Source organism: Elephas maximus, chromosome 16 (assembly GCF_024166365.1).
Source record: "Elephas maximus indicus isolate mEleMax1 chromosome 16, mEleMax1 primary haplotype, whole genome shotgun sequence".
Classification (NCBI taxonomy): domain Eukaryota; kingdom Metazoa; phylum Chordata; class Mammalia; order Proboscidea; family Elephantidae; genus Elephas; species Elephas maximus.
In genome coordinates, this window is record NC_064834.1 from 31,446,887 (window position 1) to 31,735,244 (window position 288,358).

General features: G+C 37.2%; 1 pseudogene; it reads left to right on the forward strand.

Annotated features, from left to right (window-relative positions):
* Nucleotides 1-73,060: 73,060 nt before the first annotated feature.
* LOC126059985 (40S ribosomal protein S2-like) lies at nucleotides 73,061-73,917 on the forward strand (annotated as a pseudogene).
* The last annotated feature ends 214,441 nt before the right edge of the window (nucleotides 73,918-288,358 follow it).

Below are 288,358 nucleotides of genomic sequence, written 5' to 3' on the forward strand. Positions count from 1 at the left end.
AATTCTTATTTTGTCTTAGACTGACATAACATTTCTAAGCTATTAACTGTAATATGTATAATTTTTAATGAATATACTAAAATCTCATTGAGTAAAATAGAGCATACTCTACATATATTTATATTGTCTGAGTTTTTGCTATTATAAACTATATCGTACCTAACAATTTCTGAGTATCAATCCTTTTGTGTATGTGTGTGTAAGTGAGTGTGTGTGTGTATTTTGAATTGCATTCTTTCAAGGCATGAAATTACTGGAAACAAAGCTTCCATTCTTTGAAGCCAAATTGCTTTTCAAAATAGCTAATCAAAGTTACACTGTCCGGGCATATTTCAGAGTAATTGAATTGTAATCATTGAAGGATTGTAAATAGATGAACCTACTCTCATTTATTATTTAGATGACAGGAAGAGAGAAATGATACTGGGGACAGTAAATATAGTTAGGAATTGATTACATTGAACAGTGCAGGGAATGATGTGAATATATGTAAAAATTTAGCAGTCCTTGGCATTCATTAGTTTATTTATATAATTACTTAAAAAGTATTTATTGGTCACCCACTCTGTTCCAGGCATTGTGCTTGGTGTAGAAAGGGTTTGAAGCCCAATCTTTATGCTCCAGTGGGAAAAAGAGGATGAATATGCATTTGAGGCTTAGGTTTTTCCTGGGGGTTGTGGAGACCAAGAGTACATTTCCTGGCTTGGTGACTAAATGAATGGGAAGGTCCTTCATTCACATTGTCTTGCTCTTTTTCTGCAAACTTACAGCCATTGATTCACCTGATTAGTTCCTACTCTTCCTTCAAGTAGCAGGATAGATGCCATTTCCTTCAGAAAAATATTATGACTTTACCAATGGATAAGATGCATTTTTCAACTACCCTCCTGCCCCCTAAGCATAGACGGGCTAACAGTGCCTCCAAACTAACACTTTTGAAAGACGCCAACTACAAATCCTAACACAAGAGTTGCAAACCTCAGAAGACCTGAAGAGCTGTTTTTAAGAATAAGACTTTCAGTCCTTTCTGGAGAAATATTTTTTCCTTTGGGTCATCTCTTCTATTTCAGTCGCCAATTCAAGACCAGTACCTTGCCATACAGAGCTATACTTACTTCATTTTTTCTTATAAATCTCTAAGGTAATAACATCTAGTTATTCTGTACTCTTGACAGGCTTGGGTAATGTAATTATGTATTTCAATTTATTGTGAATCTTGCAAAGAGATAAATGATGAACAAGTTTCATTATATATTGATTCATGCATCATTTGCCGAAAAGTTGATTCAGAGAAACACAATTACTGATGGTTATACTTCCTTTAAAAGTGTTTTCAACAGCATAAAGTGCTAAGTTTCAGAATTATTGATGGTCTTTTGGGGAAATAGACCTTAATATATATTTTTGAAATTGTCTTGCTGTAACCAAGCAAAATCTAAAAACTGAACTATAATTAGCATACTTGTCTCTAGAAATATATCTGATTTTTTTATTGTCCATGAGGAAAAATATCTCCACCATTCCTCTTAGATAAAAGTTTTATTGTTAGAAAACTAAAAATCTCTTTCTTTACCTAGCTTGGTTTTATTGACTGCACATAAGGAGCGCCTGTCAGATTCGAACTTCGACCCTTTGGTTAGCAGCCGTAGCACTTAACCACTACAGCACCAGGGTTTCAAAATCTTAATAGAAAATATAATATGATGTATGCAGACTGCATACATAAATGGTATCGTCCTTCTCTTTTATGAAATGTTCTCACTTGATCATGTAGCATTCAGAAATAATTAGCAAAATAAATACCATCAAATAACTGAGTTGTGACTATAATGTGTATGTCTACTTGGAAATTTTATCCACATCTGCTAATTATTTATAACTTTATAATAGGATCTTATTTTCAATCATCAGATGTTCAGGTGTCGAAATTAATAATTTTTATTTCCCAGAGGGAAAAGTAATTGGAAAATACTACACTGAAAATGCACGTAACATCGTGATTGAAGGCAAAATTTCCTAGCTTCTGTTCTTTTTTTTTTTTTTTACCAATTTACCTTTGTCCACAGAAGTTATCAATGTAATAAAAGCAGTATTACCAGTACTTTTTTCCCTTTATTATTAGTGAGTGATTTTTTTTTTTTCAAGAGCTTATACAACAAAGATGCCTTGGAAACATTTACAATATTTAATATATCAGACTGGCCTAAAACTGCCTTCAAGACAGCTAAACATATATGTTCTTTATAATTACTTAGTCAATTTTGATTTTTTGCTAATTTTTTCATGTTTATAAATATTTCTGGTGCAATTTGGTACAAAAAAAAATTTTTTTTTTTTTAATGTATTGTAATTTTTTCTTGTCATGAGGTCTGTGAGGACAAGAGATTCTGTCTTTTTCCTGTGTATTGCCCTAGAAAGGGCTGTTATGCCAATACTTACAGTGGCTGAGTCCTGGTGACGCAATGATTAAGCGCTCAGGCTGCTAACCAAAAGGTCAGCAGTTCAAATCCATCAGCCACTCCTTGGAAACCCTATGGGGCAGTTCTACTCTGTTCTATGGTGTTGCCATGAGTTGGAACCAACTTGACGGCACATCACAACTATATACAGATAGCATTAGTGTAACCAGCCAGGGCATTTCTGACATAGCTACACAAGTTTCCCGCAAGGGAGGTAGGATTCACACAAAGAAATGTGTGCTCTTCCAATTAAAGAAAACAACTCTATTTCATTTAGAGAAATGGCAAAAGGAAATACTGGATTTCAGTTTTTTATTATAAAGATACAACGAAGTCAGTATATTACAGTATAACCAAATTTTATAAATATTGCATATATCAATAAAATCAATACTTGGCCTCATAGTAGGGGAAAAAATAGAGTAGTGAAGACCACGGTAATATGGAGACTACCCTATGGGAACAAGGCCTAGTGCTGTCAGATATTTTAATTATTAATACAGAAGAACAAGCGTGTGTCAGTTTATACAGGGCTCCTCCCAAAACTTGAATGTTGACACACCATTAAAAATAAAATTATCCAAGATAACAATATACGGCCAATATAAAACATGCCTAAATGAAAAATTAACCTGTGGCTCAGCAATTTGCAATCTCTAGTCCGTAACACACAGTACACAAAGAAGTCTCCCTAAGAAATCCCAATTTTTTTCAGTTTGTTTCTCACATGGAGTTAATTTTTGGTTGATCACTTAGAGGACAAAAAGATAAAACATGTTGAGTTGCTTGACCGAAGTTATCAGTCTTTTTCTCTTAGTGATACAGAAGTAGATGCTCATTTGCTCTTCAAATTGCAGGAGTCATGTATAATCTTGAGTAAATCCAGACCTGCCGAAGCTGCTACGCATGGATATCATCTAATGGAGGCAGGGAGAGGCACACCTAAATATTAATGTGTGGAAATTAAAAGCACTTAAACACGAGGCTGACAAAGGAGTTGGGACAAGGATTTGAGAATGGTTGACCCAACATCTCCTGCAGAGTGCATTCAAAAAATATTTGCAGAGTGAAATGAGCCATGTTTGATCCAAAGTGGCTTGTAGCTGCATACAAGGCCCAGAGGGTTGGAAAACATTCCTCAGGGAGTGGGCAGAACCTCTGACACTGCTATGTATTTCCCAGAAAATTTTGTAAGCAAGAAGTCGGTATTAATAGAGCCAAGCAGTAAACAGCTGTTGGCTGTGCAAGGCTGATGACAGTGACACCTTGACTAGCTGAGACAGGCAAGGTAGACAAGACAAAGAGTTTTTTCCCCTTTGGGTTTAATGCAATTATAGAAGTTAAAGTCTTTTCCTATCTTTTCCTACATGATAAAGAGTAACTGCCAATCAACTTGATTCAAGGTGGATTTGGCATTGCGTTTGGCTAGGCTCTTTATCTCATTTTCCTGTTGGTAACATTATTGCAAGAGACTTTAACTGCATTGCAAGTGGAATGTGTGACAGTTCCAGACCAAGATCAGATACTGCCATTCATGGTTTAAACGTATTTTGATGACTGTTGTAGGTCTGAATGCAGTTTTTCTATAAAGCACTAGGCTGTTCTAAAAATCTGTGTGCACATTTTGTTTTTATCCAAAGAAGCTAGTTATTACTTTTGTAGTTGATTAGAGTATGTGTGTGTGCATATGTATACATAATACATATAATGAGGAGGACAAGGCTTCGTCTCATGTACTTTGGATTTGTTATCGGGGGGGCCAGTCCCTGGAGAAGGACATCATGCTTAATAAAGTAGAGGGTCAGTGAAAAAGAGGAAGATCCTCAATGAGATGGATTGGCACAGTGGCTGCAACAGTGGGCTCAAATATAGCAAAGTTTGTGAGGACGGTGCAGGACCAGGCAGTGTTTCATTCGTATACATACAGTAGAACCTGTGAAAGCTGAAACCTGTGTAAAGCAGAAACCTGCCAAAGAAGGAAAACTAAAATATTTTTCACCAATGTGAGCAATAAAGAGTGGTAAGACCGCACCCTGTCAAAAGTGGAAAACTTGAGAGACCTGGAAAAACAAGGCAGTCTTGTCAAGTTCCAACTCTCACAGGTTTCACTACGTGTGTGTGTATGGGTGTATATACACATATATGTATATAAGTATATGTATATATATAGTCATGCACCGCATAACATTCTTTTGGGCACCATCCAACTACATATTTGTCTGTGGTCCCATAAGGTTATAATAAGAGTTCAGAAATCCTGACAGGAGAATGAGGTGTAGTAGATGTAATAGGACATAGAGAACGCAACAGCTTCCCACACACAGTAGGTGTGTCTGATATCGCTTGTATACAAAGCGACTGTGCTTCCAGGCATGTGATGATACAGTACATATGTAAACTATAATACATATGTCTTGATAGTCATAATAAACATTTATGTTCCTGGCTTATGTATGTACTGTACTGTACTTCCTATCATTATCTCAATGCGAGCTTTCCCTACTTACAAATAAAAAGGTTTGCCATATAATGGGGTATGATCCAACTTATAGGCAGCAGCAACCTATCTTGTATATTGTGCACCTCTTGAGTGCTGTAGCATTATCACTCTGTTTAGTTTTTTCAGAAAATATTATCATGAAGTAAATCATGACTCTCAAACACAGCAAAACTAATGTTAATTTTAACAACAGTATCCCACATAGCTTTGTTAAGTATATGATATGGTGTTTGCACAATGACCAAATCACGTAGCATCCTATTTCACAGAACCGTTGAGCAACGTGTGACTGTTTATATGTTACCATTTATTGACATGGTTAGGTTCCAAAGACAAGGTCATTTTGTGAAATCAATGGGATGCAAAAATGGAGGATGACCTAGTTGAAATGGCAAAAAAAAAAAAAAAAAGGAGGATAACTCCATCAGATCACGAAAAGGAGAAATCACTGCAAAACTGCAAAATTACATTGTTGCATAACTGCCAAACTACTGAGAACAACGGCCCAGCCAAGACAACTCATAACCTTAATCATCAAAGCCAGCATTACTTACTCTCACCTCATACCTTGGTGTTTGTTACTGCCAGATATATGTCGTTAATGTGCAAAATAGTCAGATAGTAGATTTTAACTGTTGTCATAAATGTGAAATGTCACATAATGAGATAGTAGACAAGTGAGAAGGTGTGTGTATATATATATGTATATATGCGTGTATGTGTGTGTGTATATATATATATACATACACACAGGAGTCCCTGATAACACATCCAAAGTATGTGAGATGAAGTCTCACAATCCTTGCTTCTACGCAGCATTCTGTCTATGCTTCTTCTTTGTTTTTGTGTTTTTAATTGTGCTTTAAGTGAGAGTTTATAATTAAGTCAGTTTTTCAGAAAAAAACTTTTTTTTATTTACACATTGTTACGTGACCCTAGTTGTTCTCCCTACAATGTGACAGCACACTCCTCTCCACCCTGTATTCCTGGTGTCCATTCAACCAGCTCCTGTCCTCATCTGCCTTCTCATCCCACCTCCAGACAGGAGCTGCCCACATAGTCTCATACGTCTACTTGAGCTAAGAAGCACACTCCTCACCAGTGTAATTTTATGTCTCATAATGCAGTCTAATCTTTGAAGAGTTGGCTTCAGGCATGGTTTTAGTTCTGGGCTGATAGAGAGTCTGGGGACCATGACCTGTGGGGTCCTTCCAGTCAGACCATTGAGTCTGGTCTTTTTACTAGAATTTGAGGTCTGCATCCCACTTTTCTCCTGCTGCATCAGGGATTCTCTGTTCTCTGGCTGTACTTCTTCCAAGACAGATTTGTTTGTTCTTCTGGCGGTTCATCGTCTATTTAGAATTCTTCATCAACACAATAATTCAAACGTATCAATTCTTCCTCAGTCTTCCTTATTCATTGTCTAGCTTTCACATTTTATCAGTCCCTAGAGAAAGAGATCATGCTTGGTAAAGCAGAGGGTCAGTGAAAAGGAAGAGGATCTCAAAAAGATAGACTGACACGGTGACTGCAACAATGGGCTCAAACATAGCAACAATTGTGAGGACGGTGCAGGACCAGAAGGCATTCTGTTCTGTTGTACATGGAGTCACTATGAGTCGGAACTGAGTTGACACCACCTACCAACAGCAACAACAACAGGAGTCCCTGGCTAGTGCAAATGGTTAAGTACTCAACTACTAGCCAAAAGTTAGCTCTTTGAACCCACCCAGAGGTACCTCAAAAGACAGACCTGGCAATCTGCTTCTAAATGGTCACAGCCTTGAAAACCCTATGGAGCAGTTCTACTCTGCACACATGAGGTTGCCATGAATCGGAATCGGCTAGATGGCAATGAACAACTATACATATATGTACATGTGTGACCAACACATACATATATGTGTGTGTTTGTGTACATATATATATGTATAAGTGTGTGTGTATATGTATATGTATATGTATTATAAATATATACACATATATAATCTTGCTTATTTGTTACTATTTTCTTTTTTTCCTTAGCACTATAGCTATGGTTCAGAGATGGCAGGTTCGTTTCTTTGAACATGTTCACTCAGAAATAGTGTTAATCACAAAAGACAGTGATGAGAAAAAAAAGGAAGAACAAAAAAATGGTTGCCTTTAAATGCTATCATAAACACGTTTTATAAAATTTGATTTAAATATCTATTTGACAAAGCTCTATTTTAAAACATTCTCACAGTTCAAAATAGAAAAGCCTAAAATGATGCAAAAGATTGTTAGACACCCCTCACAGATGCTAAAAGACTATTTGATATCAAATAAAACTGCCAAGTATGAATATTAAATTTAACTAAATCATGATATTTCAGTTTAGTCTGGTATCAATTCCCTAAGTGAATGTTCAGATATGTAGACAAGCCTTCATAGAGATTTTCGTGTTTGCATAGAAGGTTAACCTGAACAAGACGGATATTGTACATAGTTTTAAAATTACAAGAATAAATTGTCTAAAGCAATCCATGTGTGAACCAAGTCTATTTCCAGGTGTTGTGAAATTGTTTTTTGGATTATCTTAAGTACATTTCAAACAGCATACTTCAATTTCTCCCTCTCTACCTACATGATATAATTAAGCTAAAAACAATTACTTAGTGCCAGACACCTAAGAAAAGAAGTTGATTTGGGGGATATTTTAGGGAAATTGACATAAGTAGTATAGCATCTATTGCTCATATCATAGTTTTTTTTGTCTTGGATACCCAAATAGTCAATTTCTCAGGAAGAGACTTTTTTTCTCAGGATGTTAGTGGCTTACAGTGGATGTGTGTATAGGACTTTTCTTGATTGCTTCTGGGGTCCCGCTGTTTGCTTTGTTTTCACCAGGGAAGTTGTCAAGTTTGAGCTGGGCCTCAAAGCATGCTCTGAAAGCAAGGCGTGCACCAAAGATCCTCTTGATTGTGATATTCAACTCCTGTAGAGATATATGCCTTTTCCTCATTGTTTTTTCTTTCCTAGGTTGCTAATTAAAAATAAGCATATTTTCCAATGGCTTATTTTCTTCTCAGGTTCTGTCAAAATAGTTCAACAGCTTTATTTGACTTAGAAAAATAAGCTTAAAAAAATAAAATAAAATTCCCTTATCTATGTCACACATTTTTTAGAAAAGGTGTCTTTGACTCATTGAGCATTTTAAACTTGTAGTTGCTCTGTGCTGTTGAGTCAATTCCAACTCCTAGCAACCCTATAGGACAAAGTGGAAATGCCCCAACAGGTTTCCTAGGCTGGGAACTTGATAGGAACTGATTGCCATGGAACCACTGATGGGTTCAAACCACCAACCTTTCCGTTAGAAGCCAAGCAGTTAACCATTGCACCACCAGGGCCTTTATTTTAAACTTAAGGGTACTTAATCTATAAATCCTAAACTTAAGGGCATGACTTTTTTCTTTTCTATTTTCCAAAGGGAGCAGAACATATATTCTCTAATGGAAAATTTCCATACAAAGGGGGATATTTACTTTACTTTTTCAACCCAAACTAGCAAGTTTAGAGTTTTAAGAAATATGCACTGCATAAGGAGATGGCAGAGATTAAGCAAACTTGATTTAGTCAGTGGCTGGATCTCTAGGAAGCTTTAAAAATCTTACTTTCGGGTTGGAATCACAAAATAACACCCCTGGAAGGGGGCTTAGAAGTCTAAAACACACAGAGGGGAGGTACTTAGTCCATGGGCAGTCAGTTAGAGGTAGTGTTAGTGACTGAGGATTAAATTCCTGGTATCCTGGGTGTCATTCCAGCTCTCTTCTGTGTGTTATAATTTAGTGAGGTGCCTAAAAGCATGACCTTGCAACTTCAGATAAACCTGGCTTAAATTATTTTCTGTTACACATGGACTGCAAGGATGTGTTATTTAACTGTTCTGCACCTTAATCTCTCCATCTATAAAATAGGGGTAATGTCATAATACCAGGGTCTGTTTCATTGAATCGTTAGGTGCTATCAAGTTGATTTCGACTCATAGTGGCCCCATGTGACAAGGTAGAACTTTCCTATAGGATTTTCTTGGCTGTAATCCTTTTTTTTAATCTTTAGGGAAGCAGATCACCAGGTCTTTCTCCCACAGAGCAGCTGAGTGGGTGAGTTTGAACTGCCAGTCTTTGGGTTAGCAGCCAAGTGCTTTATCATTTGCACCAACAGGTCTCCTTCTTCATAGGATTAAGTGTTACCATGTATAGAATTTGCTTGACACATTGCCTATCACATATTATACTCTCAAATATTATAGGTTGTTATTTTTCAATACAGCATGTTACATCATATTAAAAGAAGAATCAGGGAATGACAGTAATATCGTTGACCTAACATTAGCTGAGTCTACGCTTGCTACTGCTTTCTCCTTAATGGAGGTGGAACTTGAATACTGCACTCACAACCTCTTCCTTATTATAACTTAGTTTCAGTGACACCCTTTTACTTGAAAAGCCAGAAAAGGCAAATTAATCTTCACCATAAAATCTCTGTTTCAGACAATAAATTTTATTTTTCACCTATGCCATAATTCTATGTCAGCAGTGGGCTCTTCTTTATGAGATCATTCAAGAACTTCAGATTCTTCAGTCTAGTATCTCTGCCATCCTGTAGGGCCTTGGATTCCTTCATTTGATCTCTGTGTCTTGCTGCTTGATGAAGGAAGATGAGAAATCATGATGTATTTTAGGTGTCTGGATGAGAAGTGGAATGCATTATGTTGGCCCATTTTCTATTTCCAGAACAGAGGTGCACAGCCCCATAAAATTGCAGGTGTCCACACAGATGGTAAGAAAATGGGCTTATGTGAGTTCATTGGTATTATCTGAGTCATAACAAACATATAAAGTGCAAAAAATGGACTGACTCATGCAAAAGAAAATATCAATGATGAATGAGCATATTTAAGTCTCAAAATACATCATCGTGATAGATATATAACACCAGATTAAGAAAGTGAGACATAAGCAACTTACCTACTGAGATGTTTCAAGAAGCAATACTCTATTCCGGGAATTGTGACCTTGAAACAAGCTGTTGCCCTACCCAGATACACTCCAATGGGCCCATGCATTCAACCAGCATGTGCTGCAGGTATCGGCACTCTTCTGCAGGTATGAATAATAGAATCCTCTGTAAAAGGCTCTACAAAATATTGTCTTTGACTGAATTCTCTCTTGGAGTTTTTAGAAGGTTTTCCCCTGCCCCTGGTGTAACGGAGGGGGGTTATAGTCATAGCATAGCAGATGTGGTGATATAACAATTTAGTTCCTTGCTTCTGGGTGAGAAAATTCACTCTGCAAAGCTCCCCATGAGATGCGGCCGAAGCTTGACTTCTTTTGAAGCCCTATCCTGCTCCCCTCACTTCCTTAATAACTTGTTTATGGGCTCCCATCTTAGCAGCTGCTTCCACGTAAGCTGGTTGTATTAGTTTTCTATTGCTACCATACCAAATTATCACATACTTAGAGACTTGCTGTTGTTAGGTGCCGTCGAGTTGGTTCTGACTCATAGCGACCCTATGTACCAGAGAAAGAAACAGTGCCCAGTCCTGTGACATCCTCATGATCGTTGTTATGCTTGAGTCTATTTTTGCAGGCACTGTGTCAGTCTATCTCATTGAGGATCTATCTCTTTTTCACTGACCTTCTACTTTACCGAGTATGATGCCCTTCTCCAGGGATTGGTCCTTCCCGATAACACGTCCAAAAATATTGAGACGAAGTGTCACCATCCTTGCTTCTAAGGAACATTCTGTGTGTAATTCTTCCAAGACAGATTTGCTCATTCTTTTGGCAGTCCATGGTATATTCAATATTCCTCACCAAGACCATAATTCAAAGGCATCACTTCTTCGGTCTTCCTTATTTATTGCCCAACTTTCGCATGCACATGAAGTGAATGAAAATGCCATGGCTTGGGTCAGGCACACCTTAGTCCTTAAAATGACATTTTTGCTTTTTAAAACTTTAAAGAGGTCTTAGAGGCTTAAATAATAAAAATTATCTTCTTACATTTGAGCAGGCTAGAAGTTACACATGGCCTCTTGGGACTAAATTCAAGTTTTCAGTAGGATTCTATTTCTTTGCAGAGGCTTTAGGAGAGAATCTGTTTCCTCTTTGATCTTAGCCTCTATAGATCAGCCTTTGCTCATGACCTCCATCTTCAAGACCATCTATAGCATATGCAGTACTTGTAACGTTGCATCACTCCGATGTCCTCTTTGGCCTCCCTCTGTGACTTTTTTGGACCCACCTGAGTAATCCAGGGTAATTTTTTTATTTTATGGTCATCTGGTTAGCAACTTTACTTCCATTTGCAACCTTAATTTTTCTTTGTCATATAATATCACCTGTTTATAAGTTCTTGGGATTAGGATATGGACATCTTTGGGGAGCATTGTTCTTTCTACCACATGAGAGTTAGACAGTTGGAACCGGATGAGGTTCTTGAAATAGACTCTTTAATTAAAAGATTCTGGAGATAGATCACTCAGCAGCATGAAGGCAATGAGGATCTCATCACTGTTAGGTAGAGTACTGATAGGTCCTGACAAGCTGTAGCAGTGCTCTTATGGTGACCTGGAAACAGGTGGAAGATGATGAATTACCTTGTGCCCACTCTCTGGCATTTGAGAGATACGAGAGAAATGTTAATTATAAAGGCTGTGAAGTTAAGCGACTATTACTGACTACCAGTGATATGCTACAGAGAGAAAAAAGACTGGTCACAAACAATTAACCGCCAATTTAAAGTCAAGTGTGAGAATCATAGGGCAGCTTTGCAGTAAGTATCCTGAAGCCAAATGGTTGATTTTCAGAAGACTACACCCAGGACTTAATTGTAAAAGCAGCATAACTTTAGAGAAGTCTGACCAGCCTAGGAAAGTCTTCTACACTAGAATCAGGGTCCTGACAGGGAAGAGGTGGAACCCTAGGACTTATTAAGGAATATCTAGGAATATGTAATTAAGAGTCTTAAGTTCTCAGATTCCTTTGAATCCTCTGGAAGTGAAAAAGTGACCAATTTGACCTTGTGAGAGGATATCATTCACTGCCCTCCATGCTTGAAAACTAGGGCACAAATGAAACAGTGGCATTACAGTACAATGTTTGTCTGTCTTGTTGTATATTTCTTCTTTACTAAAAGACTAATAACTAAGGTCATAAATTCTATGGCAGATACCAAAACTGCCTGTGGAAGAATCAAAAGACTCAAACAAGTGGGCATGTTAGAATGAGTCTAATTTACTGGAAGACTCACCAAAACAAAGTTGTGATAAGGTTACTTGCATTAGTGAAAAGCTTAATAGTGAAGTCCTTGTAGGCCAGTATTGATGATGATGTTATAAACTGGTGACCTCTTGTAGCAATGGGATGGCAAGATCTAAAAATAGCAGAGAGCAGGTAAGAACACTAACCAAATGAGAGTAATTAGTATAATGGTTTGCCTAGCGGAGTTGACCTTCAGAGATCTATAGCAATGGCTTATAGAACATGATATTCCTAGAGACAAGATTGATAGGCATCTAAAATAGCATTGCATAATATAAAAAATACAAAAATATAAAGAATGAATGAACAGAGGTCTAAAGTCAGTTTCCTCAATGGAAAGCCTGAATACCTTGTTCTCTTTCTATATATGAGTTCTTTTTCAGATCTCAAAACCCAAAATTGGAAGAGAGGCTGGGTTCTCTTGATGAAAGATGTTGTAACACAACAAAAGTACAGGCAGTAGTTATTCTTTTAGTCTTTACCCAAAGGAACCTCTAGTCATTTGCTTGAGTGACTGTACAGTGAGGAAAGAGGAATGCCAATATTTTTGGAGGCTTGTTGGATATTGGATACAGGGTCAGAACTGATACTAATACCTTGAAACTCCTAGTCAGAGAAAGGGAATAGCAGGGTCAGATAGTAAATGGAGAGCTGATTCAGGTTCTTCTCACAGTAGATCCATAGACTCAATTAGTGTTAATTTTCACAGGCTCCAAATGCATTATCCAAATGGACATATTTGGAAGACGGCAGAATACTCTCATTAATTCACTGGCCTGTGGTAAGAATGGTCAAGGAGAAGGCTCTTAAACTGCTCTCTCTGCACAAGATTATAAATTTAAAAACAGATTTCATTCAAGTGTGATGGCAAAGATTAGTGTTAATATTCATGAAGGATATTTTTGCTGGGATATACAATTCTCAGTTAGCACTTTTATTTCAGTGCTTGAAAAATGTTTAGTCACTTCCTTCTGGCCTCCATGTTTTTTGATGACAAATTTGTTGCCTTTCAAATTGCTTTTCCTCTATAGGTAAGGTGTCATATTTCTCTTGATGCTTTCAAGATTTTTTTCTTATTCTTTAGTTTTGAGAAGTTTGATAATGATGTGTCTTGACATGTATTTCTTTGGGTTTATCCTATTCAGGGTTTGCTCAGCTTCTTAAATCTGTGGGTTTGTATCTTTCTTCTGATATTTTTTTCAGCCTCACCCTCTTTCTCCTCTCATTCTGAGGCTCTAAATGACACAAATATTGGATATTTCGTCCTACATGTTACTGAGGTTCATTTTCTTAAGTCGATTTTTTCTCTGTTTCTCAGATTACGTGATTTTTATTGTTTTAGATTCAAATTCCCTGATTACATCCTCTGTTCTGTCCATTAGGCTGTTGTGCCCATGCATTGAGTGTCTATTTTGTTTACTGTATTTTCCAACTCTAAAATTTCTAGTTCCAGTATGTCTTGTATTTGTTTTCTGAGATTTTCATTTTTTAATTAGTGTCAAATGTGTTCATAATTGCTTGTTGAAACATTTTAATGATGGTTGAGTTAAATATTTGTCAGATAACTCTAACATTTCTGTCATCTCTATGTTGGCATCTGTTGTGTTTTCTCATTGAACTTTTTTTTTTTTTTGAAACATGGATATTTTTGATATTATGTTATGTGACCTCGGGTTTTATTTAAACATTTAGTGATAGCCATGCTGTTCTGAGCTTCTATGGTGGATAAAGGGAAGTACAGCCTCATGACTATTAGGTTGGATGCAAGTCTAGGTTTCCCACTTGGCTTTGTTCTGCTGTTGTTGATGAGAGTTCAGGCTCCCCACTTGTTCTTTGCTGATAACATACTGGCTGGGAGAGGCTGACATGCCTTGTTACTGCTCCCTACTTGGTCACCACCGATTCTGCGGGAAGGATTGTCTCATTACTGCTGAGTGTAGTGAAGTCCTGGCTCTCCACCAGGCCTCCTCCCATATCAGCTCAGCAGAAAGGGCAAAGGATGCCTTGCTACCCCTGGTCAGGGTTGGAAACCCTGGCTCCTTACTAGGCCACTTCTGACACCACCCTGAAGAGGAAAGGAGGTAGGGAGGAAGGAAAAGATACCTTGCTACAACTGGGTGTGATGAAAATCTTAGTTTTCGCAAGTCTAGGCATGGTTGGGGATGAGTCTACAGTTTTTCACCCTGTGGAGTTTGGCTGGAGTAGAATGGTTATTGTCTTGAAGTTTTATGTTTTGCTAAGCTAGTCTTTTGGCTATAAAGAGAGTAGGCTTTGGGATGGGCCACTTTGATCTTTACCCATTGGTGTTTCTGGGTTGAAGGTTTTTCCAGCACCCCGTTTGGAATCAGTTTGGGATATATTAGGTAAAAATAAAGCCTAGGGTGTTGTTCCTTATGTCCCATGCTCCCTAGGTGGATTGGTTTCTTCTTTTCATCTTTAAAAGTCTTCTTATGTTTGCTTTATATATAATGTCCAGAGGTTTTAGCTGTACTTAACAGGAAGAATAAACAGAAGAATGTGTAGTGCCTCAAGAAAATACTATTTATGTTAAAAATAATTTTAATAAATGATGGATACTTTTTAATAATCAAGTGGTAGTTAACTGTCTTACGTGTTTCAAAGAGGTGCATCATGTAAGGTGAGAATCAAACGTATCTTTTGAGTGAGGATATTCACACCTGATGATTCTCTCTAGTTTTACATGTCACAAATTCAAGTAGACGTAAAAAAATGTTTCTGTCTTTCTGAGTTTCATTTCCCTAATTCTGGAGGAGGGACTGATTGGTCTAATTCAGGTTTAAAACTGAAATTAATTCAAGAATGTTTGTCAGGGTATAGAATCACATTATTGGAGCAGAGATAGCTGAATTACAAGACGAGTGAGGAAAGGGGAAGGGGCAGAGCAGGTGTACAGACAGGAGCACACAGAAGAGACAGGGATAGCACAATTGTGTTTTGAGTACTGGATTCCTGCTGAGACACAGCCCCATTTTTCTTCTGGGATTACCTGAGACGACACAGAATCCTTGTCATTAAAACAATTGTGCTTAAGCCAGTTCAAAAGGCATGCAAGATACCTGAAAAGAGAAGTATCTATAGAGTTTCTGTTGTATATTTCCCAAGAAATGGAATTAATTGTGAATATTGTAGGACAACACCATCCATTGTTTCATTATTGAATAATATGCTTTTACCAAATCACCTCACCTCTCCCCTCAAAGTTTTTATATAATGACATATTTGATGGGGGGGGGGGGGAATGTTCTTTGTTATTCCGGCCAAAAGAATTACTACAGTAGGAATAATTTAGGTGTTTTATTTAGCCATTTTTCTTTGAAAGAGAATGATGGCTTCCCCCTAAGCCAGTGGAAGGGTATGTCTTATTTCGCTGACTGCAGTCAGCACCATTGGAAAGAAATATAACCAGATGGAAAGAATACGTCCTATGTCTGTTTGGAAAATAATATATTTTATAATATACTGCTATGATTATATTGTAGTTGTAAATCAAGAGGAAGCTTGTCATCGACTTTATGATACAAAGACAAATCTATATGGTATGAAGTTTTTATAAACCTTGCCCTTTTTATAGCTCAGCAAATCTAAATTCTTGTTTCTCCCTGCAGAGTAAATTGTTTCACCAGAATATTAGGGCTACTGAGTGTATTTTTATAGGCTTCGGTATGAAATTAGACTTGTGAATGTGATTAAAAAAAAAAGTGATAAAATGGTCTGTTTATCCCACTTTACATTAAAGGCTGAATTATGTAAAATCACGTGTCTCAAAATTGCATTTTTAACATGCTTTTGGTGTGGCTAATCAATGATGTGGGAATTCTTTCCATGAGTAAAGAGTAAACTGAAGTAAAATCTCTTTATCCTATATTATTACCCCCACACATATCTCAGGGAAGAGAAAACAAATAAGAAGTATTGAAGTAATATAAAAAATGCAGTATTATTATCTTTATTAAGAAGTAGGCCTTCTAAATGAAAACTTACGAACTTCAATATTAAAAGACTTTAGTAACTGGCTATTTCTAACAATAAACACACATAAATATTAAAAGGTCTTAAAGCCTATTTTTATTGTAACTGGGTGAGAGACATGGGCATATTTTCTTGTAAATTTCTGCTAATAGTGATGGTGCCTGTGACTGTATCTCCTTCAGTGCAACTCTGAGAGCTCTAGCGTAATAGGAGAAAATAATGATAAACTATTAATATTTTCTTAAAGTTGAGTTAAAAGAGACTTTTCCAAACAGCCCAAACTTCAGTCTGAATACCTTTCAGTGAAAAGATAGCAGTCTAATTCTGCATGCTTGAAAAGATCTCTTAACTACCTGGAAATAGGATCCTAAGAGTCTAAATACAAATTTAAAAAAAAAAAAATTGATGCAGAAGGGCAGTGATTTGTTTTTCCGTTTATTGATCTCTTTACCATACATGTAATTTTATCCTGCTGAGACACGTGCTGCAATAACTACTGGGCAGCAAATCATGGTGTTCCATTAGATAACTTTTATTTTTCTTTTAGATTCTGTCGTTTATATTTCTTGGTAAACCGTATATGCTAAAAAAGGCAACTGACAAACTTGTTTTGAGATTTCGATTTTCTCCACTTCTTTGTAAATTAATTGAGATATTTATTTGGGTTCTACCTAGAGCCCATATCAAATTTGCAATTCATACCACAAAAGTTTCCAACTGAAGCCAAGTTGAATGAAATGCAAATAATTATTAAGACTTGGTTCTGGCATATTCTCTATAAAGCTGATATTGACATGAAACATGAAGGTTCAAATGAAATGGATTCTGGCATTTCTCATCTGTTTCTTCTCTGAAAAATGGTTGACAATTTGAGACATTAGATGTTCACTGCATCCAATGACGATGATGAATATTGTGAGTAATAACACTTTATGCTTTCGTGTCAATCCCTAAAGATTAGATGTTGATATCTTGCTTTTGCTACCCTTAATATTTTTAATCTATTGCTGTGAGCAAAAAAATAAAGAATAAAATAAAGTATGTTTAGAGACACTCAGTCTCTATTGTGAATTGTGCTGGAGTAATATGGTATTTTGTGTGTTGTTACTTTTTTTAAATTGGTGGTGATACTTAATCTTTTTTGGCTTTGAGAGAGAAAAGTAATCAAATAAAAATAAGAGAAACTAAAATCAAACAAGATTGTCCATAATCTAGTGTAATAGGAGAAAACAATGGTAAATTAACTATTATTATTTTCTTAGTACAGGAACTCACCTATATATTACTATGCTGTTGTCACTTCAACAGATACTTCTCCCTTTTTATAAATCACTTCCTTTCTCTAGCTCCTAAGCCAAATTCAGTGCAGAAGCATTGAGAATAAAATAGTTTGAGGTTTTTTATTTGGGGATTTTTGTATTTGTATTTTGTATTTGGAGATCATATAGTGAATAAGGGAAGAAGTTAGAATGATCTTTACAGTAATGGATTAGAGTTGAAGACGTTAGTATGAACTCATGTTTAACTTAATGCAGAGTCAGAGAGTTATTATAGATATAGATATATGTTAATAAGTATAGATATGTGTTAATATACACACATATATCTTTCCTCTGGCAGCCAACATCAAGTAGGGGAAAAGTTCTAAGTATTCGAAGGCAAAATTTACTAAGGGTAGTTATTGGACAGTTGTTCCTAGATTAAAAAAAAAAAAAACTAAAAAGCAGGAGGTCAATACTATTAACTGTCTAAGCCTGCGTAGCACTGAGGATAGAAAGGCAATATTAACCAGAGAAGTTTTGAATATGTAACCTCATGTATTAAACAGGAAGTCCCAACATTTTCCCAGAATCTCGAGCCACCCTTAGCATAGACCTTAAATCTCTTTCCAGGAAAGAGCTCATACTCACTTTCTAGTCCTTGGCCGTATCTTAACTTCAGAGGCTAAAATAGTTTCATTGCCAAGACTGTTTTATAAACTTCCATTGGCTTTTAAAGTTCCAAAGATTGTACCTCAGTTTTCTTTCTGCATTTAGTATTATGTCATCTTTTCCTTGTCAAAGAAATTACTTGCTGTGCTGGGCTCCTGATAGCAGTATCTATTAATATTTTACTTGGATATTTGGTGACCTCCATTTCACTCGGTTATACAGTATATTGAATTATTTGAATAGAGAATAACAGGAAACTGATGTAGTGACGAGATCACTCTTGAGAACTATAGTTATTTAAAAGACTTGAAATATGGGGAAGAAAATCAAAGTTGGCACCCGTACAAATATAACATTAATGAAAGAGTACAGACCTAAGCAAATAATTATCCAAAACTGCAAGGGATTCTGAATTTTTTGAATATTGTTCAGTGTGCCTTCAGCGTCTTTCATCCGTCTAACTTCTAAAGCCACACTTTTGTAAACTTGCTCATACACGGCAATTGTTTATCAGTTAAAAAAAAAAGTTTGGAAAATTTCTAATTGCAACAAAGCTCCTTCTGATCAAACTAGCTCTTCAGTCTCCTGAAGCAAAGATAAATTTGGCTCAGGTTCTGAGAGAATTGAATTAGATTCATACACTGAAATAAAAAAAAAAAAAGGCATTGATTAAATCGATGTTACTATGAGCAGCAGGACAGTGCGATTCCAGAGAGCCTCACAAGCTTTGCTGGCATCCCATTAATGAAATAGGACTCCAGCTGGTATCTACTTTATTCAGCTGTGACTAATTATCTTTTGCCATAATATTAGAATATTGAATGCAGGTTCATTAACAGTGACACTAAAGGTCTCACTTTGGCATTAAAATCCAAATAATGACACCCACAACTGCCTGAAAGTCGTAGTAATCATTGTCACAATGAAGGAGCAAAAGAGCTAATTGAACACATGAGGGAATGAGGCATATGTTCCCTTATTCCTCCAAGACAGTTTCAGGCAAAATGTTTTTTTTGTTTTTATTTGGTATGATTCTGGTTAAAAAAAAAAAAGGGAAAAAAAATTTTCCCCTAAAACACACACTCACTAGAAAGATCTGGAGTTTTAATGCTCTGATACATTTAAAAATTAGTGCTTTTTGCATCAATTGAGTTTTGTTAGGTCTGGAATAAATGATGTGTGTGTGTGTGTGTGTGTATTCCTGTGCACACATGCATACGTGCATAGATAGGTTTTTGTGCTCTGGTGGGTTTTGGGGTTGGAGATTTTATGGAGGAAACTAAGATGTGCATCTTACTAGGTATTCAGATGTTACTTTGTCATTTATAAACTTTTTGATAATGTCAAGTCAGTATCAAATATCATGGAGGTATGGTTAGCAAAAGCATACATTTCAACTAACCTAGAATTGAGCATTGCCTGAAGACTGCCTAATTTATGGGATTCCACTTAGCACAGAAATATGTTCGTCTTTGAAGTTAGCTGAGTATGTTTTCAGAAAACTGTTTCTTTGAGTGTTGTTTCAGAAAATGACAATGTCAATAGTTGAATATGGTAGTATTTCAAAATCTTCTTTATTGCCTTGTTTATATTAATTGGATAAATAATTTTAAGTAGTATCATCTTGCAGATATTGGCATTAGCTTTCCTAACTGCTGGAAATAAAGAGATATATTGACTTTTGGAACTAAAAATAATTTTAAAATATAAGTATATATTTTAGCCGGTGGTTGTATTTACTTACTTTCCTTTTTTTCATATGGCCAAGACTGTATGCAAACCAACTAGAGCAAGCACAATGTGTGGCAATGTTCAGCCTCAGTGCTAGTGAGAGCAGCTGGTAAATAAGACGTGAGAAGGCACTGAAACGTCAGGGTGAAGGTTATTCTTCTGCACCCTAACAACAAACCTGAGTACAGGGATATGTCCAACTGCCTTTATTCCTTCTTCACATTAAAAATTTCATGGCCTTTGGGATGGCAGAAGGTGGGAGATGAAGATAGAAAAAGAATTCTTCCACAATGAAAATACACTTCATTTCTAATGCCATAAAAACACATGACATAGTAATTTTAAAAAATTAATCAAAGTATATATGGGCTTTTAAAAAAGAAAGTAACAATCACATGAATATACCTGACAATAACTGTCTTTGTTACTTTGATGGTCATTCTCCCACATATTTCATTATGAGCATAGTAGACAGACGTACATAATTTTATATAAATGGGATCCTAGCACACTTTTAAAAATTGTTTTCACTTTTCAAAATATAACTGATTTATTATTTTTTGTCTTTTCTTCTACTCTCTTTCCTTCCCCGTTCTATCATAACCCTGGTGCCTTTAACAGTCTAGTGTGTATTCTTCAATTACTTCTGGCCGTGATCATCTCAGCTTACACACAGTTTTCTTACAGTATTCGGTGCTTTTTGTTTCACAAAAATGAAGTTAGATCACATTAAATAAATTGCTTCTTGGTTTTCTCACTTAATACATTGTGAAAAACCTTCCAAGGCAAGTATTACAGATTTAACTCATAAATTAACTCATATATATTCAGTCCACTTGTTGCTCTGTGCTACATTTTGCATAATTTTCTGAGCTATATCTTCAGGTGTCATTCATTTTGTCTTTAGTTGTAATCTTATCCTTTCACTCTGTTAAAAAGAATCCTTTATTTTTTTCACTTATAAAATTGCTCTCTGGTTCATTTCCAAACCTCATTATTCTTGTCTTCCTAATGTTTTTATTTCAACAACTTTAACAAAGTTTTCTTCTTTATTATTTAAATATCTTTATTTTATAGTTTTCTTCCTTTTTTAGTCATTGTTCGCTATGCTTCAGAGGTGTCATTGCTTCTGTTTATTGCATTTTCTGACTCTCGGAATTGTTTGTTCCTCTATGTATTTAATAATTTTTAGTTATAAGCTCATTTTAAGCATAAATTATTTTTCTACTTCATGGGATTCTTACATGGCTTATTATCAAAATTTCTCCCCACAGAAATTGTGAATTTTCTTTTTATAGATGTTCTCTGTGCATCACTTTCCTGCAAGAATTTTTTAAATATGTGGGTATTTTAAAAACATTAACTTGGTTTGCAGTTTCTCAGTACCACCTGAATAGAGTAAATTTGGACTCCATATCAATGATGGACAAAGCTTCAATTTTCTCTTGGGAGAATTTTTTTTCTGCTCAGGCTCGGGATAAAAGTAGGCTTCTATCTTCCTCTAGAACCCTGACGTAAGAACATAGGCACAAGTATGTAGTCAATTTGGAAAATGACACAGGGAAAATCGGTAGTTGAGTAGCCAAGTAGGACAGGGAAGAGAAGAAAGCCGATAAACAATGCATTACTGCTGTGGGCAGCAGGAGCTCAGCCCTGCTGGGGAATTTGAAGAGAGAGTGTAGAACACTCACTTATATAAATGAATGAGGAGACTGAGGTATTAATCTACCAAATCACTATCCTATCATTGGCTGAGAGCTCTTTGGTGGTCCTTCCAGCACTGTTGCTTGCACTGCACATGACCCAGGGCTGAGGGGAAAAAAAAAAAAAAGGCCTTAGATAAAAGTCACAGGTGTTAGTAGTCAGCAGCCTGGTGTGTACAGGCCAGTGTCAATGAGATACTGGAGGTTTATCAATAGTACCTGAGAAATCTTCCTTGTCATCTCTCTGGATCAGTGGCTACGGTGATTGTGTCTTCCTTTTACTGGTATTTGTTGTATTTTTTGGAGGGTCTTGTCTCTTCTCCTTGTAGAATGTTTAAACCTAACCTTTTTTTAAAAAAAAATGTTTAGCCATTACAAGGATGGAATACCCTCCAGGACTGCCCACCTGCTTATTGCTTTGGCTTTTTGTTTGTATCTGGCACCTGGAGATTTCTCTTTTTTTTTTTTGGACATAAAGCGAGATTTTTTTTTTTTTTTTTTTAAGGGGGAAGCAACTATCCTTGATCCAGCATCTCTAAAGTGTTCAGAGTGAGAGGATTTCAGCACTAGCCTAGTCATTTTGCTGGAACTGGAAGTTCCTCTCTTTTCAGAATAGTTGGCTAATATTTTATGGTAGAAGTGTACTATATATTTAATCATTGACACAGTAATGGACATTCAGCTTTTTTTTCATTTTTCCTCCACTACAAATATAGTCCCAATTAACATCACTTTGTGTGTAATTTTTATTATTTTTTTTTTTTTCTTTTTGTGATAATACCCCTAGAATGGTATTGCTGTTTAGGGGTTATTTACATTTTAAAATTTTTGATAGAAAATTACCTTACTGAATATTAAAACGGGCTATAATAATTGATATTTACCCTAACAATTCGTGCTGATTGAATTATCTATCACGTGAATACAAGCATACAAACATCACATGGTTTTCTTAAGAGTGTTGATATGGACATTTTAATTTTTCATATCCTCAATGAAGGACGTAATGTATTTGATGCTTCTTTTTTTACAGTAGCAAATTGTAAAATTAATAAAATGAAAAGAAAAGCACATGGCTAGAACAATAAATCTGCAAACTTTGAACCTTGCAAACCAGAGACGTTGGGATTAAAAGCACTATCATTTAGACTCAGACAGAGAAGAGGAAATAAATCCTCCCAAAGAATTTTTTTTTTTTTTAAAGAAAACTAACTATATGCATGATGTCATTCAGGCTCTTGGTATGGAGCCTTAGGGAACCATAACCTGAGGTCGTGGCTACCTGGAGACATCCATGTGTTAATTAGGATGTGCTTGTGAAATCAGATAGAATAACTACTACCTTGGAATTTGATGAATTCTGCCTTTTAAAAATGTATAGCGTGAAAGTCATCTCTGGGACGGTTGAGTTCACAAGTTTCTGGCACAGGCTTCTCTCAATTCAGCCTGGCTTATCTCCCTTAAAATGAGCTACTATTTCTGACATATTCCAAGTGACAAAGATCATCCAAGCTCTGTGTCTCCATGGCTGCTGCATTTGCAATATTTCTGTGTGAACTGAGAACAAGTTCTTTTAGTGGAAAATATCAACTCTCATGACTGTCAGATTTCATTCCACTGGAATACTGTTCCCCCCCCCCTTTTTTTTTTTTTTACTAACAAAAGATGAGGCTATTGTGATTGAATAAACTATAATTTATGTAAAATGCAATGAATCAAACATCAATTCAGGATTTATTCTATTTCAAGCAGAGGCTGCATTAAACTTTTTGTCCTCATATGATTTGTGAAGAAAAATTGGTGGAATACATGACTAATGTCAAGGTTGTAGAAGGAATACTTATGGTGAGCAAAACAAATAATTTTTAAGTGCTCCAAAACCATATTTTGCACAAATATTTGATATATTAATGACAACCCCTATTCTTATGTATTTTAAACAGATACCAAAAACATTGACAAAATACTAGGATTTTTTCTAGTTTACATTGCTGCTTGAAAGTAAAAAAAAAAAAAATCTTTTTAAAAATGAAAGTGCATATATTTTGCTATTTAAAAATAATTTCTCATCCAGGAATTCTAATTAATAATATTGTTTTAGTAGCTGATTGTGAGAAGTGAGTTTTGGCTTACATAAGAATGATAAACTTATATCCATACAGTTTTTTTTTAAAATCAGAATTTCTTATGATTGGGACTTCTTGTCATACTTTTCAGTAATAGTATCTCCAGTTTGTTTGGGGTGGGGGGAAAGGGAAGCATTTTATTTTTATAAATTGATAGGAGTTACCTTCTGCAGGATTTTCTTGACCAACTCTAGAGATCCATGTTAAAATTCAACCCTCCATGTAGAAATTTCCTGATTAACACAGCAGCATACAAGCTCTTAATCCACAGTTTTTTTTAGAGCAGTTATTTTGTTATATTTGTTAAAGCATGTCTCATATATTGTTTTAGACTGCAATTCTTCTTATGTTTTTTTGGAAGAAGGGACTCTGTCTTGAATGTTTTTGTATCCTCACTCCATCCAGTGTAACAGAAAGGGTCTTTGAACATAAAAACCAAAGCAAGCCCATTGATGTTGAGTCGCCTCATAGCAACCTTACAGGACAGACTAGACCTGCCCCTTAGTGTTCGTAAGGATGTAATCTTAACCGATGCAAATTGCCACATCTTTTTCCTGCAGAGAAGCTGCTGGGTTCAAACCGCTGACCTTCTGGTTGGCAGGTTAGCAGACTCGTGCTTAATCACTGTGCAATTATATTGGTAGCAATTATATAAGTGGTAATTATTAGGGGGTGGAAAACATGGAAGAGCACATCAAAGAAAGAACATGAATCTCTCAAGATCTTCAGATGCAACTGTGTCATTACCAATATTTTCTTATATTTTTAGAAATGGTCTCTTGCACTGGCATCATTATTTTGATACCTGCAGTATTAGCTAATTTTATTGAGTACTTGCTATATACCAAACATAGTGGTAAGCACTTTGCATAGCTCATCTCTTGCAATCTATATAGGAACCTTAATGAGTAGAAACTATTATTATGATCCTCCCCCAATTTTATGATTGAAGAAATTGGGCCTTAAAAAGATTCAACAACTTATTTAAGGTGACATAGCTTTTACGCATTAAAGTCAGAATTTCAATCTAGGTATTCCGAATCCAGAGTCCATTTTCAATAAACACTATTTAATGACACAACTTCACCAGTTCTTCATCCTCTTGAAGCCAAAGGTACAATTCCAATGTCAAGGAGATATAAAATCAAATTTCAAGTCAGACTTTAACGAACATTAAGGAGGAGTCGCGTTTCTCAATTTTGACCCCTAGTAAGACAAAGCCCTATCATGTTTTAATTAATCATTTGTTATCTGTCCTACAATGTAACTGGTATTGGTATACACCATATGTCAGATGATAACAAATGCTATATTTTAAAGCAAAGAAAGAAGATAAGGAAGTTTAGGAATTGGTGTGATGCAATTTTAAATAAGGTGATCAAGGAAGCACCTAATGTTTAAGCAAATACCTAAAAAAAAAAAAAAAAAATAGAGAGAGAGATGTTTATATCTGTATCTTATGTATAGAGTCACTGAGCCACTATTTATTAAATATCTAATATGTGCCTGCTGCTATATTAAGTCCTGGGGATACTGTGATCAACAAACACCAATTTGATTTCTACTTTTATAGAACTTTCAAAAAATAATCAAACAGTCCTAAATGAACATAAAATCAAAACTCTGAGAAATGTTTTGAAAGGAAGGTATAGTGGCCATGAGGATTTGTAAAAGAGACCTTTATGAAGTTCTTTGTCAAAGTAGGAGGAAGGGAGAAGAGGCAGCAGGGTTGTGGTATAGTTTGGGGAAAGCTTATCTGAGGAATAGGTGCCTGAGATGAAATTTGAAGATGAATAGAACAAGACTAAGAAGGGTAGGAGAGGTATATGTGGCATACAGAGGTCAAAGTAGAACAGTATATGCACTGAGTCTGTGGCTACAGCAGTATGACTCAGTTGAAAGGACCACAGGTGAAGGATGAAGGCCATTGTGGACTGGAACACGGAGGCTGAGGCAGAGTGGGTGCTATCAGGTCCAGGAGGGTGGGTAGGCACCTGAGCAGGCAGGACTCCTAAGTTATTACCTCTGAACTGCATAGTACATTTCCATTTTCAAAGCTATTTTCTCATCATTTCAATGTGAGACAGGCAGAAAGGAGTAGCATAACAGACCTGTTTACTAATCAAAAATTCAAGTGATTGCCTAAATTCCACAACCAATTAAAAAAAAAAAAGACAGCGTTAAATTTCAGGCCTGGACATTTTCTCTTAGCTGAAATTAAAGATTGAGTTTGATAGTGTGTCTTGATGTTTTCACCCTTGATTATGGACAAGAATAGGTAGGTGCCTGTGTATCTAAAACACATAACAAACATGTAAAGTAGTTGAGATTTTAGTTTTGAATGGACAGATAAAATTTCTTACAATGCTCTTTTGGGCTGTCATGGATTGAAGTATGTCCTCCTAAAAATGTGTGTATCAATTTGGCTGGACCATGATTCCCAGTATTGTGTGATTTTACTATATGTTTAAGTCCTGCCTCTATGATTTTAATGAGGGAGGATGGGCAGCAGTTGTGTTAGTGAGACAGAGCTCAGTCTGTAAGATTGGATTGTGCCTTGAGGCACTCTCCTGAGATATAAAAGAAAGAAGCAAACAGAGAGACAGGGGGACCTCATACCACCAAGAAAGCAGTGCTGGGAGCAGAGCTCATCCTTTGGATTCGGGGTCCTTGTGTAGAGAAGCTCCTAGTCTGGGGAAACATTGATGAGAAGGCTGACAGAGAAATCCTTTCCCAGGAGTTCACACCCTGAATTTGGACTTTTAGCCTACTTTACTGTGAGAAAATGAACTTCTCTTTGTTAAAGCCATCCACTCGTGATATTTCTGTTATAGCAGCACTAGATTACTAAGACAGGCTGATATTTCTAACTTGGTGTTAAATTGTTAAGAGAAAATATGTAGTAGCACATTCATACTCATATATTCAAAATGAACCAGGTTAGAAAATTATTTGTTAGTGTTTTAAATTGTGCTGAATTCAATAAAATTGTTTTAAGTCTTCTAAGGCTCAAGAACCATGATTATGTATAATTCTGAATCTGCCCTTATAAATTTATTCATGTAAATGTGTTATTGAAGTTACCCCCACACTATCCTATACATTTATTAAATATGAAATTGGTTTAAGAAGTGACAGAAACATCTGGAGGAAATCCCATAAAAAAGATTTAACAAGACCAACTTGATCTTGTTCAACATTCACCTTTTGCAAGTGAAACATTGCAAACTACGTTCTAAAAATCATTCCCTGGAAAGGTTCATTTTAGGCTGTCAACTCTGACTTATCATGGGGATTACTGTCTTATGGCTTGTCTAGAGGAATTCCTTCCTCACTTAATATCAACTAGCAATCGTCTGAAACTTCTGCATGGTTACGGGGACTCAGGAAACACAAGCACGCCTATGCCCGAACTGAATTTGCATTCTCTCTAAAAATGAATGATACCCAGGATTAAATAAAACAATAACACTACCCCAATACATGTGTGGCTTTTTTTTTTTTTTGCTCTTTTAGGAAAGTTGCAAGCTCAAGTTTCTAAATCCTTAGTGTGCTATAGTATCTGCAAGCTAGTTCTTTTACCAGCTGATTTACAAAGATTTCATGAAAAAAAAAAGGAATAAAATGTGTATTTTTACAATTCTTTGACTTAGTTAATCTATTCTTTCTTAGAATGTGCTTCGTAGACATTTTCACCCACTTTACTTGGAATTTTTTGTGTATTCATTCTGCCATCTTGCCTAGTCATTGGTTTGTTGTTCCTTATGTTTTAACATACACTGCACTCCTTCACTTCAACCCGTTAGTCCTAGACTTGCGCTATACGCCCAGGTGCTCTTGATATCTTGGAACCCAGTTACATAAATTTTACGTTGTAAATAGAGTGGAGGTAAAGAACGGATGCTTCACTGTCATAGCTTAGTTCAAAAGGAGTTTATAACCAAGCCCTTAATGAAAATGAGTGAAAATTGCCTCTACATCATACAAAGTAAAACTGGAGAGTTAAGAAAAGCATTTAAGCAGGAGAAGCGAAGAAATCAGAGAAAGACACGATCCTACAGTTTAAATATCTTCAGTCGGTTGATGATAATGTTGTTAGTTGCCATGGGGTAAGCTCCTACTCTGGATGATGTTATGAATAACTGAACGAAGTGCCTGGTCCTCAGCCATCTCTATGATCTTTGATATGATTGGCAGTTTGGTGATGATACTACATTCCAAATCTCTTTCAGCATTAGGGAAGGTTAAGTTAGATTTAAAATGGTGGAAAAGATGCAATGCAAATGTCTTGTAAAGAATATAGACAATATTATTGAAAGGGAGGGGAATATACATGTATTGAGATGCAAACTGTTTACTGGCTAAATTATAAATAGAAGAAAATCCCCACAGAACAAAAATAGATTGTTTGCAAAGAGTTGTGGTCTTTAAAAATAGAATTTACTATCTTTGTCTGATTATAAAGATATATGCTCATGTTAGAGAATATTTGGAAACCCAGTTGTAATTTAAAATCTATTTTTGATGTTGTAGTCAGGTACTATCCTCCCATGTTTTTTTTTCTTTTTCCCCCTCCATCTTAGAAAGACATAGACTGCAATTAGCACCACCTTGTGACTATTTCAAGGAGCCCTGGTGATGCAGTGGTTAAGCTCTTGGCTGTTAACCAAAAGGCTAGTGATTCAAACCCATGCAGTGGCTCTGTGGGAGAAAAGATCTGGCAATCTGCTCCCATAAACATTACAGCCTAGAAAACCCTCTGGGGCAGTTCTACTCTGCCACGTGTGGTTGCTATGAGTCCAGAAGGACTCAATGGCACCTAATGACAACAACGGTGACTATTGCACACAAAAGTGTATATTATCTTATATTAGCTACACTGTCAGTGACTTATCAATTTCAACTCTGTTTAAATGTTTATTTCTATTTTTTTCATTAAAATTAACTATTGTACAAGAGTTACTTTTGCATAAAAGTACATGCCGTCTCCTTTAGATAGAAGCTCAGCAACTAAATTAGGAAAAGGATATTGTAACTTCTAGTGAGTTACTTATTTCCACTGTGTCACCAGTAATGTTCCCCTGTCAGTATTATGATGAGAAAAAATCTGCAGAGAATACTCTTAATATACTATAAATTTCAGTGTTATTTCAGAATGAATCATTTGGTTTCCAAATAAAGCTGCAAGCAATGACTTTTTCTTCTTGATGAAATAAGGCATTGGGTACAGGGAACGCTCTTCAACTTTTTTGATTAAAGGTTAACAAATTATTTGTTGTCTTGAAATATGACATACACTGAATGTCCTTAGAGGTCTTCACAAAAAATTACAACAAAAAAAGCGACAATGTGCTTCTTGCTGATATTGCCGGTGACTTGATTTCCATTTTAGCGTGTAAGGTTTCTTATCTCTTGGGGCAATGATACGCTTCAGTTTATACTGCAAATCTCCAAAAGTTGACTTTCTTCATGCTTCTAAGGGACCGTCAGGAGTTACCCAACTGAAAAATCACAGAAATGATATTTGTTTTTTCAAGAGTTGTTTTGGAAATTCTCTGCTATATTGGAAGAACTAACTCAAGGGAACAAAGTTCTGTCAAAACTTTAAATCATTGAGTCCCAGCCTTGTCTATAAGCATGGCCAATGTAATAATGGATGTGTAGCGATATTTGAAAAAGATCATGAAATTGAACACAATGGGTGGCTTGATTACTTGTTCTAAGATCATAGATAAAAGAAACACTACTTTTTCTTGATTTGGAATATGGCTTGCATTATCAATTTAGGGACTATTGATAAAGAAATTAGAAGAGAGGCTACTCGCTGCCTTTCTGTCTATTTAATTCAATTTATTTGCATCACCAAAGATACTAACCAAGCAACATTCTTTACAACTAAAATGCTACTATTGTTAACAAAATAATGATAACGGCGATAGCAAAGGAAATTCCACTTTACAGATATATAACATTTTCCAGTTATTTTGCATTTTCTCCCCCATTTTTTTAAATAAAACTCCATGACAAAAACCAAAACAAAAAAACAAAACACGTTGCTGTGGAGTCGATTTCAACTCATAGCACCACTATGGAACAGAGTAGAACTTAGAACTGCCCCATAGGGTTTCCAAGGAGCGGCTGGTGGATTCAAACTGATGACCTTTTGGTTAGCAGCCAAACTCTTAACCACTACACCACCAGGGCTCCCTGTGACAAAGACAAGGTACAATTATTCCAATTATGCAGTTGAAGAAACTGAAGTCTAGAGAAATATTACAAAGTTCTGTGAAAAGAAAAGTGGGAATGATAGACGAAACCTATGAGTTGCTGAAAGCTGTATCCCAGCCAGCTCCTATGTCTAATAAACAAAAAATTCTACTACAGCAGATCACATTAACTGAGACAGAAAAGCAAGATGCAACATACAATAAAAATTGTCCCAAAAGGGCTATGATATAAAAGCTTATCTACAAATTCACATTTAATAAGTAGCTAGTAGTTACTAAGCACATTATGTAGTATAGACATTCTCAAGGGCTATTTTGTGAGCTGTTTCAGACTCCCATGGGCATCTTTTCCAATATAGTCACGCTCTAAGATAATGTTCCCAGCATGGGGGAATCTTTACCTAGTGTGCCACTATTACAGGTAGTATGTCGTGACAAGGCATGTTCAGAATCAGGGACACATATTACCCTATTGAATCTTCACTGGGAATATATCAACTTGTGGATGGAGCACATAGGATGGAAGGATCATGAACAGAAATACTTAAATTGAGACAATCGTAGAGTCGTTAGGAAGAAAAAAGAAGATGAAGCAAAGTCCATGTACTAAAGTTACTAGAATACTGGGGGTGTGCCCATGAAAGGAAATGATAGTCATTTAGCTAAAGTCCTGTCCTTTGTTTCAGACTAGAGAACATCATAACATAGCCTGCAAACTAGTGGACGTGACAGCTTGAGTGTACTAATGACATCTCAAACTTTACAACATATCATGCCCCTGATCACGCCACTCTCCTTCCCAGGGCCCTTTGCTGACACTGATGTCTACAGGAGAAATTCTAAGCTTCTGTCTAGGTGTTAGAGTCACCAGTGAAGAAGTCTGCTTGAATTTTATACAAGCGAATACAATTCCGCTTTATATATGCTTGTACCTCGGAGACTTACCATAATGGATCCAGGGAAGGGTGCTCTAATAATAATGACATTTTTATATTGTTTACCATGTGTCAGGCATTGTTCAAAGTTATACACACATATACAACCTATTTCTTACACACACACATTAGTCTATTGGCCATCCTATTACCATCCTCACTTTGAAGAAAAGAAACTAATCCACAAAGAGGAAAGCATCTTGGAATCACAGGCCAGGTAATCCATCCCCAGAGCTAATGTTTTTAACCATTACACTACGTTGCTGGCCAAACATGAGACTCAGGATGCTGCCTATTAGCCTAAAGGATTTTTTGGCAAAACAAGTTTGGAAATACTGATTTAAGTCAGTGTAACTGATTTTATTACGCAGATCTCAGGACCTTTAATTTGCAATAGGCATTGTGAATCTCTAGTCAGGAAGGGGAATATTTTATGTAGAAAACCAAAAAAAAAAAAAAAAAAAAAACCTGTTGCCGTCCAGTCAATTCCAACTCATAGAGACCCTACAATACAGAGTTGAACTTCCCCATAGGGTTTCCAAGGAGCAGCTGGTGGATTTGAACTGTCAACCTTTTGATTAGGAGCCAAATGCTTAACCACTGTGCCACCAGGGTCCCTTTTATGTAGTTACCCAAAATTGTCTGGTGAGATGCCAGATGGAATCACATGCCACAGAATATACTTTATGTAAAGCTGCTAAAAGTTATCACAGCTGCCAGCGTTTGTATATGTTGTTCTTTCCAGAACAGAGTTCCATAACTACACTGTTAATGTACTTTTCTGCTAGGAAAAAATGTTGTTAAACCTAAGTACTTGCTCATGGTAATGATCGGCAAGAAAAGATGTGGGAATCAGGACTAATATTATGTCTAGTCAACAGGAAAATTCCCAACTTTACTTGGTAAGGTTGTCTACATCACTGAAGAAACAGTTTTAAGGTTCTTCCTTCCATGAACATTTATTCCTTCCTTCAGTCTGAAGCCTTCTGTCACCCACTTTTGATTTCTAAGCCGTTGCTGGTTTGCTGCACACATGCAGTATTCATAATATGCTGTCTGACAGAGGAATGTTCTGTATGTATGTTTTTAACTCCTCTAGAAGATTACAAAGGACCCCTGGTGCTACAGTGGTTATGCACTTAGCTGCTAACTGAAAGATTGGTAGTTTGGACTCAGCAGCAGATCTGTGGAAAAAAGATGTGGCAGTCTGCTTCCATAAAGATTACAGCCATGGAAACTCTATGGGGCAGTTCTACTCTACCCAAACTGTATGGGGCAGTTCTACTCTACCCATAGGGTCACTATGAGTAGGGATTGACTCAATGGCAATGGGTTTGGGGGGTTTTTATAAGATTATATGGAACCTTGGTGGTGTAGTGGTAAAGTGCTCAGCTGCTAAACGAAAGGTCAGAGGTCGAAGCCCACCAGTTGCTCTGTTGGAAAAAGAAGTGACAGTCTGCTTGCATAAAGATTGCAGCCTTGCAAACCCTATGGGGCAATTCTACTCTGTCCTATAGGGTCGCTATCAGTCAGGGTCAACTTGAAAGCAACAGGTTTGTTTTTTTTTTTATTTTTACAAGATTACAGGCTACTGAAAGTCAGGAATCATGGTGACACCTCACAAAGTGCTTCCACAACAACTGGGACAGTGGACAATCATTGACTTGGTCAATGAATGAAAAGGGAAGCATATAATATAAAAATCATTTTGATGCATACTTACCCTCTTTCTGGTAATATATTTTTATCCTCTTCATCTTCCTCCTACTACTACATTATTAACTATAACATTATAGGAAAGTTAAAATTAAAGAAAACATCTCTTTTTTCCCGGTGCACCTATTCATTACATTTGAAAGATTGCTCTTGTTCTCCTCCGTTACATTCACGTATAATTTTGATTATAACTTAGATGTAATTTTTGTTCTAGGTGTTTTTTTCACTCTGATGTAAGTTAATTTTTATATTCCTTCTGAATATCACACTTAGTTGTTGCAAAATACTTTATTCAAGAGATGCAGCATCATCTATTTAAAACTTAAACTGTTATCGGCCCTACTAGCAGACATCTAAGTTATTTCCTTTTTACCTTCCCTACAACAGATATTACTGACACTGCATTAAATCAATGTGATTGGAACCAATTCTAAGAAGGACTCATGAGGAGTAGGGTGATACAGTCAAGAGTAAAATATTATCATTTGAAATCAGATTTTATGTTGTGTACTAGTTCCACACTTCTAGTTGTATTTAGGTATTTATTTTTGTTCTTTTTCTTTTTGCTGTTGATATTATAAAATTTATCACTATAAGTTCTCTAGGATAGTACCACATGTCCAATCACTTTTTTTTTATTAACTTTTATTGAGCTTCAAGTGAACGTTTACAAATCAAGTCAGACTCTCACATATAAGTTTATATACACCTTACTCCGTACTCCCACTTGCTCTCCCCCTAATGAGTCAGCCCTTCCAGTCTCTCCTTTCGTGACAATTTTGCCAGCTTCCAACTCTCTCTATCCTCCCATCCCCCCTCCAGACAGGAGATGCCAACACAGTCTCAAGTGTCCACCTGATATAAGTAGCTCACTCTTCATCAGCATCTCTCTCCAACCCACTGTCCAGTCCCTTTCATGTCTGATGAGTAGTCTTCGGGAATGGTTCTTGTCCTTGGCCAACAGAAGGTTTGGGGACCATGACCACCGGGATTCCTCTAGTCTCAGTCAGACCATTAAGTATGGTCTTTTTATGAGAATTTGGGGTCTGCATCCCACTGATCTCCTGTTCCCTCAGGGGTTCTCTGTTGTGCTCCCTGTCAGGGCAGTCATCGATTGTGGCCGGGCACCAACTAGTTCTTCTGGTCTCAGGATGATGTAGGTCTCTGGTTCATGTGGGCCTTTCTGTCTCTTGGGCTTTTAGTTATCATGTGACCTTGGTGTTCTTCATTCTCCTTTGCTCCAGGTGGGTTGAGACCAATTGATGCATCTTAGATGGCCACTTGTTAGCATTTAAGACCCCAGATGCCACATTTCAAAGTGGGATGCAGAATGTTTTCATAATAGAATTAATTTGCCAATTGACTTAGAAGTCCCCTTAAACCATGGTCCCCAAACCCCCGCCCTTGCTCCGCTGACCTTTGAAGCATTCATTTTATCCCGGAAACTTCTTTGCTTTTGGTCCAGTCCAATTGAGCTGACCTTCCATGTATTGAGTGTTGTCCTTCCCTTCACCTAAAGCAGTTCTTATCTACTAATTAATCAGTAAAAAACCCTCTCCCTCCCTCCCTCTCTCCCCACCTCGTAACCACAAAAGTATGTGTTCTTCTCAGTTTATACTATTTCTCAAGATCTTATAATAGTGGTCTTATACAATATTTGTCCTTTTGCCTTGGACTAATTTCGCGCAGCATAATGCCTTCCAGGTTCCTCCATGTTATGAAATGTTTCACAGATTCGTCACTGTTCTTTATCAATGCATAGTATTCCATTGTGTGAATATACCACAATTTATTTACCCATTCATCTGTTGATGGACACCTTGGTTGCTTCCAGCTTTTTGCTATTGTAAACAGAGCTGCAATAAACATGAGTGTGCATATATCTGTTTGGGTGAAGGCTCTTGTTTCTCTACGGTATATTCCGAGGAGTGGGATTTCTGGGTTGTATGGTAGTTCTATTTCTAACTGTTTAAGATAACGCCAGAGAGATTTCCAAAGTGGTTGTACCATTTTACATTCCCACCAGCAGTGTATAAGAGTTCCAATCTCGCCACAGCCTCTCCAACATTTATTATTTTGTGTTTTTTGGATTAATGCCAGCCTTGTTGGAGTGAGATGGAATCTCATCGTAGTTTTAATTTGCATTTCTCTAATGGCTAATGATCGAGAGCATTTTCTCATGTATCTGTTGGCTGCCTGAATATCTTCTTTAGTGAAGTGTGTGTTCATATCCTTTGCCCACTTCTTAATTGGGTTGTTTGTCTTTTTGTGGTTGAGTTTTGACAGAATCATATAGATTTTAGAGATCAGGCGCCGGTCGGAGATGTCATAGCTGAAAATTCTTTCCCAGTCTGTAGGTGGTCTTTTTACTCTTTTGGTGAAGTCTTTAGATGAGTATAGGTGTTTGATTTTTAGGAGCTCCCAGTTATCTGGTTTCTCTTCATCATTTTTGGTAATGTTTTGTATTCTGTTTATGCCTTGTATTAGGGCTCCTAGGGTTGTCCCTATTTTTTCTTCCATGATTTTTATCATTTTAGTCTTTATGTTTAGGTCTTTGATCCACTTGGAGTTAGTTTTTGTGCATGGTGTGAGGTATGGGTCCTGTTTCATTTTTTTGCAAATGGATATTCAGTTATGCCAGCACCATTTGTTAAAAAGACTATCTTTTCCCCAATTAACTGACACTGGGCCTTTGTCAAATATCAGCTGCTCATACGTGGATGGATTTATATCTGGGTTCTCAATTCCGTTCCATTGGTCTATGTGCCTGTTGTTGTACCAGTACCAGGCTGTTTTGACTACTGTGGCTGTATAATAAATCAGGTAGAGTGAGGCCTCCCACTTTCTTCTTCTTTTGCAGTAATGCTTTGCTTATCCAAGGCTTCTTTCCCTTCCATATGAAGTTGGTGATTTGTTTCTCTATCATATTAAAAAATGACATTGGAATTTGGATCAGAAGTGCATTGTATGTATAGATGGCTTTTGGTAGAATAGACATTTTTACTATGTTAAGCCTTCCTATCCATGAGCAAGGTATGTTTTTCCACTTAAGTATGTCCTTTTTAATTTCTTGTAGTAGTGCTTTGTTGTTTTCTTTGTATAGGTGTTTTACATCTTTGGTAAGATTTATTCCTAAGTATTTTATCTTCTTGGGGGCTACTGTGAATGGTATTGATTTGGATATTTCCTCTTCGATGTTCTTTTTGTTGATATAGAGGAATCCAAGTGATTTTTGTATGTTTATCTTATAACCTGAGACTCAGCCAAACTCTTCTATTAGTTTCAGTAGTTTTCTGGAGGATTCCTTAGGGTTTTCTGTGTATAAGATCATGTCATCTGCAAATAGAGATAATTTTACTTCCTCCTTGCCAATCCAGATACCCTTTATTTCTTTGTCTAGCCTAATTGCTCTGGCTAGGACCTCTAGCACAATGTTGAATACGAGCAGTGATAAAGGGCATCTTGTCTGGTTCCCGTTCTCAAGGGAAATGCTTTTAGGCTCTCTCCATTTAGAGTGATGTTGGCTGTTGGCTTTGTATAAAAAAAAAAAAAAAACTAGTGTAGATGCCCTTTATTATGTTGAGGAATTTTGCTTCAATTCCTATTTTGGTGAGAGTTTTTATCATAAATGGGTGTTGGACTTTGTCAAATGCCTTTTCTGCATCAATGGATAAGATCATGTGGTTTTTGTCTTTTGTTTTATTTATATGGTAGATTACATTAATGGTTTTTCTAATATTAAACCAGCCTTTTTACCTGGTATAAATCCAACTTGGTCGTGGTGAATTATTTTTTTGATATGTTGTTGAATTCTATTGGCTAGAATATTGTTGAGGATTTTTGCATCTATGTTCACGAGGGATATAGGTCTGTAATTTTCTTTTTTTGTAATGTCTTTACCTGGTTTTGGTATCAGGGAGATGGTGGCTTCATAGAATGAGTTAGGTAGTATTCCATCATTTTCTATGCTTTGAAATACCTTTAGTAGTAGTGGTGTTAACTCTTCTCTGAAAGTTTGGTAGAACTCTGCAGTAGAGCCATCCGGGCCAGGGCTTTTTTTTGTTGGGAGTTTTTGGATTACCGTTTCAATCTCTTTTTTGTTATGGGTCTATTTAGTTGTTCTACTTCTGATTGTGTTAGTTTAGGTAGGTAGTGTTTTTCCAGGAATTCATCCATTTCTTCTAGGTTTTCAAATTTGTTAGAGTACAATTTTTTGTAATAATCTGATATGATTCTTCTAATTTCAGTTGGTTCTGTTGTGATGTGACCCTTCTCGTTTCTTATTTGGGTTATTTGTTTCCTTTCCTGTATTTCTTTAGTCAGTCTAGCCAATGGTTTATTAATTTTTTCAAAGAACCAGCTTTTGGCTTTGTTAATTTTTTCAATTGTTTTTCTGTTCTCTAATTCATTTAGTTCAGCTCTAATTTTTATTATTTGTTTTCTCCGGGTGCCTGATGGATTTTTTTTGTTGCTCACTTTCTATTTGTTCAAGTTGTAGGGACAGTTCTCTGATTTGGGCTCTTTCTTCTTTTTGTATGTGTGCATTTATTGATATAAATTGGCCTCTGAGCACTGCTTTTGCTTTGTCCCAGAGGTTTTGATAGAAAGTATTTTCATTCTTGTTGCATTCTATGAATTTCTTTATTCCCTTCTTAATGTCTTCTATACCCAGTCTTTTTTCAGGAAGGTATTGTTCAGTTTCCAAGTATTTGATTTCTTTTCCCTCATTTTTCTGTTATTGATTTCCACTTTTATGGCCTTGTGGTCTGAGAAGATGCTTTGTAATATTTCGATGTTTTGGATTCTGCAGAGGTTTGTTTTATGACCTAATCTGTGGTCTATTCTAGAGAATGTTCCATGTGCGCTAGAAAAAAAAGTATACTTTGCAGCAGTTGGGTGGAGAGTTCTGTATAAGTCAATGAGGTCAAGTTGGTTGATGGTTGTAATTAGGTCTTCCGTGTCTCTATTGAGCTTCTTACTGGATGTCCTGTGCTTCTCCGAAAGTGGTGTGTTGAAGTCTCCTACTATAATTGTGGAGGTATCTATCTCACTTTTCAGTTCTGTTAAAATTTGATTTATGTATCTTGCAGCCCTGTCATTGGGTGCATAAATATTTAATATGGTTATATCTTCCTGATCGATTGTCGCTTTTATCATTATGTAGTGTCCTTCTTTATCCTTTGTGGTGGATTTAAGTTTAAAGTCTATTTTGTCAGAAATTAATATTGCTACTCCTCTTCTTTTTTGCTTATTGTTTGCTTGATGTATTTTTTTCCATCCTTTGAGTTTTAGTTTGTTTGTGTCTCTAAGTCTAAGGTGTGTCTCTTGTAGGTAGCATATAGACGGATCGTGTTTCTTTATCCAGTCTGAGACTCTCTGTCTCTTTATTGGCGCATTTAGTCCATTTACATTCAGCGTAATTATAGATAAGTAAGTGTTTAGTGTTGTCATTTTGATGCCTTTTTATGTGTGTTGTTGACAGTTTCATTTTTCCACTTACTTTTTTGTGCTGAGATGTTTTTCTTTGTAAATTGTGTGTTCCTCATTTTCATAGTATTTGACTTTATGTTTGTTGAGTCGTTACTTTTTCTTGGCTTTTATTTTGAGTTATGGAGTTGTTATACCTCTTTGTGGTTACCTTAATATTTACCCCTATTTTTCTAAGTAAAAACCTAACTTGTATTGTCCTATATCGCCTTGTATCCCTCTCCATATGGCAGTTCTATGCCACCTGTATTTAGTCCCTCTTTTTGATAATTGTGATCTTTTACATATTGACTTCAATGATTCCCTGTTTTGAGCATTTTTTTTTTAATTATTCTTAATTTGATTTTGTTATTTCCTTATTTGGGTTGATATCAGGATGTTCTGTTTTGTGACCTTGTGTTGTGCTGGTATCTGATATTATTGGTTTTCTGACCAAACGATTTCCTTTAGTATTTCTTGCAGCTTTGGTTTGGTTTTTGCAAATTCTCTAAGCTTGTGTTTATCTGTAAATATCTTAATTTCGCCTTCATATTTCAGAGAGAGTTTTGCTGGATATGTGATCCTTGGCTGGCAGTTTTTCTCTTTCAGTGCTCTACATACGTCATCCCATTGCCTTCTTGCCTGCATGGTTTCTGCTGAGTAGTCTGAACTTATTCTTATTGATTCTCCCTTGAAGGAAACCTTTCTTTTCTCCCTGGCTGCTTTTAAAATTTTCTGTTTATCTTTGGTTTTGGCGAGTTTGATGATAATATGTCTTGGTGTTTTTCTTTTTGGATCAATCTTAAATGGGGTTCGATGAGCATCTTGGATAGATATGCTTTCGTCTTTCATGATGTCAGGGAAGTTTTCTGTCAGCAGATCTTCAACTATTCTCTCTGTTTTTTCTGTCCTCCCTCCCTGTTCTGGGACTCCAATCACACGCAAGTTATCCTTCTTGATAGAGTCCCACATGATTCTTAGGGTTTCTTCATTTTTTTTAATTCTTTTATCTGATTTTTTTTTTCAGCTATGTTGGTGTTAATTCCCTGGTCCTCCAGATGTCCCACTCTGCATTCTAATTGCTCGAGTCTGCTCCTCTGACTTCTTATTGCGTTGTCTAATTCTGTAATTTTATTGTTAATCTTTTGGATTTCTACATGCTGTCTCTCTATGGATTCTTGCAACTTATTAATTTTTCCACTATGTTCTTGAATAATCTTTTTGAGTTCTTCAACTGTTTTATCAGTGTGTTCCTTGGCTTTTTCTGCAGTTTGCCTTATTTCATTTCTGAGGTCATCCCTGATGTCTTGAAGCATTCTGTAAATTAGTTTTTTATATTCTGTATCTGATAATTCCAGGATAGTATCCTCATTTGGGAAAGATTTTGATTCTCTTGTTTGGGGGTTTGTAGAAGCTGTCATGGTCTGCTTCTTTATGTGGTTTGATATCAACTGCTATCTCCGAGCCATCACTAAGATATTGTAGTGATTTATTCTATATTTGCTCACTGAGTCTTATCTTGTTTTGTTTTCTCTCAATATACGTGGATGGGCTACTAGATTGTGCTGTCTTGATTGTTGTAGCCCTTGACTTACTTATGACCTATTACCAGCTGGTTTGGGCTATTGCCAGATATATATGCCTGAGTCTATTCACTATTCTTAAGTAGAATCTGATTTTGGGTCATGTGTGTGCTGCACCCTAACACCTATCCACCTTGAGAAGTAGTGGTGATAGTTGTGTGCACCAGATTCTATTAGCAGCTGGGGTTCACATTCCAGGGGGGGCAGGATGCTGACAGGCTTCCCCACGTGTCAGTGAGGTAGGTGTGTCTCTATTCCTAAAGCACCTTGGTGGGAGGGCTCTGCAGCTGTACGTTAGGCCCCCAATGCAAGTACCTGTACAGATTGGTAGGTGTCACCCTCCTTAGACCCCTAAGTCAAGAGGCTAGGTGGTCTGGGGGGAGCTTCAGCCCCCAGTTCCCTGTTGTGGGTCAGTGAGGGCTCTGTTGAATAAGCAGAGATATCAGACCTGGGAAACTTGTTTTTCCAGTAAATCTGCTAAAAAAAAAATGCAGTCAGATCCCTATCAGAAATGCCTTTGCATTATAATAGCCACCTTGTTCCCTGTAGGGATGAAAGCCCCAGATATGGATCATATATGCTTGGCTGGAGCTGGTTCTGTGTTTTTAGTCCAATTAGGGAAGAATTTTTGGTCCCTGGGTTTTTTGTGGTTGCTTCTCTCAGTCCAGAAGAATGGGTTAGGAAAAGACCAAAAAAAAAAAAAGGGAAAAGAAAAGCCGCGGAGCCAGAGCCATTCTCCCTCTGGCTCAGGAAATTCCAGTGTTAATGAAGCTGCCTGGGAAGGGGAGGGGAGTGTTCAGGAAAACAGGAGAGAGTAAAAAAAATAGCCAAAGTTGCTTATCTTGCTTGGGATGACTATTTTATCTGAGATTCCCGAGGGGCGTGTCGCCTATGTGTGCTGGCTGTGTAGAGATTGCCCCCAAGGGTCTGGCCTGCAGAAGACACGGTCAGTTCCTCCGCTGCCAGTCCAAAGCCCAGCGTCAAGATACCCCGGCTGGGACGCTGCACTCCCGGCTCCAAAATCAGTCGCTGTCTCCTGGGGTCTTCTCCTCCCACCAGCGGCGTCGCCGCGCCACCCATGCGGACCGGCTGGGCCCCCTCCCAGCGTCAGTTCAGGGGTGTAGGGCTGTGCCCCGTGTTTTTGCCGTCACAGGATGTTGTGTTCAGCTCCCCTGCACCCAGTCCTAAGCCCGGCGCCAAGGTTACCTGACTGGGACGCTGGCTCCAGGCTCTGAAAACAGTCGCTGCTTCCCCATAGTTGTTCGTTCTCCGTCTCTGTCACTCAGGTCAACTCTTTAAATCTGTGTTTGTTGTTCAGGGTTCATAGATTGTCATGTATGTGATCAATTCACTTGTTTTTCCAAGTCTTTGTTGCAAGAGGGATCTGAGGTAGCGTCTACCTACTCAGCCATCTTGGCCCCCTCCTCCCAATCACTTTTAAAACACTAATTTGGAGGAGATCTGTTTTATCATTTAATCTTATTCAGAGACAGAATATCCCCAGATTTCTTAAAGAGGATTTAATTTTGATAAATATTGAGTTAAGGTCAATCTGAAAGTTTTTTAAAAGACAAACATTATTTTAAATTTCTCACCTACGAAACTATTAAAAACAAGTATTTTAATGCTCTATTTATGCTAGAAACTACTTTGAAAATTTTGGCAAAATTTTAGATGCTGCTAGACCAAAGGGACATTGATTTCTATTAACAATACACAATAAAGAAATGTTGAAGTAAAAGAGCAGAATGGAAGATTTCAAAGGGAGGCTACAGGAAACAAAGTAAAGTATCATAATGACATGTGCAAAGACCTGGAGTAGAAACATGCTTGACATTTCTCAAGCTAAAAGAACTGAAGAAAAAATTCAAGCCTTGAGTTGCAATATTGAAGGGTTCTATGGGAAAAATATTAAATGATGTAGGCCGCATCAAAAGAAGATGGGAGGAATACACAGAGTCGTTATACCAAAAAGAATTGGTTGACCTTTAACCATTTCAGGAGGTGGCATATGATCAGGAACTGATGGTATTGAAGGAAGAACTCCAAGCTGCACTGAAGGTATTGGCAAAAAACAAGGCTCCATGAATTGACAGAATACCAATTGAGATGTTGCAACAAACAGATTCAGCTCTGGAAGTGGTCACTCGTCTAGGCCAAGAAATTTGGAAGACAGCTACCTGGCCAACCAGCTAGAAGAGAGCCATATTTATGGCTATTCCCAAGAAAGATGATCCAACCAAAAGTGGAAATTATTGAACATTATCATTAATATCACATGCAAGTAAAATTTTGCCGAAGATCATTCAAAAGCCGCTGCAGCAGTATATCCACAGGGAACTGCCAGAAATTCAAGCAGATTCAGAAGAGGACATGGAGCCAGGGATATCATTACTGATGTCAGATGGATCCTGTTTGGTTGAAAGCAGAGAAATACCAGAAAGAGGTTTACCTGTGTTTTATTGACTATGCAAAGGCATTCAACTCTGTGGATCATAACAAATTATGGATAGCATTGTGAAGACTGGGAATTTCAGAAAACTTAATTGTGCTCACGACAACCTGTACACAAATAAAGAGGCAGTTGTTTGAACAGAACAAGGGCATACTGCATGGTTTAAAGTCAGGAAAAGCATGCATCAGGGTTGTGTCCTTTCACCATACATATTCAATCGTATGCTGAGCAAACAATCCGAGAAGCTGGACTATATGAACAAGGACGTGGCATCAGGATTGGAGGAAGACTCATTAACAACCTGTGTTATGCAGATGACACAGCCTTGCTTGCCGAAAGTGACAAGAACTTGAAGCACTTACTGTTGAAGATCAAAGACCACAGTCTTCAGTATGGATTATGCCTCAACATAAAGAAAACAAAAATCCTCACAACTGTACCAATAAACAACATCATGATAAATGGAGAAGAGATTGACGTTGTCAAGGATTTCGTTTTCTTTGGATTCACAATCAACATCCATGGAAGCAGAAGTGAAGAAATCAAAAAACACATTGATTGCATTGGCAAATCTGCTGCAAAAGACCTCTTTAGAGTGTTGAAAAGCAAAGATATCACCTTGAAGACTAGGGTGTACCTGACCCAAGCCATGGTGTTTTCAGTTGCCTCATATGCAGTGAAACCTGGATGATGAATAAAGAAGACAGAAGAAGATTTGATTCCTTTGAATTGTAATGTTGGCAAAGAATATCGAATATACCATGGACTAAGCCCAGGTGGCATAGTGGTTAAGAGCTGCTAACCAAAGCGTCGGTAGTTTAAATCTACCAGCCGCTCCTTAGAAACGATATGGGGCAGTTCTACTCTGTCCTATGATGTCGTTATGAGTCATAAATGACTCGATGGCAATGGGTTTGGTTTTGGTTTGGCCAAAAGAAGAAACAAATCTGTTTAGGAACATTGTCAATATTTGATTTCTCAAATTAGCTGTAAATTTATTATTTGTAGCACAAAAATAAATTTTAAAAATTTTGGCATATCTATACCTGACTTGCTATGTTTACTCCAAGAAATGTTTTTTTTTTACTCTAATTGAAGGACAGAAATATTTAAATGACTTATTAATCTGATGTACAGCTAATCAGTGGCAAAGCTGACTCACCTTAAATAGGTTACATGGATGAAGGCAGAGGAGATGGATCATTTAATTTCTTAAAGGGTCTCCTGGTACTCCTGGGGGCAGAAACTATGATTCTATTGAAACGATTTCAAAAATATGTGCTAGTTTATTATTTTGATGATCAAAAATCTCAAATCACATTTGGGAACAAATGTAAAACTATAATTGAAATTCAAAAACATTTCTAAAAATTATCTACATTTATAACACTATCAATTTCTCCATCTAACCATTGAGTCGATTCCAACTCATAGCAGCCCTAAAGAATAGGGAGAACTGCCCCATAGGGTTTCCAAGGACAGCTGGTGGATTCGAACTGCTGACGTTTTGGTTTCCAGCCGAGGTGCTTAACCACTGTGCCACCAGGGGCCCGATCTTTTTGTAAGATAAAGACAATTCTGATTTCACTTAATAATCACCCTATGTCTGCTTCTTTATCTTGTTCATTATACACTCAAGTCCTCAAACAGGAAGCAGGAAGGCAGAAAGAGAGAAAAAAAAAAAAAAAAACCCTAGAACCTAAATTAATCATAAATTAAACAAATCTCACATTACTTTAAAATTCAATATCTAGGTTAAGGAAATTTTGAGATACTCTTGTTGTTAGGTGACATTAAGTCGGTTCTAACTCATGGCAATCCAATGTAGAACAGAATAAAACACTGTCTGGTCCTGTGCCATCCTCACAGTCATTGCTAGGTTTAAGCCCATTATTGTAGCAACTATGTTAATCCATCTCCTTGAAGGTCTTCCTCTTTTTTGCGACCATCTACTTTATCAAGCATGATGTCCTTCTCCAGGGACTGGTCCCTTTGATAATAAGGCCACAGTACATGACAGAAAGTCTCACCATCCTCCTTTCTAAGGAGTGTTCTGGAGGTACTTCTTCCAAGACAGATCTATTCCTTCTTCTGGAAGTCCATGTTATGTTCAATATCCTTTGCCAGCACTTTAATTCAAAGGCATCAGTTCTTCGATCTTCCATATTTCTTGTCCAGATTTCCCATGCATATGAAAATACTTTGACTTGGGTCAGGTGCACTTTAATCCTCAAGGTGAGATATTTGTTTTTTAAGACTTTAAAGGTATTTTGCAGTGGCTTCGTCCAATGCACTATGTTGTTTGATTTCTTAACTGTTGCTTCCACAGGTGTTGATTGTGGATCTAAGTAAAATGAAATTCTTGACAACTTCAATATTTTCTCCTTTTATCATGATGTTGCTTATTGGCCCAGTTGTGAGGATTTTTATTTTCTTTATGTTGATGTGTAATACATACTGAAAGCTGTAGTCTTTGATCTTCATCAGTGAGTGCTTCAATTCCTCTTCATTTTCATCAAACAAGGTTGTGTCACCTGTGTATTGCAAGTTGTTAATTAGTCTTCCTCCAATTCTGGTACTGTGTTTTTCATCATATAGTCCAGCTTCTCAGATTATTTGCTGAGCATACAGAATGAATAACCAAAACCAAACCCATTGCTGTTAAGTCAGTGCCGACTCATAGAAACCCTATAGGACAAAGTAGAACTGCCCCACGGGGTTTCCAAGGAGCAGCTGGTGGATTTGAACTGCCGACCTTTTGGTTAGTAACCTGAACTCTTTTAAATACTGTGCCACCAGGGTTCCATACAGATTGAATAAGCATGGTAAATTGCTGCAACCCTGATGCATACTTTTCCTGATTTTAAACCACTCAATACCTCCTAGTTCTGTCAAAATGACTGCCTGTTGGTCTATGTGCAGGTTCCAAATGAACAAATTAAGTGTTCTGGAATTCCCATTCTTTGCAATGTTACCCATAATTTGTTATGATCCACACAATCAAATACATTTGCATAGTCAATAAAACATCTTTCTGGTATTCTCTGCATTTACCCAAGATCTATCTGACATCAGGAATGATATCCCTCATTCCATATCCTCTTCTGAATCCAGCTTGAATTTCTGGAAGCTGCCTGTTAATATACCACTGGAGCCACTTTTGAATTATAGTCAGTAAAATTTTACTTGCGTGTGATATTGTTCAATAATTTCCACATTCTGTTGGATCATCTTTCTTTGAAATTGACTTGTATGTGGATCTCTTCCAGTTGGTTGGTCAGGTAGCTGTCTTCCAAATTTATTGGCATAGCCAAGTGAGAGCTTCTATCGTTGCATGCATTTTTTGAAACATCTCAATTGGTATTCTGTCATCTCCTTGAGCCTTGTTTTTCACTAATGGCTTCAGTGCAGCTTTGACTTCTTTGGTCACTACTGGCATTTCTTGATCATATGCTACCTCCTCAAATGGCTGAACATCAATCAATTATTTTTGGTACAGTGACTCCATTTCTTCCATTTTCTTTTGATGCTTCCTACATTTTTCAACATTTTGCCCTTAGAATCCTTCACTATTTGCAACTCAGTAGTTAATTTTTTCTTCAGTCCTTTCAGTTTGAGAAATGCCAAATGTGTTCTTCTCTTTTGGTTTTGTAACTCCAGGTCTTTGCATATTTCATTACTTTGAGGAGGCAGCTCTTCCCCAGTGGTATTTTGAGTGCCTTCCAACCTTAGGTTTCATCTTCTGTACTATATCAGACAATGTTTCCCTGCTATCCATAAAGTTTTCACTGGCCGATTTTTTTCATAAGTAGATCACCATGTCCTTCTTCCTAGTCTGCCTTAGTCTGGAAGCTCTGCTGACTTCTGTTCACCATGGATGACCTGGCTGGTATTTGAAATGCCAGTGGCGAAACTTCCAGCATCACAGCAACATGCAAGCCACCATAATATGACAAACTGACAGATGAGTGGTGGTTGGAGAAATTAGTGATACGATATTTGTAAGGAAGACTTTGCCTGCATTTGCAAGAAAGCAGGATACCGCAACAAGGTGTCATATGGGGAAAAGGGGCTGTCTGTTCAGAAACACACTGACATTTGCTTTGGTGAATTTTTTTGCAGGTGAGGGACTGGATCATAGTCTTCCAGATTCAGTTTGTTGCAATTTGAAAGGGAAGATGTTTCTGTGGACAGACTCACATTAACCAATTTCATAGACTAATGTGTGTAAACCACTGACATGTATAAATGAAAATGTCATTTTAAATTTACACATATATACCTAATTGTCAATGAATCAGAGCATTTAGGTTCACCAGCATAATCTCTCTCTGTAGGAAAACGCCTTGGAAGAAAGGTTCTTAAGGTACTTAGGGTCACTACGAGTCAGAATCAACTTGATGGCAATAGGTTTTTTTGTTTGTTTTCTTTTGTTTCTGACATGAATTCTTCTAGGAAGCCATCCTCGACCCTCCAAGCTTGGGTTAGTTACTCTGATTTTAATGCACTTAGGATTCACCTTAAGGACAGGGACAAGGCAGTTGTCTTCAACTGCATAACTGTATGAGGGGTATTTCTTAAGGTTTAAGAACATTTCAGAATAAGCAATATAATATAAGGACCGTAATCTATGTTCACTGAAAGCACTTGACATTACTGTGCTGTATCTGGCTTAGAAGAGGTCCATTTGCTATAGAGAGGTCTATGTATTTAGCAGCCTACTTGGTAAATGAAGTCTGGACATTTCTAATCCTCCAATTATGCAAAGAAGCATATTCGTTTACTTAATTAGACTCTATTCCTGAAGAATTTAAATTAGAAAATAAAAATATTCTAAAGAAATGGAAACATTCATTAAGTAGAAAAAAAATCTTCCTTTTTTCCAACGTGGTTCTTTCAAATATGGTTTAAAATCTAATTTTAAACCTTATCAAATAATAACAACTTCTGAATTCTGCACAAGCTGCATCAATTTCAATCATAGAGTTATTTTTTTTTTAAATATCTGTGTTTGAAAATAGAGACATCTTGCAGGCTCTGTGCCCCTCAGCAGTTATTACATTAAGAAAAGTACCATTCTGGGATTCAGAAATGATGTCTGGGAGCAAAATGAACACAGCAGAATGATAATGATAGATACTTATGTTTCCTAATGAGTTATATTTTTACAATGGGACTTAAGCTTCTCTGAGGGAGATGCTAGCATGGTCGTATCCAAAATCTGACCCTAGTCACATTAAAGTCTGTGTCATTGGAGAATAATCTGGGGGAAATATACCATAGACCTCTGGTATCATTTGTGACTTCTAGAGAGAAAAAATTCAAAATGATTGCAAAAGTTTGGATTTATTTAAAACTGACTTCGAAGCAAGTGATTTACTAGGGTATTGGATAAAGACCAGCTTGAAAAGAATTTCTTTTGTTAACACGGTGGTGCTAATTGTGTCATGAGCTGCCCTTAGAAATGACATAAGCATCTGTCAGATACTGTGTTTCTAAAATGCTGAATTTCTGTTCAAGAAGGTATAACTAATATTTTGGAATTAAAAAAAATAATAATTTACCAAAATTGTTAGCGACCAGTTCCTGAAATAAGCGAACAGAAACAAATTATTTAATAAAGTTATAAAAAGTAAATTCATATCAGCTTTTGCCTTTTTGTGCTGACTTAGTTCTATTAAAGGGGAATGTCTTAGTCATCTAGTACTGCTATAACAGAAGTACCACAAGTGCATGGCTTTAACAAAAAGAAATTTATTATCTCATAGTCTAGTAAGCTAGAAGTTCAAATTCAGGGCCTCAGCTCCAGGGGAAGTCTTTCTCTCTGTGTCAGTTCTGAGGGAAGACTGTTGTTATCAATCTTCCCCTGGTCTAGGAGCTCCTCTGCACAGGAACCCCAGGTCCAAAGGATGTGCTCTCCTCCTGGTGCTGCTTTCTTGGTTGTATGATGTCCCCATATCTATTTGCTCACTTCTTTCTTTTATACCTCAAAAGAGATTGACTTAAAATATAACCTAATCTTGTAGACTGAGTCCTGCCTCGTTGACATAACTGCAGCTAATCCTACCTCATTAACATCATAGGGGTAGAATTGACAACACAAAGGAAAAATCGCATCAGATGATAAAATGGTGGACAATCACACAATATTGGAAATCATGGACTAGCCAAGTTGACACATATTTTGGGGAAACACAATTCAATCCAAAACAGAGGAATAATAAAGTAAAATTGATTAATATTTTTAAAGTAAAAATACTTTAATAATTAAAATTAGTGATAAAGATTCTTGTATTTTCCATATTCTCATTTCATTTCATGTTCATTTGAGGAACAGTAAAAATTCAGGCCACTATGTCAAATAACCATGTTAGAAGTACAGCACAAGGGAATCGGTGTCAGTGAAACTATAAAATTCATGGAGAAAGTGGTAAGGAAGGAGAGTCCCCTGTATGTGAATTGTCCTTTATAATATTTTTCCAAAATATACATTTAAGATGTAAGCCCTCAGTACAGCTTACCTGTTCAAGGAGAACCTTCCTTTTTAGTAATGGCATAGAAAGTATTTACTTTTTGCTCTCTGTGGGTAGTTTATTTATTTATAATAAAACCTAAAAGATTTTCTCCCTCTCGGAGACATGTAGATAGGTTATTGCCAACATACTTGTATTTTATTCAGAACCACATCAGTGCAGAAATCCCCAGATTATTTGGAAAATTTGATGTGATGCTATAATAATCTATAGCATTATAGTCACTGAGCAAACAGGCATACTGATTAAGAAGTTATATATGAGAGAGCTATTTCCAAGATTCAGAAGTCAAAGCAATGGAATCTGAATACTAAATCATTAATTCATAGTGGACTCTGTTTTCCCTTTCTTGTATATACATTTTACCATTGACTAGACTTTTACCAGCTGTTTCACCTTGGAAAACTCACAGAATTTTAGGATCTCAGGAGTAAAAACAACCTTAAAGATTCTCTTATTGAGTCTCTCAGACTTTCTGTCCTATATTCACTCAAAACGGTTACTTGAATATTTTCAGTGATTGGAAACTCATTACCACCGACATTAACTCATTTTGCTTCCAATAACTCAGATTATTAAGAATTTATGCATACCCTAAGCTATTTTGAATTCTGCTTTTAACATATAAATGGAGATAATGACAGCTGCTTTGCCTTTCTGGCAGGAATAACACAAGAATGAAGTGAAATAATGCATATAGAACATAAAAGGAATATAGTGAAGACAGATATATCTGTACAATATCTTTCTTATTATGCCCAATGTGGTAAATAATATTATTAATAAGTATTTGCTTCCCCATTGACATTAGGCTTGACTATTGGTTTGCCTTAGCCAATAAAATGTAAATGGAAGTGACTTGTGTTACTCTGGGTGGAAGCTTTAAGATCCAGCATGTGGACCTATTTCCTGTTTCTTTCTGCCTTGATGACCGTTAATTAATGTTATAGAAGTTGTGCTGAATGCCTTGATGCCAGAGTGAACATTGCGTGGGGTATAGTGGCTGATAACCTGCAATAGACTTGGAACCTGTGCAAGAAACAAGCCTTCGTTATTGCAAGCCACAGAGGTTTGGGAGTTCATATAGCATCACAGGATAACAGTCTATTCTCACTGACTTACCTGCTCTCCCCCTTGGTTACTTCTCCTCATTGTAGGGTAACTGTCACAGGGCCTTTGTTATTCTACCTCTGTTACAAAAGAAGGAAGTAAAAGGTCCCTATCCAAACTAATACGGAGTTAAGAAGAATTTCTTTTGCTGACTTTAGAACGTGTTAACTACTGAAAATATTTATCCATGAAACATTCCCAGTTGGAATCAACTTAATCCTTTGTAAGTTGGGAATGGTGGGTATTTCCCTCTAGTTGAAAAGGAGTCAAGTTAGACAAATCCAGTTTGTGAACATTTAGGCTGGTGTGAGAAATCTCTCAATGTGTGGCGGAACTCAGCACAATGAGGTTTTTGAGTTAAGTAATTTCCTTACAATAAACTAAAGAATATTGAAAGGAAAAATCCCATTTTTTAAAGGTAAGAAGAATACATGCGATTTACAGTTATAAAACCAAGTAGGTTGAAACCAGTACTCTGTGGAAAAATTGGGTGCACTGGATGTAAACACACACACACACAATATGAATAGATAGTATCCACTTAGTGCTTAGAATATGCCTAGCTTTGCTTTTTACTGTAGCATTCAATTCTCTCTAGGAACACTGGAATTAAATACTCTTTTAGATCTAATTTTATACATGAGGAGGCTTACAAAAATTATGAGAGTTGCCTAAATTTACGTAACTGGCAAGAAGATTGAGGATATATGCCCAAGGCTACCTCACTTCAAAGTCAAGATCTTTATTTATTTGCTGTGGTAACATAGTCTCTCTAACATAAAGCAATATGTTAGTCAGCGAATTAACACATTTCGTAGGGAAGACGAGAGAACCTGGATTAATTTGTCAGAGATTTCTTTAAGGAGAAAAGCTTTTTACGGCTAACTAAGGTTTTGAATTCTTGGAAGGTTGAAAGGTCCTATTCTTCCTCTTAAGGGTTAAAAAACAAAAAAACAATGACTCCATCTATTGCGACAAAGACAAACTTCGTCAAGTACATATTTCACAAGAGGTCTTATATAATTTATATCTATTATGTAATAATATTAGCTTATATGTAAGTTTAGATGTAAATATAGATGAAATCTGCCCCATAACTTGGCCCCTGTCTGCGATATATACACTTTAGGTAGGAAAAAAAAAGAAAACAATGTTGGGTCATCCCTTTTCAATTTTCATATATTTCATTTCAGAGGTGAGGTGAGGCAAGACTGGTTGGGGAGGAAAAGAAACAGTGGCTAAGAAAGTCAGAGAAAGAACCAAAAAAAATCACAAAACCTAAAAAAAGGTCATGTATTTTTAGATTCAGCCAATATGTAAACCACGTCTATACCAATATGATCAAGTTTTCAAATACCAAAATAAGAGGAAAAAAAATAAAATCCAGGAAGAAAAATATTACACTCAAAGGAATTAAATTTCCCACAAAAGAAGATAAAATACAATGGGAGTTATTCCTTCAGCATTTTAAAAACAAAAATTCAACATTTAAGGGAACTTAATCTTAAATCTAAATTTATATATTCAGACAAACTATCAGTCGAATATAAAAATAAAATTTGGGGCTTTCAAGGACCAGAAAATTAACCACCCATATATACTTTCTGAGGATGTAAACTGAGGGTATGCTACAGAAAAGCTAAGAGGAAATAAAACAAGACTTGGATTTCAGCAATTAAAGGCCTTAATCCAAAAGCGGTATAACGGGAACTCAAAGCAGAGTAACAGGAACTGTTATCAGCTGCACAACTGAAAAGAGAGCAAATAGTCCCTATTCAGTCAAGAGATAAGGAGGAAAAAAAAGGTGGAGGGGTTCACTGTAAATGATTGATTGAGGAATGGGATAATTTGGATGATCAAACCAAAAAAACCAAACCTGTTGCCATCCAGTTGATTCTGACTCATAACAACCCTACAGGACAGAGAAGAACTGCACCATAGAGTTTCCAAGGAGCTCCTGTTGGATTCTAACTGCCTACCCTTTAGTAGGGTAGCACTTAACCACTACCCCACCAGGTTTTCCTAATTTAGATAATAGAGAACCACTATTCTTTTGCCAATAATAATAAAGACCATTAGAAAGTCAAGAAAAAAGAAATGCACTAAAAAGTAATGATGTAAATAAATATAGAAACAAACATGGCATGAATTTGAGCAATAAGTAGAGTGTAAAAAAGAGAAATCTATTAGATTTTAAGCCTAGCAAACTTTCCTTTCATTGTCCTAGGGTTCATGACATTAGACACTGAGAAAAGGAAATATGTATAATCCTAGTAACCATTCAGTCCTACAATGATCAATATTTATATAGCCATATTAATTTACCCTCTGTTCATTGGTTTTCAACTTTTGGAATCAATACATTACCAAGAGAAAGCACACATAGTAATTTTTTACAAAAGAAAATATGTGTGTTATCAATCTTGAAACACAAAAAGAAAGATACAACTAAAATTGGGAGCTCATAACGGGGAAGAGCAGTGAAAGGGTGAAAGAATAGAGATACTGTTATCTTCCTTTAAAAGTATGGGAGAAGTACTTCTTACAGTTGTTAGCAAAATAAACACAATTTTAAGTTTATTATTCATCTCTACAAGGGTTATCAATTAGAGGAACTAAAAATATCAGTATTTCTCAAAAATTGAAAGAAATGAGCTAAATCATCATTTTCCATAATGCAGGTAAATAATGAATACTGAAAGAAAGAGAGTAAGTATACTATGAGAGATTTGAGAATAACAATAAGAAATGAAAATATAAATGGTTACAAGCCTTTACCTTTGAAGACTGGGCTATAGGTGTAGAAGCTGGGCAGAAAATTAGTGTTTCTTATTTCAAAGCCTATATTGCTTGATTGCTTAAATCATCATGAAATTGTGTTTCTTTGTTTTAAAAATATTGTTTAGATTAAAATGACCTCTTGATGTGGGATATCTTGAGCACACAGAGTTTGCACTTCCCAACTAAAAAATATACAAAGAATACATAACAAGGTTTTATTTTGATGCAATTGTTTATGAAAAGAGCTCTGACCTGCTCATAAAAACCTCACCTGAACTGAAATTATTACTGGCTGGCTGATAATTGGCAGGATGATATCTCTTGGGATAGTTAGACACGAACAGTGATAAAACCAGTAAATCAAGAGGATAACAATTGTTTCTACGTCAGTAGCTTCTGATAGGCATAAAACCAGACTGAAAATGGTCATAATACTTAGGTCAGCAGTATAGAGTTGTTTCAAAACAGAACCCCACACATTTCTAGCTTTAGGACCTATCAATAATTCGCTTTCTTAACACTGCCTTGTAATTTGAAGGGATCAGTATCTTTAGACAGCTAGTTAACCAGCTGTAAAGAAGGATTCGTTCAATGTCTTTGAAAAGTTACTATGATTTGAGGTTTCATATTTCTCCCACATTTGGAGAAATCAAACTTTTATTAGAATTTGTAGGAGGCAAAAAAAAAAAAAAAAAAAAACTGCAGAAATGAAATCCCAACTAAAATTGCTTGAAATTGCCTTTCAGTTGGCTGAATAAATTTATTATCGATTTTGCCCTTTTATAAGAATGAAAGGTTAATAAAAACAATCACACAGCTTTCACTTTAGGTGCAGAATACGTAATACACAAATGGCTTGATATGCTTCCCTCTCAAAATATGATAGTGTTTATACATCAACTGCATGTGCTGTTATGATAGGAAATAAGTTATGTCACAATATCTTGGCTTGCAAGACCTTGACACATTCATAACACTGCTTTGCATTCTAAGTTGCTGTGTTTACTATAGAGAGCTATTTATTTTGGAGGCTAAAGACAAAGAAACATTTTCCATTTTAACTAAGAGAGCTTGGCCAAAGAAATGGTGGGGGTAGTTATTTTTCCTCTCTTATTGAGGGTAAAAAATACAAGCACATATGGGGAAACTGATATTTATGGGTAATAACAGTGCAGTAATTTTTCAAAGAATCTGCTGGTAGATGATAGAAAACATCATCTATTTTATTATTGGTCATTAGCAGATGACTAGAACAAAACCTGGTGTTGCCAACAAAATTCTGGATACAATTGTTAAAAATTTATCATATCTGTTTTCTAAACAAAAGATAAAATTGTTGGGTCAATCTTTCAAAATTATTATCAATATCAAACCAAAAAAGGCAAACCCATTGCCATCAAGCCGATTCTGACTCATAGTGATCCTGTAGGATAGAGTAGAGCTGCCCCATGGGTTTCAAGGATTGGCTGGTGGATTCGAACTACCAACCTTTTGGTTAGCAGTTGAACTCTTAACCACTGTGCCACAAGGCTCCATTGTCAAAACAGATTATATAAGCTTTTTCAACAATACTTTTTTTTTTTTTTTAATATCTGTGAAGTAGAATGAAAAACAGAAGAAATTAATTGAGGACTTTGGTAACAATAATTTCATCTCCCAAATGCCCAAATAATTGAAGAAGCCTGTCTTCCTTCCTTTTTTCCTGTCCTTCCTTCCATTATTTAATTATATTTATTTATTGGTTGCAGATTATTCAATTCTTTACTTTAACTCTAAAAAAACTATCTTTCTAATTTTAGTTAGCATTAGATATTTACATACAATTCTCAAAATCATCTTACTGTCTCTTCCTTTACTAATGTGCTGTGGTGACCCTATAGGACAAAGTAGAACTGCCCCATATTGGGTTTCCAAGGAGTGGCTGATGGATTCAAACTGCTAACATTTTGGTTAGTAGCCAAACATTTAACTACTGTGCAGCCAGGGCTATAATATGCTATAATAGCTCCCTCAGAATTTACCCAGTCTGTTGTTGCTCCTTTATGAATGAAAAGTAATATTCTTCTTTTACCTATGAAAACTCTTACTCTAAATTTAAGGTAACCCCCAAGAGTAGATTACCCAAAAAGCAAGGTAAGCACAGACTTACTTGTGCCCACTTTCTAATCTGTAGTGACCAGTTTCACGTGGGTTTCATCACGTCATGCCAAGCACACACAAGTAAGGCTGTGCTTACCTTGCTTATTGGGTAATCTCTCCCTGTCAGGAAATGTAAATTTTAAAAGGGGCTTTGATTCTATAGGAAGGCTCTCTGGGATTGAGACAGATGCCAGCCTTATTTAGAAGTAGAGTCTTTGATGTGGTGAAGAAATGTGAAATTGTTCGGTACAGATACAGACAATCTGGTATGCAAGATAAGTACCCTGCTTACCTTTCCTCTTGGATAATCCACTCCTGGCCCAGAAGAAGGTGAAGAAAATTAGCTGTGGATTACTCTTGGAAAGTTGCTGGATACTTTGGCAACAGAAAATTAATATTATTTTCTGAAAGTCATCTCTTCTCTCTGTATTCCCTCTTTTGAGTAAGCCTACACTTGCCCTTGACTTTTACACCAAAACCCATTCTTCTGGAACACTGAAATGAGCTCACATTGACCATTGCTTATAGTGAAGCAATTAAGAAAATTAAATCAACTGTATCTGCTAGCATCCTTTGTGATTGATGTTAAGTTTAATGTAAGATAGTCATTGATCTTGGTAAGTAACAAGGTAATTGATGGATACTGAGGTCCATGAATAAAAGTATCATGAAGTATTAAGTAAAAGAGAAAATATATCTGGGTCAATATTGAAAAGTTCTACCATATAATTCCTTAATTGACATTTAACCGAAATTTTTCCCACTTTTGCATGAGAAGTAGAATTACTGATTGATTTAACAGTAATATTTGGGTAGACCCTGAGATGCAGTAGTTGAAGCAATTAATCTGAACTTATCAAGTCCATTTAGTACATAAAATATAGTAGAGTTCAGTAGGAGAGTTGCAGTTCTCTTTCAATTTATCAGCTTTCTATGCCTGGGAAGCCTATAAGTGGTCTTTGTGATTTAGTGGAAAGAGCTTTGACGTGGTAGTCAGAAAGTTACTACTGGGTCACATTGGTAGTTAACTTCTATCCATGACGATTACTGCTAAGCACTTAGTTAAAGGTTCTACATGTAACATCTCATCTAAATCTCACAGCATTTTTGTAAGGACGTAGCCTTATTAACCTGTTTAACAGGTGACAAAATTTAGCTTTAGAGAATTAAGCAAATTGTCAAAGGCCATACATTAAGTAGCAGGACTAGAATTTGAATCTATGTCCAGTCTAAGAGTTTACATCCATAACAGTACACTATACTGCCTCTTCGGGTGAGAGCATAAGGCCTATTTCTTTTGTGGATTGGATCCATGGCTTTGTAAAAGTACTTAACCCTGGTTCTCAATTAAACTAATGATTTTCAACATTCATTTTGGTTCTAAAATTTTACATTTCCTCCAGAAATTATATAGCTGTGTTAGGGTGATTCTGAAATGCATACGTTTTGTCTAATAGTATAGGCTATGGGAACGAGTTTCATGTAGCCTCGTTCTAAATTGCCAGCTCAAGGAGTGTAGACATGTTTGATTTCATTTCCCTAGTGCTCTCTCCTGAGCCCTGGCAGTATAGCGGTTAAGAGCTTGGCTTCTAACCAAAAGGCTGGCAGTGCGAACCCACCAGCCACACCTTGGAAACACTATGTAGCAGTTCCACTCTGTCCTATAGGGTCACTATGAGTGGGAACCGCCTCGACAACAACGTTTTTTTTGTCTTGTTTTTTTAAATAGCTCTTTCCAACATTTACTAAAATGCTTTGCACAGTCAGTGTCTTGGTCAATACCACTGTTCAATCAGTGCACATTCATACCCTCTGGGGGACTTTTGGTAACCTGTGAAATCCTTGTGTTGTATAGTTCCCCTGGCATTATGGAATTCAAAAAGCTGCTAGAAAGAACATAGTATTTTATAGCTTCCTCAATATTTAAAAAAAAAAAAAAAAAAACCCCATTGCCATTCAGTCAATTCCGACTCATAGTATCCCTGTAGGATGGAGTACAACAGCCCTATAGGGTCTCCAAAGAGCGGCTGGTAGATTTGAACTGCCCACCTTTTGGTTAGCAGCTGAAGGCTTTGCCACTGTGCCACCAGGAATCAATATTTTTAAGGGCATGCAAATCAAGGTAAGGTCTGGTAGAGTTATAGGATGCAATGTGTGGTGATTTGTGCAGGTTACACTGTGGTGAGTGGATGTTCTGACCTGTTTTCAGTGTTAGGTGTCATTGGAAGAGAGTGCTGACTAACAATTAAAAAACAAGAAAAAAACCCAAAGCCTTCCAGTCAATTCTGACTCAAGAGAGCAGAACTGCCCCATAGAGTTTCCAAGGAGCGCCTGGTGAATTCCAACTACTACTGGCTCTTAACCAGTATGCCACCAGGGTTTCCAAATAATAGCATCATGGGAAAAGTCTGTAGAATTATGAAATAATGGTTGGGCATTGAGAATCAGAATATGCAAGTGAGGCTTTCCTGTGTCTCTAAACAGCTCTGAGCCTGTGACTCTTCCCACATTCTTATTTGTTCTTTAAGAGCAATCCTCTACCTCCCCTGAATTTGCTCTTAATCTACAACTCCAGTGTGTCCCATAATCCCTTGAAACTTAAACAAGGTGTACAAAGTCAACCATACCACACTTATTACTATTACTTTTTGTTTTGGCCTTAACTTTATTTTGAAAAGAAAAATATTGAGACAGATACAAAAACTTCAAACAGATTCACTTTAGAGAAACGCCATATAATGAATTACGGAAGAGTAGTTTCTGAATAAGACCTATAACTGCTCTTTAAACAATATACGTTATGAATCAATAAAGCAGAAGAAAACTTTAGGTGAGAGCGTATAGAAATTAGATTGCTCTGACCCTGTGCAATGACTGTCAAGATGTTCAGTGGCATTTGTCCATGTCATGAAGATTATTATCCGGTATCTAAACTTCTAGCAAGGTTAGACCTCAGATGCTGTGTTTGAGATTAAGAAATTTTGAACTGACAGCAGGTAGACTGGGATTAAAGAACCCAAATGTTTAAGCATGGAGAAGATTGAGTTGTGAGAGATTACAGGAAGAGGCAATAAAACTACAATGCAGAGATTCAGTTTGAATAAGTAGAAGCTAAGGGGATATGTGTTTAGTATTTTAACATGCATGGAAAAGATGCATTTCATATACATAAACTGTAAACAGCTATGCTACAGTAAGTCTTAGCCATGTTCAAATATGAAACGTAATTGTGTAAAAACAGAAGACGGGACTTTGTATCTCTGCCTATTTTTTTTTATATATATATATATTCATTAATTTTATGCTATAAAAAGATCTAATATAAATTAACTAAATGCAATTCAAGAAAAATTGCAACTAGAGTTCAAATGTAGTCTATACATATGGGATGTGGGAATCTAAGGAAATTTTTGCACATGTTCAGGAAAGGTAGACACAGGTATTTCTAGGTACAGACAGTTCCTAACACGTAGGTGAGTCGGAACAGGTGCGTAGGGTTCTTATTTAGCCTTACATGTACTTTAGTGCAAGAAAAGGCTGAAGCCTTCTCGATGGTTTAAAAGTTGCTTGAGCAGAAAATGAAGGTGATTGTGACAAAGACTTTGTTGTGAGTAGGGGTTGGTTCAGTCATTCACCATGAGGACAAATTTACATAATATTACAGTGCAAGTACCAGTTGTCCTTAAGTCAGACATTCATAACCCATGGACTGCCTGTACTGAGGCATGGAGAACAAGTTTCGTGGGACATTATGGAGGCAGACAACACTTTGAGGAATTCTCAGGGCTTACAGAATAGAATGGGTATCACTTTGAAAATGTGAGCCCATAGTTTTTGGCAAAGTGCTGGAAAAACCTAAATGGACTGCCACAAACTAATAGGAGACTCTCTTCCCAAAAGCTTTAATTTCCAGAATATTATAGGCTACTTGAATGTTAGAACTCCAGGAAAGGGCTATTTTTCAGATCACACCTAGACCAAACACAAGTTAGTGGATCTACTAAATCAGAATAATGGTGGAGGGAGGGCATTTTTAAAACTGAAAATGCCAGGGCCGTCCCGCAGGGATTTGGACTGGACGCAGGTACGCCATAAACACGGAGAGTTGCTCCACCCCCCTGAACTAACCCCGGGAGGGGGACCAGCCGGTTCTACGGGCGGCGTGGGACGCAGCCGGTAGGAGAAGTCCCCGGGAGGCAGCGACTGGTATTGGAGCGGGGAGAGCAGCGTCCCAGCCGGGACACTCGGTCACGGCACAAGCACGGAGACCTGCTCCACCCATCTGAACTAACCCCGGGAGGAGGCTCAACTGGTTCTCGGGGCGGCACGGCCACGCGGCTGGAGGGACGAGAAGTCCTCGGGAGGCAGCGACTGATTTTGGAGTCGAGAGTGCACCGTCCCAGTAGGGGAGCCTTGACGCTGGGTGTGGGGCTGGAAGCGGAGGATCTGACCGTGACTCCAGCCGGCCAGACCCCCCGGGGGCAATCTCCACACAGCCAGCACACATAGGCGACACGCCCCACGGGAATCTCAGATATAATAGTCATTCCAAGCAAGACAAGCAACTCTGGCTATATTCTGAGATGCTACTCTTCTATCTTTCTGATCCCTCCCCCACCCTTCCCAGGCGGCTTCATTAACATTGGAATTGCCTGAGCCAGAGGGAGAACAGCTCCGGCTCTGGCTCTGCGGCAGCTTTGCTTCCCCCCCACTTTTTTTTTTCTTTTGGTCTTTTCTTAACCCACTCTTCCGGCCTGAGAGAAGGAACAAAAACAAAAACAAAAAAAAACCCAGGGACCAAAAATCCACCCCTAATTGGACTAAAAACACAGAACGAGCTACAGCCAAGCATATATAATCCAAATCTCAGACTTTCATCCTTACAGGGAACAAGGTGGTTGTTATAACCCAAAGGCAATTCTGATAGGGATCTGACTGCATATTTTTTTAGCGGATTTTCTGGAAAAACTAGTTTCCCAGTGATGGCTCAGAGACAGCAGTCCATATCAAACCACATAAAGAAGCAGACCATGACAGCTTCTACAACCCCCCAAACAAAAGAATCAAAATCTTTCCCAAATGAAGATAAAATCCTGGAATTATCAGATACAGAATACAAAAAAAACTAATTTACAGAATGCTTCAAGACATCAGAAACGAAATAAGGCAAACTGCAGAAAAAGCCAAGGAACACACTGATAAAACTGTTGAAGAACTCAAAAAGATTATTCAAGAACATAGTGGAAAAATTAATAAGTTGCAAGAATCCATAGAGAGACAGCATGTAGAAATCCAAAAGATTAACAATAAAATTACAGAATTAGACAACGCACTAGGAAGTCAGAGGAGCAGACTCGAGCAATTAGAATGCAGACTGGGACATCTGGAGGACCAGGGAATTAACACCAACATAGCTGAAAAAAAATCAGATAAAAGAATTTTAAAAAAATGAAGAAACCCTAAGAATCATGTGGGACTCAATCAAGAAGGATAACTTGCGTGTGATTGGAGTCCCAGAACAGGGAGGGAGGACAGAAAACACAGAGAAAATAGTTGAAGATCTGCTGACAGAAAACTTCCCTGACATCATGAAAGACGAAAGGATATCTATCCAAGATGCTCATCGAACACAATTTAAGATTGGTCCAAAAAGAAAAACACCAAGACATATTACCATCAAACTTGCCAAAACCAAAGATAAACAGAAAATTTTAAAAGCAGCCAGGGAGAAAAGAAAGGTTTCCTTCAAGGGAGAATCAATAAGAATAAGTTAAATTTTTTTTTACTCAGCAGAAACCATGCAGGCAAGAAGGGAATGGGACGACATATACAGAACACTGAAGGAGAAAAACTGCCAGCCAAGGATCATATATCCAGCAAAACTCTCTCTGAAATATGAAGGCGAAATTAAGATATTTACAGATAAACACAAGTTTAGAGAATTTGCAAAAGCCAAACCAAAGCTACAAGAAATACTAAAGGATATTGTTTGGTCAGAAAACCAATAATATCAGATACCAGCACAACACAAGGTCACAAAACAGAACATCCTGATATCAACTCAAATAGGGTAATCACAAAAACAAATTAAGATTAATTAAAAAAAAAAATACTCATAACAGGGAATCAAGGAAGTCAATATGTAAAAAATCACAATAATCAAAAAGAGAGACTAAATACAGGAGGCATAGAACTGCCATATGGAGAGTGATACAAGGCGATATAGAACAATACAAGTTACAGGTTTTTACTTAGAAAAATAGGGGTAAATAATAAGGTAACCACAAAGAGGTATAACAACTCCATAACTCAAGATAAAAACCAAGGAAAACGTAAGGACTCAACAAACATAAAGTCAAACACTACGAAAATGAGGATCTCACAATTTAATAAGGAAAACGTCTCAGCACAAAAAAGTATGTGGAAAAATGAAATTGTCAACAACACACATAAAAAGGCATCAAAATGACAACACTAAACACTTATTTATCTATAATTACGCTGAATGTAAATGGGCTAAATGCACCAATAAAGAGACAGAGAGTCACGGACTGGATAAAGAAACATGATCCGTCTATATGCTGCCTACAAGAGACACACCTTAGACTTAGAGACACAAACAAACTAAAACTCAAAGGATGGAAAAAAATATATCAAGCAAACAATAAGCAAAAAAGAAGAGGAGTAGCAATATTAATTTCTGACAAAATAGACTTTAAACTTAAATCCACCACAAAGGATAAAGAAGGACACTACATAATGATAAAAGGGACAATTGATCAGGAAGACATAACCATATTAAATATTTATGCACCCAATGACAGGGCTGCAAGATACATAAATCAAATTTTAACAGAACTGAAAAGTGAGATAGACACCTCCACAATTATAGTAGGAGACTTCAACACACCACTTTCGGAGAAGGACAGGACATCCAGTAAGAAGCTCAATAGAGACACGGAAGACCTACTTACAACAATCAACCAACTTGACCTCATTGACTTATACAGAACTCTCCACCCAACTGCTGCAAAATATACTTTTTTTCTAGCGCACATGGAACATTCTCTAGAATAGACCACATATTAGATCATAAAACATACCTTTGCAGAGTCCAAAACATCGAAATATTACAAAACATCTTCTCGGACCAAAAGGCAATAAAACTAGAAATCAATAACAGAAAAACTAGGGAAAAGAAATCAAATACTTGGAAACTGAACAATACCCTCCTGAAAAAAGACTGGGTTATAGAAGACATCAAGGAGGGAATAAGGAAATTCATAGAATGCAACGAGAATGAAAATACTTCCTATCAAAACCTGTGGGACAAAGCAAAAGCAGTGCTCAGAGGCCCATTTATATCGATAAATGCACACATACAAAAAGAAGAAAGAGCCAAAATCAGAGAACTGTCCCTACAACTTGAACAAATAGCAAGTGAGCAACAAAAGAATCCATCAAGCACCAGAAGAAAACAAATCATAAAAATTAGAGCTGAACTAAATGAATTAGAGAACAGAAAAACAATGGAAAGAATTAACAAAGCCAAAGCTGGTTCTTTGAAAAAATTAACAAAATTAATAAACCATTGGCTGGACTGACTAAAGAAATGCAGGAAAGGAAACAAATAACCCGAATAAGAAATGAAAAGGACCACATCACAACAGAACCAACTGAAATTAAAAGAATCATATCAGATTATTATGAAAAATTGTACTCTAACAAATTTGCAAACCTAGAAGAAATGGATGAATTCCTGGAAAAACACTACCAACCTAAACTAACACATTCAGAAGTAGAACAACTAAATAGACCGATAACAAAAAAAGAGATTGAAACGGTAATCAAAAAACTCCCAACAAAAAAAAGCCCTGGCCCGGACGGCTTCACTGCAGACTTCTACCAAACTTTCAGAGAAGAGTTAACCCCACTACTACTGAAGGTATTTCAAAGCATAGAAAATGATGGAATACTACCCAACTCATTCTATGAAGCCACCATCTCCCTGATACCAAAACCAGGTAAAGACATTACAAAAAAAGAAAATTACAGACCTATATCCCTCATGAACATAGATGCAAAAATCCTCAGCAAAATTCTAGCCAATAGAATTCAACAACATATCAAAAAAATAATTCACCACGACCAAGTGGGATTTATTCCAGGTATGCAAGGCTGGTTTAATATCAGAAAAACCATTAATGTAATCCATCACATAAATAAAACAAAACACAAAAACCACATGATCTTATCAATTGATGCAGAAAAGGCATTTGACAAAGTCCAACACCCATTTATGATAAAAACTCTCACCAAAATAGGAATTGAAGGAAAATTCCTCAACATAATAAAAAGCATCTATACAAAGCCAACAGCCAATATCACTCTAAATGGAGAGAACCTGAAAGCATTTCCCTTGAGAATGGGGACCAGACAAGGATGCCCTTTATCACCGCTCTTATTCAACATCGTGCTAGAGGTCCTAGCCAGGGCAATTAGGCTAGACAAAGAAATAAAAGGCATCCGGATTGGCAAGGAGGAAGTCAAATTATCTCTATTTGCAGATGACATGATCTTATACACAGAAAACCCTAAGGAATCTTCCAGAAAACTACTGAAACTAATAGAAGAGTTTGGCAGAGTCTCAGGTTATAAAATAAACATACAAAAATCACTTGGATTCCTCCACATCAACAAAAAGAACATCGAAGAGGAAATCACCAAATCAATACCATTCACAGTAGCTCCCAAGAAGATAAAATACTTAGGAATAAATCTTACCAAGGATGTAAAAGACCTATACAGAGAAAACTGCAAAGCTCTACTACGAGAAATTAAAAAGGACATACTTAAGTAGAAAAACATACCTTGCTCATGGATAGGAAGACTTAACATAGTAAAAATGTCTGTTCTACCAAAAGCCATCTATACATACAATGCACTTCTGATCCAAATTCCAATGTAATTTTTTAAGATGATAGAGAAACAAATCATCAATTTCATATGGAAGGGAAAGAAGCCTTGGATAAGCAAAGCATTACTGAAAAAGAAGAAGAAAGTGGGAGGCCTCACTCTACCTGATTTCAGAAGCTATTATACAGCCACAGTAGTCAAAACAGCCTGGTACTGGTACAACAACAGGCACATAGACCAATGGAACGAAATTGAGAACCCAGATATAAATGCATTCACATATGAGCAGCTGATATTTGACAAAGGCCCAGTGTCAGTTAATTGGGGAAAAGATAGTCTTTTTAACAAATGGTGCTGGCATAACTGGATATCCATTTGCAAAAAAATGAAACAGGACCCATACCTCACACCATGCACAAAAACTAACTCCAAGTGGATCAAAGACCTAAACATAAAGACTAAAACGATAAAGATCATGGAAGAAAAAATAGGACAACTCTAGGAGCCCTAATACGAGGCATAAACGGAATACAAAACATTACCAAAAATGATGAACAGAAACCCGATAACTGGGAGCTCCTAAAAATCAAACACCTATGCTCATCTAAAGACTTCACCAAAAGAGTAAAAAGACCACCTACAGACTGGGAAAGAATATTCAGCTATGACATCTCCGACCAGCGCCTGATCTCTAAAATCTGCATGATTCTGTCAAAACTCAACCACAAAAAGACAAACAACCCAATCAAGAAGTGGGCAAAGGATATGAACACACACTTCACTAAAGAAGATATTCAGGCAGCTAACAGATACATAGGAAAATGCTCTCGATCATTAGCCATTAGAGAAATGCAAATTAAAACTACGATGAGATTCCATCTCACTCCAACAGAGCTGGCATTAATCCAAAAAACGCAAAACAATAAATGTTGGAGAGGCTGCGGAGAGATTGGAACACTTATACACTGCTGGTGGGAATGTAAAATGGTACAACCACTTTGGAAATCTCTCTGGCGTTATCTTAAACAGTTAGAAATAGAACCATACAGCCAAGAAATCCCACTCCTCGGAATATACCCTAGAGATACAAGAGCCTTCACACAAACAGATATATGCACACCCATGTTTATTGCAGCTCTGTTTACAATAGCAAAAAGCTGGAAGCAACCAAGGTCTCCATCAACAGATGAATGGGTAAATAAATTGTGGTATATTCACGCAATGGAATACTACGCATCGATAAAGAACAGTGACGAATCTGTCAAACATTTCATAACATGGAGGAACCTGGAAGGCATTATGCTGAGCGAAATGAGTCAGAGGCGAAAGGACAAATATTGTATAAGACCACTATTATAAGATCTTGAGAAATAGTAAAATCTGAGAAGAACAAATACTTTTGTGGTTACGAGGGGGGGAGGGAGGGAGGGAGGGAGAGGGTTTTTTATTGATTAATCAGTACATAAGAACTGCTTTAGGTGAAGGGAAAGACAACACTGAATACATGGAAGGTCAGCTTAATTGGACTGGACCAAAAGCAAAGAAGTTTCTGGGATAAAATGAATGCTTCAAAGGTCAGCGGAGCAAGGGCGGGGGTTTGGGGACCATGGTTTAAGGGGACTTCTAAGTCAATTGGCAAAATAATTCTATTATGAAAACATTCTGCATCCCGCTTTGAAATGTGGCATCTGGGGTCTTAAATGCTAACAAGCGGCCATCTAAGATGCATCAATTGGTCTCAACCCACCTGGAGCAAAGGAGAATGAAGAACACCAAGGTCACACAACAACTAAGAGCCCAAGAGACAGAAAGGGCCACATGAACCAGAGACCTACATCATCCTGAGACCAGAAGAACTAGTTGGTGCCCAGCCACGATCAATGACTGCCCTGACAGGGAGCACAACAGAGAACCCCTGAGGGAGCAGATCAGTGGGATGCAGACCCCAAATTCTCATAAAAAGACCATACTTAATGGTCTGACTGAGACTAGAGGAATCCCGGCAGCCATGGTCCCCAGACCTTCTGTTGGCACAGGACAGGAACCATCCCCAAAGACAACTCATCAGACATGAAAGGAACTGGACAGTGGGTGGGAGAGAGATGCTGATGAAGAGTGAGCTAATTATATCAGGTGGACACTTGAGATTGTGTTGGCATCTCCTGTCTGGAGGGGGGATGGGAGGATAGAGAGAGTTGGAAGCTGGCAAAATTGTCACGAAAGGAGAGACTGGAAGGGCTGACTCATTAGGGGGAGAGCAAGTGGGAGTATGGAGTAAGATGTATGTAAACTTATATGTGACAGTCTGACTTGATTTGTAAACGTTCACTTGAAGCTCGATAAAAGTTAATTAAAAAGAAGAGCTGGGAGTAGAGTGCATCCTTTGATCACAGGGTCCCTGTGCTGAGAACCTCCTAGACTCAGGAGACAAAGCTATAACACTGGAGAGTTGTAACCTTGGAGAGTTGTAACACTGGAGATGGCAGCAGCAAGGCACAAGACTGACAGAGGCATGGGACCAGCAGATGGCTGCACTGGGCTCACACACCCACTGAGAGAGAGAGCTGAGCACCTTCGGGCAGAACGCTTGATGGTTGAGTGAGGTGCCTCCAGAAACTAATCAGTGAGCTAAAGAGCTGTAACTATTGCCTGGGCAGGGCAGAGACCAGGCCCAAACAAGGCTGGCAGCAGAGGCCTACCTCTGCACATGGCCGAGCAGATGGTGTCCTGATCGAAGAACTGTATCCTGAGTCGTTTTTTTTATACTTCCAAGCTGATCCTGATCCTGAACTGCAACCTGTTGCTTCTCTAATAAACCCCATAATTGTGAGTATGGTCTGTGAGCTCTGTGTGGCCATTGCAATGAATGACCAAACCCAACAGAGAAGTAGAGTGCAGTGGGAGGGACGGCTGGTATCAGAATTGGTAAAAAGGTTGGAGAGTGGAGATATGTCTGACTTCCACCTTGCAGGAATCAGTTTTGTGCTAATGCTAATGATGCTGACTGTTCTCCCCCCGATGAAGTTAGAGAATCTCTGATAACGCCATTTTATATCACCCTCCCTTGTAAACATTTGTTTGCTTTTGAAAAACCACCGTTATCCCAAGGCATCTAATCTTGACACTGATCCATATAAGTTAATTATTTGCCCAGTCTTATTGACTATCCCCTTAAGCTATCTCTCACATTCATCCATTTGTCCCCATTCTAACAAATAGCCAATAGAGAATTCCCACCAGCTTTGTGATAGAAAAAATTACTCTCCAGGACCTCTCACAATGCATCAGTGAGGACTGAAATTGCATTCTTCAGGTAAATGCTGCTTCAGGTAAGGGGGGAGATCACAAAAGTCTACATAGTAGTAGATAAAACTATCTGTTTGAAATCAGATAGATGTGGTTTTAATCCTGGCTCCATCCCTTCAGACTTATTAAACATGGAATGTTAGAAAATTCTAGCTTTTTTTTTTTTTTTTTTTGGTTTAACAAACAAATTTATTTTCTCTCTATTTAGGAGGGTAGAAATCCAAATTCAGGGTGCCAGCTCTAAGGGCAGACTTTCTCTCCCCCTGGCCTCTGGAGGAGGGTCGTTGTCTCTTCAGCTTCTGGTTCCTGGTTACTTGCAGATCTCCATGTGTCTTGGCTTCTATCTTATCCCATCTCAGCTTCTCTCCCTTGCTTGTTTGATCTCCTTTATATCTCAAAAGAGGCTGACTCAAGACACACCCTACACTAATCCAGCCTCATTAACATAACAGAGTCAACCCACTCCCAACTGAGATGATAACCTCGGGCATGTTGTTCTCAGGTGCAGTCCATAGCGACCCTATGTACAGCAGAAAGAAACACTGCCCAGTCCTATGCCGTTCTTACAATCATTGTTACACTTGATCCCATTGTTGCAGCTACTGTGTGAATCCATCTCGTTGAGGGTCTTCCCCTTTTTTGCTGACCCTCTGCTTTACAAAGCATGATGTCCTTCTCCAGGGACTGATCCCTCCTGATAACATGTCCAAAGTATGTGAAATGAGGTCTCACAATCCTTGCTTTTAAGTAGCATTTTGGCTGTTCTTCCTCCAAGACAGATTTGTTTATTTTTTTGGCAGTCTATGGTATATTCAGAAACCCTGGTGGTGTAGTGGTTAAGTGCTACGGCTGTTAACCAAAGGGTTGGCAGTTTGAATCCGCCAGGCGCTTCTTGGAAACTCTATGGGGCAGTTCCACTCTGTCCTATAGGGTCACTATGAGTTGGAATTGACTCGATGGCACTGGGTTTTGGTATGGTATATTCAATATTCTTCACCAATATCATAATGGGTGTTGGTTGTGGATCCAAGTAAAATGAAATCCTTGACAACTTCAGTCTTTTCTCCATTTATCATGATGTTTATTGGTCCAGTTGTAAGGATTTTTGTTTTCTTTATGTTGAGATGTAACCCATACTGAAGGCTACGGTCTTTGATCTTCACCACCAAGTGCTTCAAGTCCTTATCACTGTCAGGAAGCAAGATTGTTACATCTTCATATCACAGTCTTCCTCCAATCCTGATGCCCCATTCTTCTTCATATAGTCCAGGCTCTCGGATTATTTTTTTATTTTATTTTTTATTATTGTATTTTAGATGAAGATTTATAGGACAAATCAGCTTCTCATTAAACAATTAGTACACATATTGTTTTGTGACATTAGTTACCAGCCCTACAACATGTCAACACCCTCCCTTCTCGACCTGGGGTTCCCTATTACAGCTTTCCTGCCCTCTCCTGCCTTGTAGTCCATGCCCCGGCCTGGCATATTCTTTAGTCTCATTATGTTTTGTGGGTCCTGTCTAATCTTTGGCTGAAGGGTGAAAATCAGAAGTGACTTCATTATTGAGCTAAAATAATGTTGGGGGCCATACTCTCAGGGTTTCTCCAGTAGAAAGCTCTAATATTTCTGGCTTTTATTTCCTGCTGTGGAAACTGGGTATGTTAATCATCCTTATATTACTTGGCTGTTGTACATTATAAAAAAATCATAATGTATTATATAATATACTTTCAGTAAATAACTATCATGATTCCTACTACACTGATTTTATTGTTTAATTAAATAGTTATGCACAATGCTTATACACTTAGTCTTTATTTTACTATCTGCTTCTATCCTATTGGAAGGATAGGGCTTTTGATAACCTGTTTCTGTACATATCAGTATGGCGTCCTACAGCAAATATAGTTTTTGACCCAGTGAAATTTCCAAGATCACCAGCTTAAACTCCACAACGTCTCTTTTCACAGATACCTGTTCTTATCTCAAGCATACAAAGAAACTATCGTCTTCCTAAAACAGTTAAAACACAGTTACAGTTTGGTTATAAAAACACCCTGCATAACTTTGGCCAGTAAATAAGACTTCTAACTGGGTGTCAGTGAAGCAGAAGCATAAATGTCATATCTACTTCAATAGTTAAAGCCTAATGACACCTTTAAAAGTAGGCAGTATGTGACGGAGGGGTAAGTTTATTTCCCTGGAGACAGCCAGTTGATAAATATAATGTTCTGTGCAGGTCTAATGATTTTTCAATTCACAAAAACCTGTGGTGCTTTAAAGACTTGATGTCAAGCATATGACCAAGTCACTAATTCCAATCCCCAGAACTACATAAAGCATCATATGAGGAATCTAGGCTCTAGAATCATCCAGACACTGCCAAATGGCCCTTGTGGGGCAAAATCACCTCATGAGGGCTGTTGTTTTCTATCACTTTGAACAGTGCATGGCTTATAGTAGGCTCGCAAAACTTATTCATTGAATAGTTGCATAAAAATTAGTGTAATATCCATCACCATCGTCATGCTTGTCTCTAGTCTTTTTTATATTGTAATAAAAATATTATATATCATGCTGTTTCCATTTAACAGATATTCTACTTCTATTGTCCTCCCCAACCCTATTTTCAGAGTCAATCTTATCATGGGTTTGGTGGGTATCCTTCAGCTTAGTTACCTTTTCAGTACACTAAACCAACATACAATGATGAGAATGAACTTTGCCCTGAGACCTGAATATGCTAATAGATTGTAGACCTTAGGGATCACAGTTTTCCTAGATTAACCCCAGATTGATACGCATGTACATTTTTTCTGTCTTTTTTTTCTTCTTTCTTTCATAAAAAAATAAAAGCAAATACAAAATGTTATATTTTTATATTTCTACACATTCACATCATTTCAGCATTTCTTTTTACGTTCAAACAATCATTATTCCTTTACCAGTTTTGTTCTGAAATAATACTTTTAATTATTGTCAATCTCTAGAAGAATTTTCATTACAGACTGTAATTTTCTAATTAAAGATTCTTGAAAGCATGTTTGATTAGATAATTTTCATTTTTTACAGAGTAATAAAAATATTTCTCTTCTCTATCTTGAAGAAAATACAGAGGTTCCTAAATTCCCATTTTGCATTTGAGCGGGAAATGCTATGTAATTTGAGCTGAAAACATTAGATTAAAATGCACATGTACATGTGTATATATGCATGTACATGCATATATATTCAGATAGTAATAAGGGTTATAGAGAAAAATAAAAAATAAAGTAGGGACAGGGGATAGGAAACCTGAGGTATTGCTCTTTACACAAAAATAACCACTAGAAAAGTGACTGCTCAGCTATCAGTCTTGTGGCACCATGGTTAAGAGCTCGGCTGCTAACCAAAAGGTTGGCAGTTTGAATCCACCAGCTGCTCTTTGGAAACCCTACAGGGCAGTTCTACTCTGTCCTATAGGGTTGCTATGAATCAGAATCGACTTGACGCCAATGGGTTTGATTTTTGGTTAGGCTATAAAAAAAGGGGGAAAAAAAATCCAAGACAGAGGATTACTTCATAATTGATGCTGAAGGTAACAAGCACTTCTTTGTTTCTTAGGTTGATTCGGGCCTAAATTTGAAATGAATGATTCCTCAAATAGAAGATATGGTACCTATTCTTTCTCATGACCTGAAATAAAACATTCATAACAATAACAAAGAAGTTAAATTTCTGTCACACGATATCACTTCTACACAAACTTATTTGACTAGACATGAGCACCTGTTCCCTGCTACAACAAACATATTCCTTAGGAATTAGGAATTGACCTATTAAAAGACTGAGATGAAAAGTCCATATACATTTAAACTAAAAAGTAGCATAATGACAAACTAAAACCACGTATGAGATGAAGTTACACGGGGAGAGGGGGTACAAAAAGGGTGAATATGAATGGGAAGCTTTTTGAATGAGAGGAGAATGGATTAGGCATACGGAAAGAAGTAGAAATAAAGAGGAACGGATATGAAGCACCCCATTCCCCAGGTGAATTTCACCTAAGGCCCATAAATTAAAAAAAAAATTTTTTTTTAGATTTTTTATTTTTTAGGCCTATAATTTTTGAGCTTACAGCCAACCAGTGTGTTTATAATCAGATTGCTAGGATAACTCTGCTAGTATTCCAAGATTATTCTGCTTTGGACTCTGCTAACTCATATTGGAATGCAACCCAGTGCCGTCGAGTCGATTCCGACTCATATTGGAATAGCCATGGTTTTTCCCCTCCCATAAGTGTTTTTCTTTTTCCTACTTTCTTTCAAACAACCCTCCATTTTGGCTACTTAACGTGGCACATAGGGTCGCTATGAGTTGGAATAGACTCAAAGACAATGGTTTTGGCTTGGATGGGTTAAAGTGGCACAGTGGTTAAGCGCTTGGCTGCTAACCAAAAGGTCAGCAGTTTGAATCCACCAGCTGCTCCAAGGGAGAAAAATGTGGTTTTCTACTTGCATAAAGATTACAGTTTAGGAAATCCAATGGGCAGTTCTACTCTGTCCTATATGGTTGCTATGAGTCAGGATTTTCTCAACAGCAACGAGTTAAGGGAAAACTGCCCATTTCCTTTTCCTACTTTGCCCTAGTTGGCCTCACAGATCTTACTGTAAGGCAGTGGAAGCCCTCTTGAATCTCTCCTTCTACTGTGTTAAGAGAGGAGGAGTCAAGATTACCTCTGGAATTGACCGCTGCATCAACAATTCATCTTCTACCATCTGTTGGGAAAGGATCATTCAGCTGAATGACTGACTTGAAAATCTGAACACAGAAGTTATGCTTAATGAGCTTCCTTCTCCTCTTCATAACTCCATTGTTGTAATAGGGCAGTGAATCTTGACAGAGGTGCTGACGTGAGCAGTCTATTGAGAAAGAGGAAAAACAGATATTGGCATTCTGTGGCAACAGACACAGAAAAGACCTTTTTACTAGCCGAGGATTTTCTCAGGATAATGAGCCATCATAAATCTTTCTAACAGTGAAGAAAATGTATGTCTGTAACTAGTTTTAGTTGGAACAACTTAAGATATAAGGTGTCTATTTCAATTTAAATAATTGTTTCCAAAGGACACAGCACAACCATGTAAAAATTATTTCAGTCAAGAACAGCCATACATTTGGCTTATTAAAAAGTGCCTTTCCTACTACTTTTTTTTTTTTGAAGAATCACTTTGTTTCTTGAAGTCTTCTAGAAACCTGCTGTAGAATCAAAGCCCGGAGACTATCAAGAGAATACTTTAAGTCAGACTTTAGGCTCCCACAGAATGAGTGGGATGCCAGGACAACTGTCTAATCATGTCACTAAATCTGCCCACGTGTCTTTCAGGACATTATGTGAGCTATTGTTCACATTTAGGTCCTTGAGCAAAGCAGGACTCACCTTCAGGCCTCATTATTTACATCAAACTATCCTTAATTCTTACAGGTCTCAGATTCCCAACAAGCAGTACCTCCTAGGCACCAATACAAAGAGGTTTTTTGTTTGTTTGTTTCACCCAAAATAATACTCACCAAAATCTTTTCAACCATGTTCTTCCTGTTAACTCCCAACGGACAGCATGGATTCTTAACCCTGAGTGTTTTCTTAGAACTCACCTCCTATGTTTTAGGGATTGGCCTTTTAGATTTAAGCCCTTCTGTCTTTAAACCTGTGGCATGAACCCTCCCTATTCATATAAACTCTAATCCTAGCTCATTTTGACTTACTTTCCCATTGTTACTCAGGGTGTCACTACTTCTAGGGCTATCTTGGCATTATTCAGGACTAAGTTCAAGTCCTACGCTTTTCAGGAATTTTCCCACAGCTATTTCCACCCACACTGGTACAGAAGAAGGAGTGTACTAAGGATATCATTATTACTTAAGCACACTGTTGACCTTAACCCAGAGTTCTTATATTCCCACATAGGTCAGATGTGAAGTCCTAGGTAGTGTAAATGGTTAACATGCTGGATACTAACTGAAAGAATGAAGGTTGTATCCACCCAGAGATGGTTCAGGGGCGGGGGGAGGAACTGCCTGGTGATCTACTTTCAAAAACATCAGCCATTGAAAAGCCTATGATGGCTTCATCTCCGAGAAAACACCAAATGGCAAATGACTCCCTGTGCAGTGATAAGGGATGGAGGCCCCTGAGGTTGGAGGGACCCTCGGATGGGAGGTCTTGGGAGCTCCTACAGAGGTTTTGGCAGTGGCTTCCTGGACCTGGCCCCACTGTGGTCAGTGGAGGCCTTGACCGTGGCGCTCACGTGAGTCAAAGCCAAGGATCAGGAGTGGCTCCCTGTCACCAAGCTGGGCCACCTGGTGAAGGACATGAAAATCAAGTTCCTGGAGGGGATCTCTCTCTTCTCACACCCATAAAGGAGTCTGAGATGATTGACTTTTTCCTTGGGATGTACCCTAAAGATGAGGTTTTTAAAATCACTCCTGTGCAAAAGCAGACATGCTCTGGCTGACAGACTGGATCCAAGGCATTCATTGCAATTGGGGACTACAGCAGCCAAGTTGGGCTGTGCATTAAGTGCCCCAGTGAAGTGGCTACTGTCGTCCATGGGGCCATCATCCTGGTCAAGCTCTCCATCATCCTCAGGCGGTGAGGTTCCTGGGAGAACAAGCTCTGCAAGTACCACACTGTTCCCTGCAATACAATGGGCTGCTGTGGCTCTGGGCTCATGCACTTCATCCCCACACCCAGAGGCATTGCCTCGCCTTGGCCCCGTGCCCTGGGAGCTGCTCATAATGGCTGGTATTTACAGCTGCTGCACCTCAGCCAGAGGCCGCAATGCCATGCTGGGCAACTTTGCCAAGACCACTTTTGATGCCATCTCCCAGGCCTACAGCTATCTCACTCCCCCGAACCTCTGGAAAGAGGCCATGTTAACCAAGTCTCGTGATCAGAAATTCACTGACCATCACATAAAGGCCCACACCAGCATCTCCCTGCGAAGAAACCAGGCTCCAGCTGTGGCCACCACATAGTGGTTTTTTTTTTTTTTTTTTTTACAAGAAAAATAAAGGGAATTAATTGAAAAAGAAGGAAAACTCTATGAACCACAGTTCTGCTCTGATGCACATGGGATCACCATAAATCAGAACTGACTTGATGGCAACTGGTTTGGGGTTTTTCTGGTTAGATGTGAGACACTTTCCCTCCAGAACATTGTCTTCTCTTGCTGTGTAAGGCTCTCAAAAGATGGCCTAGCGATGGTGATTCTTTAGCTGAGATTCCGTATTTCTGTACGTCCTACTCTACTCTCTGTGTTGTTCCTTGTCTTTCCACTTTCCTCCACATGCTGTCTTTCATCATGTCTCCAAATATATCTGTCTTACAAATTTGACTGGAATATTTTCAATTTGTGGAGTCCTAGTTTTTTTTTTTAGTGGCACAGTGGTTAAGGGCTCAGGCTGCTAATCAAAAGGTCGGAAGTTCGCATCCATCAGCTCCTCCTTGGAAACCCTATGGGGCAGTTCTGCATTGTCCTATAGGGTCGCTGGGAGTCGGAATTAACGTCATGGCACACAACACATTTTAAATTTAATTATGAAGAATCTGGGACTTTTGTTTTCTGGTTCATCAATGGAGGATTCACAAAAAAAAAAAGGGGAGGGGTTGCTGGGAGTGGTTAAATCAAAGGCCCCTGAAGTACTGGTTTAGGAATTTGTTGAGCTTTTTACACATTAGTTAGTACTTGGAAATATGATCTCATTAGGCTATGTGTGTCTTTTTTTTTTTTTTATTTTCCGGTGTTTATAGCATTTGTCTCTGTCACTGCTTTGACACTTGATCGCATGTGTTTTTGTTAATTACCATGTTTTTCTTATTTTTCAGTTTGTCTTACTTTTCTAGTTGTGTGTCAAAACCTTGAGAGAAGTAACTGCAGCTCACATTGATATTGGTTCTCTCTGGAATGCTAACCCTGTTATAGATAGCAATAACTCAATAAATTCTTTTTAAGCTTATTTATTGAGAAAGGAAAACCTGCCAGTTGGAGCTGCAATGACAGAGATTTCTTACTATACGAACTTATACTGCTAGGATGTATGAAACTAGAAAAAATGAGCTAATACTCAACCTTTTAGCAAGATGATTTAAATTAACTTTCAGTATTATTCAGAAATTTAAGGATTATGTTGTTTCCCACAGATTTTATTTCTGCAGAATTGAAGTCCACACAGATGATGTGAATGCCTCGAGGCCCCAGGTTATTAGTCACAACATTGGGCCTACAACACAGCATTTCTTTTACACAAGGAAGATTCCATTAAAATTCGATAAAACCGAATTTTGATTAGATTTTCTGTAACACAGTAATAATATCCACAGCTATTCTTACAGAAAATTCAATTTGTAAATTGTAAAGAGCTCCTATGAATGTACTCTCTTTTCTGAGATATGTTAGGGTCTGATTGAGCAAATAATTAAATAGAATAAAGACAGAAGCACATTCAGTGGTCACTCTTCTCTGCTAGCTTGCTCCTCAATGGTGAAGGGGTGTCTTATAGAAGGAATTGTACTTTGCAATGTACTTAAATTTCCATCATTGTTGCAGAGCAAAGGAAATTTTCTTTCTTTCTTTCTTTTTTACAAATATTCACTTGAAAAAGTTAATTTTGGGTTTCAGATATGATAATTTGATCATTATTATTGAATTATTAATAAAATCTCAGGGTCTGATTTTCACCTCTGCTAATAAACAAATATATCAGTTTTGCACTATTGAACATGTATATGCAAAGTACATCTCCTGCTTTAGGCTCTGATCTAAATAATCGTTTTACATTTTACTGAATCCAAAGATTAATCTTACGGAATGAGCTCACTAACATGATGCTCAAAAAACTGGCTCAGCATCTTGAGTGCATATTGTTTTTAAAATAGTTATGTCACACAGAGCAAAAATGAAAATGATATTAAGGGGAATATTGCAGCCCTGGGGTATCTATAAGGAGCCCTGGTGGCATAGTAGTTAAAGCACCTGTTTGCAAACTGAAAGGTCAGTGGTTCAAACCCATCAGCCACTCCACAGAAGAAAGATGTGGCAGTCTGCTTCTGTAAAGGTTACAGCCTTGGAAACCCTGTGGGGCAGTTCTATTCTGTCCTATATGGTCACTATGAGGCAGAGTCAAGTAGATGGCAATGGGATTTTTTTATTTTTTGATTTGAGGTCTTCATTCTTTCATAAAATAAGAATCTGTTTGGTTTTCTTTTGTCCTTTTTCTTTATGTATATAGTTCTAAGATCTTAGCTTCTTGTTTTTAAACAACACACACATACTACACACCTTCTCACTCTCTCTTAATTCTATTAAAAAATAAAATAAAAATTAAGATTACAAGTGTATTTATTACCTTATTGGAATGGACATTGTTTATTCATAGCATGGCATTATTTTTAAAATGTGAATTTGAGTTAATTTAAAGGAATTTAATCTATACAAAGCATTGGCTGAAGAATAATTTAGGGTTTTTTTTTTTTTTTTTTTTACATATGTAGCAGTTGCCACATTAGAAATTATCTTGCCCCTAGCTTCTGGTTGGTTATTTCTATGTTGATTCTAGGGTTGTAACTAGATTTAAAGTATTTCAAGAGTGGAAGCAGGAAGTATAGTATCTTTCTAAATGATCAAGGGTTTAGCATCAAAAGAGTGGTCTGTGAAGTAATAGGAGATAAAGAGTCGTTAGGTTCACTCATCAATTACCTTCATTTGAAGTATGTTAGACCTAAACAGTAAGGCACTGTGTCCCAGAAAGAAGTTGGTGTCTCTAGTCAGTGGAGTCTGGAGGCCAGTGGTCTATGACTCTCACTGTTAGGGGCTAGCTGCTCACTGATTACCTATGCTCTGGGAGTTTGGAGAATAGGTGCTCTAATGGCTCTTATTTCTAATAGTACTATTAGAACTGGAAAATAGATCTAGATTTGTGCCCTAGCTCTATTATTTATTTGTGTGTGATCTTAAAAGAATAATAATTTTAGAACTGTTTTCTCCTTTGTAAAATGTGGATAAAAAAATAGATTGTCTAAGAGAGTGAATCTTGGGTTCATATTCCAACTCCAGCACTTATCATTTGTTCTATCTATGAGAAAGTTGCTTAACCTCTTTTTGCTGGAGTTTCTTCATCTGAAAAATTGATGTAATAAAAGTACTTACCTCAGAGTTGATGTGAATATTAAATGAATTAATGCATATAAACCATTCCAAACTGTTTGTGACATATATGGTCATTGGGTGCACCTCAGCCAATTCAGACTCAGAGTGACCTTATGTGACATAGTAGAACTGCCCCCATAGGGTTTTTCTGGCTGTAATCTTCATGCAAGCTGATCACCGTCTTTCTCCCACAAAGCCTCTGGGTGGTTTCAAATGGTTAACTTTTCAATTAGCAGCTGAGCACTTAACCGTGGTGCCACCAGGTCTCCTTGTGGCATATATTAAACACAAATAAATGTAATGTATCATTAAGCATTTGAAAGACTAAATAAAACAGACAATATATATGGAACATATAGCCCATTACCTGTTGTCGTTGTTGTTAGCTGCCATTGAGTTGGTTCCCACTCATAGCAACCATATGTACTGTAGAATGAAATGCTGCCTGGTCCTGCACCATGCATACAATCATTATGCTTGAGCTCACTGTTGCAGCCACGGTTGTCAATCCATCTCATTGAGGGTCTTCCTCTTTTCTGCTGACCCTCTGCTTTACCAAGCATGATGTCCTTCTCCAGGGACTGATTCCTCCTGACAACATGTCCAAAGTAATTAAGACTCAGTCTTGCCATCCTTGCTTAATGCCCAATGCCTAGTACATAATAAATTCAAAATAAACAATAATATAAAGAAATTAGTCTATACTTATTTTGAAGATATTGTTAATTTGCATCTCTTTGTTTCCTAGTTTATTTTTGTTTTGTTTTTAAAGAATTTTTTTTTTCTATTTTTCCTTCAGGATAGAACAGCAAGTTCCAAAACTGATTTTACTTCAGAAAGAAAATCTTCAGTATTATATCTTATTGAAAAATATTTCTCATTTTTTTATTTTTATTGCTTTCATATCTTTCTTCTTTTCTTAGCTTTCTTCCTTACCTAAAACAAAATGTTAAAATTAGAATTCTAATTATTCTTTATTAATATACCTGATAGTTTAATTTATACAACTTTTATGATACCTTAAAGTGAAAAAAAAAAGTGGTAGTCTTTGTAATTAACATAAAGGAATCCTTAGTGAATAAATTCAAATATTAAGTGATGAGCTGGTTCAAAAGAAGACAGTCCTTTGCAACTACAGGATTTTTCCTTTTCTGGTTCTTAATTCATATCAGTGTTACTTTCTTCCATTTCAGAAAGAAACCTCTTATAATCATGGCCTTTATAATGCAAATGGTTGCAATGCAAACCTTCAAATATGTCACAGGTACAGTAGGTGTCATTGTTGTTAGGTGCCCTTGAGTTGGTTCCAACTCACAGCAACCCCATGCAAACTGAACAAAATGCTACCCAGTCCTGCGGTATCCTCACAATCATTGCTATGTTTGAGCCCATTGTTGCAGCCACTGTGCCAATCCATCTCTTTGAAGCTCTCCTTCTTTTGTGCTAACCTGCTATTTTACCAAGGGACTGGTCCTTCCTGATAACATGTCCAAAGTAAGCAATACCAAGTTCCACTATCCTCCCTTCTAAGGAGCATTCTGCTTGTACACCTTCCAAGACAGATTTGTTTGATTTTGATTTTCTGGCAGTCCATGGTATTATCAATATTTTTGTCAAATGCATCAATTTTTCTTCTGTCTTCTTTAGTCACTGTCCACCTCCCCCAAGCACAGGAGATGATTGAAAATATCATGGGTTAGATCAGTCACACCTTAGTCCTCAAAGTTATGTATTTGCTGTTGAAAACATTAAAGAGGTCTTTTGCAGCAAACTTGCCCAATGCAATTTGCCCAATGTCATTTGATTTCTTGACTGCTGCTTATAGAGTGTTGATTGTGGATACAAGTAAAAGGAAATCTTTGACAACGTAAATATTTTCTCTGTTTATCATGATGTTGCTTACTGGTTCAGATGTGAGGATTTTTGCTTTCTTCATGTTGAGGTGTAGTCCATACTGAAGGCTGTAATCTTTGGTCTTCATCAGTAAGTGCTTCGAGTCCTCTTCTCTTTCAGCAAGCAAGGTTGTGTCATCTGCGTATCACAGTTTGTTCAGGAGTCTTCCTCCAATCCTGATGCTATGTTCTTCATATAGTCCACTTTCTCGAATTATCTACTCAGCATTCAGATTGAGTAAGTATCGTGAAAGGATACAACACTGACATGCATCTTTTCCTGATTTTAAACTGTGACTCGGAATTGACTCTCCTTATTTTGTTCCAACAACTGTCTCTTGGTCTATGTACAGGTTCAGTATGAACACAATTAAGTGTTCTGGAATTCCCAGCCTTCCCAATGTTATCCATACTTTGTTATGGACCACACATTTGAATGCCTTTGCCTAATCAATAAAACACAGGTAAACATCGTTCTGGTATTCTCTGCTTTCAGCCAGGATCCATCTTCATCAGCAATGATATCCCTGGTTCCATGTCTTTTTCTGAATCCAGCTTGGATTTCTGGCAGTTCTCTGTGTATGTACTGCTGCAACTACTTTTGAACGACCTTCAGCAAAATTTTACTACTTTGTGATATTATTGAAATTGTTTGATAATTTCCTCATTCTGTTGGATCACCTTTCTCTGGAATGGGTACAAATGTGGATCTCTTCCAGTGGTTGGCCAGGCAAGCTGTCTTCCAATTTTCTTGCCGTAGAGGAGTGAGAACCTCCAGTGCTGCATCCATTTGTTGAAACATTGCAGTTGGTATTCCATCAATTCCTGGAGCTTTATTTTTCGCCAATGGCTTCAGTGCTGCTCGAACCTTTTCCTTCTGTACTATCAGTTCTTGTTCATATGCTACCCCTTGAAATGGCTCTACAACCACCAATTCTTTTTGTTGTAGTCATTTTTGTCCACAAAACAAAAACCTTGTTGGCATCGGGTCAATTCTGGCTCATAAGACTCTATAGAATCCTTCAGTATTGCAACTTGAGGCTTGAATTCTTTTTTCAGTTCTTTCAACTTCAGAAATGCCGGGCATGTTCTTCCCTTTGCTTTTCTTACTCCAGATCTTTATTGTACTTTGTCTTCTGGAGCTGCCCTTTGAAATCTTCTGTTTGACTCTTTGCTTCATCATTTCTTCCTTTTGCTTTAGCTACGTTATGTTCAAGGGCAGGTTACAGTCTCTTCTGAGATTATTTTGGCCTTTTTTTCTTCTTTCCTATCTTTTTAATGACCTTTTGCTTTCTTCATGAATGATGTCCTTGATGTCATCTCACAGCTCATCTGGTCTTTGATCAATTAGTGTTCAATGCATCAAATCTATTCTTGAGATGGTCTCTAAATTCACATGGGATATACTCAAAGTCATACTTTGGCTCTCATGGACTTATTTTAATCTTCTTCAGCTTCAACTTGAACTTGCATTAGAGCAATTGATGGTCTGTTATGCAATTGGCCCCTGACTATGTTCTAACTGATGATATTGAGATCCTCCCATATCTCTTTCCACAGATGTAGTCAATTTCATTTCTGATTATTCCGTCAGCTGTGTTCCACATGTATAGGCACTATGGTCTTGTAAAATTCTATCATGGGATCTCTGGCATCATTTCTATCACTGAGACCATATTTTCCAACTACTGATCCTTCTTTGTTTCTGACTTTAGCATTCCTATCACCAGTAATTATCAAGGCATCTTGACTGTATATATATATATTTTTTTAAATCAACTTTGGACTGCAGAAGTTGATAAAAAATCTTCATTTTCCTCTACGGCATTAGGGGTTGGTACATTTGACCTCCTTGTGTCAGTCAGTTTGTCATACTGTGGGGGCTTGAGTGTTGCTGTGAAGCTGTAAGCTATGCCACTGGTATTCAGACACCAGCAGGGTCACCCAGGGAGGACAGGTTTCAGCTGAGCTTCCAGACTAAGACAGACTAGGAAGAAGGACCAGATAGTCTACTTCTGAAAAGCATTAGCCAGTGAAAACCTTATGAATTGCAGTGGAACATTGCCTGATATAGTGCTGGAAGATGAGTCCCCCAGGTTGGAAGACACTCAAAAGATGACTGGAGAAGAGCTGCCTCCTCAAAGTAGAGTTGACCTTAATGATGTGGATGGAGTAAAGCTTTTGGGACCTTCATTTGCTGATGTGACACCACTCAAAATGAGAAGAAACAGCTGCAAATATCCATTAATAATCAGAACATGGAACGTATGAAGTATGAATCTAGGAAAATTGGAAATTGTCAAAAATGGAATGCATAAACATCAATATCCTAAGCATTAGTGAGCTGAAGTGGACTGGTATTGGCCATTTTGAATCAGACAATCATGTAGTCTACTATGCTGGCAAAGACAACTCCAAGAGGAATAGTGTTGCATTCGTTGTCAAAAAGAACACTTCAAGATCTATCCTGAAGTATAACGCTGTCAGTAATAGGACAATATCCATACGCCTACAAGGAAGACCAGTTAATACGACTATTATTCAAATTTACACAGCAACCAGTAGGGCCAAACATAAATAAATAGAAGATTTTTATCAGCTGCTACAGTCTGAAAATGATCGAACATGCAATCAAGATGCATTGATAATTACTGGCAATTGGAACACGAAAGCTGGAAACAAAGAAGAAGGATCAGTAGTTGGAAAATATGGCCTTGGTGATAGAAACAATGCCAGAGATCAAATGATAGAATTTTGCAAGAGCAGTGACTTCTTCATTGCAAATACCTTCTTTTACCAACATAAATGGCAACTATACACATGGACCTTGCCAGGTGGAACACACAGAAATCAAATTGACTACATCTGTGGAAAGAGACAATGGAAAAGCTTAATATCATCAGTCAGAACAAGGCCAGGGGCAGACTGTGGAACAGACCATCAATTGCTCCTATGCAAGTTCAAGCTGAAACTGAAGAAAATCAGAGCAAGTCCACAAGAGCCAAAATATGAACTTGAGTATGTCCTGCCTGAATTTAGAGACCATCTGAAGAATAGATTTGATGCATTGAACACTAGTGACCAAAGGCCTGATGAGTTGTGGAATGACATCAAGGACATCATCCATGAAGAAAGCAAGAGGTCACTGAAAAGACAGGAAAGAAAGAAAAGATCAAGAAGGATGTCAAAGGAGACTCTGACACTTGCTCTCGAAAATCGAGCAGCTAAAGCAAAAGGAGGAATTTATAAAGTAAAAGAACTGAACAGAAGATTTCAAAGGGCGGCACAAGGAGACAAAGTATTATAACGATATGTGCAAAGAGCTAGAGATGGAAAACCAAAAGGGAAGAACACGCTCCGTGTTTCTCAAGCTGGAAGAATTGAAGAAAAAATTCAAGCCCCGAGTTGCAATAGTGAAGGATTCCATGGGGGAAAATATTAAACGATGCAGGAAGCATCAAAAGAAGATGGAAGGAATACACAGAGTCATTATACCAAAAAGAATTGGTCGATATCCAACCATTTCAAGAGGTGGCATATGATCAGGAACCGATGGTACTGAAGGAAGAAGTCCAAGCTGCTCTGAAGGCATTGATGAAAAACAAGGCTCCAGGAATTAGTGGAATATCACTGAGATGTTTCAACAAACAGATGCAGCTCTGGAGGTGCTCACTCGTCTATGCCAAGAAATATGGAAGACAGCTTCCTGGCCAACTGACTGGAAGAGATCCATATTTCTGCCTATTCCCAGGAAAGGTGATCCAACTGAATGTGGAAATTATAGAACAATATCATTAATATCACACACAAGCAAAATTTTGCTGAAGATCATTCAAAAATGGCTGCAGCAGTATATTGACAGGGAACTGCCAGAAATTCAGGCAGGTTTCAGAAGAGGACATGGAACCAGGGATATCATTGCTGATGTCAGGTGGATCCTGGCTGAAAGCAGAGAATACCAGAAGGATGTTTACCTGTGTTTATTGACTATGCAAAGGCATTTGACTGTGCAGATCATAACAAATTATGGATAACATGGCAAAGAATGGGAATTCCTGAACACTTAATTGTGCTCATGAGGAACCTTTACATAGATCAAGAGGCAGTTGTTTGGACAGAACAAGGGGATACTGATTGGTTTAAAGTCAGGAAAGGTGTGCATCAGAGTTGTATTCTTTCACCATACCTATTCAATCTGTATGCTGAGCAAATAATACGAGAAGCTGGACTATATGAGGAAGAATGGTGCATCAGGATTGGAGGAAGAGTCATTAACAACCTGCGTTATGCAGATGACACAACTTTGCTTGCTGAAAGTGAAGAGGATTTGAAGCACTTACTAATGAAGATCAAAGACCACAGCCTTCAGTTTGGATTGTACCTCAAAATAAAGAAAACAAAAATCCTCACAACTGGACCAATGAGCAACATCATGATAAATGGAGAAGTGATTGAAGTTGTCAAGGATTTCATTTTACTTGGATCCACAATCAACAGCCATGGAAGAAGCAGCCAAGAAATTAAAAGACGCATTGCATTGGGTAAATCTGCTGCAAAGGACCTCTTTAAAGTGTTCAAGAGCAAAGATGTCACCTTGAACACTAAGGTGAGCCTGACCCAAGCCATGGTATTTTCAATCACATCATATGCATGTGAAAGCTGGACAATGAATAAGGAAGACCGAAGAAGAACTGATGCCTTTGAATTGTGGTGTTAGCGAAGAATATTGAATATACCATGGACTGCCAAAAGAATGAACAAATCTGTCTTAGAAGTACAACCTGAATGCTCCTTAGAAGCAAGGATGGCGAGACTGCATCTTACATTCTTTGGACATGTTGTCAGGAGGATCAGTCCCTGGAGAAAGACATGATGCTTGGCACAGTACAGGGTCAGCAGAAAAGCGGAAGACCCTCAACAAGGTGGATTGACACAGTGGCTGCAACAATGAGCTCAAGCATAACAACGATTATAAGGATGGCGCAGGACCGGGCAGTGTTTCGTTCTGCTGTGCATAGGGTCGCTATGAGTGGGAACCGACTTGACGGCACCTAACAACAACATCAATTTGAATAATGTTTATATTAACTGGTTTTCATTGTAGACGTATAGATACTACCCTGTCACCAACAGCATTGTACCTCAGTATAGACCTATAAATGTTCTTTTTGATAATGAATGTGATTCTTTTCGTCTTCCATTTGTCATTGTCAGCATAACAGTCCATCTGATTGTTTAACTCAAATTGGCCAGTACCAGCCCATTTCAGCCCACTAATGTCTAGTGTATTGATCTTCAAGTGCTCTTCTCATTTTTGACAACTTCCAATTTTCCTTGATTTATTCCTCATACATTTCTGTTCCAATTACTAATGGATGTTTGCAGCTTTTTATTTTTTCTTATTTTGAGCTATGCCACATCACCAAATGAAAGTTTTTTAATCTTTACTCCATCTAAGTCATTAATGTCGACTCTACTTTGTGAATGTAGTTCTTTCCCACTTGTATTTTGAGTGCCTTCCAATCTGAGGGGCTGATCTTCCAGCACTATCTCAGACAATTTTCTGCTGCTACCCATAAGGCTTTCGCTGGCCAATCTTTTTCAGAAGTAGATCACCAGGTCCTTCTTCTTAGTCTGCCTTAGTCTAGAAGCTCTGCTCATATCTGTCCACCATGGGTGACCCTGCTGGTATTTGAAATACTGATGGCATAGCAGCCAACCTCAAAACAACTTACAAGCCAATACAGTACAACAAACTGACAGACGAGTGGCTAAGCATAGCTGGTACAACATCATAAATAACAACAAATACTAATACAGTAATAGACTCAGTATAGATCAGTGCTACTCAGAGTCTTGTCCCTGGTCTATCTGCTGCTGGTCAGTAGTAAGATAAGGAATTATCTCAAGAATGTAAATTAATTACATTATTAACCACAATTTAATTTTGACAGACATTTTTTAGTAGCACGACTTTTTCGGTGAAGGAAGGTGTGCATTGATTTGCTTTCCGGTACATGTTTCTTATCCTTTTGTGAATTAACATCTTTAAGATCATTGGGATATAGATGTAAATTACACTTAATGTGCTATGAGCAGATGCAGTTCCAGAAGTGCACAGAAGATTGAATTTTTTGTTGTTGTTGTTTGCTTTGTTTTGTTTATTTATTTTGGATTTTGCTTTATTTTTGTTAAGCAAGATGTTTCAGTCTTATCCCAGCTGGAAATGCATGATTTAAAGGAGTAATTAGAAGGGTTTAGTCAACAACTGTTCCGAAGTGTGGACATAATTAAGTGAACCAACAATAGATGGTGAAGCCCTCAGGGTGTCACACTGGAGAGCTATTAAACTCCTAGGTCTGAAAAGTCAAAGAAAGGGAGCTCCTCACTCCTAGTGAGTACTAGGATTGTGTATGCTATGAGGGATGTATATTTTATATTCTAATTGTTATGCAAAATTAATATATTAGTTGGCTAGGATAGATGCAAAGGGGGTATCCTGCAGTGCAGCATTCACAGTGCATATGATAGGATATTTCTCATAGGCAATAAACTTAATGTAGCAAAATAGAATTCTGGGGGAAGATGGCAACCATACTTTAAACAATGGCTGTCTGTGTGTGTGTATGTGTATGTGTGTTGTTATGAGGAAGTTCCTATTAGAGCAATGATTTATTTCAAAGCATAAATCCTGAAAAAGTAATACGTACATGAACAAAAATCTAAAAGCAAATGGGATGAAATGAATAAACAGCAAAATGTATGCATACCGATGAAAATAATGTCTGAGCTATGAGGGCAATTAAGGAAGCTGGGCTTTATTTTTGAATGAATTGATTAAAATCCTACTACTTGAGGCAGCGAAAGAGAAGGAGGATTTTAAAGAATGTTGTATAAAGAACAGCCTTGGGCTCTTCAGTGCTGATGGGATAAGTGAATCATGTATAACAATTTTCTTTCCAAAATAAAGGATATGAAACATCTTTGTAAATTATTAAGTTCTACGAAGTGCCTTTGGGATCACAGCCTCTGTAGTAAAGATTAGGAAAGCAAATTATCATAGATTTAGTTTATATGTAAGTGTATGCTCTGCCTACACTGTATCCATTGCACAGGCAGACGGGTTGTGTCTCAAACTTCCAGGCAGCCGTAAGACTGCTAGGAATGATAAACATAACAGCCACTAGTATCAACCATTTCATGGGTGCTGTGTTCATTTGTTATCGATCCAGATATGTGAGACACACAGTGTTGGCAAAGTGAAAGCCATTATTATTATTTCTAGAAAGCAAATGATAACCAATAACATAGTCCCAAAGGGAAATTACTTACCCTTTCCCAAATTACCCATGTCCAGTCTCATGTTATAGCTCTTTCTTCTGGGCCTAGGAGGTTCTCAGTGCAGAGACCCCAGGGCCAAAGGACATGTTCCACTCCAGGCTCATCTTGATGGTAATGTGGTGCCTCCAAACCTCTGTGGGGTCGCCCTTTATTTATATAAATTGACTTCTTGTCAATTTCAAGGCATGGCCCTCCCAGCAGGACCATGAACTGACCATTCCCCTTGGTAAATCATAGTCACTCAATTTGCATAGTCCCAGTCAATCATTTTGTGGGAGTTACAAGACCATGGCTACTCTCTGGAGGTAACCATGCTACTCTCTGAAGGTAACCATGGTTAGTAACTCCTTTGCAGTTTTCTAGAATTTTTTTAGGTACATGGAAACATATATAGAAATATTCATTGATGTACACTTTCATATCTATTTAATATCCAGTTGTTTACACAAATGGGTTTATACTATGCATATTTTGGGCATCTTGATTTTTATTAATTAGGTATAGGACATTCTTTAATAAGTAACTTTTTCACTTGATTTTCAGAACACCTCTGTCTTTTAGTGTTCTTTCTACCTCATTAGGTGTTCCATTTCAGATTATTTTATTGACTGCTCCTTAGCATCTAAATTTTGGAGTAAATATTACAGTAGCTCTGAGTCCAAGTTCCTAAATGAGTTTTTATTCAATCTACACTCATTCCCTAGGTGATATAGTTCATTGCATTTAAGTGTCATTTATAAGATGGCTACTTCCAAATTAATGTGTCCAGATGTGATCTTTCTAGTGACTCTAGATTCAAATATACCATAAACTCATTAGCATCTCCAGCTGGATATCTATCTGTATTCTCTTTCCAAACATATTCAAAATGAAATTCTTGATTCCCACTCCCAAACCTGTTCCTCTTAGAATGGTCACCATATAATAAATGGCAATTTCAATCTTTCAGTAGCTCAAACCAAAAACTTTGAGGTACTGCTTTTCTCACATCCTACATCCAATTCATTAGTGAATTATTTCAGTCTTGTATTCAGAATATATCTAGGCTTTGACATTATCTATCTCTACTTTTGTTCAAAGAATGTCATATTTTTTGCATTGATTATGTAATAGCTTTCTAACTGGGTTTTCCGATTCCTCATTGGATTATACCAGTTCCACTCTGGATTTAGCCCAGTTTTGAACTCATCTCACAGATTCTAAGAAGAGTTAGACTGAAATGAAGGTGTGGCTTTTCTCTGCATTCAAGTAAGCTTTACAACACAGAAAAGAAAGATGACGAGAAAGAAGAGGGAGGACAGATACCTAATAAGAAATCGGCATGATCCTTCTTGGGTCCGTGTTTATGCTTTGGGTGTTTCCTATGAAAGGGTAACTCCAAACTTCCATCTAATATTTTATGCTGCCTATGAGAAAAAGAAGTGAGGAAGGAGAGAATGAAAGAAAGGTAAAGTAGGAAAGGAGGAAAGAAAAGGATTGAAGAGAGATAAAGAAGAGGAGAAGGAGGCAACTGAAGGCAGGGGAAAGGAGGGAGGGAACAAGAGAAGCATCAGGTTGGGATCCTGCCTAAGAGTCGAGAAAATGTTTGCTCTGATGTGAGTAGCTATCACAGTCCTGATATATGCTTTTTGCACATGAACAAAACTAAAATTCTCTGAAGAAATGCTGCAAAAGTGATAAAAGCATCTTCCTAAAACACTGTCTTGGAGAACATTCAGAGAATTCTATGGCCTGTTTATTTCTGGGTTAGAATAAGACATCTATATTTGATCATATTAAAATTACTTGGTCAGCTAACTAGGCTAAGACTGTGGCATTGCAGAAAACAATGAACTAGCCAAGAAAGGGATTAAAGTAGAAATAATTTCAGGTTTCTCTCTCTGGTAATTCAGCTTCAGGATTGTTTTGGTAAATTTCTGGATGAAATTGGAACAAATTGTTCCAAGTGTTCAATTCATTTCCAGAGCCTAAAAGTGCTTGTTTCCATTGTTTTCTGTCAGGGTATGATTTATTGTTTTAATTTTCAGCACAGATTTTAGGGTTTTTAGTACAGGATCTTCAGCAAGACCCACATTTGGTATTTGCTTTCCTCTTAACCTATTGATGGCTTGCGGACATTTACTTTATCAGAGATAAAGCAAGGCCATGCATTTCAGATTGGATAATGGCTTCAAATGTCTTCACAGCTCCTTAATCCATGATAACCTATAAGTGTCCACTAGCTGAGATCATTTGGAGAACTGGAGACCTTTACCTTTTAGAAATTGTTCTTACTTAGAAAGGAGCCTGATTCTTGTAAGGTCTGGAGTTGATTGCAAATAATTCTTTGGAAATCAATTTTTCTTAATAATAAAGACCAGCATCATAAGGAAAGTTTCCACTCAATCTTATAATCATCACTGCAGTAAAATCACTATATTAAATTTTCATTGAAGGAAAGGGAAAAAATGGTAAAAAGAAGAGATAGAGGAATAAAAAACATATAGGTAAAGAGGAAGATAATATGCAAATATCTTGATGGATATAATGAGTTTGTTGTCTGTAAGCTCTTTTAACCTTCACTCATTTAGAAGCAGAGGACTATGACAAATCTCCCGAGGAGTTTACAATTACATCTCTCTCCCTTTTGATGTCATCTTAAATATTTGCTTTGGAGAATGACAAAGAAAATCTGGATGATTGAGTCCTCAGTAATTATGCAAAATATTTACATTTATTCATTTTATAAACATTTATTGTGCACCCACTAGAGATCAGATAGTGAATGTACAAATATGTATACAGTCCGGTAAGGTGGATATTAGCATAATATTATGTAGAAGACAGATTTGGAAAAGTCAGAAAAGTTTCTTAAAAGCATAAGTTGAATGACCAGTGGAGCAGGTCCAGATGTCTTGTTGCAAGGGAAAAAAGGAAAGAGAAGGAAGCAGGAGGGAGGGACCTCAGTTCGACCAACAAAGAAGAGCAAGGAGCAGAATATGTTTTTTGGACAGGGGGTCCTGAGCTGAGAACATCCTAGATGCAGGGGAAGGTTGATGCCAAGACACATGAAGATCTCCAAGAGACACCAAGCCCACAGATTTGAAAGGAGACAAGGACTTTCCCCCAGAGCCAACACAGACAGGAAGCCTTTCCCTAGAGCTGACACCCTGAATTTGGACTTCTAGCTTCCTAAACTGTGAGAGAATAAATTTCTGTTTATTAAAGCCATCCACTTGTGTTATTTCTGTTATAACAACACTAGATAACAAAGACAGAATTTGTCTTGTAATTTTTGTTCTACATTTTTTTCATATAGATGAGCAATGGGTGTTTGCCAGGAATTCAAAGGAATCTGCCGCTCTAACAACTTTGCTGCTGAGGAGGTCAACTACTGGCAAAAGAGATGCCGTAAGTGTATCTGTTCAGTTTTATTGATTGTCTTTATGTACTCTATTCTTCTCAGTAATAATACGGGTGATGCGAAACTCTTAACAACTGATAACAGTGGATGTCAAAGTTTCTTGGAAACCTTACTGAGGGAGGTCAAGGGCACAGGGATTGGAGGAAGTATTAAAGATGAAAAATTTTAAGCTTATTACAAGAACTATGGACAGAATTTTCTCTGCTGTTAGCCTTAGTAAGAACTCGTAAGTAAAGCTGACATAGTAAGTAAAAAGTGAGCTTTTACCAGTAATGAAAAGAATTATCTTGCTACTTTACACTTGTTAGTTAGTGCCCTGAGGCACAAAAAGTAAAAGACTTGGTATCCTCAGGGTTTTTTAAGAGGCATATATTGATGAGAATTAACACAAAGGGAAAAAAAAAAAAAAACCTAAATATCTTCTTAGCCTGTGCCTTAAAAAAATATTCAAAGCTAATATTCAACATTGGCATAGAATAAAGTCATATGCTATGTTTCCTTCTGATCTTAATCTCGTAATCAGTTTCTTACCAGAAAGATTATGAATTTTTTATTATTCTTTTAGCAAATTCTCTCTGATTATCTGTTTAATCAGAAAGATAAATGCTAGGAAAGCTACAGCCACACAATGCATCAAATACAATGTTTGCATTAGACTAGTTACATTCTGTTGTATACAGAGTCCCTGTGAGTCAGAAAAGACGCCACAGCACCTAACAACAATAACAATTTCATCTGAGAACAGTATCATTTTGAAGAAACTTTTAGTCCAATTTATAACAGAATAAACTTTTCATTTGAAAAGGAAAGAACAGATACATTAATTTCAGGGAGGAAAAATTTCAGCAACATCATAGAATTTCAACTTGTGCTTCATACGTGTATTTTCTTAAGAAAATCTTTTCCAAAAGAATAGACCTTAGAGTGGAAAGAAAAAAAACTAATAAAAATAAAAACTATGCACAAAAGTGATACCTGCTGGTTCAGTAGCTGAATTGAATGACTAAGTGGTAGGTGTGTACAAAGGTTAAAAATCATGGGCCCTGGAGCCACGCTGCCTTGATTTGCGTCCCAGTTCTGCCAACTGCCAGGTGTATGACTTTGGGAAAGAAACTTAATGTCACTGTGTGTCACTGTGGCATCTGTTAAATGAGGAAAATAACAGTACCAATGTTATATGGTGGTACTTAAGCACTTAACATACTGGTTGTCACAAAATATGTGCTACCTAAGAGCTATTAGTGGTGGTTGTATTTTCTGAGAAGTTTCTTAGTGGTGGGCAGCCAAATGGATGTTGGAAAATCACTGGGAAATGGGAAGAGGACATAATATTATAAGTATTTAAACATTTACCTTATGGGATAGGAAGATGTTAAAACCCATAGGCAAGTTCACTTGACTTGTGAAATACACACACACACACACACACACACGCAACCATACACCAGTACATTTTTAAGATACTAAGAGAAAAATGGAAGTATACATAAAAATATGTAAAATTATTTTTAAGTCAAAATAAATATTATTGAATAAAGGACATTTGAAAAAAGCTAAAAGCATCTAAAAGGGCAAAAATACATTTTTACAACATATAGATACAAGTGAGTTTAATTATCTGTTGACTTTTTACAGTGTTTGCATTTACATTACAAGGATAGTCGTTGCCGCAGTTTATTGTTTGTTACCCATTGCTGTTATCTTCCTAAAAATGGAAGATTTCCCAGACAAATTATTTTCAGAAACCCACTCAGAATCACTGAAATGGACAGACACTCTAGTGGCCTAGTGGTTAAGAGTTCTGCTGCTAAACAAATGATTGGCAGTTCAAATCCACCAGCCGCTCCTCAGACTACCTGTGGTGCAGTTCTACTCTGTCCTATAGGGTCACTATGAATCAGAATTGACTCGACGGCAATGGGTATGGTTTTGGTTTGGTTTTCCTAATAATTATTTGATACAAAATTGTTACCAAAAAAAAGCATGTGAAGGATACAGGAGGAAGGGGAAAGAAAAAGGGAGCAAAGGAGAACAGAGGTGACTTGAGATGAAATGATTGAAGCTGCACAGGGCATGACAGAAACATTTTCCTCAACCCCTGCGGAGATTTCGAGTGAATCCAGAATAGCAAAGACTAAAAATATCTTTAAAAGTTAACAGGCCACTTGGTAAAACAACTATTGATGTTATCAATCAAATAGCAACAAAAAGAATTATTCAGCAACCAAATAAAGTTTTGCTCAGAATGAAAATCTCACAAAGTAATTAAAATGAAATTAAAGCTAATTGTCTATACAAGAGCTGTGACCTTTATCATTTCTGAAAAGTTAAATAAAGAGATGGTTAAATAAGCACTTGATTTGAAATTTCATTTCAGTTTTAGCATGACCTTTGTTAGAGATATCTGAAATAGCATTGCATGGAAGAAGGGCACCTTAGCTGAGAACGGTGTTGAACTATCAAAGGGGAAGGAGGCACAGCAAATGTATATAATCATAGATGGAAATTTTAGAAATGTGAAGATATAATCCTTTGTGTTATGGAAGGGGAAATAGTACTGGTACCCACATGTCTTATAAAGTACTGGCTTCTGTTTCCTTTTCTGGATTCGCCTGTGATTATACTTTATGGCTCATGTAATGGCTGGGGTATCATAACTAATTGTTGATTGGTTTACTAATACAGAGTTATAATGGTCCTATATAGGGAGCACTTACAGATGAAGATCAAAGACCACAGCCTTCAGTACGGATTACACCTCAACATAAAGAAAACAGAAATCCTCACAACTGGGCCAATAAGCCAAATCATGATAAATGGTGAAAATATTGAAATTGTCAAGGATTTCATTTTACTTCAATCCACAAACAACGCACACAAAAGGAGCAGTCAAGAAATCAAATGACATTGGGCGAATCTGCTGCAAAAGACGTCTTCGAAGTATAAAAAAGCAAAGATGTCACTTTAAGAACTAAGATGAACCTGACCCAAGCCATGGTGTTTTCAATCACCTCATATGCATGTGAAAGCTAGACAAGGAATAAGAAGTACCAAAGAAGAAGAATTGATGCCTCTGAATTATGGTGTTGGTGAAGAATAATGAATATAGCATGGACTGCCAGAAGAACAAACAAATCTGTCTTGGAAGAAATATAGCCAGAACGCTCATTAGAAGCAAGGATGAGACTTCATTTCACATACTTTGGATATATTATTAGGAGAGACTAACCCCTGGAGAAGGACATCATACTCGGTAAAGCAGAGGGTCAGCTAAAAAAGAAGAAGACCTTCAAGGAGATGGATTGACACAGTGGCTGCAACAATGGACTCAAGCATAATGATTGTAAGGATGGCACAGGACTGGGCATTGTTTCATTCTGTTGTACTTGGGGTCACTACAAGTTGGAACTGACTTGATGACATCAAACAACATACAGCAGACTCATAGAGGCCCTATGTAGAGGTTAGAATCCACAACACATAAAATGGAGGATAATCTATTGTACATGGAATCATGGCCCAGTCCAGTTGACACATAACCCCAACCATCACAGGCTCCATGTACCTTATTTGCATATTCCCATTCATTTATTGTGTATGAGTCACAAAGACCATGGCTAGAAGGACCATATTAAGTAATTCATTGCGTGGCACTTGAGTTTGGGGTACAAATTATCAAATAGATTTAAGAAAACAACAGCAGCCTATTGCAGTCAAGTCGATTCTGACTCATAGAGACCCTATAGGACAGAGTAGAACTGCCCCACAGGGTTTCCAAGGAGCAGCTAGTGGATTCAAACTGCCAACGTTTTAGTTAGCAGCTGAGCTCTTTCTTAACCACTGTGCCACCAGGGCTCCAAAGTAGATAACAGTGCTTATTATATGTCAAGTGTTATCCCAAGAACTGTACATGGAGAAACTCATATAATTCTCTCAACTTCTGTGATATAAGTACTATTATTATTTTCACTTTATAGAACCCAGAAAATTTGAGGACGTAACCCTGGCAAATTGGACAGATCACATTCAAACCTTCCAGAGCCAATGACCTTGGCTATGATGCTATGCTGACTCTGTGAATATACCATGCGTCAGGGCATTTCTCCCAAACGTGGTGACAACAAATGATACTTGAGAAACATAGTATAGTACTTCTTGTCACTAAATCAGGGAATAGTTATTTGCTGAGCAACTGTTTTTTTTCCCAGGAAAATACTATGCTCTGTGATGAAATGCCCTTGAATACTTATTAAAAGAATGCTGTTGCATATTGTCATCTCTGTATTTGGATATTTGGATCATTTCATAAGAGGAAAATCATTCCATTTCTATTTCAACCAATGTCAAGAAAATGCTCTGTTTAATATACATTTATTGTTTTCATAGTTTATTATCCTAGGACCTTAGCCTAATCCACAACAACATTGGCCAAGCCTATATAATTTATAACAATAGGCCTCAGGCTATTTTCTTATTCATCTATACAAACTCTAACTAAGCTGTTGGTAAGGTCTTTCTGATTTTTTAGTCCACCTTGTTATTTGCTTTTGCTTTCATTGCTATTTTGATTCAGTATATCATAGTGATTTTGATTTGTGTACTGCCAACCTGTGTGAAGTTAAGCAAAATCCTAACTGTGCTATGCCTTAGTTTTCTCATCTCTATAATGGGCATGACAGCATGTGTTGATGGGATATTTGGGAAGAATAAATGACATCACTATTGCTGGAAGCTAGTACTTAATAAGCAGTGTTTTTATTATCATTGTTGTATTTTTATGCTTTAACTTATTTTTTTGTTTATAAGTTATGTGTGATATCTTGGATATCTCTCTCGTGACTACATTTGTAGGCCTGCGATTCTCTAGCACTTGTTTCCCTGATTCTCTGTTACTTGCACATTGTAAAAACATTGAGCACTTACTTCGTCTCCAGCATGGGAGCCAAATGCTTGATACACACACACACACACACACACACATACACACACAACAAAAACAAAACGAAAGCTTTGCTGGTCCTGTTGCCTTTCCTGTGTTTGATTTACTAATAAACATAATTCAGGTTCGATTAGTATATTACACAGATTATTAGGTAAACTGTTATAGAAAAAGAGACCGTGATGTCCTTCTTGGTCTGAGTACATTTCACCTGAGGGGGCAAGGCATGTCATTGAGTAACAAGATAGATATACCGAATACCTCCTTCCAGTTCTAGTGATATAAATATGTAAATCATAGATCATTTCAAAGTAATTTTTCTTGTGAAATGTTTTTCTGTCTTGTCTGAATTGGCCAATTTTGGGGGGCTTCTCAGTTCCCTTTTTTTAGGTCTTTTTATTTCTCAAATCAGCATACAACAAACCTTAATGAAACACACAGGTGTAAAATATTTGGAATCTCATGAGCTTTTGTTTTCATGGGTTCAGTGGAAGAGAAACCCAATACTTGTTGGATCTGGGAGATTCTGGCCCTTGAATTTGGCACTGAAGTGAGCAGCACAGTTAATGTTGCACTTTATTTCAAACGCACACACACAAGCGCACTGTTTTTGAAAGGGAGCTATCTATGGTGGAGAAAAGGTTTCTTTTAGATGAAGGGAATAGGAGTTACTTAGGAATGACATGTTTGACTGATTTTTTGATTGCTCATTAAACTAGATATAAACATGTATTTGAATTGTAGAATCGAGTTTAGGAAAACTGAAATATCCAGTCTTCTGGCTGCTGCAAATGGTTAAACACAGGACTACTTAATGAAATGTTTTAGATTCAAACCCACCCAGAGGCTCCTTGAATGTAAAGCCTAGAGATATGTTTCTGAAAGATCACAGCCTTGAAAACCCTATGTAGCTGTTCTCCTCTGCACACAGGGTGTCACAGTGAGTGGGAACTGACTTAAAGACAAACAACAACAGCAAACGTAAAAATATTCACAAGACATAGTTGTGAAACTGAGAGGTGTGTCTTTGCATTATTGCCTTGATTACTGTGTTACTTTTCCATTTGATATCTGATGTTGTACACAATCTATGGGGACATATTTAACTTCTATTTTATAAAGTAATTTTCATCAAATATTGTTCATTACCATATTCAGTATTCGGAGTTGGGTCTGACACATAACTATAGCTATCCATTTCCTATTTTTGGAGGAGGAATGAACGTAGAAAATAGAGTGACCAAGAGCAGGAACCAAGCAATCAGAATATGAAACTCATTTAAGAAATATAGGAGTTAGTGGCCAAATTGTGAATAGTACAGAGACTAGGTCAAAATAAATGCTACAAATATTAGTAATTATCACACTAAGCCAGGCATCAGTCAGGATCCTCTCTAACCTTTCAGATATACATAAAAAAATGTCTGGAATGTCCTAAATTTCCTATCATTTGGATATCCAACACCTTGGAAAGGATTTCAAGTTTCCCAAATGAATATATTATACTTTTAAAATGGTTGTAGATTTTCAAAGTCAAAAGCTTTATTTTTCATTCTGTATTCTCCATCCTTTTACATTTCAGAGCATATTGGAGGTGTTCAATTAAGTTGCAGGGATGGTAAAATCTCAGATTGTAAGATCTCTAGTGCATGGGAACGTTTAAGACAACAATCTTTAGACAGAAGTGAGTTAAATCCTAATTGGTTTAAAAGAGTTTCTCTGCTTAATGAGAAGACTCCTTAAACCGTTCTGTGGAGTAATAAATTTGGTAAACTTAATTATAAATTAACAATGTATTATTGTTATCAACTAAGAAGTAGCATGAGAAAAGCCAACACATATTGAAGTCTTTTTTTTTTATCTAATGTAAATTACGGAGAGGCATATCAGGGAGTGTCTGAAAAAATTGACTACTAGGAGAGATATAAATTAAGCAATTAGAAAGCAATAAAGCATCAGCGTTATTTAGACTATAAGGAAAGACAGCCAAGAAAGAACGGTAAAACACAGGACAGTTGAAATGAAGCAAGTCACTTGAAAAACAATGACACTTCCACAGTATGCGAGGCAACTAAAACTGCTTCTTGATCTTAACACCAAAGAGAAACTAATTTTTCTCTTACATTGGTCTGTCTACTACCATGAATTATCTTCTGCCATGAATAGACAGTATATCTTTGTTTTTATATTGGACAGTGTGAGCAGAAAGCTAGGGGCAGGTGGCCTTAAGGTCAAAATGTCAGAGATGACATGGATCTCGCCTCTATTCTCATCTTGCCTTATTTATTTTCTAAAAGAGTCACTTTATTTAAAAGGGATAAAAATGATGCAATCCTGCAGTTATTTACTTGAGTAATAAGAGAGCTAACAAGCATAGCTATTAGACTCCAGATCATCTGATCTTTGACAGGAAGCATCACGAAAGGTGGCTGCCTGGACCGTCTGTCTCAATACAGCGATACATTTTGAGACTTGAGAGTTTTCTTTTGCATTTCTTAACTCTGTTCCTGTTACTTTAGATGAGGATGTTTTGAACCTACCATCTGCATGTTCTAAGTAACATTCACTTCAATAAATTCAATAAAATGTCATAGTGGTGTATTTCTGACTCTGTCAGTAACCAAAATATGTTATTTTCCCCCTTAAATGTGTTTCAATTTCTCCAAAGGTGAAGTATATGAGTTTTCTTCTTACCAACTGAGAGTGATATTGTTAAGTATAGAACATTCTGCTAAAGGTCAAAGGGAAGGTCTAAGTCAGAAATTCATCTACTTTGATTTCAGAACTTTGGACAGAGACATATTTTAATTGGATCGAATAGGTTATAGTGCTAGTAAATCCAATCTGGATTCCTCATTAAAGAAAAAAAAAGTTGCCATTGAATCAGCTCCGACTCAAGGTGAACTTCATGTGTATCAGAGTAGAACTGTGCTCCGTAGGATTCTCAATGGCTGATTTATTGGAAGAACCTCGGGGTGGACTAACCTCTCAGTTAGCAGCCACGCATGTTAACAGTTTGTACCACACAGGGAGATTCTTCATGGACATGTGGCTGTAGCAACTGTGCAATATAACAGTGAAAGAATATAGTATACATGTAAATTTTAAATTAATCCAGAAAAAAGGTAAAACATTTATGTATGGTTGGTTTATCTGCTGCTCTTATATTTTATTTCTTCTTCCTCTTCTCTCTTTCCTTCTTCCATATTATCAAAATTATCACACAATTTAGCATTTGCTAAAGTGAAAGCACCGAACATACAATTTAGGAAAAAATATGTCATACAGTGACATGCATATGACCTACTCCATTGAAGTTTTTATTTTTCCATTTTTGTTTAAAATTGAGAAAATCTTTAAAATTAGGTTTGATCAATGTGGTAGGTAAAATAATAGCATCCAAACAGTGTCCGTGTCTTAACCCCCAGAACCTGTGAGTGTTACTTTACATGGCAAAAAGGACTTTGCCAAAACCCAAACCCTTTGCCGTTGAGTCATTTCCCACTCATAGCAACCCTACAGGGCAGAGAAGAACTGTCCCATAGGGTTTCCAAAGAGTGGCTGATGGATTTGAACTGCCAGTCTTTTAGTTAGTGGCCTGAGCTTTTAAACACTGCACCACCAGGGCTCCAAACCAAGACTTTAGATGTGATTAAATTAAGGACCTTAAAATTAAGAGATTATCCTGCATTGTCTGAGTGGATCCAATGTACCCCAAAAGTCGTTATAATGAAAAGGGCAAAGCAGATGATTTAAAGAAGGAGATTTGATGATAGATGTAGAGGTTGCAGTGATGTGATTGCTGGGAGAGGACCAGGAGCCCAGAAATGTGGGCAATTCCTGAAGCTGGAAAAGTCAAGGAGTGATTTCTCCACGAGAGCCTCAAAAGGTACAGCCCAGCCAACACCATGATTTTTAGATTTGTAAAACTCCTTTTAGACTTCTAACCCCAGAACTCCATATAATGAACATGTTTTGTTTGAAGTGTGGAGCCTATGGTAAACGTTTACAGCAGCAATAGGACACTAATACAACTGGTGAGTCATTTTGAGCCCTAAGAGTAAACCACATGTCAGTCTTAAAAAATGGTTTGTGTAGCTCATGTTAGAGTGTCCATATAATGAATAAACAGTACAGCTAGAGGAATACTTTTCCTCTTCTAGAGAAAACTGCATCCCATCCATGCCTCTACCCAGGGAGAAATCTATTTACCTTCAGACTTAATCTGTTAGTCACTATTACCCATTCTTAAAAAAAAAAAAAAAATCTCACTTGTATAGTATGCAACAGAAGATTGAGGTAAATCTCAGAGAAAGAGGTAGACCTGAGCAGTACCTGCAGTAGAGAGCGTGAGATGACAGTAAACTGAATGGTTAAGAAATAGAGCAAGCTGACATTTTTGGATTTACTCTTGGTGTCTTAGTTTCCAATTGCTGCTGTAACAGAAATACCACAAACAGGTGGTTTTAAAGAACAGACACTTAGTTTCTCACAGTTTAAGAGGATAGAAGTCTGAATTGAGGGCACTGGCTATAGGGGAAGGGGCTCTCTCTCTGCTCTCGGGGAAGATCTTCTCTTTCAGCTTCTGTTCCTCAGCTCCTTGGCAATCATCACATAGCATCTATCATGTTTGTCTTTCCTGTTTGTGCTTGCTTCTGTGTCTAGTCTGCTCTTTTTTTGTATCTCAGAGTGACTAGATTTAGGAAATGCCCTACAGTGATATGACATCTTTAACGTAACAAAAAAATCCCAATTCCCAAATGGGATTATACCCACAGATACAGGGGCTAAGATTCAAATTCATATTTTGGGGGGACACAATTCAATCCATAACATTTGGTGACATTTTGGAGACTCTATTGGGGGATAAACCCATTGCGGTCAATTCCAACTCATAGCAAATCTTCTCCCAAAGAGTAGCTAGTGTGTTCAAACAGCTGACTCTTCAGTTAAGATCCATGTGCTTAAACACTGTGCCACCAAGGCTCCTCAAAAATAACAGAGTGACTGAAAAATAATATGTACTTAGTACCTGAGTTTTGAACAGTGGATATACTCTAATTCATAAGTAAAGCCCTTTTAAAAAGAAGTTTATGTTTGCTGATGATGAGTGTGGACCAGGTAGATGTTGATACATGTGAGAGAAACCAGGAGGCACTAGCCAAACAAAGAAGAGACATCTGTATCAGACAGAACAGAGAAACATTCTTTCCTGTGTCTGATTTTGGAGTTTTAACTGTCTCTTCATCGTCTGGAAACCCTGATGGCATAGCGGTTAAGTGCTATGGCTGCTAACTAAAAGGTCGGCAGTTTGAATCCACCAGGCGCTCCTTGGAAACCCTATGGGGCAGTTCTACACTGCCCTGTAGGATTGCTATGAGTCAGAATTGACTTGATGGCAATGGGTTGGGTTCTTCATTGTTTAAATTAGAATTCAAAACTAGGCTATTATCTACATCATTGTGGAATTTGGGATTCTTATTTTATTCCATGGATTTTAGTACTTTGCTACCATTACTTGTTTGGATGTCCAAATTGTCCCAGGTTTAGAACAGAACAAATCCACTACTTTTTATAAAACAGCTGGTTTATACACTTCAAAAAAAAAAACAATATTATGAATCAAAAAGAAAGACTGAGGAACTGTTCTAGATTAAAAAACAGGAGATTTGGCATCTGAATACAATGCATGTCCAGAATTTTATTTTGCTATAAAGGACAATTAGTGAAATCTGAATAAAATCTATGCATTGTATTAATGTTAATTTTAGGATTTTGGTAATTTACATTGTGGTTATATCAGATAATGTTTTTCCTTTTAGGAAATACACATGGAAATATTAAAATGACACACTAAAGAGACATAAGTCTGAAACTTACTCTTAAGTTTTCTTAAACTCCAATGTGGTAAAAGTTAATATTTGGGATATATTAAATGTTATTCTGGAATTCTTTATAATATTCTGGCTGCTTTTCTATGAGCCTGAAATTTGGTCAAAATAAAAAGATAAAAGAAAGAAAACAGTACATATTATCTATAGATTAGTGGACAAAAGTGAAAATCAGGCAGAAATGGCGTTCAACACCAAGATGAGGGTTGAGTCATTAAAAGCTACTGTGTGCCTTTATGTATATGTATGTGTTTTGTTAGCTTCTGTAACAGTTCAGATTTTGTTCAGGTACAAGTGACTAAAAACACAAATAATAAAAGTTATTTACGATTTTTCAAATTTCTTTTTCTCATTAAAATGAAATCTGGAAGTCAGCAGCCCAGGATTGTGTGGAGTCCCCATGACCATCAGGAACGTACGCTTCTATCTTTTCTCATTGTCTTTTCCTCATGGCCCAAGATGGCTGCTCAAAACCCACCTATGACACTATATTGACCCAGCATGAAAGAAGGAAAGAGAAAAGCACATATCCTGAACCTTTAAAGACAGATCCTGTAAGTCAAATATGATATCTGTTCTTATATCCCTTTGGCCAGAACTTAAGTCATGTGGCCACATTTTGATGCATGGAAGCCTGGGAAATATATAGTCATTTTCCCAGTTAAAAATTAGAGTTTCTATTTTTATAAGGAAGAATAAGGGGAGAATCAGATATCTGGGGAAAGACCAGATGTGTCTGACATATTGTTATGAAGAGTGAAATAAAGAGCCTCTCCTGTCTTTGCTAGACCTCTTTGGGCTTACCTTGAATACTGATGATAATGCAGACATAAAACAAAGAGGCAGTTAGAAAATTATAGCTTTAAAAAAGCTGAGGCCTATCTGCATTAGAATATTAGTGGTTGCCGTGGGCTGGGGGCAGGGAGGAAGTGGGAATAACCATTAATGGGTACAGAGTTTCTTTTGGAGGTGATAAAATGTTCAGAAATTAGATAGTACAGATGGTTGCACAACTTTGTGAATATACTAAAAACCACTGACCTAGATAATTTAAGAGAGTGCATTTTATGCCACATGAATTATAACTGAATAATAATTAGAACAAAACAAAGATCAGTGAGCCAGATTTGGCCTGCAGGCCATAGTTTGTTTACTCCTGCCCTACCCCAGCATTCCTTGGTTTTGGCTGCACGTCAGGATTTTCTGACAAACCTTCAGAAGATGCTGATGCTAGGCGTGATCCTATGACGCTGATGCAATTGGTCCGGGATGGTGCTTGTTTGGTGTTCCCCAGGTAGTCCTGGCCTACAGCCATGGTCAAGAAGAACTCCTGGTCTAGAATAGTGTTTTGTAGTTTCAGGTTTAGTCTAGTTCTTTTATAAACCATTTTGGTAGGCAGAACAATGCCTCCCAAAATTTTCACATATTAATCCCTGGAACCTGTGAATATGATACCTTACATGGCAAAAAGGACTATGCATATGGATTAACTGCAAAATCTTAAGATGGGGCAAATATCCTGAATTATATGGATGGGTCCAATCTAATTACATGAGTCCTAAAAAGCAAACAACTTTCCTGGTTGTGGTCAGAGGAGATGTGAATAAGAAAGAAATGTTGGTCAGTTTTGCTGGTTTTAAGATGGAGGAAGGAGACCATGAGCCAATGAATGAGGATGGCTTCCAGAAGCTGGAAGAGACAATGAAAAAGGCTCTTCCCTAGATCCTCAAGAAAGGAATACAGCCTTACACTTATATTTTAAACCATGTCCGACTTTTAACCTACAGAATTCCAAGATAATAAAATTGTGGTGTTTTACACCAAAGTAGAAATGAATTTTAGATGAACAGTATTTTTTTATAAGTGTAAGTATTCTTCATGCAATAGTTTAGGCATATTTAGGCTAAAAAATATATTATTTTCCATTCAAAATTAATGAACCTCTTACATTCTATGTGGTGACCTGACTGCTGTTTTTTTTTAAAGAAAAATTTAGATGAAAAGTTAATGTTTCTGGAATCCAAGTTTATAATAGTTTATTGAATCATAATGGTGCACATAAAATATTCATACAAGTAATACAGTTAATAGTCATTCTTTGGGTGCTATGGAAACCCTTGTAGCAACTTGTTTAAGTGGTAAATTCGAAAGGTTGAATGTTCACCTAAAATTTCGTCTTGAAAATATTTTTTGTGTGTAAATAGAGATACTAGTTGCCTAAAAATTTTGGAAAAAATACTTCACTTTTTATACTATATACTAATAAAAATACCTGGAAGGAATATATTAAATTATTCTATACTATTGGGCCTGCTCATATACCCAATATTCACTTTTGCAGATACAGAACTCCAAATGAGATATACCCAATATTCGCTTTTGCAGATATAGAACTCCAAATGAGATAGAGAGTAATTAATCACTAACTTCATTAATGTGAGCTCAAATTTGTAATTTCTTTCTCAAAAATTAATTAAGAGAGTGATAAAAAAATATTAAAGTAATATGTAATGTAAATGTGATTTCTCTCTTTAGAGTTTTAAGCCACTGCAGTCTTGTTACCTTAGGGAAATGGGTGATGCAATTTTAAAAGCTGGAATATAAATCAACAGCCTTGTCATTGCTCTGAAAGACTACTACTCTAATGACAGCAATTATTTTTAGAAGACTGTTTTGAAATGTGTGGAACTGAAACTTAATAATTTAGCTGTCTATAAATGCTCTTTCTTTCATATATGAGAATTATGTTACTTACCCAACCTCATCAGCAGTGATATGCCTGCATTAATCCATCCCTGCTGACTAAGTTCCCCTTCTGATGAACTGCACAGAGTGGACAGGCTTAGTTAGTTATGTTGCAATACCCCATGATAAATAAAAAAGGAACCTTAAACCTTGATCCCTTTAGGGCCATGATACTTTTCTCTTGCACAAAGATTAGTCAGTTTCTTCAAAGTTGTCAGAAGTCTTACTTTATATGATAGATTCAGCAAATGAAGATGCACAGATGCGTTGGTCCCATGATATCAGATATAAAGCCCACATTAACAGGTTACACATTTTCTTGCTTGGAAATGTAACGTATATTTGACCTTGAATTGCATATCCACCGATGCTCTGAAAATTTGGGTGTGGCTGTTGGCCCAAAGCATCAATACTTTCTCTTGTCACTTGACAATTGGTGTGAATTGAGATTGGCTACTAAAAATAATCTCACCTTGTCCATTGATGTTTTATCCTTTTGATATACTTCTTATATTAACAAGAACAAATCTTCAGTTATAAATATAAGACCAACTTTTGCAAGATGGTTTTTTCTACAAGTAGTCCTTGAAACCTAATTCATGTTGACATATCTTGAAACCTAATTCATGTTGACATATCTAGATCTTGTAATTGTCAAGAGATTCTCAAGAAGGTGAGAAAATGTAATGTATAAGTTTGCCCCAAATAAATTGGTATTCAGTTACAATTTACTCTGTAGAAACTAGCTCGGTTACCCTGTTTTATATGCTGGTTCATTATCCAAGTTAAAACCTGATGTCCTCTAACCTAAAATCTCTCATTTGACAATCCATACATATCTACTTATCATTAATAAAGAGTGTAGATCTCATATTTTTGCAGAATGACTGAGTACCAGACGATGGTGATTTAAAGGACACAGCTACCCGTTGTGTCTCTCTGTTCACCATACCAAAATTTCATGATCTTGAATGAAATAATAGATCCCAATATTGTTTGTTATGATTATAAGGACACTTGCCATTTTACTAGAATTAAGTTTCCAGGATACTCTGAGGTTGCCTCTTTAATGATCTTGTTATCACAGAAAAAAAAACTAGAAACAATCTGAAGTCATTCACCTCCATTGGATGCAGAAATCTAGGCTGAAGAAGTCCTCTGGTTTGTTTGAGTTATAGACATTTTTGGCCCAGCTTTGTGTCTGATGGGCCACTGAAGGGCTTAGGAAGAGGTTGTACCTTTGAGGCAGGCAAGATTTATGCCTGCTTCCCTGAGATGTTCCTGCAACTTGAAACTAAGTTGTGTTTAGGGTTGATGAGTAGGAGTACATAGAAGCTTGCTCAGAAATTTTCTAAAATTCTGAAAATGTCCTGCATTATTCAAGCATAATTACACAGAAAGAGAAATATTTTAATGTCCTTAGAAATCTTCCACAACACAGACTGCTTGAAAAAGGCAAAATGGCTTAGTGTGCCAGAGTGGAATGCCTCCAGCATCTAGGATAAGCCAACCAAGTAACCTAACTCTCAAGACAAGTTTTGCACGCATAAGTTGGTGATAGTAACAATACTTTTCTACATCACAGAGTAATTATTAGTCATGTCAATCTACCCTTTAATATGAATAGGACTGTACAGAAGCTAGGTGGCACTGTGCCTTTTTTGGAAAGAGACAGTGAGTATAGAAAACATATCAATGCCAGTTGTCGGTTACTGTGTTTTATTATGGATTATTCCCACAGGGCAATTTTTATAAAGATCAGTGACAAAAAAAAGCAAATCTTGCCAATGGGGAGAAACCTAGACGGTAACTGCATTGGAACAGATGAAAGAAAATCTATGAATATTAATTTTATTATTTTTCTTTTTCAATGTTTAGAAACAGTTGGAGGCTATAGGTAAGTGGGCATTTCATGCTCACTTCTCACAACAATGAGATGAGACATGCAAATTTCTTGAGGGATACAATATGTGGACTAATGCAGACTGAAAAAACAATTATATTTCATAAAATTTATTTTCTATATAAATTCAATTTTGTTTTTGTTTATCATTAATTACAACACATTAAAATTGCTGAATTCACTATTGACAAGTTTGGTGGTGGTTACTTGATTTGTTTTATAAAATCTGGTCTATATCTGATATATGCCACTCATTGCAGAAGTTCCTGGGCAGTAAGAAACATGCATGGCTGTTGCTTACATGATGCGCATCCTGTCACTGGCAGCTAGTTTATGCAATCTACCGAGAATAATGTCTGGCTTCTGATTGGCTGAGACATGTCATATGTATTAAGCTGCCAAACTGATAAATCTAAAAAATGTAATATTACTTCCATTTCAAAACTTTGTTTATCGTAGGAAGTCCTGAAAAATATAGTGTATGCTTTCCTACCAGTAAGACCAATTTGGAGCCAATTTCTGAATTCTACAGAAAAATGGAAATTGTTATTTACAGAGAAACTCTAAGACCTGACTTTTAGAAAATAACGAGTGAATATCAGTTGGATGCAATAAGAGGGGATGGGTTTACAGCTCTCCCCAATTATTTTTTTATTTTTTGATGGTCACTGGGTGGTTCAATTGACTAGTAATGGATGGATTTGGGACATAAATCCTTGGGACTAGTTCTAAACTTCCTGCTTTCAGCAAGTATACTGCATGGCCTCTGTTTCCATCACATACTTACTGCTTGGGTTATGTATATCTCCAAACATAAAAGTGTGTAAAAGAATATCATGCACTGGGGATATCTTAAAAGACTGAGTTAAATTTATATGAGGTCAAGATCAAATATTTTTCATAAAGAGATTCTGTCATTTAAATACTTAGTTTAAGGCTGTGCTACCTCTTCACCACATCGGGTTCTCCCCAAATAAACATAGTCACGAATATGCCATTTTTTGCCAATTTAATTATATGAAAAAAGTAATTTATTTGGAGTTTATCCAATAAGAACAAGGAGCATTTAGAAGTCACTGTATCAAGAATTGTGAGCAATCTAGAGATAAAAACAACAACTTCTAAATGTTTAGTGTAAGTTCTTTCCTATATTTCGCCACACCTGAAACCAAAATTAATGGTTACTTGTATCCTGAACTATTGCATTCTGGCCTTCCCAGTACCACGTGATACATTTGTTCACGCTGTTCATTTTACAGGGAAACCTGCTTCCATAAAGATTATAGCCAAGAAAACCATATGATGCACTTCTATTCTGTTACATGGGGTCACTATGAGTCACAATCAACTGGATGGCACCTAACAAAAACACTCAAACCCTAAAAATATTCAAACCACCCATCCAAACCAAACATAATATTTAAGATGCTTATGAAATGCCAATCTTTTTAAGAACTGTTCTTTTCCCACTTGGCCCATGTTATAATTTCTCCATTCTAAATTGTTAATAGTATGTCCCATGCTTTGCAATCTTCTTGTATTATTGTCTTTTCTTCTTTGTAAAAAAAAAAAAATCATGCTTCAGATGCCAGTGAACAGGTTCACATTTTTGTACCATGAAAAAGACCACAGTCACTCACTAAAAGGGGCCCTGGTGGTGTAATGGTTAGGGACTCAACTGCTAACCGAAAAGGTCAGCGGTTCAAACCCACCAGCAGCTCTGCAGAAGAAAGATATGGCAGTCTGCTTCCGTAAAGATTACATCCTTGGAATACTATGGGGCAATTCTAATCTGTCCTATAGGGTTACTATGAGTCAAAATCCACTCAATGGCAAAGGGTTACACATTAAAAAAAGGAAAGAAAACCTGTTGCCATTAAGTTGATTTTGACTCACAGCAATTCCATGAGTTATAGAGTAGAACTACTCCACAGGGTTTCCTTGGCTGTAATCTTTATGAAAGCTTATTGCCAGGCCTTTCTTTCATGACACCACTGAATGGGTTCAAACTGCCAACCTTCAGGTTAGTAGCCAAGTGCACACTGTTTTGCTCCAGCCAGGGACTTGCAGCTATGAAAGTCTACAAAAATGAGGGGTCTTTCTTGGGCCTCTGCTCTGTATGTCTCTTGTCAGTACATAGAGGCCCATGGAAGAGAGTTTTATTTCTTCATTATCAAGCGAAGCATGTGAGGCATTTCTTCAGGAGCCATGCACATTTGATATTTGTAATTTTTCTTAATATTTTACATCTATATAACTACTTTTGATTGTTCAAGGCATCCAAATCTAAGCATGGGTAAAAAGAATAGAGGTAGTCACCGACTTACAATAGGATTCTGTTGGGCCAACTCCACTGTAAGTTGGTTCTGACATAAGTAGAATACCTTTTGTTTTGTTTTCATTATTATTGCCTTTTATTAAAAGTATCTGTATAAATCTGATCTTTATTTGGCTTTGGGGACTGGAAAGAGTACATATAAACTTACAAATATTTTGTAATATATATTAAAAAAAACCCATTGCTGTCGAGTCGATTCCGACTCATAGAAACCCTACAGAACAGAGTAGAACTGCCCCATAGAGTTTCCAAGGAGCACCTGGAGGATTCGAACTGCTGACCTCTTGGGTAGCAGCCATATACATACATAAAAAATACACAAAATCAAAAAAAAGAAATTACCCCAAAGATAAAGAAAAGTCGTATGGCATTGGCATTTTGTCAGTTGTGGTAATAACTCCACTTACTGAAGGCTCTGGATCACCTGGATTATCCCTGGGAGTAGGGATGGTGTTTCTAGTCAGAAAATTAGTGACAGTCATGTGTATGGTCCTTTTCTTTTTTTCTTCACATATTTCACAGTAACTTCTCAGTGCTTCTCCAATCTGCCTAACGATGAGCAAAGCAATCAGCATTTTGGTCCGTGTTGTCAAGAAACTGAAGCCCCTGATTTAGTCTAGAAAATATTTCAGCTAATCCTTTCACTGTACAAATTTTTTGACAACTTCTCTCCTTCCTTTTCCTCATTGTTTCTTCTTCAGCATTTCTTTTCTCTTCAAAATCCATTAAGTCCTAATAGGTCAATTCCCTTTTTTTGTGATCCTCACCCATGATACCAAGTTTTAAATTTAATGTTCTTGCCATGTGGACAATTTTCCCATCAATCTCTTCCATTATATTATCCTGATCCAATGCTTGGAGCGTGTTTGTGCAACTCAGCAATTTTTTCCATATTCCCTGCATTCATTTTCCTATAACTTCCTCCCAGGAAGATGTAATGTTCCAGATACGCTGACACTAGTAAGTTCAGTTTGCCATAACTGGAATCCGTCATAAACCAGGGACTACCTAAAATCCAATACATGTGTTATGGATTGAATTGTATCCCCCAAAATGATACGTTGAAATCCTAACCCCGTACCTGCGGATGTGACCTTGTTTGGGAAACAGGGTTATTTCTTCTTCTTTTTTTTTTTAATGTGTATTAATGAGATCATGCCAAAGTAGGGTGGGTCCTAAACCTAATCCAGTCTGGTGGTGACATAGAAAAGAGCAGAATAGACACAGAGACACACATAGTGGAGAAACACCATGCTCACATGGACCCGTGTACAAGTCAAGGAATGCTAACACACTGAATTTGACTCCTAACCTCCAAAACTGTGAGACAATAACTTCCTGTTCTCTTAAAAAACCCATATGTGGTGTTTTTATTATGGCAGCACTAGGTAACTGGGACAAAATGTAAAAAAAATTAAATCGTTCTCAGAATTTTTTTCTTTGTTTTATTTTTTAGTTAGATGATGTGGGTATAATAGAAGTTCCATTTTGGGTATCATCCTTTTCACTCATCAATTCGTTCATCCATTCATTCATTTAACATATTTTTTTTTTCTATTGAGTACCTGCTATACAAGGCTCTGGGAATACAACAGTAATCAAACAGACTCCTGCTGTGGTTTATGTTTTAGTGGGGGCAAATAGAAAGTAAACAAACAAGTGGATACATGATATACTTCTATAATCCTTTATCTAAATTTCTGAAATAAAATTACCTCTAAAAAGTAAAAGAGTTCTCATAACTCATTATCTTGCAAGACTGAATCTGAACTGATAGAATCCCTTCATAATCTGTGTCTATGATACTTAGTATGTCTCTTCCTACGTGTCCCTGCAGAAATGTGTATGTGTTCGATTAGGGTTTGCTATCCTAAACCTTGATGGATGTTCCAGATATAAAGAATATACACAGTATGAATTTCAGATAAGGGGTGTGACCCGTAGAACATGAGCTACTCAGATACTGATGAGTTCTATGAAGAAAAACAAAGCAGTATGAGAGGACAGAACAAGACAGGTGTAGATATAGGATATTACTGCCGATCAGTCTATAAGGGACAAGAGCAGAAGCAGAGAACAATTATGAACTTATTGTTGTAATTTAGCCAGATTACAAGTAAATTAATTGTTCTAAACTGTTGGTGATTTAGAACAAAAAACAAAACAAAACAAAACAAGGAGTTAATAATGGAGATGACCCTGCCCAACATTTTTTAGATTTACTTCTATGTATTCTATGCTTTTAAAAAGTTATTTTTAAATTTTTATTTTTCTAATATGTTGTTGCTAATATAGAGAAATATACTTGTTTTGTTTATATTGACCTTACATAATAACTGTTAGGTCACCTATACTGTTAAATTGGCTACTTCATTTTAATAGACTTTTTTAATAAAATCTTTTTATGTTTTCTACATACAAACCAAAGGAGTCCTGGTGGCATAGTGGTTAAGTGCTCGGCTGTTAACCAAAAGATCAGCAGTTCAAACACTCTAGCCACTCTACAGGAGAAAGATGTGGCAGTCAGCTTCTGGAAGCACTATGGGGCAGTTTTACTCTGTCCTATAGGTTTATAGGGTTACTGTGAGTCTGAATGGACTCCATGGCAATGGAATACATATAAACCAACCAAAACCAAACACATTGCCATGGAGTTGATTCTGACTCATACTATTATGTTACCTACAAATATTGACAGTTTCAATCCTTTCATTCCAATTTTATATTTTTTTTTCTTCCCTGATTACACTGTCACTAGCTAAGCTTCCCATGGCTATGTTGAAATAAAGTGCAGCTATTGAGCATCCTTGCCTTGGTAAATTAAGGGGAAAGTATTCAATATTTCGCCATTAATACTGATTTTAGCTGTAATTTTATTGCAATGTGTATTCTCAGATTAAGGATGATCCCTTCAATTGCAAGGTTTTTTTCTGAGAGCCTTTATCATGAATGAATGCTGAGTTTTATCAAATTTATCTCTTTAGATAATATAGAGAGTTGCAGGAAATTAGTATATGTTCAAGGAAAAAGATATAACCATGAGATAGAAGCCATGTACAACAGGGTACTTATTGAGGCTGATCTATTGACAGCTGTGCATAGGTGGCAGTCCCTCAAAGCAGAAGGTCCTCCAGAGGTAAGCGTGGTGGAGCCACCAGCACAGGAAGATGGCATGAAAACCTCTGGAAAGGAGGAGAAGAGAGGGGGCTTGCATATGTCTTCACAATGTCTGTCCATCCTTCTGTAGCACAATGGGGAGTCTCTGGGTTAGAAGGCTCCAAAAGACAGATGTAGCTAGGAGTCTTCATAACGACAGGGTTTTATCTTATCTTTTTTTTTTTTTTTTTTTTTTTTAGGGCTAGCAGTGATTAGATGTAGATTTGCAAAATATATAAAGCAGACAGGATCTAAATAGCTAAAAATCTGTTTATTTGGGCTATTGTAAATACAACTGGATATGTAAAAAAAAAAATTGAGTTTGGGGCAGGCAGGCTTTTTCAGGCTGACAGATGCCACCTTGCTATAAAGAAATAAACAATTTGGGGCCATTACACAGAGGGCATCTTTGGCTCATTTATATAACAGATAATCATATGGTTTCTTTATTTTATATGGTTAATGTGGTAAAGTGCATAAATTAATTTTTAAATGTTAAACCAGCCTAACATTCTTAAATTTCAGAGTCCTGATGTATTGTGTGTGTGTATCATGGTTTGATTTGCTAAAATTTAATTAAATGCTTACTTGCATTTATGTTTATGAAAGGTACTAGCTTGTAATTTTTCTTTCTTGTAATGTACTTTCTGGGTAATAATATCAGAGTAATGTTGGTCTCACAAAATAATTAACATGGGGGTGCAGGGCCAAGATGGTGAACTAGCCAGTAGCTTTCACTGATCCCTCTTACAACAAAGACCTGAAAAAAACAAGTGAATCGGTTATATATATGACAAGCTAGAATCCCTGAGCATCAAACCCAAAATTAAGGATTAGGTCTGACCGACGGGGGAGGGAGAAATGGTGCAGAAGCAGCGACGAGTTGCCAAGCCCATGCGGCGCCTCAGCTCCAATTCCTTGGTGCTGTTCTTTGGAGCGACTGTGGTGGGGCTGATGGTAGCTCCCTGAGACACAGCAGCTTCAGCAAAAGAAGGCAAGCAGACTGGCACACTCCTGACCCTGTAGCGGGTCTACTGCGGGGCTGGCTGCAGCATATAGGAAGCAGCTGCTTCAGCAAAAGAAGGCAACCAAAATGCCAGCACACTGACCTACAGGCGCGATGACTGGGGGACTGGCTGTGGAGTTCAGGATATGGCTGCTTCAGTGAAAGAAGGCAAGCGTGAGATGCAGCCCTAACCCCCTGGGGCAATCTTGGCGGGGACCCAGCCAGCGTACACAGGCTACACACACCTCTGGAATCTGAGATAAAACAGTGCTCTCGACACAAGATAAGTAATTTTGTCTAACTTACCACACATGGATCTAATAGCTCCTTCCTTTGAAAGAACTCTTTCCTATTTATCTGATCCCTCCCTCCTTGCCCTAGCCAGCTTCATAACAATTGATTTCCCTGGGCCTGAGATAGAACATGCTGTTCTCTCTGAGCCATTCTCCTGGCCTGGGAGAAGGAACTAATAAGTAAATGGGGGACAAAATACTCTGCAGACTCCCCTAATCTGGAAACTCAGAGCAGAAGCATCTCTAGTTCAGGCATAAGAAGGCCACAGACTTCGTCTCTCATCCCTACATGGATCCAGGTGACTATTGTATTGCAAGGGCAAATCTGTCTGAGACCTGACTGTATCTGCTTAAGCTGTGCGGGGAAAGGCAGGTTTTGAAGGTCTGATATTGCTCTGCCTAGTAAACAGGGCCTTCACCTACCCACAGCAGGGGCCTGAGGATTGGAGGCTCCATCCATGCCACTAGCTACCCATGAAAGGACAGTGGTACCTACCAGTTCTTACAGATATAAGCATTGGGTGCCTAAGGTACAACTGCAAAGCCTACCCACCAGAGTGCTTTAAAGAACAGAGACACTCCTTTCTCACTGACAGTTGGGGGAAAGCTGTCAGCCCCCTGCCTTCCTCAAAGTGTGACCCCCTGCCGCTACCAGAAACCAGAGTGTACACCCATCACCACTGCTCCTCTAAGATAGTAGGTGACAGCCTACACCACACACTAGGTGACCAACTATCAGAACACCTGAGCTGAATCTATGCAAGAATAGTGAATGGACTCCTAGGCTCATATCCCTGGTAACAGCTCTAGCCATCTGGTAACAGGACATTAGTGCTTCAAATGCTCCAATAACCAAGTTAGCTCACCCTAGTAGATTATTTGGCTATATTGAAACAAAACAAAGCAAGAAACTAGGCCACAGCAAGCAAACATAAAATAAATTAATACAATAACTTACAGATGGCTAGTAGACAACGGTTGATATCAAATCATGGAAAGAAGCAGACCATGATTGCTTCAATAAACTCCCAAAACCGAGAATCAAGGACTCTCCCAGATGAAGATGTATTCCTAGAATTACCAGATGTAGACTATGAAAGATTAATATACAGAACTCTTCAAGACATCATGAACAACATAAGGAATGAGATCAGGCAACAAACAGAAAAAGCCAAGGAACACACAGATCAAGCAGTTGAAGAAATTAAAAATAGTATTCAACAACATAATGAAAAATTCAACAAACTGCAAGTTCCATGGAGAGAGAGCATTCAGAAATTCAGAAGATTAACAATAAAATTACAGAATGAGACAACTCAATAAAAAGTCAGAGGAGCAGAACTGAGGAACTGGAATACAGAATTTGTGAGATTGAAGATAAATAACTTGGCAAAAATATATTTGAAGAAAAATCATATAAAAAAAATGAAGAAACCCTAAGAATCATGTGGGACTCTACCAAGAAGAATAACTTGCGAGCGATTGGAATACCAGAACAGGGAGTGATAACAGAAAACACAGAGAGAATTGTTGAAGATTTGTTGGCAGAAAATTTCCCTGATATCATAAAAGATAAAAGATTATCTACCCAAGATGCTCACCAAACCCCATACAAGGTAGATCCCAAAAGAAAGTCACCAAGACATATTATCATCAAGCTTGCCAAAAACAAAGATAAAGAGAAAATTATAAGAGCAGCCAGGGATAAGTGAAAAGTCACCTACAAAGGAGAACCAATACATAAAGCATGGAGGAGAAAAATTGCCAGCCAAAAATCATATACCCAGCAAAACCGTCTCTCAAATATGAAGGTGAAGTTAAGACATTTACAGATAAACAGCTTAGGAGTATGCAAAAAACAAACCAAAACTACAAGAAATACTAAAGAGAATTCTCTAGATTGAAAATAATATCAGATGTCGACCCAACACTAGAACACAGAACAGAGCAACCAGATATCAACTCAGAGAAAGCATAAAAATAAATCAATTAAAAAAAAATGCTCAAAATAGAGAATCAGCAATGTCAGTATGTAAAAGATGACAATAATCAATAAATGCCATAATTAACCAATTTGACATCATAGAGATATACAGAACACTCCACCCAATCCACCCAACAGCAGCCAAGTATACTATCTTTTCCAGTGCACATGAAACATTCTCTAAAATAGGCTACCTATTAGGCCATAAAACAAGCCTTAGCAGAATCCAAAACACTGAAATATTACAAAGTGCCTTCTATGACCATAAGGCCATAAAAGCAGAAGTCAATAAAGGAAAAAGCAGGGAAAAGAAATCAAACACTTGGAAACTGAACAACACTCCACTCAAAAACGATTGGGTTATAGAAGACATCAAGGACAGGATAAAGAAATTCATAGAATCCAATGAGAATGAAAACACTTCCTATTAGAACCTTTGGGATACAGTGAAAACAGTGCTCAGAGGTCAGTTTATATCAATAAATGCACACATACAAAAAGAAGAAAGGGCCCAAATCAAAGAATTATCCCTACAACTGGAACTAATAAAGAGCAACAAAAGAAAGCTTCAGACACCAAAAGAAAGCAAATAATAACAATTAGAGCAGAATTAAATGAAATAGAAAACTGAAAAACAATTGAAAGAGTTAACAAGACCAAAAGCTGGTTCTTTGAGAAGATTAACAAAAGTGATAAACCACTGGCCAGACTGACAAAAGAAAAACAGGAGACGAAGCAAATAATCTGAGTAAGAAATGAGTTGGGCGATATCACAACAGGCTCAACTGAAATTAAAAGAACCATAACAGAGTACTATCAAAAGCTATACTCTAACAAATTAGAAAACCTAGAGAAAATGGACAAATTTCTAGAAACACACTACCTACATAAACTAACACAAACAGAGACAGAACAACTAAACAAACCTGTAACAAAAGAAGAGATTGAAAAAGTAATCAAAAACTCCGAACGAAGAAAGCCCTGGCCCTGATGGCTTCACTGGAGAATTCTATCAAACTTTCAGGCAACAGTTAACACCACTACTACTAAAGGTATTTCACAGCATAGGAAAGGATGGAATATTCCCAAACTCATTCTATGAAGCCAGCATAACCCTGATACCAAAGCCAGGCACCACAAAAAAAGAAAACTGCAGTCCAATATCCCTCATTAACTTAGATGCAAAAATCCTCAACAAAATTCTAGGCAATAGAGTTCAGCAACAAATCAAAAAAATAATTCACCATGACCATGTGGGATTCATACCAGGTAGGCAGTGATGATTCAACATTAGAAAAACAATCAGTGTAATCCATCACATAAATAAAACAAAAGAGAAGAACCACATGATCTTACCAACTGATGCAGAAAAGGCATTTGACAAAGTCCAACACCTATTCTTGATAAAAACTCTCAGCAAAATAGGAACAGAAGGAAAATTCCTAAACATTATAAAGGGCATTTATACAAAGCCAACAGCCAACATCATCCTAAACAGAGAGAGATTGAAACCATTCCCACTGATAACAGGAACCAGATAAGGTTGTCCTTTGTTACCACTCTTATTCGACATTGTGCTGGAGGTCCTAGCCAGAGCTACAAGGCTAGATAAAGAAATAAAGGGCATCCAAATGTGAAAAAAGAAGTACAAGTATCTCTTTTTGCACATGACGTGATCCTATACATGGAAAAACCTAAAGAATCCTTAAGAAAACTACTGAAACTAATAGAAGAGTTCAGCAGAGTTTCAGGATACCAAGATAAACATACGAAATCAGTTGGATTCCCCTACATCAACAACGAGAGCGACGAAGAGGAAATCACCAAATCCATACCATTTACAAAAGCCCTGAAGAAAATACTTAGGAATAAATCTAACCAGAGACATGAAAGACCTATACAAAGAAAACTACAAGACACCACTGAAAGCAACCAAAAGAGACCCTCATAAGTGGAAAAACATACCTTGCTCACGGATAGGAAGACTCAATACTATAAAAATGACTATTCTGCCCAAAGCGATCTGTAGATACAATGCAATCCCGATCCAAATACCAGTGACATTTTTTAATGAGATGGAGAAACAAATCACCAACTTCATATGGAAGGGAAAGAGGCCCTGGATAAGTAAAGCATTATTGAATAAGAAGAACAAAGTGGGAGGCCTCACACTACCTGACTTTAGAACATATTATACTGCCATGGTAGTCAAAATAGTCTGGTACTGGTACAATAAAAACTGCATAGACCAATAGAATAGAATTGAGAATCTAGACATAATTCCATGCACATGTGAGCAACTGATGTTTGACAAAGGCCCAAAGTCTGTTAAGTGGGGAAAAGACAGTCTCTGTAACAAATGGTGCTTGGCATAACTGGATATCCGTCTGCAAAAAAGTGAAACAAGACCCATACCTCACACCATGCACAAAAACAAACTCAAAATGGATCAAGGACCTAAATATAAAATCTAAAACAATAAAGTTCATGGAAGAAAAATAGGAACAATGCCAGGAGCCCTAATACATGACATAAACAGTATACAAAACATTACTAAAAAAAAGAACTGAAAAAAACAACAAAAGGGAAATTACATAACTGGGAGCTCCTAAAAGTCAAACACCTGTGCTCATCCAAAGACTTCACCAAAAGAGTAAAAAGACTACTTACAGACTGGGAAAATTTTTTTAGTTATGACATCTCTGAGAAGTAGCCGATCTCTAAAATCTGCATGTTACTGCAAAAACTCAACAACAAAAAGACAAATAACTCAGTTAAAAAATGGGCAAAAGATATGAATAGGCACTTCACTAAAGAAGACATTCAGGTAGCTAAGGGATACATGAGGAAATGGTCATGATCATTAGCCATTAGAGAAATGCAAATCAAAACTACAATGACGTTCCATCTCACTCCAGCAAGGCTGGCAGTAATCCAAAAAACACAAAATAATAAATGTTGGAGAGGTTGTGGAGAGACTGGAACATTTATACACTGCTGGTGGGAATGTAAAATTGGACATCTACTTTGGAAATTGATTTGGTGCTTCCTCAAAAAGCTAGAAATAGAACTACCATACAATCCAGCAATCCTACTCCTTGGAATATATCCTAGAGAAGTAAAAGCCTTACAGGAAGAGGTATATGCACACCCATGTTCATTGCAGCACTGTTTACAATAGCAAAAAGATGAAAGCAACCAAGGTGCCTATCAACGGATGAATGGATAAATAAATTATGGTATATTCACACAATGGAATATTATGCATTGATAAGGAACAGTGATGAATCTGTGAAACATTTTATAACATGGAGGAACCTGGAAGGCATTATGCTGAATGAAATTAGTCAGAAGCAAAAGGACAAATATTGTATGAGACCACTATTATAAGAACTCAAGAAATAGTCTAAACAGAGAAGAAAATATTCCTTGATGTTTACGAGAGGCAGGAGGGAGAGAGGGAGCGAGAGGAAGACTTACCAATTAGATAGTAGACCAAAACTAATTTAGATGAAGAGAGGGACAACACACAGTACAGGAGAGGTCAGCAGAGCTGGACTATACCAAAAGCAAAGAAGTTTCCTGAATAAACCAAATGCTTTGAATGCCAGAGTAGCAGGGACAGGGGTTTGGGAACCATGGTTTCAAGTGACATCTAGGTCAATTGGCGTAATAAAAACTATTAAGAAAACACTCTGTATCCCAGTTTGGAGAACAGCAACTGAGGTCTTAAATGCTAGCAATCGGCCATCTAAGATGCAACAATTAGTCTGAACCCACATAGAGCAAAGGACAATGAAGAACACCAAAGACACAAGGTAGGTATGAGCCCAAGAGTCAGAATGGGCCACATAAATCAAAGACTACATCAGCCTGAGACCAGAAGAACTAGATAGTGCCCAGCTACAACCAATGACTGCCATGACAGGGAACACAACAGAGAACCCCTGAAGGAGCAGGAGAGCAGTGGGATCCAGACCCCAAGTTCTAGTAAAAAGACCAGACTTAATGGTCTAACTGAGACCAGAGGTTCCGGGAGGTCATAGTCCCCAGACGGGAGACATTCTCGAAGCCAACTCTCCAGACAAGGATTGGACAGGACTACAAGACAGAAAATGATACTGGTGAGGAGTATGCTTCTTGGATCCAGTAGACACATGAGACTATCTGGGCAGCTCCTGTCTGGAGGAGAGATGTGAAGTCCGAGGGGACAGAAGCTGGCTGAATGGACACAGAAACACAGGGCGGATAGAAGGAATATGCTGTCTCATTAGGGGGAGAACAACTAGGAGTATATAGCAAGGTGTTTGTAAGGTTTTTATGAGATGCGTAAACTTGATGCGTAAACTTTCACTTTGTTGAGTATTTGTATATTATTTCTTTTTTTAAGTATTTGGCAGTATTCACCTGTGAAGCCATTTTGTCCTGGAGTTTCCTCTGTGGCAGTTTTATTATATTTGGTTTGTTTTGGCATACTTATTTTAAAAACAGTTTGTTTTCAATACTAACCTGTTAAACCATTCCAACATCGTTTTAGCTACAGATGTTTGTTTCACTGCTGAGGGGCAATCTTTAGTAGCACCCTTTTCACCATGAATTAAAAAACATGTATTAGCTAAAGTGTCAGATAGTTGCCATAGAAACCCAAACAAATGCAATCCCCATTTCTTTGTCTTTTATATTTTTGCATTTACACCAGCCTTATTCTTACAAAAGCCCATAAAAAAACCAAACGCTTTGCGCTCGGCTGATTCTGGCTCATAGCAACACTGCAGGACAGAGTAGAACTCCACAGGGTTTGTGGATTTGAACTGCTGACATTTTGGTTAGAAGACCTGCTTTTAATCACCTCGCCAGCAGGGTTCCAAATTACTCTTGGACATTTCAAAATTATCTGAAGTAATTTAAACATACCTATACCTGTTCCAACCTTATGTAAAATTTTGTTTAACAACTACAAAAAATATCCATAAACTACTGGAAGTCCTGACATGCTTTCACTCTATGATGAAGTCTTGATTTGTAATTTGCTATTTATATCAGTTGCCCTCTTGTCCCAAACATTACAAAGTAGACAGCTGGCCTCTGTAACCCACTGGCTCTGTTGATTCCTATCAGCTTTGTTTTGGTTGCTTTTATATCGAATGTTTTGTCCATCTTTGTACTTTCAACCAGGCTGAGTCCTTATATTTAAAATATGTCTATATAAACTGTATGTAGTTGGTTCATGGTATTTTTATGTGGTCTGGCATTTTATTTTTAATACACAGTAACAATTCTAGGAAAGAATGGTTTAAAAGTAGCATCTGGACCTGCAAATATATAAAGCTTCATAGGGAAAAGAAAAAAAATTCGCTAACTTTACGAAAATTAAAATGACATAAAGTTCAAAGCAAAACAAAAAGTAGAACTCAAAAGATATTTTGCAGTTTTCCATGTCTCTGTTTTTGTGACAAAGGAGGCAAAATTCTAACAAAAACTCAGAAGAAGAAAATGTATTTTATTCCCTTTTGCCTAGAGCAATCAGTTTGAAAGTCAGGTCTTGAAGTAGGTGTTTTATAAAGTGTTATGTATTAAAAAGAAAAGGAAAAATGTGTATCGTATAATTTTTTTTTAATTGCAGTAGAGTTCTTGTGTAAAAACGTCGTACTACACAAGATACATTTAAAAGTCAGATGAATTGCACATAAATTTGAATTGATGCAGGGATTTTTTTTTCCACCTAATTTTAATACTTAATAGACAGGTGGGCAATAAAATCTTCAAAGGTGATACCTAAGGGAATGGATTGCTTTGAGTTGTATTAATAATAGAAATGGCCTTTACTTGCTTCTAGTAAACCCAGAGGCAAAAGTTACTCCTAATACATAGTGATATTTGAATATTTATAATTTTTGAATATGAAAGTGACATAACATGTCTTTGGTGCCCACCTGTCAAACACACAGTAGGTACATGAAAGATGCTTTAAAAACAATGGAGAGGCACCAAGATATAGCAGAAGGAACTGGAAAGCAGGACAATGGGTAGTGGTGCTGGGTTTGCTGCTCATTTCATGGGTACATTGGTTATATAGCCTCTCAAGCCTCTTGATTAGTTAAATGACAAGGTTAGACTAGATGATTTTTAAGGGCCCTTCTAGTAAGAAAAAATATTTTTAAATGATCTGTTTAGAAAATTATTGAGCTTTCTTTTAAAGAGTGCAAAAAAAAAAAGTAACTTCAACATTTTCTGTAATCAACCTAATATTTTATGACTATTCTGCTTTGTATACTCTAGGAAAATTCCAGATAAAATATTTTAGGTTAAATTTAAATGCATTTCCTTAAGGATTCGCTCTTCCTCCTCATTTATTGTTTCTTGAGTGACAGCTATATTATACTACCAGCTGAGTTGTCTGATCACCTGTTGGTAGCATGTGATGTGTACATCCTCAAGTCTGGTTCTTGCCATTGCCACCCTCCACACTGATATACTCCGAAATAGATGAGCCCTGGTCTGTACAACCCAGCTCTCTAGTTTCACAACTCTGCAGTATGTTCAGGCCTGCTGGCTTCCTGTCTCATCTCACATCTGCAAAATTCTTGGGGCTTGGAAAAATTCAGCTGTCTCCCAAGCCACTCTAGAAACAGGAGAAGTTTTGTTGACTGCCTCAGTCAGTATCCATTTAGATACAACTCATTTTCATGTACCTCCCCTGTGAATGGAATTGACTTGACGGCACTGGTTTTTTTTCTGGGTCCCAGTGAATGTCCATGAAGCTACTTGGGAAGCAGGACCTGGGTCTACTCATACCAGAGTTTCTAGCCTACATGGGAGTTGTATTGTAACCCGTATTGTAGGATGTGATCAGAAGGGTAGGCAGGCCCTATGCAGTTCTTCAGAGGGCTAAATCTGAGGGTTCTAATTCTCACTTTGCTTCTTTTCTCACTCTCTCTATACTTCTCCCTCTCTCCCTAGGCTTGCAGGATTTTTATTTAATTAATTTCAGATATGTTTGCTTGGAAGGGTGAAAAGGTGCAAAGGACCAGATAAGATCTTCTTTTCTGCTTATTTATTAAGACAGAACTTTAACTCTTGATACTCAGGTTTTTGAAATACATTTCCGTCCACAAAACTATGCTACAAAATTCTGTTTTAAACGTCAAATGCTAAGAATTGGTTTGTATATTTTTTTTCTGCATTTTTCTTGGCACTTTGACCTAAGATCAGTAAAGGTAGGTGGTTGGATTCTGCTTTTGGGGCCTGGGGAAGACCATATGCACAAAAAAGTAAGCATATGGAAATAGGCAAGTGAATACTTAAATTACTTTCCTTCCACATAATTCACAATGATTTTCCTTCACCTCAAAAAATTTTTTTAAGTAAAACGAAGAGATTTATTAAAGTTTCAACACAGTTTGCACCAGGAACGACATGGCTTATGAAAATGAAACCATGAAGTCCCTTTACCTCAAATTTTAAGGTAGGATAATTTTGGATACCCAAAACCAAAACCAAACCCAGTGCCATTGAGTCGATTCTGACTCATGCGACCCTATAGGACAGAGTAGAACTACCCCATAGAGTTTCCAAGGAGCGCCTGGTGGATTCGAACTGCCAACCCTTTGGTTAGCAGCCGTAGCACTTAACCACTAAGCCACCAGGGTTTCCCATAGTGAATATTATTTAGCCTCATATGACCCATAAAGTGGATGAAATTACAGAATTCAACTTATTTTAAGAACATAAGTGTTGACAAATTCTGAGGATCGTTCTCTCAGAAAAATATTATCTTTGATTTCTGTGGCCTCGAAAGTGTAGAAGAGGGAAGTGGAAATTGTATGAATTTTTTCATCTTGAATTTCTCTGGAATTATCCTAGCTTACCAGATCCGTTGCTTCAGGAACACATAAGAATTATTGAGCCTAAAATTTTGCCTCTCAATAAAAAAACAGTTAAGAGTAACTCACAATCTCCTGAGGGTTTAGCTTGTTATCAACGAGTTTGTTCATAAGTCTAGAAGTATGGGCATTACTACAAGCCTATGCTCAAAGCGGCATCCCAGAGACCAGATATCAGGGATATTAAAATCAATGTGGAGTCTTATACAAGAAAAAAAAAAAAGTTACTGCCAAATCCAGAGCAGGCTATGAATTATTCATAGACCATCAAAAGTGGCAAGTCTCTGATATTATTCAAACACTAGAAAGATTTTTAATATAGGGAAAAACCCCATCTTTTTTTAAATTGAATGCTTGCTTTACGATATTTCATTGTGTTGGTTCATTGTTAACACTAAGGAATGGTTATTCTCTAAAGAAATAACACTTTGCCACAGATTGGGAATTATATAAACAGCTGGAATAACAGTCTAATGGAATAAACAAACCCGTCATAAGAGGAACTAAAATCACTTCTGGTTTTCTACAAATAAATCTTGTGTTCTTGTCATAGATGATCTGTTAAAAAGGCCCTGTTTTGTTACCCAGACAATATCTGAAAGTAGTATGTTATACATGGCCATGATCACTAGGAGACATGATTAATTTAGCAAACTGTAACATTGTAATGGAGCCCTAGTGATGCAGTGGTTAAGAGCTCGGATGCTAACCAAAACGGCAGTTCGAATCCACCAGCTGCTCCTTGGAACCCCTGTGGGGTAATAAAATCTTTTTATAAACAGGAACCATGTACTTTTTTAATTACTGTAATTTAAATATTTTTACAAATGATAATTTTCCATTCTTGAAAGAGTGAAAAATAAAATGGTTTCTATTTGGTTGCTCAATATTTTAAAGAAAACAAGTTATTCAATTTAAGCAGAACAGAGCCCCTAATTTTGCTTATGTGTGTGTAAGCGCAAATATCCAATCTGTTTTACTGCAGGTGTAGAGATTGTGTTTAATATCCTACATCAATGCTGACATTTCCTTCAAGATCCATGATTTAATTTTTTTTTTTAACATTTTCCCTTGGCAAGTAAATGTAGTAATAGATCTTTAGAGAAAATCTGAAAATACAGAAATATATACATTTAAGTTCAAATTTAAATTAATTAAATTTATATAGCATTTAAAATTCTGTTTGTCAGTTGCTCTAGTCATATTTCAAGTGCTCACTGTGTAGCATTGGACAGCACATATATAAAAACCAAAACCAAACCCAGTGCCGTCGAGTCAATTCAGACTCATAGTTACCCTACAGGACAGAGTAGAACTGCCCCATAGAATTTCCAAGGAGCACCTGGTGGATTCCAACTGCTGACCCTTTGGTTAGCAGCCGTAGCACTTAACAACTATGCCACCAGGGTTTCTGCACATATATAGAACATTCCATTATTGAAGAGAGTTCTATAGGACAGTGCTAACTTAAACGATTTAAAAAAATATTTTAATGGCTATGTAATACTCCACCATGTTCCACAATAATTAAGTATTCCTATAGTGTTGTGTATTTACATTTCTTGTAGGTTGATTGCTTGTTTCTGGTGTGGTTGTTGCAGTATTAGTTATTTTGTTTTCAGCAAAAAATACTATGACGTGTTGTACATAACATTTAAAAATTTTTATTTTGGGAATGTTCATACATTCCCATTTTTTCTTCTGTGCTCATAGCTGAAGCTTAGGTGAAATACTGGCTAGAATATGGTAACCTAGCGAAACTTTCACAATTCTCTTTATTCAAGTAATGGGAAAAGATTCATGGAATTATTTTGAATTTAAGATGTATTTTTAAATATTTATACATTGATTTTTAGAAGAGTAATTAATTCTGTGGGGCCAGAAAAGAAGCATGAGCTCATGAATAAGTGAGCTCTTAATTGTATTAAGTGCTAAGTTAACTACCTTCTTCACAAGAATTAAGTGAGAAAACTAACCTATTTAACAATTACCATGGCGTATAAAAAAAAAAAAAAACTTTTTTTATGGTCCATAGGAGACTGTCAATAATTGTTAGCTGCTCTTGTTATTAAAGTGGCTGAATTGAAAGGACCCTTGAAATAACTTCTAATTTTAGAAATTAAAAAAAAAAAAATGCTGATCCAACCAGATAAGTTTTTCAAATTCTCAAAATTAAAGTAGCGTAGACTAAGAGTATAAGTTTCTCATGGATTTTCTGTAGCCCGATTTCTTTTATTCCCTGAGGATTTTAATTTTTTTGCACTTAGCTTATCCTGAGTCAAATCAATCAACTGGCATCTACTCCAAATACCTGTGAATTTAGTAATGGGGGGATCCAGGCCGAAACTCCAAGTTACGGGAGCCCTAGCATAGGGAAACATGAAAGAGTGTTGAGAGACCCCTATCACAAGTATCTCTGCCAGGATTAGAGCCAGAAGTGAAGCTATTGCAAATACTGGCTTCAGAATCTACCAAAAGTCATTATCCTCAAAGAGAGCCTGTGGGAAACACAGTGGTAATGACATTGGGAAAAAGAAGTTTAAAATTTGGTTACCATCCTTATCCAAGTGATAGCATAATTGGGGAGTCAAGGAAAAAAACGAAGTTATTAGTGGGATAAAGCTAGTGGTCCCACATTTTTCCATATGAAGAGCATTTTTGAGGTCAATGTTTGAACCTACAAAAAATCATTATTAAATATATAAATAATATGTGATGAACATATGAATTTACCCAAGAATTGCCAGACCTCAATTTGTAAAAATTGGTGCAGACTGTTTAGAACAAAGTATTCCCTGCCTCCTACCACTCTTATTTAAAGTTCCCTAGAGAGTTAACTCTCACAAAAAAAAAAAAGCAAGGAAAATGGAAAAATGTCAAAAGAATCAGAAAGCTACCATAAAAATACAAGTCTTTGACACAGATTAAAGGAAGGTAGGAAAATACTCAAAATTAGGACAGAAAGGATAATAGACATTCCCCACCCATTGTCTTTGCCCTCACTCCCAAATCATGCTTTCCATTTGCTGTGTGCACAGGGGTGCTATAATATAATTACCCCTTTACCATCTCCATGACTTGTGGTGGGCATAATAGCTACTAATAGACAAAAGTTAAGTATGTGCCTTAGGGGGAGACAATTGCCCTCTGAGAAACCCAAAACATTTTTTGTTTTATTTTTGTGGGATAAAGAAGGAAGGACTGATCCTTGACACCGGTAAGTTTAGAACAGTCAATCAGAATATGGTCATCTACCCAAAAAGGGGCAATGAATGATGTCTATGGCCTGCAGAGGGACTTTCCTTTTTACTACCCCTTTTCCATTTTATTAACCCTTTTGCCTACTTTTTTTATACATGACGTTTGGTGCATAGTTATTGTAGCTTGCTAGTATATTAAGCCCATAAGAGAGGGACTTCAGGGTCCCTATCCCATGATGTGAAGTGCTACATGCATGCATGCAATTGTACCATTATAACCTGAGATGGGAGCCTAACTTCAAGGAACCTTGGCTGATGATGATTGTCTTAGTCATCTAGTGCTGCTATAACAGAAATACCACAAGTGGATGGCTTTAACAAAGAAAAATTTATTCTCTCACAGTGCAGTAGGCTACAAGGCCAAATTCAGGGCATCAGCTCCAAGGAAAGGCTTTCTCTCTCTATCAGCTCTGGAGGAAGGCCCTTGTGATGCATCAGTCTTCCCTTGGTCTGGGAGCATCTCATTGCAGGAACCTGAGGTCCAAAGGACAAGCTTTGCTCCTGGCACTGCTTTGTTGGTGGTATGAGGTCCCCATGTCTCTCTGATCACTTCTCTCTTTTATATCTCAAAAGAAATGGGTTTAAGACTCTACCTAATCTTGTAGGCTTCATCAGTAAAACTACCACTAATCCATCTTATTAAATCATAGTGATAGGATTTACAACACATAGGGAAATCACATCAGAAAATAAAATGGTAGACAATCATACAATCATACAAGGGAATAATGACCTAGCCAAGTTTAGAGATATTTTGGGGGGACACATTTCAATCCATGACAATGATGTTTGCTGTTCTACTCATCCCTGTCCTGCTTATTCTGTGAGTAATAAACACTCCATTAGAACAGTATTTGGTCTATGCTCTTCCCCAAATTTTCCTTCACTTAAGAATTTGTGAACATGGTACATGGCACTACTGAAACAACCCCACCACATTCCAAGCTCAGTTCCAGACTTTACGAGACTGACTGATCATACTTTCATGTAACAATGAGGCCCATCTCTTAATAAATGTCTCATGCATTCCATATACTGTATTGGGAATTAAGTATATTATCACTCTTCATGGTAACCCTACAAGAGAAGGACTATTTTTATTACCCCTCTGTACTTGACAAAATTGAGGATGAGTTAGGTTAAATGATGTGTTTGAGTGCATAACTAATTAGTGGTTGATATGGGGTTCAAACAGGGAACTGCCAATGCCAAATTCCAATAGGAGTAGAAAAGCTTAAGTTCAAGGTTTTGAAAGCCTTTTGAACTCTTGAAGTTAGGGGGCACTAGAGTCTACAGAATTTTCAGATTCCAAGTGATGTAAGTGAGTATCACCAGGAAGTTCTTTGGTACTACCTCAAACTTCCATTGCACACATAAGATTTTTGAAACTAACTCTCTTAAATGTGGTTAATAGCAGAAACTCTCAATCATTACAAGAGGCAGCATCTGAAATTATTCCTGGTCTAGTTGTTTTCAAAGTTCATTGAAGGGGGAAATAAAGACCAAATTTAATATGTAGGAAATAAATTAAGGTTTAGATTTTACTCATATGTCACACCTCTCTAAAATAGCACATTTAAACTATCAATTTAGAGTACAGTTGTCCCTTGGTATCAATGGAGGATTGGTTCCAGAACCCCCTTGCGAACACCAAAATCCAAGAATGCTCAAGGCCCTTGTATAAAATGGCATAGTATTTTCATATAACCTATGTATTTCTCCCATGTACTTTAAATCATCTTAACATTACTTACAATACCTAACACAATTGTAAATGCTATGTAAATAGTTTTAATGCTTACACTTAACACTTAATGCTTTCTCAGTTTTGCAAGCTCAAACAATGAATGCTGGAGAGAGAATGAGGATCTGTGAAATGGCGGAAGGCTACAGCAGGTTACACCTACACATTTTATTCATGGGAATTCAGCATAGTGCTCACCATGCAACAAATTCATGTTTTGCATTTTGGAAATTTTTTTTTCCCCAAATATTTTCCATCCTTGGTTGAATCTATGAATGTGGAACCCACGGATATGAAGAACCAATTGTATCTTATATGTTTATTTTAAAGTATACTAAATCTACATATTAATTTTAAATTCACTCAATTCCAAAGATTCTGAAAAATGTAGAGTATATGTGTCTTGGGCTGGGTTCTGTAGAGAAGCAAAACCACTAAAGCATATACACATGTGTAGAGAGAGAGAGAGAGAGAGAGGAGGGAGGACAGTACCAAATGTCTTAGGCTAGGTTCTCTCTAGAGAAGCAAAATTAGTGAAGTGAATAGAGAGAGAGAGAGAGATTAATCTCAAGAAAATGGTTCATGTGGTTGTAGAAGCTGGCAAGACCTAAGTCTGTGCGTTAGGATTCAGCCTGGAGGTTTCTCCTGAGTTGCATAGCTGGAGGGGCTGATGAACCCAAGATCGGCAGGTCAGATGACAGGCTGTTGGCTCAAAAGCTACAGAGGGTTATAAATCCAAGATCAGCAGTAAGATGGCAAGCTGCTGGTTCACAAGGCTAACAAATCCCAAGATCAGCAGGCAATACGGCAGGTCTCTGACTCAAGTCCCAAGAACTGGAGTTCAGATAATGGTAATCTGGATGCAGGATCCAGAGCAAGCAAAAGCCAACTAGCTTTTCCAGAATTTCCATATATATTTGATACAGGCCATATCCCCAAAGATATTCACCTTACAACTGAAGCTGATCACATCATGGAGGTGATTACGTTGTATTACAAACTGGAGGATAACTACATCATTACAAAACTGCCAAATTACATCATTACATAACTGCCAAACCACTGAGAATCATGGCCTGGCCAAGTTGACACACAACCTTAAATATCACAATATGTGATACCTAATGTGTTAATTATTCAGCTCTGCAGTTAATTAATAATTAATTTGCTAATTAGATTATTGTGAAATATTGAAAGAAATAGCTTTCTATTTTTTACTGTTTCCTGAAAGACATTTGAAATCTTTCAGAATTTCCTTCTCAAATTATAGCCTCTGGCACAAGTACCGGAATTATCTGGGGATGCTTTTTGAAAATGCATATTTATGGGACATACTTCAGATCTACTGAGAGGAGTGTTTAAAATTTTATACCCTTAAAGAGCTCCACAGATAATTCTTAAACTCATACATGTTCAATAAAAATTATACATTACAATTTGCTCAAATTCTAGAAATAACATGCCATAAAGATATATCATACCTTTCATTTAAACAATCAAATGGTATTTGAAAGAAAAGATACTGAAATTATGAGAATTCAAATCAAATCACAGAGAATTTAATACAAACATACTAACAAAAAATAATTGATTCAGCTATAAATATATAAAGTCCCTACAATGCATAGCATGGTGTACTGGTTCCTTTGCAATACTAACTATAGAAATAGGGCCACTATCAAATATTGTTGGAAATAAATGCAATTATTCCATTCTTACTCCAAAAAGATGTTTCCTACAACAGAAAGTCTTCATAGTATTTTCAAAATAGCCTTAAACAACAAAGTTGGCATAACACTGAAGTAGATACATTATTCTTAGAATTCAGTATCTTTTTAATTTTCTATATTATTGCTGATTAACTGATTTTTTTAAATCTTTTTTTAGTTGTACTTTATCCATACCCATTGCTGTCGAGTTGATTCCGACTCATTGTGACCCTGTAAGACAGAGTAGAACTGCCCTATAGAGTTTCCAAGGAGCGCCTAGTGGACTCAAGCTGCCGACCTTTTGGTTAGCAGCCATAGCACTTAATCATTACGCCACCAGGGTTTCCAGTTGTACTTTAGATGAAGGTTTATAGAACAAACTAGTTTCTCTTTAAACAGTTAGTATACATATTGTTTTACGACATTGGTTAACAACTCCACAACATGTCAACACTCTCCTTTCTCAACCTTGGGTTCCCTATTACCAGCTTTCCTGTCCCCTCCTGCCTTCTAGTCCTTTCCCCATGTCTGGTGTGTCCCTTAAGTCTCATTTTGTTTTATGGGCCTGTCCAATGTTTGGCTGAAGGTGAACCTCAGGAGTGACTGAATGGGTGTCCGGGAACCATACACTCAGGGTTTCTCCAGTCTCTGTCAGGCCAGCAAGTCTGGTCTTTCTTTCTGAGTTAGAATTTTGTTCTACATTTTTCTCCAGCTCTGTCTGGGACCCTCTATTGTGATCTCTGTCAGCACAGTCAGTGGTGGTACCCAGGCACCATCTAGTTGTACTGGACCCAGTCTGGTGGAGGCCATGGTAGATGTGGTCCATTAGTCCCTTGTATCTTTAGTTTTCTTCAATCTTCCTTGCTCCTGAAGGGGTAAGACCAGTGGAGTATCCTAGATGGCCACTCACAGGCTTTTAAGACCCCAGATGCTACTCACCAAAGTAGGGTGTAGAACATTTCTTTATAAATTATGTTATGCCAATTGAGCTAGATGTTCCCCGAAACTGTGGTTCTCACAGCTCTTGTCCTATCGGTTCAGTCCCTCAGGGAGTTTTGATGTGTCTATGGAGCTTCCATGACCTTGACTTACACAAGTTGTGCTGACTTCCTCAATGCTGTGCAGTTTCGCCCTTCACCAAAGTTACCACTTACCTGTTGTCTATTTCGTGTTTTTCCATCCCCACCCTGCCCTCCCTCATAACCATCAAAGATTGTTTCTTTTTGTGTGTAAACCTTTTTATGAGTTTTTACAGTAGTGGTTTCATATATTTGTCCTTTTATGATTGCCTCATTTCATACAACATACTGCCCTCCAGATTCATCCATGTTATGAGACACTTCACAGATTCATTGTTACTCTTTATCATTGTGTAATACTCCACTGTTTATGTGTACCAGCCTGTTTTTTTAGTCACCTGTTGATGGGCATCTAGGTTGTTTCCATCTTTTCGCTATTGTGAACAAAGCTGCAATGAATGTGGGCATGCGTATGTCTATTTGTGTGACAAATAGATATATTCCTAGGAGTTAGATTGCTGGATCATATGGTATTTCTATTTCTAGCTTTCTAAGGAAGCTTCATATTGTTTTCCAAGATGAGTGTATCATTTTGCATTCCTACCAGTACTGCCTAAGAGTTCCAGTCTACGCATAGCCTCTCCAATATTTGTTAGTTCCTTTTTTTTTTTTTAATTCATGCCAGTAATGCCAAGGTGAAGTGGTATCTCATTGTGATTTTGATTTGCAGTGATCTTGAGCAGTTCCTCATGTGTCTGTTGACTGCTTGAATGTCTTCTTTGGTGAAGTGTCTGTTCATTTCCTTTGCCCATTTTTTAACTGGATTATTTGTCTTTTTGTTGTAAGCGTGTTGGATTTTCTAGTACATTTTAGAGGTTAGACCTTTGTGTGATTTGTAATAGTCAGAAACTTTTTCTCAGTCTGTAGGTTCTCTTTTACTCTTTTGATGAGGTCTTTTGATGAGCATAAGTGTTTAATTTTTAGAATATTCCAGTTATCTAGCTTAGCTTCTGGAATTTGTGTGCCGTTCGTTGTGGTTTGTATTCTGTTAATGCCATGTATTAGGGCCTTTAGCATTCATCGGATTTTTTCTTCTATGAACGTCATAATTTTTGGTTTTATGTTTAGGTCTTTGATCCATTTTGAAGTAGTTTTAGTATATAATGTGAGGTATGTCTCCTGTTTCATTTTTTTGCAGATGGACATCCAGGTTTGCCAGCATCATTTGTTAAAAGACTGCCTTTTCCCCATTTGATGGACTTAGGTGACCATAGGTGGATGGATTTACACCTGGGTTCTCAATTCTGTTCTATTGGTTAATATGTCTGTCACTGTAACAGTACCAGGCTGTTTTGACTAACATAGCTGTATAGTAGGTTCTGGAGTCAGGTATTGCAAGTCGTTCTACTTTATTCTTCTTCTTCAATAATGCTTTACTTATCTGGGTCTTCTTCCTTTTCCATATGAAGTTAATGATAAGTTTTTACAGTGCTTTAAAGAATGTTGTTGGTATTTGGATCAGGATTGCATTGTATTTGTATATTGCTTTGGATAGAATTGCCATTTTCACAATGTTGAGTCTACCTATCCATGAGCATAGTATGTTTTTGCATTTATGTAGATCTCTTTTGGTTTCTTGCAGTAGCGTTTTGTAGTTTTCTTTGTGTAGGTCCTTTACATCCCTGGTTAGATTTATTCCTAAGTATTCTATTCTTTTTTTTAGGGGATATTGTAAATGGTATTGTTTCCTTGATTTCCTTTTCATTGTTCTTTTTATTGGTGTATAGAAATCCAACTGATTTTTTAATGTTTATCTTGTATCCTTCTACTCTGCTGAATCTTTCTATTAGACCCAGTAGTTTTCTGGTGGAGTCTTTTGGATTTTCTACATATAGTATCATATCATCCACAAATAGAGTTTAACTTCTTTATTACCACTTTGGATGCCCTTTATTTCTTTTTCTTGCCTCATTGCTCTAGCTAGGACTTTCAGCACAATGTTAAATTGGAGTGGTAATAAAGGTGGTTAACTGATTTTGAAGTACATGAAGAAAAAATGTTATTATATCCTGGAAAACTCAGCATATAATGAAAGTACAAAAAAAAAAAAAAGGACTTGAATAACATTTATTCATGACCTATAAGATTAAAATACCCTTATGCAGAAGTTTTAAACATTATGACAAGATTTTTGGGGGTCCTTGATTTTGGGAGAAAGGATTAGATATGACAAGCAAGCTTTACCTAAACACTAATCAAAATTGAATATATAGAAAATATATTACCTTCATAATCCAAAGTGTTATTGACTGCATGATATAAATATTGTCATCATAATTTTACTAATTTAAGTCCCAAATGTGATTTTCTATGGTTTATTTGGAAAATTGTGGATGTATATAAGAAAGTTAAAAAAAAAAAAAATGCTGGGAATTTAGAATTAGATATACTTAAGTTATAATCCCACTTCTGTCAATTACCATCATTTAAACTTTGGTGTCCATCTTAATTTTATCTTTATTTGCCTTTACCAATATTGATATCATAGTGTAGACACATACCAAAACTTGTTAAACAAGCTGGTACAAAGTTCATTTTTCTAATAATATGATTACAAAATCAACTTTTATCATAAATTTTGGGATTTGTATTTATCACTTGTAAATTTCCATTTTTGATATCGTCTTAAATATTTGATGTACCATCGAGTCACATTTTACCTGATTTCAATCGTCAGTGGACCTCTATCTTTGTAAGTTGAAGGAAATAGGCCAAAAAAAAAAAAAAAAAAAAAAACTTTTGGGGAAAAAATAATAATTCTTTAGGTTTAGAGGAACACACGTGATACAACCTTGCCAAATATTGAAGACTGTCTTAAAAATAAGAGATATATTTATTCAAATTCACTCTGAAATCTAACATCAGGAGGGCTGCCAAGAAGCAAATTTTCTACCAGTTTTTTTTTTTTTTTAATATTAGAAGAAACTAAAAATCAAATTGGGCTTGCAATGCCATGAACTTTTTGTCATTAGGATGAATTGATAGATGGCCTGTAAGAGATATGAACTTTGTTTGAAGTTAAGCTAGATACCTTCTAAAGTCCCCCCCACACAGTTTTTTTTTTTCAGATTCTAATATTTTATTACTTACATAAATTAATAAATCTTCTGAAATTATCTATTTTTTTATCATAAAAATATCATTCACTAGTAGAAGATGCCACCATGTGGGTTGATGTTCAGCCATTTCAGGAGGTAGCATATGAGCAAGAACCAATGGTACTGAAGGAAGAGGTCCAAGATGCACTGAAAGCATTGGTGAAAAACATGGCTCCAGGAGTTGACGAAATGCCAATTGAGATGCTTCAACAAATGGATGTAGTGCTGGAAGTGCTCACTCGTATATGCCAAGAAATTTGGAAGACAACTACCTGGCCTACTGACTGGAAGAGATCCATATTTAGACCCACTCCAAAGAAAGATAATCAAACAGAATGCAGAAATTACCAAACCGTGTCATTAATATCACACACAAGTAAAATTCTACTGAAATTCATTCAAAACTAGTAGCAATAGTACATTGACAGGGAACTGGCAGAAATTCAAGAAGGTTCAGAAAAGAATGTGAAGCAAGTGATATCGTTGCTCATGTCAAATAGATCATGGCTGAAAGCAGAGAATACCAAATAGATGTTTACTTGTGCTTTATTGACTATGCAAAGACATTCAACTGTGTGGATCATAACAAATAATGGATAACATTGCAAAGAATGGGAATTCCAGAACACTTAATTGTGCTCATGAGGAACCTGTACTTAGACCAAGAGGCAGTGGTTCAAACAGAAAAAGGGGATATTGCATGTTTTAAAGTTATGAAAGGTGTATCCTTTCACCATACTTATTCAATCTGTATGCTGAGCAAATAATCCAAAAAGCTGGACTATATGAAGAATGTGGCATCAGGATTGGAGGAAAGCTCATTAACAACTTGTGTTATGCAGATGACACAACCTTACTTGCTGAGATCAAGGAGGACTTGAAGCACTTACTGATGAAAAGCAAAGACTGCAGCTTTCATTATGGATTATACCTCAACATAAAGAAAACAAAAATCCTCAAAACTGGACCAATAAGCAACATTGTGATAAACAGAGAGAAGATGCAAGTTGTCAAGGATTTGATTTTACTTGGATCCACAATCAACACCCATGGAAGCAGCAGTTAAGAAATCAAAGGAAGCATTGCATTGTACAAATCTGCTACACAAGTCCTCTTTAAAGTATTAAAAAGCAAAGATGTTACTTTAAGGACTAAGGTGCACCTGACTCAAGCTGTGATGTTTGCAATGGCCTCACATGTATGCCAAAGCTGGACAACAGATAAGGAAGAGCAAAGAAGAATCGATGCCTTTGAATGATGGTGTTGGTGAAAAACATTGAATATGACATGGACTGCCAAAAGAACGAGCAAATCTGCCTTGGAAGAAGTACAGCCAGAATGCTCCTTAGAAGCAAGGATGGCGAGACTTTGTCTCACATACTTTGGATATGTTATCAGGAGGGAACAGTCCCTGCAGAAGGACATCATGCTTGGTTAAGTAGAGGGTCAGCAAAAAAAGGAAAACCCTCAATGAGATGGATTAACACAGTGGTTGCAACAATAGGCTTAAGCATAACTATGATTGTGATGGTGATGTAGGACTGGGCAGTGTTTTGTTCTGTCCTACATAGGGCCACTATGAGTAGGTACTAACTCAAAGGCACTTTACAACCATGCAGTAGAATATAACCAATAAATTTTAATGATTTGCTAGCATTGTGGAATAATTTACCAACGGATTCTCTGATGCAGAAGGGAAATATCTCCTTTAATTTTCAAGCCTGTCTTTCCAAGTTAATGAATGTTCTTGCTGGGGAAAAAAAAAAAAGGTTATGAATACATATAATATTCCTATTGTTTACACCAAAGTTGAAGAGTTTCTGTGGAAGAAGGTCATTCTTCGTAATAAATCAGATCTGGTGAGCCCATAATAATCTCTTCATGTCCAAGACAGATTTGTTTAAAAATTAGAATTTATGTTTAGTATTTTGCTGATGTATCTCTCCAGGAGCAAAAAACCAAGAGATGCCTTTAAAACAATATTCTTTCCTAGGCATTTTGTAGTCTTCAAAGATGATGCAACTCTGGGAGTTAGAACACTATGACTTTTCACTACCTGGAGATAACAAAAGAAACCATAACCATGAACAACAAAATTGTTCAGAAAATGGGTTTGAATATGTTCAGAAAGTTATTTTTCCTGTCACTGGATAAATGTTACTCACCTTACTGCCTTCAGAAATCAATTTTAAGTTTTCTTTTTTTCTGAAACTTTTTAAGGCTTTAGAAAAAGTAAATTTGTCAAATCAGTTTCTTTTTTCAAGCAACATTTGAGTACCTAAATGTATTTTTTATTCTTTAAAAAGTTGTATTTTCAATATTTTCAGTTGAATCTTAGTTATCCTCATATATATAAATTAATGGAAGTTTTCAAAATGGAAAATAGAAGCTGTGACTTCATTTACTCTTCTAAAATCAATAATAAGAATTCATTATCTAAACTAGAGTGGTTATGGTTCCAGCACAATTTTTTCCCTCTGTGAAATCGTTATCATTAATTTGAGAACTTACTACTATACTAAATATTTTACATTCTTTGTTCCATGTAATTCTTTTAACAACTGCAATAGATAGACATATTCTTGTTACGGTCATCTTACACATAAGGAATCTAAGACATAGAAAGTTCAATAATCTGTTCAAGTTCACAAAGAAGTAATTGGCAGAACTCAGGACTGTCAGACAATAAACCCATTGTTCTTAGTGCTTGTATCTTAAGTAAATGTTCTACCCTCTAAATAACTTTTCCCACACCCCTAAATAACATTTATCCATTCCCCTTGTTGTACAACCATTTTGAATTTTTATATGTTTTTCTTTTCCCAAAATATGAATCCCTTAGGGAGAGGAGCTATATTTTGAGCATCTAGGCTTAGAACCCAGGGTCTGACACACAATAATCAGCGCTAATTTTTAAGAGTTGAACTTGTCTGGTCACCCATATGACTGCAGAAAACGATTTGTCATGTCATGGATTGAGTTATGTCCCCCCAAAAACGTGTATATTAGGCCGTGATTCCCAGTGCTGTGTGGTTGTCCTCCATTTTGTGACTGTAATTTTATGTTGAAAAGAATAGGGTGGGATTGTAACCCCACTCTTACTCGGAGTTTCCCTGGGGTGTGACCTGCACCACCTTTTCTCTCTCAAAAGATAAAAGGAAAGGGAAGCAAGCAGAGAGTTGGGGGCCCCATACCACCAAGAAAGCAGCACCAGGAGCAGAACACATCCTTTGGGCCTGGGGTTCCTGCGTCTGAGAAGCTCCTCGGCCAGGGGAAGATTGAGGACAAGGACCTTCCTCCAGAGACGACAGAGAAAGAAAGCCGTGCCCTGGAGCCGATACCCTGAATTTGGTCTTGTAACCTACTAGACTATGAGCTGAATTTGGGCTTGTAACCTGCTATGCTTTAAGAAAATAAATTTCTCTCTATTAAAGCCATCCACTTCTGGTATTTCTGTTAATGCAGCACTAGATGACTAAGACACACATCTTACTCTAGTTAACTCTACCTAAGCATTCCTGAAGGTGTTTCTTCAGCCATTCCTGTTTAATCCAAACCAATAAATCAGTAGGCAATAATTGAAGATGCATTCTGAATGCACCACATACCATTTTATAGCAGTGTCATTAATCGTACATGGAATAAAAGCTGTTTATATAAAGTGCAACTCCCACTTGTATTGTCTAAAGGAGTGCATCTATTTTGATTCTCATCCTGGGCTAGATCACCCCTCATTTTTTTTAAAACCACTGATGCCCTGTATTTCTTACTAAAGTTGTCTATTTCTGTATTCCACGTTAACCTAATATATCCTGATGTCCTTATTCATTCATTTGATGTTACTCACTAAGCATATGCACTGTTTTAATGCAAAGGCCTTGAGGTTGAAGAATGATTGGACTTTTTTAGAAAAGCAAAAGCAGAGGGTTACCAGGAGACCATGTTTGAAAATTATGGGGGAATATATCTTATGGGGCCCAAAGACTTTCCTGTTGACTTAAACTTTTGTTCTGTGTGTCTGTTGAAGAAATCCATCAAGGGATTTGGAGCAGTGGTGAGGTCTGATCTGAATTATGTTTTTCATGGATCAGCCTGGCTGCTGTGTTGAGAACATACTATAAGGAACCAAAGATTGAAGTACTGAGGCTAGTTGGGAAGCTATTAAATTATTCCATTTGAGAGATAATGGTGCCTGTAAATTAGCATAGTAGAAATTGGAAGGAGTGAGACGTGACATAATTCTGAATATGTTTGAAGATATAGCTTATGTTTTGCATCTTCATTGTGAGTTAAAGAAAGGGCCTGGGATGGTCTCAAGATCTTTGACCATAGTAAAAAGGAAGATAAACCATTGTCTGACATGTGAAAGAGTGAGAGGTAGATCAGGGTTTCAGTTTTGGAAGTGGAAAGTTTGAGACGTCTATTAAACACCATGTTAATTTTCAGGGATGGCACTAACAAATTACTTCAAACTGGGTGGCTTAAAAGAATAGAAATTTATTTTCCCACAGATAAGGATGCTAGATGTCTGAAATCGATGTCATGCTGTCTCTTAAGCCCTTGGGGAGAATCTGTTCAACTTCTTTCTCTTAGCTTCTGGTGTTCTGGAATCTTTGGTGTCCCATGGCTTGGAGATGCATCATTCCAATCTCTACTTCCATCTTCACATAGTGTTCACCCTGTTGGTCTCTGTGTATCATTTTTTCTCTTTTTATAAAGACACCAGTCTTACTAGATTGGATTAGGGCTCACCCAGATGGCTGCATCTTAACTTGATTATGTATGCAAAGGCCTTATTTTTCAAAGAAGGCCATATTCAGAATTACTGGGGGTTAAGACTTCAACACTTTTCGGGGGGGCACAATTTAGCCCACAACAGAGGGACAAGTAGAAATGACTAGTCTGCAGCAGAACATATAAGACTCAAATTCAAAGACTGGTCAGGAAATAGATGTGAATTTGAGAATATTCAGTATACAGACAGTATTTTAAACCATGAGACCACAGGAGCAAACGTAAATGTAAAGGATGCTCAAAAATGGATCTCTAGGACACAGTGAAATTAGAAGTTCAGGAGATGAGAAGGAACCAAAAAAGGAGGCAGGGAAAAAGATAGCAGGGAAACCAGGAGATTATCATAGTCTGGGTATCAAGTTAACAAGGTGTTTAAAAGAGGAGAGAGTGATCTATAATGTCAAATGTTTTTGATGGGTCAAATAAGATTAATGCTGATTACAGACACTCTGATTTTGATATGGAGATGTTGTTAGTGACCTTGAAAATGTGAGTTTTCATAAAGTAATGGGGCAAATGACTGATTGAAACAGATTTGAGGGAGAAAGAGGAAAGAAATTGGAAGTGACCAAAAAAAAAGATTACTCTGTCTTGGAGTAGAAAAATGGGTCAGTAGTTACAGAAAAAAACACTGACAGTTTTCTTTAATTTTTTTTTTTTTTTTTTTTGCAGGAGGTGGTGATTTTGTTTTTAAGATGGGAGAGTTAAAGCAACTTTAAAATTCCTATGGAAATGATCCACTAGTGAGGAAAATGTTGCTGATGTAGAAAATAGAGGGTTTAGTTTCTGGAGTGATATTATTGAGCAGGCAAAAAAAAGGAATGACATCTAGGGAGAAACCAGCCTTAGGTAGGCACATAAGCAATTCAAGGTCAAAGTAAGCTTAAAATATCATTGACATCAGGGTACTAATACTAGACAGATAGCAGATTTTTCAAGTAGACATAGCTTAAAATTGAGATCATGAAGGGTTACATTCGCTGGAAATGACAAGGTATTTGCTATGCCAATAATATTAAGTATGATAAGATTATTTCAAAGCACCTCAGTCTCCCTAAATACATTGCAAATCATCCCTCCAGTTCCCTTACCACATTCACTGTTTGTTCTCTTCTCAGAGGTACTGCTAGTTTTGTTTGTTTCTTGATTGTGTATCTGAAGATGGCTCCCAATTGACTGTGCCAAAAACTTAACCCTAGCACTAATAAGAATATGATGGGTTTTTTTTATGAACATGTGATGAGAATCAACAGTCTGTGTCTAGTTAGGAGAGCGATTATGTGAATCTCCTACCTCTAACGAGATCTCAAAATTGCTTATTATCTATGTTAATTCCTTTATTGAGGAATACATTCTGACATGTGCTCAAGATCAAATAATCTAAGATATATTGCTTTATACATCAACGAACGATTATTTCCTACTTGAAGTTATGTCAAAATATACTTTTCCACATTATTTTCAAAACTATGTGCCTTTTTTGTTTATAAGACCAAAGAATTTTATGATTTTAGGACAAATACCAGATTCCATATTTCGTTAATTATAGTAAGCACTTTTTCCACTTTTTTTGCATCTGTGAATAATAGATGAGACTTAATAAAAACATTGTTTCATAATTCAGACTATTTCTTTTTATTTTTCTCTTTAATCCATAAAAACGGTTATATTAAAATCAATGGCATGTTACTGCTAATTAATTATGGTAAAATAGCAAAAGAATCTGTTTTGAGATGAAATCTGCTTATTAGAGAGTTGAAAAGTGGCAAAAATCCACCTCTTAAGTGAATCATAAGTGGCCCATCTGTGGGCCTTGATCCACTGTTCCAATGACTATGTCAATCTTCTGCCCTCTATGATTTCATTCCTGATGTGTCTCTGGATAACTATCAACTTCGTACTTTTCTCTTTTTTCTACCCGAATTGTGCTCAGGCTTTTATTCTAACATCCAAGTTATTGGCTGAAAGAAGCTTTTCTTTTTCCTTACCACATAATAGCTCTATAATTCCTACCACTGCCACAGAGTATAGTAGAATGTTGAGTACATAATAGATGCTCAATACCTACTTAATATATTTGCTTGCTGAAGAGAGTGGAAATGCTAAAATCAGTTCTCTCTCAGTTTTATAAATTAACTTTGCCCTTGCCTATGCCATGCCTTCTATCTATTATTATTCTATAAATAACCAATACATAGGGAGAAGTTACCTGTATATGTATTTTTTTTAACGTGGGATATAAACTCTTATGGTACTATATTTGAAATTGATTGACATGCAAGAAATTGTGTATGGGACATAAGTGTAAAGATTGATAAGTACAGATTCAGAAGCTTTTTCCTTCCATACGATTCCTAGTATGGTTATAAGCATTTAGTAAATAATCACTATTTACAGAATGTCTAAATGGTTATGGTAGTTGTTGTTGTTGCTTTCCATCAGGTTGGCCCTTGACTCATGACAACCTTATGCACAACAGAGCAAAACATGGATAGGTCCTACACCATTCCCATGATCAGTTCTGGACTGGACTATTGTGATCCATAGGGTTTTCACTGGTTGATTTTCTGAAGTACCAGCAAAATAATGAAATGCATGGAAATATGGAATTTCAGGAAATTTAAATTAAATATAAGGAAAAATATGTATGGTACTTGCAATGTATCTTTGACAGTCTCAAATGATGTATCCTTTTTTACTCTTAGGAGAAGTCATTAATGAATTAATGTACCGTGTGAATCTCAGACATGTGGGGTGAAAAATATGTGTGCTAATCAATATTTTGTAAAAGTTGAAAAAAACATGTTTCAGAATCAATCATCATTTAAATGTAGACAAGTCCCTAATAAATCAGAAATAATGAAACACTAATTCAGATTAGGCTCTTTAACTAAATCACAGAAGAATATAAGTTATGAACTCTGTGTTCAAAAAGAGTGATCGAGGAAGAAGCCATTTATTTATTAAAGTTTATTACTTGAGAATACAAAGATTGATACTTTGGGTGCATGTTCTTATCAGTAAGACCATTTTTTTGTTTTGTTTTGTTTTAATATGAGGACCATATACCGATAATTGGTTACTAAAATATGTGTATGAAGTGAGGAAATTTGAATTCTAAAAATATGGAGCAAAGCAGATTAACAAACAAATGCAAATCAGATGATGATACTTATAATTTTAAATCCATATAAAAATTGAGACACATACCAGAATCTTTCAAACATTGACTACGAAGGTCATACAAAAAGCACAGATAAAGGGCAGAGAAGAAAAATGGAAGCATATTTTTGCCTCACTCTTTTTGATTTCAAGGAGAGGAAAAAGCTCAGACAAAGGTAATTATCTTGACAGAGCTATAATTGGGTCTTTTAAGAGCAACAAGCTGGTGTTGAGCTTTTGGCTATCTGCAGAACAGAAAATTGATGTTTGAGCTAGTAATATTTCACTCACACAGGAACACATGTTTTATTGAAGCATTGCAGGATTCACTCTGGAAACATAATACCTATACTAAGGTTCAACAGAGTTGGACATGTCTTGTTTTAGGTACAATGAAAGTTGGATGATATAGGAAAGTTTAGAGAAAGTTGTAATTTCTGTAAGGAAACTGACATTAAGAGAAAAGCTGCAATTAATTTAGGTTCATGGTAATATAATACTTTCTGTAGAGGAAAAGGGTTTAGTCAAGTGGGAAGAGGAAAGACCTTGGAGTAGGAGACCCAAGGGCAAAATTTGAGTTCTATATTTGCAATGCACCACTGCTTGTCTGTCAGTTTGTTGAACTGTGGTGGCTTGCCTGTTGCTGGGATATTGGAAGCTATGCCATCAGTGTCTCAAATACCAGCAGGGTCACCTGTGGTGGACAGGTTTTAGCCAAGCTTCCAGACTAAGACAGACTAGCAAGAAGGACCTGGCTATCTACTTCTAAAAAAATTGGCCAGTGAAAACTTTATTAACAGCAGCAGAGCATTGTCTGATACAGTGCCTGAAGATGAGTCTCTCAGGTTGGAAGGCACTCAAATATGACTGGCAAAGAGTTGCCTCCTTAAAGAAGAGTCAACCTGAATGACATGAATGGAGTAAGCTTTCTAGACCTTCATTTGCTTTTGTGGCATGACTCAACATGAGAAGAAACAGCTGCAAACATCCATTAATTATCAAAACATGGAATGTACAAAGCATGAATCTAGGAAAATTGGAAGTTGTAAAAAATGAAATGGAACACGTAAAGATCAATATCCTAGGCACTAATGAGCTGAAATGGACTGGCATTGGCCATTTTGAATCAGACAATGACATGGTCCACTATGCTGGGAATGACAAATTGAAGAAGAACGGCATCATTGTCAAAAAGAACATTTCTGATCTATACTGAAGTACAATGCTGTCAGTGATAAGATAATATTTATCTGCTTAAAAGGAAGATCAGTTAACAGGACTATTATTCAAATTTATGCACCAATCACTGAGGCTAAAGATGAGGAAGTCGAAGATTTTACCAACTTCTGCAGATCGAAATTGATCAAACATGCAAACAAGATGCATTGATAATTACTGGTGTTTGGAATGTGAAAGTTGGAAACAAAGAAGGATCGGTAGTTGGAAAATATGTCCTTGGTGATAGAAACAATGTCAGAGATCTCAAGATAGAATTTTTAAAAACTGATGACTTATTCATTGTAAATACCTTTTTTCCACAACATAAATGGTGACTATACATGCGGACCTTGCCTGATTGAATATACAGAAATCAAATTCACTACATCTGTGGGAAGAGATAATGAAGCTCAATATCATCAGTCAAAACAAGGCCAGGGGCCAACTGCAGAATTGAACATCAATTTCTCTTATGGAAGTTCAAGTTGGAGCCAAAGTATGATCTTGAGCATATCCCATGTGAATTTAGAGACAATATTGAGTAGATTTGATGCATTGATCACTAATGACTGAAAACCAGGCCAGTTATGGGTTAACATCAAGGACATTGTACATGAAGAAAACAAAATGTCATTAAAAAGACAGGAAAGAAAGAAAAGACCAAAATGGATGTCGGAAGAGACTCTGAAACTTGCTCTTGAACATAGAGTAACTAAAGTGAATGGAAGAAATGATAAAGTAAAAGAGCTGAACAGAAGATGTCAAAGGGCAGCTTAAAAAGACAATATACAGTATTATAATGAAATGTGAAAAATCCCAGAGTTAGAAAACCAAAGAGGAAAAACACACTTGGCATTTCTGAAGCTGAAACAACTGAGGAAAAAACTCAAGCTTCGAGTTGCAATATTGAAGGAGTCTATGGGCAAAATACTGAATGATGCAGGAAGCATCAAAAGAAGATGGAAGGAATTACAGAGTCACTGTACCAAAAAGAATTGATCAACATTCAACCATTTCGGGTGGTAACATATGATCAAGAACTAATGGTATGGAAGGAAAAAGTCCGAACTGCATTGAAGGCATTGGTAAGAAACAAGGCTCTACAAATTGACAGAATACCAATAGAGGTGTTTCAACAAACAGATGCAATGCTGGAAGCTTTCACTCATCTATGCCAAGAAATTTGGAAGACACCTGCCTGGCCAAAAGACTGCAAGAGATCCATATGTGTGCCCATTCCAAAGAAAGGTGTTGCAAAAGAATGCACAAAATTATAGAATGATATCATTAATATCATATTTGCTTGGATTATACCTCAAAATAAACAAAAATCCTCACAACTGGACCAATAAGTAACATCATGATAAACCTATTGCCATTGAGTCGATTCTGACTCTTAGAGACCCTATAGGACAGAGTAGAACTGCCCCATAGAGTTTCCAAGGAGCACCTGATGAATTTAACTGCTGACCTTTTAGTTTGCAGCCATAGCACTGAACCACTACACCACTAGGGTTTCCAACATCATGATAATCAGACAAACATGATAAACAGAGAAAATATTGACGTTGTCAAGAATTTCATTTTACTTTCATCCACAATCAATGCCCATGGAAACAGCAGTCAAGAAATCAAATGAAGCATTGCATTGGGCAAATTTGCTGCAAAAGACCTCTTTAAAGTATTAAAAACCAAAGATGTCACTTTGAGGACTAAGGTGTGCCTGACCCAAGCTATGATATTTTCAATCATCTCATATGCATACGAAAGCTGTACAATGAATAAGGAAGGCTGAAGAAGAACTGATGCCTTTGAACTGTGGTGTTGGTGAGTAACATTGAATATATCATGGACTGTCAGAAGAACAAACAAATCTGTCTTGGAAGTACTGCCAGAATGCTCCTTAGAAGCAAGGATGGCTAGGCTTTATCTCATGTACTTTGAACTTATTATCGGAAGGAACAGTCCCTGGAGAATGACATCATGCTTGTTAAAGTAGAGGGTCAGTGAAAAAGAGGAAGACCCTCAACAAGATGGATTAACACAGCGGTTGCAACAGCAGGCTCAAACATAGCATCTATTGTGAGAATCTTTTGTACATAGGGTCACTATGAGCCAAAGCCAACTATGAAACCGTACCTAACAACAATTTACTATGTATTTTGTAAAGTTACTTACCTCTCAATTGTAATTAAAGGTTAATAATACCACATTTGGCTCTTGTGCATATTATTTAGAACAATATGTATAAAACACTGAGTACAGTGTCTGGTATACAATAGGCCCTCAAGAAGTTACTGTTGTTGTTTTTACTTGCCTTCAAATTGGCTCTGACTCGTGGTGACCTTATGTATAACAGAACAAAACATTGCCTGCTCCTGGGCCACCTTCACGGTCTTCGATATTTTTGATCCCATTGTTGCAGCTTGTTGTGTCAATCCATATCATTGAGTTTCCTTCATTTTCACTGACCTTCTTTCTACTTTACCATGAAGCCCTTTTCTAGGAATTGGTCTTTCCTGATGACATGTCCAGAGTAAGCAAGACAAAGTTTTGCTATCCTCGCTTCTAAGGAGAATCCTAGTTGTATTTCCTCTAAGGCAGATTTGTTTGTTTTTGTGGCAGTTCATGGTATATTCAATATTCTTCACCAACACCACATTTTAAACACATCAATTCTTCTGTCTTCTTTTTTTATCTTCTAGCTTTCACATACATGTGAAATGACTGAGAAGAATGTGGCTTGAGTAAGGCTCACCTTAGTCGTCAAAGTGGTATCTTTGCTTTCTGGAACTTTAACGAGATACTTTGAAGCCAATTTGTCCAATGTAATACATTGATTTCTTGACTGCTGCTTCCGCGGGCATTGATTGTCGATCAGGAATGACTCAACGGCACCTAAGAACCATTCTTGCGAAGAATAGCAGCACAGCAAAGGCGTTGATGTTAACTAGATTAGTAAGTTTCCTACATATTCTTACAGCATATTTCTGAGCATAAAACTAATTATGTTTCACTTTCAAATTGTTTTCCTCTTCTGAAACCAAACCAAACCCATTACTGTCAGTTCCAACTCATAGTGACACTATAGGACAGAGTAGAACTGCCCCATAGAGTTTCCAAGTAGTAGCTAGTGGAGTCAAACTGTCAACCTTTTGATTCGCAGCTGAGCTCTTAACCACTGCACCACCAGGGGTCAATGTTCCTCTTAGCTAGTGAATATTTGTTTCAGGATGATGTTTGTTTTCTGTGTAACAACTGAAAAAGAAAGAAAGAAAGAAATGCCTCCCGTGGTTTAGTCTGGATGGGAAGCTAATGTTTATACTTCCTATATTGTAAGGTTGGGCTCGTCACTGCAAGTAGTAAATCTTTGAGACTAGGTAGGGAAGGGTGCTTTGAGGTTGGAGTTCAAATTGTTTGGCCCTGAATTCTTTCATAGAATTGGTCTTGGAGCCTGTGAAACCTAGAATATTTAGACAAGCATCACAGTAGAAAGCACTTTTGAGGGGAAAAAAAAAAAAGTCTCATGTGTCTGCTGAGTATAAAGGAAGGGAAAAATTGATCCCATCAGAGTCTGGTCAATGGGGGTCAGATCACTTAAGGTCCTGTATGATACATTAAGGATTTTGTACTTTATTTTAGGATGGGAAGCTATTGGATGATTTTATGCATAGCAATAACTTGAAGAGTATTGATTTAATAAGACATTCTGGTGGTAGTGTGGCAAATGTTTTGAAGAGAACAGGGGTATATGCAGAGAAACCAGTTTTGAACCTGTTAAAATACTTATGCACAGAGAGGATGGCTCCTATGCATACAGAGGAGATGGCTGCCGAAGTAATTACAATGTAGGCTCAATAGATAAGGGGAGTGAGTGGCATCAGGCAGGAAGGGTGACTTCCATATTTCTAAATTTTCTAGCCTTATTCAGTGAAAGAAGAGAGGCTTTTTTACTCAGTCATATCTTCTTAATTGAGTAGACCTTTTTGTTTGCTTATATCCTAGGTAATATTTTTTAGGAGTCTGTGCATGACACATAGTTACAGGTATTATAAATGGTGGATACACCAACCCTTACGTTATCCTCTTTATAATTAACACCTTTTAGTGTTCCTGCCACAGTGTTGGGGGGACAGATTCTTAGTTAATATTTTAAGTTCATCCCACATGGTTTCTCCATAGGGTTGCTTGAGTGTCCTTACAACATGGCAGGTAGCTTCTTTCTGATCCAAGAAAGATTAAACCAGAAGCAATGTCTTTTATGAGCTAACCATAAATGTCACACACTGTCATTTCTGCCATATTCTGTTGGTTACACAGGTCATCCCTACTCAGTGTGGGAGAGGATGTCACACATGCATGAATAGCAGAAGGAAAGAATCATTGAGGGACTCCTGGTGGTGCAATGGTTAAATACTCAGCTGCTAATGGAAAGTTTGGTGGTTCAAATCCACATAGTGGCTCCACGGGAGAAAGTCTTGACAATGTATTTCCATAAAGACTAGAGCTAAAGAAACCCTTTCAGGCAGTTCTGCTCAGTTGCATAGCATCTCTATGAGTAAAAGTCAACTTGACAGCACCTAACAAAAATAATAGGAAAAAATAACGGCACTAGTGTGTGTTTGGTAAGAAAAAAGCAAGCTTAGTTTACAAATGGCTTTTTGAAAGCAGAAAAAGAATTAAAGATAATTTTGCCAAGAGAAGTTTTGTCTGCCTATAATCCGAGTTTCCTATTGTTTGAAATTTCTGTAAATGTCAAACTGTTAGGGCATAGTTGAGAAAGCTAAGCTTTTTAAAAAGAAAAGAGGTGAAGGATTTAGCAAAGACAAAGCTGAGAGCAAAGAGAAACCTCCCTGCTTTCTTCAAGACCCTCTTTTAAAGCACTCATCTGCCAAAGGCAGCAACAATTGTTTTTATCAAGCTGCAAGCAAGGGGCATTCTAAGACCAGTTAGGAGTTTCCTGATGGATCTGCCCTTATATAAATTTTTACTTGTTTTCATCTTGGACTTCTTGCATTAATTTTTATTTTTTTAAGTATTGATTTAATATGTCACTGTGATTGATGAGTCTGTGTGTGCGTGTTGCTTTACATTTTGTGTCCAATGTGAGTGCTTCACTTGACTCACCCTAGTCCTGGCCTTATATCTCCTCACCTGAATTGATTATTTTGAATTGCTCGGAGGCCTAGACGAAGATGAAAGTGGATGGCAGAAATGAGGAAAAAAAAGAAATGGAAGTCATTAATAATTCTGTTGAGCTATTAACATTAATCACCCTGTAGGCCCTGAGCTGTAGCCCCTCGTTGTGCAATGGTTAAGTTCTCGGCTGCTAACCAAATGGATGGCTGTTCAAACCCATCCAGTGGTTCCTTGGGTGAAAAACTTGGAGATCTGCTCCTGTAAAGATTACAGCCAAGGAAACGCTACAGGGCGGTTCTACTCTGTTACATGGGGTTCCTATGAGTCAAAATCGATGCCACAGCACTTAACGACGACAACAACATATGTCTTCCTTAATTTCTAAATCAATTCAACCTTTTTATTAGTTAGCCAAGTTTGAGATGGGTTTTTCTATTACTTTTACCTGAGAACTTCCCAACACACCTGTGCTTCTGGTCTGCAAGTCCACTTTGCTTTAACTGCTGGGAACACCATTTATTCCAGGCAACCCAGAATACAGGCCAATACCGTGGCAGACACAGCTTTTATGATAACATATCCTCACCCATTGAGGAAGAGCTTGTTGGTTAGAAGCAGTGGTGGAAAAGTATTATTTAACTGTGAATTCCTTGTATGCTGTGAGCCATACCATGTGCTAAATGCTGGGGAGACAAAAATAGATCTGAGCAGTTCCTGTCCTTCCAGGGCTCATGGGCTAGTAATAGAGGAAACTCGGGTGCAGTGGGATAGGGTTCGAGAGAAACTGACACTATTGTAATTCATAGGCAACATGGCATTTTGTGGGATACTCAAGAGAGACCTGGGCTAATAAAGGAAAAGGAAGAATCATCTCATAAAATCATTAATTTTGTTCAAAGTTGAACTTCGGGGAAAACATTGAAATAAGAATTAATTTAAAAATTAGAAACTTTGTACAGGTGAAGTAATAGTAATTAATCTAGGAGTTAAATTAGAAGAATTGGAATTAAAGATTCTATGTTTAGTTCATTTCCTCATCCTTTCATTTCAAAAGTTGTTGAGTAGCTATTATCAGAAAGACCCTGACGTTCCTGTAGTGAATTGAAAGATAAATCGAGGTTTGTGGGGTGCGGGAAGGTCTAGTTGCAGAAGAAAGTAAAGACACATATAAACATAAGTGGTTGCCGGATATAGTAAGTGCTCAAAAATCAGCATAATTTAACACTTCAGTGGCCCAATGATTTTCTGCTTTGAATTTTTTGTTGATACTGCATGTTTTCATTATTGGAAGCGTGCCGAGTCATAGACTGTATTTCAATTTTTGGTAGATAGCATGGATTTTTTTTTTTTCTTGCCTCTTCCCACGAGCCTACCCTTAGTGCCCCTTGGTATCATTAATGCTGCCCTAGAGTCGCCCCCGGGGTCTGTTGGTATATACGTGTAACAAAAAAAAAAAAAAAATTGCGAAGTTTATTTTTCCTACCAAAAATTCAGACACCTCACACAATACCCTATAAAAACAGTAATTTGTGGCACATTCCTGTTTCTTTAGTTTCGAATCGTCTTAAAGGCCTGTGCCTTGTAAAAGTGCACACTCTCAGTGATATCGCAGCTTCTCAAAAAGCTTCAAAGGCTGAGAAAATTCATGCACCACCAGGTATGGCATTTAGATGAAGGCAAAGTCACATTCAATTCTGGAAAAATCACAAAATGATTCTTGAGGGAGACAGCATTTGAATTTAGTTTGGAAAGTGATAAAGACATGCGTAGGAACAAATGGTATTAAGGAATGGTTTTATTAAATCACATACGCATTTTAATTGGGTGTTATCCCTCAGGATGCTACTTTCTCAAAGCCTTTATGATAAATATAAGGTATTGAAAGTGTTTGTTTTTTCTTTTTTTTAGTAATGTTTGCAGACTTTTTTTCCAGCTGACAAAGAAGCACAAGATTTTCTTTTTTAATCAGCAATGTAAGACTGTGTTTGTTTTTCTTTGGGTATGTGTGTGTGTGCCAGAATATGTAGGTTGATGGAAGTCAGAGTTGGTTCAGTTAATGAAGTATTTGAATTTTGGTGCTATTATCTGTGGGTAAAATGACCATTTATGAACAAAGGTAGTGCCCACTTCACGTAGTTTGTGTTAAAATTATACATTTCATATTTTGATACCTGTTTTGGTGTTAGCAAAAGTCTATGGATCTCACAAATGCAGTCATATACAGAATTCTCTATTTTTGCCTTCTCCCCCCAAAAAGCAACAACCTCATTCATCTTACCTATGAAAACCAAATGTATATCTACTTATCCATGAGTCCTATTTGTTGGCTATTTTGAAGAGTAGAGTCTTTTTTAAAACAGTATAATTATGTTTCTCTTTGCACCACTATAGGCCATATAGATAACAGTAAAACTATTTAAATTAGGAGGCAAAGAAACCAACCGATTAATTACTGTCTTTGACACAGAATCAGAAAGAGATTGTGTAGGCGGCCTTTTTATATTCTAAACAATGACTAGGATGTATGAACAAAAGCCTGAGTCAGAACTGAAATTATAGAATTTTTCAAAAGGTCCCCATTTTTGTGTTTTCTACTTTCTTCAGTAATATTCATTTTGTCCCTTGGAATAGCAGCAAAAAAAATAGATGTATCATACAACAATAAGGTGAACGGTAAGGGTAATTCACTGACCTGTTATGTCTGTGGGAAGTAAATAGTTATTTCTTTTGGCAGATTATCTGACCCAAAAGAAAGTTCAGACTGTGCTGTGTGTATGAAATCCAAATAAGCTGTCCGAAAATCAATCACTTGCTCATCAGTATTCAGCATTTCTGCCTTAAGATGAAAGCGAGAAAGAATCCTCCTTGGGTGTAGATGTAATAGAAAGAAACTTATCCCAGACCAAAGGCTGATATCGTTTACTCATTCCCAGCTCCCATTGACTTCCATCAACTCCAACTTCTCCGCAGGAAGAATCTGGCTGCAGGGTAGAAGCTTGAATTTCATTAATAATATTACAAAGGGATCAAGGCTTTTATAATGAGTTTAATATCTTGAATAGAGGAGGAATTATGAGTTACAGGAAAAAAAAATTACAGGAAAGTCCTAAAATCTGCCGTTGGTTTAGTGAATTTAACATTTTCTGAAGATGGAAAGCTTTCAAGTAAGTGAATATATACATATGGATATGTAGTTGCTGGAACACAAAGGCATGTCATTGGAATGTTACATAAATGATTTCCATTCATAGATGGAGGAAGTGTGGTGTACATGGAAACAGAGACGGAGTATGCATCATGGCTCATTTGATTTTGATAATTATACCATTTTCTTAAATTTGACCCTCATAACTAGATATATAATTCATTTTTCTTCTTCCCTATTCCCTTCAAGGAAACTCTGGTGGCGTAGTGGTTAAGTGCTACAGCTGCTAACCAAGGGGTCAGCAGTTCGAATCTGCCAGGCACTCCTTGGAAACTCTAGGACTCAGTTCTACCCTGTCCTATAGGGCTGCTATGAGTCGGAATCGACTTGATGGCACTGGGTTTGCTTTTTTTTTTTTTTTTTTTTGGTGATTCCCTTCAAATTTCTAAACAGAATGAATAACAAAAATGATGATAGCAAGCATTTATTGAGTTCTCACTGTGTGACAGGTTATGTGTGAAGGATTTTGTATGCATTAGTTCATTAATTCTTACTACAAGTCCATGTGTTAGATAATCTCTATTGTGCCAATGAAGAAAATGTAGCCAAAAGACAATGAGCAACTATTCCAAGTCACACTCCTGAAAGGAAGGGATGCAGGGAATCAAAGTCAGGCCTGCCTGAAATTAAAGCCCAAGAACATGATTCATTACCCACGTCACATAGAAGCCATGGAAAACCTGGTGGCCTAGTAGCTATGGGTGGTAACCAAAAGGTCACCAGTTTGAACCCACCAGGTGCTTCTTAGAAACTCTATGGGGCAGTCGTACTCTGTCCTATAGGGTTCCTATGAGTCAGAATCAACTCGAAAGTAACGTTTTTGGTTTTTTTCCATCTATATGTTGTTGTTGTGTGCTCTCAAGTCCATTCTGACTTTTCATTGTTGTGTGCTGCTGGGTCGGTTCTGGCTCATTGTTGGTGTTTTGTAGAGTCAATTCCAAATCATAGTGACTCAGTAGGACAGGGTAGAACTGCCCAATAAGGTTTCCTATTATGGAATTTTTACCCAAACAGATTGCTAGGTCTTTTCATCCACAGAGCTGCTGGCGGGTTCAAAATTCTGACCTTTCAGTTAGCAACCAAGTGCTTAGCAATTGCACCACCAGGGCTCCTTACTCTTCCAAAAAAAAAAAAAAACTGTTGCTGTGAAGTTGATTCCAACTCCTAGCAACACTATAGGACAGAGTAGAACTGCCCCACAGAGTTTCCAAGGAGAACCTGGTGGATTTGAACTGCCAACCCATTGGTCAGCAACTGTAGCACTTAACCACTACACCACCAGAGTTTCCTCTCTTCTATACAGAGCTCCTTAAAAACCAAGCCTTCTTGCTTGGGGACAACATTCATATCAAAGTAGCATCAGCTATAAAGTCATAGCTCTGCAGCAGGAATCACATGTAAGCCCTTTAGGTGATTTGTGAAGACTTAATACCACAAACATGGTTTTTTAAAGAAGAAATTTGTTTGCACAGGAAGATACATCTGGGCTTTACTAACACTGAGGCTTTGCAGAAGCCACTCCCCATCCCTTCTGTCCAAGCTACTTTCTGGCTTAGTTTAGATCATACAATAAAACAGTCTAGCTTCGCATTCCACAAAGCAGAAGAAACGCTGACTTTTCACTGACTAATGGATAACAGGAGATCTTTCTAAATGTATTCTTTTTAAGAGTATTATATAGGCCTTTCCAAAGTTGGTTGTTGTTACTTTCTCTGCCTCCCTGCCCCCGCACCTCTTTGCAGGGAGTAGGTTATGGGATATTTTTAAGTGCTAAAATCATCATGAAAAACAAGGCTGAAGAGGAAGATTTAGATCAGCCTAAAGATATTGGAAGAAATCACTCATTGAAAGTAAGCATTGAGGAAAAGAGAGGAACCTAGTAAGGCTCTCAGATTTCATAATCATATGAGTAATAAATCAAGAAATTTGAAAATTAAGAGGTGAGTAGAGGAAAATACATTTATGATTAACCACGAAGTAGTTATTGCATAATGAGAAAAGAATGGAATTATGGAGAAGTCAAAGGAGCAGAAAATTTAAAAGAGGAGGAAGTATTCAAAAATGTGGAACTCTGCGGAGAAGGTAAGAAAGATAATGGTTAAAATTACCCATTAAATTGAGCAAATAAAATATTATTTGGGGACTGCACAGTCAGTAGGAAGTAATAAAAAAGCAGATTGAATCATTTCGAGGAGAAGCGGAAGTTGAGGAATTGGAAGTGGGAGTATAAACTCATATTTTCCAAGATGTATAGCTACGGGAAGGCCAGAGAGGTAGTAACTAGATAGAAGAGATATCACAGTAGAAGATGGTTCTATTTTTGCTGTTTATTTGCTCCTCGTTTTTAAAATGAAGACATTTAAACACATTTTCAGGAAAGACAGTGAAACAGTAGAGAGAATGAATTTACAAAAGAAGGGATTAACTTCAGCACTAATATAACTTTTAGTTTGCTGCCTTGTTGGACATACAAGCCTTTTAAAGGTAGAAATAAAGAAAAGGAAATATTTGCCCCTTAAAAAGCTACTGTCACATTTCTTTTAATCTCCCATATATGAACCAAAAATCCAAACCCATTGCCGTCGATTCCAACTCATAGTGGCCCTATGGGACAGAGTAGAACTGCCCCATAGGGTTTCCAAGGAGCAGCAGGTGGATTTGAACTACTGACCTTTTGGATGGCAGCCGAACTCTTAAACCACTGCACCACCAGGGCCCCCTCCCATGTATAAAGAGCCCATTTATTAACAATCCAAAAACAGGATCATTCACTTTCTCTCATCTAGACATTTTTAATCCTCTTTTTCTTTCTTCACTTCTACTCAGGTGCTTACCTTCTGCACCTGTTGAGTAAAATTTCTCCTTATTCTCTAAACCATTTTTCATCTCATTTCTGAACAAGAAATTACCAGTTTCATGCTTTTGTGTCATGTTGTTATTGTTGTTGGATGCCATCGAGTCAGTTCTGACCCATAGCAACCCTATGTACAAGAGAAAGAAACATTGACTGGTTCTGTGCCATCCTCACAATCATTGCTATGTTTAAGCCCATTGTTGCTGCCACTGTGTCAATCCATCTACTTGAGGGCCTTCCTCTTTTTTGCTGACGCTCTACCATATCAAGCATGATGTACTACTCCACGAACTGGTCCGTCCTGATAACATGTTCAAAATACATGAGACGAAGTCTCACCAGCCTTGCTTCCAAGGAGAACTCTGAATGTACTTCTTCCAAAACAGAAATCTTCATTTCTCTGGCAGTACACAGTACATTCAATATTCTTTGTCCAGACCATAATGCAAAAGCATAAATTTTTCTTCAGTCTTTCTTATTAATTGTCCAGCTTTTGCACGTATATGAGGTGATTGAAAATATGGCTTGGATAAGGTGCACCTTAGTCCTCAAAGGGACATCTTTGCTTTTCAACACTTTAAAGAGGTCTTTTGTAGCAGATTTTCCCAGTGCAATGAGTAGTTTTATTTCTTGACTGCTGCTTCCCTGATCACTGATTGTGAATCCAAATAAAATGAAATCCTTGACAACTTCAGTATTTTCTCCACTTATCATGATATTGCTCATTGGTCCAGTTTTGAGGATTTTTGTTTTCTTTATGTAGAGGTGCAACCCATTCTGAAGCCTGAGGTCTTCAATCCTCATCAGTAAGTGCTTCAAGTTCTCTTCACTTTCAGCAGCAAGGTTGTGTCATCTGCATATTGCAGGTTGTTAATGAGACTTCCTCCAATCCTGAGGCTGCATTCTTCTTCATATAGTCCAGTTTCTTGGATTATTTGCTCAAAATAGAGATTGAATAAGCATGGTAAAATAATACAACCCTGGTACACATCTTTCCTGCATTTAAACCACACAGTATACCCTTGTTCGGTTCAAAAACTGGCTCTTGGCCTATGTACAGGTTCTTCATGAGCACAATTAAGTGTTATGAAATTCCCATTCTTAACAGTGTTATTCATATTTTGTTATAATCCACACAGTCGAATAACTTTGCATAGTCAATAAAACACAGGTAAACATATTTCTGGTATTTTCTGCTTTCAGGCAAGAGCCATCTAACATCAGCGATGATATCCCTCATTCCACATCCTCTTGTGAATTTCTGGCAGTTCACTATCTATGCACTGCTGCAACCTCGTTTGAATGATCTTCAGAAAATTTTGCTTGGGTGTGATATTAATGATATTGTTTGATAATTTCCACATTCTGTTGGATCACCTTTCTTTGGAACAGGCGCAAATACGGATGTCTTCCAGTTGGTTGCCTAGGTAGCTGTCTTCCAAATTTCTTGGTGTAGACAAATGAGCACTTCCAGAGCTGCATCCGTTTGTTGAAACATCGCAGTTTGTATTCTGTCAATTCCTGGAACCTTGTTTTTTGCCAATGCCTTCAGTGCAGCTTGGACATCTTCCTTCATTACCACCTGGTTTTGATCGTATACTACCTGCTGAAATGGTTGAACATCAACCAACTCTTTTTGGTACAGTGACTGTGTATTCCTTTTATCTTATTTTGATGCTTCCTGCTTCATTCAATATTTTGCCATAGAATCCATCAAAATTGCACCTTGAGGCTTGAATTTTTTCTTTAGTTCTACCATCTTTAAAATGCCAAGAGCATGCTCTTCTCTTGTTTTTTTTAACTATAGGTCTTTGTGCATTTCATTGTAACACTTTACTTTGTATTCTCAAGCCACTCTTTGAAATAGTCTGTTCAACTCTTTTATTTCATCATTTCTTCCATTTGCTTTAGCTACTCTACATTCAAGCGTAAGTTTCAGAGGCTCCTTTGAAATCCATTTTGGTCTTTTCATTCTTTCCTGCCTTTTTAATAACCTTTTATTTTCTTCATGTATGATGTCTTTGATGTTATCCCACAATTCATTTTGTCTTTAGTCATTAGCATTCAGTGCATCAAATCTATTCTTGAGATGGTCTATAAATCCAGGTGGGATACACTCAAGGTTGTATTTTGGTTCTTGTGGACTTGTTTTAATTTTCTTCAGCTTCAACTTGAACTTGCATATGAGCAATTGATGGTCCGTTCCACAGCAGTCCCCTGGCCTTGTTCTGACTGATGTTATTGAGTTTATCCATTATCTCATTCCACAGATGTAGTTGATTTGATTCCTGTGTTTTCCATTTGGTGAGGTCTATGTCTACAGTCATCATTTATGCTATTGAAAAAGGTATTTGCAATGAATACGACATTGGTCTTGCAAAGCTCTATCATGTGGTCTGCAGTGTAGTTTCTATCATACAGGCCATATTTTCCATCTAGTGATCTTTCTTGTTTGTTTCCAACTTTCTAATTCTAATCACCATTAATTATCAATGCATCTTGATTACATGTATGATAAATTTCAAACCGCAGAAGCTGGTAAAAATCTTCAGTTTCCTCACCTTTGGACTTAGTGTTTGATGTGTAAATTTGAATAATATAGTAATATTAACTGGTCTTCCTTGTAGGTGTATAGGTGTTATCGAATCACTGACAGTGTCGTACTTCAGGATAGATATTGAAATGTTCTTTTTGACAATGAATGTAATGCCATTCCTCTTTACTTTATCAGCCCTGGCATAGTAGAAAATATGATTATCTGACTCAAAATGGCAATATCAATCCATTTCAGCTCATTAATGTCTAATATATCAATTTCATTTTTTGGTGACTGTCAATTTTCCTTGATTCATACTTCGTACATCCCATGTTCCAATTATTAATGAATGTTTGCAGCTTTTTTTTCCTCATTTAGTCCTGCCACATCAGCAGATGGAGGTCTGAAAAGCTTGACTTCATGCATGTTATTACCTTTGACTCTCCTTTGAGGAGGCAGCTCTTCCCTGGTTGTATTTTGAGTGCCTTCCAATCTGCAGGTCTCTTCTTCCTGCACAATATCAGACAAAGCTCCACTGTTACTCATAAGGTGTTCACTGGCCAATTTTTTCAGAAGTAGATCATCTGGTCCTTCTTCCTAGTCTGTCTTAGTCTCGAAGCTTCACTGAAACCTGTCTACCATGGGTGACCCTGTGGGTATTTGAAACACTGATGGCATAGCTTCCAGCATCACAGTAACATGCAAGCCACCATAGTACAACAAACTGAAATGGCTGTGATGTTGTTGATATGAATGAGTTCATGATTGGCTATGTTACTGATATTTAACCTAGATAAATTTGTAGCTTAGAAGGTATCCTTTGTGTTTGACCTCAAAAAATAAACTAAGGCAATTTTGCTCTAACTTCATCATGCCTCAGAATTATTTGCAGGGCTCATTAAAACACAGATTTCTGGGTTTGAACAGAGATTCTGATTCAGTTAGTCTAGGGTGGGCCTTAAGAACTAGCATTTCTGGTAAACCCCAGGTAATACTGATGTCCTCCATCACTGACCATGGAGTAAGAACCATTGACAAGGATAATCAGGTTCCAAGTTGGGTGAGGTAAGTGTAAATATATTTGGGTAGTTTTTGATACTTGTTAAATAGTAGTCTTTGACTCCAACGTACATCATCACCATTTTGAGGAGAGAAGAATAAATACAAGTCATAGACAGTTTTCTTTTCAAGAGCACAGGTTACTGAAAGACCAGAATTCACTCACTAATAATTTGAAACTGAAACTGTAAGGTTTGAAAGTGTTTTAATGGCTTAAGACATATAGAACCTCCTTGACATTTCAGAGTATTGTCTCAGACAGTATATGGCGATCTTGAAACATACAGACAGTTAGCAATTGGAGAAAATTGAAAGTTTTAAATAGAAGCCCATTTTAGAAGTGCGTCTGATTGTATCAGAAAATAATATATGTTTTAAATGTGCTTGTCTCTGAGCCTGCCAGCTTCTTGACATAGATTTAAGTCAAATAAGTGCTTTCTCTCTCTGGGCCTTTGTGTTCCACAATTGAGTACACTAACATTAGTCACTAAGTACCTTTTATTGTTCTGTAGCAACAAATAAGCTAAAGAACACTTTCTGGCGTGAAAATAGCTGTTCCATCATGAGCAGAGCTGCAGGCAATAGGTGATTACATCCTTTTTCAACCACAGGGTGTGTCTCCTAACAACATTAGACTACAGACCTGTCCATTAGCTGTGGGTAGATGCCTGTAAATAAAGCAAATATAAATCACGTCTCTATTTGACACAGATTTTTGGAAATATTTATTTTAAACTCATTGTTTTCACCTTTCAGGTAAAAACTAATATAGCCTCATGCTAAGGGTTATGGGAGAGATTAAAAAAACCCTTTGCCATGGAGTCAATTCTGACTCATAGTGACCCTATAGGACAGCATAGAGCTGCCCCACAGAGTTCCAAGGAGTGCCTGGCAGATTCAAACTGCCGACCATTTGGTTAGCAGCCGTAGCACTTAACCATTACGCCACCAGGGTTTCCACGGGAGAGATAGACCACACTAATCCCTGACCCTACCTATGTCCCGGCTTTGTACCCAGCTATACCTTGTTTTTAACACGGACTCTATGCTTTACTCACTGTATTACCTGGGGCAAGTTATCCAATCTTCCCATGCTTTAATTTCCTTACCTACAAAATAAGGAACAAATTCCTATGTCATAGGGCTGTCATGATGATCATTAGCTAATATATGTAAAGCTCCTTTTACTATTCCTGACTGTTCCCACATTTCTCTCAAGTTATCCAGGGAAATGAAAGTGAGCAGAGGGTGTAAAGAGCTGGCCTGGCTCAGGCAAAATATCTAAGTCAAAACAACAAATAGAAGTCCTCCTAAAAGATCTTTCTTCTGCGTCTGTATCAGTGTAGCCTAGCTTTAGACGTATCTCATGTGTAATGCTGTTATCCTGATGCCAAAGAGCTCCACTGTCCTTGCCTGCTTTAAGGGGAGCTCGAGACACCCGTCCATGAATTTTATAGGGGGTATTATCAGAATTTACATCCTGGGCTAGTTACCAAGAAGACATACTTTTCCCAGGAGTGAGAGGGGATTATCTCTGTTCTCCCCATTCCAAAATTGTGGACCAATCAAATTAAGTCTTCTAACACCCAGGCTCTTAAAGCAGAAACCTATCAATAGTGGACATTCATCCTATTCCCTGCCTTGGTACTAAAGAGGAATATTTTTACGATTTGAGTACCCCTCTCTTTCCAATGGATGTATCTGGTAGTAAATGCAGTGATAGTGATTTTACAAGTCAAGCCTCAAAATGTCATACACACAGGTAGAATTTGTACCACCCAAACCTAGCCTCAGCCTTTCTCTAGGGATCAGTCTTATTACACTGCTTTTCAAAGTGCATCTTTCTTGTTCCTCTCTTCCTGTTCTTTGGCTCTTTCTCCCTTGCACAGTTCATGGCTATAGAAGTGGGGCTTATTTTTCGTAGGCTCTGGTGAGACAATCAATTTTTTTTTAATTGTCACTTTCTCCCATCTAATGCGTCACAGTATTTTTTCTTCTTTTATTCTTGTTTACATTTTTAATACAAATGAATAGCCTTGTATAAATGCTTCTTAGAACTACAATATCTGGATAATATCCATTTGCTCCCAGTTGCCAATAACTGAAGGCATGTGACGATTCTCCCTGGAAAGCTACGTTGAGTTACAAGAAAGCAAGAGCCACAGATGGGTAAGATTTGTAGCAGTCAGGACTGTAAATCCCATTGTTTATTACTTTACAAATGTTTTATATAAAATTTTGGCACTAAGCAAAATGGAAGGGAAGTCAAGTGCAAAGCCAGGAATGGAAAGTAAGCAGAAGCAAGAGTGGTGAAGAGCAGGATTGACAATCAGAATAAAAAAAGTTGTTCAATTGGCTCTGAGGTTTTCCACTCCCCAAGTGAGGAGGACTTCGTGCTTCCATCAGACTCCACTTGATCATAGAGGGGCCCTGTGTCAGGGGCCAAGCAAATCATGTGGTCTTTGTACCACGAAAGCTGGGGAACAGAAGTGTGTAATACTTAAATTGTATTTTAATTTAGTCTCTAGCCCTGGTGGTTTGCAATCGGCCCCTAACACAAAGGTTTGCATTTTAAACCAGTGGTAAAAAACCACAGAAAAAAAGTCCCGACAATCAGTTTCCGTAATGATTATGGCCAGGAAAACCCTATGGAGCAGTTCTACTGTGTAACACATGGGGTTGCCACAAGTTGTAATCAGCACCAACAGTTCTGGTTTTTTTTTTTTTTTTTCTTTTTTCTGAGTTTCAATACTCGAGAGACATTCCTGTTTACCCTGTTGTCAGTCCACTGCTACACCCCTTCCCCAATTCCTCATCTTTCTCCAATCATTCCTAGCAACTTAGATGGTTGTTGTTGTTGTTGTTGTTAGGTGCCGTCGAGTGGGTTCCGACTCACAGCGACCTTATGCACAACAGAACGAAACACTGCCAGGTCCTGCGCCATCCTTAAAATCTTTGTTATGCTTCAGCTCATTGTTGCAGCCACTGTGTCAATCCACCTCGTTGAGGATTTTCCTCTTTTCGGCTGACCCTGTACTCTACCAAGCATGATGTCCTTCTCCAGGGACTGATGCCGCCTGACAACATGTCCAAAATATGTAAGACGCAGTCTCGCCATCCTTGCTTCGAAGGAGCATTCTGGTTGTACTTCTTCTAAGACAGATTTGTTTGTTCTTTTGACAGTCCATGGTATATTCAATATTCTTCGCCAACACCACAATTCAAAGCATCAGCTCTTCTTCGGTCTTCCTTATTCATCGTCCAGCTTTCGCATGTATATTATGTGATTGAAAATACCATGGCTTGGGTTAGGGGCACCTTAGTCTTCAAGGAGACATCTTTGCTCTTCAACACTTTGAAGAGGTCCTTTGCAACAGATTTGCCCAATGCAACGAGTCTTTTGATTTCTTGACTGCTGCTTCCATGGCTGTTGATTGTGGATCCAAGTAAAATGAAATCCTTGACAACTTCAATCTTTTCTCCATTTATCATGATGTTGCTCATTGGTCCAGTTGTGAGGATTTTTGTTTTCTTTATGTTGAGGTGTAATCCATACTGAAGGCTGTGGTCTTTGATCTTCATTAGTAAGTGCTTCAAGTCCTCTTCACTTGCATCAAGGAAGGTTATGTCATCTGCATAACGCAGGTTGTTAATGAGTCTTCCTCCAATCCTGATGCCCCGTTCTTCTTCATATAGTCCAGCTTCTCGGATTATTTGTTCAGCATACAGATTAAATAGGTATCGTGAAAGAATGCAACCCCGACGCACATCTTTCCTGACTTTAAACCAATCAGTATCTCCTTGTTCTGTCCAAACAACTGCCTCTTGATCTATGTAAAAGTTCCTCATGAGCAAAATTAAGTGTTCCGGAATTCCCATTCTTCAAAGTGTTATCCATATTTTGTTATGATCCACACAGTCAAATGCCTTTGCATAACCAATAAAACACAGGTAAACATCCTTCTGGTATTCTTGGCTTTCAGCCAGGATCCATCTGACATCAGCAATGACATCCCTGGTTCCACATCCTCTTCTGAAACCTGCCTGAATTTCTGGCAGTTCCCTGTCGATATACTGCTACAGCCATTTTTGAGTGATCTTCAGCAGAATTTTACTTGTGTGTGATATTAATGATATTGTTCTATAATTTCCACATTCCATTGGATCACCTTTCTTGGGAGTAGGCATAAATATGATCTCTTCCAGTCAGCTGGCCAGGAAGCTGTCTTCCATATTTCTTGGCATAGACGAGTGAGCACCTCCAGTGCTGCATCTGTTTATTGAAACATCTCAATTGATATTCCATCAATTCCTGGAGCCTTGTTTTTCACCAATGCCTTCAGAGCAGCTTGGACTTCTTCCTTCAGTACCACCGGTTCCTGATTATATGCCACCTCTTGAAATGGTTGAATATCAACTAACTCTTTTTGGTATAATGACTCTGTGTATTCTTCCATCTTCTTTTGATGCTTCCTCCATCATTTAATATTTTCCCATGGAATCCTTCACTATTGCAACTCGAGGCTTGAATTTTTTCTTCAGTTCTTTCAGCTTGAGAAACACGGAGCATGTTCTTGCCTTTTGGTTTTCCATCTCCAGCTCTTTGCACATGTCATTATAATACTTTACTTTGTCTTCTCGAGAGGCCCTTTGAAATCTTCTGTTCAGTTCTTTTACTTCATGAATTCTTCCTTTTGCTTTAGCTGCTCAACGCACAAGAGCAAGTTTCAGAGTCTCCTCTGACATGCACATTGGCCTTTTCTTTCTTTCCTGTCTTTTCAGTGACCTCTTGCTTTCTTCATGGATGATGTCCTTGATGTCATTCCACAACTCGTCTGGTCTTTGGTCACTAGTGTTCTATGCATCAAATGTATTCTTGAGATTGTCTCTAAATTCAGGTGGGATATGCTCAAGGTCATATTTTGGCTCTCGTGGACTTGCTCTGATTTTCTTCAGTTTCAGCTTGAACTTGCATAGGAGCAATTGATGGTCTATTCCACAGTCAGTCCCTGGCCTTGTTCTGACTGATGATATTGAGCTTTTCCATCTTCTCTTTCCACAGATGTAGTCAATTTGATTTCTGTGTGTTCCATCTGGTGAGGTCCACGTGTGTAGTCGCCGTTTATGTTGGTGAAAGAAGGTATTTGCAATGAAGAAGTCGTTGATCTTGCAAAATTCTATCATTTGATCTTCAGCATTGTTTCTATCACCAAGGCCATATTTTTCAACTACTGATCCTTCTTCATTGTTTCCAACTTTTGCATTCCAATCGCCAGTAATTATCAATGCATCTTGATTGCATGTTCGATCAATTTCAGACTGCAACAGCTGATAAAAATCTTCTATTTCTTCATCTTTGGCCCTAGTGGCTGGTGGGCAAATTTGAATAATAGTCGCATTAACTGGTCTTCATTGTAAGCATATGGATATTGTCCTATCACTGACAGCGTTGTACTTCAGGATAGATCTTGAAACGTTCTTTTTGATGATGAATGCAATACCATTCCTCTTTGAGTTGTCATTCCCAGCATAGTAGACTATATGATTGTCCAATTCAAAATGGCCAATACCAGTCCATTTCAGCTCACTAATGCCTAGTATATCAATGTTTTTGCGTTCCATTTCATTTTTGAGGATTTTAAATTTTCCTAGATTCATACTTCGTACATTCCAGGTTTCGATTATTAATGGATGTTTGCAGCTGTTTCTTCTCATTTTGAGTCATGCCACATCAGCAAATGAAGATCCCGAAAGCTTTACTCCATCCACGTCATTATGGTCTACTCTACTTGGAGGAGGCAGCTCTTCTCCAGTCATCTTCTGAGTGCCTTCCAACCTGGGGGGCTCATCTTCCAGAACTATATCAGACAATTTTGCTTAGCACTTACTAATGAGGATCAAAGACCACAGCCTTCAGCATAGATTGCACCTCAACATAAAGAAGACAAAAATCCTCACAACTGGACCAATGAGCAACATCATGATAAATGGAGAAAAGATTGAAGTTGTCAAGGATTTCATTTTACTTGGATCCACAATCAACAGTCATGGAAGCAGTAGTCAAGAAATCAAAAGACGCATTGAATTGGGTAAATTTGCTGCAAAACACCGCTTTAAATTGTTGAAGAGCGAAGATGTCACCTTGAAGACTAAGGTGCACCTGACCCAAGCCACGGTATTTTCAATCGCATTATATGCATGTGAAAGCTGGACAATGAATAAGGTAGACCGAAGAAGAATTGATGCCTTTGAATTGTGGTTTTGGAAAAGAATATTGAATATACCACGGACTGCCAAAAGAACGAACAAATCTGTCTTGGGGGAAGTACAACGAGAATGTTCTTTAGAAGCAAGGATGGTGAGACTGCATCTTACATTCTTTGGACATGTCGTCAGGCAGCATCAGTCCCTGGAGAAGGACGTCATGCTTGGCAGAGTACAGGGTCAGCGGAAAAGAGGAAGACCCTCACCGCGGTGGATTGACACAGTGGCTGCAACAATGAGCTCAAGCATAACGATTTTAAGGATGGCACAGGACCGGGCAGTGTTTTGTTCTGTTGTGCATAGGGTCGCTATGAGTCGGAACTGACTCAACAGCACCTAACAACAACAACAACCCTTCCAGCAAAATCTAGTTCACTGACTGGACAATTCTTCCAAAGGAACAATTAGCCAAATGTGTTTGTTTCTTTAATCATTTATACAATTTACAGCAACTTAAATTACATTACATGTTTTTAACAACTTTTGGTTGCCTGACTTTCACTTTAGCCTATTAATAGCTTTAGAAGATTGTTCAAATTGTTTCTCCACCATGTCCCTGCAGCTAAACCTAGTGGAAATTGTAGGAGAAAGAGGAACACCTCTAATATGAATAAAAGACTAAGGGTCCATTCAGAAGATTGGCTATCTGATAATTTAGCTAATGAGAAAATTGGATTTTCATAAATTAGCTCTCAGTAAATTTGTCTGCTTCCTGCAACTTTAGCCACTAAAGCTAAAAGTTCACCTACCAACTTTCACAAAAGAGAATTTTGTGCTCTCATGGCTATATATCAGGTTACTAAAAATTTATCAAATATAATTCTGCTAAATGAAGAAACTAAACATTAACAGAGGAAATTGTATATGTTTCAGTCTTATTTACAATTGTGAACTCTGCATTAACGTGAAGAATTTATCAGGTTAAATTAATTGAAATGGAACCATGTTTTTAAGGAGACAGTGTAATGGGCATCTTGGATACAGATTGTGCTGGAGAATAATAGGGATTCTCTGACAGCTAACTTGTAAATCCCAGCAGGGACAGGGATGGCTTTGGAGCTTAGTTAAAAGCTGAATTTTCTGTTTACAAGACTGTTTCTCTTCAGTTTGCAAGCGATAACCCTGATGGAGAAGTGACAGTGCTAAGTTATGCAGCGGCACCGGGACTGTCAAAAGCAGCAGCTGTTTGTCGAAGCAAGAGAAACGTAAAAGCAGAATTTGATCAGAGTTCAGCCTGTAATGACAGCTATGAATGGAAATCCTACTCCTGAAAGGGCGCACTAGGTATTTTAAGTGAGAGCATTCAAATATGAAGCTGTCAAAAACTACTCGATTTTCTTCTTTTTCAGAAGTCTATTACCAACATATGACTTAATCATTGATAATTCTGAAATTCCGAACTGCCTTTTGCTAACTTGCATATTTACCCCATCGCAAAATAGTTTTAAAAAATTAAACCAAATATAAATTAGTTTACAGTGTGTAGATGTATTGCTGATGCAAGGAGAGATGACTATTACTTTTAAAATATTGTTGACATATTTTTTCTTTAAAAGTGACTAAAAGAAACAATTCTGTTGAAGCTAAGAGATAAAATCACTTATTTTCCATAATATTCAATCAGTTAATCAGATTTGTCTAGTATCTTCTTCCAGATGGGATCAAAACTGGAATCAGAAATAAACTGTCAGATCTTCGTATATGTATATATACATAGGAATGTATGTACACATATACACATATATAGTGACGCTTAAGATTATGTGTTAACTTGGCTGAGCCATGATTCTCAGTAGTTTGGCAGTTATGTAATTAGGCAAACATTGGACTGATTTCTCTTCCATAATATAAGCACCTTCCTGATGAGATCTGCTATAATGTAATCACCTCCATGATCAGATCTGCTATAAGCAGCCAATCAGTTGTAATGGGAGTTTCCTCAGAGGTGTGGCCTGAATCAAGTGTATATGGATGTTCCGACACAGCTCCCTGGCTTTTGCTCACCCTGGATCCTGCATCTGGCTCAACATCATGTGACCTCTTGTTCTTAGGACTTGAGCCAGCAGCCTGCTATATAGCCTGCCAATCTTGGAATTTGTCAGCCTCTATGGCCTGTGAGCCAACAGCATGCCTTCTTATTTGCTAATCTTAGATTCATCAACTCCTGATGAATCAAGAGAAGCCTCCAGCCTGATGCCTGGCTTACAACCACCCTATATAACCATGTGAGGCATTTTCTTGAGATAAATCTCTATCTCTCTGCTTTTGCTTCACTGGTTTGTTTCTCTAGAGAACCCAGCTTTGTTGTTGTTACGTTGTTAGGTGTCGGGTCAGTTCTGACTCACAGCAACCCTATGTACAACAGAAGCAAAAGTTGCATGGTCCTGCACCATCCTCACAATCATGCTTAAACCTATTGTTGCCACCACCATGTCAATCCAGCTTGTTGAGAGTCTTCCTTTCTTTCGGTGACCTTCTACTTTACCAACCATGATGTCCTTCTCCAGGGACTGATCCCTCCTATTAACATGTCCAAAGTATATGAGACAAACTCACCATCTTTGCTTCTAAGGAGCATTCTGGCTGTACTTTTTCCATGACAGATTTGTTTGTTCTTCTGGCAGTTCATGGTATGTCCAATATTCTTTGCCAATACCATAATTCAAAGGCATCAATTCTTCTTTTGTCTTCCTTATTCATTGTCCAACTTTCACATGCATATGAGGTGACTGAATTCATACAAGATGATTGAAATATGACATATTATTTAAATAAACCCTGCCTAAGACATATATATATATATTACAAAACTTGCCTATCAAATTTTTTTTAGATGTTCAGGAAGGTCAAATGAATAGAAGATTTTTACAAGCCTCGAGTACATGTTCTTCATGTTGTCTGACTTTTGTGTTGTCTCAAATGATCTTAATGAGGTCAGAGTGGTTGCTTAAAAATATAATTCAAAGTGAAAGATCTAAGGGAGATGATGCAAAAACTAGGGAGTTTCAACATGTTAAACTCTTGAGGTGAGACTTTTAAAAATTAATGCCATACAAAGAACTTTTAAATCTCAACAATAATAAAACAAATGACCTAATTAAAAAATGAGCAAAAGATCTGAACAGACATACAGGTGGCAAATAAGCATACGAAATTATGTTCAACATCATATGCCATTAGGGAATTGCAAGTTAAAACAACACTGAAATACCATTTTGTACCTATTAGAATGGCTAAAATCCAAAACACTGACAACACCAAATCCTGGCAAGGATGTGGTGCAACAAGAGCTCTCTTTCAATTTTCTTGGTAATGCAAAATGATATAGCCATTTTGGAAGGCGTTTTGGAAGTTTCTTAAAAAGCTAAACAAAGACTTAACATACAATCCTGCAACTACACTCCTAGATACTGAATCAAATGAACTGAAACATATGTCCACATAAATCCTGAACATAAATATTTATAGCAGCTTTATTAATAATTGCCAACAATTGTGAGTAACCACGATATACTTCAACTAGCAAATGAATAAACAAACTGATACATCCATACAATGGATGTATTGCTCAGTGACAAAAGAAATGAGCTACCAAGCCATGAAAAGACTTGGAAGAACCTTAAACACATATTGGTAAGTGAAGGAAGCCAGCCTAAAAAAGCGACATACTGTATGAGTCCATCTCTATGGCATTCTATAAAAGGCAAAATTATAGATGTGGTGAAAAGATCAGTGGTTGTCTATGGCTCAAGGGGCGGTGTAAAAGGATGTATAGGTGAAGCACGGGGCATTTTAAGGGCAATACAACTATTCTCTAAGATACTATAATGATAAACACATCATGTCAAGAGTTTGACAAAACCCCACAGAACTGTACAACACAAACAGTAAACCTTAATGTAAACTATGGACTGTAGTTAAAATAATGTATCAGTAATGCTCATCAGTTGTAATAAATGCACCACACTAACGTAAGATGTTACTGATAGGAGAAAATATGCACAGAGGGAAGAGGAGGTGTACGGAAAGTCTTTGTACCTTCTGCATAAATTTCCTTAAACCTAAAAATGTTCTAAAAATATTAAAATAATAAAATAGATAAAAGTAATGCCATCAGAAAAGTGTAAGATCATTTTGAGGATTGTTTTCTTCCATTTCTTGCCTCCAAACCAAGGATAAGGCAAGTCTATGGCAAAGAATATTGTTATTCTCTCTTTTTAGATAGTTTTGGACCTTGACTATGCCTGTAGAGATTTCTGTTACTCTTGGTGTTTCTTCCTTGGGCCTTGAGGTGACTTGCATACTTAGCTATGCTGACTCTACATACTCTGTCATTTCTTTAAATGTTATTCTCCATCAGTATTGAGTCTGAAGATAAAAACATAAGATGACCTGTTCCTGTTTCACTTACTTTAAACCAGGTATCACTGAGGAAAAAAAAAATTTCTTCTTAAACATTCATATTCATAATTTTCTGAATTCTTACTGAAGTGTTTTCAGGTTTTTTTTCCAGTGTTCTTTCTTATTTTTTTAACTCCTGTTATTCTATTTCATGACCTTACATTCACTTAACATCCAGCATGTTGAACTTTAATTGTATATTTATTCTCTGCTTTGTTCACCCATCTCCTGAAGAGTATCTCCTGAAGAGTTATGGATACCGTCACTATATCCAAAAAAGACGCATATGTCAAATTGACTTATTTTTCAATCGGTATCCCTGTTGAATGCATGAAGTAAACCAGGTTTACACAGACATGTGATTACTGTAGTAGAAATGATAAGAAGTGCAAGAGTCGTTCAGACATCAATAATAAAAGAGCCACTAGAGAAAATCTCTGTCGTTTACACTAAATTGTTCTTTCTCAAAGGATGAGATAACTGTCTAAAACCAAAAATATATTCATATTACATGCTAAATCATCAGGCATGATAAACGTGTATTTGATGGTTCACGATAATTACTTTGGAGAACTGGAGGGTATAACTGAATAGACTTGTGATAAGAACCTACAAGTGGGTGAGTTAATTTTATTTTCAGATTCATCAGTCAAGGAAGAAGCTTAAAAAAAAAAGTAGTCATCTAGATATATGTAATCATTGAAAAATATTTGTTCTTAAGCCATGGAGCCCCAGAATCACAATGCAATACCACCTGGGAGGTAAACAAATGACTGGGCAAACAAGCTAAGTGAAGTTTGCTTTCATTTTCTTCTGTTTCCTTTCCTGATTGTTGTCATATTTCTATGAGATTCAAAGCCATTATTCCATCCCCTAGCAGCTGTGTGCAATGTGGTCACAGCGATAGTCTGGAAAATTGTAATTGCCTGAGTTAATCATCTGCCCAAGTGAATCCAGTTATTTCTATGAGACTCATCATAAACTAGTGGCAAGACAGTTTTGCAAAATCTAATTTCAACTATTTTTCTTCATTCCAATTAGTTTTATGATAATTCAAGTCTGGAGCCCTGGTGGCACAGTGGTTAAGAGCTCTGGCTGCTAACCAAGTGGTCAACAGTTGGAACCCACCAGCTGCTCCTCGGAAACCCTCTTGGGCATTTCTACTCTATCCTGTAGGGTCACTATGAGTCAGAATTGACTTGAAGGCAATGGGTTTGGTTTAGTTTTTTGCTCAGCCTCACAATTAATACTAGCTACAAATATCAGACTCACATTCTTCCTTCTTAATGCAAGGGAATTACCAAATTGCCTCATTTGTTCTTGCAGATGGCTTTGATTCTTATTTTTCTCAGCATGGGTTGTTTGCCATTTCTTCCTCTGCTACTTAGGACATTATCCACTAATTTTTACTGAGCTGACTCTTGGCATCTACTGTGCTGAGACCAGTATTAGGGCAATAAAGAGGCTTTACCAATGACTGTCAAATCGATTTTGATTCATGGTGATCCCATGTGTGTCAGAGTAGAAGTGTGCTCTATAGGCTTATTCTTGGTTGGGTTTTTTTTTTTAATGTAGATCACCAGCCCTTTCTTCTGAGGTAGCTCTCAGTGGACTTGACCCTCCAATCTTTCAGTTAGCACCTGAGCACATTAACTGCACCACCTAGGGACTCCACTACTTCTGAAGTTGGCAAAGATGTTCTTTTTTTAAGCATAGTGTTACTAAAGTGGAGAGTATTTTCCGTTATCTTGTGTGGCCCTCCATCTGTTTCCATGTGCTTTTTCTCCCATTTTTTAGAAAACCAAAGACACAATTCTTTGATACTTTCTTTATTCTAGCTTATTCTGCCCAGGACTTTGACAAATCACTCTAAACTGGGCCAAAAAACAACGTTTGGGACTCCTCTAGGACTGTACTCAAAATTATCCTTCCCCTTTAACCCTGTTTCAAAATCTTTGTGCCAAGTCTTTTGCACTTTCATCTCTCCCACTAAACCCCTGCTCTATTAGGTATACCTTTTAGGGTGGGTAAATGGTAACCCTTACTGATTTATGGGTTGGAGATATTTTTCCTGAAGGGCTAATCAGCAGCCGGAGAGAATCCAGTTATTTCTATGAGACTCGTCATAAAAATAAACTAGTGGCAAGGCAGTTTTGCAAAATCTAATTTCACTCTTTCTTCACTCCAATTAGTTTTATAATAATCCAAGTCTATTATTAGGAACAGTACTGGATATATCTGATTCTGCTCTGGTTACAAGCTTGGGGTATCCCTGAGGTGAAACCTCCACAGCATAAACCAAAAAAATCAAACTGAGTGCCATCGAGTCGATTCTGACTCAAAGCGACCGTATAGGACAGAGTAGAACTGCCCCATAGAGTTTCCAAAGAGCACCTGGCAGATTCGAGCTGCCGACCTTTCAGTTAGCAGCCATAGCACTTAACCACTATGCCATAAAAAAAAAAAAAAAATTGCTAAATTACAAACTGAACAGCTTTGCCTATCGCTGAAATATTTTCAGCTTTGTATACACCTAATAGGTGGAACTTCACCATTTTAAATTACACCTATCTTACCATATGAAAAGAAATACATTTAATTTAAAGTTACACTGTAAATAGAAAAACATAATCTTGCATAAGCCTTTTTAATTTATAATTGTTGACCATGACCTTTTCAAAATAACTAGAAGTAGGTCAGGTTTATTATTTTTCATTTTGCTGATAAGAAAATGTGGGACACAGAGATTAAGTGAGTGTCATGGATTGAATTGCGTTCCCCCAAAGTATCTGTCAACTTGGCTAGGTCATGATTCCCTTGTATGATTGTCTATCATTTTATCATCTGACGTGATTTCCCTATACGTTGTAAACCCTATCACTATGATGTAATAAAATGAGTTATCAGCAGTTATATTGATGAGGTCTACAAGATTAGGTAGTGTCTTAAGCTAATCTCTTTTGAGGTATAAAAGAGAGAAGCAAGCAGAGAGATGTGGGGACCTCATACCACCAAAAAACAGTGCCAGGACAGAGCATGCCCTTTGGACCTGAGGTTGCTGCATGGAGATGCTCATAGACCAAGGAAAGGCTGATGTACCAAAAGGACCCTCCTCCAGAGCCCAGCAGAGAAAGCCTTCCCTGGAGCTGATGCCCTGAATTTGGGTTGTAGGCTACTAGACTGTGAGGAAATAAATTTCTCTTTGTTAAAGCCATCCACTCATGGTATTTCTGCTATAGCAGCACTAGATAACTAAGACAGTGAGTCACCTCAGATTATGCAGAAAATGAATGGCAGAACTAGAATAGAAACTAATAGTACTGAATCTTTAGAGTCCTTTATTTTTTGGTTTTCTGAAGAGCACTATCTTATGAAAAAGGACAACCATAGTTATTCTATTTATCAGACTGCTATAAATCAGTCACATTCTACCAGACAATACGTAGCATTTCACATTGATTAAATGATTAAAAAGATATTTAACTGTAATTTAAAAATTTGTATTAATGACTTTGAGAGTGTTGATTCTCAAAGAAACTACAAGGAAAACACCTTGGAAAGCTAACAAATAAGTCAAGATCACAAATGTTCACATTACTGTGGTTTTCAGTGGAATAGAGTTCGAAAGGTATATCTGAGGCAGTATTTTTTTTTTGCCTGTTTTTTTTCTTATTAATTAATATATATATAAGAAATTTAATGGTCCTCTAAATTCAGTCTTTCATCAGATGTTCACTTTGCATCTGCTATGTGCCATATTCTATTGCTAATTATACCTAGAAACCAACAACACAAAACAGACCACATCTCAGCCTTCATTATGGTAACATTCTAGAGGGGCAAGATAGATGTTGAGCACAAGAAAATAGAATATATATATATATACACACACACATGTTACATGATAATAATAGTATGGACACAAAAGCAAGTGGGGGATATGACTTGTATCCACAGGAAGGAGATGACATATGACAAAAGTTCTGTAAGATATGAGGCTGTGAACCATCTGGAAGCTACTGTATGAGTGCTAGTGTTGTTGATCATCAAGTCATGTTAATCAGTTGTTGGCAAATGATGCCAGTTATTCAATGAAGAAGTAAGATAGGCTGCAAAATATAGTCACTTAGTTGTTGTTAGGGGCCATCGAGTCAGTTCTGACTCACAGTGACCCTATGTACAACAGAAGAAAACGCTGCCTGGTCCTGTGCATTTCTCACAATCATTGTTATGTTTCAGCCCATTGTTGCAGCCACCGTGTAAATCCATCTTGTCGATGGTCTTCCTCTCTTTTGCTGACCCTTTACCAACCATGATGTTCTTCTCCAGAGACTGGTTCCCCCCGATAATATGTCCAAAGTATGTGAGATGACGTCGTGCTATCCCTGCTTCCAAGGAGCACTCTGGCTGTATTTTTTCCAAAACAGGCTTGTTCATTCTTCTGGCAGTCCATGGTGTATTCAATATGCGTCACCAACACCATAATTCAAAACCATCGAATCTTCTTCAGTATTCCTTATTCATTGTCCAGCTCTCACATGCATATGAGGCAATTGAAGATACCACGGTTTGAGTCAGATGTACCTTAGTCCTCAAAGAGACATCTTTGCTTTTCAACACTTTAAAGAGGTCTTTTGCAGAGGATTTGCCCAATGCAATACATTCTTTGATTTCTTGGCTGCTGTTTTCACAGGTGTTGATCGTGGATCCAAATAAAATTAAATCCGTGACAACTTCAATATTTTCTCTGTTTATCCTGATGTAGTTTATTGGTCCAGTTGTGAGGATTTTTGTTTTCTTTATATGGATATGTAATCCATACTGATGGCTGTAGTCTTTGATCTTTATCAGTAAGTGTTTCAAGTCCTCTTTGCTTTCAGCAAGCAAGGTTGTGTCACCTATATATTGCAGGTTGTTAATCAGTCTTCCTCCAATTCTAATGCAGCTTTCTACTTCATATAGTTCACCTTCTCAGACTATTTGCTCAGCATACAGATTAAATAAGTATGGTGAAAGAATACAACCCTGATGCACACCTTTCCTGATTTTAAACCACACGGTGTTCCCTTGTTCTGTTGGAATGACTGCCTCTTGGTCTATGTACAGGTTCCTCGTGAGCACAGTTAAGTGTTCTGGAATAACCATTCTACACAGTAAACATCTTTATGATATTCTCTGCTATCAGCCAAGATCCATCAGACATCAACATTGATATCCTTGTTCCATATTTTCTTCTGAATCCAGCTTGAATTTCTAGCAATTCCATGTCAATGTACTGCTGCAGCCATTTTTGAATTAAGTTTAGCAAAATTTTACATGTGTTTGATATTAATGATATTGTTTGATAATTTCTGCATTCTGTTGGATCACCTTTCTTTGAAATGGACACAAATATGAATCTCTTCCAGTGGGTTGGCCAGGTAGCTGTCATCCAAATTTCACAGCATAGATCAGTGAGCACCTTCAGAGTTGTATTCTTTTGTTGAAACATCTCAGTTGATATTCTGTCAGTTCCTGGAGCCTTGTTTTTCTTCAATGCCTTCAGTGCAGCTTGTATTTCTTCCTTCAATACCACTGGTTCTTGATCATATGCTACTTCCTGAAATGGTTGAATATTGATGAATTCTTTTTTATACTGTAACTCCATGTAATTCTTCCATCTTCTTTTTGTGCTTCCTATGTTGTTCAATATTTTCTCCATAGAATCTTTCAATATTGCAGCTCAAGACTTGAATTTTTTCTTCAGTTCCTCCAGTTTGAGAAATGCCAAGAGTGTTCTTCCCTTTTTCTAACTCCAGTCTTTGTACATTTCATTATAATATTTTACTTTTGTCTTCTCGAGCACCCCTTTGAAATCTTCTGTTCAACTCTCTTTTACTTTATCATTTCTTCTATTCACTTTAGCTTCTCTATGTTCAAGAGCAAATTTCAGAGTCTCTTCTGATATCCACTTTGGTCTTTTCTTTCTTTTCTGTCTTTTTAATGACCTTTTGCTTTCTTCACATATGATGTCCTTGATAACATTCCACAACTCATCTAGTCTTCAGTCATTAGTGTTCAGTGCAACAAATCTATTCTCGAGATAATCTACAAATTCAAGTGGGATTTACTCAAGGTCCTATTTTGGCTCTTAAGGAATTGTTTTAATTTCCTTCAGCTTCAACTTGAACTTGCACGTAAGCGATTGATGGTCTGTTCCGCAGTCAGCCTCTGGCCTTGTTCTGGCTGATGATACTGATATTCTCCATCGTCTCTTTCCACAGATGTAGTCAATTTGATTCCTGTGTTTTCCATCCTGTGAGGTCCAAGTGTATAGTCATTGTTTGTGTTGTTGAAAAAAGGTATTTGCAATGAAGAAGTCATCGGTCTTGCAAAATTCTATCATGCAATCTCCTGCTTCATTTCTATTACAAGGTCATATTTTCCAACTAGTGATTCTTCTATTTTGTTTTCAACTTTCACATTCCGGTAACCAGTAATTATCAATGCACCTTGATTGCATATTTGATCAATTTCAGACTACAGAAGTTGGTAAAAATCTTTAATTTCCTCATAATTGGCATCAGTGGTTGGTTCATAAATTTGAATAATAGTCATATTAAGAGGTCTTCTGTGGGCGTGTGGATATTATCCTATCACTGACAGCATTGTACCTCACAAGATAGATCTTGAAATGTTCTTTTTGACAATGAATGTAAAGTCATTGTCCTTCACTTTGTCATTCCCAGCATAGTAGACCATATGATTGCTTGATTCAAAATGGCCAATACCAGTCCATTTCAGCTCACTAATGCCTGGGATATGGATCCTTATGTGGTCCATTTAATTTCTGATGACTTCCAATTTTCCTAGGTTCATACATCATACATTACAAGTTCCAATTTTTCTCACTTTTATTTTTTGATTTAGATGAAGATTTAGAGAGCAAATTAGTTTCTCATTGAACAATTACTATACATACTGTTTTGTGACATTAGCTACCAACCCCATGATGTGTCAATACTCTTCCTCTTCTCAACCTTGGGTTCCCTATTACCAGCTTTCCTGTCCACTCCTGCCTTTTCGTCCTTCCCCTTAGTGCCCATTTAGTCTTGTTTTGTTTTATGGGCCTATCTAATCTTTGGCTGAAGGGTGAACCTCAGGAGTGACTTCAGTACTGAGTTAAATGGGTGTCCAGAGTCCATACTCTTGGGGTTTCTCAAGTCTCTGTCAGACTAGTACATCTGGTTTTTGTGTGTGTGTGAGTTTGAATTTTGGTATACATTTTTATTCAGCTCTGTCTAGAACCCTCTATTGTGATCCCTGTTGGAGCAGTCAGGGGTGGTAGGTACCCCGGCACCATCTAGCTGTGCAGGACTCAATCTGGTGGAGGCTTCCGTGCTCCAATTTTTAATGGATGTTTGCAACTCTTTCCTCTCATTTTGAGTTGTACTGCATCAGGAAATGAAGGTCTTGAAAGCTTGACTCCATCCACGTCATTAAGGTTAACTCTACTTTGAAGAGGCAGCTCTTCCCCAGTTGTCTTTTGAGTGCCTTCCAACCTGAGGGGCTCACCTTCTGGCACTATATCATACAATGTTCTGCTGCTATTCATTAGGTTTTCATAGGCCAATTTTTCAGAAGTAGACTCTCACGTCCTTCTAGTCTGTCTTAGTCTTGGAGTTCCACTGAAACCTGTCCACCATGGGTGACTCTGCTGGTATTTTAAATACTGCTTGCATAACTTCCAACATCACAGCAATGCGCAAGCTGCCACAGTACATCAAAATGGCAGACACATAATGGAGTCACTTAGTAGTTGAGGTGGACTCAGTCAAAAATCAAACTGCATGTCATATTCTGGAAACTATTGGGAAGTAATGACTTAATGTAGACAGAGACTTGCTAGGCCGGAAGTTAGAGATGGTAGTTAAGGCAAACAAATAACAAATAGTCCAAGACCAGGGATAATTTTGAGAGATGTCCAAATTATTCTGGAATACCTAAACCTTTTGGAAATAATAAAGGGTTCTTCTCAGATATTTCAGTGACTTCATATGTTTTTAAATATACTTTATACAGAATATCTCTGTTAAAAAAGTGATTCAGTCCTTGCATAGATGTTCAGGAGAGCCTATAAAAACATGCATTATTCTTACTCCTATTGCCAGTGACAGGGAATAAGCAATCATGACAACTGACTGGTAATAGCTACAAATGGCCCAAACACATTTTCCAAACGGAAAATGTGAAGTAAAACATCTGTATCATCACAGAATATTCAGAATTCTGAGCACATTTGAAAAAAGTGTTTTGTATAAATGGTTTTGTTCCATTTTAGTTTACTTTCAGTGTCAATGTTCTCATTTCTAAGTTTTTCTTCAAAAGACTGATTAAAATTCTTCCTGTTCTGGTTGAATGCTTCTCTTTTTACCAGGTGTAGAAGTTTTGTACTTATTTTCTTTTTCCAGTTTTTATATCTCAATTGCCAGTCCTATTTATTTGATATTTCTAGGTTTTTCAGAGTTTTTATTTCCTCTCTTTTATTTGGAATTTATGATTATGTATACTTTTTATTGGAAACCCTGGTGGTGTAGTGGTTAAGTGCTATGGCTACTAACCAAGAGGTCAGCAGTTCAAATCCACCAGGTGCTCCTTGGAAACTCTATACGGCAGTTCTACTCTGTTCTGTAGAGTCACTCTGAGTCAGAATTGACTCGATGGCAGTGGGTTTGGTTTTGGTTTTTTTATACTTTTTATCTGTACTTCTCTTTCCCTCCCCTTTATTTTTGAAACTCCTTGTGACTGAAACAATAACACTTAACTTGATAGCATTATGATTAATTATGAGTCTTCATTATCTTTGAAAATAGCAAATCCTAGAAAAAGTTATTGATATGTATAGGCATCTCTTATTAAGAGTTTTGTTTAAGTTTTAAATTGGGTAAATTAGCTGTTCTCAATCCCAAATACATGTCAAATAATCAGTAGAAAACAAGCTATAATAGATTTAATGTTGTTGTCATTGTTGCCTTTGTTGTTACTGTCATTATGGTTTTATAAGTGAAAAAAATGACCACAACAATGCAACAGTGTATAGCAATTAACAGTTGCAAGTAAAAGTGTAGAAAATCAGTTTAATTGATAAAGCCCTCTTTAAAATTGTGATTCAGAACCATATAATCAGGGTCTTTAAGGCTTCCAATATGAGAAAAAAAGTGAATCAACAAGCATTTATTTAGAACCTAAATTAAGCTAAGCACAGTAATAAAAAGCCAAAAACCAAACCTATTGGTATTAGTTGATTCTGACTCATAGCAACCCTATAGGACAGAATGGAATTGTTCCACAGGGTTTCCAAAGAGCAGCTCGTGGATTCATAATGCCTACCTTTTGGTTAACAGCCAAGTTCTTAATCACTGCACTGCCACGGTTCTGCAGAAAATATATTTAGTGATTGCTAATTAGAGACAGGATGAATCTTAGTATTTCCCTATGTAGCACTTCTAATACAGACTGTTTTTTAAATATTTCCAAATGACTTATGAATTTCTACTTTCAGTTATACTGAATGATCTTAATCACCCGTCTGCCAAAATACATTCATCATCTCTATTAAAATACAGTTGAAATGGTACTTCCTCCTTAGTTGTCTATAATTTCTACTCTTATGTACTGTGAGACAATTTCTATTCTGCCTTTTGATATTTATATTCTGGGTTAGTATAGATCTTCTCGTGGAGGTGGGTTGTGATATTCTCCAATTCTATACGTATGTGATTATACCCAGAGCCAACTTCACGAGTATGCAGCCTATGCAGTTGCATAGGGGATCACACCCAGCAAGGCCCTGGTGATGTCTTGAAATTAATACTTTTATTTGAACTTATGTCTTGTAAGTGGAGTCTGATGGTGCAAGACAGCACATGCATGAGCAAAGCAGGTATGTGCAATATTTGTATCTGAATTCCTTGCTGCCCAATTAGCATATAGTTTTTCAATGCCTCACAAGCAAGAATCTCAGTAGACTCATGTTGTTTTGGAGTTCGGGGACACTCGAGTGAGCACAAGTTTAGAGGTTACATCTCTGACTGACTAACCAGGGCACTGACATACCAGATTGACCATGCTTTCTGTCCAAACCAGAACTTACTTTGAATGCAGAAAGAAGGCAATGGTGTTCTTAGAAACATGAATGGCTAAGGAACGCTATCATAGCCTTTCTTATCTGTGTTACTTATTAGCTAACTTCTTTTGCTGAAAATAATGACATAGAAGGAAAGAGAAAGACATATTAATCCATAGTTCATTCATTTTATCTTTTCTTACTCTTCCACATACTGAAGGTACAGAATGGTAGTAGAATGTGCACATATCGAGAAGTAGAACAACACCCATTTGAGTTAGTTTTTTGCAGTGTTTCCATTGTTTTTTGTAAGCCAGAAGTACATATGTGTACATGAACTATGACATACGAATTGTCCAGGCTCAATGATTCCACATACATAGTAAATACTCATGGATTTGCATATAAAACTGGCATTGCCTAACAAAGGTAAACAGGAAAATTCAGGTTAATCACTTTTTAAATTTTATTTTTTCCTTGCATAGAGCAACATTAAATAACAACAACAAAAAATACCATGGGAAGTCAACAGTTTTATGTTAGTAATTTTATTGGCTCTTTCTTTCCCTCTGCTTTTTCAACAAGGGGCTCCAAAACTTATGTAGCCTATCCTGATTATGTTGTTCTTTGATGCCTCTAAGGAGCCCTGGTGGTGCAGTGGTTAAGTCCTCAGCTGCTAACTGAAGGTCAGCGAAGGAAACCCACCGGCAACTCCGTTTGAGAAAAGTCATGACAATCTGCTTCTGTAAAGATTGGTTGTTGTGGTTGTTAGGTGCTGTCAAGTGGGTTCCAACTCATAGCGGCCCTATGTACGACAGAATGAAACATTGCCAGGTCCTGCTCCATCCTCACAATCATTGTTCTTTGAGCTCATTGTTGCAACCATTGTGTCAATCCATCTCACTGAGGGTCTTCCTCTCTTTAGCTGACACTCTACTTTACCAAGCATGATATCCTTCCCGAGGGACTGGTCCCTCCTGATAACATGTCCAGAGTACTTGAGATGAAGTATCGCCATCCTTGCATATAAGGAGCATTCTGCCTGCCCTTCCTCCGAGACAGGTTTGTTAGTTCTTCTGGCAGTCTATGGCATATTCAAGTTCTTCTCCAACACCATAATTCAAACACCTCAATTCTTCTTCAGCTTTTTTTTTTTTTTTTTATCATCTTTCTTATTCATCTGAGGTGGTTGAAAATACAGGGACTTGGTCAGGTACACTTTAATACTCAAAGACACATCTTTGGTTTTTAACACTTTAAAGAGGTCTTTTGCAGCAAATTTGCCCAATGCAATGTGTCATTTGATTTGTTGACTGCTGCTTCCATGGTTGTTGATTGTGGATCCAAGTAAAATGAAATCCTTCTCAACTTCCATATTTTTTTTCCAGTTATCATGATATTGCTTATTGGTTCAGCGGTGAGGATTTTTGTTTTCTTTATGTTAAGGTGTAATCCATACTGAAGAATGTAGTCTTTGATCTTAATCAGTCAGTGATTTAAGCCATCTTCACTTTCAGCAACAAGGTTGTGTCATTTGCATACTTCAGGTTGTCAATGAGTCTTCCTCCAATCCTGATGCCCTGTTCTTCATTTAGTCCAGCTTCTCAGATTATTTGCTCAGCATACAGATTGAATAGGTATGGTGAGAGGATACAACCTCAACCCACACCTTTCCTGATTTTTAAACACATGTTATCCTCTCGTTCTGTTCCAATAACTGCCTCTTGGTCTACGTACAGGTTCTTCATGAGCATAATTAAGTGTTCTGGAATTACCATTCTTTGCAATGTTATCCATAATTTCTTATGTTGGTGAAAGAAGGTATTTGCAATGAAGAAGTCGTTGGTCTTGCAAAATTCTATCATTTGATCTCTGGCATTGTTTCTATCACCAAGGCCATATTTTTCAACTACTGATCCTTCTTCTTTGTTTCCAACTTTTGCGTTCCAATCGCCAGTAATTGTCAATGCATCTTGATTGAATGTTCGATCAATTTCAAACTGCAGCAGCTGATAAAAATCTTCTATTTCTTCATCTTTGGCCCTGGTGTTTGGTGCGTAAATTTGAATAATAGTCGTATTAACTGGTCTTCCCTGTAGGAGTATGGATATTATCCTATCACTGAGAGCATTATACTTCAGGATAGATCTTGAAATGTTCTTTTTGATGATGAACGCAAAACCATTCCTCTTCGAGTTGTCATTCCCAGCATAGTAGACTATACGATTGTCCTATTCAAAATGGCCAATACAAGTCCATTTCAGCTCACTAGTTGCTAGGATATCGATGTTTATGTGTTCCATTTCATGTCTGTCAATTAGTCGTACTGTGGGCTCTTGCGTATCATTGTGATGCTGGAAGCTATGCCACCAGTATTCAGACACCAGCAGGGTCTCCCATGGAGGACAGATTTCAGCTGAGCTTCCAGACTAAGACCAACTAGGAAGAAGGACCCGGCAGCCTACTTCTGAAAAGCATTAGCCAGTGAAAACCTTATAAATAGCAGCAGAACATTGTCTGATATAGTCCTGGAAAATGAGCCCCCCCAGTTGGAAGACATTCAGAAGGTGATCGGGGAAGAGCTGCCTCCTCAAAGAAGAGTTGACCTTAATGACGTGGATAGAGTAAAGCTTTGGGGGCCTTCATTTGCTGATGTGGTATGACTCAAAATGAGAAGAAACAGCTGCAAACATCCACTAATAATTGGAACCTGGAATGTACGAAGTATGAATCTAGGAAAATTGGAAATCGTCAAAAATGAGTTGGAATGCATAAGCATTGATATGTTAGTTCTAGAATCACTAAAAAAGAATGAGAATTGATTCATAAGCTGTCCTCTGCTGGGTTTAGAGATGAAGGATGGTAAATGAAGGATTAACATCCTGGTTGATCCAGGCTAGTCTGAAAATTAACTTGGTCCCCATAACACAGTTTCCTTATAAACAGCCATGTTAACATGAATTAGTTGGACTGTGTCTGCCTCAATGGCTGTGAAACTGTTTCTGAGTTTGGTGAGTTGTGAGTTGGCATGCTGGTCTTAGGACTGCATGACTAAATCAGTATAAGATTGATCAGACTCTGAAGTCCAGTAATTTTGTTAGGTTGTATCCCAGTAATGAGAGTTTGTTGTTAATTTTGGAATCAGCTGTGCCTTTTCAAAAGATAGATTCAAGTCTTCCTTGGTTTCTGAAAAGTTTTGATGAGTTATATCTTTATACCAGAATTGTACCAAAATATATATACTGGTACATGATTCCTCTTTTTTTCTTCGGAGACACCACTTATTTCTATGCTGGATTTCCTTGGGTTTTTTGTTTGTTTGTTTTTTGTCATTTTCCTTTTTTTTTTTTTTGGTAGTATTTCTGTAATTTTATTGAGGTATGATTAACATACAAGAGTATTTAAGAATACAACTTGATAGGTAAACTTTAACACATGTATATACCTGTGAAACTATCATCATAGTCAAGATAATGATCATATCTATCACTCCAAAAAGTGTCCTTGCGCTCCTTTATAGTCCCTCTCTGTGCCCCTTCCAACTCTTCCTTATTCTCATACACCACTGGTCAGTTTTCTGTCACTTTAAATTAGTTTGCATTTTCTAAAATTTTAAATAAATGATATGATACACTATGTGTATTTTTGTCTGGATTTTTACTGAATTTAGTTATTGTGGGATTCATCCATGTTATAGTATGTATTAGTACGAAATCATTTTCAATTGTATGAATATACCACAATTGGTTTATTTACCTGTTGGTGGACAATGAGTAGTTTCCAGTTTTTAGCTATAAAAAATAAAGCTGCTATGAACACTGTGTATGAAAAAATATATATATATATTCATATGTATGTATGTATGTATGTATTCGATAAGAAAAAGAGCTCTGGCTTCTATGCAGCAAGGTGACCAGCACGCTTATTGACTCTTAGAAAAATATACATACTCTAAATTGTGTACTTTGTGTTGAGATTCCTGATGAGGTGAAGATGTTGCACCTACCTTGTATCTTTCTATAAAGCTGAATAAATGTAGCATTAGATTAAAACTTATATGTGTCTATTAAGTTTGAGCAACAAAAGGAATACAGACCCACAGCTGTACTGCCATGGAGTGGAGTTGAAAATTGACTGGGCTTTCAGATCCTTGATTCTATACAATTCTTACAGACCCATGATTCTATATAATCAATCACTGTGCTGCAGGAATAAAGTGACTGGTGGAATGTTACAGAATAGAAGCTGATTCTGGGGTCCAGCCAACCCAACCATGCTTTGAAAACTCTGGAGCAAACAACTTGGGGCTAAATCCAACCAGTGGAATCTGTATGGCATAATCATATTCTACGGGGAATTGGCAAAGTAGATAGTCAATGGGGGAAGTAAAGATATGACAGGCAACGATATTATTCTTTTTCTTCTATTTGCCTTCGTAAAACAAGTGCTTGAAGGAGAGGAAGAGAAAAAAGAGCAATTGTATGCCTGGTGCTTGAGACAAAATAGACCTACATTATAAACCAAAAGTCTTGTAGCGGACCTGAAAAAAACTTTATTTTATCATTATGGCACTGTTCTGTGTTATCATGGGCCAGATGGTGATGAAAATGGAGCCCTGGTTTCTCAGTGGTTAAGAGCTCGGCTGCTAACTAAAAGGTCAACAGTTTGAATCTACCAGTCACTCCTCAGAAACCCTATGGGGCAGTTCTACTCTGTCCTATAGGGTTGGTCTGAGTCAGAATCAACTCAATGACAGTGAGTTTGGTTTTTGGTTTTGAATCAGAGACAGAAGAATAAAAGTCATTTCATTAAGGAGAGCCTGCAAAAAATAAAAATATAACAGTTTCTGTTGAGTTGGTTCTAATTCATGGTGATCTCATGTATGTCAGAGAAGAACAGTGCTCCATAAGGTTTTCAATTGCTGATTTTTTTTTTGGAAATAAATCACCACACCTTTCTTCTTAGGTGCCTCTGAGTGGACTTGAAATATCAACTTTTTGGTCAGCAGCCAAGCACATTAACCATTTGTACCACTCAGGAACTCCTAAGAAGAACCTGCAAATGCTGGGAAATCCCCTGCTTTTCTTGAATTTCAGATTACATTTTCTAGGAGTCAGTATTTTTTTTTTTTTAATATTTATTTAAAGACTCAGCAGAGTGGAAAGAATGTTTGAGGTGAGTACCAATTCATAACATGAGCAGTGTTTGACATTCGGGAATTACCAGCAGCGCTAAGAGCAATGCTAATTTTGGAAGGATGGGGTGAAGACTAGAGTGAAGTGAGTCCTTGCCTGGTAAATAAATTGCAGTCTTATGCCCTGGCTGTGAAATGGAAAAAAACATGGAAGTCATAAAAATTCAGGTAGCCAAAAACAAAAACCCAGTGCCGTCGAGTTGATTCCGACTCATAGCGACCCTACAGGACAGAGTAGAACTGCCCCATAGAGAAATAATAAAAATTAAGATAGTACTTGCAAATATTAATCAGGAAATTTTCTAGCCATTTGCTCTATTAGATGTCATCTACTTTCTGCATCAAGGGTCCAATATTCATGAGTATGGATGTTTCCCTGCACAACAATTACTTTCCTTGATAAATTTGACTCTGTCACAAATAGGTCTCAATGTTATAATGGTCATATTTAAATAATTCCACGCATGCTTTGAACCTAAGAGCTCATTGTAATGAATAGACTGGAATGAATTTGGCTGGCTTTTCTTTTTTTTCTTCTCATTTAGCTGCAGATAGTTTTCTGAAAAACTGTAACAAAATCGAGAGCTGCCATCATCACAAGAACAAATAAAGGGTTGGAAATTTCTCCTGCAAGTGACAAGTTCCATTCTGTAAAAATATGGTTTGTTGTTTAAGGGCAATATAAACTTTAGAATGCCTTTTATATCCTGTACTTTTTAGTGTAACTGCAGTGCAGCTGAATTCCAAAAAGGAAGTAAGGAAGAAGTTTTTTTTAAGGGCTGAAAATGTGTAGACTAAATTGAATAATTGTCCTTTGTAAGGTAGCTTAGAAAAGTTTTTTTTTTTTTTTTTAAATATGCGGCAACTTTTTCATCTAACTTAGAGTTGGGATTCCAGAGTCATCTTTTAAATCCCACAATGCTATTCAAAGGTGTAACACCAGAGTTGTGCTTCTATTCCTCAACTTAAAGATGTCGCTTTGCCTAGTGGTTAAGAACATGGGCTTTGGCGTAAAGAGGTTAGAGTCCTGGCTTTGGTACTTTCCAACTCTGTGCTGTCACATAAGTGTCTTACTCTATAAGCCTCAGTTTCCTTGTCTCTAATAGGTGGATAAATTATTGGTACTTGCTTAGCAGAGCATTACTAGAGTAAATGGCAAATGCTTGATAATAACATAGTAGAAAAAAGAAAAAAAAAACATAGTAGAGCACTGACAAATTACAAAGTGCTCCTTTCTGTTATCATACTTCTTATTTCTCCTGTTGTATTTCTTTCCATAGCCTCAAGAGGAATGTATAGAAATGTGGAAAAACTAAAAAGAAAATGAAAACCAGTACCTTATTAGGACGCTATGAAATAGGAGATTAAACATTTGAAACTTTCTATTATACGGTGGCTTTGTTTCATTATTTTGAGCATTTATAAAGTGAGAAATTCTCATCTGTGATCCTCACTTGTGATTTATAATATAAGCAAATTTTATTATTTAATGATGAATTAGTAAGAGAACATGGAGGCAAACATTTAAAAAAAAAAACAGTGTTTCCTAGCCAGTCAATGACTGGCACACAATCAGTATTACCTTTCTGTCCTTCCTGGTACATATCAATAGAGATGTTAGCAATGCCATTACACCTAACAATATGATAATAATAATGGCTAACATTTATCAAATATTTCTAATATTATTAATAACACCCTACCAAAAAACCCAGTTATTTATTATTATTATTATTTAATGTATTAACTCGCTTTTTCACTACAAAGTCTTTTAGGAAAATTCTACTACTATTATCTCCAATTTACAGAGGATGAATCTGAGACACAAAAAAGTTAAGTAGCCTGCAAAACGTCATAAAAATAATGCATAGCAGATTTACAATTTGAATTCAAGTAGCCTTGCTCCATGATGACCATTGAATTGTGGAGTCAGTTTATTTTATTATAAGTAGTTTGGAGGAGCTACCGGTGTGTGTGTGTGTATGAATTGAAAATCCAGGATGAAGAAATCGCCATCAATGATGGATCCATGGAGGAACCGTGTTTCACTGGGCAAATCTGCTGCAAAAGATCTCTTTGAAGTGTTAAAAAGCAAAGATATCACTTTAAGGACTAAGATGTGCCTGAGCCCAAAACCAAAAATCAAACCTGTTGCAGTTGAGTAGATTCCAACTCACAGTAGAACTAACACGTAGAGTTTCCAAGGAGCAGCTAGTGGACTAGAACTTCCTACCAACTGGTTAGCAGCTGTAGCTCGACTTAGCTCTTCACTACTGTGCCACCAGAGCTCTGGGCCTGACACAAGCTGTAGTATTTTCACTCACCTCATTTCCAGGTGAAAGCTGGACAATGAATAAGGAAGACTGGAAGAGAATTGATGCCTTCGAATTAAGGTCTTGGCAAGGAATATTGAATATACCATGGAATGCCAGAAGGACAAACAAATCTGTCTTGGAAGAAGTACAGCCAGAAAGCATATTAGAAGCAGGTGTGGTTAGACTTCATTTCATATACTTTGGGTATGTTATCAGAAGGGACCAGTCCCTGGAAAAGTTCATCATGCTTGGTAAAGTAGATGGTCAGCAAAAAAAAAAGAGAGACCCTCAAACCAGAAGGATTAACACAATGGTTACACCAAAATACTCAAGCATAAAAAAAAAAGAAGATTGTAAGGATGGCACAAGACCAGGCAGTGTTTCATTCTGTAGTACATAGGGTCACTATGAATTGGTACCAACTCAACAGCACCTAACAACAAACAGTAATACTTTATTGTTATAGTGAAGATGATTCCCTACTTGTACTGGAGTGTTATCAGAGCTCACACATCTAACTATATGGCTACTGGCAGAAAAAAGAATCTATATCTCCCATATGTTGTCCTGAATTAGCTTATACATGATGGCAAAATGACATGGACTATGGCCTCCCCTCCCCCATTTTTTTTTTTTTTTTTTGACTTTTCAGCAATTCCTGCCTTCTTACAAGCCCGTCTTCCACACATTCAATATGAGGCTTGTGAAACTGTCCATAAATAAATCTAGATGTGGCTGACTGATTTTGGTGGCACATTTGGTTCTCAAAATTATCTTGTGTATCATTGCTGCCCAATTAGGTCTCATGGATGTTGAGTGTGTTGTTATACTTGTCCACAATAAGAGCATGATGAATAGTGTCAGGCAACCGTGCAAGGAACTTTATGAATTTTGAATATTTCTGGAAATTCAGAGAATGAAGTTCTGAAGATGGAATTTCAAATGGACTCTGAAGATAGATTGGAAGAAGCTATTCTTCACTGTGCCTTTCAAATTATACCACATAAATGGCTGTTTATTCAACTTGCTTTTAAAATTGGCCCTGCTTTAAAGTCATGTTCTAGCTCTGCTGCTGGTCTTAACAAATAATATGACTACCATCTTATCAGCGTAGATAAGAGAAGAAAGGGAAAGAGGAGATTGTCAATGACAAATTATATTTTAGAAGTATTTTAGTCTTTTCTGACTTCATTGTGAGTTCAAGTAGAAAGCACTTAATCTTCCTTACATCTTCATGAGTGAGTGCTGCAATCAGGTGTGTTTGTGTGTGTTTTGTGTGTCTACCTGTGTGTATATGCGTTCACACACACATATGCATGTCCACAAAAGCCTAGGCTTAAGGTGGTGTGATGGTTTTGAAATCATACCTAATATGTGATAGATACTTGTTATCCAATGATGCTGGGGTAAAAGATACTGGCTGTTGTGATGATGAAGCTAGTGACCTCACCACTTCACCCCATTCCCTCACTCCTTTGCCCACCAACCTGCTCTGGGTCACATGTCCAATAGTAGCTGACATTGTTAGGAGTGTGTGCTACTAGTTTACGAGCTACTTTGAATCAGAAAAGTATATGTGTAGAAAGGAATCAACAGATACTGACTTCATTCCATAAATGAAGTCAATATCTGTTGATTCATTCCATAGCTAAAGTTTTTTTTAAAGTAGATTATATACAAAGCCATTCCAGCCTGTTAAAATGAGTATTAATGAGCAGGTTAGTTATTGTTGGAATCAGAATCATAGATATCTGTACCTCTCAAAAAAAAAAAAAAAACAAGTTCATGCAAATTTTAGAGATTATTAATCTCCACTAATATATCGAAATTTTGCTATGTTAAAAATTTAAAGGACATAGTAAAAATGGATATTTACTGAGTGTTTTCAAGACATTTGGCAGTGTTTACAGGTGTTCCATGTTATCAAAGAAAAAAAGCACTAGGCAATGTCAAAACATGGCAAGTGTCATGTATTGAATTGTGTTCTCCAAAAGTATCTATCAACTTTGCTAGGCCATGATTCGCAGTATTGTTTCATTGTCCACCATTTTGTCACCTGATGTGATTGTCCTATATGTTGTAAATCTTTTCTCCATGATGTTAACGAAGTGGGATTATTGGTGGTTATGTTAATGGGGCAGAACTCAATCTACAAGATTACGTTGTGTCTTAATCCAATCTCTTTTCAGATATAAAAGAGAGAAGCAAGCAGGGAGACAGGGGAGGACCTCATACTACCAAGAAAGCAGTGCCAGGAGCAGAGTGCATCCTTTGGATCCCAGGTTCCTGTGGGGAGAAGCTCCTAGACCATGAGAAGATTGATGACAGGGACCTTCCCCCAGGGCCGACAGAGAGAGAAAGCCTTCCCTTGGAGCTGACATGCTGAGTTTGGACCTCTAGCCTCCTAGACTGTGAGAGAATAAGCTTCTGTTTGTTGAAGCCATCCACTTGTGGCATTTCTGTTGTAGCAGCACTAGATAACTAAGACAGCAAGGATGACTTTTATTCAAAAGGAAGTTACAAGGGAGGGTAGAAGAATTAGGGAAAGGAAGAAAGTAGCACAGTAAAGGAGGGAGGAGAGCCCCTACTGCAAGAACAGAGAGACAGTAGAACTCTGCCTGAACTCCGCTCAACTGAGACACAGCACTGTGCATTTTTTAAAGGAGCTGCTGAGTGTTCTACTGAGATTACAATTAGGCCAGTTTGTTGAAAATAGTTTTCCTTTTCATGATAAGGCCACCTGGACCCTAGGAGGCCCAGGAGGATGTAGAGGGGAAGGTAAGGGAGGGGATATTAAAGTTATTCAAACAAAGTAAATATGTAAGTACTGGTCAGCTCCTTCTAGAATATAAAAGCGTAGGGGATTTCTTTAACAAAGCGCTCAGGTAAAATTAAGATTTTGTCAATGTGCATGCATTATCTTTTGTAATATTTGCAACAATATCTCCATTTTTTCACAGAGAGAAATGGAAACAAAAACAGGTATAATTCACTTAAGGTTAAACCAAAAAAGAAATCAAACCAGTTGCTGTGAAGTTGATTTTGACTCATGCATACAACTAATAAAGTACAAATCCAGAACCTGAACCCAGGCAAACTGACTCACCAACTCGCTTGTTCAACCGGTAGACATGTGGCCTCCCTACATAGTCCATTGATCAATTCTTGTTCAGTGCCTCTTGATCAACTCATCAAAGATTAAAACAAGTTTTTATAAAATCTGTAATTTTTAACCATGGCGAAATCCACAGTTAAAAGACCATGAAACTAAAAAGCTAAAAGATCTAGCTTATATTTGATACAATTAATCATAAAATAACTCTTTTTTCTCTTTCCCTTCAATGCATATTTAAAAAAATTATTTATTGTATGAGTAATTATCATCAAACAACTAGATCATCATCATCTGTTTTGTTATTTATACATAATGTAGTGTTTTAAATCTCCATTTGTTTTAATAACTGTAAGGCAATCTGCTTATGTGCTAACTACTTTGATTAATTTGGGGCTACAGGAAACTCCTTAATATCCAGCATTTTGCATCTGTATCAGGCCTTAATCTGGTGAGTAAATGAGGAAAGCATTGAGAAAAACCCTGTTACCTTCATTTTGTTACCTGGTTAGGGTCTGTGCCCTGGGGCAGTCGAGCCAATGAAAGATACTCCAAGTCATAAAGAGTGAGAAACTTTATTAAGGAGATGTATACATCACTAAGGAAACCCTGGTGGCATAATGGTTAAGAGCTATGGCTACTAACCGAAAGGTTGGCAGTTCCAATCCACCAGGCACTCCTTGGATACTCTGTGGGGCAGTTCTACTGGGCAGCAACACAGGCTGTCTCTATGGAGTCCCAAAGAACAATTTTACATTAGCACTTACACAGAATTTTACAAGGGTTACAATTTTACAAGGCTGGAGATACGGTCAAGAGGAGTTGTTCATTACAGGATAGGACAGAAAGATACCTGCCAGACATCTCTTTATTAGGCTAAAGATATACATATCAGATACCTGGGCTCTAATTTTCCTGGGGGGTGTTGTAAGTCACAGGTGGTCTGCCCAAACAAAACAAACTTATTTGCATCAGATTAAAAGAAAGACCAAAGCCATTAACATTAGGTCAAAACAAAGTCTTTAAGAGAGGTATGTGAAGGAGGAGGGAGGCAGGGGAAGGAGAAAAACTTATCGGTTCATCCTGGCATTAATTATGTCAAGCTCTCAGTCGCCCATTTCAAAAAAGGAGAAAATATGCAGGGGAGTCTTAGGGTTACAATTTCAATGCAACTTCTAATAATCTAAGTCTGTGCTGGGCTCCCACAATATTTTACTTTTTTTCCCTTTTGCATATGCGTTTGGTAACACTTTATTTTTTCTTCCTCTCAACTTGACACCTGGTCAGATATTTCAAAATTTACCTTTGGATGAATAGTAGGAAATCAGGACTTCCACAGGCACAGCATTGCATGGAGAACTTAGATGGCCCAGGATGAGCTCATGGGGCCAAGGACCCACCAATGGAGTCTTGGCTGTGAATAATGACTGTGTCACTTCCATGGTGAGGTGAGGCGGGGGTTAGGAGATGTTGGCAAACTATTTGCTCTTTCCAGATTTTATTTTGCTTCTCTCTAATTTGGGGTGGATTAGATTGGTGTGAAGTGATTTCTAAAGTTGTAATTAGAATTAATTTTCTATTATTTCTGTATGATTTAGCTTTTGGATTTTTTTTCCGCCTAAAAGAATTACTATCCCTCTTTTACAAATGAGAGAGCTGAAGTGTAGAAAACTTATATGGCATAAAGTATAGGTAATCAGCTGCAGTGCTATATACTGGATATTGGCCCCTTGATACCCATTCCAAGGCCATTTTGATGTTTAGTAGCATTTTATGAAAAAATTCCTTATTTTAAAAAGAGTAGTTTGGTCTGAAGGAAATTCCTTAAATTAGGCACCAAAGACCATTTCCTTCAGTTTTTATACTGAAGTGTTAATGTTTGTCAGCATCAAAATTTGCTTAATGCTTTTGACAATTTTATCAGCCAGCCCAAAGTCAACTATTTGAAATTTTATGTGTCAACCCCTTATACAGCATTTATTAAATGCATGCCACTGTCTCAAGCCCTATGTGTGATGTTTCACTTAATCCTCATAACTTTATGTTGTAGGACCTAACTATTCACAATTTACACATACGGAACCTGAGGAATAGAGAGAGTAAATAACTTCTTAAGTAACTTTGTCACTAGGCTGCGGGGCTAAGAAGTGAAGGTCTAGGGAACCAAGCCCAGACAGACAGGTTCTAGAGTCCATGCTTGTTAAGTGTGGGAGCAACGTAATAGGAAAATTTTATTTGAAAAGTCCAAAGTGCTAATAGCTCATTTTAAAAGCTGTTTTATTTTCCTAAATCTCAGCCCTTCTAGGGATATTAGTTTAATTCATAGAGTGTATCTTATACAGAGCCAATCTTATTCATCGTAAAAATGACATATAAAAAATTGCATATATGCAGGTACTGAAACATCATAGCTTAATATTTTTTTGGTGTTGGAGTTTCTAACATATTAATGCTAATATTGAAACCTAGTGATGTATTGGTTAAGAGCTCGGCTACTAACCAAAAGTTCGGCAGTTTAAATCTGCCAGCCACTCCTTGAAAAACCTATGGGGCAGTTCTACTCTGTTCGGTAGGGTTGCTATGAGTCAGAACCGTCTCCAAGTCACCTAACAACAATGCTAATATGTTTATTAAATACTTTTACTCCATTAATTGGGACAGAGAGGAAGAAAAGGTCAGCATAGATTATGGTTACCTGGAAAAGCAGGAAAAAAAAAAAAAAACTACAGAGAGAGAGAGCCTCCTACCTCCTTTTGCCAATTTCTACTTGATATTTTTCCCAATCCAGGCCCTCTGCTCAATTTTCCAGACCTTTAGAATGTGAGCTCTATAGTGCTCAGAAACAGTCAGCTTGAATCAAAGTATACATCAATGTCCAATTTACCTCTTCCCTCTGCCCTTCCCTCCCCAGCTCATACGGAAAGTCTGATGTACACTGATCCTGCCTAGATTTGTCTGTGTCAGTCCACTCAGTGCATGTGTTTTTGGATAAGTTTTAGAACATATTCAAACTCCATGCCATGCAGAGAAGCCATCAGTCAATCCTACACTCATTGTTCTTTTTTTATTCTGTAGGCTCGTTGGTAAATGAATAACCTGGATAACATATTTACCAAGAAAATTAGAGGGTAGAGAAAAGTGGGAATGATTCCGGAGAAAGTGGAGATTTTGAGAGTTGAAGGTGACTGTTATAAAGACTGCTGAACAGAAATAACAGAGTAAGACCTAATTACTGGGATCACAGCTGAGGTTTTTAATAATATATAAATGTATATTCCATCACAGAGGCAGTTCATGTGAGTTTTGATAGAGAAGAGAGAAATGTGGTGATATTTGCATCTCTGATTGTTTGGTTATTGACTATTTCTGAGATAGAGAAGCAAAGGGAGCCTTCCAAGTGAAGTGCAAACGTACAGTGGAACATCTATTAGAACTTCCCACATCTTACGCACACACACTCCCCAGTAGCATTCCACATGCCCACACACAACCACACATACAAATGTGTATACATCTATACATACATCTATACATCCATACTCAGACATGCAATCATCCATACACATATACACACAGGTAGCAAACCCATACAGATAGGAAATTAATAAAAATGAGTGACTGAGGAAGGTCAATTTCTGGCATGACCACACGAAGAGCAATGCTGATCCACATCCCATTGAAACTGGTTAAATTTTTTAAATTAAAAAAATAAATAAATAAAAGCCTCTGGAAATGATCTTAAAAGAGCCAATGAAGAGATAACTATTCAAGAAAATCTATAGAAATTCAGTAAGAAAGGTGAAAGCCTATGATAAGTGAACCAAGAACATACCCTCCCCCAAGAGCTTAGCAAAATAGAGACAGTATTTCACACTGCTGTAACCAAGAACGTAGAGTTCCCCACCGCCACCCCCATCCCCAGCTCTCAGCTGTAGACCTTTTTTCTTGGAAAGAACAGGGCTTCAGCATTTCTCATCCTGCCCCCAGCCACCTATTGCTGAGGCTAAGTCTAGATGAGTGTTGTAGAAACGTAAGGGCTACCTTCCTCCACCAACCCTACACTCCTTGAACAGAGGCTATATTTTGGGCATTGTGTACTGAGAATACTGGGTCTCAATAGACCTTTTCCAGGCTTTTGAGGTAGTGGTTCCATACCAGAAGAGGCAAGCCCAAAGGAATTTGCTAAATTCTTCTTAAGGAACAGAAATTTATTTGCGGCAGAGCATGGAGAAGTCTAAGCCTAGGGCACTCTTAAGAATAGTGGAGGTTGTGGTGCAGGTCAATTGGGCAGAGAGTCATGGATTTAATAAAGATAAAAACATAAACTGTAGTAGAACTAATGCATATTAGAGAACTGGGGAATAAAACAGATAGGAAGAGCCTTCATGGGGTCAGAACAAATATCAAACACTGATCTCAAAAACTATTCCTTTGAAGGAATAAAGGTTTGATTAGATCTGTTTGTAGGGCAAATTATAACCCAGGGCATTGTTGAAAACAAATCAACAATCAGATGGCAATTAGCAAACATTAACACCTGGATGTGGTTAGAGTATGAGAGAAAAAGAGCCCTACTCATACTACTCTCAACTCAGAGTGACTGTGGGCATACCCAAAGCTCCACCTCCCTGAGAAGTAATATCAGAAAATTAGTACTGTGAGAGAAAACAGACATCATTAAAATCAGCTAGCCAGACACTAAACAAATAAAAAAGAAAATAACAGTAACAAGCCCAGAGAAAGGAGCCAGCACCTAAAGTTGCTACAATACGTTATTTAAAATGTCCAATTTCTAAATAAATAAATAAACATTTGAGGCATGGAAATAAATTGGAAGGTATAATCCATACACCAGAAAAAATCAGACAACAGAAACTGCCCTTAAGAGCAATTAGATATTGGATTTCAAGAAAAAGATTTCAAAGTAGTCATTAAAAATATTTTTACAGGCCTGAAGTAAGGCATGATTAAAGAAGTAAAGTATGATGATAGTGTCACATTAAATGAAAATGTCACATTAAATAGAGACTATAAATAAAAAAAAATAAAGAGATATAAATTATACACAAAAAAAGAACAAAACAGATATTCTAGAGCTGAAAAGTATAATTGAAAAAAATTCACTAAAGGGGCTGAACAATAGACCTGAAGTAGAAGAATTAAGAATTTGTGAACATGAAGATTGATAAAGAATGTGTAAGCCGAAGAACAGAGAAAAAAGAATGAATAAAAATGAACAGACTCAGAGAAATGTGAGACACAATTAAGAAAACCAACATATGCATATGCCAGAAGGAGAAGAGAGAAAGAGAGAAAGGAGCACAAAGAAATCAGCTAATAGAAGAAAGGAGAAATTATGCATATTTGAAGAAATGGTAGCTGAAAACATCCCAAACTTACTGAAAAACAATAGCCTACACATCGAATAAGCTTGAGAAACTCCTACTAAGATAAAAGTAAAGAGAACTACAAATAGACACATCATAGTTAAAAAAATGCTGAAAGTCAAAGACAAGAAAATCTTGAAAACAGAAAAATAAAAATGATTCATCAATTACAAGGGGACCCCTGATAATATTAACAGTAGATATTTCGGCAGAAAAACTGAAAGTCAGAAAGCAGTGGGACACCATATTCAAAATGCTCAAAAGATAAGGGAGAATGAAGAAAACTAAAGATACAAGGGAAAGATTAGTCCAAAGGACTAATGGACCACTCACAGCTTCCACCAGACTGAGTCCAGCACAACTAGATGGTGCCCAGCTACTACCACCAACTGCTCTGACAGGGATCACAATGGAGGGTCCTGGACAGAGCTGGAGAAAAATGTAGAACAAAATTCTAACTCACAAAAAAAAAAAAAAAAACAGACTTACTCTTACTGGCCTAACAGAGACTGGAGAAACTGAAAATGTGGCCCCCAGACACCTTTTAGCTCAGTAATGAAGTCACTCCTGAGATTCACCCTTCAGCCAAAGATTAGATGGGCCTGTAAAATAAAATGAGCCTAAAAGAGCCCACCAGCCCAGGGTTAAGGACAAAAAGGCAGGAGAGGACAGGAAAGCTGGTAATGGAGGGGGGAACCCAAGGTCAAGAAGGAAGAGTGTTGCCATGCCTTGGAGTTGGCAACCCAATGTCACAAAACAATATGTATACTAATTGTTTAATAAGAAACTAGTTTGCTCTGTAAACTTTCATCAAAGCACAATAAAAAAACATTTTTTTAATGCTTAAAGGAAAAACAGAACAAACAAAACATTGTCAACCAAGAATCATATATCCAGCAAAGCAATCTTTCAGACATGACAGTAAAATAAAGACTTTCCCAGGTAAGCAATAACTGAATTTGTCACTGGCAGACCTACCTTTTTTTTTTTTTTAGACCTACCTTACAATAAGTAAGTAATGAACTTCTTCAGGCTGAAAGCAAGTAACCTCAGAGGGTAAATAAAATCCACACCAAAAAAAGAAAAAGCACAAGTTGTAATGGCTTGAATAGTGTCCCCTTCCCCCTCAAAAGTTCATGTTTAACTGGAAACTCCGAATATGATGTTACTTAGAAATAGGGTCTTTGCAGATAAAATTAGTTTAGTTAAGATGAGGTATAATGAATCAGAATGGGTCCTAAATCCAATGACTAGTGTTCTTTATAAGAAGAGGAGAAGGTACACAGAAAGAAATTCAATTTAAAAAATTAGCAGTGAGTAGCCCTATAGGGTCACTATGAGTTGGAATCGACTAAATATCAGTGGGTTTTTTTTTGGAATGATATGTCTCTAAGCCAAGGAACCTCAAAGACTGCTTGCAAACATCAAAAGCTAGGAGAGAAGCATGAGACACTTTCTGGCTCAGAGCATCCAGGAGAAGCCACCCCTGCCAACACACTGATTTAGGATTTCTGGACTCCAGAACTGTGGCAGAATGAATTTTTATTGTTTTAAGTCACCCAGCTTATAATTTATTATAGCAGCCCTAGGAAACTGATACAGAGGTAAGGTAGCTATGAAATTATAAAAGACAATATAAATGCGTATTTTCTCATTTCTTCTATTAACTGATTTAAAAAGCAATTGTATGAAATAGTATGTTTATAATGTATTGTTGGGTCTGTTACATATAAAAACATAATATATGTGTAGTATACCACATGTTATAATGCTAAAATGGTCAATAAGTCATGAAACTAACAATATAAACATATATGTACCTAATAACGGAGCACCAAAATACATAAAGCAAAAATTTACAGAAATGATGGGCAAAATAGACGATTAAACAAAAATATTTGGAGACTTCAATCTCTCACTTTTAATAACGTGTAGAACAATTGCAACAAAAATTAACAAGGAAATAGAAGATTTGAACAACACTATAAACCAGTTAGATGTAACGTATCTATAGAACTCTCCACTCCACAATGACAGAATATACATTATCCTCAAGAGCACATGGAACATTCCCAGGATAAAGCATATGCAAGGGCATAAAATAAATCCCAATAAATTTAAAATGATAGAAATAAAATAATACAAAACATGTTCTCTGATCACAATGACATAAAACTAGAAATTAATAGAGGAAAATTTGGGTAACTCTAAAATACATGGAAATTAAAAAAAAAAAACCTAAATATTCTATGTGTCAAACAATAAATCAAAAGACACAGCAGAAAATACTTCTAGATGAATGAAAATGATGACACAACTTACCAAATTGTATGGGATGTAGCTAAATCAGTGTTGAGAAGGAAAATTATAGCTGTATATCCTTATACTGGAGTCCTGGTGGCACAGTGGCTAAGAACTTGGCCACTAACCAAAAGGTTGGCAGTTTGCTCTGGGGAATTCTACTCTGTCCTATATGGTCACTATGAGTTAGAACAGACTTGATGGCAATGGGTTGTTTTATCTAGAATATAAAAAGAACACATATCACAATTATAAAATGTCAAACAATGCAATTAGAAAATAGACAAAGTATCTGAACAGACATTTCTCAAGAAAAGATATGCATATGGCCAATAAGCACAGGTAAAAATATTTGATATCATTAGTCATCATGGAAATGCAAAAAAAAAAAAAAAAAAGAAAAAAATCGCAGTTTAATACCAGTTGACACCTCTTGGATGGCTCAAATTATGACATAAGATAATAACAAATGTTGACAATGATGTAGAGAAACTGGAACCCTCATAAACTGATGAAAATGTAAAATGGTGCAGCCATTTTGGAAAACATTCTGAAAGTTCTTCAGACAACTAAACATAGAGTAACTGTATGACCCAGAAATTCCACTCCTAGTTATACATCCAGGAGAAAGGACAACATATGTTCATGTAAAAACTTCTTGTACATGAACGTTTATAGCAGCACTATTCATAATAGCCAGAAGATTATGCTACCATGGACAAACCTTGAAAACATTATGCTAAGTGGAAGAAGTCAGCTAAAAAGACCATATATTTTATGATTCCATTCATATTAAAGTACAGAATACATAACTATAGAGGCAGAATATATATTAGTAGTTGCCTAGGGCTGGGGCAGGTAAGATAGGGGAATAGTGGTGTAGTAACTAAAGGGTCAAGTTTTGAGGTGATGCCAATGTTCTAAAATTGACTTTGAGTGGTCTTTGCACATAACTGTGAATATATTTAAACCATTAAATATGAATTATATCTCAATAAAGCTGTATAAAATTGAGTGATTGAAAATCCATGCCAGTAACTGAAGAGCTGGAGCAGGAGATGGAGAGGATAGAGATTCTAGTACAGAATTCTCAACGCAGTGTGAACTCGGTGTGGTCTGGAAAATGCAGGTCAACTTATTATAAAGGATTGCTTTGCACATTTTTCTAAATTGTGTGTGTGTGTGTGTGCATGTTTAGCTAATAATTGCATGTTTAATGATCAATTGAAGCAATTCCTTCTAAATGCAAAATTATAGCACTAGAATTACATTTATTACTACAGGCTTTTGACTCTACATCTCTGGATGGAAACCCTTAATCCTGGTGATCTGAAGAGGATGTCATGGAGGCACAAAAACTCCTTCGGTCTCTCTTATTTCATTCTCAGATCAAAGCCAGGGCTCTCTCTCCTTTCCGTTGGTCCATTCCCTAATCTTGCCTAGGAGAGCAGTTTACACCAATGGTGAGATGATGTTTGGAAAACCACATCTTTAGGGAAAAAGGAAACAATTTGTTCCAAATCTGGTGTTTACATTCCTCCTCTTACTACCATTCACGTTCTGACATCTTCGTCCTGTACCTTTACTTTCCAGAATTTGTTAAGGACAGGACTTTTTGTCCTCCGCTGGAAGTTTACACACTTCTAATACTTGGTCACCTTTGTTGGTTTAAAATTTGTTTGGGAAAGAAGTTTGAACACTCCACTAATATACATCTATCCTAGGGTTTAAACTCATAAACAGTTAAGGTGTTCACAATTGAATCTTAATTCCCTTTTTCTTGGCTCATTAGGACTATAGAACATTTGGTCAATCTCCACATGTATCAACCTTCTACGTACTTGCTACAGAGTCACTATGTTTTCTTTAGTATAATGTCCTTAACTGGAAGTTGAAAATTCTAAGTAGCATGTATTCAATCAATCACACTTTACTTTTAGAAATGTGACTTTTAAAAGAGCTTTTTAAAATTTTGAATACCTTTCCTGAGCTTAAAGTATTTTAGCATTCCACTGAGTATAAAGAATTTTGGTGTGATGCTCATAAGTCAGTGATAGTATGATTCTATTAGTGTAGTTAATGGTTTCATTAAAGGCAATAAATCTGCAGCATGATTTTGGTGTGCTTTATATCTCTTTTCCTAAAAGTTATTATATATTTTATGACCTTGCGCAGAAGATATCTTTTAAAAATACATGTTCTTAGTATAAAACTGAAGGTAATAAATGCTCAGGAGATGTACACATATTTTTGAAATGACTTCTCTATTTTAAAATTGTAAAATTATCCTGTCAAATGAGAGTTTTTTGAATGAGTTTAAAAACCCAAACGAAATGGCTAAAATCCACTATCTTCAAATTTAGATAAATAAAAGATCTGAGATATTTTCAGTATGGAGTATAAGAAAACGTGTTAGCAGTGAATAAACATTTATTTATTATTTATTTATGTTTGGCATAGTTCTAGGCTCTTAAGAAAACAAAAATATCATAAATCTTTAAATAATTAAAGGATGACTGCATTTTTTTTCAGTGTTATACTGGAGCATACTATTGGGACTAAGTAATTCAGTAAAGGTTGATATTAACTTTTAGAAAAGCAATAGTTGTGCAAATGATCATTGTATAATAGCAAATTAAATGAATTTTGTCTTGTAGGGAACAAATCATTTATGCCCATAGAAGAGATAACCCCAAAGGCTACGGTTTTTGTTTGTTTGTTTTTTGTTTTGCCCTGCAAGACATCTACCAGTGTTAAATCTAGTTTAACAATCATATTACAGTATTCTCTCAGTTCCAAAAAATAACATTATTTTTCATATACTCCTTTGAACCAACTTTTTCATGTTGCTAAGCCACTCATAAGGAGCCCTAGTTGCACAGTGGTTAAGCCGTTGGCTGCTGTCTGAAAGATTGGTGGTTTGAATCCAGCCAGAGGCTCTGTGAGAGAAAAATGTGGCAGCCTGCTTTTTTTTGAGATTATAGCCTTGGGAGCTATATGGGGTGGTTCTGCTGTGTCCTGTGGGGTCACTGTGTGTTGGAATTGACTCAACGGCAATGTGTTGACACGTACTTATTCTATATTTGTAAGAGAGACCTGTCTTTGATCCTTTGAAAGTTACGCTTGAACAGGTTTTTGCTCATCCTGTTCTTTGTTGCCTAACTGAAATATATACCTTGACTAAATTGCATAAAATATTCCACCAATTTCTACAATACTGTTATAAGACTTATTTCTTCTATATATTTATAAGACTGTATTAGGTCTCCTTCTAATCACGTTTTCTATTATTTCTCATTGTTGTTGTTAATGTAGTTAGCTGCTGTCCAGTCAGGCCTTGACTCATGGTGCAGATAGGAGGACCCTCGTGATCCTTGAGGTATTCATTGGCTGACTCTTGGAAGTAGATCATCAGGCCTTTCTTCCTAGTTTGTATTAGTCTGGAAGGTCTGCTGAAACTTGCTCAGCATCATAGCAATGCATGAGCCTCCCCTGCTAGACAGGTGGGTACTGAGCATGAGGTTCACTGGCCAGGAATCAAACTCGAGTCATCACATGGAAGGCAAGAACTCTACCATTGAATCACCTATTTCCACAATATTATTAATTTCTAAAACTCTTCATCTTAGGTTTTTCTCTGTATATCAGATCCCACATCCTGCCTGGCTTTTGGAGTTGACAACCTAAGTCGTAATCAAATTAATCTTTATTTCTCAACACATTTTTATTTTTAATCATAATTGTAAGTGTTTTCTACATTTCTAGTTTATATAGGCCTTCTCTCATACATTCTTCTAGTAATTGTAATGTTTTTATTTTATCCTGGTATTTTTGTAGTTGTCCCTCCTGCCCCAATGTAAATCTCTGACTCTGTTTAGAATTTATACTAGTACATGGTTAGAGAGAAATTAATTCAATAATTGTATTTTCGTATGGTTCTTCAATCAGCTCTACACTAATTATTGACTGTCCATTATTTCCCTACAGATTTAAGTCACCAACTTTAATGTCCATTAAATTCTAAATGCAGTTGAGACTATATCTAAATTTTCTGTTTTGTTTCTTTGCCCTGTCTGTGTATTCATATGCCAATACCACACTCTTTTAATTAATTACAGGCACTATATACAGTCTCGACAGCACTGGGTTTTATATAAAGTGTAAGACAAAACTTCAAGTGTTTAATTTGTTGATATAAAGAGTTAGAGTTTCTCTTGTACTTTTACAACAAGAAAAATGCTGGGCAAATTGCAAATTAATGACATTTCTTGAAAAAAATCTAAGAACTGAGGCCACAGGGCAAAAAAAAAAAAAAATCTAACCCCAAATCTGGAGAGAGAGCAGTACCTGGAGGGAGAAGTAGAACCCAAGTCATTACTTACCTGAGGCAGACCCAAGATAAGTGGAGAGCGGACATGTAGAATAATCCCTTTGACAAATTAGCTTGCAGCTTGCATCACAACCTATGAGTGAACATAGTTCACTGAGGGTAACCACGCAACAACAAACTTCAAATCCAGACCAAATGCTTGCTAGGTTAAAACAAACCCTACACTGACAGCTTAATGGAAAAAAAAAATACTGAGTTTATCACCAAGGTTATAAACATGTACATAACCTCAGAATTTACTGCCCTATATAACATTTACAGCCCTAGTGGTACAGCAGTTAAGAGCTCAGCTGGGAACTAAAACCCCAGCATATATATATATATATACACACATACACATACACATACCAAAAAAAAAAAAAAAATGAGAAGAGGCAAGGCAATAAGCAGAGCTGGACTAAGGTATGACACAGATGTCGGATTTTTCAGACAGGGGATTTAAAATAACTATGATTAAGACATTAAAGCATCCAATGGAAAACTTGGCCAATGTGTGAGATCAGATAGGTAATTTCAGCAGATATGGACATTAAAGCATCCAATGGAAAACTTGGCCAATGTGTGAGATCAGATAGGTAATTTCAGCAGATATGGAAAGTGTAAGAATTAATAAAATGACACTGCTAGAAAATAAAAATCAGTATCACAAGTGAAGAATGTCCTTAACGAATTCATCACTAGACTTGACATATACAAGGAACGAATCATTAAACTTGAAGACAGGTCAATAAAAATTGTGCAAACTGAAACACAATGGAAAAAAAAAGTAGACAAAAATATTAGAGAATCCACAAGCTCTGCGACAGCATCACATGATCTGAAAATGAGTGACTGGAAGACTTCAAGGAAAAGAAAGAGAGGCTGGAACAGAACTCACAGCAAAAGAAATAATGACGGAAAATTTTCTAAAATTTGTGACAGATCCAAAACAAAGATCCAAGAAGCTCACAGAATGCCAAGCAGGATAAATATGAAAACACACACTTAGACATATCAGAATCAAACTGCTAAAAACTAACAACTAACAGAAAAAAATATATATATATATATTTTTTTTTTAGCAAAACAAGATTCATTATTTACGGATACTCAAGGATAGGAATTACAGCAGACATCTTATCCGTAAATGTTCAAGCAAGTAGACAAATTGAGAGACATACTGAAATTCTTGAAGAGAAAAAGTTGACAACCCAGAACTCTATATCCAGCAAAAAAATTTCTAAGACAAACAAAAACCATGGGAATCCATTCTCAGCAGATTAACTGTACAAGAAATGTGAAAGGAAGTTCTTCAGGCAAAAGGAATCTTTAAAGGTCAAAAATTTGCATCTCCACGGAAAAACAATGAGAGTTAGAAATGGCATAAATGAAGGTAAATCAAATATTTTTGTAAAATCCTTGAAAAGATAACTGTTAAAAGCAAAATTAGGCCAAATGACAGAAAGAGGGAAACAAATCAGTTGTAGCTGGGATTAGGAGCGGGTGGAGTGTTTGGTCGCAACAACTACACAGCACAAGGAATTCTTGTGGTAAAGTGTTCAACATCCCAATTAGGTTGGCGGTTGCATGACTCAATGTGCTTTTTCAGAGTCATATACTTTTATGCTAAAATTAAAATAAATTTTATGGAATGTAAGTTGGAAAATAAATTTTCAAAAATAAAGCAATAATAGACAAAATAAAGGAGTTGCTAGATGGCCAGTAATAGTATAAAGGTAGCTTTAATTATGTATACAGAGCCCTAGTAGCACAGTGGTGAAGAGCTCACTGCTAACCAAAAGGTCAGCAGTACGAATCCACCATCTGCTCTTTGGAAACTATGGGGCAGTTCTACTCTGTCGTATACGGTTGCTATGAGTCAGAATTGATTGGACAGCAACAGGTAATTAGGTATACAGAGACATTCTGCATCACTTAGTATAACAGCTCTAGTTAACAGAGTTCTTGTCATTTGACAGACTTCCTATAAACATTAGTTGAATAAATTAACAATGAAAGCATAAATGAGGCCTAATAGAATGGAGGAAACCCTGGTAGTATAGTGGTTAAGAGCTATAAGTACTAACCAAAAGGCTGGCAGTTCAAATCCACCAGGCGCACCTTGGAAACCATATGGAGCAGTTCTACTCTGTTTTATAGGGTTGCTATGAGTCGGAATCTACTCGATGGCAGCGGGTATAATAGAATTGAAAGAAATAACCTAGGAAATTGATAGGAGAAAGAGAGGGAGGGCACAGCTCAATAATCTTTATCACCATTCTGAATGTATCAAAGAGACACATTCCTTTACACCTTGGATATGACCCAGCAGCTAGGGAGATGACACAAGAGGTGCACATAAGAGTGCAGCATTTTCTCCTATCCAGTGCTCTGATAGTAAAATCTCTAGAGCAATTTAATGTGTTTCAAGAAAATCTATGAATGTTTTAGGTGGTGGTAAGTGAACAATCTACACAATGACTTTAAAGGGAAGACAAGTTAATTTGCTTAATAAATCTTTTAGAAGCCTACTATGTAATATTAATCTAGTGGAGGACACGCCAACGAGTAAAAAGGGTAAGAGATTATAATTGTTAGAAAAATAAAAGATGGAGGAAACGTGCTAAAGTTTTCCAACTCAAAAGTGATGCTTCCAGGAAAGTTGTAGAAATTCTATATTTTGAAATAGTTAAAATAAACACGCCTATTTTTAACATTTGAAGATTTGTCCTAAGTAATTTTGTGGTAGTGGAGAAAGGCTGTTCTGCCAATAGACTTGTGTGTGTGCGTGTTTAACTTCCAATTTATTTTTTTTATTTTTACAGTGCTTTAAGTGAAAGCTTGCAAATCAAGTTGGACTCTCATACAAAAATTTATATATACTTTGCTATATACTCCCAGTTGCACTCCCCCTAACAAGACAGTACACTCCTTCCCTCCACTCTCTCTTTTCATGTCCATTCAGCCAGCTTCTTACCCTCTCTATCCTCTCACCTCCCCTTCAGACAGTAGATGCCAACATAGTCTCATGTACTACTTGATCTAAGAAGCTCATACTTCACCAGTATCATTTTCTATGCCATAGTTCAGTTCAATCCCTGTCTGAAGACTTAGCTTTAGGAATGGTTCCTCTCTTGGGCTAACAGAAGGTCTGGGGGCCATGACCTCCGGGGTTATTCTAGTCTCAGTGAGATCATGAAGTCTGGTCTTTTTACAAAAATTTGGGGTCTGCATCCCACTGCTCTGCTGCTCCATCAGGGGTTCTTTGTTGAGTTCCCTATCAGGGCAGTCTTTGGTTGTAGCCAGGCACCATCTAGTTCTTCTGGTCTCAGGCTGATGGAGTCTCTGGTTTATGTGGTCTTCCCTGTCTCTTGGACTCATAATTTCCCTGTGTCTTTGGTGTTTTCATTCTCCTTTGCTCCAGGTGGGTCGAGACCAACTGATGCCTCTTAGATTGCCACTTGCTAGTGTTTAGGACCCCAGACGCCACTCTCCAAAGTGGGATGCAGAGTGTTTTCTTGATAGATTTTATTATGCCAATTGACTTAGATGTCCCCTGAAACCATGGTCCCCAAAACCCCACCCATGCTATTCAGGAAACTTCTTTGCTTTTGGTTTAGTCCAGTTGTGCTGACCTCTCCTGTATTGTGTATTGTCTTTCCCTTCACCTAAAATAGTTCTTATCTACTATCTAGTTAACAAAAACCCCTCTTCTTCACTCCCTCCCCACTCTCGTAACCATCAAAGAATATTTTCTTCTTTGTTTAAACTATTTCTCCAGTTCTTATAATAGCAGTCTTATACAATATTTGTCCTTTTGCACTGACTAATTTCACTCAGCTTAATGTCTTCCAGATTCCTTCATGTTAAGAAATGCTTCACGGATTCATCATTGTTCTTTATGGAAGCGTAATATTCCATTGTGTGAATATACCATAATTTATTTATCCATTGATGGGCATCTTGGTTGTTTCCATCTTTTTGCTATTGTAAACAGTGCTACAATGAACATGGGTGTGCATATATCTGATCGTGTAAAGACTCTAGGGTATGTTCCAAGGAGTGGGATTGCTGGATCGTATGGTAATTCTATTTCTAGTTTTTAAAAGGAAGCACCAAATCAATTTCCAAAGCGGATGTGCCATTTTACATTCCCACCAGCAATGTATAAGTGTTCCAGTCTCTCCACAACCTCTCCAACATTTATTATTATGTGTTTCTTGTATTAATGCCAACCTTGTTGGAGAGAGATGGAATCTCATTGTAATTTTGATTTGCATTTCTCTAAGGGCTAATGATCGTGAGCATTTCCTCATGTATCTGTTAGCCACCTAAATGTCTTCTTTAGTGAAGTGTTTGTTCTTTTCCTTTGCCCATTTTTTAATTGGGTTATTTGTCTTTTTGTAGTTTAGTTTTTCCAGTATCATGTAGATTTTAGAGATCAGGTGCTGATCGGAAATGTCATAGCTAAACAATTTTTCCCAGCCTGTAGGTAACCTTTTTACTCTTTTGGTGAAGTCTTTGGATGAGCATAGGTGTTTGATTAAAAGGAGCTCCCAGTTATCTAGTTTCTCTCCTGCATTGTTCGTAATATTTTGTATACCGTTTATGTCACATATTAGGGCTCCTAGCATCGTCCCTGTTTTTTCTTCCATAATCTTTATTACTTTAGATTTTATATTTAGGTCTTTGATTCATTTTGAGTTCATTTTTGTGCATGGCTTGAGGTATGGGTCTTGTTTCATATTTTTGCAGAAGGATATCCAGTTATGCCAGCACCATTTGTTAAAAAGACTGCCTTTTCCCTGTTTAACCGACTTCAGGCATTTGTCAAGTATCAGCTGCTCATATGTGGATGGATTTTTGTCTGGATTCTCAATTCTGTTCCATTGGTCTATGTATCTATTGTTGTACCAGTACTAGGCTATTTTGACTACTGTGGTGGTATAATACTTTCTAAAATCTGGTAGAGTGCAGCCTCCCACTTTGTTCTTCTTTTTTAGTAATGCCTTACTTATCTGGAGCCTCTTTCCCTTCCATATGAAGTTGGTGATTTGTTTCTCCATTTCATTAAAAAATGTCGTTGGAATTTGGATCGGAATTACAATGTATCTAGAGATCGCTTTTGGTAGAATAGGCATTTTTACAATGTTAAGTATTCCTACCCATGAGCAAGGTATGTTTTTCCACTTATGTAGGTGTCTTTTGGTTTCTTGCAGTAGAGTCTTATAGTTTTCTGTGTATAGGTCTTTTAAATCTCTGATAAGATTTATTCCTAAGTATTTTATCTTTTGGGGGGCCAGTGTAAATGATGTTGATTTGATGATTTCCTCTTTGATGTTCTTTTTGTTGGTGTAGAAGAATCCAGCTGATTTTTGTATGTTTATCTTGTATCCTGATACTCTTATGAACTCTCCTATTAGTTTCAGTGGTTTTCTTGAGGATTCTTTAGGGTTTTCTGGGTATAAGATCATGTTATCTACAAATAGAGATACTTTTACTTCTTCCTTACCAATCTGGTTGCCCTTTATTTCTTTATCTAGCCTAATTGCTCTGGCTGGGGCCTCCAGCACAACGCTGAATGAGAATGTTGATAAAGGGCATCCGTGTCTGGTTCCTGATCTCAAGGTGAATGCTTTCAGACTCTCTCCATTTAGGATGATGTTGGCTTTGGGGTTTGTATAAATGCACTTTATTATGTTGAGGAATTTTCCTTCTATTCCTGTTTTGCTAAGAGTTTTTTTTATCATGAATGGGTGTTGAGCTTTGTCAAATGCCTTTTTTAAATCTGTTGATAAAATCATGTGATTCTTGTCTTTTGTTTTATTTATATGATAGATTACATTGATTGTTTTTCTAATATTGAACCATCCCTGCATACCTGATATGAATCCCACTTGGTCATGGTGAATTATTTGTTTGATATGTTGTTGAATTCTATTGGCTAGAATTTTGTTGAGGATTTTTACATCCAAGTTCATAAGGGATATAGGTCTGAAATTTTCTCTTTTTGTGGTATCTTTAGCTGGTTTTAGTATCAGGGCTATGCTGGCTTCATAGAATGAGTTTGGGAATATTCTGTCCATTTCTATGCTTTGAAATACCTTTAGTAGTAGTGGCGTTAATTCTTCTCTGAAAGTTTAGTAGAACTCTGCAGTGAAGCCGTCCGGGCCAGGTTTTTTTTGTTGTTGTTGTTGGGAGTTTTTGGATTATCTTTTCAATCTCTCCTTCTGTTATGGGTCTATTTAGTTGTTCTACCTCTGTTTGTGTTAGTTTATGTAGATAGAGTGTTTCTAGGAATTCATTCATTTCTTCTAGGTTTTCGAATTTGTTAGAGTACAATTTTTCAAAGTAATCTGATATGATTCTTTTAATTTCAGTTAGGTCTTGTGTAATATCGCCTGTCTCGTTTCTTATTCGGGTTATTTGCTTCCTCTCTTGTTCTTCATTTGTCAGATTGGCCAGTGGTTTATCAATTTTGTTAATTGTTTCAAAGACCCAGCTTTTGGTCTTGTTAATTCTTTCAATTGTTTTTCTGTTTTCTATTTCATTTAATTCTGCTCTAATTTTTATTATTTCCTCTCTTTTAGTGCCTGAAGGTTTCTTTTGTTGCTCTCTTTCTGTTTGTTCAAGTTGTAAGGATAATTCTTTGAATTTGGCCCTTTCTTCTTTTTGTATGTATGCATTTATTGATATAAATTGACCTCTGAGCACTGCTTTCACTGTGTCCCAAAGGTTCTGATAGGAAGTGTTTTCATTCTCATTGGATTCTATGAATTTCTTTATTCCCTCCTTAACGTCTTCTATAACCCAGTCTTTTTGAGTAGGGTATTGTTCAGTTTCCAAGTGTTTGATTTCTTTTCCCAGCTTTTTCTGTTATTGTTTTCTACTTTTATGGCCTTATGGTCAGAGAAGATGCTTTGTAATATTTCAATGTTTTGTATTCTGCTAAGGCTTGCTTCATGACCTAATATGTGGTCTATTCTAGAGAATGTTCCATGTGCACCAGAAAAGAAAGCATTCTTGGTTGCTGTTAGGTGGAGTGTTATGTATATGTCTATAAGGTCAAGTCAGTTGATTGTGGCATTTAGATCTTCTGTGTTTTTATTGAACTTCTTTCTGGATGTCCTGTCCTTCACCAAAACTGCTATGTTGAAGTCTCCTACTATAATTTTGGAGCTGTCTATCTCACTTTTCAGTGCTGTTAGAGTTTGTTTTATGTATTTTGCAGCCCTGTCATTGGTTTTATAAATAGTTAATATGATCATATCTTCCTGGAATATTGTCCCTTTAATCATTATATAGTGCTCTTCCTTATCTTTTGTGGTAGATTTAACTCTCAAGTCTATTTTGTCAGAAATTAATATTGCCACTACTGCTCTTTTTTGATTGTTGTTTGCTTGATATATTTTTTTTTCATCCTTTGAGTTTTAGTTTGTTCATGTCTCTAAGTCTAAGGTGTGTCTCTTGTAGGCAGCATATAGATGGATCATATTTTTTATCCATTCTGCCACTCTGTCTCTTTATCAGTGCATCTAGTCCATTAACATTTAGCATAATTATGGATAGGTATGGGTTTTTTTTATGGGTTTAGTGCTGTCATTTTGGTATCTTTTTTTTGTGTGTTGTTGACAATTCCTTTTCCCATTTAATTTTTTTGTATTGAGTAGTTTATCTTTATATATTGTCTTTTCCTCTTATTCATTGTTGTTGATTTTGTTTCTGCTGAGTCTCTATTTTTTTCTTGTATTTTATTTTGATGTGCAGGATAGTTTGTCTCCTTTGTGGTTACCTCAATATTTACCTCTATTTTTCTAAATTTAAACCTAACTTTTATTTCTTTGTATCACCTTGTCTTCCTCTCCATATAAAAGATCTATGACTTCATTTCTTAGTCCCTCTTCATTGTTTTAATGTTGCTTTCTTTTACATAATAACATCGCCGTTTCCCTGTTTTAAGCATTCGCTTGTCTTTATTTATTTTTGTGATTTCCCTGTCTGGATTGACATCTGATCACCCTGTCCAGTGTTCTAGTCTTAGATCGATTCCTGATATTATTGATTTTCTAACCAAAAAACTCCCTTTTGTATTCTTGTAGTTTTGGTTTGGTTTTCACAAAATTTGTAAACTTATGTTTATCTGGAAATGTCCTAATTTCACCTTCATATTTGAGGGATGGTTTTGCTGGATATATGATCTTGGCTGGCAATTTTTTTCCTTCAGTTTTTTATATAAGTCATCCCATTGCTTTCTTGCCTGCATGGTTTATGCCGAGTAGTCTGAGCTTATTCTTATTGACTCTCCTTCGTAGGTGAGTTTTCATTTATCCCTAGCTGCTCTTAAAATTCTCTTTTTATCTTTGGTTTTGGCAAGTTTGATTATAATATGTTTTTGTGACATTCTTTTCAAATCTACCTTATGTGGTGTTCGATGAACATCTTGGATTGATATTTTCTCATCTTTTACGATATCAGGGAAGTTTTCTGCCAACAAGTCTTCAACAATTCTCTCTGTATTTTCTGTTATCACTCCCTGTTCTGGTACTTCAATCACTAGTAGGATATTTCTCTTGATAGAGTCCCACATGATTCTTAAGTTTTCATTTTTTTAATTCTTTTATCTGATTTTTCTTCAAATATATTGGTGCCAAGTGCTTTATCTTCAAAGTCACCAATTCTACCTTACCCTTGCTTGATTCTGCTCCTCTGAATTTGTATTGAGTTGTCTAATTCTGTAATTTTATTGTTTATCTTCTGAGTTTCTAATTGGTGTCTCTCTATGGATTCTTGCAGCTTATTAAATTTTTCATTATGTTCTTGAAGATCCTTTTTAATTTCTTCAGCTGTTTTATCTGTGTGTTCCTTGGCTTGTCCTGCGTATTGCCTGATATTCTTCCTTATGTCTTGAAGAGTTCTGTATATTAATCTTTTGAATTCTGCATCCAGGAATTCTAGGAAGTCTCCTTCATCCCGAAGATGCTTTGATTCTCTGTTTTGAGAGCTTGTTGAAGAGATTATGGTCTATTTATGTGGTTTGATATTGACTGTTGTTTCCGAGACATCTATAAGGTATTGTATTAGTTTATTTTATGTTTGCTTATTGTATCCTAGCTTACTGCTTTGTTTTGTTTTAATATGCCAAAATGGGTTACTTGAGTGAGCTAGCTTGATTATTTTCACCTTTGGTGCTCTGGCGTCCTGACACCAGATGGCTAGAGCTGTTATCAGGTATATGGGCTTATGAGTCCATTTACTTTTCTTGTGTGGATTCAGCTCAGGTGTCCAGGTAGCAGCTGGTCATCAAGTGTGTGGTACAGGCTTTGTCCTACAGTCTTAGGGGGCAGGGGTGTTTGGTGTAGGTACCAGCATCTGGTTGCAGCAGGGTGTCATGCTCTGAACAAGGCAGGGAGCTGAGAACTGTCCCCTGAGTGTCTCTGAGGAAAGTGTGTCCCTCTTCCCTAGAGTGTACAGGTGGGTGGGTTCTGCAGATGGACCATGGGCACCCAGGGCTTTCGGTTGTAAGGATTGGGAGGTATCAGGTATTCTTGGACCCCGTCACAGGTGGCTGGGTAACCTGAGTGGAGCCACCAGTCCTTAGGCCCCTGATGTGGGTAGGTGAGGACCCTGTTTAATAGGCAAAGCCATGTCAAAAATCAAACACCCACCTCTCCACTGCACAGCTTAAACAGTTGCAGTCTGCCAGTAAGGGCGTATTCTCCTGGAATAGGCCCACACAGGTCCACGCAGGGAGGAAAGATATTCAAAGTCCACAGACCGTTTATGCCTGGACAAGAGCCACTTCTGTCATGAGCTCCCCAGGTTCGTGGAGCTAGCAAATTATCTTTTCCCCCTGTTGTAAATTTATTCCTTCTTCAAGTCCAGGAGCATGGCTCAGAGCGCTCAGATGGGCTTATCTCAGGCCTAGGGAAATCAACTGCCACTGAAGCCAGATTGGGGGCGGTGGGTGTGGTAAAATATACACAAGTACTTAGCTATTGCCGAGAGCGCCGTTCTTCTCTGGTTCCAGTGGTGTGAGTAGGCTGTGCAGCTGGCTGCTTCTCCCTGAGAAAACTGTGGCCGAACGCTACCACAAGCACACTGTAGCCACTTCTGGGAATGGTGCCTGAGGGATCCCAGCAATTAAGTCTGGCAACTCCTCTCCACTTCTGAGCAGCCTCTCTCTCCCCCTGCCAGTCAGTCCGTTTTCTAACTTTGTGCTTGATGTTCAGGGCTCCCAGCTTGTCATAAATATAATCGTTTCACTTGATTTTTCAAGTCTTTGTTATAAGAGGGATCGCTAGAAGCATCTGGATATTCTGCCATCTTGGCACCACCTAGACTTGAGATTTTATATATATAGGTACGTGTTGCTTAAAGTCCACAATGCCTTCTGTGAAATAGGACATTATGTGATTTGGACATTGTGCCAACGTCATATTAAAACCTTATGGGAGCCTGCTTTCAGTCATCCTTGTTACCACTGCTGTCACTGCTGCTGCTGTTGGAGCTGCTGGTGAAGGCCTGAGGAATGGGCTGCTGCAGAGGCTGAGAGGGAGGCAGATGGAGTGGAGCAAGAGAAAGGGAGCAAGAAGGGAGCAGAGCACACCTGGCTGAGCCAGCAATTCTGCTCCTGAGCAGCAGGAGCAACTGGGCCCCACAGCCCCTGCCACTGCTGCTCACATGCCCACCAGACAAAACCCTAGAGCCCATACCCAGAGCCTTGTCCTCTGCCTCGCTTGTCTGTAACCCATCTATGGTCCAGGGCTGCAAGAGTCTGGGTTAAAAAAAAAAAGGTCTTTAATTCCATTAGGGGGAAATCATAAACAAAAGGAGAGTTGCTGTCCCTTAAAAAAAAAAAAAAGTATGGAACTGTAGACATATGTATGTTGCCCAAGCAGTCTTAACCATTGCATACCTGTGTGTGTGTGTGTGTGCGTGTGTGTGTGTATGTAAAAACATATACAACCAGGGTGTCAGTGCTCTAAGAATGTTTGTGGTCTGACCTCATATGTTGTGAAATAATAATGGTTCTTATAAAAATACAATAATTATAACTAGCATTGATTGCATACTTAATATACCAGTCACTATACCAAACTTCACATCCACTACCTTATCTATCTTTAAATCATCCTATGAAATGGGTACTATTATCATGCCCTTTTTTCTTATGAGAGAAGTGAAAAAGAGAGGAAAAAGCCAAAGATCACTTCATTTTCTTAAATGTTATGCTATATGATCATATATTTTAGCAGATGGGAGTTAATTTTGAAGACTATTGTACAGCCCACACTGTGACAGATGGGAGGTCTGCCGGCTGGTTTCCATGGACACCTCAGGATGGCATCTCCCATAGTCCAGAATCAGATCCTTATCCTTTATGTCAGAAACCAATTCACCCAGAGACAGTCAGACTCTCAGTGACAGAATCACATTACCCTGACATATAATGTGGGCTTACAGTCATTCTGGTGCACTGATTTACAGAGGAGGGTGTACCTTTTCAATGTGCAGAATTTCATAATCTTTCCTAGGGCACTTCTTATCTTACAGTCAAGATAACTGTGATTTCTATTAGTGATCAGAAAGTTACTTCATGGGAGTGGAGTGATAACAGAGACGAATGGATAGCTAGAGAGATATTTAACATAAGGCATGGAGAAGCCTGAAGAAATGACTCTGCATTTTACCAGAGAACACTCTGGTGACCAGTTTGATCATATCCCCCAAATTGAACATTCAGTTCCTGATCATTGCTGCACATTTTGTGCTGTTGATCTATTTCACTGCTACAATCATGCTTTGGATAAATTAATATTGTGGTTTGAGGTACAGCTGTTTCTTATATTGCTATTCCTTCACCTCTAGTTATTTGTTGATTTAATTAGTTGAACGTACAGAAGACAATGTTTTCCCATTAAGGTACCTCACAATCTTCTATGTCCTGCTTATAAAGCAAACAAACTCATTGCCATCTAGTCAATTCCAACTCATAGCAACTCTATAGGACAGAGTAAAATTTCCCCAAGGAGTGTTTCCAAGGAGTGACTGGTGGATTTGACCTGCCAATCTTTTGGTTAGCAGCTGACTTCTTAACCACTGCACCACCAGGGCTCCATGTCCTGCTTATAGCAGAGATTAAAAAAAAAAAAAAAAAAAAAAATGGAACTTTTGCATTTGAAAGAAAATTATTTTTTTTAATTTATTTTATTTTTGATGAAAATATATATACAGAAAACATATACCCATTCAGCAATTTCTTCTTGTACTTGTTATTGACGTTGGTTACAATCTTCACATTGTGTCATCATTGTTGCTATCTCTACCCAAATTATTTCAGCCCCTTTAACTTAGACTTCCTGCCCCCTAAACTTCTCATCTGTGCTTTACGGTTACCATTGTCGATTTGATCTCATATAGGTAATTTGAAAGAAAATTCTTAAAGTTGCCTGTGAGCAAATGTATCCAGTGGTCCAGGCCAGGACCCAGAAAGCTGCATTTTTAATAAGCATCATACATACTTGTGCTTATTCTGTGGTACCTCAAAGTTTCTGCTGGTTTCCAAAACTTAAGATCTGAGTTATTGCTTCTGTTAGTTCATAAATTACGTCAGAACCAGGTTATGGGTAGCTTCATCTGCTTCTGTGAAGACTTATAGCCTTGGAAACCTTTTGGGGGCAGTTCTACTCTGTTATATAGAGTTGCTCTGAGTTGGAATTGGCTCAACAGCAATGGGTTTGATTTTTGGTTTTAGTCTCAAGGTAAGAATGACCAGGTTTTAACTCTTTTAACAGTTTTCCACAAACATTTTCTGCCTCTCAGGTTTCTTGGGAGGTGATTTTTCCCACTAACAGTATTTGCTGCTGTCTTCTGGGGACTTGTGTAACAGTGAAAAATGAAAGAATCATTTGTTGGCACAAAATAGCTGGGATAAAAAGACTTATGTATGAGGTGATGCATCCAGGAAGTGTGATTGGGTGAAACTTTTGTCTCTTTTCTCTTTTGTACAGCTAGATAAGCCTTGTAAGTATATTTATGATTTCCTGTCTGATAGTTAGGGAGCCCTGGTGTTTGATTTTTTTGTGTGTGTCATATTTGGAAAACCAGAGATGCCCAATATAACCAAATGGAAGGCATCCACAATAAATCCTACCACCCATTTCTGATAAGCCAGATGGGCGCCCACAAATCATAATGCCAGAGTAACACCAAAGTTTTGTGGTAACATGTATGAGCACATAATATTTCTCAAATTTCATAGTCAACCAAAAATTTAAACACGCTCAATTAGTAAGCATGCATTCCACTACCAAAAACACAATGACATTGAAAAAAAAAAAAAAAAATCACACCACAAAAAAAATTTGGTTTTGAGATTAAACCCACTTTTGAACAATGAAACATTTTCAATCCAACTGCCAAGCTGGGTTTTGTGTTTATGGATTCACAGTGGACAGGGGACACATGAATAAAGATGTGTTTATGGTTATAGTGTGGGTCCTAATGTCCACATGTTCAAGCCATGTGGGAAGTCACAGTTTTAGTTAGATTGAAATCAGAGTTTTGTGGTCAGATTGAATGGGAGAAAGAGATTATATAAGAGCAGAAGCGAGCAATTGATTTCACTAAATACTAATTCTAGCAGGTGAATCTTGATCCCAAGCGAAAACAACCTGCCTTCTGCCCTAGATTCTAATAGCCATAAGCATGTGGCTGAATAAGGATTAACTAGCATGCTTTTTAGCATGCTTTAGTCTCAACAACAAGGCAAAAATCTCTGGGTGAAGAGGATCGCCATGGTAGTCTAGCGCCTGTTGAGGGAGGCAGCCTCAGAGCCCAACACTTCTTTGAATAATCTGCTCTAGTTTATACTCCTACATGGAGCAGAATAGGCCACACATCCTTCTTCAATTGTCCTTGACAAGATAACCACAGAACGGGCCATAGCATAACTGACCTCAAATGTTTTTAGCAGGTTTTCGACACCATCTTGGCACTTTAAGTGACCTATCCGCTCATTAAGTGAAAAATACATATATGCACCCTGACTCTGGGTAGAAACTTAATGTGCTATTGAAGGAAAATCAACCTCTTCCTCCCTCTTGGAGAATTGAACCCTTGTCTAAAGAAAATGCCTAGCTATCCCCAGGCTCTGGGTGCCTACATGAAGGTTAATCCTGAATATTCATGATAAATTTGCATTTCCTTGTTTGCTCCCTGTAAAAGCCCACCTCGCCAAGCAGCCAGTGAGCAGCTTTGGAGGCAGAAACCCTGACTGTCTCCTTCCCTTGTGCAACAAAATGAAGGTGCTTTGCTACTCTCCCACCTAGGCCTCTTGTTTATTGGCTGGAGCAGAACCTGAGGTTCCCACCCAGCAACACTATGGCAGTTTCTCAGAATTAAGGCAGATAATTTTTGGCATTCTGCTCAAATCTCTGCTTCTACTCTTGTCCCTTTAGTAGTGCTATTTATTTTGATCAAGTCAATGTATAACAGAACTTTACCTCCCTTAGTTCTACAAATAGTTAAGCACTGGACTATTAACCAAAAGGCTGGCAGTTCAAATTCGCCAGAGAAACCTTGAAAGTAAGGCTGGATGATCTGCTTCTGAAAGGTCACAGTGTTGAAAATTCTGTGGAGTATTCCCACTCTGCAGGCTTGGGATCACTAGTCATCGAAAGCAACTTGACAACAACTAACAACAACAAACCTCATTTTTAGGAAGCTGAAGTAAGATAATTATATTGCTAGTCAGTAATTAATATCACCTACCGGCTCTGTTCTTATTTGGCTCAGAATATAACTCTTTAAAAATGGTCTCTTTGAGCCTATGAGACTTACTTTTGTAAAAAGCATTATCTGAAGATTATAAGTATCTTGACATTAGAACAGAAAACAGAAACTACTTATTTGGAGCAGACTTTTAATAAGTGTGGGAGATTATTTGATCAGGAGGCTAAAAGTTATAGTTCAAGAAGCATGGACTTAGATGAGTTCTAAGTTTTCTCTGAATCCAATATTCTAAAATTATATCATTTTAGGACTTAATCATTTTATTTATATTATCCTATCTTTTATCTTATTAGAAAGTTATATTTTTCACTTTTACTGTCACTTCAATAAAGTAGGGCTAAATGTTTGGTCTCTTCGTGTTCTTTCTCTACATTCATTACTGACCAAATCATTCAATCAGGGGGAACAGCAAGTCTTTATTTTCGGCCAAGCTGTCTTCTTTTTGATTACTTTGGTCCTGAAGATTTAAATCTTCTCTGGTTCCTATCAACTATTTTGCTTTTCCTTCTCTTTGCTTCATTACATTCTTGCATTGATTTCTTTTGTCTCTTGGTTACATTCTGCTCTGATCATTTATCTCTCAAAAATAGTCAAGTGGGTGATAACTATCAAATGAAGAAGTTAATTTATACCTATTTTCTATACCTCACTCTTCTACCACTTTGTCAGTCAAATTTTTCACTTTGACTTCTAGGTTATTATTGACAATATTCAGAAAAATGGTAGTTTTGTTCAAGGTGTCTTCTTTGGACTGAACAGAAACTTTGCACCGCTCATTTTTCCCTCTCATTGATTACAGCCTGAGGGTGAATATGGTATATTTGTTGAAACTGAAGTTCACATTTAACAATGATAATATGTGTTTCTATCCTGGGTTAAATCTGTTATCCTTTTTAGCTCATCATTTTCTCTTTGACCTGAGAATATCCCGGACAGAAGACCTAATTTTTCTTAATGGTTTTACTACAAATAAAGGAAAAAAAAATAATAATCCAGAATTAATTCAAATATTGGCCTATGAACAGATTTTTGCTAAGCACCAAATACAAAAATGATATTCATTCAGCAACTGCTGACCCATCATGGGGTTCAGTATAACTTAGGTGTTGTGACTAAGAGTTCAGACGCCAAATCACATGAACCTAAATACTTGCTCTGTCACTTACTTGCTTTGGAACTTTGAGTAGCTCATTTAAATTACCTCAGTTTCTCTTTAAAAATTTTTTTTTTAAATTCACAGTGTTAAATGAGATCATTTATATAAAGTGATACTTAGAATAGTTTCTAACATGTGATAATTATACAAGTTAGTTATTAAATTATGTACCAAAGAACATTCTACGTATGTGAGAGGGCCAATGTTCCTTCAGACATGATGTACATCCTCCGGTACTTACAGTTTAAAGAGGAATATAGGTTTACCTAAATAATTATATGTAGTATCATCATAATTGGTACTCTTAGAATATGGCCCAAGATCATCTTACTCAGAATGATGCTGCATGTCTTCCTGCTCCCCCTTCAAAGTATTGTAATGCTTGTGATTTTATTAAAATTTTCACAGGGAGACAAGACAACATAAATTTCCCAAGTAGCAATTTGTCTTCTCTCTCAGAATTTACTCTTTAGTCATATACTGTCAAGTCTTTAATCTCTTTGCTTTTTTTTCCATGAATAACCATTCAAACTCTGCCCTATAGTCTAGAGCTGAGAAATTTAGTCTTTGTTCTTAGGCTGCAAACTTGCTCAGCAATGCAACATCTCTGCAATTAGAAAGCTGCTCTCTCTTGATTCACAGGTTTTTCACATAAGAATTTCATTTAGCCACCCATAAATACAATAAAGTAAAAAGTGATGTGGAACAAAGAAAATAATGAAACTACAGAAGGAGCCCTGGCGGCACAGCAGTTAAGTGCTAGACTGCTAACTGAAAGGTTGGGTTTGAACCAACTAGCCACTCTGCAGAAGGCAAGACCTGGCAATCTTATCTGATAAAGATTATAGCCTAGGAAACCCTAAGGAGCAGTTCTACTTTCCTATATAGTGGTCCTGTAGGGCCACTATGAGTTGGAATGGACTCACCAGAAATATATATCTATATATAGTTTTTAATGAAATTTCAGAAGCGAGGGAGTTTGTTTCTTACTGGAATGATGGGGCAACATTCATAGGGTAAATGATACTTGTGCAGTAAAGGAGTAACTCAACAGAGCTGGGTTGTTAAAATGCTATATATTCCAAAGAAAGGTCTGTCCCAGCTCTTGGGAGATAACCTCTAAGACTTGTAATATCCTGGTAAGAGTATATTTGTTTCCTTGGGCCACACTAGACATTTTTTCTAACATTACAAATTATGGCAGGGCCTTGCACCAAACAGTATAATTTGAAGTCTGAAAAGGCATGTTTGCTTCATTCCTACCTGACCAACCCCCACAACAAACTCTGAACACCAGGACTGTGTAAGCTTCCTTGGTTGACAATAGTTCATGTGTGTTGTCACGTATCGTTGCTGGGAAAACCAAGCACTGTTCGTACGATGCCCTGGGAGAGGACAACTGGAAACTGATGCCTAATCTCTTCTGGACTGTGGCCTAGGTCCCTTTTTCCTTGGCAGATTTTATTCTGTATTATTTCACTGTAATAAACCATACCCATGAATATAACAGCTTTTCTGAGTTCTGTGAGCCCTTCTAGCAAGCCTTTGAACTTGAGAGTGGTCTTCAGGAAGACTGAAAACAACATTTCATTTGGATTTTCAGTTGTACTTTGAAGAATAAATACAATTTTGAAACTATGAAAATGAGTGGAGAGAGGAACAGAGGTTATTCCAAATTAAGGAAACTGGAAAAGCATAGTTAGTTAGTTACAGAGGGGGAGCACTGTGCCAGATAGAAGGATCAATGAGCAGTTCAGCCAAACATCCTACTAAGGATTGTTGAAAAAAAAATAACTCAAGAAGTTTAGACGATAGTGGCAAATAAGGTTCAATCAAATGAAGTAAATTGAGAGGAATAGAAGACAATGAAAAACACAAAGTTATATGTTCTCTTAACTTAAGAGAAGGGAGAGGTAGGCCAGTGTGAAATGGTGTAATCTAAAAGGACTTCATGGAGCTCTTGAGTAGTCTCAAGTAGTCACGAGTAGTCTTAAAAATCAGTCTCAAAGGTGGTGCTCCCAATACTTTTTTAATGTGATACAAATGAAATATATCATGACTAATGCAAAAAAAAAAAAAAAAAAAAAATTTTTTTTTTTTTAATGCATGTGGGTTAAGTTTACTGGGAAGAAAAGGCTCTAAATATCTTTATCACTGATATAATTCTTTGAACTAAAAAACAGTTGGTAATTTATAAAATAGTTAAAATATTGTCTTGGGCAAAAAGATATTGTAAAAGTAACCTCAGGGAACTGGTTTGTACCTTAACTCATTTTATTAAAGGGTGGTAATTTTTTTTTTTTAATAGAATAGAGTCAGTACAAAAAATGTATAATTTAATAAGTTCTTGCTCTAAGAAAAAAATAAAGGTGTTGTTATTGTCTCTGTTTTTATATTCTGTGTAATCACAGGCATATATCAAAATTTTTATCAATATGGTAAAGCAAACTTTCAGTTAAAGAAATTTTTAGATAGCTTGGAAGCAACAAAGAGATCAGAATAACTTTTTTTTTTTTTTTCTGTCCATGAAGAAATTGTTATCCGAAATCTTCAGGGTCAGGTTCTGGCAAATTAAATAAGATGAATGGATCACACACTCACAGAGCAATTCTGAGCAGGCTGGCAAAGAAGCTAAAAATTTCTCTTATGAATAGGAACTTACTACATATTTTTCAAAAGTAGTGTAAGAATAGGAACTTCTTTAAACCAGAGTCTTTTTACTGTCTCCATTAAAATGAGTGGCTCTATGCTATTGAAAGTATGTATTTCTCTTTATTTTTATGGATTTTTTCGTGATTTTATACAAAAGACTCAAAGTCAATCAGGATTGGTGAACACCTACAGCAGTCATAACTAAACAAAACCAAACCAACTGCTGTCAAGTCAATTCCGACTCATAGCGACCCTATAGGACAGAGTAGAACTGCCCCATAGACTTTTCAAGGAGCACCCGGTGGATTCCAACTGCCGACGTTTTGGTTAGCAGCTGTAGCACTTAACCACTACGCCACCAGCATTTCCCAGTAGTCATAAAGTTTACATAAATTGTAGAAAGAGCTTGCTGCCTTACACAGGTGGTGGTGAAGACTGTGACAAGCTGAAGTGCATTTGCACACCCTAAAGGCAACAGTATAGCAAGGTGGCTAAGAAGATGATCTCTGCAGTCAGATTTTCTAGGTTAAATTTTTGGCATTTGCTAGCTCTGAGAACCTGGGCAAGTTGTTAATACTCTCTGTGTTTTGGTTTTCTAATTGGATATTTGGGGCTATTAATATTTATTTTATACAATTTCTATAAGAATTAAATTGTATGCAAAGCACTCAGAATTGTGCCTAACTCAAAGTAAATACTCAATATGTGTTAGCAATCATATTATCACTTAGTTCCAGCTGACTAGTTTTGCTAAGAAATGTAGACCAGGTATATAAGATCATCAAAGTTCTTAAAAGAACCAATAAATTTAATTTTTAGATAAAATTTTAAAAACCAAACAAAATATATCTGGAAGACTGCTCGACCCACAGGCTGATAATTAACCAGCAGCTCCTTGGAAATCCTATGGGGAAGTTCTACTCTGTCCTATAGGGTTGCTATGAGTCAGAATTGGCTCAACAGCACTGGGTTTGTTTTTTTTGTTTTGTTTGTTTTTTTATAGCTAAGGTGACCACATGTGTTACAGAGTAGAATTGCCATAGGGTTTTCTTGGGTCATCTTGAGTTGGAATCGACTACACAGCAAAAAGTTTGCTTTTTTTGGTTTGGTTTATAGCTGAAGAGAATAGCTGCATTGCTCCTCCCAGTGCACTAACACTTTGATTCTAAACATTTAAGTTTATTTATAGAATGGACCCAGAAAGAAGAAGCTGTTTAAATATCCATTTTATTTTATTTATTTAGTGGACATAGAAAAGAAAGATCAAAACTATTATCAAAGTTCATTATCTGAAAGGCCCAACATTTCCTCCTTATGTGCCAAGTCTAAAGGCCCATTTATCTAAATTGTCTGGAAAGATAAAGGCAGCAATAACTCTGAAATCCATCCTCTCTCTCCCCCTTTGAAAAGACCATTTATATTAATTACCACTTGAAATATTTTAACACTTTTTTTCTCAGTATAAGAGAAAACTAGGAGACAAGAGGCAAAAGAACTATTAAGCCCTGTTTTTTTTTTTTTTCCATAAGCACACATTTTACATTACTTTGAAAAAAAAATTTGAGTTACAAATAAACATCTTGCTGTCACTACACACACAGACACACATATAACCAAAAGGTGAGCAGCTCAAACCCACCCAGCGGCTCCATGGAGAAAAGACCTGTCAATTTACTCTCATAAAGATTTCTACCTAGGAAACCCTACAGGGGGAGTTCTGTTCTGTCCTATAGGGTCACTATGAGTCAGAACTGACTCAATTCGAGAGCACACAAGAACAACATTTATGTACATATGTGCATATGGTATGTATGTAAGGAAAGTCAGATAGATACTAACATGTATCCATCTGTGTACCCATACATATGTATATCTTTGAAGTAGTGAAAAATAGGTGAAATTGTGCCTTACAGATTAATAAGTAAGCACAAGTAAGCCCGTGCGTAACTTGCTTATTGGGTATCCATCCCTGATGGAGAAGTGCGATACCATCAGTCAGCACAAGGCCAGGGGACAATTGCAGAACAGACCATCAATTGCTCATATGCAAGTTCAAGTTGAAGCTGAAGAAATTTAAAACAAGACCACAAGAGCCAATTATAACATTGAATATATTCCACCTGAATTTAGAGACAATCTCAAGAATAGATTTGATGCATTGAACATTACTGACCAAAGATCAGACAAGTTGTGGGATGACATCAAGGACATCATACATGAAGAAAGCAAAAGGTCATTAAAAAGGCAGGAAAGAAAGAAAAGACCAAAATCGATGTCAGAAGAGACCTGAAACTTGCCCGTGAATTTAGAATAGCTAAAGCAATTTTTTTTTTAAAGCAAATGGAAGAAATGTTGAAGTAAAAGAGCTGAACAGAAAATTTCAAAGGGCAGCTCAAGAAGACAAAGTATTATATTGAAATATGCAAAGAGATGGAGTTAGAAAATCAAAAGGGAAGGATATTCTCGATGTTTCTCAAGCCAAAAGAAGTGAGGAAAAAATTCAAGCCTCAAGTTGCAATACTGAAGGATTCTGTGGGCAAAAAACTGAATGACACAGAAAGTATCAAAAGGACATGGGAGGAATACAGAGTCACTGTACTAAAAAGAATCGGTCAACATCCAATCATTTCAGGAGGTGGCATATGACAAAGAACCAAGGTATTGAAGAAAGAAGTTCAAGGTGCAATGAAGGCATCGATAAAAAACAAGGCTCCAGGAATTGATGGAGTACCAGTTGAGATGTTTCAACAAATGGATGCAACGCTGGAAGCAATTAATTGTCTCTGCTAAGAAATTTGGAAGACAGCTACCTGGCAAATTGACTGGAAGAGACTATTCATGCCTATTTCAAAAAACAGTGATCCAACAGAATGTGGAAATTATCAATGTCATTAATATCACACACAGGTAAAGTTTTGCTGAAGATCATTCAAAAGCGTTTGCAGCGGTACGTCCATAGGAAACTGCCAGAAATTCAAGCTGGATTCAGAAGAGGGAGTGGAATGATGAATATCATTGCTCATGTCAGATGGATCTTGGCTGGAATCAGAGAATACCTGTGTTTACCTGTGTTTTATTGACTATACAAAGGCACTCGACTGTGTGGATCATAAAAATTATGGATAACATTGTGAAGAATGGAAATTCCAGAACACTTAGCTGCGCTTATGAGCAACCTGTACATAGACCAAGAGGCAGTTGTTCAAACAGAAGAAGGGGATACTTTGTGGTTTAAAAGCAGTAAAGTTGTGGGTCAGGGTTGTAACTGTCCATTATATATAGTCAGTCTGCATGCTGAGCAAATAATCTGAGAAGCTGGCCTCTATGAAAAAGAACAGGGCAGCAGGATTGGAGAAAAACTCATTAACAACCTGTGTTACGCAGATGACACAACCTTCCTTGCCGACAGTGTAGAGAACTTAAAATACTGAAGAAGATCAAAGACTACAGTCTTCAGTATGGATTATGCCTCAACTTAAAGAAAACAAAAATGCTCATGACTGGACCAATACACAAAATCAGTATAAATGGAGAAAGTACTGAAGTTTTCAAGAATTTCACTTTACTTGGAATCATAATCAATGTCCATAGAAACAAAAGTCAAGAAATAAAAAGATGTATTACACTGGGCAAATCTGCTTCAGAAGACCTCTTCAATGTATTAAAAAGCAAAGATATCATTTTGAGGACTAAGGTGTGCCTGACCCCTCCCCCATCCCCCCCCAAAAAAACTCCTTGCTGCCGAGTTAATTGTGACACATAGTGACCCTACAGGACAGAGTAGAACTGTCCCATAGGGTTTCCACAGAGCAGCTGGTGAATTCGAACTGCCAAACTTTTGGTTAGCAGCTGAGCTTCACCCAAGTCAAGCCATGGTATTTTCAAACACCTCATTTGCATGCAAAAGCTGGACAATGAATAAGAAAACTGCAGAAGAATTGATGTCTTTGAATTATGGCATTGGTGAAGAATATTTAGTATACCACGGACTGCCAAAAGAATGAGCAAATCTGTCCTGAAAGAAGTCCAGCCAGAATGCTCTTTAGAAGCAAGGTAGCAAGACTTTGTCTCAGGCACTTTGGACATGTTTTCAGAAGGGGCCCAACTGTGGAGAAGGACATCATGCTTGGTAAAGTAGAGAATCATCGAAAAAGAGGAAGATCCTCAATGAGATGGACTGACGCAGTGGCTGCAACAATGGGACCAAAGATAGCAATGATTGTGAGAATGGCATAGGACTGGGCAGTGTTTTGTATCATTGTGCATAAGGTTGCTATGGGTTGGAACTGAATGGACGGCATGTAACAACAACAACAACATAAACTTTTTAATATAAGCTTCTGTAATCATATATCAAAAAAATAAGATTTTTGTTTCTCCAAAACGTCTAAATGCTAACTTTGCTACTTATCTAGGAACCAAGACCACTGCTCAAATTTCAGATTAAACTATTCTTTCTTGCTATTACATATATGTCAAAGAAAACATATACCAAAGAACAAAAAACAGATTTCTTTTTTTTCTTTCAGAAGTTATTGACTATTTTAACTTGCTAGAAATCCCTAACATGTACAGATGATAAGAATATAATATTTAATAAACAGTTAATCTCTAAATTTTCCTGAGATGGAAAAAAAAGTTAGAAGGATATGAAACATTCACTATTAGTGCATAAGTATATCCCCTCTCTAAAGAAGGGAGATCTAGATGCAAACAATTCCGTTTTAATATATGTCCCCCTACCCCAAAAACACATAGAAAAAGAGAGACATCCAACAGCGAGAGGTAACAAACATAATCTTGGGCATTTGAAAGTTTCATCAAACCGCACAAACAGAAAGTGTTACTTATCAATTTTCAAAGTACAGAAAGGAAAGAGGTAGGCCTCTGACGTTAAACAAGTGAACACTTGGACAAAAGAGAAGATTTCATAATAAGTGTCTCTTCTATAATTATAATGTATCTCTCTCTGAAATGGAAGATTTTGTTCATGACAAAAGCATTCTAAAAGTGGCTACTGCAATTTCCAATGAGTACTGGTAAAAATTATGTCAATTAGAGAAACATAAATTATAGTTAAAAAGATCTTTTATCCAGAGGGACAAGCATAGAGAGAATACCACATGTGAGAAATACAGCAGTTGGTAAGTGTAACAGGTTTGCTTGTATAAACTTTGTACCTTCAAGAACTGGCCATAGACCAGTCATTTCCAACTTGGGCCGTGACAAACCCTCAAGTTCTGGGCTCATGAAACAAATTAAAGCTAGAGAGCCCCTCTGTGTGTTTACTAAAAGGGAATTTCTCCACCGAACAGAGAAGTTTTCAAATCTGATTAATGTATCTCTTTCCTAAGAGACAAACTAAAGTGAAAAGGAAAGAAAAAGGAAAACTGAGTTTCAGACTTAATAAGGAATTAATCCGCTACTGTTCTTGGAGAGACCGATGAGAGAGAGGGTTAAGGGAGAGACTCCTGAAAAAGAAGATCAAGTGACCATAGTGGACCTGATTTTTTATTTGAGGGGATTGAGCTATAGCAGTAAGGATGTCTAGGCTGGATCTCAGTAAGATCTCCAGGTTTCTCAACTGTCTAAATCTCAAAAGCCCAAGCCCCTCCCTCAAAAACAAACAAACATTGAACATTCTAAGCTAAATTTATCAATCTTAATGCAGTGTAGGAGATAAAACACTTTGATACAGTCTTTGTAGTGTACCAGACAGGAGATATCAGGGGAAGATATTGATAAAATGCTATAGCTTTGGCTGAGTGATTTTAAGGAATGTGTTGCCAGAAGACAAATAATTAGTTGAAATTGTGTACGATTTATGACATAATAGCTTCGCATTAGCAGGCACAGCAAGAAAGTGTCTTGAAGTAACCAACTAGTCCTAATAAGTAAGCTATTTGAGTTGGTTCACAATCTTATCTTTCAGGAGCAACTATTTCCTGGGTCAAGAAGCTAAGTTGTTTTTTTGTTCGTTTTTACTGATTCTCAGTATTGTATAACATATAGATATGAAAGTATGCCCAGTCTCAGTGAAACACAACAAAAAGACAGGAAATTATGTTGGCTTCAGTTTTCAGCTTTCACAGTCAATGAGGGTAAATTTTGACTTTAAACTCAGATTTTTCTTTGTCTAAATCCTTTTAATGCTAAGCATTTTATCAGAGGACCAAACCATTACATTCATTGACTGAATCCCAGGATGATTTTTATTTCTGTTATTGTACTGTTTAATGATATTAATGCTGAAAAGTGTTGAAAAGCAGAGATATCACCTTGAAGACTAAGGTGCACCTGACCCAAGCCAAGGTGTTTTCAATCACATCATATGCATGTGAAAGCTGGACAATGAATAAGGAAGACCGAAGAAGAGTTGACGACTTTGAATTGTGGTGTTGGGGAAGAATATTGAATGCACCATGGACTGCCAAAAGTACGAACAAATCTGTCTTGGAAGAATACAACCAGAATGCTCCTTAGAAGCAAGGATGGGGAGACTGCATCTTACATATTTTAGACATGTTGTCAGGAGAGATCAGTCCCTCGAGAAAGACATCATGCTTGGTAAAGTACAGGGTCAGCAGAAAAGAGAAAGACCCTCAACGAGATGGATTGACACATGGCTGCAACAATGGGCTCAAGCATAACGATGATTTTAAGTATGGTGCAGTACTGGGCAGTGTTTCCGTTCTGTGGTATATAGGATTGCTATGAGTTGCAACCGACTCAACCGCATCTAACAACAACAGCAACAACAATGTTAAGATATGTATTCAAAAATAAGTTTCTGGAACCATCTACTCAGTGTGAGCAAAAAAAAAAAAAAAGCTGGATATAAAGAAAATACACGTATAGATATTTGGTCAAGAAGCATACACTCAGCATTTTATGGGAACAAAAAGGAAATTATAAAATATGATGAACTGCACATAAGTGAAAAGAAAGAATAAGAATTACTTGCCCACTTGATATTCCAGTGCTTATCAGATGTTATTTCAAAGTTCATTCATTTTTATTCTGGCCTACGAAGTGGAGCTGAATTGAGTACACAAATATCCTTACCCCCAAACTGCTTGTTGTTGTGCAAGTTTAACCCAGCGTTCTGTGATTTCAGCTAGGCTCTCCATGCTTTCACGTGCAATGCTCAACAGCAAAACACTCCTGTACACACACAGCGTTATAGAAAAACTTCTACCTGCTATTTGGTAAACGTTTGATTTTTGTGTACAGAATGTTGATTGATGTTCTTATTGTACCTACAAAGCTGATTCACTTTAGAGTTTTCTGCTGACTTTATACATAGCAAGGACATCTTTTGAGTGCTTCAAAATCCTGAGTCTAAATCTAGAGCACTGGAATATTTAGTGTATATCCATGCATTTGTTCCCCTAAATGTGAGGACTAAAATGCTGTATTAGATTCATAAAAGTTGTCAACAATTATTGAAACATTTGTCAGAAAAGTAAGGAGAGAATTTTCTAATGTAAATTCTAGATATCGTATTTCTGTAACTTAAAAAGGACTATGAAGAGAATTTTAAATATATTAGTCAAAACTTTTGTGGGTTTAAATGATGGAAACAATTCAGGAGTGAGGATCACTTGCTTCAATCACTGGGAAGGATGGTGATGTTATTAGACTTCAGGGACCAGTGAAACTGTGGGCTTAATGCTGCCAGGATCTCATTCCACTCTCAACTCGGCTCTTTGTGTTAGCTTCACTTTATTGCAGTACAGAGCACTTCCATCTACATAGTGAGACATACAGGCATCAAGAGATCTTGAGGTTTGCACCACATGGCTTCCACCACCATTGACTGTCTTTCCTTATTTCTAGTTAGAAATTCTGATTCTGATGGATCCACTTTAACCTTTCCCTAGGACTGGTTCACTGTGGCCAGGGATAAGCCCACCATAATACTTTTGCAGTTCCCACTACGGCAAGAGAGTTGTGAGTTGGGGGAGGGTCAACAACACCGGACCTTGGTTGTTTTTCTTTTATATGAATAGAGAGAGAGAGAGAGAGCATTCTTTTTTAAAGCCTATGTCAGTTACGCAGTGTTGGTTACAATAACAGAAGAGTCAGCTCAAACTGGCTTAATCAATTACACAGCTAGAGATACAACATACATGAGAAGCCCAAAAGTATATTTCCTCTTATCCAACAATTCAATGATGTTCCTAAGAGCTCAGTTTCTTTATGTTTATCTGCTCTGTCTCTAAGGAACCCTAGTGGCACAGTGGTTAAGTACTCAGTGGCTAACCAAAAGGTCAGCCTTTCCATGGGAGAAAAAACATGGCAATCTGCTTTCATACAGATTACAGCATAGGGACCCCTATGAGGTAGTTCTGTTCTACTTGAGAGCACACAACAACAGCTCTAATTCTGCAGTGTCAGCTTCACCAAAAGGGTTGCTGTGCTTGTAATTGCAAGATGGTTCACATAAACTCCTGGATATAGGTGTCTTTGTCCCAGAATTCCCAGCAAAAGTTGTAATATTCACCCTTATTAGGACAGTTTAGGCTCATGTCCATCCCTGAAATGTCACACATGGTCAGGACAGTTGAATGCAATCCTGATTAGTTATGTCCTCTACTTATGGAATTAGAAATGGAACCACATGGATAATTTCCACAACTTCGGAAACAGGAAGTAGAGGAAGGAGGAATACTTGCTGGTGATGTAGTAGATTATATACACACAGGTAATCTCTGTACCAATATTTTCTAATGTTTCTGGTTACATTTTATGTTTATTTATATGTAGGATAACACAATTTAACTGAAGTCAATATTGTTAGGAATCGAATGTGTAACCTACTCTTTTTTGTCTCTATGGAGGTCAAATGAGAATAAAATATGGTTGTTGCTCAAATGCCTGGTATTATGAAAATGCTCAAAAACTAAAAAAGAAATCACAGATTAGATTTGAGACTAAATTCTTCCTATTCCATCTTTATCATTCTAAATCATTGGCAAGGCATACTTGAGTATGTTTGTGAGTAGAAAATGAGAGAAATATGGCCAGCCTCCTACAGGGCTTCCAACTCAGTCTATCTGTTTCACTGGATGGACAAGGATAGCAAGGAAGTACAAGAGGGGCCGGAAGGAAAGAGTGCTCTGAAGGACCTGGACCTGTCCGTTTAGTACACCAGGTGTTAAGGATTGAATTGTAGCCCCCCAAAATGTTTTGTATATCCTAACCGCTATGGATGCAATCCCATTTAGGAATATGGTTTTCTCTGTTATCTTAATAAGGCCATATCTGTGTAAGGTGTGTCTTAAACCAATTACTTTTGAGATATAAATGAGCATATTAGGCATAGAAGAAGGAAGCACAGATGGTGGAAAGAAGATGCTACCCCATGTAAAGATCCCCAAGGAACTGAGGAACAGAGGCTGAAGAGAGACAAGGACCTTCCCCCAGAGCCAACAGAGAGATAAAGCCTTTCCCTAGAGCCGGTGCCCTAAATTCAGACTTCTAGCTTCCTAGACAATGAGGAAAATAAATTTCTGTTACCTAAAGCACTGACTTGTGGTATTTCTGTTATAGCAGCACTAGGTAACTAAGACGCCATGATCCAGTGCTGATAAAGAGCCAACCAAGGGGACTTCAAAAGGGAACGTAGAGAGAAGCAAAATCTCTCTCCACATGAGGAGAGAAGGCAGAAAATCCAGGGTCTTAAGCTTTCAATAAGAAAGGAGACAAAATTTCCAAAACTGTACATGTATCTCTACTTTTTGAAGTATCAAATTACATATTTAAAACCATAATTTTTTTCTTTCTGTCTATATAGAAGATAGATAGATATAGTTCATCTGTAAGCTTTCTATGTATATATTTAAATTTAAATTTAACTATGACTGATCTATGACATGGAAAGAGAGAGAGACCAGTGATTGAGCTCTCTGAAATGTGATCATTGCTGAAGTTAGAGTAAGAAAAGAGAAGTTAGGCAGAGACAAGTTCATAACCAGTTTATTTATGGTATCGATTGTATGATGATGAACAAGTGTACATTTTCATTAGAACAGTTATCTCTAAGGCCCTGAAGTTTATTGATTCAATTCTGAGTGAAAACTTCAGCTAACATACTTTTAGTTACTTTCTTTTTTTTTTTTCCCTAGAAATAATCCATCAATAAGATTCATTTATAAGTACAATGGGATTGTGGTGCTTGGTAACAAAATAAACAGAGAATAAAACCTTATCCCAAATCCTGAAAATACAACTCAACTCCTATTCACCTTTTCTGCTTGTGTTTAGATTTTAATTTATTTATTTTTTAAAATATATAAAGTATCACTCATCTCCAGGGCAAGACAAAGGATCAAGTTTCTCTCAGGCCAGAAGAAGCCATTATTTAAGTCAAGACTGATCCACTGAGACTTTATAAAAACAGATCTTCTTTATTCCTCACCTGATGGAATTTCCTGATCTGACTATGTAATACACTATTTCCTCTTAAAGAACTCTAATGGGAACTGGGAAGTGAGGGCCCACTGTCTTACATCCACAGGGCACTGGGTGGCCTTTCTGGGTTTTTGGCATTTTCCTAAATTAAGTGTTGAATAAAAGAAATATATTAAAAAAGAAAAGACTCACAGGACAGTATGGGCCATTTATTTATTTATTGTTTTTGTTTTTCCATTCCTACCTCTCGCCTCCCTCATAACCATCAAAGATGGTTGCTTTTTGTGTGTAAACCTTTTCATGACTTTTTATAGTAGTAGTCTCATACAGTATTTGTCCTTTTGTAACTGACTTATTTCACTCAGCATAGGCCCTTCAGATTCATCCATGGTGCGAGATGCTTCACAGATTCATCATTGTTCTTTATTGTTGTGTACTTCATTGCGTGTACGCACCATAGTTTATCTATTCGTCTGTTGATGGGCATCTAGGTTGTTTTCATCTTTTTGCTCTTGTGAACAAAGCTGCAGTGAACATAGGTGCGCATATGTCTATTCATGTGATGGCTCTTATTTCTCTAGGATTTATTCCTAGAAGTGGAATTGCTGGATCATACGGTATTTCAATTTCTAGCTTTCTAAGGAAGCACCATATCATTCTCCAAAATGGTTGTATCATTTTGCATTTCCACCAGAAGTACATAAGACTTCCAATCTTCCCACAGTCTCTCCAACATTAGTTATTTTCTGTTTTTTTTTTTTTTGTGTGTGTGTGTGTGTGTGTGCCAGTTATGTCAGGGTAAGATGGTATCTCGTGGTTTTGATTTGCATTTCGCTAATGGCTAGTGATCATGAGCATTTCTTCATGTGTCTTTTAGCTGCTTCAATGTCTTCTTTGGTGAAGTGTTTGTTCATTTCCTTTGCCCATTTTTTAATTGGATTTTTTGTCTTTTTGTTGTAGAGGTATTGGATTTTCCTGTAGATTTGCTGTAGCCAAATTTTCTTTCCCAGTCTATACCCTTTTTACTCTTTTGGTGAAGTCTTTGATGAGCATAAGTGTTTAATTTTTAATAAATTTCATAATCATATGTATGGTTTGTGAGTTTTGTGTAGTCATTGCAATGAGTTATCAAACCCAACAGTAAAGTAGAGTCCTGTAGGAGGGACAGCTGGTGTCAGAATTGGTAAAAAGGCTGGAGAATGGAGGTATGTCTGATCTCCTCCTCACAGGAATTATTTTTGCAGTGATTTTGATCTTGATTCCTTCCCCTCTCCTGAAGTTAGATGAGGTCTGATGCCAAACCATTTTTACAACACTTGAAAGAGAAATTTACAATTTACTTTGTAAGCAAAGGAATATTAGTAGCCCCTGTGTTATTTTTATTTATTTATTAAAGAAAATAATATTTATTGATTTGATTTCTAACAAGATTCCTCTTGCCACCTTAGTGAAACAAATTAAAGGACTCCCTGTCTTAGTTCGTTATTGCTATGTTTATTTTGTTTCATAAGTAGCTGTGTAAATAGATTACTATACAGAAATGATCCTAACTTTCATGTGTATTTTGAGAATATAAGTCTCATTACTTGATCATCATCGTACATACAGGTAACTTTATATTATAGTGTGTCAATTCTTCTCCATGCAGTTATATTTGGAGTGTTATTAAATATTAACAATCCTATAGAAGTCTAATTTTAAAATAGAATTCGAAATGAACTTAGGCAGGAAACAAAATCTTCTGTCTTCCCTTGGAACACTGCTCAAGTTCTTTAATGGAAAATGCCATCAAATGGATATATATACGCATAACAACATTGCTTATTTTCATCTCCATCTTGTGCTGGAATAGGTGCGTTAAACAAATATACCTTCAGATTTTGGGTTCAGTAGTAGATATTTGCAAACTTTGCTAATTAGACGGTTTGTCAGTCTGCTCCCAGTGAATTATAACTCTTGGCATTTAAAACCTCCCTTTAAATCTGAGCTAAATCCGTGACTTGTTTGTACCATTAGGAAAAGGGGAAAGCAACACAGTCCCAGCTGTAAACATAAGACATAGGAAGGCTGGAAGCTTCTGCTTTTGCACTTTTGGGAACCCTGAGCCATCAGGTAAGCTCTGGGGAAGTATTAAACAGGGCACAGCATGGACTGGCAAGTGTTATGCTATGAGTACGCTGGTACTGATGTGTGGGTGAACTAGCTGCCCTTGAAGAATATGTTGGGCTTGTACATGTAGATATAAGGAAGAAGGACCTTCCAGGCAAAGGAAAGAGTTGTTTAGTTTCTTCCACCCTTCTCTCTGTTTATGGAGGTAGGATGCTGAACAGTGGTGGTGATTATATGGTTTCTGTTCTAATACTTGAATTTAGGAAAGTGAAATTTACCAAGGGAAGGCAGGAATAGACTAGAAGGAGCCAGAGGTAAAATATTTTAGAGAACACTGAGAGTCAGTCTGAGAAAACCACGGTCAGTTTGCAAGTCTAAAGGATGGGGAATGAGAAAGACATCATGACAATCACCAGCAACAACAGAAAATACTGATCAGGAGCAAGAAAGAAGCTTGAACATGAAAGAAGTTAGGGTGCAAAACGAGGAAGTCCTGATGAATTTATGTTTAATGTTATCACCACAGAGCCCTGGTGGTGCAGTAGTTAAAGTGCTAGGCTACTAACTGAAATGTGGGGGTTCAAACCCACCAGCAGCTCTGTGGGAAAAAGATGTGGCAGTCTGCTTCCATAAAAATTATAGCCTTGGAAACCCGATGGGGGAGTTCTACTGTGTCTTATAGGGTTACTATGAGTCGGAATGGACTGGCAGTAACAGGTTTTCATTTTTTTGGTGAATGGGCCTCACTGGGTTAAGGTACAGAATCGAAACTGGGAAAATATATGCAGAGAAGCTCTGAATTAGAAAAAAATGCATATAGGGAGAAGAGTAAATCATATTTCAGCAATTGACACACTCGCTATGAATCATAGATGATAAACACTAATACATCCTATGCTTATTAAACTGAAAAAATAACACAATTTACTTCCGTTTACTCTAAGACATCATACCAGAACAGCAAGGCCAAAATAGTAGCTGCCCAGTTAAATAGCCTCACTTACGACAATGTTAAAATACAAGGACCAAGCTGTTTCTCAAACATGGGTCTAGTGTTTGATATAAGATTTAAATAGGTCTGATAATGAAATGTTACTCAGTTAAATGTGACAGCCTCAAAGCTGATAGAGAATGATAATACCAAAATACTGTTTTATTTAGCAGTCAAATGGGGAAAAAAATAATAATCTGTTTTGATTCTGTATATATCAACAATGAGGCTTGTAAGTCACATGTAATAGTATAATGATACTTTGTGGTTTCATAATTTCTTCCACATCAACATTTCAAATGAATAAGTTCATGACACCATCATTATCCCCAGTTTATAGATCAGAGGGGCCTGTATAACTGCTGGAGCGAACAGATGGATTTTGTAGTTGGAAACCCTGCTAGCATAGTGGTTAAGTGCTACAGCTGCTAACCAAAATGTCAGCAGTTCGAATCCTCCAGGCACTCCTTGGAAACTCTATGGGGCAGCTCTGCTCTGTCCTATAGGGTCGCTATGAGTTGGAATCGACTTGATGGCACCGGGTTTGATTTTTTTTGGTTTACCTGAATAGTGACAACTTCAGTTTGTTTAGAGCATAAATTCCTTGTCATCCTAGAGCTTGTCCTCAAGGCTTAGTTTATTTTCTTGCTCTTGGTTTGCCTTTACTTATTAACATAAGATTCAACTGTTCTGGATCCCTCTACATTGCATTGAAGTAACGATTGTAAGTACAGGAGGATTTTCCCTGTTTCTGTACTGGTAGTAACTGGTATGATGTTGCTCAAGTTACTTTCAAAATCCCCTTTAAATCTTTTCAGTCCTAGTGTATAGAATTGGATATAAAACAAAAACAAAACAATAAAGCTAGAAAAATAAAAATTAACAATAATAATAGTTTATACTGGTTTGATTCTTTAAAAAATGATGACTCCATTTGGACATTACAGCAACCCTACATTGTTGTATGATTTTGGATTAATGCGAGGAAACCCCATCTCCAAAAGTTTAAGTAACTTGTCTAATATCAAACAGTAAGTGTCAGAGTCAAGATTTGAACCAAGGTCTTTCAAATGCTAAAAATCCCTCTCCCAATTTCAAATAATTGAATCACTGCACAACACAACACGACTCGCTTTACAGAATTTATTTGTCAATTCTTTCAGTCAGTGTAAGAAGTTATGACTTCTTATATTACAGTGCATATGTCCTATTTGGAGCTCTGGTGGTGAAGTAGTTAAGTGCTTGGCTGCTAACTGAAAGGTCTGTGGTCCTAACTCACTAGCCGCGCTCCATGGGAGAAATATGTGGCAGTCGGCTTCCGTAAAGATTTACTGTCTTGGAAAAACCCTATGGGGCAGTTCTACTCTGTCCTATAGGGTCACTATGAGTCAGAATCAACATGATGGCAATGGTTTTTTTTTTTTTTTTTTATGTCTTATTCAATCGATATCTTACGGTTTGGCTTGAATAATCACTTCTCTCTTTGAATCTATTTCATGCTGTCAAGAATAGCTCACTTTTTTAGATTTGTTTTCTATAAAAGATCTTTCCCACAGGGCAGAATCTTTGGCATAGAAAGGTGAAACGAGTCAGAATGAGTAGATGTGAAGAGCCATTTCTGTTAGCTATGAGTTGGGTAGGACTCTGTGAGTTATGAAGGAGTAGGCTTCCAGTATCTGCATACCTCTAATGTGCCTATTAAAATTTCCTGAAGAAGCAGAAAGGATGTATGCTAATGGCTGTCATTGCAATGTCACCCTGAAACCTCTATGAAATATCACAATGCCCTTATATTTAATACTTTAAAAAAAAATCTGTACACGTATGTTCTTTAGCATTATTTCCTTTGTGCCTACGAAACATTATACCCTGCCATGACTCCCTGCTCTCTCCTCTTGCCACTGTCTCATTTACATAGTTTTCCCTACTCAGAATTTTCCCCCTTTTCTTCCTTCTTTACTCCCTCCTCCTCCTCCTTCTTCTTCCCTCTCTCTTTCTCATTTTTATGGATACAAACAGCCTACAGCAGCTCAGAATGTCATAGTTAGCTAAGTAAAAAAAAAAAAAATCATATATATCATAATGGTATATATGGAGAATATATGTAGTTTGAGAATAAAATAATATTTCTATTCCATTAATTTTACCTTTAAGTCAAAACGTATGGTTGTATGGTTAACTTTGGATTTAAGTAATGTTACAAGTCTGGTGAGATTTTTATGCCTATCAAGAAGAACTGGGTTTTGAAGTAGTTGGAAAATCCTGTCCTGCTGAATGCCATAACTCTGAGAAACTAGAGAGGCTTTTTGTGCAGAGTCTTGGGACCTGGGAGAAGACGAGTGATGTGTCTACATCTTTGCTCAGTAACTGTAGTGCTCTTATTTTCTTTTCCTCTAGATCTTTCTGCTGTTAGAATGTACCTAGTGACTTTGGACAATAAGAATTTAATTTTTATTTTTCCATCAGATATTTCAGCATTTGCTCAACAATATTAGCTTGCAAAAAAAAATAAATACATTGGAAGCATGTTATCTTGATTTCCTCCCAATGGAATGTAATAGTATCCTAAGCGATTTATATTCTTGCAGTATTTCTCTCAAAGAAAGAAAGCAGCTTTTGAAAAGTATCACATATTTTTTTAAAAATCTCCAAATGGAATCTATAAGATTTTGTTTCCTTTTTCAATTTGAACCAAACAGATAGAAAATATTGGGTTATTCTAGATGTTGGTAGTTTGTTGATTTGATAAATATGTTTGTTGATGTTTTATCCATTTGAGAATTAACCATCTTAAACTTTATCATTCTACAAGTATCTGCTGTGTGTTCAAAACTTTGTTACTCCAAGCCTCCCACAGGAGACAGGCACACTTGACTATAGGTGACAAAGTCTGAGAATGTATCTATGAGCAGGCACAACATATGGACAGACTTTACAGTTAATGTTGAATATCCTTAAAATTCAGAGTATTCTTAAATCTGAAATGAATTGTATAACTCAAATCCCTAAGTAACTTAGTACATATGACCTGTGGAGCAGACTGGATTATGAAAGAGATTTTTCTCATTTTAGGGACAGGAACTTCTGGAGCCATTGACAAAGAAGAAGGAGCAATGGAAGGAAAGGACAATGTTAAGTAGGAGAACAGACTAGCCTACAACAGCTCAGTTGCTATGGCACCTGTGTACCCCCACAGAAAGTATCAGGAGCCGGAAAGCACCACAGCTGTATGGAAATCTGCCTCTGCATCATGGGCACAGATGGACAAAGGGTGGTAGAATACTGAACATCTCACAAATTAGGAGTAATAGGTTATGGCCTCACTACCACATGGAACTAAAGAAGTCAAGAGCAGTTCCAGAGTCAGGAAGGAAAGGAATGCTAACTGGTCTATGGCAGTCCTAAGCTAGTAGTGGCCACTCAAGGGATTTTACTCTGAAGGGGAGCACAGCAATTGGACAGAAGTTGAACTAGAACTTGAGGTCAAGATAGTTTTCTGAGTTTGGTTTTGTTTTTTAAGATGGGCAAATTATATCAAATTAGTATGTTGATAAGAAAAATTAGTAGATAGAAGAAACATGCTGGTGGAGGAGAGAGCCCAGGGGGTTGGGATCTAGTGCATAAATGCAAAGATTAGCTGTGGGAATGTGCACAATTCATGGGTTACAAGCAGAAGGAAGTCAGAGGATACGGGCTAAGGTATGAGGGACCCCTGGCCAATTCTGAAACAATGTGAATGGGAATCCCATAGTCGTGTGAATAGGGGTCCAAATCTGGAAAATACAACTTGTTTATGTCGATAAAACCCTCGTTCATTCATGTATTCACGTAAAAAATGTGCTAGGCCCTATGCAAATTGTTAGGCATAAAGTAGCAAAAAAGTTTGAGAAAATTGGTATAGACTGAGAAAATGATTTCACACAATGTCATGCTATTTAATAATAATAATAAAAAACTGGCTGTGCAGCTTTTACTAAAGATTAACACTGCTAGGTAATGAGGCAAATAAGAAAGAGTGTTTAAAAAAGAGTTATGAAAAATTAACGGATAAATCAAGAGTCATTATCGTGTTAATTTTCTCAATTTTTACATTATTAAGATTTTAAATATAACAAGTTATCACACAGTAAAAGAGAAACAAAACAAAGGAACTGCATTTTTAAGTGTGCAAATATAAATTTTGGTGTTAATTATGTCAGGACACTTTTAGGGAACCAGGCCAGCTAAACACGTGGTAGGGACAGGGGCAGAAGGGAAAGTGGCTAAGTGATGATCAGGTGTCTGCAACAGAAGCAAATAGCACGACATGGAGCTAGATGTGTAAGTTTGACAGGGCACTGTGTGATACTCTCTCCCAAACCTTTTTACCAACAGTGTGACCTCAGTCTCCCGAGTTCTTGCATTTATTTTCTATTATCTCTACATCTTTTGTAAATGAATTTAAAAAGTAGGAAACATCTGGAACATTTTAGTTTCTTCTTTATGTTAAAAAAAATACTTTGTTTTGTTGATGATGATTTTCTTTTTCATTAATTGTGGTAATTATATACAGAACAAAAGATTTGTAATTTTTTTTTTTTTGAGGAAAATGAAGGTTTTTGTTTTTTAATCTTTAGTGTGTGTGTGTGTATGTGTGTGTTAGGTGAAAGTTTATGGAGAAAATTAGTTTCTCCTTGAACAGTTAATACGCAATTGTTTTGTGACATTGGATGCCAACCTCATGATGTGTCAACACTCTCCCCTTCTCCACCCAACCAAACCCATTGCCGGCGAGTCGATTCTGACTCATAGTGACCATATAGGTCAGAGTAGAACTGTCCCATTGGGTTTCCAAGAAGTGGCTGGTGGATTCAAACAGCTAACCGTTTGATACATACATCATTTTAACCATTTTTAAGTATATAATTCAGTGACATTAATTACATTACCTTGTTGGGCAACCATCACCACTATCTATCCCCAAATGTTTTAATGTTTTCATCACCCAGGCAGAAACTCCAAAAAACCCAAACCCATTGCTATCGAGTCGATTCCAACTCATAGGAACCCTACAGGACAGAGTAGATAGAACTGCCCCATAGGGTTTTCAAGGCTTTACATCTTATGGAAGCAGACTGCCACATCTTTCTCCTGAGGAGTGGCTGGTATGTTCAAACCACCAACCTTTCAGCTCATAGTTGAGTGCTTTAACCACTGCTCCACCAGGGCTCTTTAACAGAAACTCAGTACTGTTTAAATAATAACTCCCCATTTTCTCCTGCCTCCCTAGTCCCTGGTAAGCAGTACTAAATTTCTGTCTCTATGCATTTGCCTATTCTAGATATTTTATATAAGCAGATTCAAACAATATTTTTTTAATGTCTGGCTTATTTCACTCAACATTAACATTTTCAAGGCACATCTGTGTTGTAGCATGCTTTTATAAATATGAAGCAGCAATACCTTGTTAGGCTCTTTTTTGCTCTTTTATGTCCATCTTCTCCTCTGCCACCATAGCTTCACAATAAAAAGCCAACTGGTTAGTAAGGAGAATACCTTTGTCTTCATATCTCATGTTGGTATAGCACTGTGAACATTCAGGAGGATGACTAAAGGGTATGTTTCAGATTGCGGTCTTTAAGAAATGGTCTGGATAGTTCTATGTTTCCTCACCACCTGGCACAATTGGTTGAAATGAGACTCACTTGCAACCCCTTCTCCCTTACAAAGTACAGAAGGCAAAGGTTTCTTCATGGGTCAGTGAGTATATGACAAATTTTTCTTCGTACCAGCTTAACGCTGAGCCTGAACTCTTGAGATAACCTGTCTAAAAACCTCATCTCTATTTGTTTTCAGTGTATAAATCGTTTGGCTTCTGTTAGAGCAGTACTGGTTACGAATGAGACAATTTTTCTCCCAATTTTATATAGGCCTTCAATTCAAATAAAATGTTATAAGGTTTGCAGCTTCTTGGTTCAGTGTTTGGGGTTATTTAGGCATGCAGCAGCTCACATTGAACAAATTTACTACAATCTGATTTTAAGGATCTTCACCAAGTGAAGAGTTGGATCTTTGCGGATGAATATAGGTGGCCCATCACAATTCAACTTTGCTGTACAAATTCACTGGGTGACTTATAAAGATTTAATATTAAATTTAATCATCAACCTGACACACGGTTTCTTGTTGCTACGAGCCCCATGTCACTTTGTGATGCAACAAATTATATCCTGATTTTTAGTCGAATCATCATGATTTGGAAAAAGAGTGTAACACTCAACAGGGGTACATTTTATACTCATTTAAACACTCAGACTCACAAGATTTGAAGAGGCTATGCTTGGCTTCAGAATCACTTAGAACAACACAGGACAAGAAATAGAATAATAAAATATCAATGAAATAAAAAATATCAATGAAACAACAGCAGGGCAGCTGCATGAATTTCTACTTAGTGGAAGTACTCAGAACAAAGCAGACCACAGTTCTGGGGCTATATTCTGCCACCTCAAGTTACAGTTCAACAGCAAGCAGAAGCAGACTCAGTAGGGTGGAATGTGATTCCAAATAGGAACCACAAAATTTTATAGCAGTCTTTATAGTGGATTGAATTGTGTCCCCAAAATATATGTGTCAACTTGGTTAGGCCATATGTGGTTGTCCTCCATTTTGTGATTTTCCTATGTGTTATAAATCATAATCTCTGCCTGTGGTTAAAGAGGATTAGGGTGGGATTGTAACACTCTTGTTCAGGCCACATCCCTGATCCAACGTAAAGGGGTTTTCCTTGGGGTATGGCTTGCACCACCTTTTATCGCTCAAGAGATTAAAGGAAAGGAAAGCAAGCAGAGAGTTGGGGACCTCATACCACCAAGAAAGCAGCACCAGGAGCAGAGCCCGTCCTTTGGACCCGGGGTCCCTGCACCTGAGAAGTTTCTCAACCAGGGGAAGAATGAGGACAAGGACCTTTCTCCAGAGCCGACAAAGGGAGAAAGGCTTCCCCCGGAGCTGACACCCAGAATTTGAATTTGTAACCTACTAGACCGTGAGAGAATAAATTTGTCTTTGTTAAAGCCATCCACTTGTAGTATTTCTGTTATAGCAGTACTAGATGACTAAGACAGTCTTATAGGCATAGGTTCTAAGGAACAAAGGGCATTCTCTGTTATAACAGTCACTCAGGAAACCTAAGACATGGCTTTTCAATATGTATTTATAGTTAATTTATAGTATTCCTATCCAGATGCAATTTATCAATCAGGGGCCATTTTAATATAGCCTATGCTGCCTAGTAACAATGCTGATCTTCCATTTTTATCAGGTTTCCAGGGGAACGGAGTTAGGATGTTATTATATAATAGCATTAAATTTGTCAATAAAGAAGGAGAAAAGATTTTTTTTTTAAACACTTCTCTCAGAATAAAAGGACTAATGTGTATTAAGCTCTGAATATCTCATTTAAACCTCAAAAAAACTTTTCAAGTTAATTGTTAACATTCACATTTTATTGTTCGAGAGTCTGAGATAGAGTTAAATGAGCTTGCTCAAAATCACCACTAGAAATTTACCTTGGTCTTTTTGGCTCTTAAACTGTAGTTTTCTCACACCAGTATGTTTGAGTATATTTGTGTTCAGGTTAATGGTTTTTAGTATATTGTCTGGGTGCTGTAAATGATTCAAACACTCAAATGCTAACCTAAAGTTTGGAGGTATGAGTCTACCTAGAGTCATGTTGAAAGAAAGCCTGGTGATCTACTTCCAAAAAAGCAGTCATGGAAAAGCCTATCTAGTCTATATAGTTCTATTCTCCCAAACATGCAGTCTCCATGAGCCAAAACTGGCTCAACAGAAACCGATTTGGTTTTTCGACCACATAGGCAAAAAGAATTGCAGTCTAGTGCTTCGGAGCAAGACTTTGGAGTCACATCTTTTCAGTTTGGATGCTGGCTGTATCTGAACCTGACTTAAACCGGCATGAGGTTTTAATTCCATTTTAACACTCCTGTCAATCATCATGTGTACTGTTCATGGATTTCATTGCTCTTTTATTAGTTTGTGACTTTGAGTTTACTTGCACTATCCTTCCTCATAAAAATGAAAAATAACACATTTACCATATTCAATGGCAAGTTACTAAGTAACTAAGGCCATGATTTTATCCAACTTTATGTTCCTTCCCCCCTTGGTTCAGCACCCTCAATACCTATTTCCATAAATATTGCCCTGGCTTCTACCGTATTAACTACTCTCTGTAGCTTTTTCATCTTTCCCCTAGCAGACCTTGGTCAGGTTATACTATGGTTTAACTCTAGTTATTAATTTGCTGACAAAGAATGTTGATGGATGTTTTTGTCTTCTAAGGCTGAGGCCTCTGCATCCTTTTCAAGAAAGAGGAGAGAATTAATTTAATTGGAAAGAATACACCCATCGCATAGGCTCAGAGCTCTGGGTATTCAAGATTCTCAATTAATTGGGTCCAAATGTTCCTATCCATCACTAAGGTTCCTTTTACACTTTCTCAGTGAGAGCCTTAATTTGGTGCAGCAGACTTGCCAGTGTCGAGAATTAAATGTCTTCTGCAGTTCTGTTTTTTTTTTTTTTTTTTTTAATAATTATATTCTGGGCCTGATCCTCAGTTTTTTTTTTTTTTTTTTTCTGTGCTACTTTTTTAATTTAGGATATGAGAGTCTTTTTATGCTACTAAGAAGTCCCTCTAACTTGCACACTTCACCTAAAATTTGTGATTAATTATCTTTAGCTTTTCAGCCTTTTTCTAATGCACTGATTGCCTTAGCAACACCACCCAATTCCTTAGTCCTATAATTAATATTTCTCCCATATTACTCAAACACTTAAGACATTGCACCTATAAGTGCATTTCCTGCCTCAACTATCCTTTCCCAATTCAACATCAGTAAATTTTAACAACTGTGTAGCCACAGAATGATAAGGACTGTCATGGTCCCACCTACCAACAGTGAAGATGTCCTCATTGCCAGTCTGCTAGTGGGTAAGCTAGTTGCAAAGTCTTACTTTGGAGTCTACTTCATTGAACCATTCTTAGTACCAAAATCTTAGATTGGTGCCCCTGGGAAACATGCACTAAGATGAAGATTTGTTTGCTGAATTAACGTCTATAGGAAGGAAGTATAATTGGGCACAGAGAGGAGTTGGACTGGAGTCCAGTCCAACAAAAGACCTCAGCCAATCCTACAGGGAGCATTGGATGTGGAATGGCCCTTCAGAAGTATCCTGCCTGAGGAAGGGAACTAGGCTTTTATACCTCTGCATAAACAATCTCTGGAAGTGGGATGGGAGGGAAGTAACCTCGGTTAAAAGGGCTCTCTCTGACTGATGACAATTCCTGGAGGGGAATTCAGCTGAGCATTGCTAGTCCTCAGGACTCTCAGATTAAGTACCTTCCATGGTAATAAGTACCAAAAAGGTGTTTAGGACTCAGTACAACAACTTTAAAGGATTCCATAAGAATGAGAAGATGATAAAGCCTCACTGTTAATCCCACAATTTTATGAGTCAAACAGGCATATAAATCAGTCAGAAAGTAACCAAGTAGCACAATGATGGATCACAAGAACAGTGGGCAGAAGATATCTCCTGAGAGGACAGCTGCTAGAATTGTTGAATAATCAGAATTGCTGTTCATACTTCTTGTTAGTTTCCTTCAAGGTCTTGAAATACTGTTGTGTCTTAAATGGCATTTCTATTCTTCTAAAGACCTAGCTGTATAGTTTCTGGGATAGTTTCCTACTAACTTATATCTCTAGGGATTTTTAGAGGTACATGGATGAGTATCCATCCTTCCTTTGTAAACTAAGATAACTCATTTTATAAGCCAAATACTATTTAAGGAAAACCAGTGAAGATGTCTCACAATTCATTTCAGGATGATTTATTATCCCTTTTTTTTTTTTCCTGCTGACTTATAGTGTCAGTTGTTCACAATGTTTATTTTTTATCATGACCAAATTGACATAATGAATATATGATGTATATAAAACTGTCTGTGGTTTGGTTTCCATGTTAAATTAAGTAAATGTTATTACTTCCAATTGGTAAATTTTTTATGAAGAATTAGGATTGGGCCAATTAAATTTGTATCAGGAAATTCTTGTTTTAACTTCTTTGAGCACAGAAGTAAAATTGAAATAAGTTAATTTGTACCATAATTCAGTATCTTTCGGTCATCTGTGAAATATAATCTATACTGGAAGACTATGTTATTTTCACTTATTCCCCAGATCATTGGCACTGAGTCATTTTAGAGCACCAGTCAGGCTAGGAAACCGTGGCGGCATAATAGTTAAGTGCTACGGCTCCTAACCAAAAGGTTGGCAGTTCATATCCCCCAGGAGCTCCTTGAAAACTCTATGGGGCAGTTCTACTCTGTCTCTATGAGTCAGAATCAACTTGACAGCAGCGGGTTTGGGTTTTTTTTTTGTTTGTTTTGTTAGGCTTAGTTTTGTAAATCATATATTAAAGGTAAACACTCTCTATTAGCACATGGATGGTGTTGTTGTTAGGTGCCATCAGGTCAGTTACTACTCACAGAGAACCTATGTACAACAGAATGAAATACTGCTCAGTCCTGTGCCATCCTCATAATTGTTGCTGTGTTTGAACCTTTTATTGCAGCCACTGTGTCAGTCCATCTCATCGAGGACCTTTCTCTTTTTCACTGACCCTTTACCTTGCTAAGCATGATGTCTTTCTCCACAGACTAGCCCCTCCTGAAAACACGTCCAAAGTAACTGAGTCTCACCATCCTCACTTTCAAGGAGAACGCTAGCTGTACTTCTTCCAAGACAGACTTGTTCATACTTTTGGCAGTCCATGGTATATTCACTGTTCTTTGTCAACACCATAATTCAAAGGCATCCATTCTTCTTCAGTCATCCTTATACATTGTCCAGCTTTTGCATTCATATAAGGCATTTGAAAATACCATGGTTTGGGTCAGGTGCACCTTAGCCCTCAAAGTGACATCTTCGCTTTTCAACACTTAAAAGAGGTCTTTTGCAGCAGATTTGCCCAATGCAATGTGTGATTTGATTTCTTGACTGCTGCTTCCATGGACATTGATTGTGTTTCCAAATAAAATGAAATCCTTGGCAACTTCAGTATTTTCTCCATTTATCATGATGTTCCTTATTGGTCCAGTTGTGAAGATTTTAGTTTTCTGTATGTTGAGGTGAAATCCATGCTGAAGGCTGTATAGCCTTTGATCTTCATCAGTAAGTAAGTGCTTCAAGTCCTCTTCACTTTCAGCAAGCAAGGTTGTGCCATTTGCATAATGCAGGCTGTTATTTGGGTAGTATTTGTTTTGTGGATAGTATTTTGCAGAATTATGCTTCAATTTATGTAGTTGACACAATCCTGTGGCTCCACATTTACAGCTAGGGGGAGAAAAAAAACCTCTCTAATTCAAAGATTTCTTTCTCAGCACAATGAATTGTATTTAAATGTAAGTCCAGTTTTATGAGGCTTAGGAAATACAGTTTTTTGACATGTGGAAATTTGGAAAAGATAATGAAATGAGGTGATGTACCACAAAGCAAAGATAATCCTTCAAATCTTAATCGGGAAAAGGGGGGACAGAGACTCATAAAAGGTCAGGGTTATGTTAAAATTAGAAATAAATGAAATGAGGAAAAATTATGTCATCATTTTATTCACATGAAGGAATATAATGGAAATATAAAGGAAAGAAGAGCTGACTCTATGAGAAATCATTTGCTAGAATTTTATGATGAATTTTTTAGCAATATCACCCTTTTTCACATACATTTCTGTGGTCTGGAATTCCTATTGAAACATTTATTTAGCTTTTCTTTTTTATTACTTAACTGATATTGCATTGGTGGTATAGAATGAGTACTTCATATACAACACAGATTTTCTAAATTGAGGGTGATATCTGGCTGTATGTACTTAGGTGAGAAACATTAGAAAAAATGTTTAGCAGTATTTGGAGACAGCAAAGGAAAAAGCAAAAAAATATAGCACTTGATACTTTACATTTGGATTAAGAATAGGTTTAGTAGGGTTAATATTCTATAACTTTTTGGAGACCCTCATTATTTTCTGTAGTTGTAAGAAACCACATAACTTCAAAGGAGCATATTTTCTAATATTGTCTCTGATATTACTTGTTGTTTTTTGATTCATTTGCCTATTAACTGAAGTAAAATACATTTATGATGTGTCTGCATTCCAAGAAAAGGAAAGAAGGCTCCTACCGAAGCTATTTCATAACTAGTTTCTGCAGCCGCATTTAGCGTTCTTGGATTGCAATGTCACTTACATGGAATTTAGCGTCAGAGTTATTAATGTCAATGACAAGCTTCAGTCTAACAGCTTAAGGAGACTTTCCACTTTTGCATCTGTATCTAACTTATTAAAACAGTAGAAACAGTGATGTTCAGAGACATTGTTATTCGTATGTTTTATTTTCACAAATAGTCAGTTACATCAGTGTTGAACCTACCACTAAGTAAGAGTGAGAACACCACCACACCTCTAATCTTTTGCCATCCTTACTTGGAACACTGGGGTTTAATGTGATAGACAGTAAGAAAAAGGGCCATTTGAAATATCTGGGATTTACAGTCTAGGGATTAGGCAAGTAAGTTCTGCTATTTTAATAAAATCCAAGCACTCATTTTAAAAGGAAAAGCAAGCAAAATGGTTCAAATAAAATTTTGTTTAAATGCTGAACAACTAAAAGCCAGCTTCACATTTTCTCTCTGGTGACCAGAAAACTCATCGATGCAATATTTTTGGTTCTAAAGTACATCTCTTCAAAGAAAGAATGTTGACCAGAACATTAAGTTATTTTAAAATGTGTCAAACATAACTCACAGAAAGTGTCTGGATACACTGAATAGGAAGCATTCAAAGCTCATGTAAATTTATTCACTGACTGTTCTGTTACACACTTGGCAGTATTTCATATGTCAAGGATATTAATGTACACCTTTCCATTTATGAGAAATAAAATTGGAGCCAACAGTTGGCCCCTCATAACTTCAATTTTCAAGATAGTGATACAAATGGTATGAGATTTAATCACTGTTCTTATAACTGAAGCTTTTCCACTCTATTGCACTTACTTGTTCTCATATGAAAAGACCTATGGACTGTTTGCCTTACTAGGGCTTCTGGGAAACCTTTCAGATTAACAGATGGACCTATTAATAGAGTTTCAGTGGAAGGTTTACACAAGCATCTTGACTTGATCACACTTCCTCATTTTGTTTTGGAACTTGGCAGTGTGGTAAATGTACAATTACCGTTCTGCCACCTTTCGGAGACACATTGTTATAATATGAAGTGTTTAAGTCCCTGCATATTTTGTTTAATGTTCTGTATCTTGTCCTTGTAGAAAGTGGAGGTAAGATTTCTGGAAAAACGTGGTGGATTGAACAGACATTTTCACCTCCATTTCCACTGAATTCCACTGTACTGACGGGAAATGGGTTTTCAATAGACATGTTCTCTCAAAGGCAAAAAGAGGACAGAAAAGACAAAAACTTTCTGGTGATTAGAAAACAAATGACTAGTGTGATTAACCTAGGAGGTTCAAGAAACCTGAGTTATTTACCCCCCTGGTGGCACAGTGGTTAAGAGCTTGGCTGAAGATCAAAAAGTTGACAGTTCAAATCCATAAGCCACTCCTTGGAAATCCTATAAGGCGGTTCTATTCTGTCCTATAAAAAAAAAAAACTTTTTTTTTTTTTTTTTTTGTCCTATAGGGTCACTAAAATCACTAGGAGTTGGAATTGACTTGATGGCAATGGGTTTGGTTTTTATATCCCCACAAAGCTCAGATATTGGGGGTATCCAGGAAAAATGTCTGGGCAAAAGAAAAGTGGGGCTAAAAACTAGATGATTGCTTTAAGTTCTTTTTAAGAAGTTAAACTTCAAATCTCTTTGAGAACCTGGGTGGTTATTCTCTTACCTTGGCAGAATACTTGAAGTATATTTTCTGAAAAGTATAAAGCCGGATGTGTCTATACTGGGGGTCAGAAGTCACTGTTGAAGCAAAAGTACTGTAATGAAAACAAAGATATCGATTAAAATTTATATTGTGACTATTAAGTCCCCCATCCTCCTCTCTCACTTGGTTCCTGGAATTATGACAGATTTATATTACTCTGGTAGGGGAATATTATTTTGTGGATTGAGGGTGGGGGTGAAATATCACCATCCAAAAACAAACACATGTGCTCAGATACATTCCTCAATGGGCAGTAAATCACAGTGAACAAACCCATCCATGGATGTAGAACTTACAGTTAGCTTTGAATTGATCCTCCCTTGAGTAAGAGCAGAAACCCTGGTGGCGTAGTGGTAGTGATTAAGAGCTACAGCTGCTAACCAAAAGGTCGGCAGTTCAAATCCACCAGGCACTCCTTGGAAGCTCTGTGGGGCAGTTCTACTCTGTCCTATAGTGTTGCTAGGAGTCGGGATTGACTGGACCACAATGGGGTTTGGTTTCGGTTTTGAGTAAAAGCAGGCAGACAAGAATTACCCCACATTGATTAAACTGCCATATCAAATCCAGAGACAAAAATAAATTGTAAGAAATTTAAAATACGTGTTTCAATAATATCATCAAAGAGAAAAATATCCATTAGGTAAGGAACAGACTGTTACAAAAATTAAAAAAAAAATGTTCAGAGAATATGGCCTTGGGAATAAAAATTTGATCCTACAAATTAAAAACAAATGAAAATCTCAGTAGAAATACTGAATGGTAAAGTTGAGGACATCGCTCTGAATTAAAGCTCTCTCTCTGTCTCTCTCTACACACATATCTGTATCGGGCAACAAGTACATAAAATATGAGAGAAGATAACAGAATAAAATAAATAGAGCAAGATGTTTACTAATGGGATAATAGAGGTTGAGGGAAGAACAGAGAAGTGGAAGAAAAAAATGACCAAAGATCTAAGTAAAAAAAAAAAAAATAAATTAAAAAACTGAAGGATAGGGATGATTTACAGATGCCAGTGGGAAATATTGATTTCCCAATTGCAGGTGCCCCTGCATACGATTCAAATGTCATAAGGACTGCCCTCTTTACTAAAGAAATATCCAGGCCTCATTGACTCAGTAAATGCAATGCCTTTTGTCTCCAGGAAACACAGCACTAAGCCATCCTGCAAAGGATTAGGTGGCTGGCGTTCTCAGCTGCAGTATGCGAGGTGAGAAAAGGCTTACTTAAACATGCAGCATCACTCTCAAATATCTCCCAGTGAGCTGTCAACCTCATGCAAGAAAGGGTTATCCTACATTTCCTCAGCCTTGTGTCCTGTGATCCAGTCTTGAGAGTCACTTTCATTAGCAAGCACCACATAGTACCCAGACATTCACCAGGAGGTTCCGTAAGGACAGCAATGCTATTAGGGACTATGAAGTAACTAATGCCCTTTATCCCCCTCAGAAGAAGCAGATAATAGGACTTTTCCCATCTAGCCCAGCCTAGCACAGGCCAATCACTGACAGGCGGGATGGATCGTTTTACTAGTCTGTGCAGAGCCATCCACCACAGATTTCCAGAAACATATCATTTACATCCTTTGGACCAAAGTAATTATTAATAGTACTCCTGTGAACCCTCAAATTCAGTGGCTTCACTAGGGAGTATACGCACTACACCAGGTGACACTGTCAAAGGGGGTGACACAAAACTGATGGTCTATAAAATTTTTGTGTTTCAGCAGAAATTATTTTTTATAAAAAAAAAATCCCTGTAGTTAATTATACCAACAAATTTTTTTTTCCTAAGCCCAGCAAATATGTATCAATATACTCACAAGGCTAAAACTCTATGCTAATTTACTTTTTAAACCTCTAATGGGCTCCAGTTAGAGCTGTCATTATTACCCAATTACAAAATACTTCAAATCACGTGGTTTCATCTACATGAGCTACAAGCATGGATTGTTGTTTCCTTTGCTGCCCGTGTTTTTATAATTGCGGATTTTCTCAAATTTTCTGTTTTTTTTTTTTTGCTGTAATTAACACGGAGGGGAACACCATGAGTTACTATACTGGATAACACAAATGCTAGTGACACCGCTGCCCTAATATGTTCTAGTTGGAAAAAAACAAAATTACATGTTCTCCCTACCCATTTGTTCTCAACAGTCTGTTAGTCCAGGAGTCTGTGAGTGGGGAAATATCTGCAACAGCACACTATGGTGCAGGGGTCTAGACATCCCTACTTATGCCTTTCTTTTTTTATCTTTCTATCCTGACTCCTTCATTTGACTTATAAATCTAGTCTGCACACTGTGTCAAGGATTGGGTGGACACTGACATGAAGTTATTTCTTTCTTCTGGTTGGTTGTTGGCAGTCCAATAGATTGGTGACATATCCATTATCTTAACCCTGCACTATGATTCTTTGTTTTTATATTTAATCACCCTATTTCTTCATAGGTAGTGTGATATCTTCCCTAAATGTGATGCGGGCGAAAATTAGTATATTCTGACCACTTCTTCACCATGGAGATGAGAGAGTTGGGTAGTGAATCAACTCCTTTGTCCATTCTTAAGGTTAATATCTTAGCTGTGGGGCATATGGTAAGGATGTTTCGAGAAGAGTGGCTCTCACCTACTAGCACTTTTGTCACCTTAAGAACATTTAGCAGTGTGTCACGTGTTGTGGTATATTGTCACAACTAGGGACTGCCACTGGTATCGAGTGGGAAGAGGCCAGAAATACCACTAAATGTCCTGCAACAATCTCCAATGACAAGTAATTTTCTGGCCCCGATGTCAATATTGCTGAGATTAAGAAACATTGTTCTAAAAGAAGATGATCTCTCATCTAGTAAGAAAAGAACACCTGAAATTATGGAAGGGGGTATAGACTACATACTCTCTTACAATTGAGTTCCCACAGGATAAACATCATCCAGTTCACCTGGTATTATTTGATACTTGTTTCACAAATGGTAGTCTTGCTGTGTCTGACAGCGAGCTGCATCTACTACGGAGTAGCCATTAGTTATTTCGTAGTCCCTAATTTTTTTTTTTAATAGTATTGCTGTCCTTACGGAACCTTCTGGTCAATGTCTGGGTACTATGTGGTGCTTGCTAATGAAAGTGACTCTCAAGACTGGATCACAGGACACAAGGCTGAGGAAATGTAGGCTAACTCTTTCTTGCACGAGATTGACAGCTCACTGGGAGATATTTGAGAGTGATGCTGCATGTTTAAGTAAGCCTTTTCTCACCTCGCATACTGCAGCTGAGAACGCCAGCCAAGCTAAAAACATTGCACACTAGACAATGTGTGTCTCCGGGACTTTTCTTACAAATGGACATTCTCATCTGCCTCAGAAGAACATGGTCTTTACCCTGGGAGTAATCATCAGATATTTCTATCTACAACTAACACTTTCAATAAATTCAGTGACTGGCACCCCAGTCATTACAGTTTGAAATTATGCAGGATTCCAAAAAGAGGAGATGTTTTCCCACAGGACACCATTTTGAATCAATGATGATTAAAAAAAAAAAAAAAAGATAAAGATTAACAAGTCCTAGAATTTGTTCTGTTCTAGGCTGGCTTCCCAGAAAAGGAGTTGACTTCCTGAAAACGTTCATACAAACTGTTGTGGGCTAGTCAGCTAGTCCTGGTCAGCTACGGGGCTTGAAGCCCAGCCTCCTGATCACATCATGTTTCCTCCATGCTGAAATATCATTCTACCTTAGCCATGGTTACACTGGGGACAAGGGCAGTGCTTTCCTAATCATGCAGCTTATAAACCTCACAGTCCAAGGAATTGGGTCTCTTATCTGGAGTCTAATGTTCTGGCAAGACAAGTGGTTCTTACTGCCCTAGAAAACAATGAATAATGGGGGATGTAACCACCAAATACTAGTGCTGCATCTCTGAGTTTTTACTAAAAAAACATTGCTTTAGCAGATCTGGTGTTTGTGTTATCTTATTACCTGCTCTTGTCTTTAAAACACATATTTGGCAAAACTAACATTGAAGAGTCAGGGTAGAACAAAGATATCTTTAGAAAAACAAGGTTTCAAAAATTGTTTACCCCATTCTCTGCATTCTTTCACCAGAAACTACTGGAGAATATGCTCCACTAAATCAAAGCTTAAGTCAAGCAAGAGGGAGATGTGATATCTAAGAAACGGGATTTGGCACCAAAGGAAAAAAAAAAAAAGGGAATATCTTGAAAGATTATAAAGGAAAATTCCCAGATATCTAATGTCCAGTCCAGAGCAACTAGACTTGATTAGAGCTTGCCAGAATGTTCCAAATAAATTTTCTCAAGAAGTTTAAATTAATACCGTGTCCAATGTGTTTTAAAATATTGGTAATTTGATAAATACATATGAAACTTAGCAAAAGGAAGACAGCTACTATTTCCGGGAAAAACCCAAAACTTTTGAAGGTAAGTAAAAGAATCATAGTGTATTGTATGGCCCATCTGTGAATAGCTTTAAAAAAACAAAAAAACACAATAGTGTGAATACTCAACACTGATTTAACAAAGAAAAATATTAGAAAGCTTTATGGGGAAGGTTTCGTGGGAGCAGTTGAAAGTGTGTGTGTGTGTGAGTGTTTTCATGATTTTACAGTTATTTGGTGTATGAGTGTGAAAGAAGATGAATCATCATCTTTTATAGTGAAAAGTCAATAAATACTACCTAAAATTGAAAACTCAAGAAGTAGCAATATAAACATGTTATGCAGGAAAAGAGAAACTGTATACATATTTTTCCTAACCAGTAGTTTAAGAACTATTTGGTTTTTAAGCTCCTTTCATGTATACCCTTGATTAACAATTAAACATATCATAAAAAACAAAACTCACTGCCGTTGAGTCGATTCCGACTCATAGCAACACTGTAGGACAGAATAGAACTGCCCCATATGGTTTCCATGGAGCACCTGGTAGATTTGAACTGCTGACCTTTTGGCTAGGAGCCATAGCTCTTAACCAATACACCACCAAGGTTTCCAAAATATATCATACATATATGCTGAAGAACAAAAGTCAAGGTGAAGGAATTCTTATCTAAAGCAAAGGCTACACCTGTGAAATAGAAGAGAAAGTTGCATGATTCTCGAAATAATCACTCTAGACTTCACCCAGTGTGAACAAGCATTCCAAGATTCTCTTTGTTTGTTTCCAAGCAAATGCATTGCATACTTACTTTCTGCAATTTTTTGTTTAAGGATAACTGGGAAAGCTTTAGATCCTGGACATCATATTTTTCCTTATTTTGACTTTTCAGGGCGAAATCAATAATTATCTACTTTTATATTAATTTTGTTTGTCTTTGTAAATACCTACTTATAATGACCCACTAAATTAAGGTTTCCTAAATCTTATTGCCTACACATAACTTATATGACAAGCTTATATGCATATATGCAACCATTGTTTTTTTTTCTAGTTTTATTTTAAAGATAACTTTTGGGAAACAAAGATAAATTTATAAAGAGACACCTGGCATTATAAGAAAGCTGGGAGGAAAAAAAAAAAACCCACTAGGGGCTAAAGATAGAGACTGAAAACACATGTAGATTTAGATTGGGATTGGATTTAGAATTTAGTGATGAAACCAGAGGGAAGGAAGATTAGGTATTGAAGAAAACTCAAGGACCAGGGGCCCGTATTTGTGTAAGTGCATGTACAGCACTGTTATATCAAAATTTGCAACAGAGAAAATCTATGGGTAATCTCTCAAATGTACTGAATGACAGTGGATATCTTAAAGATGCATTTGTGGTGCTAGAATAGTGCTAAACAGTTTACAGCAGGAGCTTTCCTAACATATGAAAGAATGACCCATATGCATTTGTGCAGTCAAGTAAAAATCAGTTTAAAGAAGCTGTTGTTTAAAAACTCTGTCTTAAAAGTTACAGTTAATTTTAAATTGCTAATTCACCAATTTTCAGATATAGGACCAGTTGTTTTCATTCAGTATGAGTTTGCTAATTATATTTTCCCCTGACTTTTTCTCAGGTAAAACACATCCATAAATAATTTTCTTTGATGGCTGTTTTCAGAATGGAAAATTGCTTGTGAATCACTATGAGAAGAGGCTCCTCCAAGATTATATATATATATATATCCTCTTGATATTGTATAATTGCCTTGTCTTTGTTTAATTAAATAGATAGCTTTTATTTGGAATTTGTCTTTATTAAATGTTTCCATACCTTTCATAGGCGACATTTCCCTCCTCCTCCCCTTTTTTTACATACATGTGTCTTTGGTTTGTATTATCGTGCTAGATTTATTTCATTAATGTTCTCAGTTTCCACCAGTCTTTATATCCACACCTTTTTTTTCCATATAACCTTTTAGGGGCTTTCCACTCACGCTCGGTCCAGCCATTTGTCTTGTTTTGCCATATGCAGTATAAGCAGATATGGCAAACAGAAGTTTAAAAATATGCTTACCATTTTTGCTTGTACTGCTATACCTCTGCCATTGCCATGAAAACATGTCCAGGCTAGCCTGTTGAAAGATGAAAGACAAATGAACCAGTTGTTCCAGTCATGAGAGCTGAGGAGGCCCTTCTAGCTATCTGAAAAACAACTAACCTTTATGTATGAGAAGGAAGCCATCTGTTTCATCAGGTCTACCTAGCTAAACCATAGCTGGCCACAAAAGCATGAGCAAGCTCAGCCAGGTTTAGTGAAGCTCAGCCCAAGTCAGCTGAACTCCACTGAATCATGAACTGAGTAATTCTACATTGTTAAGTGCCACTGAAATTGTGTGTGTTATGCATTGAGTTGTGTCCTCTAAAAATATGTGTTGTAAATCTTAACCCCTATGCCTATGGTTATAATCCCATTTGGGAATGAGTTTTCTTTGTTATGTTAATGAGGCAATATTAGTATAGAGTATGTTTTAATTCAATCTCTTTTGAGGTAAAAAACAGCAGATTAGGCAAAGAGGAGCAAGTAGAGTTGGGAGGAGATAGATGCCACACCACATGAAGATCACCAAGGAACCAAGGAACAAAAGCTAGAAAGAGACAAGGACCTTCCTTCAGATCTGACAGTGAGAGAAAACCTTCCCCTAGAGCCAATGTCCTGAATTTGGACTTCTAGCTTGCTAAAGTGTGAGAAAACAAACTTCAGTATGTTAAAGCCACCCACTTATGATATTTATATTTCTATTACAGCAGCACTAGATAATTAAAACCATGTGGTTGTTTGTTACACAGCATTAATGTGGCCCCAGTTGCCTTATACAAAAATTAATGCCCAAGAGGGGTGCTGATAAACAAAAAATGAAAACATATGGCTAGCTTTGTGACTGGGTGGTGGGCATAGGTTAACAAAATGGTAAGGCAACTATTTCAGGAGGCAGGAACAAAATGAAAGAAAATTTTCTGAGGAGCCTAGAAAAATGGCAATGTTATTCCACAGTGATGAAATATTTGTTACAATTCTCACCTGTGGAAACTTAAAAGATTAAAAAAAAAAAGTACCTAGTGAATTTTTCACTTCAGTAAAAAGATTTCTAGGCAGAATGTTTAAAGTATTGGCTTGCTTTTACTAGATCTGTATAAGTTTCTCTAAGAAAGAGGTGCTCTAAGGAAAAAAAGGTCATTTTACAAGCTTACTTTGGAGGAAATATTTGCTAGATGAAAAAGTAATACTATTTCACAGATCCAGACTTTCACACTAGTAAAATAGTCTCACATTAAGACATGGCCTCAGGCTAACAATAGAATCAAGGGTATGAATGTGATACATTTTGTCAAGACCTCTGAAAGAATTAGAAGATGCCAGGTAGAACCTTTCAGTTGTACAAAAGCACTTCTAGGGATATTAAGGGTGTTGTCTCATAGCAGACTACAATGCCAAACTAAGTAGTGATGAAGAACAGAGAGAATCTTTAAAAGAACTGTTAATATGCCTTTTGTCACAAGGAATGAAATGAGATAAAATTTATTTTGAAAACCCACTGAGTTTTTGAGACTGTTGTACTGGCAAAAACACCATCAACATGTACCAAAAGATACTAAGATTGCTCAAAATTTATAAAAACTTCTAGCCTCTCATCCTCTTTGATGGGCATAATGCAGGCTGAGAAAGTCACTGAAAAGGCATATTTCCCAATAACCTCTCCAGAAATGAACATGAATGATGATGGTAAAGGAATTCCTTCCTAGGGGGAAGATTCAGGAGCTTTGGAGAACAATGGCCTGGGGAGTAGAGAGCAGCCAGAGTTTTTAAAAAAAAAAAATCATCTCCCACCCCAGGAGTAGGGAGACCTAACAACTTTTGCCCCACAGAATATTAGAAGTGCTATAGACCAATGGAAACCCTGGTGGCGTAGTGGTTAAGTGCTACGGCTGCTAACCAAAGAGTCGGCAGTTTGAATCCACCAGGCACTCCTTGGAAACTCTATGGGGCAGTTCTACTTTGTCCTATAGGGTTGCTATAAGTCAGAATTGACTCAGCGGCACTGGGTTTGGTTTTGGTTTGGTAATAGACCAATGACCACCAAGTGCTTCCCCTTTTATTCTGTTTTTGAATGAAAGTTTGTTCTGTAATTATCCTGTTTCAAGATAACAATTGTAGTTTGGAGGCATGGGTGAGAGATAACTTGTCTATTTAGTTCATAGACTAAATCAGGAAGTGTCACATCCAGACCTGATGTTGTTGTTGTTAATTACCATTCAGTCAATTTTGACTTATGGCAACCACACGTGTGCAGAGTAGAACTGCTCCATTGAGTTTTCAAGACTGTGACCTTTTGGAAGCAGATTGCCAGACTCATCTTCTGAGGTACCTCTGGGTGGGTTCTAATTGCCAACTTTTTGGCTAGTAATTTAGCACTCAAATGTTTGCCCCACTCAGGAACTCCTAGGCCTGATGCAGATCTTATGATTCTGTACCCTGAGCCTGAGTCTATGATTAGATGAGACTTTCTGTATCCTCAATCAGGTGTAAATATTTTGAATGTGGGACGGTGTGAATAATTGTTATCAGAGGGTAGTCTGTGGTTGATTGCATAAGTGGTCGTAATTCTTCGTCAATAGCTCTATCCATTCCCTTTGTTATAAAGCGTTTTATTGGTTTTAGTTGATTTCCTCCTGAGTTACATGATTTGCTTTGGCTGATGGGATGTTAGCATGCATGACGCAAGCACAGAATTGAAAAAGCACTTCCATATTTCTGCCTTTGTCCTCGAAACTCTGCCAAACCCATATCCAGTCTAGCCAGCTAAAGGATGAAAATTACACGGAACAGAGCTGAGATGCTTGGATTATACCATCTGTGGCTATTCCAGACCAGCTGAAAATCAGCCATGGCACTGACATGAGTGATTACACAAGAGCTACGCCAACCTGTAGCTGACTGCAGACACGTGAATGAACTAGGAAGCCCACCCAAACCCACAGCTAAACCCTACAGACTGATGAGCCAAATAAAGATTTATTATTCTATGCCAGTAAAATCTTGAGTTGTTTGTTATGCAACATTATCATGGCAATAGATAATAGATGTAATTATATTTACTTAAGTATTATAATCTAAACGTATCTGAGAACACTTGAGACTGACTGATGGGAACAGCATTGTAAGGATTTACTAGAGATTACCTACTGACTGAAGCATCATTCGTGAGTAGGACATTCATTGCATTGCTTAATGTCTGATGAAGTAGTATTATGACATTTTTTGTTTTATAATAACTATATGATATAAATTATATGATTGCTTCATCAATTATCATAGTTTTTATCCCATAATAGGGACAATAAATGGTTTATTGAATGAATGAGTGGATTTTCATTAAATAGAGATAGAGCTGCGGCTTTGAGAGATTAAGAAGCTAGAAGAATGTCAATTTATTATTTTAAGAAGAACTAGAACCCCAAACCATACCTAACTCCAAAGTCTTTTTTTTTTATTATTACATTATGTTTATTTCCTATTTGAAATATTTATTTCACTACCCACTGTAGTTTGTCTGGAAATTTCTGAGGGAAAAAAAATGTTTTTACCAATTTCAAAAATGACACTTTCCAAAGATTTGAAAAACAAATTTCCTCTTTATTTGATACTATTTATCCTGACTCACCTCAGTCCATCTCGGTATTGAAGTTCCAAATCTTATGTTGGAGTTAATATCAAACAGAAATTGAGGTAAAAAGGAAAGAAAAGGATAGAAAAAGAAGGAGGTAGGGTTGGAGAGTCAAGAATTTTAATCAAAGTTAGAATCAACAACTACATCAATAATATATTTATGTGTCTCACAATTAGCAGGTACAATGATTACTCAATAAGTAATGCCCAGCCAACACACTTCAAAAGCACCCACCAACTGTCTGTCATTGGAGGCTTGTGTGTTGCTACGATGCTGAACAGCTATCAATGGAGCTTCCATGCTAAGATAGACTAGGAAGAAAGTTTTGGTTGTTTGTTATGCCTGGTGATCTACTTCCAAAAATATTAGCCAGTGAAAACACTTTGGGTCCGATCCAATTGTGCCTGTGGTCACCCTGAGTTGGGGGCCAACTTGACAGGAGGCAAATCAACAGCATTTTACAAGCATATATACACCTTCCACCCCAGACATACACACACATATACATAAACTAGTCTAAACTATATCATTTTATTTATAGGGAAGGAGCAAATTCTTCATTTAACTTCTGTTATTGTAAATACAATTAAACAAAATGTGATTAGGAAAATTAGGTTTATAGTAATGGGGAGGCTTGGTTGCACAATGGTTAAGCATTCAGGTTGCTAACCAAAAGCTCACCAGTTCAAATCCACCAGCTGCTCCTTGGAAACACTACGAGGCGGTTCTACTCTGTCAGTGGGTATTTATAGTAATGGAGTAATGCACTTGAAAACATTTTTATTTACAACCTAAGCGTGGGTGACAAAGAAAATTGTAAAATCATATTTTTATTGCAGTTTTCGCGTCACTGGAAAAGCAGTTTAACAAAAAGCTTGTTTTCAAAGAGCTGAACTTCATCAGGTAACAAAAGAAATTAGGTGCAAAGCAATCTGTGGGTTGTTAGGGATTTGTACAAATGTAGGTGTCATGGATTGAATTATGTCCCCCCAAAAACGTGTGTATCAATCAGGCAGGTCCATGATTCCCGGTATTGTGTGATCTTCCCACATGTTGTAAATCTTGCCTCTAGGATGTTAACGTGGGAGGATGATCGGCAGTTCTGTCAGTGAGGCAGGACTCTACCTACAGATCGGGTTTTGCCTTGAGGCAATCTCTTGAGATATAAAGGAAAGATGTGAGCAGAGACAGGGGGACCTCGTACCACCAAGAAAGCAGTGCCAGGAGCAGAGCGCATTCTTTCTACCCAGGGTCCCTGAGCTGAGAAGCTCCTTGTCTGGGGGAAGATTGATGAAAAGGCTGACAGAGAGAGAAAGCCTTCCCCTGGAGCTGACAGCCTGAATTTGGACTTTCAGCCTACTTTACTGTGAGAAAATAAACTTCTCTTTGTAAAGCCATCCACTTGTGGTATTTCTGTTACAGCAGCACTAGATGACTAAGACACTAGGTTTTTGTTTTCTTTATACTATTTGATTTCCCACAGCCTCACAAACAAGTAGCACCAAATCTCCAGCTTGCTCCCTTACCTCTACCCCACCTGCAATTCATTGTCTGTTGAGGAAATACATTAGAAGTAAAGGTTTAAGTATGATACCAATGTTTATTCCAATATATAGAGCTACCCTAGAGTCACTTTAAATCACCACAGGCAAATGGCTTTCTCTCTGTATATATGGTGCCTGTGACAAGTTTGATATATTTTAAATTTTGTCCTTTAATTAATATGATTTAAGGACAGACACTGGAAGAAGTTTAAGAGTGATATAAAACAGTTGCCTTGTGCATTTACATCAAGTTATCACTCAGATTATTACTGGAAAATGTCGAGTAAAATATTTTTCTCACCTCAGAAGGGTACTTGCAAAATTCATAGTCTTTAAAACTTAAATTAGGCGTTCAGCAAAAAGATAAAGACAAATTAGAGCAAAAGGAAGATTTATAACATGTCAGTACGTCTGTCACACTAAATTTTTTATTAAAAAAATTAGATGAGAAAATCACATGTGGTCTTGGATTATATTCCTAAAAAAAAGGTGAAGTGAAAAAATTATGACACTATAACTGAAACTTCTCCCTCAAAAAAAATTCTAAAATGTGGTTCATATTAATAATGTTTCCTTTAATCAAGTAATGACATGACTACTTTCGTTTTATTATTTTTAATAAGGGTTGACGTAAAGCAAAAAAGAAAAAAGAACTCTTTGCCATCGAGTCAATTCCAACTCATAGTGACCCTACAGGACAAAGTAGAACTGCCCCATAGAGTTTGCGAGAAGCAGCTGGTGGATTCTAACCGCCCACTTTGGTGGGCAGCCAAGATTTTTAGTCACTGCGCCACCAGTCTCTGTAGCACTCATTAACTTCTAGTCACTAGGCTTGCTTATGGGATTAAAAAAAGATTAGAATTCTGCTCTCAAGAAACTAAGAAAAAATAAACCTATTGAGAGGACGTTTCTGAGGTTAAATCTCTTTGGGAAACTTATGATTTTGGTAAATACTAAAACAGAGACTCTAACTTAAGTAGACTCATACAAATAAAATGCGAAAAATAACTAAGGAATTTCTACTGTAAATGTTCACACTGTCAGTAATGGAACAGATTCAGGGAGCAGTATTTGCACATTATTTGCCACATATTAGAGAGAATCATGCTGCTTCTACCTTTGGCTTAAATAGATGGAAGAACATATTTGAAAACACTAGTCTAAGAGATGAGAAGAAAGAGGGATAAAATCCAATCTCAGTGAACAAATATTGTTTAATTGAATAGAAACTAATGACTCTACATTAAAAATACTAGTATATCATCCCATTTGTAGTGTTAACTTTATCTTAGATAACAAAAACATCTGATTCAGTTATTAATTTATGAAAAATGTTTTCCATTGTCAATCTGATATTACTAAGCCGTTTTAAACTTAGAAGATAAAATGCTTAGCCCATATATGTCATACAAAACTCTGATATCAGGAAAGTATCTAATCTTGTTAATTTTTACATCATGTTTCATCTTGAGAGTAGTTTCATGCAAAAGCGCAAAGCAGTGTCCACTCAAATTGTTGTGTTTCCATTTGATGGGGCTTTCGACAATGAAATATTTCATTACAGCTTTATTGTACATTTCGGGGTAATTCAATTGGTGTGTTTCTCAATTCCTCACCTCAAAGGAGGGAAATCTGCCACTGATACAGAACAGCCGGTGTCACATTTCTAATGACCATAGAACATAAAACTGAAATTGAGGTTCTTTCTTCAAAGCTTTTACTTTTTCTCTCTTCTCTGAAGCTTTTCATGGTCCCCATTTCCCACATCAGCCCAAGTTAATACTGAATACTCTATTCTACTTCAAAATCTACACCTGCTGGTGTTGTTACATATAATACACATCTAATTTTAACTCAATTAATTTTTGGTATAAGCTCTTCAGTTGGGAGTTGTTTAGAATTTATTTGTACTAGTAATTGTAAATATATTTATTTAGCTTGTCTACGTCCCTAGGTGGAAACCCTGGCGGCGTAGTAGCTAAGTGCTACAGCTGCTAACCAGGAGGTCAGCAGTTCAAATCCGCCAGGTGCTCCTTGAAAACTCTATGGGGCAGTTCTACTCTGTCCTATAGGGTCGCTATGAGTCAGAATCGACTCAACGGCAGTGGGTTTTGGTTGGACGTCCCTAGGTAGGGCAAACAACTTGCATTCAACTGTTAATCTAAAGGTTGGTGGTTCGCACTCACGCAGAAGTACAATAGAAGAAAAGGCCCGGCAATCTGCTTCTGTTAAGACTGCAGCCAAGAAAACCCTGAGGAGCAGTCTACTCAGTAACGCATGGGACTTCCCTGAGTCGGAATCAACTCAGCAACTAACAACAACAGTATTTTAAAATATAACTTGGAAGGAAATAATTTAGATTCCTCATATATGACTAAAGCATTTTTAAACCAGCGTAAATTAATTATAAAGTTTTTTAAAAAACTGTGATGATGTTACATAGTCCTTTTTTTTCCACTATGAGCCTATTTATTTCATTATATATATATATAGTAAGGATAAGGTCTAGCAGGTAAGCAATAAATATTTGTACCTTTAACTGGAATGGGTTAGAATTACATTTCCGTTCTTAATTATACTCATATTTCACACTAAAATGAAAGAAATTTTATAGAAGGCTCATTCACTTTACTGAGTTAATCGTAAATGCAACAAGTATTTCACCTTTTTTCCTCACTTCTTCTATGTTCTTCTAAGAGACTTTGACAACTCCTTTCTCCTTTTTGTGCCCCTTGATAGTGGAAGTCAACCATTTACCCCTTTGGGACCTTTTAGTGGCATGGATTAAATTTTCTTAGAAACTTAGAGAAGGGTAATTGCTAATCACAGCTAATCACAACATCTGATGGTTTAAGGTATTATAACTGAAAGACAGGTGGGAACATTATTTGAGAAAATTTGCATGTAAATTAAATAGTATATCAGAGCCTTGGAAACCCTGGTGGCATAGTGGTTAAGTGCTACGGCTGCTAGCCTAAAGGTCGGCAGTTCAAATCTGCCAGGTGCTCCTTGGAAATTCTATGGGGCGGTTCTACTCTGTCCTATAGGGTTGCTATGAGTCAGAACTGACTTGACAGCAGTGGGTTTTACCAAAGCCTTAACATAAATATGACTGTAAAATATATAAACCACATTTCTAAAATCAGAGGATAAAATGTCAGTAATTTTAATGATATTTACAGTGAAAATTTTGAAAAAAATAAGTAGGGATCTAGAGAGATATTAGGACAAGATAGTAATAAAAGAGACAGAGAAAAACTCAGAAAACGAAAGAATGTTCTTTTGCCAGGTCTCTCTTTGTTTCTTTTTTTAAATATATAAAGCGTGGAGGAGTTTAGCCTAGATACAATGATAAATGCCATAACATTTATCACAAGCAAATATAATGAACATGACCCATTCCTTTATTAGAAGGAATATCCAATATTATCTTTCACAGCCCTTTTAGTGGTGGCTAGAAAAAGACAATTTTTGTTGTTAGGTGCCATGGAGTTGATTCTGACTCATAGCAACTCTATGTACAACAATATAAATACTGCCCAGTCCAATGTCATCCTCATAATCATTGTTATGCGTGAGCCCATTGTTCCAGCCACCGTGTCAATCCATCTTGTTGAGGGTCTTCCTTTATTTCACTGACCTCTACTTCATCAACCATGATATCCTTCTCCAGGGATTGGCCCATTCTGATAATATGTCCAAAGTATGTGAGATGAAGTCAGAAAAAGCCAATAGACTACAATAAGGCAGAATTCTCATCCAACACCAGTTAACCCCCAAAATCTCAGAGGTAAAAGCCCATGGCTTGCATATTTTTAGTTATTTTAGAGGAATTAATTCAATGCCTTGTACTCAGTAAGTACTCAAGGAAGTTGACCATTTCATGGATACGAGAGTAATGAAAACTTTACTCCTAAAAAAAAAAATTAAAAAAAATTAAAATTTTTCATGACTTTATCATTTTAAAGATAATTCAAATGTACTCTCACATAGAGAGGGAGCATAATGTTGCAGGAAGAGCTAAAATCATCGTTAATGGATATATGTTCTAATACTAATTTCATCAATAAATAGTCCATAGATAATTCACTCAAATTTTCTTGGCATCAGTTGTTTGATATAGATAAAAACAGTGGAGGTTGAGTTAGATGACTTCAAGTTCTACAGTCCTATCAGTACCTTTAAATGATATTTACACTAAAATGATATTGCCTGTAGTTATGAAACGATGACATTTAAATTGCATACATTTATCTTATATGTCCTAATGCCAGGTACGCTAGTTTTTTATTACTGCATTAAAAATTACCGATAAATTTGTGGCTTGAAACAATACACAGTGAACTTTCTGGAAGGTGGCAGTATGAGTAGTACCATGCTCCCATACCCCCATGGGATCACAAATGAAAACAACCAGAAATTGGTAGACTCAGTTTTGTAAGAGCTCTGAAAAGCAGTCAGGCCTACAGCAAATAAATGAATGTTAAATCAAGAAAGAGATGACTTTTAAATGTAGGAAAGCTTTGATTTTCTACTGTGCGTTTCTCCCTCCTTGGCTCAGAGCCTTGACCACCTTGGAGCTGTGATAGAGGACCCTGCTTTCAGAAAGGGGGCATGAGTCTTTCAGAGTCCACACTTCAGGACACCATGCAGTTTCTGCCATTGCCACCTTGGAACAATGTCCTGAGATCACCACCTTGTGAAGAAGCTGAGGCTGAAAGATCGTGCGGAGAAAGGTCTAGCTTTCCCAGCTTCCCATCAGCTGAAAGCAGCTGCCAGAAAAAAGCAGCAGAGGAACCACCCAGGCCACCCATAGCACTAGGAGAAATAATACAGCGTTGTTGGTTTAAAACAATTAAATTTTGGAGTTGTTTGGTATATGACAATAGATAACATAAATTTGTACTAAAATATGTGACACTAGCTTTGTGACAAGGCAGTGGGTGGAAGCTAGACGGGGCGGTAAGAAAAATTGTTCTTGGAGGCTAGAAGAGAAGTGAGGAGACTGCTTTAAAACTGTAGAAAGGGTGGCATGCATTTACGTAGGGGTGGAACAACTGGAAACAAAACTGCCTGCAATTAACTCGGTAAATAGAAAATGTACCTAACAAATTATGGATCTGGTTAAGAAGATTTCTAGAGACAATTTTAAAACTATTTGTTTTGGTTTTTAGCTTTGTGTTTCTAATATACATGAAAAGAGAGAATTATCCATTTTGAAAACAAAACATACAGAACGTATGAAGGAGACACTTTCTAGATTGGAAAATAAAGCCGTTTCTCATCTGCAGTTTCTCCAGCCATCAGAAGATATTCAGAGTAAATCAGGGGCATGGAAATCTGGGAAAGAGGTATGTTGTGTGAAGATCATTGTTTCACGCGTTAATATGCAACCGAGAACATTAGTGGAAGAAGTACTAGCAAACAAGTAGGCAGAATGACTCACTTAGGTGACATTTGCCAATACCCAGTCCTGGAACATCATGGGCTCCCAATTACCAAGGCTAATTTTATTCTTCTAAAGGAAACCGTGGTGGTGTTGTGGTTAAGAGCTATGTCTGTTAACCAAGATGTCGCAGTTCAAGTCCACCAAGGCTCCTTGGAAACTCTATGGTGCAGTTCTACTCTGTTCCATAGGGTTGCTATGAATCGGCATCGACTGGATGGCAATTTTTTTTTTTGTTTTAATTCAGCTAATGTTGCAGCCAGTAGTAGGCACCTAGGCTGAGCCTCTGAAATGACACCGTCCCTTGCGGAGACCAACTCTCCATTTAGTGAAAGAGGTAATACATTGACATATTCTGATTGTGAATTTGATTTTCCTGCCCATAGATCTCAGTCTGTACCACGATCTGACGCATTGCAGAGTATTTACTCCATTAATGCTGTTATTGTTGTTATTCACCACTGAGTCAGCTCAGATTCATTGTGACCCCATGTGCAACAGAATGAAACAATCCTGCCCCATTTTCACAATCTTTGGTATGTTCGAGTCTATTGTTGTGGCCACTGTGTATTTCGAGTGCCTTCCAACTTGGAGGCTTATATTCAGGCACTGTGTCAGACAATACTCTGTTGTGACCCACAGGGTTTTCACCAGTTAATTTTCAGGAGTAGATCATTGAGCCTTTTTCCTAGTCTAAGTTTGGAAGCTCCACTGAAACCTGTCCACCATGGGTGACCCTGATATTTGAAAATCCTGTGGCATTGCTTCCAGCATCATAGCCACATGTAAGCCACCACAGTATAACAAACTGACAGATGGATGGTGGCTCCAACACTAAATTCTGCAAAATATTGTTTCAGACCAAAGCAGTCATTATCTAGCAAAGGACTGTGAGCAGAAGGCACATGGTTGTAGTATCCACTTGTCTTATCATGTACTTAACCAACCAGAAGCTACCAGCCTGATGGAATGATGAAACAAATTTTTAAATGGTCACCTGGTGTGCCAGATTGGAGGTGATACCCTGGAAGGATTAAGTGCCATTCTCCAGCACATAATGGTCATTGTATGGTCCCAGTAGATACATACAATACTTGAGTATAGTAGCCAAGGGGTGGAAGTAAGAGTGGAATACCTACCATCACTCCCAGTATTGCACATACAAAATTTGTGCTTCATTTACTCATACTTTAGGTCTAAAGGTCCCCCTTCCAGAGGGAAAATTGTTATACCAGGGGTACAGTGGGTGCATCAAAAAACTAAAAGCTACTGTTTCCAATAAGTCATTTTGGACTTTTTGCCAAGAGATCATCAACAACATTAGGAATGGGTAGGGCTGTTGATACAGAGCGGGGTCAGGAAAGAGTACATTTGGCACCCAGGTGAGCCAATGAGTCATCTCTTGGCACACCCCTTGCTGATTTCAATGAAATGGTAAATGAAAAAGACATGAGACCAGAGGTTTAGACCCCTTAAGAATGATGGGGTAAATCAACTGTATCAGCAGCGGTGTAAGCCTAAGGCAAAGAGAAGCTAGAATAGACAGTAGAAAAGAGAGATGATGAATATCAGTTGCAGCTACTGAGGCTGTATTTTGCCCCACTAAACTTCCACTTGTAAATTTTCCAAGATAAAAGACCAACCATAATTTCATTGAAGCAGTTTTCAGTTTGAATGAACTTAACTGTATGAAGGAGGTCAGTTGAAACTGCATAAGTGGTAAACTATAATGGGTGCTGTGCTGTGTCAATCAGATCCCTTTTTTAATACTAAGGCATTCGACAGACAGGAGTGTTAGCAGCTACTGGCTCACAGTTAAGAGCTTCTTCCAAATTGCCGTCAGGGGAAAGGAACTACCAGCTCAAGGCTGTCCCTACCCTCACCGAAATCCACATTGAAAGATCTGTCAATATGGGAGCACAAAGACCCAGCTTCCTTGCTTTAACCTAGGGCATCTCTGAAGGTCCATCTGGTTCGGAAACCACCCTGGGTTCAGCAATGCCTTTGCTGCAATGAAGTCACAGTAATTCAACTTCTTTTCCTGCCCAGTCCTGCTTCCCTCACTCCTTTACTGTTTTTTGACATTGAGAGGCACAACCAATAAACTTCTGCATCATCCATTATCTGAAATAATCATCTCAGAGTCTGTTTCTAGGCAACTCAACCTAAGAAGGAGTGTGTAAATGTAGGGAGGCAAAGAAAATATAGTTCTGTGGATGTTCTCGGGCCAGTTCCTGAAGGGTTAATATGTCATATTAATGAAGTTAGAAATTGAAGAGTGAGGAGCTTCCTTCCTTGCTTGGGAGGGGTAATAACATCCCCTGAAGGACAAGAGTTTTAAAGAAGTGGACCAGCACATTATTGCCTTCCTTATTTCATGTTTTATTATTTCTTAACTTTTTCTTTCAGTACTTTTAACCAGTAGATCTGGGAGAAAACAAGGCCTGTTCTAAAGACCCTTTTACTGTTGAAATAAGATAAGTCACCTTCTCACTGCCACTAATGTAGAGATTCATTGTCAAGGGGTGATTTCTGCACCAAGGTCGTTGGCTGGAGAACATGTTTTGTAATTGCTCTTGGCACAGTGTGAGCAATGAGGATAACTAATGAATAAGGATGCTCCAGAAACAATGTACTCAAAGGGAAGATGGTCTCCAAAGTGTGACCATGGACGTTTTGAGCCTTTGCTGAGGTGTAAAGATCATACACTGTAATCAAGAAAAAATATGTATCAGCACAAATGGATGAAATGTAGAAAATGTCAAGAGAAATTAAACTGTACTTTTTTTGTGGTAAATTACACTAAAATAACAGTCATTTAGGCTACATCAGTGCATTCGTTTCAAATGTACTTGAGCAACATAGAAAATGTACAACATGTAAAAATTCACACAAATACCTGAAGAAAATTCTAACATAAATTATTGGGCAAGAAAAAATCTACTCATTTTAAGTGGCAGAATATAAATGTCTTATTACCTGCTGTGAAAAAATAGTACTCTTGGTGGCTGTCATTATTTGGATTGCTTAAGATGAAACAGTAACTTCTTATTGTCATCCTCATGCAGCCAGTAGTTCTGTAATTGATAGAGCCTACATGGCATATGAAGAAATTAAAGCACATTATGAAAATGTGAAAGCATCAGATAACGCCTGAAAAAGAAGCTGAAATACTGCAATATCAGATTTTATAAAAATTGGAAAATTTACATTTTATATCAGCTGATGGCTCAGAAATAATCTCACAGGACTTTTTAGCATTCAGAATTGGTCACTGGGTAACAGTTTGGAGACATCACTGACGTTAGAGCTTTATCCAAATAGTCAGGAAGGCTCTAAAAGAGAACATGTATCCCAATAGTTACACAAGGATAGATGCTTAGAAATGAGGATGGTGTCTCAGTAATTCCTACAATTCTAGTAATCATGAATTTAGCTAAATTCCTTCATAAGTGTACCTCTGATGAATATTTCATTAATTTTCTAGTGAGATCATTATAGGGTGCCAATTATTTGCCTGTGTTAAGTTGTTCTGATCTATGGGGAAAGTATGCATTGCCTTTTTGAATCAGAACATAAAAATGGCTGGAGTGAAAAGTTTCATGGAGTAACATACAGAGAAGAGAACTTGAAGCACTTACTGATGAAGATCAAACACTACAGCCTTCAGTATGGATTACACCTCAACATAAAGAAAACTAAAATCCTCACAACTGGACCAATAAACAACAACAGGATAAACAGAGAAAAGATTGAAGTTGCCAAGGATTTCATTTTACTTGCATCCACAATCAACACCCATGGAAGCAGCAGTCCAGAAATCAGAAGATGCATTGCATTGGGCAAATCTGCTGCAAAAGACCTCTTTAAAGGGTTAAAAAGCAAAGATGTCACTTTGAGGATTAAGGTGTGCCTGACTTAAGCCCTGGTGTTTTGAATCACCATGCATGTGAAAGCTGGACAATGAATAAGGAAGACTGAAGAATTGACACTTTTGAATTATGGTGCTGGCAAAGGATGTTGAATATACCATGGACTGCCAAAAGAATGATCAAATCTCTCTTGGAAGAAGTACAACCAGAATGCTCCTTAGAAGCTAGGAGGTGAGACCTCTTCTCACACACTTTAGACATACTATCAGGAGGGATCTGTACCTAGAGAAGGATATCATGCTTGGTAAAGTAGAGAGTCATCAAAAAAAAGGAAGACCCTCAACAAGATGGATTGGCACAGTGGCTGCAACAATTGGCTCAAGAACAGCAACAATTGTGAGGATGTCACAGGACCGGGCAGTGTTTCGTTCTATTGTGCGTAGGGTCGCTATGAGTTGGAACTGACTCTACAGTGCCTAACAACAGCAACAACATCCTGAGTTGGATAGTGGAATGGTACATGTCCTCTTTTTTACATCATTTAGAGAGGGCTACTAATGAACTCTAACATCTCTGCTTTTGCTTTGTGATTCACTGTTTATGAATTAATTTAGTTGCACAATTTAGCTAAAAATCAGGTTACTCTTTGTATTTGTATCCTGAACTTATCCTATAGGTTTGAGATGCCCAATGCCCATTCTGAAAGAGATGGTTGAAACTGTTAAACTTTAAGGAGTCATAGATCCCCTGAGAATCTAATCAAGCTATAGACATCCTTCCCCATCATACGATATGTTCTTCAAACAGTAGAGGTTCTAATCCCCCCTACGGTCCCTCCTTTACCACAGGAAAAGATCGCTAATACAACGTACTCGTGAGATGTATGAATTCTGAAACTAAGTAAAGTTAAATGACTTTTTAGATTTGGCTTCTGTTTAGCCTCAACATTAGGACTGGGAACATGGCTCTTAATTTCTAAGCTGTGTACCTTCTAACAACATGTGATTTACAATAAGCTCAATTGTTAACTCTCTGACTTTTAAAGTCCTAAGAGGGCCACACCATTTATAGAATTTCATTTACATTGTTATACCTTCATAGATTTGAAATGAAACTTTTTATCAGCATTTCTTCTTTTTTGCCCAGAGGCTTAACTCTTCATGGGCTCGCCTTAGATGATGGATTCTCCATGGTCTACATCATTTGGTTTTTTCTACTCTGACCAACATAGTCCCATTTTCCTAGATCTGCATAAAATTTGGATTAGGTGTCCAGTTATGCACAGGCAGATAGATATTAGCAAAGGTGATTTCAACAATCCTAGTCATTTTTTTTTTAGTCATATGTTTAGAAACACATATTGTTGGAAAAAGAGATAATGAGAAATACCTGAAATTATAAGTAAAAAAAAAACAAAACAAAACTGAGGATAGAGGGTTGGGAAGCTTTCTTGATATGACTTAGTTTTTAATATTTCAGAACCTGTGTCCCTCTTTTTAAAATATGACTTTCTAAAAATGGTTTAAAATGGCTAGGATAGCAGATATGGTTAGCCTTTCTCTCGTCTTCCAAGAGATATGTCCTTCTTTGATTTTTTTTCAGTTTATTACAAAGTGTTAGCTTTGAACACTTCAATTTAAAATTTCAATTGTTCACATATTTTGATTTGTGATCATAGAATGTGCTCAATAGAGCAAATTTAACAGCAAAAGTATTATTTATTAATATTTTTGTTTGTTTTACCACTATTTTTCTCTTTGAAATGAGACGTACATGTTAGGGAGGGAGGAATTATGCATGCATAGCTCTAAGATATTGCAAACAACTTGAACTCAGCTGGTGTTGAATTGATGAAGCTAGTGGGTGAGAACCACAAGAACAAAAGCCCCAAATACTTGAATTTCACTCATTTATTCTTTGTTCTTGGATTATAAACAATTGCATTGGCATTGGATTCCAAATAATTTTTAATATTAATACTACAGAGAAAACAACCTATAGTCAATTTACATATTAGAGATAATATTTTTAAGAAGCTCTTGGTGAATTTGTTCTACCATTTAAATAAAATTCCATTTCTTCCAGCAAATAAAAACAACAGTTGCATCTGAAAAAAAAATGGGGGCACTATGGTTAAATATCATCTGTGTAGAAAACTATATAGGTAAAAACTAAAGAAATACGCTCATTTGAATATTCTGAAGTAAAAACAAGTCACCGGAACTCATTTGCAGGAGGACAGAAAATTTTTCTTAGGTATGTGGTGGAGCCATACATTGAATTCATATTTAACGGATGAATAATTGCTCTTAGAAGCTCTCCTACACCATTCTGGTCCCTCATTTTAAGGAGACAATTTTCAGAAATAAGGTGATTTGCTCAAGATTGCACAGTTCAGTGGTCATTGACCAGGATTATTGTCTGTGATCCCTAAATCCTTGGGTACACCAGGATGTTTCTAATGGGTCAAGAAGTAAGAAAATTTGAAGGTTTACTTGCAAGCATTTTCAGAAGGTGACATAATATTTAAATAGATCAGACTAGGGCCAGAGTTTACTCTGGATAATAAACTGGGCAGACTGCCAGCACCCCAATGATCAATTCCCTTGATGGAAATGCTTACAAAATTGCTCTTATTACAAAGACTTAGAGAAACTGCGCCAATATGTGCTAATGCGTCAGTGTTACCTCCAGGTGGTGCCCTCTGCCTTCAAGAAAGTCCGCAGCTGACCCCAGGCAATTAATAATAGCTTCATGTTCAACGTACACAATCTCTCTGGGCTACTTTTCGTCCTTTTGACCTTCTTTTCTGTGTCACTTCAGTTCTATAGGATCTTTCTATCTCTTCTTTTCTTTTATGAAAATTGGATTTCAACAAAAAGAAAATGTGTTTTTAACTCTATGCATGTCCATTATAACAAGTGCGTTTGAAAGCAAACCATTTAAGATATAAAATTTAACTCATTTTTAAATTATAAAATCAAATACTGGGTGTGAAAGTGATCAGCCAAATATCATGTAGAGTCAGGGATAAGATTTGAATTTGAGATTTTCAGACTCAAGAGCCAATGTTCTTTCTACTCTCCAATTTCATTCCTTTCATGTAGAACATGTCTTAATTTCCCTGAACAGGCTTGATTTACGCCTGTTCTCCTGGAGTCCTTACTACTAGTGTGCTCTTTGACTCTTAAAGCTGTCTCAGTTTTAATGATAAAGCCATTCTTCCTTGGTGCCTCTGGTAAACAGAGCTCAAGCCAAGCCAACTTCCCCTCTCCCATTCTTCTGAAGGCATTTATCTGAAGCTTCTCTGATGGGGTGTAATGCTTTTCTTTCTGTAAAGGGAATTCGGGTACATCACTGAATGTGTGTATGGGGGTGTTGGGGGAGTGTATGTGTGTCCTTCTTTAACGATTTGTAAATATTTCCATGCTCTCTCAAGCCAAGGAATTGGATACTAAGATACCCCAGCACCTTCTGAGATCCTGCCTGATCCCCAAACCTGCTTCTTGCTGTTTTGATCTTAATCTTAAAGCCCCTGGTACATCTGTCTTAGGGAGGATTCTTATTATTGCAAATCACAGAAACATGTTTCAACTTCAGATAAAGCAACACAAGAATTTAATCACCGATAAGCTCAAAGGATGTGATCTGATAGACACCATTGGAATCAGAGCCTCCCAAAATACTATTCTCACTCCCCTCTCTCTTTTCATTACTTGCCTGTTCTTTTTTCTGCAAGGCCTACATTTTCAAGTAATCTCCTTCACTATGACGACAAACAGGTGACAGGCAGTCCCAGGCTTACATTATATCAATAGACCTCTCTTTTCCAATGAAAAAAAAATGACCAGTTGCTGTCAAGTCAATTCTAACTCATGGAGACCCCATCAAAAGCAGATGGCCAGGCCTTTCTTCTGAAGTACCTCTGTGTGGATTTAAACCACCAATCTTTTGGTTAGTAGTAGAGTGTTTAACTGTTTGTACTACGCAGGGACCCCTTCTCTTCCAATATTACTAGCAAAAGGTCTTGGGCTGATTCTTGTTTAACTTATTTGGGTCACATGCTCATTTCTGAGCCAATCATTGTGACCAGGAGTAGAGGGAGGGCACTAATTTGACATGCTTAGCATCATGTGCTCACCTTTAGAGCTATAAGGTGATATTATCTCTATTTCAAAGACAGATATAGAGAGTGGAAGATTAGTGTTTCCCTAAAGTAAAATAAGGATGATGAAATGGAAATGGGCGATGCACAACAAATCACCAGATGTGCGCTATTCTGCTCCTTTGCTCAAGCTGAGAAACATGCATGTATTAAATGGGATGGAATTTGTGTAATTAAAAGAGTATTCTTTTTCCTCAAATGAAACAAATGAACCCACATCATAGGGAGTGCTATTTTAGAAAGGAGTTAAATGCCCTACGCTTCCTCAGATTTATGGTTGTAGTTTTGCAGTTCGACTTGTTCCACATGTCTATTGCATGCCTCTCCAAATTTGGACACGCTTAACATTCTTTTTTGATATGATTCAGTCATTACTCTCCAGCTGTAAGTGCTGAGACTACGGTTAAGAAATATTCTTTTGCATTTTGTCCTATGAGACATATCTAAACAAGGCCAGACCTGGCTATGTGGGATACTGGTGATGATGGGCAAACTCAACACTGCATGCTTCCTAAGATCTGGGACTGACACCCTGTCTCACCTTATACCCCATTCTACCAGGTCCTTTTGCAGTACATCACCCATGGTAGGGGAATTACACAATCTGATAAATTACCTATCTGCTCTCAGAGTCTAGCAAGTTTTCTTAATAATATAAGTGATTGACAGGAAGATGCATTATCCTACAGTTAGTGTTTTCATTTTAAAGAAGAAATTCACAGCATTAGGAATTCAGATGTTTTCTTTTCTCCTAGAGAAATAAATAAAGAACTCGAATCCCCTTGATTAATTCATGATACAAAAGTGTATTGAGTGTCTCCATTATGCCAACGCTAGATTATTTGATGTATCGTTTATTGCAGAGGGTCTCTAGTCTCAGAGCACAGACTCTTTACCGAGGTGCATGTACAAAGAAAGCCAATTTATATATGGCAGATGTTCTTAATCAGGGGTGAACCTCAGAATGACACAAGAAACTTTACAAAAATATACATGCCTGAGTAACGTCCTCAAAGACTGAGAAGGTCTATAGTAGACATAAGGAATACAGCCTTTTAAAATTCTTCTCAGGGACTTAAGTCCAGACATTTTATTCAAAAGCAGCTCAGTCAGAATGGCTTCAAGATTCCTTGACCCCTTTTTAACCCTACATTCTACGACTTGAAATTCTAGAGAAACAAACAAGTACTCCCTGAGTAAAAACACAAACAGAGGTTAAGATGCATCAGTGAACATTCCATTCAGTTTGTTCCAAGTGTTTGCAAATTGGTAGAAGCTGTCAGAGACTCATCAGAATTCATGGAGTTTTGGTTTTGTGGGGGACGAGACACAGGAGAATGTGCAGATAAATAAAGTGGTAGTTAACACTTCTATTTTGTTACAATGAGAGTTAATCCAAGGACTTCGTTTTTGCTGAAGTTGTCAATTTAAATCTAAGGTATTTCCCCAATGTTGTTATTGTTATGGTTGTTTGTATGTGAGGCAGGCAACAATTGTGAAAAGTCACTAAAACACCACTATTTTCCAGGGAAGTTACAAAAACCTGTAATTGGAATTGGATTCTCCACCTTCTGCTTTCTTCTCCTTTTGTTTAAAAGTGACAGAAACCCAATTGTGACAAAAAGAGAATTTATTGATTCAGGTAACTCAGAACGACCAGGATGGAGCAGGCTGTCAACAGCATAGATTTAAGGGAAACAAATAATGTTCTCTTTCTTTCTTCATAATTCTATATGTAGGCCCCTTAGCTCTCTATGAAGTGGGTGGAGGAGAGAACATGACTGGAGTAAATTCCCAAGTTTGCATTACTATTGTTAAGCAATCTCAGAGAGGAGAGAAGAGAAACTCCTCTTTTCCCTAACAATTCTGATAAATAAACTTGAGACCATGGCTCTGATTGGCTTAGTTTGTGTCATAGCCCAATTCTGGAGACCATTCACTATGGCCAGTGGTCATGGTACTGTGAATAGAAGCTCTGCCAGAATAACATGGAACGTAGTCAGGGTAAGCAGTTTCTCTAGAGAAAACTGTGTGTGTGTGTGTTAGGAAAATGCTGGTATTGGTTGTTCTTAATAGAAAGTAAAAATAGATGTTGGGTAGAATAAATGAACAGATGTCCACTGCACATTCCCTGAATACTAATTAGCCAAAAAAGGCATTCTCTAAGTAAGATTAACCTCAGAAGTTAGGGCCCTTCATGGAATGAAGAAAACCAAAGATGCAGGGGAAAGATTAGCCCAAAGGGCTAATGGACCACAAATACAGCCTCCACCAGACTGAGTCCAGTACAACTAGATGGTGCCCAGCTACCACCACTGACTGCTCTGACAGGGATCACGATAGAGGGTCCTGGACAGAGCTGGAGAAAAATGTAGGGCAAAATTGTAGCTCACACACACACAAAAAAGATCAGACTTAGTGGTCTGACAGAGACTGGAGAAACCCTGACAGTATGGCCCCCGGACACCCTTTTAACTCAGTGCTGAAGTCACTCTTTAGGTTCACCCTTCAGCCAAAGATTAGACAAGGTCATAAAACAAAATGACACTAAATGGGCACACCAGCCCAGGGATAAGGACTAGAATGCAGGAGGGGACAGGAAAGCTTGTAATGGGGAACCCAAAATGGAGAAGGGGAGACTGTTGACATGTCCTAGGGTTGACAAACAGTGTCACAAAACATTATTTGTATTAATTGTTTAATGAGAAACTAATTTGCTCTGTAAACCTTCATCCAAAGTACAATAAAAGAAGAAGTTAGGGCCCTTCCCCAAAAACTTTGTTCTCTGGAGTGGTATGCAAACAGAAGTTTCAAACTGGAGGCGCTCATGTGAGGCGTAAGAATTATGAGGCCAACATGCATTCCCAGGAAACAGAAGTTCAGGATGTAAACCATTTGGGAAGAATATGTCAAGGTGTCAACAATTTGCTCCTGGAAAAATGTGTTCATGACTATTGTTGTGTATAACTGATCACAATCATATAACCAAACCATCTAATGCCTCTCACCTAAGAGGTAACTCACTCCTTCCTAGGCAAGTAGCTGACCTTTACACATCGAAAGATTTCAAGGTGAAGCTGATTTTATCTACAATAAATCATTAGCCCCCTATCTTTCTTTTGTTCTCTATGTATATAGACCCCTCTCTCAGCTTGAATGGTGAATTGCTTTGTATTTTTACCTAGCTCTGCCCAGCTTGAGCCATAGTATTCCTCAATAAAATTAATTTTCTTTCACTCCTAACAGAGTATGAGACTTTTTTCTTTGACAGATCTTAGAGAGCTTTCAGGATTCACAGGGAAATATTAATTCTATTTAGAAAAGAAGAACTTGCAGACAACAAAACAAACTAGAAATTTGGTTACTTTCTTTAGCCATGTTAAGAGTATATCCAAGGGGTTTGTTTTCAATTTGTCACCAACACAGTCCCAAATGATATTATTGCTATCATTGTTTATTTTTATATGAGTATTACGATATGATGTCTTTATCATGCTGTGCAGCTCTATTGCTATAATTTATTACCAAAATGGAAAGGTCTTGTGAAAAAGTAATGTGAAACTTCCTTCTCTTAATTTTTCCCCTCCTTCTCTTCCCCTTTCTCCATCATTGAAATATTCCCTCTTCAATAGGTGCAAAGATACTCTTTCTCAAATAGCAAGTAGAACACAGTTTTACATTTTCTGCTAAGGAGTATGGCGCAATAAAATGACTTGCTCCTTAATATTTGCTCACCTTAAAAAAATTTTAAAGTATCTGTAAGTATAATGCATTTCACACCTGATATCAAAGGAAATTTGCTAGCTATTTTCTTTCATTATTTTCGTTCTTGACAAAAATTGTATGAATATAGTGGTTCAAATTATAATTGATAGCATTCCAATAGTAAAGAGATATGGTAATTAAACCTCACTTGGTGAAGGGAGTTGAACAAGTACATATTATATCAGAAGATAATTAATTGCCTACATTTAGTTCCTGGTTCTGTTTCATAGGTTCCTTTTTGCTTTTTGGAAAGTTACCTTGATTAAGTACTTCAGTTTCCCCATCTGTAAAATGATAATACTATCGTTACTTTTGTTATAGGATTGCCCTGAGAATTAATTAAGTGCTTAGAATATATGTCTGGCATGTAATAAGTATTATATATTGTTATGGATTGAATTGTGTCTCCCAAAAATATCTGTCAACTTGGCTGGGCCATGAGTCCCAATATTGTGTGATTGTCTACCATTTTATGTGATTTCCTTATCTTTGTAAACTATCACTACGATGAAATGAGATGGATTAGTGGCAGTTATATTGATGAGATACATAAGATTAGATAGTGTCTTAAGCAAATCTCTTTGAGATATAAAAGAGAGGGTAGAGCAGAGAGACAGGGGAACCTCATACCACCAAGAAAGCAGCGCCGGGAGCAGAGTGCATCCTTTGGACCTGAAGTTCCTGTGCCGAGATGTTCCCAGACCAAGGGGAGACTGATGACAAAGACCTTCCTCCAGAGCCAACAGAAACAAAAGAGCCTCCCCCTGGGGCCAGCACCCTAAATTCAGACTTCTAGCCTACTGGACTGTGAAGAATAAACTTCTCTTTGTTAAAACCATCCACTTGTGGTATTTCTGTTATAGCAGCACTAGATGACTAAGACATATATGTAGTAAGTATTATATGTTGTTCTTATTTTAATTACCATTTTATTACGATTAATCTGCTGTTAAAATTCTTATTTACAATACTTTCAATCTGCAAAGAATCTATTTATAAAACAAGATAAGTGGAAAATCTTCAATCTCAGAATGAAGATCATTGGACTATTTAAAATACAATCTGGCTCTAAAATATGTAGCCCAGAGGGGCTTGATCATGCATTGTCCAAAAGGGCACATTTTTATTACTCATATGAGTGAATAAAAATAAAAAGTACCTAAGAGTACTTTAGGGTCATTCTGAAGGCTGATTTTAGGAAAAGTGACTTTAGCTAATGAGGTTATTGTGCTATCTATGTTAGTAAGAAGCTTAACTGGAAAATAAGTATAAACTGGATTTTTAAGACCCCTGCAAAATGACACCTCTGCTTTTGATTAACCACCAATGTATTGGCACAAAAGGTGAGGTTTTTTCCTCATGTATATTAGAGGAAATTAGAATAATTGCGCACTTGGGAATGTGCTAAAACCACAACAGCAATAGAACTTGATTACTTCACTGAAACTTGATTGGATTTTCCACTGTTGGGCCCTAGCTGATACAAAGAGTTGATATTATGCAGCTAGTAAACACATTAAGCGATGCCATAGTATGCCATGATGAAGATACAAGGGATTATTTTTTGGGGTGTGAGAGAGAAAAAGGGAGAAAGAGAAGTTTTTATTTATTTATTTTTAAGACAGAATTAAATTCTGGGGGACAAGGATTTCAAATGTAAGGCCATTAAATTCATTTTGACTTCATAGACCATTTCTTGAAGAAAGTAAAAACATTTATGTCCAGATATTTTAGAGATAGTCATGCTTTACATGGGATTGTTTTTCCTGCTTTGTTTTTGTCATTTTTAATTGGCGATTTTTCTATTTTATTCAGTCTAGGACTTAGTTCCAAGACATTGGTTTGGTGATACATGTTTGAGTGCTACTGGCTGGCATAGTTACAGTAAGAAATAATACAATAATTGTCAGAAGAAAATTAGAGAACATTTCTGTAAGTCAAGGACTGTCAAATACATTATTGTTATATATGGGTGTGTATTTTTTTTTATCTACACTATATATATATATATATATATATAAAACCACATAGAAAAAGTGAAAATATTTTTGTTGATTGTGTCTAAATACCAAGCAATTTTGCATGGTACAAGCTTAGCGTGAACAATAGGAAACATTCACAGTATTTGACACTTAACACACAGCACAGACAGGCTTTAAAATGTAGCAAATCAGGGAAAGTCAACCCTTGTTAAGATAGTAGAAATCGAGGAAGCTGGCAGGATGAACACTGGCAAGATGGAAATCTTTTGGTAAGCTAGTGTCAGAAAGGGTATCCTATTACATTTGCCATAGTCTACTTTTTGGGAAGAAATTACTAGGTCCAACCCACACTTGAGATAAGTTTACACAAGAATCAAAACACTAAGTGACAAGGATCTTTGGAGGCATCTCTGAGGCTGCCTATCATGCCAATTTACTGTTCATGTGCTGTGCCTACAGCCTGGGCAAAGGGAAAATCTGGACTATATCTGCATTCTCAGGAAAGGCCACAGAACTCTGCTCTGAGATAATACAAACTTCCCATATACTGCTGTTCTATACAGACTGATCCAGGGATGGGTATAAGTCAGGGCACAGGGACACAATTCTGTATTTCCTCTCCAATTTTATGACATCCCTCAGTCCTGAAGTTTTTTATTTAACATGGTGGTGAGGTATCCTTCCTCTTCATCTACTTTTTCAAATCTATCGTTTATGCCTCAGGTCCTTCAAGGCTTAGATTTTGAAATCCAATAGCATGGAATTGACTTTGATTTCTACGTTCTGCTGTGTCCTCCTTTCCTTGAGGCAGTAAGCATAGAACAACCTACCTCCCGCTTAAACTGAGAAAATATGGAATAATGTTAAGGGTGAGAGGTATAATATGCATACCCAAATCCATCCATCTTAGATCTCACTATATTATTTTATACTACACTACACTACACTACACTACACTGCACTGCACTGCACTGCACTGCACTACACTACTCTACACTACACTACACTACCAAATCCATCCATTTTAGATCTCACTATATTATTTTGTAAGATACTATACCACACCACACACCACACCACACCATACATACTATACTATACTATGGTATACTAGAGCCCTGGTGAAAAACTGGTTAAAAGCTCAGGCTGCTAAGCAAAAGGTCAGCAGTTCAAATCCACCAGCCAGCCACTCCTTAGAAACCTTAAGGGGCAGTTCTACTCTATCCTATAGGGTCACTGTGAGTTGGAATGAACATGACAGCACACACAACAACATACTAAACTATACTGTGCTATACAGTACTGTACTATAATTTTAAGAGATTTCAAAAATAAGGATTGTTAACAGAGGATCTTAATAATGCCTGTCAATAAAATAAATCTGGAACACAACTTACTAAAATACGACAAAGTCTTTTTATAGAAGAACTTATGGAAACTTTATATTTATCTCTATGATGTTGCTAAAACCGCTTCCCATCTTGTCATTCCCACTGTTGTTTTCTTACTTCAGATCCTTTTTAATGTTCATACAGATTATCAAAATTTTCTGTTGATAGGTTTTCCTGTTGCTAGTCTCTGATACATTCTGAAAATTCTTGCCAGATTTATCTTCCTAATGCAGGCATTTAACGCCATCAGAAATATTAAACCAAGACAAGTAACTGCAACAGCTCAAATGAATTTCTCTCTTTTTTTATAGATTAGGGTCTGAGCATCTCACCCTGGCAATTCAGACCTTTTAAGAAGTATCCCTCATACCCATCCCTATTACATCTTCCTAGTCATATTCTCCCACTCTGTGATCACTCTGTGATCTAGTCAAAGGGAACCACTGCTGTTCTCCTTTACACAGCCTCTTTTCCCACACCTGAGAATTAGTTTTTAGTTCCCTCCCTCTGCAATACTCTTCTTCATGACACATGTTGTTAATTTTTTTTCTTTACAGTGTAGCTTAAATGCCATCTCCTTAATGAAACCCTCTAGCTAGAATTAACCTCACCTCTCTCTGAACTCCGCAAGTATTTTTGTAGCATTTATCTCATCTATTTTAGAGTTATTTACATACATTCCTTTACTACCCTATCTGAACATAAAATTCTTAGAGCCAAGAACTATGACTTAAGGCTTTTGTAAACTCACAGCATCTCAGCATTGAAACGTACTTTTCATATAGTAGACATTGGATTTTGTTGTAAAATGAATATTTTACTGTAAAATTAACCAATTTTGGCTAAATTACCAAAGATAGACTATGGTAGATTTTTTTGATCCTTCAAGATTTTGGATTTAAAAGAAACACAATTATCTGAGTTATATAACACCTTTCAGTTGTGGGTTTTATTGACACTCTTAGCTCAGGCCCTATCAGAAACTAAAATATATCTTGAAGCTTCGGAAGACAGAGTTTTTCTCTCTGGCCTTTCTTAGACTTGATTCCCAAGGCAGTTTAATATCTAATGTTTTGGGAGCAAATCGAATAAGAGGATAGAAGAATCAAAGGAATGTTCAGTAAATTATCAGCAGGCCACACTTTTCTACCTTGTCTTACTTACATTCTTAAATTAGTCTTCCTCTCCTTGAAACTCTGGGAGTTAAGGCCTAAGGGAGAAGACTCCACTTTATCCCCACATGTGGTAAAGAGAGTCAAGATGTACCCTGAGAAAGATTAGTCCAAAGGACTAATGGACCACATCTACTACAGCCTCCACCAGACTGAGTCCAGTACAACTAGATGGTGTCTGGCTACCACCACTGACTGCACTTACAGGGATCACAATAGAGGGTCCCAGACAGAGCTGGAGAAAAATGTAGAACAAAATTCAAACTCAAAAAGAAACACCAGACTTGCTGGCCTCACAGAGGCCGCAAAGACCCTGAAAGCATGGCTCCCGCACAGCTTTTCAGCTTAGTAATAAGGCCACTCCTGAGGTTCGCCCTTTAGCCAAAGATCGAACAGTCCCATGGAACAAAACAAGACTAAAGGGGTGCACCAGCCCTGGGGCAAGAACTGGAAGGTAGGAGGGAACAGGACAGCTGGTAATAGGGAACCCAGGATTGAGAAGGGGGAGCGTTGACATGTTGTGGGGTTGTTAACCAATGTCATACAACAGTGTGTGTACTGTTTGATGAGAAACTAGTTTGTTCTGCAAACCTTCATCTAAAGTTCGACAACAAAAAAAGATTTCCCCTGAGGGAAGACAATAGGCTAATGCTAAACTCAAGACTGATCTTTGATCCAAAATAAGAAAACTAGGCTCCTGATATAGATTTAGTAAAGAAATTTTTAAAATTATGTTAATTCTAGTAATTATTAGCATTTGATGAGCTCTGGCCAGTCACAAAATGGACCTCATTTAATCCTCATGATAGCTCTATGAGTAGGCAATATTTTAATCATTTGAAATTTTTGAATCTTGCGGTTCAAAGAGGTAAAACCACACATGAGATTAAGTGCAGCAGTTACGTGCAAGTGGAATCAAAGTGGGATCTGAATAACTGTGCCTGTAACTACTTAAATGGTTTCAATTTCCTTATCTTTAAAAATGAGATATTAATACCTACTTCTTACAGTTGTGTAGTGGACAGAATTTAAGGTGGGCTTTGTGATCACAGCCTCTAGGTTTTCCCACTCTTGGGTAATTCCTTCCTCTTTAGTGTGGGTAGAAACTCTGGTGCATAGTGGTGAAGTGCTATGGCTGCTAACCATAAAGGTCAGCAGTTCAAATCCACCAGGCACTCCTTGGAAACTCTATGGGGCAGTTCTATTCTGTCCTATAGGGTCACTATGAGTCGGAATCGACTGGACCCCAGTGAATTTGATTTGGTTCTAGTGTGGGTAGAGCCCTGGTGTTTAAGAGCTTAGCTGCAAACCAATAGGTCGGCAGTTTGAATCCTCCAGCCACTCCTTGGAAACCCCATGGGGCAGTTCTACTCTGTTCTATAGAGTCACTCTGAGGTTGCCTCCAGAACCTTACAACTTAAAGGAACAGAATTAAGTTAACAACCACATGAGCTTCCGAGAGAACCCTGAGCCTCAAGTGAAACTATAGTCTCGACTCCTTGATTACAAATGTGAAATGTCAAGTAGAGGACCCAGTCAGGCGGAACTCAGACTCCAGACCCACAGAAACTGGGTGAGACAATAAATGTGTATTGCTTTACGCTGCTAAGTTTGTGATAACTATTATGCAGCAATATAGCTAATACAGATTTTGGTGCCTGGATGTAGGTACCATTGTATCAAAAACCTAAAAATGTGGGAGGAGCTTTGGAATCAGGCAGTGGGTAGAGGTTGAAAGAATTTTGAGGAACATGATGGAGAAAGACTTGAACAGACTGTTAGTAGCAATCTGGACTTGGAAGACAGTGCTAGTGAGGGCTTCTTAACACATTCAGGATAACATATTTAAGAACACATAACAATTTCCATAATCTGAAACTGCCTACATTATTATCTTTTTGCCACTTATCTCTATGTCCCAGCCTCACTTTTGTTGTTTCTGCAAAGGTTCAAACTCTCACTTCAAGTTTTTCAGGCAATACAATTCTCTCTGGCTGAAATGTTCTGATTTACTCCCCTCTTGAAATACTCACTCACTCACTTACTTACACAATTACTAAAAGTCTTATGGAGCTTCTGAGCTCTCGTATCTCTCATCCTGATCTAAGAGAGAGAGAGTGTGTATCAAAATGGAGGCACTTCTTAAGTCAGATAGCATATGTCTTACCTACTCTTAGGACCAATAGAATTAAGTTGCAATTGAAGCTACAAAGCAGAGATGTTCTTTGTTGGAGGAGGAAATTTAAATAAAGAGTCATTGTGGATGTCTCCTTTTCTAAACCTTTTATTTTTCCCTCAGAGCCTGTCAGTTCATTATGTTCATTTAGCTCTATTATGCATGAATTAAAAATTTAAAATATTATTTTCAAAAATTAAACAAAATTTCACATATTCAATTACTCATGCTTCTAATTCACCCAATTTTTTTCCTCAAATTATACATTCTCAAGCATAAATAACTTTAAAAACAGCAAGTGGATGTTCCATTCCATTCCTTTCTACTTTTGATAGCATCTCAAAAATCTGTGCAACACACTTCTCTAAAGCAAGACAAACGAGTCCAGCATGTTTACATGTCTGGAAGGGTGGATTTGACTCAAGTAATTTTAAAAATTATCAATGTCTGATAGCTAGTAACTGATGAAATGCTGTGAGTTGATAGTTCTAGAAGAGTAAATGTAATCATTGGTAAGAAAGAAGTCAAAGTGTAAATGGATCTATAAAAGGTCATGAACACTGAGGTGCCTGGGTTTGGCATAAGGCTTTTAGGGAGCCAGAAGATGCCAGAAGTCAGGCCAGTGGGATTATGTCCTGTCTGTGTTAAAAGCTGTGTAGTTTTGGGATTTGCCGTGACTACCTTGCAATAAACTAAATGAGTTTATGCCTGACAAAAATGGGCATTTCTGTGTTTATTCTTAAGATAAAATCCTCCAGAACAACTGTCTTCCCAAGGCTATTTCTCACATAAGTTGCTGTTCTGTTCTTAGTTGCTGTAGTATCACTTCTGACTCATGACGACCCCTTGAGTACAGAACTGAACTGCTCCATAGGGTTTTCAAGCTGTGACCTTTTGGAAGCAGATCACCAGACCTGTCTTCTTAGGTGCCTCTGGGTGGGTTTGAATTGCCAACCTTTCAGCTAATAGTCAAGCACTTTACCATTTAGGGAGCACTAGGGACTCCTAACACATACACACACATAAACATTTTGTCTAGCATGTTAGAAGGTGAAAAGTGGTTCAGAAATACTAGCTTAATGAGCCCAAAGCCAAATAGCTCTGAACTCTTTCTGAATATTATGAACCTATAATTGGATTATATTTACATCAAATAACTCTGGCAATATTACTGGTCATATCCTACAGTAGGCTAAAAAATGAAGTGAATCTGGAGGGAATTATTTTAGTGGTTAGTTCTTAATGATAATCTCTAGGGTAGAATCAACAGCCTGAGTAGGAAGTAAAAAAAAAAAAAATGGCAAGAATTTTTTAGTCTGCAAATGTCTGTTGTGAAAGATAGGCTGGCACAATGAAGACGGCCCCATTTCACTTCATAGGGAGGGCTTCAGGCTCCAGCTGGGCTTGAGCACTTCACTGTCCACAGCCCACCTGCTTGGTCTGTCTAAGCAGAGAAGGAGCTTGTCCTGGATGGTCCATTCGCAGTTTTTGTGAATGGTTTTCAAATATGAGCCAGGCTTAAACGATGGAAGTGAAAGCATCGGCTTTTTGATAATAAGAGTGGATTTTGAAATAAAAGGGGCTTCATCAGTTTTTAACTTAAGACTTGTCAGCACAGCTGACAATTTGATCATACTCCACAAGGCAGCCTTGTTATTCCAAATTGTGTGATTTTCTCAGTTTTCCTTTCTCTGCAATCCGCTTGACAAAAGAAGGTTCTCAATGTGTGTTGTGAAGAGATAGCTTGGGATTTAAAACGATTTATTGGCCTTGCTAATTGTACTTGTATTACATTGACACATAAATATAATTTGCAACTGAGTTTCTGAATTGTGTGTATACAGATTTAGAAGTAATTCTCTACTTCCACAGTTACGAAAAGTCCACAGGAACCAGTTGACTTGCCTAAAGCCAAACAGCTAATTTGTGACAGAGCTGGCACTGAAACCAGAGTCTCCTAAATTCAGGCAATATTGCCACCTGCTTGGAGTAATTGATGAGAGCGGACGTTAGCTGCTGCGGCAATTCACAGGAGCCACAATGAGCAGAATGTGCTTCAATGGCTGCTGACCTGTGTAAATTCAAACCATTGACTCCAGTGATAGAAACCAAAGACCCTTATACTGCAATACCAAATCCTGTGCAAAAGAACTTTAAGTGGCTTTCTATTAGCAGTAATCCATGTTCCATAAATACTATATATTTTCTATTTTGTTCAGAATATGTATGGCCCATGGCCAATTTTTAAAATCACTTATTGTCTCTTTAAAATATTATTAATCTGAAACATGTCAACTAATGAAAGATACTAACACTGGGAAGGAAGATCCTGACGTTAGTATCTTTCATTCTCAGCCAAGGGCCCCGTGGTTTGCCCCTCTTACCGTAGCACATTTATGTGATTTTGACTCCTGCAATTGTGTGTGCCACAGAAGATGAAGGTAGAGGGTTCCTTTAAATTTTGTAGATGTCAGATCCTTTGGAGTATTGTTCTAGATCCATAATAATGAATGAAATAATAATGAAGAAATAAAAATACCAATCAGTTATGTGACTTAAGACACATCTTCAGAACAAGTGTTTGACATTTTTTTTTTTACCATTGCAATTAAGCCTATTTATCAATCTAGTTCAAATTTCTTAACGTATTCCATGCATTTTTAATTTTTTTTTCTGGAAAAGATTTTATGATATAAGGCTTCAAAGGGGAAGTATCAGTTTCCAGAGAAACAGAATCAGTGGAGGGATATATACACATAAATCGGCTTACACAATTGTGGCAGCTAACAAGTTTGACTAGATTTGAAATCTGTAGGGCAGGCCAGAATATGGAAACTCAGGCAGGGGTGAACTTTTCACATTTGAGGCAGAATTTCTTCTTCTCCGGAAAACCTCACTTTTGGCTCTTAAGAGCTTCAGCAGATCAGATGAAGTCCCTCCACATTTTCAAGGCTAATCTCCTTTACTTTAAGTCTCCTTTACTTGAAGTTCTACTCTGTCCTATAGGGTCACTATGAGTTGGAATCGGCTCGACGGCAACGGGTGTTTTTTTGGTTTTACTTGAAGTAATCTATGTGTTGCTGTGGAGATATATCTGATTCTCTCTTTTGGGTAATCATGCTTCTATCTACAAAATACACAGTATTAAGACCTGCATTTTTTTTTTTTTTTTTTACTAGAGTCTAGCCAAGTTGACACATAAGACTAACCATCACAGGGGCGTTATGCTTTCTATTAAAATATCTTTACCCTTAGCCATTGAGGCGATTCCGACTGGTAGTGACCCTATAGACAGAGTAGAACTGGCCCATAGGGTTTCCAAGGGGTGACTGGTGGATTTGAGCTGCCGAACTTTTGGTTAGCAGCTGAGCTCGTAACCACTGTGCCACCAGGGCTCCGTCTTACCTTTACAATATTTTATCATTGCAAGTGCTATTTATATGTTATATGATATTAAGTTAGTATTTTATCACAAGCCCCGAGGTCATTCTCTCTTAGTGAAGTCAGTACTTAGGAAAATGTGTTAAATATATTAGGGCTCATGAAGTTACTATTTAACTTAGTAAAACAGCAATACCTTCAAGAGTATTATAACAAGCAAATGTCTGAACACACCCTTTAAGGACCACTTTCTCTCACGGAATGACTTGAACATTAAGAAAAATGAAAGGTTATTATCATGGTTTTAACCTAAAGAAACTATCTTAAAAATCTTAATTATATTCAAATAATGTATATTAATACATTCGATCATATCGAACTAAAACCAACTAGTTGCCATCAAGTCAATTCCAACTCACGGTGACCCTATATGTGTCAGAGTAGATCTGTGGCTGCTTTTTTGGAAGTTGGTTGCCAGATCTTTCTTCCGAGGTTCCTCTGGGTGGACTGGAACCTTCAACCTTTCAGTTAACAGCAGAGAGCATTAACTGTTTGCACAACCTAGAGCATGCCATACTGAATTACTTTCCTTTCATACTAAAGCATATCCAGTTTCTCATTTTGTCACACTCTCTCTCCTTTACAAATCCTATTACCGTATTTTTATAGAACCATGCGCCCTATGTGTTCGTTTGCCAGCCGCGCCTCCCAACCCCCCATCCCCGTGAGGCATCCTCACAAGCATAGCCATACCCATCCTCTTCCACATGTTGCTACTTAAAAAAAAAAAAAAAAATTAGCATAGCACGTTTACGAAAATACAGGAAGAAAGCACTGCGGACAAATGCAGAAGATGAGTATTACTTGTGTAAAAATATGGTAGTGCTTAAAGCCCTCCCCCAGAGGACCTGCCCTCCTTGCCCCACTAGCCTGCTGGCTCTCGCTCACGCTTCATGTCTCAGCAACAATTTGACTCTTCCAGAATTAACTTATTTCTGTATTTATAACCGGAAATAAATTTAACAGAAGAAATGTCTCTTTCTCTTCCTCTCAATATTTCATAGCAACCACTCTACCCTAAGCTTTCCTAGAGTATACTATCCCTGATGGGTTTCCTCTCAGGCTCAGCTCTTTAATATGCAGATCCAGGTAGATTCTACTTTCTTCAGTATTCCTTTTCCCCTGGTTCCCAGATTCCTTAGAATCATTAAAAATTGGGGGAGCTTACCCAACAAGCAAGGCCTCTTCTTTAGAAATTAGAAGATTAAAACATTCACAATTGGATTTTTTGTAAATCCATTTTATCTCTTTTATGTTTAGAATAAATTCCAAATTTTCCTAGTAGAACCTATGTGTGGAAAGAGTAACAATTGAGACAGCACTAGCCATCAGCAAGCCATTGTGTATTAAATCATCAGGCACATTTGGGGAGTAGGATCTAGCAGGAGGAAAAGGATAAAAAACACAGGTAATGGAAGTTTTACTGGGAAGAGAATTATCTTTCATGAGGGCAGAGCAGAGTCCAGTTCTCCAAGAGGAGGAGGGGAAGAAGGAGGGATTTGGTGTTTGATAAATGAAGAAAAGGGAAAGAGGACAATTTTTATTATCCAGTTTTGCTGTGTGCTGAACTGTCTATTCCTTTCTGTGAAAGTGACATGGTGACGACAGAGGTCCTCTAACTTCAGGGGGACAGATGAGAATCAAGATCAACATCAGCAGCCCAAGGCTGACTCCTATGAAGTGGACATCTGACATACCTCCTCTCCTAAAATTTTTACCAGCTGTCCCTCCCACGGCACTCCCTGCTTCTCTGCTGGGTTTGATAATCCATTGCAATGGCCACACAAAACTCATAGATCATACTGACTGTTAAGGGGTTTATTAGGGAAGTAACAGGTTATAATTCAGGATCAGGAACGACTCAAGATACAGTTCTTCAATCAGGACAGCCACTTCTCAGCCGTGCCCACAGGCAGACCTCTCTCTGGGCCCCAGCCTCTAGGCCCCTTGGAACCTTGGCCCCTCAACCTGGCCTCTGCCCTGATGGGGAAGTGTTACAAGGCTCTTCAGCTCTGCTGACATGTGTCCAAAGTCACCCCACTCCACCAGAAGCCTCCTGTCCGAAAGTGCTTACCTTTCTTACTTCATGGGTCAGCATGCCCACTGCAGCCTTCTTGTTCTGTGGGCCGAGAAGCCTACCACACAGTCTCATGCTGGTCTCCTCGTTTTGCTGCTGCTATTTCTCTGCCACTGCTTCTCTCCATCTAGAGCTGTCTCCAGTGTTACAGCTCTCTTTCTCTGTCTCCTGGGTCTAGGAGGTTCTCAGCACAGGGACTGGGGTCCAAAGGACATGTTCCACTCTCAGCTCTTCTTTATAATAATAGTAAGGTCCCCCCTTTCTGCCTCTGGGATGGCTCATTTTAAGCCTAGCGAGATGGTAAAACTGACCAATACCCTCATTAGAGTTCCATTCATTTTATTTGAATGGCCCCACCCCCACAATGGTGCCTTGCACCTTATGTGCATGATTAGGAAGCTGTCCAATCCCCTTGGTTGCCCACAAAATCTTATTTGCATAGTCCCACCCAGTTATTTGACAGGAGTTACAAGACCATGGCAAGAAAGGCCATGTAAAAGTGATCCATCACCCAGTATTTTCCTGCAAGCTTTTAAAAAGAGATTTGTAAAGAGACCACATCAAAAGTATTCTTCATGTTATATCTGGCTTTATTAATAACATGATTACCCAAAAGAAAGAACCAGAAATTATTTAAGTGACAGTCTTATCTCATTTTAAGTTACCAAAATAAAGCATAGAACATAGGGACTATTGTAAAAGAGTCTACATTTATAAAATTGTTCATTTTTTAATTCTCTGTTGTATTACTAGTTTTTATTAGTATATGCAATATTTTTTAAAGGTGTTTTTGTTCTCTCTCATTGTGTTTTTTTATTTTCTCATAACTCCTTAGAAGTATTCAGGATTCCTAAATCAAAAAGTTTCCTGTCTTAGCCCAGTAATTATTATTCATTAATAGCCTTAATTGTTTGTAGCATACACTCACGGAACTTTCAATAAT